The sequence below is a fragment of the Lemur catta genome, chromosome 17, assembly GCF_020740605.2.
Source record: "Lemur catta isolate mLemCat1 chromosome 17, mLemCat1.pri, whole genome shotgun sequence".
Classification (NCBI taxonomy): Eukaryota; Metazoa; Chordata; class Mammalia; order Primates; family Lemuridae; genus Lemur; species Lemur catta.
The window spans coordinates 2,908,034-3,192,145 of NC_059144.1; the positions used below are offsets into that span (position 1 = coordinate 2,908,034).

General features: G+C 55.3%; 2 protein-coding genes and 1 long non-coding RNA gene across 9 annotated transcripts in view; 1 reads left to right on the forward strand and 2 right to left on the reverse strand.

Annotated features, from left to right (window-relative positions):
• The first annotated feature begins 23,353 nt into the window (after positions 1-23,353).
• Positions 23,354-53,539, forward strand: WFS1 (wolframin ER transmembrane glycoprotein). The gene is made up of 8 exons (XM_045528372.1): positions 23,354-23,490; positions 29,711-29,937; positions 37,969-38,051; positions 40,163-40,307; positions 42,166-42,336; positions 42,790-42,870; positions 45,938-46,086; positions 50,927-53,539. The coding sequence occupies exons 2-8, from the start codon at positions 29,712-29,714 to the stop codon at positions 52,736-52,738; spliced, it is 2,667 nt and encodes an 888-aa protein (XP_045384328.1). The 5' UTR covers positions 23,354-23,490; position 29,711; the 3' UTR covers positions 52,739-53,539.
• A 13,360-nt stretch (positions 53,540-66,899) lies between these two features.
• On the reverse strand, positions 66,900-205,068 carry PPP2R2C (protein phosphatase 2 regulatory subunit Bgamma). Of its 3 annotated transcripts, none has more exons than XM_045528373.1 (9): positions 204,783-205,068; positions 119,457-119,554; positions 117,080-117,245; positions 115,354-115,466; positions 109,837-110,014; positions 91,740-91,904; positions 81,061-81,230; positions 79,240-79,331; positions 66,900-69,743 (listed from the first exon to the last, which is right to left on the reverse strand). In XM_045528373.1, exons 1-9 carry the CDS (start codon positions 204,850-204,852, stop codon positions 69,452-69,454), a joined length of 1,344 nt encoding a protein of 447 aa, XP_045384329.1. In that variant the 5' UTR covers positions 204,853-205,068; the 3' UTR covers positions 66,900-69,451. The 3 variants fall into 3 exon arrangements, with proteins under 3 accessions (XP_045384329.1, XP_045384330.1, XP_045384331.1); XM_045528374.1 differs by having other exon boundaries at positions 81,061-81,185; positions 204,783-204,927; XM_045528375.1 differs by lacking the exon at positions 66,900-69,743 and adding an exon at positions 70,620-70,664 and having other exon boundaries at positions 204,783-204,927.
• Positions 205,069-273,015: 67,947 nt separating this feature from the next.
• The window catches only part of LOC123622193, a 14,229-nt gene continuing 3,132 nt past the window's right edge, over positions 273,016-284,112 (reverse strand). For 2 of the 5 annotated variants that reach the window (XR_006729434.1, XR_006729437.1), the window contains exons 2-3: positions 273,380-273,490; positions 273,016-273,277 (exon numbers count right to left, since the gene is read on the reverse strand). This is a non-coding gene — a long non-coding RNA (uncharacterized LOC123622193). Of the gene's footprint in view, positions 273,278-273,379; positions 273,656-274,177; positions 274,320-276,467; positions 276,485-284,112 lie in introns of those variants that run through there. The other 3 variants (XR_006729433.1, XR_006729435.1, XR_006729432.1) reach the window with 3 other exon arrangements.

The window sequence follows — 284,112 nt, forward strand, 5'->3', positions numbered from 1 at the left end:
CACTCAGCAAACATTCCTGTGTGGCCAGCATGTGCTGGCCGGTGCTGGGTGGCGGGATGTAGAGGTACAATGTGCTGGCCGTCCCCAGCCCAGCCCCGCAGGTGCCAGGTCCCCAGGAGGACTGTGACTAACTCCTCCATCAAAGAAGGGGGCAACACGCGCAGGTAGGGGGACCTGCGTGTGCAAAGAGAGGGAGGTTGGAAATGCAGAGGGGACAGCAGGCAGACGGTGCGTCCTTATGCAGCACTGGTGGAAACACCGGTTTCCTTAAAGAAGAACTCATGAATACTGTTTCGTCGTAAAATGCTCAAACATGATCCTTCGGAGGATCGGAAAGTGTGACCGTTCCCCTCTCACTTTCCCCGCTACCCCCAGCAAGCCCCTTCTGCTCCCTGGAGGTTTTCACTGTTAACGTGGTCATGTGCGTCCTTCCTTCCAGGGTTTTTTTCTATTTTCTGATGAACAGGTTGAGAGTGAAAATTGTCAAAAACTAGAACTTCTCAGGACACCACCAGCAGACTTTGACCTTGGAGCAAGGTCCCTGGGGGTACTTGCTAGGCCGGACTTTAACCTCTTAGACACTGGATTGCCCCGCTCTGCACAGAGGAGCAGACGCCTCGCCCAGCTGCGGCTTCCCTGTTTCTCACGCGTGGGACGACCGTGTGCGCATTGTCCCTGGAGTGCTGTTCCATACTCGACTTGGCACTCGGACCTGTGCATGCACGTAGCCCCTGTTGCCACCTCTGCCCAGTGTGGTGTAGCTGACCCCAGCACCCAGCCCCTGTTGGTGGACACTGAGGAGGGGACAGCCCAGGGTTCCACCGTCACATGCTGGTGCAGTGGCTCCCGGAGCACACTGTGTCTGGGCACAGGCAGAGCAGCCCTGCTCTCTTAAATACCGAAGCTCAAGCCCGTGGGTGCTGGCAGGAGAGGTGTGAGCGGTCTGTGCAGCAGCAGCTTGGAGCACCCGCCCCCACCGACCTTGCGTGAGAGCACTGGCGGGGTGATTTCCACGTCAGCTTTTATGCGGACACAGTGTGGGCGAGAGCAGAGGAAAACAGGCCCGAAGGCTATGAGGACGGAGGATTCGCAGGTGTGGGTCTTACTGGGTGCAGGAGGCAGGTAGGAGGTGCGTTCTTTAGTGCTGATAAGCCCACCAGCCCCATGCCTCCTCCCCTGGTGTGGCCTCGTTCGTACCTTGGGACTTGGGTGCACTCGCTGTGGTTGTGATGTCGCCCCTCTGGGGAGCAGCAGGGGATGCTGTGGGGCCTTGGCTAACGCCAGGCATGTTCAGGAGAGCGTCCCTCTCAGGGCAGGTGCGCTGGGAGCTGCTGGTCAGGTACCCAGTCAGGATGACGTGAAGGAAACCTGGTTTCCAGAAAGCCTGTGCCAGCAATCGGCTCCAAAGTTGCAATGCCTCCAGCGTCGAGTAAGGTCCCGAAAGCAATTTTGACAGTTTGGCTCCTTCTGGGCTGCAGCCACTCTGCTCCCTGAGCTCCCTCTCCAGCCCACTCATTCAGTTCACTCCATCCAGAAGACAACTTCTGAGTGCCTACTGTATGCCAAGCCCTGGGCTTGGTGCTGGAAGTCCAGAGATCAGGGGAGGTGTTTTACGGCACACGGGCTGTGTACCCAGGCCGCGGGTGTAATTGAGCCCCAGCTGTGTGCCGTGCCTTCCTCTCAGGCCAAGATGGGAAGCAGGGGCTTCATCCTCCAAGACCCAGTCACAGAGCGAGCCTCTAACTTCTCTGTCCAGGCCCAGCGCATAGTAGGTCTCCAGGAGGGTTTGTGACGAGAGCGAGTGGATGAAGACCAGGCATGGCGTGTGCTCAGGGCGGCCGGCCTTGTCCCGGCAATGAACTCCTCCTCTCTCTTCCCCACTCTGCAGCGTGAGGCACGTCCCGCTCAGCTCGGACAGGCCTCCAGGCACCTCCCAGGCGCCCAAGGGCGGCTTTGACAGCGGCGTCTCTCTCGGCGGACGAAGGATGGGAGGTCCTGGCACCTTGCAGATAGACAGTCAGGTGGTTCTGCTGACCAAGGAGAAAATAAATCGTGTGTGTGCGTGTGGGTGTGTTTGAGCAACAGGCTCAATCTGCCTTTTGTGTCGGGGCTCGGCACGTGTCTGCCCCGTGAGTCTTGTGGGCTCCCAGTTGGGCATCCTTGATTTGGGAGGATTTGGGCAGATTCCGCAATCGACATTGCTCGGGGAGGACACAGCTACTCCCACATGGTGCACAGGTGCCCAGCACCCACCGGGGACCAGATGCCTCTGCCCTTGGCCTTGGGAGCCCTGCGTTTGAACCCAGCCCTCCCTCCCGTGGCCTGTCTGTGACCTGGGGCACACTTTGATTTTCTCTACTGAATTATAAGGACAATAATCACTGCTTATTGGCTTTGAAGGGTGGGTTGAAGATGGAGTAAGATAATCAACTTGTCATAGTTGGGGTTCCCCGGGAGCCAGCTCTGAGATGGGGATTTGTGTGCAGGTGGGTTATTTGGGAGGTGATCCCAGGTTGGGGTGTCAGGGAGAGACCGGGAAGGAAAGGCAGCCTGGGAGTTAGGGTGAGTTATCCAAGCCACTGGAGCTAAACCCTGGAAAAACCAGGAGCCAGTGCAGCATGTGCCTCTGAGAGTCGCCCACCCCATGGCGAGGGAGCTGGGACATTGACCCTCCAGTCTTTGCAGGAGGACGGATGGGAGGGGGTCATGCCTTGGACTTCCAGCCTGCCGTGCTGGTGGCAGTGTGGGCACAGGAGGCCCGGAGAGCCCTTGGGCAGGGCAGCGTGGTGCTGCGGTTGGAAGGCGGGGGTGGTGCAGGTGCAGGGCGCCGACAGCGCCGGCTGCAGGACTGTCAGAGCGCTTCATAGCCCACCGATGGGTGTGAGCTCCACAGTGGGGGGTGGGAGACCCTGCATAGCTCGGGAGTGGACAGCAGGGGCCTCACCACATAACGAGCTGTCCTGCAGCCCGCGCAGTCTGCCAGTGGCTGTCTTTGCACTCCACTGCCTGGCACGTGGCTGCTGTGCTAGCTGGCACTGCCCTCTGGCAGCTGCCAACCCCCGTCACCATGTGAGCCAGGCAGGCAGCAGGCAGGGGAAGGGCAAAGGTGGTACCCGCTGCTCTGCCTCCTTCTGTGGAGCTTTCAGAAAGTCCAGCCAGCCCGCACCCTCCGCTTGCACCCCAGGGACCAAGCTGGCAGCACTGGGCCATGCCCAGCTGTGGGGCAGGCCGGGAAATGTAGTGTTGCTGAAACGTGGCTGCCCCAGGCAAACCGGGATTGGGTCAGGGAGGAAGCAGCAGGCGTTGGCCACAGCAGACATGGTTTCTGCTAGAAGCACCAGCTTGTTCTAGTCCTGTGAAGGCCACCTGCAGTTTGGCCAGGTCAGCGTCATTGTCTCCCTAGCCGGGTGGTGACAGTTACACCAGCGCTGTTGAAGGCCTGCTCTGTCCCGGGCGCTTCGCACACATCGTTCACGTAATGTGCACAGCAGCCTTGCGAGGCAGGTCTGCTTGAGCCTTTTGCAGATGGGGAGAGAGAAGCCCAGCACCTTGCTGGAGCTGCCATCGGCAAAGGGACAGGTTCCACTCCATCCCGAGGAGTCTAGGGGGAATCCCAGCACCCTGCTCCGCCCTGGGGCCTGCGGCTGACAGCCCCACGTGCAGGAGGAAGAGCGTCTTTCTCTTGCAGACCAAGCTGTCCCTCTGGGCCTGCCCTGCCCCCCACTGGCCTGTCACTCACTTACCCCCAACCCCAGCTCGAGCCCCAGTATCAGGCTTCCCAGCCTTCCCCTCCGGACTGGGAGCTCCTCCAGATCCCAGCCCCGTGTAGGCTCAGCAGACCTTGAGAAATTCAGAACACTCGAATTGTCTAGTGGGAACCTTTTAGTGTAAGTATGTCCCATGCAGTATTGGGATATACTTGTCTTAGAGCAGCATCTGTTGTTTATCTGAAATTCAAATATTACTGGGCATCCTGTGTTTTATCTGGCACCCCTAACACAAGTGCCTCGGTGATGGGGTAGTCCGCTTAGCTCAGCCCTGTCATTTTATCACAGGGGACAGATGCTCAGAGGGAGAAAGGATTCCTTCCGGACACACAGCAGATTGGTAGTGCTGCCCCCAGGCACCTGGGACTGAGACCAGGGCCTTTTGCAAAATAACAAAAAGTTAGCCAGCTGAGGGAAGCAGGGAATGGCAGGTTCCAAGCAAAGAGGGACAGTGCCGGGGTCCAGGAGGTGGGGGTGGGTGTCTCAGGCAGCAGGTGGAAGGGTTTACCTGCAGATGGCTGTCGGTGATTCTGGCCTTGGTGTTACCCCCGAGAGCCTGCAGGACCTCGAGCCCAGCCCTTTGCCTTCCCACACTTGCCACAAGTGTCAGCCGGGGTCTAATACTTCAGTCTGAATGTCAAAAAGACACACCCAACAACCAAGCTCAAATGCTATTTCCACTTGGGGAGGGTGCTGGGGGAGGTACTCCCTCCCTGAGCCTAAGTTTTCTGATCTTTAAAATGGGGTTGTCCACACCTGCTGGGGTTACTGCAAGGATGAAAGCAGATGTATTTCGTAAAGCGCCCTGCGGGGACTCCAGACTTGCTTATTCGTCTTGCTATTGACAGTCGCTGTGCCAGGATGGGTCCTGGAAGATACAGCGACAATAACTCCTGTATCAACGGCCTGATATGTGCCATGCACGTGCCGACTGTCCCATGTCATCCCCACTGCTGAGCCTCTTTGCTGAGACAGTCCATCCACGGTGCACCTTGGGTTGGGGCTTGGACTTGGATTTCTCGTCTTGCCAGCAAAGCCCTCAGTCGAGGCACCCACATGCCCCCACCTAGTGCGCTGGCATTTACAGGACCCCAAGCCACCACTCTGGGGCGAATTCCAGGGCTGGACCTCAGTACTGGGGCAAGGCCAGGGTGAGGAGAAGGGAGGTGGACGTAGCCCCTGGCGCTCACAAGCCTCCTTCCTGACATCGGGCTCCTGCGGGCCAGGGCACTGCGGCCTCCCAGCCGGGGCCCTTGACAGCCCAGGCCACAGCCTCCATACAACACGCTTCTCAGGCAAGTTCAAAGTACCCCAGGAGACCACGTCATTTGGGGTAATGAGGCACAAACGGGACTTTGGGTGCCCTGGGACCACGAGGAACGGCCTGGTGGGGAGGCTTCCCTGGTGACTTGGAGAAATGACGAGTGCACGGCTACGGTGGGCCATGAGTGCGCCCCGGCCAGCAGAGCTGCAACGTGATTGTTTCAGTTTGACTTGTACAGGCAGCATTTTACATGTGACCCAATGCACAGATAGAACTAAGACCAACCCTCGCACATTTATCCTACATCAGGGGTGCACTCTGACACTTTGTCTTCTTTTCTATTTTATAATCTTAATCTGCTGGACACAGCCTACTAAACTGCTTTCAGGACTTTGAATCTTGGGCAATCCTCACTACGGCCCCCGTAAGTCTGACTACGCACATTTATGACTCGACAGAATCCTGGCTCTGCCCCCCTGCAGGGATGGGCCTGGGCGAGACACTAATGAGCTGAGAGTCAGAGGTGGCTGATCATACTTATGCCGCAGATATAAGAATTAAACCATGTAGCTAAGCTGCCGGGAGCCCAGGGCCCGGCACAAGGTGAGCATGTAGGAGTGTGAGCCACAGTGACAATCACAGCCACCTCACCTGCTCTCAGAAGAGCCTCATGCTTGGTTCAATGCTCTGCTGTCACCTCTTTGAAATTCTTAATAACTTTATCTTTGAACTCATGTTTTGTAAGTGACATAAGGTGGGATGACAGAGCATGCAGCCGAGCAGATGACATGCACACAGCCGGGTGGGCAGTGTGCGTTCTGAGCAGCTGGCCTGGCACACACAGCTGGGACTGTCTGGAGCACCATGGGGACCCGGGGGACCGGGGCTGGGAGCTGGGTCTGGGTTGCTGGTGGTGATGGTGACAGCAGTGGGTGACCCCTGGAGAGAGGGCCAGTGCTCTGACTGTGGTGGGCGGAGCCTGACCCTGTGGCACCTGCATGAACATGAGCTCTTGGCGGGGCCCGAGCAGTGAACTGACAGCAAGTTATCGTGCAACAGAAGGGAACCAGGGCCACTGCAGTAAAGCAGTACAGTACAGCTCTTCAACAAGTTTAGAGTCTCTGCTTCTAAAAACTATTGCAACATTGTAAAGCAAATATCCTAAGGCTTAGAAGTAGAATTAAATGTAAAGATGGTCATATTTGGCCAAAAAGAACAATATTTTCATATCAAGCTTTGATGAAACAATTATTAATGAGGAAAACAATTTAAAAATTAAATTTCCCTTGTAATCCAAGATACAGTGATAGAATGCATAAACAGTACAACTCTTAAAGCCACTCTTGGGTTTTTGCATAACCTCCACAGATTTACAGGAAATGTCAGACATTAAACATTAAAATACTACTGTACACATTTAAAACTAAAATCAGTCTTACATGAAACTGATTTGTATAAATAGTTAAATCTTTTTGGAAAAATTATTCTGCAAGCATCACCAGCTCTAGGTGTACACATTTTGAAATTTGTAATCAGAAATTTATCCCAATGTTGTCACAGCCTACAGGGTCCTCTTACCAGCTCCAATAATAGGACCTCAGCAGAAAGATCCTTCTTAAAATGAAAAATGACCAAACTTGATTTGTGGTCTTTTGTTTTTTTTGAGACAGAGTCTCACTCTGTTCACCCGGCTAGAGTGCCGTGGCGTCAGCCTAGCTCACAGCAACCTCAAACTCCTGGGCTCGAGCGATCCTCCTGCCTCAGCCTCCCGAGTAGCTGGGACCACAGGCATGCACCACCATGCCTGGCTAATTTTTTCTATATATATATATATATGTTTTTAGCTGTCCATATTATTTCTTTTCTATTTTTAGTAGAGACGGGGTCTTGCTCTTGCTCAGGCTGGTCTCGAACTCCTGAGCTCAAAGAATCCGCCCGCCTCGGCCTCCCAGAGTGCTAGGATTACAGGCGTGAGCCACCGCGCCCGGCCTGACTTGTGGTCTTGAATTTGCCAAGAGCAACTGACCTCACATTCATCACAGCTATTGAAAATGAAGTTGCTAAAATTATGAACTTTGACAAGCTAATAAAAAGATGTGTGGAAAAGTGAGCCAGAATAATCCTATAATCAAGCTGTCACATTAATAAAGTATTATTTGTTGTTGTATTATTTAAATTATGACACCCCAAATATTGTTTTCACAACCTGTAAGTTTGTGTTGTGACCCTTGTATCACTGTTGTCCTACTGCGCTGTGTAAGTGACACACTTTGAAAGGGAAAGTCTTTATATTCAAAATCCCTTTAGCTGCACCTTCCTCCTGCTTTTTGAACAAAGGGCCTGAAGTTTTGTTTTGCACTGAGCCGCTCGTGACGTGTGGTGACCACGTGGGCGGAAAGCTGTGTGTGAACCGCGACCTGTGTCCAAGGCATTTTCTAACATGGAGTTTCTTCTCTCAAGAATCTGCCGGAACGGACTGTGGATGTGGGCACTGACTTGAATCAAGAGTTCTTCGTCAAGTCCCACCCCGTCGCTGTGTCCTTGGGGATCTGGTGTCAGGTGGTGAGACAGCACGTGGCAGGCTCCTGCCTCCTGTGCGGGGCTGTGGGTGGACCCAGGTGCTTCCCCGTCCGCAGCAGAGTCTTGGACTCGCCCCAGACCTCCCGAGCCAGAATCCGCATTTTAACGCTATTCCAGCAGGCCGTGTGGGCGCTAGGCCAAGTCCGGCCGCCTGGTCCGACTCCTGCTGTTCAGAGCGTGCCCACCAGAGGGCAGGAGAGCCCGGCGATCCGTCCCTCCCGGAGAGGACGGTGGGGCCAGGCCGGTGCCTGCCTTGTCCGCGCCCTCCCCGCCCCGCGGCCCAGACACAGCGCTTCCGTCCCGCCCCCGAGGGCATGTCTGGTCGGAAATCTGTACTGGCAAAGGGCAGGCCGGTCTGAGGTGGGACAAGTGACTCCAAGGCGGCCCACGGCGGGGCCCAGAGCTGCTGGCCCCAGCAGGCCGCCCAGTGTCCGTCCACAGAGTGCAGGCAGCGGGCCCTGGGCCTGGATGGTGCAGGTCTCTTCCCATCACAGCTTTCGGAATTTTCCAAGGAAACAGAACCAAGCTCCAAGCTCCTATCTCCACGGGTAGGGCGCCCCCTCTTCCTGCCATTCACAGCCCTGGAATTCTGGGGTCTGGCAGGCCTGACATGTCGAGGTGACCAGCATCCCAGAGGCGACGGCACGTTCATCTCTGTGTCCAGCAGGCTCTGGGCACGGGTTGGGAAGTGTGAGATCAGAGAGGGCAGCGCTGAGGGCATGGACCCTACCATTCCACAGATGGGGAAACTGAGGCCCAGGGGACCATGTAGCCCAGAGGCCATGGGGGAGCTGGGGCTAAGAACCCAAGTATCTGAGAGCCACGGGCACAACCCAAATGCCAAAAGCGTCCTTCCAAGGGCTCTGGGCCCTGGAGTTGGAAGGATTCTCACTGCCTGGGCCTCTGGGGGGTGAGCGCTCACTGGCGCTCTCACGGGCCCCTGCTGCCCAGAGCAGAGCTCTGCGACTCGGCCAGCAGGGCAGGCCCGCAGGGGCTGCCCACAGTCCTAGTGTTCTCGGGCTTTCCGCTGGGGGTAACAAGAGCAGGGATGCTCTCTGCCCAGGCTCAGCCTTCATCCACTCGTCCGCTTGGCCCTGGACGTAGTAACTGAGACCTTCTAGCCTGCAGGGCCACAGTGGTGGACTTTGTCCTCCTGGAGCACGGCTCTGACCAGGGCACTCCCCTGCTCAAATGCCCCTAGTGGTTCCCTATTGCCCGGGCGATGAGGCAGGTGACATCCACACTCAGTGTGGCATTCAGTGTGCTGCAGACTTGGGACCCAACCTCCTTGGTCATTCGTACCTGGCCATCTTGCCAGACGCACCCTCTCACTGGGCCTCCCGAGCCTACCTGTCCCCTTCCCCCTTTCACCTCTGTTTGTAGAGCTCATGCCAGGTGCCAGGCCTCTAGGTGGAGAACCTGCAGCCTTGGGGACACCTGTGGCCCCTGGATCCTTGAGTGAGGCCTTTTGACTGAATACAAATTTTATGGAACAAATCTTTGCTTTGTGAAGTTTGGATTCAGTCAAGGGGCAGCACTTGGGGATGAGGAGGCCCACGCGTGGCCTTGGGGCCGCAGGTTCCCACCTCCCCACCCCCCTGTGCAGCAGTGAGCAAACAGACAAAACCCCACCCTGTGCAGGCTGACGTCCTCATGGGAGACAGGCAAACAAATCGACTAGTAAACTATGACAACCAGCAGCAAAGGAAGGAAGGGGCTGGGAGGGGAGGGCTGCAGTGTCCCCTGGGGCAGTCAGGAAGGCCTCAGTGAGAAGGCAGCACATGTTTAGAGACCACAGAGTACGGGAGACGTTGTGCAGGTGTCAGGAACAGCATCCAGGTAGAGAGAACAGCAAGTGCGTTGAGAACAGCAAGGCCCTGAGGCAGGAGTGGGATCAGCATGTTCCAGGACCAGCAGGGCCAGCTTAAGGCTGGTGAGCAAGAAAAAAAAGAGGTGGGAGAGGGCCAAAGGGTGGCACGGCCAGGCCACACAGGACCTTGGGGACCATTGCAAGGACTTTGGCTTTTACCAAGAGAGCTGGAATGCCCTGGAGGGTTTTGTCCAAGGAGTGAGAAACTGACTCGATACCACTCTGGCTGGCCAGGTGAGCCCAGATGGCAGGCCAGGTGGAAGTGGGGTAACTGTTGGAGGCAACCATGTTCCCCCAACCCCAGTCCTCTATGGGTCCTGTCCCACCCACCTGACCCCCCTCTCAGCAACCCGTGCTCAAAGGACGACCACACCTTCATTAAAGCTAAGCTTTGGGTATGGTGGCTCACATCTGTGATCCCAGCACTTTGGGAGGCCAAGGTGGGAGGATAACTTGAGGCCAGGAGTTCAAGACCAGCCTGGGCAACATAGCAAGACCCAATCTCTACAAAAATAAATTTAAAAATTAGCTAGGCATGGTGGTGTGTGCTTGTACTCCCAGTTACTCGGGAGGCTGAGGCAGGAGGATCACTGGAGCCCAGGAGTTCAAGGTTTCAAGGTTGTAGTGAGCTTTGATGGCACCACTGCACTCTGGCCAGAATGAGAGTCTGTCTCAGAAAAAAAAAGGAAACTAAGCTCAGATGCCACATCCCCAGCAGGCCAGCCTCGCTGCTCCTCCTGCACCTTCTTTTGCCTCTAAATTCCCACTTCCTTTGAGCACTTTCTTTTTAGAGCCCTGCAGAATTCTCACTTGTGAAATTCTCTTCGACTCCTGTTTTGGACACTGAGCCTTTGGAAAACAGGAACCAGGCTGTTTTTGCCACCTTGAGCACATGGTTTTACGCACAAGCCAGTGCCTGCGTAAGTGCAAAGGCCCTGAGGCATTGGGTGCCAGGCCGTACTTTAGGACTTCCTGGGCAGCTGCACCCAGACCAACAGAGCCAAAATCTCTGTTTGGGGGGGGGCAGGGTTTGAGCATCTGTGTTTGTAAAGTTCTCCAAGAGGCTTTAATACCTGGCTAAAGGTAAGAGCCGCCCAACTCTGTTGGGACATACCTGGAGCTTTGGGTTGACACACAACAGCGGGACTATGGTGGAGACACACGGTCCTAAATGCAAGTCCTGCAGCAGCAGTGGGATGTGCTCGCCTACCGCCCTGAGGCTTCTCTTCCACAGCCACGGGGGGCCGGCAGGCCTGCGGGGGCGTGGCCACGCCTTCCGCCCCTTGAATTGGGCTGAGAGACAGACGCACGCCCTCGGAGATGACAGGCAGGCAGGACGGGGCATAGCTCCTGTCCCACAGGAGGGCAGGCGCGAGAGAAATGAATGGGTGTGAGTGTGTGTCCCCCAGCCCACCTTGGCGCATGAGCCCGTGCAAACACCATCTCTGTCGCCTCGGGAGAACCCTGCCTTAGAGCTGTGAAAATCCTACCTGTCTCTCGTCCAGGCAGTCCAAGCTCAGTAACTTCTGAGCAGGACTCAAAGCGGATTGGTTAAGGTGCAGGCTCCAGCCGGCGGGGCTCGGGCAGAGCACCGCAGTGCTGGGCCGGCACGTCGGTGTCTGAGGGCTGCTGCCGTGGGAGACTTGGGAGGATGTTTATTTGGGGGCTCAGCACACCCTAGAGAGAGGCCAGCAATACCCTAGTCTGCTCGGCAAAGTCCCCACGTGAGGGGTCAGTCATGCCTGGCCTGCAGCAGGAAGGTGGCTGGGGTTGTTAGGTGGCCTAGATAAGGCGTTGGGTTGGGCCAAGGAAGCAGTTGACTTTGGTTAAGGCTACTTACCGGGTGCCAGCTTTTTGCAAATCACTTTCCATGGGTTAGTTACCTTACATACTCTCCTCACAGCCACCTCTGGAGGCAGATATTACCCCCATCTTACAGACACGGAAACCGAGGCTGGGAGGAGGGGAGGAACCTGCCCAAGGCTAGACGGCCAGCAGAGGGTAAGACCAGGATTGGACTCGGGTTTGCCCGTGTGTTAGTCCGGCCAAGGCTGGCTGCTATAACAAATAAACCCCAGATGTCAGTGGCTTGGCCAACAGAAGTTAGTTTTGTTCTCTAACGGTGCAATCTGGTTGGTGGGTGGCCTTCATCCACATGGGGACTCAGGGACCCAAGCTTCTTCCAGCCCACGGCTTCACCTTCCCCAGGGCCCCAGAGACCTCCCTCTGGGCTGGTGTTGGAGGAGACGGCACAGGCATCTTTAAACACACAGCACAGAAGTGTGGACACCATCCCACTGGTGAGAACTAGTCCCGTGGCCACACGCAGCGGGCGCTGGTAGATGTCGTCCTGGCTGGGCAGCTTGCATCACTGTGGACCACATCAGAGGACAGTTTGCTGTTCCGGCCAGAGTGGCTCCGCAGCCTGGACTGGGAGAAGGTGCACGCAACGTGGCTCTGTACGCGAGCCCAGACGGCATCTCAGCTGCGATACTGATAAACCACACAGGCTCAGGCTCAGAGAGGCTCCTGGATTCCGCTCCTCCGTCTGGTACCTGAAGCCCCTCTGCAAAGTCCCTGGCAAGATGTTCACCCAGCCTCTGCTGGACATGAGGCCACAGTGGGCCGGTGACCTGCAGTCACACCCTGGTGAGGCTGCTGCCCTGGGACCAGCGTTCCAGGACTCTGCTGACAGAGCAGAGCAGCCCTGCAGGCTGACCTGAGGTTGACAGGAGAGCCCAGTGGTTAGAGGAACAAGGAAATGTGGGTGCTGACCCCCTTAGTCACCTCTGCTTCTTCCTCGTTTTGGGGTGAAATCTTCCTCCCTTTGTCCTGCGGCTGGAACTGCCCAGAACACATCGGAACACTGTCCTTGGGACACAGTGATTATCTGATCACTTCATTTATTGATTGAGTCAATGAATAACACGGACTGGTGGGTAGAGATGGCGGGTGTCCTGGGTTGAATAGTGTCCCCCCAAATTCATACCCACTTGGAACCTCAGAATGTGACCTTATTTGGAAATAGGGTCTTTGGAGATGTGATCAAGTTAAGATGAGGCCAGCGCAGTGGCCCTAATCTTATAAGGTGGTCCTTACAAGAAGAGGGAAATTTGGACACAGACACAGAGAAGTGGATGCCACGTGAAGAGAGACACGGGGAATACCCCATGTGACAATGGGGACGACCACCAAAACCAGGAGAGAGGCCCCGAGAAGGAGCCAACCCTGCCCACACCTTGGGTTTAGACTTCTGGCCTTCGGAACTGTTGGCGCGAATAAAGTTCTACCGCACCGCCGCCATTCGCGGCACTTTGTCATGGCAGCCGCGGCAGGAGCACAGAGAGGGGAGCAGGGCCCCTGCCTTCCAGCTATTTGCAGGCTGGCTAGGGAGAAAGATTAGAAATGCAGATGACAGGTGACCGGCTAGGAAATAAGGGGAGCTGAGACTCTGCAGCCAGGCGAGAGAAGCGTGATGCAGGCACAGGGCTGGGACAGGGGTTCTGCCTGGGGCTCTGCATTCGGGAGGGAAAGGCCTGGGCAAAGGGGAGAGGGCGCTTGGTGTCCTCGAGGGAGGGAGAGGAGGCCTGTGTGGCTGCACGGAGCTGAGCAGGTGTCACTTGGAGAGGCTGTGGGGAGCAGTGGGTGTTTTCTTCTAAATGCGCCAGGAAGCCTTTGGAGGGTTAAGCAGGAAGGCGACACGATCGGATTTATGTCATTTTGACTACCGCGTGGAGGATTTGAAAACATTCATTCATTTAACAATAATACAAACAACGCCAGGGCCATGTCCGGGCCTGTGGAAGGACAGAAATGGCCGAGAGAGCGTGGCCTGGGCAGCCGGGGCTGTCAGGGAATCCCACTGGGAGATGACCTTGGAGCAGGGGCCGGGGAGGGTGCTCCAGGCAGGGCCACGGCGAGTGCATGGGCTGCTGGCATGATCCAGCCCAGGAGACTCGGTGGTCCCTGCAATTGCATCTCACGATGACCTTCCATTTTGAGATGGAATCCTCATCCGTGATGCTCTCGGCTTTGTATCAAGAGCGCAACCGTTCCCCAGGCCTTACACATCTTCATCTTTACAATCACAAAGTTTTATAAGCACTTCATAACTTACAAAGCCCTCCTGCCGTTCAGCTCCTCAGCCCTGCCCTGGGCCCTGAGGTGTGGGGAGAAGGCAGACCTGCAAACAGGTCTTATTTCCCCTCCAGAGAGGGCTAATTCCAACCAGGCATGCAAGAGAACCGTGTGCAAGCTCCAAAGAGAAGCAAACATAAAGACAAACACCCAGGCGCACTGCCTTGAGATGTTCAACCGTCATTCAACTGTACCAGCCAGGCGGACCAGGGGGCAGCGCTCTGAAGTCTAGCAAACCGATAAAGAGCTGGTGGTCAGGGTGTGGCCTCCCGCACAGGCCCCCTGTCAGCAGGGAAAAGACAATATTGATTTGGTTCCTGGTTCTGTGTCCTCAAGCAAGTGTCTTACTCTTTCTGAGCCTCAAAATAGGGATGTCATTGGATTCTCACAAGAGGCTGAGGAAGAAGGCTCTGTGCCACCAAGCGTGGCTTGGGCTGCTGGGCAGGAATCCCGCCTCTGCCACCTACGGCTGTGTGACCCTGGACTAGTCACTTAAGGGCTCTGTTTCCCCAGCCACAAAACAGGGAGACCTAATCGTGCCCACTAGTAGCTGCTCTTTCCTGGAGACCTAGCTCAAATGTCACCCTTTCCCCATCTCCCCACAGGCCACCTCTAGGCACTACAGTCCATGGAGATGGCAGCTATGCACGCGGCACCCCAAACCTTATTCTGAAAATAGCCGCGCCAGCTTTCAGCCCCAGCGTGTCTCCAGGCGGGATCTCTCTGCACTGAGGTCAGACCAGGTGACCCCTTTGCTCAGGGACAAAGGGCAGACGAGCTCTCAAGGTGGCAGCCGGTCCCTGCAGGGGGACAGGACACAGGCAAGCAGGATTGAGAGCGGCCACCAGTACTATATTTTCTCCAAGAAAACTTTAAATTCAACTAATTCATGTGGCATTTTGTGTCCTACCACACCCCAAAGTGAGGTCTAGAGGCAACTCCTACACCCAAGCTTCTTCCCTTTCTCCCACCAGAAGCTCTTTGGCATTTCACCGAGCAAGTTGCAACCAGAGTCAGCGGCTTCCATGGTATTGAAAGTTTAAGGAAAACAATGATCCGGGATCACAGTAAGCCTCTGGGTAATTTACATTTCTAAAGATTGTCAAAAACAACATTTCCTTCGCTAAACTGTCCAAATTGCTCCCACAAACATCAAAAGAGCTCCCTGCGCCTGCGTTCTCGTCCATCTCCCGCCAACCGGCCTGAGCTGTCCCGCTGCTGCGGAGCCAGGCAGGTTCCGGGAAGGCCCGGGAGGATTCTGAGGGGGTGGCTTCCGCTGCTCCTGACGTTTCCTGAGTGCTGCGATGCCTAAGACTTTGTTCTATTGATTCCTGCTAAACTGAACAAGAAGTTCCCTCTCCCACCAGCCCTGGGTTCTGTAAAGATGACAGGAGGGACGTGGGGCTGAGAGTGCCTCACTTCAGAAGTGAGGGAGAGGACGCTGCCGATGCCCCCCCATCCTGGGGGCGTTTGCGTAGAAGCAGCCTTTGTGACAGGTGAGTTCTATTCTTCAGACCCACCTGAAGTCCCCGAGGTGAGCCTGTTGGGTTTCAGAAAAGGTGTGCGCCTGCGTGTGGTGGCGTTGCAGCAAGGATTAGAGACAGTCAGACGGAAGGGTGCCCCCGAGTGGCCTTGGGCACATCCCTCCACCCCTCAGAGCCTCTGGTTCCTGGGCTGTAACCTGGAGATAGCACCCACCTGCAGGGTTGTCGCGTGGGTTTACTGAGCCGCCGTGTGTAGCAAGCACTCAGACCGGCCGGGGCGGCAATGGTCTCAGCTATGATTACGGAGGAACCTGGCGCCCACCAGTCCCACTGGGCCCTGGTGCCATGCTGGGCACTGGCACACGGTTAGCTCCCAGATCTTCCCAACAGCCCTGGGGGTACAGGATACGCCTTCAGAGAGGCCCAGTGAGTTGCTCGAGGTCTGATGGCCTCACTTAAGCCAGACTTACCTAATGACTCCTCCATGCCTGGCTCTCTGACTTAAAGTCAGCACCTCTTGAAAGCAACGAAGATGCCCTTCAGTAGGTGAGTGGGAAAATGAGCTGTGGTACCTCCAGACAGTGAACTACTACTCAGCACTAAAGAGAAATGAGCTATCAAGCCGTGAAGTGGCAGGGAGGGAGCTTCGATGCATGTTGCTAAGTGAAAGGGCCAGTATGAAAAGGCTACATACTGCGTGATTCCAACTATGTAACCTTCTGGAAAAGGCAACACTGTGGAGACAGTAAACAGGCCAGCACTTGCCAGGCGTAGGGGAGGGAGGGACGCATGTATATGCAGCACAGAGGACCCTTAGGGCAGGGAAACTCCTCTGTACCATACCACAGCGGTGGACACAGGTCATTGTACATTTGTCAAAACCCACAGCATGCAACACCAAGAGTGGGCCCTCGTGTAAAAACTGTGGATTTGGGGGATAATGAAGGCTTCGGCTGTAACAAGTGTACAGTTGTGGTGTGGGGTGTTGATAGTGGAGGAGGCTTTGCCTGGGAGGAGCAAGGGTATTCGGGAACTCTCTGTACTTTCCACTCGATTTTGCTGTGAATCTAAACCTGCCCTAAGAAATAAAGTCTCTTTAAAAAAGAAGAGAGCAGAGGAAAGCTGGCACCTCCTCCAGGGAGTCTTCCCTGACCACTGCCAGGAATCTGCAGGCTGGCATCGCTTCTGCCCGGGTTACCCCTGCCCAGGCTAACAGGTGGCTGGCGTTTCCAGCTTCTGGACCAAACAAGCCCGTAAGCCCCACCAGGGCAGGGCCTGGGGCATGTGCCATGGTGCCCAGGGAGACCTGAGAGAGAACGTGCAGTAGGTTTTAACAAACACGCCTTCATGCTCCTGCTGATGACTGACATTTATGAGGTGGACTCGCATGAAATGATAAACACACAGTGCTGGGCACATTGCTGTTTCCAGCACATGATACCACCTGTGGCCTGTGTCCAGCCCTGGTGACACAGCCCTGGGGCCCGAGACCTACCCTGGGTGCTTTCATGGTCCCTCCTCCGCCATCCAGGGTGGCAGGCAGGGTCCATTTTATGGTGAGGGCTGGCGGGGCAGTGAGGACTTCGCCTGGCACTGCTCGGTGACTTAGTGGTACGACTGGGACGCAGTGAGCAGTGCTTCTCCCCCTTTATCCTTCGTCTGTCTCAAAGGTGCCTTTGGATCCAGGATGCTTTCTTCCCCCAAATGAAACTTCTCAATGCACTTGGTGACTCATCTCGGGATGTTAAGTGGCACTCGCTCTCTGCCTTCAGAGATGAGCACATCATGATTCAGACCCATGGGAGGGCTCGGAGCTACCTGGTGACAATGCAGTGGGTGCGCGTGTGGGCATGGGTGCGTGGGCGTGTGCACGCAGTGTGTGTGGAGGTGTTGGCAGGCATGGGCCCCAAGGTAGCAGCAGCCCTGGTGACACAGAGCCGTGTGACCAGCACCAAGACCTCCCCATGCCCTCCTCAGAACTCTGGCCACTTTTGCTGCGATTCCAAGGAAACTGCAGAGTGGGCAGGGAGCTGGGTTTATAAAGGGGACGTGGGAAAGGAGGGAGCAGGAGTCGCTGGCCCAGAGTGGGGGATGGGCAGGGAGGTCGGGGAGGTGGGGGAGGGGATGGAGGGGGCTGGGACCCCAGTGGCAGCTGTGGAATGTGCGATTCCAGGAAGCCTTCACCACCTCAGAAACGGAGGGAGGTCACCCTGTGGGTCACATGATGCTAGGAAGATGCGCTGAGACGCAACAGCAAAGACAGCTTCCTACTTTAGGACTGGCCAGGGCAGGGAGGCTGGGAGAGGTCCCCGAGGGCACCCACGCAGCTCTTCAGCTCCCCCTCTGCCCAGGACTCCCCACCGAAGCCGGGCTTCCGGCCCAGTTGGCCTGGGTGGGACAAGCTGTCTGAGCTGCGGCCTGGGCGGAGAGCCCCTGGCTGCGAGCGGGCTTCTCCAGCCTTGCTGCCCACACCGATCCCGGGAGCATCGTGGTAAAGTACAGATTCTGCGAGGTCTGGGGTGGGGCATGGGATTCTGTATTTTTTGTTTTTTTGTTTTATGAAACAGGATGTCATTCTATCACCCAGGCTGGAGTGTAGTGGCCTGATCATGGCTCACTGTAACCTTGAACTCCTGGGCTCAAGTGGTCCTCCTGCCTGGCCCTCCCAAAGTGCTGGGATTATAGGTCTGAGCCACCATGCCCAGCTGGATTCTGCATTTCTCACATGTGCCCCAGTGCCTGACAGATGCTTATGGGTGCTGATGTCACTGGTGTGGTGACCCATCACACCGTAAACCACCCTGCTTGACAGCCATGGGTTGCAAATGTCCCTGTGTTTCAGAGTCCCTGGGGAGCCTGTTCAAATGCAGATTCCTGGGCCTGGTCTCAGGGCTGCACTGTCTAGGAGTCCAGCAGTGTGGCCAACATGCCTCACTGTGTTGTTCGTACCTCACTAACCCAGTGGGCCAAAGACTCCTGTGCTGGTCACCAAGTGCTGCAAATGCCTGGCCGTGAAGGCTCTGCGATCTTCAACCTGGTCATTCGGGGTCCACTCTCCCAACTCTCAATACTGTTTGTTTATCCTCTAGGGACCAAAAAAAGGGTGATTTGGCACCTTGGTTCCTTGATTTTGATGAGTATCTGTTTAAATGCCAAGCCTTGTTTACCCAAAGGCTGCCCTTGCCAAGAGTTGGGATTTCCACGACCCACCCACGGTGGCCCTGGCTGGATACCAGACCTGGCAAGACCGTGGTCCCAGCACAACATCAGATTGATGACATTACTTTCCTGTGGCTGCAGTAACACATTGCAACGACTCAGAAGTCTGAAATCATTATCACTGGGCCAAAGTCAAGGAGAATCTGTTTCTTGCCTCTTCTAGCATTCCTTGACTCATGGCCACATCATTCTAATCTTCAGGCCAACATCTTTAAATCTCTCTCTGCTCCGACTCACACCCACTTCTCCTCTGTGTGTGGTCAAATCTCCTTCTGCCTCCCTCCTGCAGAGACATCTGTGATTATATTTAGGGTCCCCCTGGATAATCAAGGCTAACTGCCCAGCTCAGGAGCCTTAATTTAATCACATCTGCAAAAACCCTTGTCCAAATAAGATAACATCCTCCAGTTCTAGGAACTAGGACCTGGTATCTCTGGGGGGTGTTATTTGGCCCAAATGCCCCCAACTCTGCTGTCCTTCAGAAGATAACTCACTAAGCTTCTGTCTTGTTTTCTCCAGGCACTTGGGCATGTAGCCCAGTGCCTGGAACAGGCAGGAAGTCTATACATGTTTATTGAGTAAGTGGGAGCGGCTCTAACTAGGAGTAGGGAAGGAAGAAGGACAAGAACATGAACATAGAATCTGAAAATTGTGGGAAAGAATCAGAGGACTGAAGTTGTAGAGGACATATTTGGATGTCACGTTAACGAATTTGGACACTGTCCTGTAGGCAAGAAAGAGCTTGTATGAAGTCCTTGCACAGGGTGACTCATTCCTTCATTCAATACTCAACAGCAATGTGCACGGCTCAGCTCCATGGGGGGTTGAGGACAGGTTTTCTAGAGGAGACAGTATGGAACAGCTAGCTCTTTTTCCCACCAGAGCTGGGTTTTAATAGTTCTCTTACTATTTCTTTTTCTTTTTCTTTTTTTTTTTGAGACAGAGTCTCGCTCTGTTGCCCAGACTAGAGTGCCGTGGCATCACCCTAGCTCACAGCAACCTCAAACTCCTGGGCTCAAGCAATCCTCCTGCCTCAGCCTCCCAATAGCTGGGACTACAGGTATGCACCACCACACCCAGCTAATTTTTTCTATTTTTAGTAGAGATAGGGTCTTGCTCTTTCTCAGGCTGGTCTTGAACTCCTGAACTCAGGCGATCCTCCCACCTCAGCCTCCCAGAGTACTAGAATTACAGAGTTTTCCTACTATTTCTAACCATTATTCCTGTAAGTGTTTAGCTTCTAGATTTTCTGGCACATTCAGATTTATGACAATTAAATTTTTGTGGACTGTGTCTGGCATCATTACATTGTACCCCTTATGTTCCTGTGAATGTTTTCTGCCCTGAATCCTGCCTTATCCAATATTAATTTGCCATTTTTAAAAATTCCACTTTTTGAATGTTCACTTTGAGCTTCTGTTTGACAACATTTTTGGTGTGTTTTTTGTAAATAGCACTTACCTTATTTTTACCCCAATCTTACAGGTTTTGGATGGGGAATTCAGTCCATTCACATTTATTATGAAAGCTGATAGCCATAGTCTTACTCATTTCATCTCATTGTATGTGTAATTTTATGAAGCTGTGCTCTTGCTGCTATTTCCCCTTCCTCAATTTTGCTTTCTTACTGCTTCCTTCCCCCAACTTCTACCTGTGAACTCAGAAGTTCCACTCTGCTCCTTTTCCACCAGCTGCTGCTTTCCAGTTCCTGATAGTCACAGGTAAACCGATATTTCCTTGTGAATGTATTAAAAGTTAATGTAACGATGTCCGCCTACAAGGCTTTCCTGCAGGCTAATATGAATTTCCCTTACAGTATGTGGTTTATGCTTCAAGAATCCTCACTTGGTAATTATAGTAGAAAATCGCAAGCACATTCAGAGGAAACCATACTGTATATTTTGCAAGGTCCACTGCTTACCACAGTTTCCTATTCTGGGCATCTGCTCTAGCTTGAGGTCTCCGCTGTGATTGACCATCCTGGAGAAAAGGGAACTCTGTGGGTATTTTTCTCTGAAAGGGAACATGGCTGCGGGCCTCTCTCTGTCTTGCCAGGGTGGGTATTTTCTTCCCTTTGTCCTGACAGATGAATCCCACTAGCTGGAAAAGGGTAATATAATCAGAGTCCCTGGACATTGTTCCAAAGTGCTGTAGGAACCAAGTACTACTCTGACCCTCCTTCTCTGTAGGTGACCTGTTTGTTCTCGAACGCTGCGAGATTTTCTCTTTATCCCTGCATTCTGCGCTTCACACACAGCTTCAGCCCAGGGGGATTTTCTTCTAGAATTTTGTTCATCTCTGTTTCCCTTCCCCAGCTCTTTCTGGCCTTCCTATTTTTTGCATGATACATCTCCTAGAACTGTCTTTTGGGTCTCTCCTTCTTTTCCTGATGGTATCCATGTCTTTTTTCTACATACTATATGGTATTTATTCCACATTAGCTTCCAGTTTGCTAACTGGTCCTCGCCTCCACTGTTCTCTTTCTGAACTTGCCTATTGCTTTTTTAGTTTTTTGTTCTGTTTTGGTTTTTACTTTTTTGTAGAGACAGAGTCTCACTACATTGCCCAGGCTGGTCTGGAACTCCTGGCCTCAAGAGATCCTCCCACCTCGCCTGGCTACTCTTAGTTTTTAAGCTCCGCGGAGGATGTGAAATGTTGCTGTGCTCTGACTAAGGGTCTGTAAGCAGTTTTGTGCATTTCCGTTGAATTTCTTCTCTTCTTTTAGTCCTCTCCAAGAGGCATTGTTCAATCTGTCCTCTTCCCTCTGCTTACCGAGGCCCCTGCAGGGGTTTGTGAGGAGTCAGCCTCTCTGGGACTGTGTGCTCAGTGCCCTGAGGACCAGGCTATGTGGGCCCCTGCGCAGTGGCCAACCAGCAGGTGGTGGCTGACAAGTTTGTATGTGCCCTTGGGGACAAGGAAGGATGAGTTGACAAAGTCCTGCCCGGCTGCTAGAGGGGCCTCTCGGCTCTCAGACTCACAGGGAGAGCAGGGCTGCCAGCTCCCAGGGTGGGCTAAGGGAGCCGTTCAGGTGAGCCCCCGGCCCTTGAGCCAAAGGAAAGGATGGGGGTAACTGGTAGTTTGAAAATAAAAGAAACTCATCTAATTGGTTTTCAAAGAGCCTCTAAGTTCCACCAGATAAATAAGAGAGCAAATCCTTCTCAAGATTGAGAAGCATGAGATGTCCAATCTCATTAGTTGCCACAGAAGTGCAGGTTACAATTGCAGAGCCCATTTTTAGTTTTTCATATTGGTAAAGGGTTAAACAAACAACAACAACAAAGAATTCCCAGTGCAGCGTGTGCCCTCTCAGAGGGAACCACTTTGAGAAACTTGTTTTGGTAGCGCCTATCTACAGTTCTGAAAAAGCCATTAGGATCCAGGCCTTCTGCTTCTGAGACTTTGCCCTAAGGACATAGTCGTACACATCCCCGTACAGTGAGTGTCTTCACAGTGACTTTTGGAAACCCTTTCTTAAATATGCATACGCCCCCGAATGTGAACAGTGACAATCTCTGAGTGATTTTTTTCTTTTTTCTACTTTCTGTAATTCTCTGTTTCTTCTTCTTCTTCTTCCTCCTCCTCCTCCTCCTCCTCCTCCTCCTCCTCCTCCTCCTCCTCCTCCTCCTCCTCCTCCTCCTCCTCCTCCTCCTCCTCCTCCTCCTCCTCCTCCTCCTCCTCCTCCTCCTCCTCCTCCTCCTCCTCCTCCTCCTCCTCCTCCTCCTCCTCCTCCTCCTCCTCCTCCTCCTCCTCCTCCTCCTCCTCCTTCTTCTTTTTTTTTTTTTTACAATTGGGTGGAAAGAAGTCTTTTCAAAGTTTGGGCAAATAACTATGTCCGAGCCTCAGTTTTCTTATTGAATTAAATGAGCACAACACCACCTGCCTCTTTGGGTCGCTAGGGTTGAAATGGAAAACCTGGATGTGTGAAACATGTCAAAGCCCTCAAACAAACCTTGGCAGAGCTGGGGCTGCCCAGGGCCGGACTCCTTCCCCTCTGTGAGCCTCACAGGGTTACAAGAGAAGAGGGGAAGGGGCTGTGGAGGCAGCTGGACAATCAAATGAGGTGACTGCCGCTTTAACAAAAGTCCCCAAGGTAGTATGTTCAGTGGACAGAACTCATCTCCAAACACCAAATATTTTGTTCACAACATACTAGTAAGTGCTATCCCTGGCAGTCACTCTGAGCTGCAGTTTCTGCAGTGACACCAAGGACAGGTATCTCAGGTTGGCTGTGGGGCCAGAGATAGAGCAGACAGGGCCTCACATACCCGAGGGCCTGTCACAGGATAGACGTGCACACTCAACTCCAAACCACGCCTCTCAGGCACCCCAACAGGACCGAAAAAAGAAGGTTCTAAACTGCCTGAGCCTTGCACCACTCCCTGGGCTAACATCTACTTGTAAATGAATCCCACAATTACCTTGTGAAAACCTTGCTACGTTGCATTTTGTGCATTCAAAGCAGCACTTGGCTGCACATACACACTTAAATGGGCCAATTTTTCCAACCCTGCTGCTGTGTCAGGGGAGCCCTCTGTACCTCTAGCAGCGCGGGAACATAGTAGGCGCTCAAACGTGTTGTTAATACTACCACGGCTAGGGGAACGAATCTGGGGCCCCTGGGGCGGAGTGGCGGGTGAAAGGCGCCCGGAGCCCCGTCCACGTGTCCAACCACCTGCTGCAGACTGCCGCGACCCGCCCCCCCCGCCCCGTAAGCAGCGGGACGTCCCGGGGGCGGGGCGGGGCGGGGCCGGCGCCCGAGTCCGCTCGGAAACTTTCGCTGTGGGGCGGGCTGCACCGCCCTCCCGCCGCTCGGGGCCCGGCTGCGCAGGGGCCGAACGGGCCGCAGCCCGGCGAGGCGCACCACGATTGGTGGAGGCGCGCGGTGATTGGCGGGTACGCCGGCCGCTCAGCGGGCCGAGCCGGCACCGCATCGGTGGGGCCGTGTCCGGAGTGGCCCGCAGCCGGAGGCCCCGCCCCTGCCCCGCCCCCGCGCGCGCGGGTCTGCGCTCGCCGGCTCCCCGGGCACCCGCGTCCGCTCCTCTCTCGGTTTCTCCGGCGGCTCCCTGTTGGCGGCTCACGGGCGGCTCCCGGGCGGCTCCCGAGCAACTTTGCGGTCGGCCCGGAGGCCCGAGAGCGTCGTGGGGCCGCTCGCGGCCCACTCGGGGGCCGGTGAGTACTTCGAGGCAGGGAGCGGTCACGCGGCGGCTGTGGGCAGCGCGCAGGGGGCTGGGCAGAGAGCTGCCGCACGCCTGGGGCCTCAGTTTCCCCTTCTGAGCTGATAGTGGCTGGTCCCAAAGTCCTCGGCAAGTTCCCCGAAGTTGGAGGGCCGGGGGTCCCGCCCGCTGCGTGACGCTCAGGGAGACCCCTGGCCGGGTCCTGCCCGGGGTTCCCCAGCCCAATGCCCGGGGTCGCGGACGCCGCGACCCCAAGCACGTCCCAGCCCGCGAGCCCCGCCGCGAAGCCCCGTGCGGGCGGGAAGCAGACCCTAAAGGGAGAGCGGCCGGTGGGCTGGGGCCGGGCGGGTGGCGGGCAGGTCCCCCTCCCGCGCCCCTCAGCGCCCGCCCTGCCAGTTGCCCCGTCATGCCCTTCCCCCACGGCCATCGGAACCAGGGCTGCCCTTCCCCTGTGCCCGCCGGGCCCCTGGGAGGTGCCTGGGCCCCCAGGTGGGGCTGCGCCGGGGTGGGGGTACAGTCCGCCAGGGAGACCCGGCCCACCTGAGGGGCAGCTTCTGGGTCACGCTGAACCCCCACAGCCCACTTAGGAGCTCTGTGACAGTTCCTCCCCTGCTCCGGCTCCTTCTCCTTCTCCGTAGGGGAGGCGGGTACAGCCCCTAGACCCTGCCTGGAGTGAGCCCCGCCCTGGTATGAACCTAGCCCTGGGAATCGTTAATTTTTGATTTGATAGATGGAAAGTTTCTGGAGAGTCTGACCCAGCCCTTTGGGGTGTGATGGAGTCCGGTCCTCCCACCCCATTTTTTGTAGTTGATGTTATGAAATTCCAAGAAACTAGCATTTGTACAACGCCCCCCCCCCCCCCCGCCCCCAGTATTTAGCCCTCAAAGTAGTCTTAGGGGTAGGAGTTATGGAGGAAGCCGAGGCTCCGGGGGGTTTGTTCCCTGCCCAGGACCACGCAGTTGGTTAGGGCAGAGCCTGGTGCCAGCCCTCTGCCTCCCTTCTCCCCTGAGTGCTCCGCCTCCCCTCACCTTGGACAGTGACCCCTGGCATTTGGCCCAGGGCTTTACAGTTTGTAAAGGGCTTTCCCTTCTGCCAGGATCCATCACTCACTTCCAGAGCTGTGCCCTGGGTACCCTGTGTGCTGGCTGCCTCTTCTCTGCAGCACCATGAGGGACCGACCCCATGGGAAGCTCAGAGGCCACCCTTTCCACTGTCCCCTCCTGTTTACTTCTGTCTGCAGGGGGCTGTGATCCCCACGTGAGCCCCTTTGTGTCTGACCAGGATTTAGAGCGAAGTTGCTCTGTATTCCAGCCCCTTTCCTCCTGCCTGCCCTGCTGTCCTCCCCCAGGCAGGAAAGGCTGGCTGAGAGAGCCGTCTCACCTCCTTCCCAGGATGGGAGAGTATGGGGGTGGGGGTGGGGCTCCCTGACTTGGGTCTCTCCTGCCCATCCCTGGACCGGCTGGTCCCAGAGGAGAACACCAGAAATTGCAGGATAGACGCGAAACAGCTGTCCATAATGGTGGTGATGAGCATCCTAATAGGTAGGGGCTTTATGCTTTGTACAGCACCCTCCCCTCCCACACCCCCACCTCAGGAAGTGGCAACACCACTGCAGCCCCCAGCCACAAACCAGGCCATCCCCTGCCCTCCTCACTCCTCGCATCCAGTTGGTGACTTCCTGGCTCTCCTGGCTCCCAACCCTCGCTCAGATGCCTGCTCTTGTTCAGACCTGTAGGGCCACCAGCCCTCCCTGGTCTCCCCAGTCCCCTTCTGTCCCCATGCAACCCTGATGGTTCCTTAACTGCCACTTCCCTCTGTCCTGTAGGGTCAAGTCTGCCTCCTCAGCTGGCATGCGTTCTGGCCTTTGGGGACCTGCTCTGTTGCTCACTCAGCCTCTTCTCTCTTCCTGTGTCCCCTCCCCAGTGGTCACATCCTGGCCACCTGCACTTTCCTGGCCACACTGCTAGCTCGTTATCCCTCTGCTACCTCTTCTTCTGGGCACATCCCCTACTGGAATGCCCAGATGCCTTCCCCTGGCCCTTGCCTGCTCCTGCCTGCTTGTCCTGAAGGCTCGGTCGAGGTCTCTGCAGAATTCCTGGCCTGCCCCTTGCTCAGTTGAGTGAGGCCTCTCTGCTGGTCTTTGTCGGTGTCTGTCTGGGTGTTGCCTACTCTTAGCCTAGACCAGACTGCTCAAGGCCAGCCCTGGATGAGTCCTCTCTAGGGCGAGGTGGCCAGTACAGTGCCTGGCACAAGATAGACCCTCAGTCCAGGCATGGAGCAGGTGCCAGGTGTGCAGTGGGGGCTTGGCCACGCTGGCTGTCACCATCGCTATCTGGGGCATTCCCAGTTCGACTCCCTCTGTGTTCCTGTTAACGTGCCACAAGGAACGTGAATGTGAGTGGAGCTGGAATGTTCCTTCATTTGGCCCTTAATACTCTGGGCAAAAATAGGTACCTGGAAGCCACCAAGGGCTTTGTGCCCTTATCTTGAGGAGCAGCCCAATGCCAGAGGGCTGGGTCAGGCCAGGCCAGAGCAGCCGTCACAGGCCCAGGGCCTACGGGGCCCCGCTCCCTTAGGGCTTGGTCACAGATGGATTTTAAAATAACATTTGCTTTAATTCCAAAAACATTGCACACTCATGGTAGATAATTAGGGAAATACATTTAAAAGAAGAATAAATAAAACCACCCATAATCTTACTCAGAGATAAGAAGTACCTCTTCGGGGGCCTTTTCTCCCACCTTCTGCAGATAACTTTTGTTTTCATCCTAAACAGACTCAGGATAATAGCTTAGTCTGCTTTAAATCCTGCTTTAAGAGTGTTATACAAACATTTTCCTTGTGTTTAAACATTCATGTGCAAAGATCATGTTTAACAGCTGTACAGTGTTGTGCCACATGGAGGGGTGGAAGCTTTATAACCAGTCCCTCTCTGGACAGTGCTGGAAAGTGCATTGTGGTGGACACCCTGTGTGCGAGCCCTGGGGGCATCTCTGGTGATTCCGCTGGGCTGGCATCCTGCCGAAGGCAGCGGCACTGGTCAGAGAGAGCGTGGACTTCTCAGCGTCCCTTGGGGGCCTGTTTCTGAGAAGCTGGCTGGGGAGGTGGGGCTGCCCCCAGGAGAGCAGAATGGGGTCGGCCTGGGCGAGGGTCAGCGCTTTGGGCAGAAGGCCACATGAGGTCATTCTGCTTCTGGCCTCAGCAGATACGTGGTCTGTGCAGCCCTCTCCTGGGGTGGCAGCCCCCAAACCGAGCTCCTTGGTGCTGGCCTTTGTAGATTGGATGGGATAAAAATACGTGTTGGTGCTCATGGGGAAAGAATGCTGGCCACTCTGCTTTTTTGGATCTTACACAATGATGGGTTCCACGTCACTGCTCTGGGCATCAGGGGCCCCAGCGAGTAGGGATCTGGGGCTGGGAGGCGCAGAGCTTGGGTGCAGCCGGGTATGCCGGATGCCGTGACATGGGGGAGGGACTTACTTAGGGTCACACAGCAACATCATTCCCCAGATAGTGCTCCTAGGCCAGGCTGCCTTGGCCTTCGACCCTGTACATATCAAGTGCCTAACATGTGCCCAGCAAGATAGCAGGCATTATGAGATGCAGGCCCTGCCCTCAGGGCTCCGTGTCACAGGCAAGACTCAGAGAACGAGGAGACACCCTGCAGGCCCCTGTCCGGGAGATCCTTTCTAATCTTTGTTGTCCCTGTGACTGACCACGGCCAGGAGTTATTTTGTTCTGAAATAACAAGCCGTTTGATCCAAACCAGGCTTGGCCAACCCTCAGGGAGCCTGAAAATTAATCCTCCTCATTCATCTGTTCTTACTAACCAGAGATTTTACTTTAAACAGTTTTATTTTGACTGTAGGGTGATGGGCATAGTACTTGGCCCAACAGGCCAGCTATAAAAGAATCTGTTCTTCTGAAATTCCTTTTATGAAGTGTTTTTCAACCAAGCATGCCTTTATTTAGCACCTGGGAGTATCTACTTAGGGCCTTTTTTTTTAATGCCTTACAGTTTGCCTATTGCTTTCTCTTCCATCATGCGCTTAATTTCATAGCACCCGTTTGTGGGACGTGTTGTCCCCATTTTACAGGTGGGGAAACAGACAAAGTGAGGTCCAGTAGCTACTAGTAAGGGACATTCCACTCCCCATGTTGCTTCTGGCTGTAAAATTGCATCTTGTTGGCCGGGTCGGTGCTGTGCTCACTCACCTCTTACACAGGGAGGGCTCGGGTGGGAGGTGACGGCCTGAGTGCTGTGTGTTTACCTGACACCCAGGACTTAGATGGGCAGCTTGGAAACTCCTGCAAAGGAGGTGTCTCTTGAGCTCTGGACTGGGGGAGGGGACAGGAGGGCAGTCCAGGCAAAGGGCACCGGGAGACAAAAGTGTAGTCAGCAGTGGCACGTGGATGTTGAAGAGTGGCCAGTGTTGTGGGGTGAACAGACCGGGAGGCTCACAAGGCTTGACCATGCTTTTGGTTTGCATCTGGGGGATGTTTTCAAATAAGATCTGAGTCCCTCTGAGGGAGAAATGTCCAGATTGAAATCTGCAGAGTTCTTGAGTGGACACAGATCTGATCTTTAGGACCCATTTAGGATGGAGCAGAAATTGTTGTGTAGGGAGCCTAGGGCCACTCCTGGTTCTTCCAGTGGCCACAATCCCCAGAAATGTCCCCTAGGCACCTGCTGGGGCAAGGCTCGGTGCTAGGTCTGGGTGTTCGGAGATGGCCAGCACCCTGGCCCCTTGGTGCAGCTCACAGTCCCTGGTCTCAAGGCTCACCGTTGCCCCTGAGAGTGATGGTCCCCATCACAGCTGAGGGGCAGAGAGGGACGTGGCCTGTCAGGACCACACAGCTGGTGGGCACAGGTTCGTGGCAGGTTGGGGCTAGAAGCAGATTTTTAACTTCCAGCCTCCCCTTGCTCTGCACCACTAAGGCTGGGGAGGGTCATTTGGGAATCTAAGGACGAGTTTCCTTGTGCCCACACAGCGCGCATGAGGTCTGACAGTTTCAGGGGGTTGCCCCCGCACAGAGCATCGGGGTCCTGGGGCTGGGGGTCCTCCAGAGCTGTCAGCTGTGCGGTCTGTGGCCCATGGCTGCCCTTCTGCCCTTAATTATGTGGATGGTGGTGTTTTTCCATGTTGCTAAGCAGCACGTGAGGGCCCTCTATTGAATAAAACAAAGCGCTTTCCCCTGTCCTGACACGTGTCAGAATCTCTGTGCACTCTAGTCTGTTCTAACCCAACGCACTGCATGCCTTAGTTTGCTTTTTAGTATGTGTTGATATCTGGGGCATCGAAGTTCTGTGACTTTTGTCCTGTGTTTCAGGCCTCGTGTAGAGGGCCCTGGACTGGGCCAATCCGGCTTTCGGTTCTGGCTCCCTCGGCCTCCCCTCCCCCAGCCTCCCCTTCCCCAGCCTCCCCTCCCATCCCCTTCTCACATTTATCTTTTATTCTGCACCTGTGTATTCATTTCCTGGGGCTCCCATAAGAAATTACTAGAATCTTAGTGGCTTAAAACAACAGAAATGTATTCTCTCATGGTTCTGAAGTCAGAGGTCTAAAATCAAGGTGTAGGCAGGGTTGGTCCCTTCCTCTCTCTGGTGTCTGGTGGTGGCGGGCAGCTCTTGGCATGGCTGCCTCACTCTAGCCTTCACACGGCCGTCTGCCTGCCTCTGCTTCCCTCCTCTTTGTGTAAGACACCAGTTATTGGATTTAGGGCCACCCCAATCCAGGATGACGTCATGTCAAGGTCCTTAATACATCTGCAAAGACCTGTTTTCCCGAATAAGGTCATGTTCACATTGTTTGGCACATCATTTGGGGGCCCCATTCAGCCCCCCACAGCCAGGTGCTGTGCTCAGGGCTCCACGTGGATGACCTGTGAGTGTTGTCATCATCCCCATTTCTCAGACAAGGACACCAGAGCAAGGTCACATGGCTCATGTCCAGTGAGGCAGGGACTCCAGGCCTCGAGGTGTCAGGGCCTGAGACCATAACTGCTGTGCGCTCTGTCAGGCTGGATGCCCTGGAGTGAGCGTCCTCCCTCGGCTTCCTCACCTGGAGAGCGGGGCTGGCCCTGGCTGTGGTGGGCGGACATGAGATCCCGTAGGAGTGGGCCCTTGCTTCCCTGTCTCCTTACCAGACAGCAAGAGCTGGAGCTGGCTGGGCATTCTGGCCCTGGTGTGAGTCTGACCACGGCTTTTCTTGCAGGATGGACTCCAGCGCCCCTCTGCCGGGCCCCTCCCACCCACAGGCCCCACCGGTGCCGCAGCCCCAGGCTCGCTCCCGGCTCAGTGCCACTGCCTCAGTGGAGCAGGAGGGCAGCGAAGCGCCCCGAGCTCCCGGGCCCCAGGCTGGCCCTGGCCCTGGTTTGGGAGACGCAGCTGCCCCAGCCAAGCCCCGGGCCCAGCGCGCCAGGAGCCGAGACAGAGCAGCTGGTAAGTGGTGGGGCGGGAAGCCCAGGCGGGGCTGTGTAGTGAAAGCAGGGTGGGCACGGAGCCCAGCCACCCCTGTGGCTTCCTCCCACCCGGTCCCCTGCGTTTCAGGGCCCTGCAGCTCCTGGCATGTGCAATAAAGGTCCACTGTGGGGCCTCCCACCTCCCTCAGGGCCTTTCGCCTTTACCTGTGTGGCAGGTGCAGCTCCTCAGGGCACCAGTGGACTTGCCCGAGTCTGGTGACCAGGCACCTGTCCTTCCCCACTGGCCCTCCTCCCCGGCTCCTGTGTAGTGCTTTACAGTTTCTGGTTTTGGGGGGTTTTTCTTCTTTTTTTTTTTTTTTTTCGGAGACAGAGTCTGTCTCTGTGACCCGTGCTAGAGTGTAGTGGCGTCATTGTAGCTCACTGCAGCCTTGAACTCCTGGGCTCAGTGATCCACCTGCCTCGGCCTCCCAGGTTGCTAGGATTACCGGCATGAGCCACCGTTCCTGGCCTCACAGTTTTTGCTTGAGGCCGTGTTCCGTTTGCTGTGAAGTGAATTCCCTGGGCTGTGCCTGGCCAGGGTGGCTGGCCACAAAGAAGACAGCTGCACTTTGGGGGATAAGGCCTGGTCTGGGTGAAGTCCTCAGTGCTGGATTTCTTCTCTCCCAAGGAGGCGTGTGGGTGTCCTTTACCCCACCTCCAGGTGGGATGCTATGATCCTTGGTGTTCACAGGCTGAGCTGATAGGAGGCTTTGTTTGTCCCCCAGGTGGTGGGTCTGAGTGAGGGGCGTCTTAGCCCCGCTGCCCTCGGCAGCCCCTTGGCACCTTCCGTAGCTCACTCAGGCCCCTGTCATCCTCCGCCTTTCCCCTAGAGAGGCTGGTGGCCTCAGGGGGGCTCACCCCAGCTCAGCAGTGCCCCTTCCCTCTGGCAGAGGGCCCAAACCCATGGTGAGCCCCTGCTGTGTGCACCAGCCCTATCCATGTGCCAGCTTGTGACTCCTCACAGCAGCCCATGAGGGGAAACTGAGGAACAGAGCCTAAGTGACTAGCCCAGGTGACCCGCTGGTACCCTTCTCCTTTCTCACACCAGCCACCTCCCTAGCAGAGCCGGAAGGCCCACCCAGCTCTGAGTGCAGTGCATTGGGCCAGCTTCATTTACCTTCAGAAACTCACCCCATCCTTGGGCTCTTTTGGTCTTTGCGTCCCCTTAGAAGATCACTGAGTTCTTCTGCTTTGTCTCCAAGGCCCCTGGGCAGGGAGGACCTGACCCCAGGATCTGGCCAGCCCCAAATGCCGCCCCCTTTCCACTGCCTCATGTCCCAGGGGGTCAGAGACCAGGGCTCAAAACACTTGGTTTCAATCTGGGTAATGCAGAGCGGCCCATGGAGGACAGAGTCCAAGATTATGTGAGTTTCAGATAAAAGTCAGGAAGCAGGTGTGGTTGGTGTGGTTGGTGAGGCTTCTGCTCCCCCTCAACCCCCATGGGGGCAGTGGGCCTGGCCTGTCTCAGTCACTGGTCACTGATGTGGGGACAGCCAGCCCTGCTGGCCCTGGACACTCAAAGGCTGTGGGGAGGGCGGGGCCCAGAGTATGTGCCAGGAGCAGCTGGTGTGAGAAGTTCAATTACTTAGCTCCCCTGTCTGCCCCACAGAGGGGAATGAGCATCAGTTAAAATATACGTGGTAACAATGAGAGCGAGTACTTAACCCTTTCCCCAGCAAGGCACCTTCTAGGTCATTAGCCCACTTGCCACCTGTGCCCGGGAGGTGGGCGCTGTTGCCACCCCATTTTTCAGGTGAGAACACTGAGGGAAAGAGGCTGACTAGAGGGCCCAGGGAGCGGCAGCTGGCAAGGGTGAAGTGGGGATTTGAACTCAGAGACTGTGAGCTTACGCTCTGCAATGGGCTGCCCATGACCTAGGGCAGAGCACTGACCATCGCCTGGTGCCTCAGGTCAGCTGTGCCCAGGGAGCCCCATGTGGCAGGCTCTGGTCCTGGGGCTGAGTGCGGTGCTGGGGACCACCCATGTTGCAGCCCCATTGGGGGCTCCCAGGAAAGAGCCCCATCACTCCTGGGGCAGCAGGAGGGCTGCCTGGAGAAGGCACTGCCGGAGCCGCCCCTTGGCCTGTGCACTTGGCAGATAGGACCAGAGCTGCCTTGGGGTCCCCTCTCTCTGGCTGCCTTCCAGGATCCCTCTTCTCCTCTTAAGCTAAGTAGGGCAGGGGCTGCACTGGAAAGTTCCCTGGGCTGGAACCTCGTACTTCCCATCCTGGCTCTGTGGCCTTGGCAAGTCACCTGCCATGTGGGAAGCGGGTCAGGACTTAGATGCTTCACCAGACAGGTAAAGAAAGCAGTGACACAGGCCAGAAAGAGACCATAGGGAAGTGTGAGGCTGCCGGGCTGGAGCGTAGACACCCACACACGAGATGTGTGGATTCTGATTTTGACAAGGCTGAGCTGCCCAAGTCACGTGTCCCTGAGCCAGAGCAGCGCCTGCCTGGCCAGCTCGCAGCCCCAGCTGATGGGTGAGGGGGTGGTTTCTTCATGGGTGGTTGTGGTAGAGTCCCACGCCCCTTCTTCCATGGTGTCTTCAGCTCAAAGGGGCCCGTTCTGCTCAACATAAGAATGAAGCTGGGCTCTTCACACCTGGTCCTAGGTGACCCAGCAGGCACAGAGAGCGTGGAGGTGACTCCAAGCCATGCTCAGCTGCCATCGCACTGTTCTGCAAGTCTGTGCACCTGGCTGAGAGCCGCTTTGTACAGCCCGGGGGATAAAGGGCTGCGGCAGACACAAGGCACTCTTGGTCATGGGCGGGCACATTGTGATCCGCCAGGGCCTCGTGGGCCTGACTGCTGCACAGGGTCTGCAAGGCCTCCCAGCTGTTGGTGCCAGGCACGGATAAGGATGGCACCTAGGGTGGAGAGGTGCAGCCTGCAGGAAGGACTCCCCAGTGTTGACTGAGCAGGCCGGGACAGGAGACAGGAGGCAGCCGCTAGGCAAGGGAGGGAGGAAGGGCCTGCCTAGGGCGGAACGTGCCGGGCACCATGGGTCTATGTCTCCTAGACCCAGGGGAGGGAGCTCAGCTGGGGGCTGCTGTGGGGCCAAGAGTTCTGCTAGGGCCAGCAGGGCCTAGAGGGTCAAGGAAAGGAGAGAGGGGATTCTTGTGCGTGGGATGGGAGCCGTTAAAGGGATTTAATGTGGAGATCATTTCACATTAAAGAGAAACCCCCTGGTGCTGTGTGGAGACGGCTGGTGGGAGGCCAAAGGAGCCAGCGAGGAGGCGGTCGGGAAGAGAGGTGCAGCTGGTCTGTGTGGTGGCTGAGGGGTGGGTGGGCAGGGAGGGGGGCCGTGAGGGTGGCGTCGAGGTTTCTGGCTGGACCTGCTGGGAGGATGGTGGTGGCACAGCCTGAGATGGGGGCCTGGGGGCGGCTCCCGGTGGGTCAGGACTCAGACGGCAGGTGCAAGGGTGCCAAGGAGGGGCCAGGTGTTGGTGCGAATGTGGGAGTGCAAGGACTCGGTACGCTGAGCCACACTGCCCTGGGACAGGCACAGCAGTGAGTGACACACAGTCGTGCTGTCTGGTCAGGGGGCCAGGCCATTGATAATTTAGGAATCAGCCTTTCATACCTTTTATTCTATCCTGACATGGTCCATTTGATTGTGCTGCCTGTGCTGTGACCCCCAAACCGTAGGCTGACCTATCGTGAGAAATAGTGGCAGGACAGATGTGGCTCACCCAGATGGTTTTCTGAGTCCTTTGGAAACTTGGCGACGTGCCTGTCATGTTACCTGTAACTTCCTGCTTGGGTGCCAAGCCTTGGACATCCTCCAGGAAGCCTCCTACCATCAGGATGGATGCCTCCAGTCACCTGCACGGCCCGACCCTGCATGGATGGACCGTGGCCATCCTCCCCTGGCCCCAGGGCAGCGCCCTGCCTCACCCCTCTCGGGGCCTTCAGCTCCCGGCACTCAGACCAGCGTGGGGCCAGTGCTCAGGAAGTGTGTGCTGGGTGGGTGATGGAGGCTGAGTCCACAGCCCCTGCTAGGGGCCGGTAGAAGGTTGACTTCCTGGCCAGGACCCCTAGACCACTGTCTGCCTCTGCCCCGCCTCAGCACTCAGCCAGGCCGGGGAAGAGAGAGGATTATGAGGATCATTCACAAGAACAAGCATCCGTCTCGAAAGCTTAGGGGACACCCCTTGGTGCAGGCTGATCCCAGCCGTCCCGTGTGTGGGACCCCCTTGGTGCAAGACCCCTGCCCCATGTCCGGCCCAGGGATGGTGGCGCCACACAGCACACCTCCTTTCTTTCCGCCTTTCCCCTCAGCGCAGCCCCAGGGGGTGGTTGTCACGAGAGGAACGGAGACTCTGGAGGCCAAGGAGTGAGGACGTGAGAGGGGCACAGCACCCTGGAGACAGGAGGGTTACGTCATATTTATTTACTACATGTTTAAGATTGCACTCTTCTTTTAAGAGCGTTTGACATGCATCCAGAAATTCTAAAAAATGACTGAAGCATATCTAGATGGCACCGCAGTGTGAAGATGGACGCCGGCTTCCCTGGGAGGGTCTCGTGCATTGCTGGTGTTGGGAAGGAAGCCAGAGGCCTCCCAGCCCCCTCCCCGGGCTGGGTCTGATGCTCTCAGTGCGTGGGAAGACGTTGCTCTGCTCCTTCCATTTCCACAGAATACCTGCTCCAATGAGGGAGTTGAACTTGGCAGTCATCCCAGCATGTGCTGCGTTCTGGGCTGTGCTGGGATTTAGGGGGACAGAGAGGAGCGATGCAGGCCCTGCTTGTGGTGGCTTCCTCATGGGACTCCCGTCCGTCTGTCCCTCCTCCATTTGCTCCTTGTGTACAGTCCAGCCTAGTGCTGGAAGCTGGGACCGAGGTGGGTTGTCTAGCCCAGCGGGCATAGATGGCGCCCACAAAGGCTGGTGGCAACGTGAACCAGGTTCCAGCGGGAAGAGGCAGTGGGCTCTGCCTGGAGGGGCCGCGTCCTGGAGCAGGTGCCCCTCACCTAGCGAGCTCACGTGCAAGCACGGGCCGTTTGCTAGTCAGCGTGGCATCACGAGGCCTTCAAATGCGTGGATCCGTGGAAGAGGAATAATTCACGAGATGGGGGGTGTCTCCATGGATCCCCTCAGCGGTAAGGACCTGTTCCTGGTTGTACAGCTCTAATGACTGCTGTTTTGGGATTGATAGGAAAACTTTCAAAAAACAGGTTAGATTCAGGACCTTCTCAGCTGCAAGGGACAGAAACCCACTGTAAACTGGCACAAGCAAGACAGGGGGCAGAGGGGGGCTAATTAGTCCATGTATCTGCAGAGTCTAGACTAGTTTGCTTCAGGCATGGCTGGATCCAGGGCTCAGGTGATGTCATTGGCAAGTGCTCGTCCCCTCCCCCCGCGCCACTGCTTTCCTGCATTGCCCTCTCTCCGGTGGGCTTTCCCTCCGTGCAGCATTTGGGAGAGGGGCAGTGCCACCCAGGCCACGAGGACTGAAAATGTGGGTGGTGTTTCCCCAAAAGGGGCCTCACGGAGTGGAGGTTGGGCACGCAGAGTGTGTGTTTTGTGGTCCTTAGTGGTCCACACTGACTCAGCCAGCGCCTGGAGGTGACATTGGCACTGGGCAATGGGCACGGTGGGGGTTGCCTTTGCCCCAGGTGGAGGCTCCTATGTACGTGATGGACAAAGCCAGGCCCCTCCAACTGGTCTGCGGCAGGAGCCGTGTTGGGTGGCCGTAGAAACATTTCTGCCGCTGCCAAGTGGAGGCTGGAATAACGGAGAGGGTGTTGTGTATGTCTCAGAGAGACTATATTGGGGAGACTTCTTGAAATGTCAGCCTATAAATATCTTCTGTGAAAAACTAATCACGGACTAGAAGAATCTTTTTAGCCAACAAATGTAGAATGGAATCTTATATCCTGATTTTTTTAAAAAAGGGAGAAAAATAATGTGACTTATGAGTTAAGAGAAGAGATTTGAACTCGAGAGAGGAGCTGGGACGCACAGCGCCAGCGATGGCAGCTCCCTGGGGCCGCTGAGAGAGACGCGCGGAGGGAGGGAGAAGACCCCTCGCTTGACACAGAGTACCTCGTCTCACCAAACCGCCCTGTGAGCTCGGTATTAACGACTGGACTGGAATTGCTCCAGAGAGGTGGGGGGACCTGTGCCAGGTCACTCGAGTGTGTCAGTGCCACTCCGAACACACACACTCCCCGGTGAGCCCACAGGCGCGGGCTCTGTGTCTGAGGAGGCGTCAGCCTGCTGCGGAGCCCGTGGCCGGGAGGCACACGCAGGGGCTGGGGGACAGCGGCAGCCAGCAGAGAGAACTGGCCTTCATGGATTGGGAGCACCAGCGCCAAGGACTGGGGCCGCCGAGAAGTGCTGCTCTGTGGGCCTGAAGCCGTCGCCCAGGAATGTCCAAGGAAGTCGAGCCCGATACCCCTCCCTGTTGGCAAGGTGTCCACAACCGGGCTGGGCTGTGTGTGCCTCCCCTGTGTGGGCTGTGAAGGATGCTTTGAATCCCTCCTTCCCGGAACACACACCTCACCTGTGGGGGCCTCCCCTGCCGCCTGCACCTTTGAGTCACCCCAGCCTCCCTCTGCCCTCTGCAGACCAGATGTGAGCCCTCTCTCTGCCTTGAGCCTGGCGAGCTTGTGTTGTCCAGGCCACTTCCCACGCCGTCCCCTGCCGGAGTCCTGTCTCCCACAGACCTGGGTGCCAGTCAGTGCCGCAGAGCCCGGCTCAGAGCCTGGCACAGGCTGGTTCTCGGAGACCTGTGGATGAATTGGACAAAGAAAGCTGGTCCTTGGTGTGTTGTTACTGGGGATCATATGTCATTTCCTGTTGTTAGCAAGGTTAGTGCAACTGGTGTGGTTGTATGAAGCTTTTGTGATTGGGATAACTTTTTAGAAAGTAAAGTAGAGCATGAGTCATAATGATATTGGGTGCTTGGCTTAGTAATCCAACTGGAGAACCTATGCTAGGAAAATAACTTCCCAAAAGAAAAGTATACGCACAAAATGGCTTGTGGCACCATTTTACAAAGTAAGGGATTATCAAGAACAGCACAAAGACCTGTCGGAGGAAAGGCCCAGCAGCCGACTGTGTGGCCCGGTGGGACTGACGGGCCTGAGACGGTGAGGTGACGGCAGTGCAGTGTGGGAGGCCGAGAACAGTTCACCACTGTGGCCTGGACGTTTGTCTCCCCCAGTTCGTGTGCTGAAATCCTCACCCCCGATGTGGTGGTATCAGGAAGTGGGGCCTTGGCAGGCGACCAGGCCATGAGGGTGGCCCCCTCTTGCTGGGATTAGTGCCCTCAAAAAAGAGGCCCCAGAGGGCACCCTCTTCCTCTTTGTGTAAGGACACAGCAAGAAGCCCCATTAACCAAAAGTGGGGCCCTCACCACATGCTGCATCTGTTGGCACCTTGATCTTAGACTTCCCAGCCTCCAGAACTGAAAGAAAGAAATTTCTGTTGTTTCTAAAAGCCACCTAGTCTATGGTGTTCTTGTTATGACAGCCCGTTCACTCTTAAGTAAAAACCGTTAATATCAAGATGTGTGTACACTGATTGTAACCTCCAAAAACATATGTCTGTCAACGACACAATCCTGGAAACCATGAACTTGACTTCTTGGGGTGCTGGGCATTGGGTGCAGGTTCTTATTACTTAGGTCATGGGCTTTCAGAGGAGCCGCTGGATCTTTCTAGAGCCCTGGTTAGAGCAGGCCTAAGCCAAGGGGGTGATGGTGGGACTCGGGTCTGTGCCCTTCCTTCCCATGCCTCCCACCCTCAGAGCTCTGAGTTGCCATTGGAAACCACCCCGCCTGGGTAGCATTTGCTGTTTGCTCTGGGGCTGTTTGTAAACTAGAAGGCAGACGGCTGCTTTCTAGGCATCTCTTCTGTCCCTGTGTCTGTCCTTGTGCTCCTGGCCTGGACTTTAGAGGGAGAAGCGGCACCAGGTCTTCTGGAGACCTCCCCTGCTGTCCCCGCCACTCCTCTGACACGTGGCAAGGTCTGGCTTGTGACACTGTGTCTCTTCCATGTTGAAGGGCCTGTGAAAGGAGATGCAGGAATCCCCTTCGAAGAAATCCTGGAGAAGGCCAAGGCCGGGGACCCCAAGGCGCAGACGGAGGTGAGGACGCGGTGTTGGCAGGGCACTCGGGCCTAGCCCAGCACGGCGGGCCTGGCTGCGAGCTCTGCAGCCCACAGAGAAGAGTCAGTGCCTGAGAACAGGGATGGGAGCGTTGTGTGCCCCACGGTGCACCGAGCTCCGTGTTGGGTTCCCATGTTGGCTCTGTTGATTCTTCTCCCTGCACCCCTATGGGAAGCAGTGCTCATCCCTTGCTCAGCTCACACCTTGTCTTGGGCATTACCTCCTCCTGGTCGCCCACCCCCCTGCTTCCTTCCCGTCCTCCCCGTGCCTGGCTTGCTCGGTGCACACACACCCCTGCCACTGCGTGTGCTGCACACTCCTGCCTCCTTGGGTGTCCATTCCCTTGGCCATGAGCTGTGCGCACGGGGCCCCAGGGCAGTGACTGTTCACCTGGCATCTTCCAGGGCCCAGGGTTTGTCCCAGTGCTGGGATGCAGTGGTGAGCCATACAGACATGGCCTCATCCTCACGGGGTGACAGGTTAGGGGCAGGAGCAGGCAAAACCAGGTAAACAGACACATAAATGAAATTATTCTAAGTCATGTTAAGGAGAGAAACCAACAGGGTCCTGAGCCAGGAGGTGGCAGGGGCTGGTGCCTTCTGTGGGGCCGTCCCAGCCGAGGGCGGGCCCTGCACACCTGGGCAGTGCAGACAGAGAGTCAAGAGCAGAGGCCGAGGCAAGGGGAGCTTGGTGGGTTTCAGGAACCCAAGTACACCGGGAAAAAGGAGGGAGGGGTGTTAACCTCAGCACGGTCGTCAACATCTCGCATCACCCTTAGCGCGTCTTCGGAGGTGGTAATTACCATGCCTGCTTTTTGGATGAAACTAAGACAAAGAGCTTCAGCGATTTGCCACCCAAGTTTACACAGCTCCAGTGGTGCAGCCGGGATTCAGGCCCAGGTCGCAGACTCCAGGACCCACCCGTTGGCCCCTGGCACTGCCTTCTGGCTGCGTCAGTGTGCAGAGCTCTTGCTGCTTTCTCAGCTTATGGTCTAGAATACCAGAGGGGGTGGGGGGACCCCAGAGTCCAGCCCCCGATGTGGCACATGGGAACCTGAGACTGCAGGAGAAGGAAGAGGTGAGCTCCAGGCAGCGGCCATGTGCCTGATGCTTCTGCGTCCCACCTCTGCTTTCACCGTCAGGCCAGCCCTGGGGAGGTGACCATGCCCACCTTTCCAGAGGGCTCAGAGGCTGTATGGACAGGTCCCGAGCAGCTGCTTCTCACTGCCTCACTCTGTCCTTCTGTATGTGGCTCAAGCAGGCGACCACAGTCATCCGGAGCAATTTCCGACCCTCTCTTTTTCCTAAGGAGGAGGAAGGTTTCCTGTAAAACCATAAATGAGGAAGTTTCTTGTTCCTACCTTATGGCCATATCGTACTTTAAAGTTTCTTTTACAGCCTGTTGCCCAGGCATCAGAGGTGGGAGAACAGTCCTGTTGTGGGTTCTGTCTTTCCTCTGGGCCTCACTTTTTCATATGTAAAATGAGAGGATTGGACCATGTCAGCAAGCGTTTTTTTGCAAAGGGCCAGGTGGTACATATTTTGGACTCCATATGATCTCTGCTGTAACTACTCAGCTTTGCCGTGGACTGCACGTGTGCAGCGTGGCTGCGCTTGTGTTCCAGTAAAACTTGACTTGCAAAAGTAGGCAGTGGGCCAGTTGTGGGCCCATGCCAACCCCTGGCGTGCTGGCCTCTCTGCAGCCCTGACTTTCTGTGGTCCCCCGACTATCTTGAGAGGTGGCAAGTGGGCCCATCGTAACCTGAAATTCCATCCCCTGGCGGTGTGCCTCAGCGACTGCTGGCCAGGAGCTGCTGAAGGGTGAAAGTCAATAGACTTTGGAGCCTGCAGTCCCCTCGTTCTGAGGAAGGGGGTGGCCACACCTGTGTCACGATGTTTTAAGGAAGAACAAGTGCCCAGAGGCTCAGTAGGGCCCAGCCTAATGTAGATGCCCAGTGGGACCCCATTCCTGCCCCTCTCTTCTTGCCTGGGTGACGAAGGGCGGTGGGTGAAAGGAGGGGGACTGGCCAGGATCAAGGGGCAGGAGGGAGTCCGAGAAGCTGGAGGTGGAACGTGGTGTCTGGCCTGCAGGTGGGGAAACACTACCTGCAGTTAGCCAGCGACGCAGATGAAGAGCTTAACAACTGCACTGCCGTGGACTGGCTGATCATGGCTGCAAAGCAAGGCCGGCGGGAGGCCGTGAAGCTGCTTCGCCGGTGCTTGGCGGACAGAAAAGGTAGGACTGCATGGGGCTGGCTTAGAGCAGCACCTGAGGGACGAGCAGTTGGTAATGCCACTTGCTCACTGAACAACAATAAAATATTAACAACAGGAAAGCCTAATACTGGTGATGCTGTTGGGAAATGAGCACATTTTCTGTTTTGCTAGTGGCTTCATCACTTTAGATATTGTTTCTAGAGCCTAACTTGGGATCTTTAACAAACTAAGCTGTTGTCATTCTCTTTGGCTTGTGTTGGTGTCTCCAACACAAGAAGTTATAGCCCCCTTTTCTGCTGGGTTCTGGTCCAAACTGAGCAATAGATCCTGGAGCCAGCTGAGGAGGGTCAGATTCATAGTGATAAAGCTGGGAACTTTGGTGTGGCCTGTGGTCACAGTGGCTGATCGTCTGGAGCTGGCTCTCCATCCAGTCAGGGCAGACCAGACCCGGGGGCCCACAAAGACCTGTGCAGGTGTGTTCACCGTGGAATGAAGTGGACTGACCTTTTGAAAGCGGGCGGAGGAAGAGAAGGGAGCAGGCGACTGAGGGGCAGGGGACAGGGTGGTGGGGGGATGCAGCCCTGGCCACCTGCGGTCAGATATGACATCATCCTGCCCAAGGGGAGTGGCTCGTCCCTGGGGCCAAGGAACACTGTGCTTCCTTAAGGTTCCAAGCCTCAGGGAAAGATGAAAGTGCATGTCACCCAGGTGTTTCTTTTTAAATGATATATATTTTTTCAGATTATAATAGTATTTTATGCTTGTCATAGAAAACTTGGAATATATACAAAATGTAAAAATACAAATTACTCATAACCCTGAAACCCAGAGAGGAGCTCTCCATATTTTGGTATATTTCCTTCTGGTTTTGTATTGTAATATTTTGGGAGTTACATTCATTACATGGAATCTTCTTTCTTTGAAAATTAGACTGATATTTTTGAAAAAAGAGAACCATTGTATTCCCTTAGCCAGAATTTCCCACCACGCCAGCCTCACGGCTCCGGGGCAGGCGGAGTGACGTGGAGGTGGCTGGAGCGGCCCTCACAGCAGGTGTCAGGAGCCGGCGGTTCCCAGAGGGGCCGCGCAGGCTCCTGGAGGGTGCAAGGGGGAAGGCAGGACGGTTCTCACACGCTCCTCACAGCCCCACACTCTTACATTGACTGCTTTCTGATCAGACAGGTAATATTATGCTCATGTGGAAAATTTGGGGATATGTCGAAAAGGAGAAAAACATCCAGTCCTCCGTGCCAGGTCTTACTGCCCTGTGGGTGAGCCGTGCTAGCGTCTCAGGCCTTTGGAGCTGAAGCGAGGAAGGTGGCTGCTGACCTGAGGGTGACCCTGCTCACCCTCTGCCCCCGTGGCCCGTCTCTGTGGCGGGCCCGAGCCCATGGAGCGCTGTAGACACAGAGACGGCCCTGCCATTGCACCTGGGTGGTCACTGAGGTGAGACTGGGCCAGCTGCAGACAGCGCTGCCTCTTTCTGCCTCTGGCCCTGCCGAGCCGGCTCATGGCTGTGCCTCGGTGTCTGCACCTGCACGCTGGGGCGGCAGCGCTCCTGTGAGGGCCCCATGGGCGTGAAAGGGAAGTGAGCAGAAGAGACAGCAAGCCTTCCACGTGCTGCACTCAGTGGACACACGGGCATCTGCTGCAAGGCAGCTGGGCCTCCAGCCGGGGCTGTGGGTGCTGCAGGGGCTCTGCACAGTTGTCCTGTTGGGTCAAATGTCTCTCCTGCCCTCAGGACCTCAAAGGTCCTGACAGACCTCTCATGAGTCGCCCTCCCAAGTCCTTCCAGGCAGAGCCGGCTGGGGCCCGGAGGAGCAGCACTGACAGCGGCAGGCGGGGGGACGAGGCCCTGACTGCCTCCTGTCTGGCAGGCATCACGTCCGAGAACGAGCAGGAGGTGCGGCAGCTTTCCTCCGAGACTGACCTGGAGCGGGCCGTGCGCAAGGCGGCGCTGGTCATGTACTGGAAGCTCAACCCCAAGAAGAAGAAGCAGGTGGCCGTGGCAGAGCTGCTGGAGAATGTCGGTCAGGTCAACGAGCACGGTACGCAGCCTGTCTCGGTGCCACACCGTCCCGTGGGCACTAGGGCCTTGCCTTGATGACCGGGCCCTTCCCATGGGGACTAGGCCCCTGCAGGGAGCTGGGCGGTCATCACCGACAGTAGGTCGGCATCAGCCTGGCTCAGGGGCTCATTCATTGAACAAACCAAAGAGGGTGGTGTGCCCAGTGCTCTGACCACACCCGCAGACGGGCGGCCCGTGTCTGTCACTGAGGGGGAGCACCCCGGGGGCACTGCATCCAGCACAGTGGCTGGAGGCACAGAGTGGGCTGCCCAGAGTGGCCTTGCACTGCCGAGGGATGCAACAGAGGCCCCAGGCCTGTGGTCCCCAGAACTCAGGATGCCGAGGAGCCTACAGTCCAGTTTTTGGTGAGTTGCAGGGCACAGCGGGGGCATGATCAGTGTGCCTGACTCTTAGTCTGTCCTGTCCCCTGCAGATGGAGGGGCGCAGCCAGGCCCTGTCCCCAAGTCCCTGCAGAAGCAGAGGCGGATGCTGGAGCGCCTGGTCAGCAGCGAGTGTGAGTCCAGCCCCACACCCCGCCCACCACCCACACCGTCCACTCCTTCCTGTGCGTCCCAGGCCTGGGCCCCGCCAGGGTCTCAGTCCATCTGGGTGTTGGTGTTCTGGGTGCTGGGATCTGCACTCTGCCCGCTGGGAGTGCACATGCTGGAGGGAGAGCAGACCTGGGGGGCCACGACGTGACAGTCCCTGCTGGACAGAGGGGTGCTGGGGAGCACATTGGCTCCGTGGACGGCAAGGGGAGGGGCTGCAGGTGGAGGGAATGGCAGGAGCACAGCCCGTGGGCCTTTGTGGGGCGGGGGATGGAAGGGCAGAGCATGTGTCGGGGGACAGAGGCTTGGGGCACAACGAACTGGGGTGCCTTTGGGATCTCTGGGGTCAAAAAATTAGAGGAGACTTTCACACCCTCCGTGTACAGCTGCCAGCCTGAGCGTCACTCCGCCCATGTGGGGGCGTTCTGGTCTGGGGGACTCAGGTCACTCAGCATTAACCGAGGAGCTGTGGTGAAGACCAGGCCTGCCACAGACTCTTCTTGTGACCTTGGGCAGGTCTCGTTTTTGTCTCTTGGCCTCAGTTTCCGCTTCTAAACAGTGAGCTGGTCAGAGCAGAGGACCAAAGGACCCCGCCTGTCCCGGGAGCTTCTGTGGCGGGGTGGGGGGGATACGGGAGGGCCCCGGCATCCGGGCAGGAACACAGACCCCACCTTCCTGCTGGGCTGAGGAGGAGGCCTCCAGAAAGTGTCACCAGAACTCTGGAGACCGTCAAACCCCGAGTCTGAGTGGGCAGGCGGGGCGTGCGGGCCGTTGCTTTCTTGCTGCACTTGGGGGAGGCGAGGAAACATGTCACACTGACGTGGAAAGGAATCTGCGACTGACAGGGCCGGAGGGACATGGAGGCTGGCATAGCCCGTGCCGCGGAGACGACGGCGCGTGGTGGTGTGGAAGTGAGGCGCCTCCCATCCTGGGGTCACTTGCAAGCTGGGCTTAGACCCCAGCCCCAAGGGGTGTGTGATGAGCCAGGTCACAGTTCTGCGGGGCCCAGGCGCCACGTGTCAGGGACGTGACAGGCTCTGTGCCACCAGCCTAAGGGTCTCCTGCCACCCCCGTGCCCTTAAGGAGGTGGCTCCAGCACCCCAGTGGGTTCCCCTCGCTGGGGACGTTTCCATTAGTGTCACCATGTTCTCTGCCTTGCTTTCCAGTGGATGCCCAGGAAGGGCCGTCTGTGTCACCATCTCAGATTCTCTCTTCCCGCACTCACTGGGCCTTCCCCCTGCTGTCCCACCACACGCCCTGACCAAGCCACCAGGGAGCCCCTTGCCAGGTCACTTCCTGTCCTCGTCTGACTTGATCCGTGGGCAGCGGCGGCCACTATTCCTCCTTAAAGCCCTCTCCGCCTGACCTGCAGGCTCCCTGGCCCAGGGCCCTTGCTGCCACGCTGGCTGCTCTTCCTCAGTGTCCTGAGACCGATTTCCTGTCTCCTCACCCTGTGGACGTGGGTGCTGTCCCAGGGACACGTCCACACTTGCTGCCTTGTTGACCAATCTTGTGTGTCAGATGTCACCTACAACCCCTGGGCACATAGCCCCGCCCAGGCCTCCCCCAACACCTGAGTGAGCCCCCAAGGCTTGTGTGCCTCTTTATGGGCACTGCATACTGCGTGCACCCACCCCGATCCCTCAGGAGGTCCTGTCAGCTCCATGTGCTCCCCATTGTCACTGCCGCCGTCATGAACCCAGCCTGTGACCTCTTCCCAGGGTTTCTGCAGCACTCCGGACTGATGTCCCTCTGCCCTGCCCCCCACCCCAGCAATACCCTTTCTTTCACATCCTTCCCTCTGGGACCTCCTCTCGCCCACAGCAGCTGGGGGACTGCCGGGGCCCTATTCCCTCCTGTGGATCATGTTGGGTGGAGGGATTAGTAGGCACCTAGTAGGCCCTCGGTAGGTCATGTTGAGTGGAGGGGTTAGGTGCATAGTAGGCCCTCGGTAGGTCATGTTGAGTGGAGGGGTTAGGTGCATAGTAGGCCCTCGGTAGGTCATGTTGAGTGGAGGGGTTAGGTGCATAGTAGGCCCTCAGTAGGTCATGTTGAGTGGAGGGGTTAGGTGCATAGTAGGCCCTCGGTAGGTCATGTTGAGTGGAGGGGTTAGTAGGTGCATAGTAGGCCCTCGGTAGGTCATGTTGAGTGGAGGGGTTAGGTGCATAGTAGGCCCTCGGTAGGTCATGTTGGGTGGAGGGGTTAGTAGGTGCATAGTAGGCCCTCGGTAGGTCATGTTGAGTGGAGGGGTTAGTAGGTGCATAGTAGGCCCTCGGTAGGTCATGTTGAGTGGAGGGGTTAGGTGCATAGTAGGCCCTCGGTAGGTCATGTTGAGTGGAGAGGTTAGTAGGTGCATAGTAGGCCCTCGGTAGGTCATGTTGAGTGGAGGGGTTAGGTGCATAGTAGGCCCTCGGTAGGTCATGTTGAGTGGAGGGGTTAGTAGGTGCATAGTAGGCCCTCGGTAGGTCATGTTGAGTGGAGGGGTTAGTAGGTGCATAGTAGGCCCTCGGTAGGTCATGTTGGGTGGAGGGGTTAGTAGGTGCGTAGTAGGCCCTTGGTAGGTCATGTTGGGTGGAGGGGTTAGTAGGCGCATAGTAGGCCCTTGGCGGATTGTGTTGGGTGGAGGGGTTATCAGGTGGCTGGCCAGCAGGGCAGGTTGTCACCAGTGCTGGCTCGAGGGAGAGATGGGTGTCAGCAAGCACTGGAGATGCAGGCTGTTGAAGGCTTGGCAGGTGAGCTGGGCTAAGGTGCAGGGGGCTCCAGGCGACAGTAGCTAGGGAGGGAGGGGCGCTGGAGGTGGGGCCCCAGGACTGGGGGTATGGCAGGGGAGGCTGGAGCTCGGCAGACCTGCCCCTGCCCCCCCACCAGCCTGGTCCCCTCAATCAGGCCACCCAGGGAAGGTTTGCTCCACCTGAACTCACTCAGCTCCTCCTTAGCTTGGTCTCGAGCCACTCCCCACCCCATCTGTCCACATGAGGGTGACAGGGGCCTTGCAGCTTGAGGGGACCCCATGCTGTTTCTCTTGTGCTTCAGCCAAGAACTACATCGCACTGGACGACTTTGTGGAGATCACCAAGAAGTATGCTAAGGGCATCATCCCCACCAACCTGTTCCTGCAGGACGACGACGACGATGACGAGCTGGCGGGAAAGAACCCCGAGGACCTGCCGCTGCGCCTGAGGGTGAGTGGGTGAGACCCGAGCGCCAGCCCCAGCTTCCCAGGGTGCACACACCTGCCCCCGCCGAGCACCCCCGGAGCTTTCCTGGGGACTGTGGGTGGGGAGGTCCTTGCCTAAGAGAGCATCCTGGAACTGTGCCTCTTGTCCCTTGAGACGTCCTCTGTCCCCGCGTAAGGACATGTCCTCAGGAGGGAGGCCTTTCTTACAGTCAGGCCCAGAAACCTGGGGTGCTGAGCGCTGGGGCCCTCTGATCTTCCCGTGAGAGCATTGTGGGGGATGGAGGGATTGTGGGAGCTGGGAGGATCGGAGGCAGACTTTGATTTGGACTTTGTTACTTAGAAAAATTACCTGTTTATGGCCCAGAGTGGAGGTCAGTGCCTCGAAGATGCCTTCACCCCAGACAGAGTGCTTGGTGTTCATTAGGCCAGGGAGGACATGTGGGGGCGCCTGCTGACCCCCAGTCTGTGAGGATGCAGGGAGAGAGGCCAAGTGTGAAGAGATGGCAGGTAGCACCTGTTGGGGTGATGACAGGCACACCTGGAGGACATGAGCAGCCATGTGGCAGGGAGTGAGGCAGGAGCAGAATGCCCAGAGGCACCGGCCCTGCCCCAGGCTTGCCGGCTTGTTTTCTTGGCCGTGTGGCTGGGCTGTAGGTGCAGACACGTGATGTGGCCCGACAGCCTCTCACAAGTTACCCCAGTTCAGCTCAGCTGGTTGAATTCCACGTGTCCATAGCTCACTCTCTGGAGAACACCGGATTTTCAGAGGTTCGGCCGCCCGGCCCAGACAGGTGCATCAGCACACTGTGGCCCAGAAGGCTGAGTGTGGCCAGTGAAGGGCTCCCAGCAGCCAGTTGTCACACGCCTGTGAGTGTTAGTCGTGCAAGTGTTTCACGGCTTCTGTGTCTTCTTAACTCACCGAGGCCCTGGAGGAATTACAGTCAGTGTCCGATGGGGCGCGTAAGTCAGGGTCGGGGACAGTCGGCTGAAAGGGCACCATGCCAGAGCCAGGAGTGTGGAGAGGGTCAAGGCAGGCCGCACTCCCTCGGGCAGGGCAGGACCCAAAGTGCTCGGGGAAAGGCCGCAGCCCAGAGCAGCGGGGAGCGGGGACTCGGAGCCAGGCTGAGGACCGAAAGAGTTCCCCAGGCAAAAGTGAAAAGCCTCGCCCTTGCCACTGAGGACAGTCGTGTCCAGGGCGAGAAACTGGCCTTGTGGTGGGGCTCTGAGACGCAGGCCAGGACGGACAAGAACGTGAAGCCAGGGAGCTGGTGGATGTCACCGATGTCCGCTCAGCTGGCCCCGGCCAGGCGCGTTCACAGACAGGATGCTGCCATCTCCTTACCGGCTCGGGAGGAGGGAGCTGCAGCCTTGGCATGGTTTTCAGCAAAGAGGAGGGGCTCCCCCACTTGCCAGTGAGGGCCAAAGGTGAAAGGGCAAGTTGTAGAAGACCCTTGGGTCACGAGGCCGTGGCCCAGCTGTCCCCTTACATCCCCAGCATAAGTACTCTTACTGCCTCCTTCCAAACGCATCCCGTGTGGAGGGTAAATTCCAGGTTGCCCGCCGACGGGCGGCGAGTTCAATGCTGTGAAACATCTAAAAGCCCTTTTTAGAAGGAAGAGATTTAAAGTATTCTGACAAGAAACAAACAAGGCTCTGTTTCCTTTCAGTTTTTGAAACTGTCAGAGCACTTTGATTCATTTTGCAGTTTGTCTCATTAAAAGGCTTTTGCGAAAGGGAGATAATGAATCATCACAAGCGTCTCCCAAGCTGAAAGCTGTTCCAGCTTTTAATAGCCTTCCTGAGAACAAAGAACAGGGAACGTACTTTTGAGAGGTCGTCTTCACCTGAAGAACGACAGATGCCTCTTAGCGAGCTTACGTTACGCCCACAGAGAATGTTCTAGACTGCAGGCAGTTCTCTTCTCAAGCCTGAAGTGCAAGGTGCCTTGACAGATAAAACCCTCTGAGAAATAAATTCGGTAATGTTTTAAAATCCTGACATTTTTTTATATTAAATTACTGGAAAATCGAACATGTGAGCATTTTGCAAACAAGTTTGAGAGCATCTTGTTTAGGTTTCCTGCCCTGGTGGCAGCTGACGCAGGCCCTGCTCCACCGCCCACGGTGACACTGTGTTCCTGGTCTCCTGCATCGGGAGAGGGGTGGTCACCGCAGGCCTGGACAGACCGCTCTTCACTGTTCTATTTGTGGAACCAGATTCCTTATTCAGATTCTTTTAATTTCATTTTTCTTCCATCTCAAAGAATAGTTTATTTTAATTTGTTTGGACATTCTCTGCAGGAAAGGAGACGAAGCCTTTTAGTCCTACAGTTCGGTGCAGCCAAGAGGCAGGGCTGGGGAGGAAGCTGCCGTGGGCAGAGATTGGGCCCTTGCAAAGGAGAGCGTTCCCTGGCCATCGAGCCCAGGTGTGGGGCCGGCCCCCACTCTGTCCAAGCAGGCCCGACGCCGTCGGGCATCATGTTCTAGAAGCTTCCTTCCTTTGTTTGTTTGGTTTTTTTTTTTTTTTTTGAGACAGTCTCACTTTGTTGCCCAGGCTAGAGTGAGTGCTGTGGCGTCAGCCTAGCTCACAGCAACCTCAAACTCCTGGGTTTAAGCAATCCTACTACCTCAGCCTCCTGGGTAGCTGGGACTACAGGCATGCGCCACCATGCCTGGCTAATTTTTTCTATATGTATTTTAGTTGGCCAGATAATTTCTTTCTATTTTTAGTAGAGACTGGGTCTTGCTCTTGCTCAGGCTGGTCTCGAACTCCTGACCTCGAGCGATCCACCTGCCTCGGCCTCCCAGAGTGCTAGGATTACAGGCGTGAGCCACCGCCCAGCCAGAAGCTTCTTTCTTTTAAAGGCCCTTTTAATCAGGTGATTATGTGGCCCCACAATCAAAATGGTGCACAGCTCTGAGTAAGACAGGATTTCAGATAACAGCAGGCCGGGGACATGTCCGGTTGTCCTGCTGTTAGCAAGGTCCCCGCCACAGGGATTAACCGAGCAGGCGGCCGGCTGACGCACACGTTGACTCACTTTGTAGCTGTTGATCTCAGCCGTCTGGCCTGGCGTCAGAGTGAAGGGACTCCTCCCCAAGAAACCCTGGAGGAGGTTCGTTCTCGTCAGAAACGCTTGCAGGCGTGGGCAGCTCTGCTCGTGGAGGCTGGTGGCCCCAGAGAGAGCTGGGTTAGTTAGCTGGTTTAGTGTCTGTTTGCTGGTTATGAAGCCAGGATTAAGCGGACCGTCATGGAAGAACAGCAAAACTGTTCAGCCACACACATGTGTAGGCGTGTGCATGTACACTCGTCCCTAAACATCTCGGTCTCCTTCATGAGCCTGGCCCCTCTCATCTCCGGAAAACCCAATCCTCCAACTGCTTCCAGGGGTTCTAGGCATCTCGATTGGCGGCCAGGGCTCTTGACAGATGAGGCCACATTCTGGTGATGTCACCCAGCTACTGTTCACCTGAAATTCCCCCTAGCCCTCCATGGGGTGGAGATTGCCTGCCCAAGGGGTGAGAGAGGCTGGCTGCCCCGGCCCTGCACTGATGGGGTGTCTGGCTGCCACTTCCCGTGCCTCGATGCTCAGGCCAGGCTCTGTCACACAGCCCCTTGGTGGGCTCTGCGTGCACAGGGGCTCTGCTTGGAGTTGGTCTGGGCTCCTGACCCTCCGGAAACACTCAGACCCCACCCTGCACTGCACACCACACTGCATGACAGCTGGCACCTTCTATGGCTGCTTTCTTATCTCGCCCCTCCAGTCTCCCCATCTCCCCTGTGCCCTGGCAGGCAGGGCCAAGGGCCCCCAGAGTTCTGCACAGACCATGCGGACGTGGGCACTGCCCTGGGTGCAGAATCACCACCTCCTTCCTAGGCTGCTCCCCTCTTCCCTGCAGCCCCTCATCCCCCTTTGCCATGGTAATGACCTTCGCTCAGCCTACAGGGTGGGTAGGGGGACCCACAGGTGGGGAGAGGAGGGCTGCCTTTGAATGTGGCTGTGTGGGGTTGTGTTCTGTTGTAAGCAGTATGGGGGATGTGTGCTTGAGTATGTGCATGTGTGTCGGGTGGGTATGCACGTGTGTGTGTAGGGGTGGGTGTGTGGCTGTGTGAGCGTGCACGTAGCAGTGGGCGGTGGTGGGCAGCTGCTTCTCGTCTCTCTAGCGAAAGCTGCTCACCCAGCTGCCCTGTTAAGCTGAAGCATCTCCGCTCCATCCACGTTCGCACTGAACTCCTCCTTCAGTGCTCGCTCTGCCTCCCCTCCTGGGACTGCTCAGAGCTGCCCTCTTTAGAGCCCAGCCTAGTCTTATGCAGTTATGGTCACCATGCCCCTTACTGGAGGGCCAGGGAGGTGACGTCCTTGCTGCAGGGGACAGCTGAGATATAAGGCCGGCTCCCAGACAGGCAGCCCAGGGCTCTGTTGTCTCTTCAAGCCGGAGGCCCTGAGGGGAGGGAAGCAGGAAGCTGGGCGGGTCCCTCCAGGTGCTGGAGGTCTCACACAGGAGGCAGCACATGTGAGTCTGGCCACCCTGGCAGAAGGTGGGGAGCCAGGCATGGGAGGGGTCAGAGAAGGAACCCAGCCCAGAAGAGGGCGGGCTGACCTACAGGGCGGGGTGAATTGAGGGAAGGGCTGTAAGGACTGCAGAGCATGGGGAGGGCCACCTGGGGAAGGGTGTGACAGGTGGATCACTGGGACAGGGTTGGCAGTTGGGGAACGCAGGGGCGGGTCCATGTTGCCGAGAGCCAGGGTGGCTGGAAGGAGGCATGTGGCAGGGGGTGGGTGGCTGAACGTGACTGGGTGCAGTTGTGTCCCAGCCTGGTTCCAATGCAGTCTCCACCCCCAGGTGGTCAAGTACCCCCTGCACGCCATCATGGAGATCAAAGAGTACCTGATCGACGTGGCCTCCCGGGCGGGCATGCACTGGCTGTCCACTATCGTCCCCACGCACCACATCAACGCCCTCATCTTCTTCTTCATCATCAGCAACCTGACCATCGACTTCTTTGCCTTCTTCATCCCGCTGGTGGTCTTCTACTTGTCCTTCATCTCCATGGTGATCTGCACCCTCAAGGTGTTCCAGGACAGCAAGGCCTGGGAGAACTTCCGCACCCTCACCGACCTGCTGCTGCGCTTTGAGCCCAACCTGGACGTGGAGCAGGCCGAGGTCAACTTTGGCTGGAATCACCTGGAGCCCTACGCCCACTTCCTGCTGTCCGTCTTCTTTGTCATCTTCTCCTTCCCCCTGGCCAGCAAGGACTGCATCCCCTGCTCGGAGGTGGCCATCATTGCCACCTTCTTCACCGTGACCAGCTACCTGAGCCTGAGCACCCACGCGGAGCCCTACACCCGCAGGGCCCTGGTCACTGAGGTGGCTGCTGGCCTGCTCTCCCTGCTGCCCTCTGTGCCCCTGGACGGGCACTATCTGAAGGTCCTTGGCCAGACCTTCCTCACTGTGCCCGTCGGCCACCTGGTCGTCCTAAACATCAGCATCCCCTGCCTGCTCTATGTCTACCTGCTCTACCTCTTCTTCCGCATGGCCCAGCTGCGGAATTTCAAGGGCACCTACTGCTACCTGGTGCCATACTTGGTCTGCTTCATGTGGTGTGAGCTCTCCGTGGTCATCCTGCTGGAGTCCACTGGGCTGGGGCTGGTCCGAGCGTCCGTCGGCTACTTCCTTTTCCTCTTTGCCCTGCCCATCCTGGTGGCCGGCCTGGCCCTCGTGGGCATGCTGCAGTTCGCCCGGTGGTTCGTGTCCCTGGAGCTCACCAAGATCGCAGTCACCATGGCCGTCTGCAGCGTCCCCCTGCTGGTCCGCTGGTGGACCAAGGCCAACTTCTCGGTGGTGGGGATGGTGAAGTCCCTGACGAGGAGCTCCGTCGTCAAGCTGATCCTGGTGTGGCTCACGGCCATCGTGCTCTTCTGCTGGTTCTACGTGTACCGCTCGGAGGGCATGAAGGTCTACAACTCCACGCTGACATGGCAGCAGTATGGCGCCCTGTGCGGGCCGCGGGCCTGGAAGGAGACCAACATGGCGCGCACCCAGATCCTCTGCAGCCACCTGGAGGGCCACAGGGTCACATGGACGGGCCGCTTCAAGTATGTCCGGGTGACCGAAATCGACAACAGCGCCGAGTCGGCCATCAACATGCTGCCCTTCTTCATCGGCGACTGGATGCGCTGCCTCTACGGCGAGGCCTACCCCGCCTGCAGCCCCGGCAACACCTCCACGGCCGAGGAGGAGCTCTGCCGCCTCAAGCTCCTGGCCAAGCACCCCTGCCACATCAAGAGGTTCGACCGCTACAAGTTCGAGCTCACCGTGGGCATGCCCTACAGCAGCGCCGCCAACAGCAGCCGCAGCCGGGAGGAAGATGACGTCACCAAGGACATCGTGCTGCGGGCCAGCAGCGAGTTCAAGAGCGTGCTGCTCCACCTGCGCCAGGGCAGCCTCATTGAGTTCAGCACCATCCTCGAGGGCCGCCTGGGTAGCAAGTGGCCCGTCTTCGAGCTCAAGGCCATCAGCTGTCTCAACTGCATGGCCCAGCTCTCGCCGGCCAAGCGGCACGTGAAGATTGAGCACGACTGGCGCAGCACCGTGCACGGCGCCGTCAAGTTCGCTTTCGACTTCTTCTTCTTCCCGTTCCTGTCAGCAGTGTGAGGACGCGTCCGCTGGCCGGAGGGGGTCGTCCCAGTGCGTGTTGCCGTGAGGACTTCCCCAGTGTGGCCCCAGCCAGATGGGAGCACGCTAATGCCGTGTGTGTGCGTGTGCTCCGTGTGCAGACCCACGGCTTTGGAGACTTTGCTCGCGTGTAGGCTGCTCGGCCCCCACCAGTGAAGGGTGGCACTATTTAGCTGTCCACTCTGGGCACCAGGCGCGGCTGGGAAGTGCATGCAGTCTCCACCCCACCCCGATCTTTCCGAGTGAAGCAGATGCGCCAGGCTAGACTAGAGAGATCCCTGTGTCCCAGAAAGCACTTTACAGACAAGCTTCTCCCTCCTCCCCCGCCACCTCTAAGCACTCTGCTGTCCCTGTTTACTTCTGTGTTGGATTTGTTTTTTTAAGAACCAAACACGCATCTGTGTAAACTGCGCGGCAGCATTCCTTATTTCGTGGGTCACTGCTAAGCCTTGACAGCTGCTGGCCTTGCCTGGGGGGTGTGCACAGCTGCCCGAGCCTGCGACGCGGTCAAGGCCTGGCCCGACCCTGCCAGTCGGAGGCTGGCTGAGGGGCTGTGGGCAGAGTGTGTCCGAGCTGAGCTCTGGCACCTCAGGCCTCTTGGGGCCTCCTGTGCAGTGGGCAGGGGGAGTTTGCGAGGGTCTTGCCTGAATCCCCCAGGACTTGGGAAGCAGAACCCTGGGGCGTGCTCTCCAGCACCCAGAGGAGCCTGCGTATTCCATGCCGTGGAGCAGAGTCAGGGTCCTAAAGTGGTCGAAATAAAAGCCTCTGGTGAAATCTGCAGTTCTTTTCTTTTCTTTATTTGAGAGAAATGTTTCTTGTACATGCATGAGAATCAACGCTGTCTGCACACAATTGAATGAAATACAGGCGTAGTTTGAGTCACAGAAGAGCAGGACCGCTGTTCACACAGCTGACAGCCCCCTGCCAAGGGCGGCCCTGCCTCCGTCCCCAGCACGCGGGGCCCTGTGGTGCTGCCCTAACCGTTGGGCTGCGCATGGCGCTGCCTGTGCCAGCACGTCTGTGCCGCAGGTGCCCACGGACTGTCAGTCAGCCCAGCTGTAGACTCAGATCTCACTGGGTGGGAAGCACATAGTCACAATTATTTTTGAAATTCTAATCACTAGTGAAATGGACCATCCGTGGTGATTCATAGTTTGGGGGCTGCCACAGCATACAGGAACGTGTCTGTGAACCTATGTCCTGCATTCATTCAAGAACGTGCAGCGATGACCCTATAGACTTAGAACTTGTCGATGGGGGGAGCCGGAGCAGCGGGGGCCCTGAGCAGACTTCGCCCCTCTCGGGGGCGTGTGTGTCCACCGGAGGCCCTTGGGTCTTGAGTTTCTTCCCTGGGTTGAGGATGAGGCCAGCACCCCTGCTGGCTGCCCCACAGCAGGTCCCACTTTTCTGCTGTGGTTGGGAACCTCGGGTCACACACTGCCACAGTTGGCCACCTCGCTTTGACCATTCAGCATGTGGCTGTCTCCGTTTTCCTCAGACGTTGTTCATGGCACCCGGTGGGTGGCAGCTGCACCCCACCCTGTTCACTCATCCTGGTTTGTCTCTCTGCCTGGGGGGTCCATGTGAAGTCCCACGTGCTGGTGCCAGGAGGTGACATCGCTCTGTGCTGTGTGTTTGCTCCTGGGTTTGTTTCCCCAGCAGCAAGATGAGGTTAAAGTTCAGCCCGATGCCCTCTCCCCGTCCTGCAGACCTGAGGCCATGAGTGGTGGTCACCACTGGACTCTCCCCTCACCCCCGGCCCCGGGCTCCCCACTGATCGGCGAGGAGGCAGGCGCCTGACGTCCCCGTCCACAGAGGAGAAAGCAGGTCCAGAGAGGAGGTGCACGTTAGCAGCAGGGTCGGGGGGGGGCACCGCGTTGCTGCTCCACACCCTGAGCTCTCACGTTGGGGTCTCATGGGGAGAGCCCTGGACTGAGCATGGGGGCCAGGTTCTAATTCTCATTCTGCCACACACCCCGCCTGACCAGGAACCATTCAGCACCGTCCCCAGGCCTCAGTGTCCCCATCTGTACAGGGGGAAGTCTGGGCTGGGTCAGTGGTTTTCAAAACTTGTTAGCAAGGACACCTTTCTAAAGAAAAGCGTACAGAGCTGTAGTCTATAGTGAGAAAAGGGCTGTTTGTTAAGTGCAGCACACACAGATGAGGACAGGAGTCCCGCTGCCTGGATCTGAGTCTGCCACTTCTGTGCCTTCCCAGCTCTGGGAAGCCTGGGTCGTCCCAGCTCCAGGCCTCGGCTTCTCACCTGTAACACGGCGGCGTAGCGGGAGCTACCTCATCGCTTGTTGCGAGGATTAGATGAGGTGGCAAGAACAGTGTCTGGCACTAGTAAATGTTTGCTAATTTTAGAAAGGCATTTACGGAACTGAAGATCCAACTAAGAACCTTTAGAGGGTCCCTCCCCAGAGGAACTGTAAAGTCCTTGCTAGCTGTGGAAGAACTTCGTGACAGCCACCCCATTTAGGCCGGAACCGATCTTGATCGGAGTGGCTGAGACAGACAGGGCTGAGTGTCCCGCCACGTGGCGTCCACACCGGCCCCCGCACCCCCAGAACACAATGGTCCTGCCCTTCGCTGGCATCAGGGATTGACGGCTACACATTCCGAACGGCTTGGCCAGCACCTGGGACTTACCATCGAAAGCCTTCCTTGTTTACCTTGACTAGTCAGCCTCGAATGCGGTCCTTGCCGTCCTGGAACAAACATTTACCGAGACACTAATTCCCGGGTGAGTCAACCAGGTCCCAGCCGCAGGAAAATCACAGCCCAGGGTGGGGGTGGGGAGGTAAGACAGACCCCACGGCCCCAGCTCAGAGCAGACCATGCTGGGGGAGCCCAGAGGAGGGAGTAGACGTCCCGCCTGGGGTACGAGAGAGGGGCCGGGGAGGTGAGGGGAGGTTACAGAGGATGAGGACGTCTAGTGTTTCAGGCCAGCTGCTGGGGAGGCACTCAAGGAATTTGGCCTTTGTCCTATAGACTCAAACCAGGGCCCCGGGAAGGTCAGGGCTGACCCGGGAGGGGCACACTCGGAGCCACGGCTCTGGAGACGGCCTCTCGGGACAGCCGCGATGGAGCAGGGAGTGGGGACAATGCCCTCAGCCCTGTGCTCCTGCAGCGTCCTCTCCGGTTGATGGACGGCCGCTGCCTCTCTGGTTGTGCTTCCAGGAGCGACCCCAGTCCCCTCGAAACCGAGGGACTGGGTTCCCGAGTGCACAGTGGGTCTAGCACTTCATTTATGTTGGGTCATGTGGCCCTCACAGCTGGGTCTCACGTCCCCACCCCCTGACATTTTACAAATGAAGATTCCTAATGGCTCATGGGGTGAGCAATTTGTCCAGAGTCACCTGGCTAGGAGGTGGCAGGGCTAGAATGGGACCAAAGCCTGTTCTTTCTCCCGGCCCATGAAGAAATCACCATGTTCATGAGTCTTACAGAGAGGCTGTTCGTGGACCTCCCAGGAAAGAACCTGCTGTCTTTGAGGACAGTCATCATTTGACACCAGGTGCTGGGCACCCTGGGCTGGGCCTTTACCCCACGGGGCTATGGGAGTACCCGGGAGGGTCTGCGGCACGTGTGGGAATGTCACTTTGCCTCCATAAGGTGGTGGCGATTGAGCAGCTCAGGAAAGAGTCAGTTGAGTTGTGCTATCTCGAGCACCGGGAGAGGGTTTGGTGCCAGTTCCCAAACCCTCTGGAAGTCCCTTCCCAGCACCCCAGCGGCGTTTCTTCACAGCCTGCTCCATCCACTCTTGGGCGGTGGGCTCTCAGACCCCCCTGCTTTGGCATTCAGGGCCAGCCACTGACGCGCGCTTTGCCACTTTCTCATCCCGCGCCATGTGAGCACACCCCCAAGTGACAGCAACCCTCATTTCTGCAGGTGCCCACCACGCAGGGCCATCTGCAGACAGATCTGTAACCATCCCACCTGCTGATATGCAGGATGGGGTGTGAGGATCACACAGTCACTGTCCCTCTCCCATCCCATCAGGCACTGGGAAAGCAGGCCTCAGCCGCCGGGCCCGTCTGGTGACTGGGGTTTCCTGTCCATGCAAAAAAAATTAACACCTGTTCATTAAAATTACCGATAGCCTGCTGTGTGCTCTGCTGTCCCGGGACACAGGGCGCGTACGGCAGTGAGCCGGGCAGGGTCCCTCCCTCGGGGCTGTTTCTGGGGACCTGAGCCATCAACCAGTAAGTGATTGGAAAAAAGTGCCATGGTGTCTACCAGGAGCATTCTGGATGCTCTGTCCCTGTGAACATTAATGGAGTGCCTGCGGGCCCTGGGCACGTCACGGCGTCTTCCTGCCTATCCGTCCCGGTGCCGTTGCAAGGTCGGCATTTCCATTCTGGAGCGTGTGGGTGGCAGAACCGCAGCCCCCAAAGATGTCCACATCCTGATCCCCTAAACCTGCACGTACCTTCCCTTGCATGGCAGAAGGGTCACTGCAGATGGCATTCAGTTAAAGATCTTGAGATGGGGGGGATTACTCTGGGCTCCCCCGTCCGGGTGGGCCCAGTGTGATCGCAAGTGTCCTTGTAAGCAGGAGGCAGGAGGGCCCGAGGGATAGGGCTCGGAAGACGCCGCGCTGCTGGCTTTGAGCCAGGAAGGGCCGTGAGCCAAGGAGCACAGGCACCTCTGGAAGCTGGGAAGGCGAGGAGATGGTCCCCTGGGTCCCCTAGAAGGAGCCAGCCCTGCTGGCACCTGACTGGAACCCAGTGAGACCCACACCAGATTTCTGGCCTCTGGAACTGCTAAGAGAATAAATTTGTGTTGGTTTAAGTCGCTAAGTTTGTGGTTATTCATTAGAGGAGCCACAGGAAACTAGTACAAGATGAAATAGGTCTGGGGAGGTTAGTGTTCCCCTGACACCCAGGGACCTCAGTGTCGATGGGGGTGGGACCCAAGCCACCCTGCTGACCCAGAGCCCAACGTTCTTTCTTTTTTTAAGAGACAGAGTGTTACTCTGTTGCACAGGCTGGAGCGTAGTGATGTCATTGTAGCTCACTGCAGCCTCAAACTCCTAGATTCAAGTGATCCTCCTGCCTCAGCCTCCTGAGTGGCTGGGACCACAGAGGTGTGCCACCATGCCTGGCTAATTTTTTAATTTTCTGTAGAGACGGGGGTCTCACTGTGTTGCCCAGGCTGTCTCCAACTCCTTCCGCCTCTGTCAAAGTTCGTTCTTTTCAACTGAAGCTGGAGTGCACATTTATAGCCTATCAAAATGAGGGGGTGTGGAGCTGGTCTCCCGAGATGCTGTGACTATCTTGTCGGGGGACAGAAGGGCGGCGTGCCCTGATGCAGGTGCCCGGAGAGCGGGAGGTTCTCAGGGGCCTCTGATCTCTCCTGGCACTGGGGTGGGACGGGGCACACGTGATATGAGAAGACGAATGGATGAAAAAGACATGGACAGTCGTCACTTTTAGAAAGGAAAGAAAAGAATATATAAGGAGATTCTTAAAGGTTACTCAATCACATTTTTTCTAATAAAATGTTAGGAAGGGAAGTACCCAATAATCTTTACGTGTTCTACACCCAACCACCCAAATTTTACAAAGCGTCCTTGGGAATTTAACTCACTGTCTTAAAAATAAAACACGCCTAAACTCTCCTTTATGTGGGACAAATCTCCAGGGGGATTTGGGGTCCCACACACTGTACCTGCTGTTCATAGTGCTCTGTCTTCCTGGCCAGTCTCTGCTGTTGAGCTTTTGTCCCCTCTAATTCTCTGACCTAAGCCTGGACCAAAACATCCCCTTGCTTCCCTATCATACACCTGAGCCAGGTAAGACTTTCGGCCAGGACTAGGGAAGGATGGCCGGGAATATCGCACGAGCCTCGTGAGCCAGTCTGGTCCTCGAGGAGGAGCGGGCTCTGGCCTCCCGAGCCACGGTGGCCCCACGGTGGGGCCCAAGTCAGGCCTCTCCCCATCTCCCCATCTGCCCCTGGTCTTCACACGCGGGCCTGCTGTCCCTGCTCTTCCTGCCATGCAGCAGCACCTGCCTGAACGAGCTCCACACCCAGGAGACCGCAGGCTCTGTCACTGTTCCACCCTCTCTCCTCCCACCCGCCTTCCTCCTCCATGCCCTGCCCTCCCTCCAGCCTGGAGTCAGGCGCCCCAGGTGGTAGAGCGGGAGCCCTGGGTGGGCCTGGCTGGCTCTCCAGCCCCTGCCTCCCCTACGCCCAGCAGCGCTGGCCTGGTCCACCATGTCCCAGCAGGGGCCTTGCCCCCACCCCACCCCTGCCTCCCGCAGCCGGGTCCTGAGGAGGGCTGGGGGTCGCTATTCCGCCTCCTCTGCCCAGGCCCACTTGGCATGCCAGGCGCATGTCCTCCCCTGTTTCCCGATGGGACCAGCACTCCTGCTGCCTTTCTTTTTACTTCTGGGCTGTCCCTGAGACCTCTCCGTCCCTGTTCCCTCCCGCCTCGCCAGCCCTGTTGCTCTGATGAGACAGGCCCAGGCCCCCGTCCCCAGGCGGGTCACAGAGATAGGAAAATGAAAGTGTGTTTCCTCCTCTCACATGGGCAGCACAGCACAGACCCTTCGCCTCTGGTTTCCCACACACCAGCCGGGCAGGTCTGCAGCCGTCGCCAGCTGGAATCCCTGCCGTTTAATTCCGTTCTGACACCGTCTGTGGGCCTTGGCCTCAGCTCCCCCGGACAGGGCTCCGGCCCCCAGGACACCCCCACTGTGGATGCCAGTGGCGAGTCCAGGAGCCCTGTGCTCCTGCCTGACTGGCTTTAAGCCAGGGTTCCCCTGACCCCCCTCTGGTTCCATTAATTTGCCAGAGTGGCTCCCAGCTCAGGGAAACACTACCTACGTTTACCTGTTTATTAAAAGGATGTTACAAAGGCTATAGATGACCAGCCGGGTGAAAAGACGCATGTGGCAGGGCGTATGGGACAGTGTGTGGGGCCCCCACGCCCTCTCTGGGTGCACCACCCGCCAGGAACCTCCAGGTGTTAGAGCCATTTCCGTGGCTTTAACGTAATGCCACGCGGATTAAACCACTGGCCATTGGTGATCAACTCAACCTTCAGCCCCTGTCCCCTCTCTCCTCCCTGGAGACTGGGGGTGGGGCTGCAAGTCCAAGCCCTCGGGCCCTGCCTTGGTCTTTCTGGGTGACCAGCCCATCCTGACGCTGTCTAGGGGTCGCCCATCGCCAGCTGTCTCACTAGCAAACAAGACTCTCTTATCACTCTAGAGATTCCACGGGTCTTACGCGCTGTTTGCCAGGAACCAGGAACAGAGACCAGATATATAGTTCCTACGACACCACAGCATCACAGCTGGGGTGACGGGTGTCAGACTGGGCCAATGTCAGGCCCAGAGTCCCGGAGCCCCAGATCCCCACACCACTGCCCCGCTGTGTGGCTGCTAAGGCACTCTTGGAGGCACCTCCCGGAAAACCCTTGGATTCCTGCTCTCAGCCTGTTATCCCTGAAAGTGGGGTTTTTATCAAAACCCGAGGCTGCCCCACCCAGGGAGGGGCTGCCCCCTTGGAGGTCCTGCCACAGCATGAAGTCTGAAGGGCCCCTCTGGGCGGGTCATTGACACCTCTAGGTCCCAAGGCAGTGGTTCCCACGTGTGTGTCCCTCTAGCTCATGCTGGGTCCAGGCCTCGGGCCCCTGCTCTACCCGGGCAGCCTTTGACTGCAGTTTCAGCTGCCCCTGTGGCCACAACTGTGCCTGCCATCGGGTGGAGCTTGGACATCCCCAAGTGTCCGCTCATGTCCCCTGCCCAGTGCCTGCAGGAAGCCACGGCTTGGCATTTTGTGCTGAGTGTGTAACTGTCACCTATGGGAGAACCATCTGTCAGGCGTTCGCGCCAGCCGACCGGAAGCTGACCATGTCCCAGTGGCCAAATCACGTGGGTGCGGGGTCATCTTGTTTAATCCACACAGCAACACGAGGACAGTACTGTTATCCTCCACGTTCTGGAGATGAGTAAACTGAGCTTGACCCCCAAGATCCACAGCCAGTGTCGAAGCCAGGGTCTGAGTGTGGGTGTTGCCGCTCACAGAGTAGGCGCTCAGAAAACTGCCGGTGAGTGAATAGATGAGTACGCAGATTTGCAAAGGTAAATGGTGATCTTTCTGAAGCTTTGCAAATACAGTAAATGAAAAATTCACTTCTCCAAACATCCGTCTCTATTTTGCATGTTTGGACTTTTGGGGGGCATAGATTTAGTAACGGGGTCCTTAGAGTTTTCATTTTTACTTTTCCCCCTAATGTTGCTGCCTTTTGCAGATTTTCAGTCCCTTGACACTTGACTATGCGGGGCCCTGCATAATTCTAACAGCATCCAGGTAAAGATAAAGGTGCTTTGTGTTTTTAAAAAGGACCTTGGGCTGTGTGACTCACTCAGGACTCCAGCAACTATTTCCAGCTCTAAAAGCTTCCCTGTTGCTAGGAAACCACTCCTGGGAGGCTGGCAAACCTTTGTTCAGGTTTCTCATCGAGTGGTTGAATCCTGCAGTGTGACTTTGGAAAGTCATCTCGGTGAAACAAAACCAGAGAAAGACTCAGCCTCCCTCTTCTTCCTTCCAGAAGTGACAAGATCAATTGACCAAACTCCCTGTTTCTAACTTTTCTCCAACTAACTGGATAATTTACTTTTTCTGCAAATAGCCAGAAAGGCCCTTTTCTTCCCATTTAATTCACAGAATAACCTGCCCTTTTAGGACAGGGGAGTCCCTGGGGAATTTTAAACCTCCTGTGCTGAACCCCATCGGGCCTGGGCACTGAGGTGTTTGAAAGCTCCCCGTGAGTCTAACATGCACCAGGGACTGAGAACCAGGACCCAAGCCGGCAAGGCCAGCAAGGAGGTGGCGAGGTGCGCCCACCCCTGGCCTGCAGGAGCTGGACGAGCCCTGAGCTCAGCTGACTGCCAGTCTGGCCTTTGCCTTTGCTGTGTGGCCCTGGGCAGGTTCCCTAACATCTCTGAGCCTCAAGTTCCTCACCTCTAGACCAGGAGCCTCCCTCGTGGACCAGAGGACCTCCCTCGTGGGTTTACTGTAGAACGCAGTGCAGTGCAGGCGTGTGACACGATGCCTGGCACACTGCAGTCGCCATGGGCAGGCCTTGGGCCCGTCTCCTGCCTTCCTTGGTGCAATCGGGAGTGGAAGGTCCCGCTCCTCAGGGCTCTGTGCCTCCACGCAAAGTAAGGCACCCACACGCCATCATTCACACGGTCATTCGTGGACTGTCATTCATTCATTCCTTCACTCACTCATGGGTTCGGCCAGTCCCCCATGGCTCTCCAGTTCTCAGTCCTGCCCTGGGCACGGCTAGAACCCGCTCCCTGCCCACGGGGGTGGGGAAGTGGGGCCCTGCGGAAGTGCAGGGGCTGCCATCAGCCAACACGTCCTGTCCCCACACTGGGCCATCCAGGACCCCTTACTTTTGGGGGCACCTCCATCTCCCTGCCAGCCCGTCTGCCAGCCCCCAGCTCCCTCACACTCCCCACCCCACCATCAGGGGACACAGGGCAGCATGACTTTCTTTTAAGGTCAAATAAAATGTTTATGTTTTCCAAATCCCGGCCTATCGCTCGCTCCGCCAGCTGCCAAGCCTCAGAGGCACCTGCTGTTTCTTCTAATTACCCCTGTATTTCAGAACAACACGTTCACACGCTGTTTCTGACTTTCCAGTTTGAGCGACTGACATCCATGGGTCCCACGGAAGAAAGACCTCCAGCTCCCAACAGCCCCCGCCCGCCCCCAGCCCGAGGCGAGTTCACACTCTGTCTCCTTAAACCAGCGCTCTTCCTTTGCGTTTGTGTCCCGTGCAAATGGCATTCCGCACAGGGCCACGCAGGGCACTAGGATTGCATTTTCTTTTCTTTCTAGTGAACTTTTTGTTCCAGTAAGTTTTTTGTTTGTCTAGTTTTATTTTTCTATACTGATCTCCTGGGCAACAGAATGAGACTCTGTCTCAAAAAAAAAGAAAAAAAAAAAGAGGGATGCATGCCAGTGGCATCCAAGCGCCCCACCTGACATCAAGGGGACTGCCAGACACGTGAGTGACGCCGTTCTAGAATACACAGCGTCAGCGAGCCTCCCAGCTAACTCACAGAATTGTAAGACATAGTAAACTTTTTCCAAGCCACCAAACTTAGGGGTGGTTTGTTACACAGCGAAAGCTAACTGACACAAGACCTTGACCTTGCATGTATCAAAGTATCTTATTTCCCCCTCACACATGGTTAATGGTTTGAAAGGGTATAGACTCTAGGTCACAATGATTTCTGCTCAGAACTGGGGAGCAGGCCTCCCTGGTTTCCTCACTTCCCCCGTAGCTGCTGGGAGTCTGATGGCATCCCGGGTCTCCTAGGCGACCTTTTCCAACGTCCTCATTGTCCCCAGGACTCTGATGTCCGTGGGGTGGCCTTGAACTGGGTATCCCACCTGCTGTGCTGGGTGCACAGTGTGCACACCCACCATGGTTTCTTCTAATCTGGATGTTTCGATTTTTCAGGCCCAGAACATTTTCCTCAGCAGTTTCCTCTGCTGTGGCCCCTCGAGCCCTCACGTTTGCACGCTGGGCCGCTGTGACAGCTCATCTGTGTTTCTTACCTATTTTCGCTGAGGTTCTCTTTGACTTTTTTTGTTCTACTTCCCGAGAAACTTCCTCAACTTTATCTTCCAATCTCTGCAGAAATCCTTGTGTCTGCAAGCACGCTTCTCATTCCCATGGTTTCTTTTTACTCTCTGAGGGCTCTCTTTTCTGTTTCCCGTGTTCTCTTATCTCTATGCAGATATTCATTAAAATACTTTTTAAAAACTTCCTTCCATTTTTGCCCTGCGTCTAAAGATTCCAGCTTCTTTTTCTCCTGTTATGCTTGTTTTTATCTTGGTCGTCCTCCAGCATCCAGGGTCCTTGCTACCTGCTCGTGTCTCAGTGCGAGCAGGGTGAGCTGCCGGAAGCTGGGTGTGACGGCAAGCGGCTGCTTGGCAAGTGACAGGCTTCCCAGTAGGACGCCTGCTCTGTCCATGTCCTGGAGGACCTCCAAGCGTCAGGGTCTCGGTCTTTTCTCTGGGACTGGTCAGTTTCCTAGTGAGGCAGCCTTTGATCGTCTACCTGGTGTGGACTGGCGGGTGTCACCTGCTCCCAGTGGCATCTGAGTCAGACTTTCAGACAATCACAGTCTGCTCCCGTCTTCACCCCCACTTCAGAGGCCGCAGTGCCTCCAGCTGCAGAGCCGCCCTGGGTTCCACGGTCACACGTTTCCGTTTGGATGCCGCCCTGCTGGCCTGGGCTCTGCTTCCTCAGCCTCTAAGCCCTTCCCACCCCCATCTCCTTCTGGCTTCCAAAGTCTCAAAGGCCACGGTCCACGTCCTGTTCTCTCTGCCTCCGTGGGTTTCTGTGTTTTATCCTGTTACTGACACTTCGGCAGGCTCTTGGGTGTGAGGGGCGTTCAGCCTACGATGTTCAACAGGGTTCTCCGGGCTCCTACACGGAACCCAATATTTAGTTCAAACAGGCTTCGCTCAGCTAGTGCTTCCCAAGGATGGAGCCAGTGCCGGGCCTGTGCTGGAGCCTGGGGACATGGCAGCGAGTGAACGATGGTCCCTGTGCTCCTGTCAGTGTCAGCACCAGGGGCCAGTGCTGTGTCGGGGAGGAGGGCTGAGGGTGGGAGGAGGGAGTCTGTTGGGGAAACAGGGTGTGCAAGTGGCTCGAGGCGGGCAAGCACATGCGCCGCAACACCCACCTGAACACGGCCTGCAGGGACCCGAGGCTGTGCAGGGACCCGAGGCTGGGCAGGTGGCCATGGAGTCAAGGTCATGGCGGGCTCTGGGGACAGGACGCCTGGGCTCAGATCCTGGCCCCAGCACTGACAGTCATGGCTCTGGGTGAGTCACTTTCCTCTTTGTGCCTCAGTTTCCTTATTGATAAACTGGGGGGACTCACAGTACCCTCTCAGAGGGTGACTGTGGGTGAAGGAGAGGATGCCCAGAGCTAGGCACAGTGCCTGGTGTGGGCCACGGCTCAGAAGCGTCCCCTGTTGATGCCAATAATAATGTGGTGCGTGGAGGGACAGGCAGGCAATCACCGAGGGGCCCCATGCCACAGCCCCGTAGGTGTCAGAGCCTCCGAACTCGCAGGGCCGGGAGAGGTGAGATCCCGACAGGCCCGGCGTGGGAACGCAGAGCCCGAGCACCGTCTCCTGCAGTTCTCCTGGGCACCTGGACCGCCCCCCCCCGCCGGGGCCTGCCGCAGCCACGGGCCTAGGGTCTGGCGCAGCAGGGGCCCGGCCACGTGTGGCCACCCCGACCCAGAGGCCTGCTCCCCACAGCCCCTCCGGCTCTGAGCTGCCTGCGCCCTGCCTGCCCCTTGGCCACCGTCCGGCTGCTGCTCCTCTGTCCCCTGGAAGCCCATGAAGTCTTGCTGGATGCTCCCCAGTAAAGAGCCCCACCTTGCCACCCTCAAGACAGGCAGGAGGTGTCCCCAGGGGTTCAGCCCCACCTGTGCTGACATCGACATGCCATGGGACCCAGGCGGGTGCTCGTCTGCAAGCGGGGCCGATTCCCCGCTAAGGGGTAGCCATGTGATCAGAATGCAGGTACTCAGGGACACTGGGTCCTAAGGCTGCCATGACAAATCACCACAGACTTAGTGACCTAAAAGAACACATATTTATTCCCTTAGAGCCTGTGGGCTGGAAGTCCCACATGGGTCCCATTGACTGGGACACACAAGGCGTCGGCAGCTGAGCTCCTTCTGGCGGCGCCGGGGGAACGTTCCTCGCTGTTTCCCGCTGCCAGAGGCAACTGGGTCCTCAGCTCTCGGCCTCCCCCTCCACCCGCAAAGCCAGCAGTGGCTGGTCGGGCCCCCGCATCCCCACAGCACATCTCTCTGACCCCTTCTCTGTCATTCCATCTCCCTCCAAATACAGCCAGGAATGGCTCTCCACGCTCAAGGACGCGTGTGACTAGATGGGGCCCACCTGGAGAGTCGGGGTGCTCTGTCTCCCCAGGTCTAGTCCACAGCCCCATCGCACACGCACACCCCAGAGCTGCTGCCGCTGGATTTAGGGGGGCTGAGGCCACGGTATCGCTCACCGTCCCAAGCATCTGCCATGTGCCTGGAGCTTTTGCATAAATTAAATTAACCTCTCTAGCCTCAGATTCTCCATACATCGAATGGGTATCATAATAGTACTACCCCGCGTCCTGCAGAGAGGACAACACGAAGCCTGGACCAGGTGGTGCTTTCCACGCACGTGCCGTGTCACCTCCGGCATGGCGGTGCTGTGGTCCAGTCAAGTGGCTTTCGTGACCTCGTTAGTCACTGTGACGCTGAGCCATCGGTCAGAAAGGTTAATCAAGTGTCCGAGGTCACGCAGCCAAGGAAGTGGCCTCCTCCTGCCCATGCTCCGTCCTGGGTGTGTGGTTGACGGAGGGCTCAAAGGGGCCCCTGCCAGCTGGCCTGCCAGCATAGTGCCTGCCGTCCTGCTGAGCCTGAGCCCAAACACCCCCTTGATAGCCAGAGGCAGGGCCTGCTCTTGGGAAGGTCCCGGAACAGCTGCGGGTGTGCAGAGCCCGTCTCCACGCCCTGTCCTTTCCCCTCGGCGGTGACGGCCAGGCGGGGCCTCTCTGGCGTCGGGAGAATCAGGGCCCCTGTGTCCCCTCCCAGACCTCCACTCCCTGGGACCCCAGGCACACATGGTGGTGCTGCCGGGCAGGGGCACTGGATTAGGTGTTAGCTGGCCCGAGCTGGAAACGCTCCGGTTCCACCCAGTCCTACCTGTGTGATCTTGAGCTATTTCTTTACCCTCTCTGAACCTCAGGTTCCTCATCGGGGCCGTACTCCCGTGGAGAGTGGGAGTGCTGATCACGGTGGACTCTGCACACGCTTCAAAGCAACACAGCTGCCGCCCACGCGTGCTGCATGTGCGTCTGCCACTCCCCACGCCCCCACCTGCGACGGGTGGGACCATCGGCTCCGCCTCTTCAGGGACCAGTTCAGAGCTCAGAAAGGCTGTGAGTTGCACCAGGAGCTACAGGCGGCAAAGCCTAGATGTGAGCCAAGCTTCTCAGTGACAAAGGCCGCGGGTCCCCATGCCGATGGCGCCACCTCCCTGCGGTGTGCCTCACTGAAAACAAACAGCATTCGGAGCCTCACTGTAGATGTAACATTTGTTATTTTATTGGAAAAAGCTGGTATTAACATATTTATAGTTTTATTCAACAGTTGAATAACTTGTGAGACACCAAAGAAAAAAGAATGCACCTAGGAGGTAGGGGTCCGGAACCGTCGCTCTGACAACTGCACCGCCACGGCGACAGCGTCATCCTGGGGCCAAGCTAACACAGAAACGAGAAAACCCCAGCACCTTCACAATGACTGTGTGAACGCCCGCACACGCGAGCAGTCCAGAAAGCTTAAGCGGAGTGCGGTGCAGAGCCTGTGACCTATGCTGGTTCTAGTCCTCCCTCCCTGCTACGCCTCTTCTCAACACGCGTTTCACTACCCACAACTTGCTTTGGACGCCATTATTTTCCAGGAGTCCAAAGTCCAAAGACATACTTTTCTTCAGAGAAGATCTCCTTTCTTTCTTTTCTTTTTTTTTCTTTTCCTTTTTTGGTTTGGTACTCAAAGTTTAAAACAGAAGTAAGGAACTAGGAACTCCTTTTGAAGACTGTGTGAGCTTTGTACTTTGAAGATGATAAATGTTAAATCTACAAGTTGACACTAACGTCTACCTGCAAATGCCAGTTTCCTCTCTTAACAAATTTGACTCAGAAAGGGAGATGACAGTGCCAAAATATCCAAGAAATTGTGTAAGGCCCTCAGAGCTGGATTTTGGCTTCAACAGATTTCTATACAATTTACCACATTCTTGAACCTCTTTACAAGGGGGAAAAAAGTGATCCAATCCTTTGATTGTTAAATTTAGTTTAGAATAGATATATACATATAATACTGTCCAGGTCACCTGGATTTTACAGTGATATATAAACATTCTTCATTCATGTTGATTAAAAAAAAATGGATCCAATTCCCTGCGTGAGTGCTGTATGGCCAGAAGTGAGTGCACATGCATTTGTGCTTTTACACACACAGAGTATACCGTAATCCACTGAGAAAATTCTCAGTTGTGTCTATTTCCTGGGTTTTGTTTCGTCTTGTAAAAAAAAAAATAAAATAAAGTAAGCTGGATTCAGCCGGGCCTCTGCACTCTGCTTTCCGAATCTAAATGCCAAGCCAGGTGGTTCTGCTGCGATTCCATGAGCAAGGACGACACGGGGTGGGTGGCCTGGTCTCACCAGGACCGGAGGATCTACTGTGCAAACACCACATTTTCTGTGGCCCTCGGTGACACAGGGGAAGAGCTCCCACACGACAGCATCCTCTGGGACTACGTGGTCCTTAAAGAAAACGTATCCTAAAATCATCCTAACATGCAGTTTCCTCTCAGAGGCAGTTCAGTGCATTTGAGGAAGGAGCACCAGGCGCAGACGCGAGGTGGCACCGCAGTCCCAGAGAGGGCCAAGCTCCTGACATCACCAAGCTGAGATAGGAGCCACCTGTGGGTCTTCTCCATCTTCCCGTTCTCCCAGGACCCTTGCACTTCACAAGACAAAGAAGCGTTTCCCTTTCAGAACCCTCCATTATGATGTTGCTTTAATACGAGCCACCACCGTGCTGGATTGGGAAGAGCCTTGTGCGAGGACTCCACCGAGTGGCTGGTGCCCGCCCACCAACTTGTCTGTCCGCTCACAGCCTCGGTTTCCGCACGTGGACGGGGATAAGAAGCGTTCACCTCTCACCCTGGTGCTGGCCCGGAGCCCGGCAGGAGCCAGCAGTCGTGTGCATGGAGATGAGGGGACGCCCACCGCACGGCCGTGAGAGGGCTTCGCAGAGGGCGTGGACGGGAGGCAGGGTCGGCCCCGGAAGGTGCCCGCCGGTGAATGCTGAGGACGGCGGGAGAGCTCCCGCCGAGGGCGTCGGGGATGGAGTGGCCCGCTCTGGGCTGAGCACCGCCCGGCACCTGGCAGAGGCTCAGCGAACAGTGGGGAGACCAGGTGAGGACCACAGCCACGCTGGCCGAGCCCCTCCCTACCCCTTCCTCTCAGGAAACCGTAGCGGACCTGGGCCCTGGGACACTGAAGGACATTCAGAAACCTAAGCGAGAAGCCTCAGCGTGAATTCACCATCCAGAAAACAAAGGCGACAAAATCCGCTCTGAGACAGGGCAGATAGCTCCATTTATCATCCACGGAACCCCTGGCTGGCTGAGCGTCCTTATCCGTCCCCGGAGCCCTGCTCCGGGCCAGCGAGGCGTGTCGGGGAAGCAACCGGAGCAGGTCCACACCCGCCCCCCAAAGCCCGCCGCCCAAGGACCCGCTGGAGTGAAAAATTAACCTGGACGTGTAAAAATTCCATTAATGTGGGAAAGACCGCAGACGGGCTCGGAGGGCACGTGAATGAAGGGACCCTGAACTGTAAGACTTGACAGTCCATTTTATGGTTTGTGGCCGTGGACCCTTCCTTTCCTTTGTGTTAAACAATCACTGCCAAAGGCAATGCTGGCCCGGAGAAGCTGGCCAGGGCCCGGCCTAAGCTTCCCAGTCCACACTCCGCCACCTCTGCCACCGTCCGTACTGCCACTCGGATTTTCTTCCCCTCCTCGTGCTGTGGTTGTGGAGGTCGCGTCGGGGACAAGTGCACACCTAGTGCATGTCGGAGTTCACCTTGTCCTGGAAGATGTACAGGTTGTTGGTGGCCGCGATGGCGATGATGTTCTCGGTCGGGTGCCAGGCCGTGTGCAGGATCTTCTTGGTGAAGTCCAAGCTGTCCACGCTGATGTCATCGCGCCGGCGCTTGCCACCCACACACACGCGCCGCGGCTTGAGCACGGCCCGGGGCTTGCTGCTCTCCCGAGAGGCCTCCAGGGTCACGTCCCGCTTGGTGTTGCGGTCGAACATGCGGAAGAAGTTGTTGTAGGCTCCCGTCATGATGACGCTGGCGGGAGAAGGAGAGGCATCAGGCGGGAGGCCCAGGAAACAGAGACACCTGTCTCTTCTCAAAAAACAACCCCAGAGCCCGCAGGACCGTCGCTCCCTGGAAAGGGAGCCCACACCTGCCTCGGGTGCCCCTTTCTCTCAGTCTCTTGTGCCCCTCACATTCCAGCTGCCACCACCACACAGATTTGGGGACAGGAGCTAAGACCCGAACATGAGAAGAAGAGCCCTTGTACTTCCCTGTTAGGCCAGGAGAGAGAGCCTAGGCTTTCAGAGAGACTGCGCACCACAGGGAGCAGTGAGCGCAGAAGTCCCCGGGACAGAAGCTCCGCGGCTGGCACAGGGCAGGCCTCGGAGTCATCAGGACCCATCCTTCCCGGGAACCCCGGACTCGCCTGTCCCCGGAGCAGGTGAGTGAACGAGTGAGCGCGCATCGCCGTGGGAGATGGAAACGCCACTCGTGCGCAGGTGTGCACAGACCTCCCGTCCCACTGAGAATTTCCCTCTTGTCCACTCCCTGTCCCGCCTCGCACCTCCTCGCCAAGGAGAAGGGGTGAGTGAATGCACGCGGCAAGGGCGAGAGAGGGCGTGCCGCCACGTGGGCCTGCGCCCAGAGCAAGGGTCTTGGGGCGTGACCCTGTGAGGCTCTGAGCAGCTGTGGGGCGCAAGGCAACTGGGGGGCTGAGGAAGAGGCGTCCAGAAGGCGAAAATGAGGGCGAAGAAGTGGTTCTGTTTCAGGTCCTTCACGGAGGTCCCCGGAAAATAGAAATCCTTTTTTTCCTTTTGGAGCCGAGCTGTGCTTCTTGAGGTGGACACTGCTCGAGACAGGACCACGTGGATCCCTGGGTTTACAAGGGTTACGCACAGATGAGGGTCACTGCTGACAAGGCTTCAGCGTCACCCAAGCTACACAGGAGCCACACTGCGCAGAGGAGGAGAAGGGGAAAGCAGGCTGTGGCCACCTGGACGGGACAGGAGAGGGCATCTTAGGCATCTGGGGCCTGCAGGGGTCAGATGCGCCAGGACTGGCTCAGGGGACCCTGCAGGATGCCCTGTCACAGGCTGAAGGGGACACATCCCCTTGTAACAATGTTTCCTTTTAAAATTGATACATAATACTTGTATGTATTCATGGGGCACATGTGATATTTTGACACATGGCGTACAATGTGTAACATCAAAACAGGGTATGTGGGACATCCCTCACCCCAAACATTTATCATTTCTTTGTGTTGGGAACATTTCAGCTCTCTTCTAGCCATTTTGAAATATATAATAAATTATAGTTAACTACAGCCCCTACCGTGCCATGGGGCACGGAGCTTACTGCTCCTCTAGCTGTATGTTTGTGTCATTAGCCAACGTTTCCTCCCTGTGGGAGAAGGGACGTCAGCAGAGCATGGTACCCGAGGCCCCGCCTGTGACTTCTCTCAGGGGCAGTCGGCCTCCCAGGCACGTGAGGATGGGCAGGTTGCTGAGAAGGTGCCACCTCATCTTGCCTGTGGACCAGTTCTTCCTGTCCCTCCCCTCTGGATGGTGACGTGGTGGCAGAAAGGCACTTCTGCTGCCTGGCTCATGGAACTGCTCGGGAAGGGTCGTCTCCCTGGCAGAGGACAGAGGGTGGGGTGATGGCTAACTACCTCCTAAGGCTGAAGGAGCGGCACCGTGAAAAGAAAGGGACCCTACCCCCCTCTCCCTGCTTCCTGGCAAGTCTGTACTCGGAGTTCTGGCCTGCTCACTCCTTACGGAAAGAACCTTCTCCTCAGTTTGGGGACTGGCAAGTTTTGGCCAAGAGTCCCTTGAGGTGACTTGAGGGTTTCGGCTTGGCCCGGAGTGGCTCCGGTGCTTCCTGCCCACCCCGCGTGGTTCCTGGAGCCCACGGTCTGCAGCGCTGGCCCCTCTGAGGGCAGGGACGGGGGTGCCAGCAGGCAGACAGCCTCCATCGGGGCTCTCCTGCGGCGTGTGGGGCACCTAGGCGACTGGGTGAGGGGGTCAATCAGCGCCCGCATGGCAGGGAGTGCACACCAGGGGCGGGTTGGAGAAGAGCACCATGAAAAGGCTACTTAGAAATGTTCTGGAAGGTTCTAAGGGAACCATAAGGGAAAGTGCAATGCCCTGGGGCTGGTAAGTTTGGGGATTCTGTCACCTGCCAACCCCAGGCCTAAGGGGTGAGGGGAGGGAGGCGTCACCGGAGAGAAACAGAGACAGAGGGAGACATGGGGACAAAGACAGAGATGGAGAGAGACTGAGGGGCAGAGAGAGGCGGGAGGGAGAGTGGGGAGACATCTGTGTGAAGAGGCCACCGTCAGGAGCTGTCACCAAAGGCCACAGCCGGCCTCTCTCTGCCCACCCCAGCTCCAGCTCCTTGGTGGCCCCCACTGGATGGCCCAGTCAGAGGCTGCGGGGACACAAGGCCAAGGACAGCCCTCGGGGGAGGATCTACAGGGACGGGAGACGCTGCACACTGCGGCGGCCCACGCAGGGCTCACCAAGCCCCCGCAGGGGCCGGTCCAATAGTTCTGTCTTCCTGAGAGATTCGTCTCATCCCTGGAGGTGAAGAGGGGTGGGTGGAGAATTCAAATGTACTCTCTGGCTCTGTTCTTTTCTGTTCTAAAATTCCACCTCTAAAACCTTAATTCCTGTGAACAGACCTGTTTGCTGCAGAGACAGTTAAAGGACATGCGGGGAGGTCCCCTGCGGCCGAGCCTGGCCTGACGAGGGGTGACGGGAGAGCGCCCTCCTCCGTCCTTTCCTGCCTCCCACTCGGCCCTGTGGAGCCCCCTCCTGTCCTCGGACGTTGGCTCATCCTTGGCAGGCTGGGGTTGGGTCTAATGCCACCTACGTTATGACCTGGGGACTTCACTACAATGTGACCACCCAGCACAGGAGCAGGAATGGGCTGAGCCCACAAATGGCCCAGAACCAGCGATCTGGCATCTTGAAGTCATTGTCCCAGGGAGGACCCAGGGACGAGCCCAAATCCAGTCTCACAGGTGCGCCCCCCAAGGCTGGTGTGCACCCAGCGGCTGCCACCTGGGCTCATGTGACTCTTGGCCAGGTCAAGCATCCTATACTTTTATCGGCAGCTCGGGACCAAGGCCAGGCCTCAAAAAGGAAGGAGCCCGCGGCAAACATGGAAGCGCGACAGCCGTTCTCCTGGGAGACGACCCGCCCCAGGGCGCCGCAGCCTGTGCAGAGCCCGCTCGGACCGACCGAGGGCACCATCCTGGCAGCTCCTGGTGCGCTCGCCCCGCACGAGGCTCAGAGAGAGGAAAGAGCTGCGGGCTGGTGCCGCTGCTGCCGCCCCGGCCACCCCGTGTCCCACAGCGTCCCCAGGCTGGGCAAGGTGGAGCCGGGGGGCAGGGGCTGCATCCACAGGGCTCCTCAGGTTGGCCCGGCAATCTGGACCAGACACTGGACATTGTGTGGCCCAGCGCTGTGCGTGTTCACATGGACATGGCATGCCTGGAGCGGGGCGGGCAGGGCAGGAAGCCGAGGCTTGGAGGGTGAAAAAACGTGCCCCTGGTCAGGCCTCCCTGGTCCTGTCCCCAGGGTAACGGGAGGCATGACCCAGGGAGGAAGGGTCCATGGACACAGACCCAGGAAGGTGCGGGCCGGAGAGAGGGAGCAGGCGGGCAGCAGCAGACACGTGGGGGGCCGTAGGCCAGGCATCTCCCCGAGGTGAGTGAGGAGAGAGGAGGGGAGGCCGGGGAGGGGCACAGGTGCACAGGGCTCTTGGGGTTCAGTGGGTGAGGTGCACAGGAGAGGCCGAAGGGGGTGCATGAGCAAGGACAGAGAATGAGAGAGGCAGAGAGATGGGGAGAGGCAGAGACAGAGAGGGAAGAGGATGAGAGGGAGCAGGGAGAGACAGATGGAGAGAGAGCCGAGAGAGGGGGAGGGCAGTGTGCAGGGGGGCTGCAGGGAAGGCTGGACCACCAGCTGCCTGGGGATGGGCACACGGCAGGGCCTCCGGCCTTAGGGCGTCCCCTCCCACCCCGGTGCCTCGCTTGCACCCTGGGGTCCTGAAGACACGAGAGGAAGGTGAGAGGGTGGTGCAGGGGGGCCAGGCTGGGGGCTCACAGCTCGAAGGAGGGGTGTTACCAGTGTCCCCAGTCTGCAGACGGGTGCAGGTGGGGCTGACTTCCCACGATCCCACAGCCTGTGGGCGGGGAGCCGAGGCAGAAAGCCCCGGAAACCTGCCTCTGCCTTCCCAGGGTGCAAGCGCCTTCCTCCCTGGCCACGTCCTGACCATTTGGAAGGACCCTAAGCGGCATCACTTGCTTCCTGGGACAGGGTTCCTGTTTCCTCTATGGCTCGAGGCCCTCGTGGGCTATGGTGTGGGGTGCAGAGTGCAGCGAGCTCCACCCCGAGGTGTGCACGGTCCTCCCTCTGTCCAGCCCTTCCCTGCACCCTCTCTGTCCACACTGCCACCATCTCGAGAACCTGCTCACTGGCCTCCCTACTCTGACCCCCTCAGCCTTGTGTTCCCTACATTGGATTCTCCACAACACCCCCCCGGGGAGGCCAGGAGGACTTAGCCACCCTGTAACTTTGCCTCTGCCTCAACATGAAGCTATGGCCACATCACTCATTTTTCCTCACTTCAGAGCCTTCCGCATGCTGTTCCCTCTATCTGAATGCCCTTCCACCCTCTGGGCAAATTCTTCCAGGAGGTGTCCCCAAGCTCCTCCCTGGATGGCCCCACCCACTCCCCTCCTCCCAGGGCTGCCCTCTGTGCCAGCTCCCTTTGCCCAGCCTCACAGGACTGCACCCCACAAATAGAAGTCCTCCTGGGCAGGCGCCAGGTCCCATCTCTGCTGAGGGATGCTGGGACCTAAATCTGCAGACCCCAGGCAGCTGACGGCCCAGGGGCCACCAGCTGGGATGAGCTCAGGCCTGCTGACCCCAGCACAACCCCATCAGGCCAGCCCCGCTCGGCAGCTTACCCGCCGGGGACCCGTCTGGAGGCTGCCAGATGCCCCTGGCTCAACAGGCATCCACTGGGCTCAGGCTCTGTCCAGGGTGGTGGGGGGTGGGGGACACCTGCCAGGATCCCACGGGAAATCGTGCAGGGGTGGTAATGCTGCTGGGGCCAGAGGCTTGCAGCCCCGTTTTGTCAGAAGGTGAATCCTGCATCTGTGGAGGGCCAGGCCTGGGAGGTGTGCTGGAATTTCGCAAATGCACGAGGCAGCAGCAAGGCGGACAGCCCCACTCCCTCCTACACCCAGCAAAGGGGGAAGGCGTCCCCCTCCTTTGCTCTTTAGGGAACAGTTCACAAAACAAAGCCCAGTGCTGGCTCCTCTGCTCCATTTAGTGGGAAAAGAGTGAGGTAATCAAAGCCGTTGCAAACCCACAGTTACTCATCCTCCGGGCGTTCAGGTGCGGACTCAGCTGACAGGCACCTGCTGTCATCATGCAACACCACATCCCAGCACCTTGCAACCCCACGCCAGGAAAAGATGGCTTATTCCTCACATTCATAAATGTTGTCTTAAATTCCAGAAGGTCCCCTTAACAGGGAAAAGGGCAGCCCTGCCACAGCGTGCATCTAGGCAGGCTGCTTCACCTCTCCTAGCCTCGCTTTACCCATCTGCATGTGGGGATCACAATGCTGGCTGCTTGTGTCCCCAGTCCTCTTTCCTTTGGGGAAAGCCTCCTGCCCCATCCCTGTGGACTGTCAATCACAGTGCTCTACCCAACCCTTGGCCTGGCCAACTGTGCATGTGATAGTAATGACTGTGCTGATTGGCCCAAAATGTGAGCATGTGACCCAAACAGAGCCAATCAGATCCTTCCATGAGAGTTTTATGTAGACTTGAGGGAGGGGCTGGGGGCTGTGAGGATAATGGACAGTGGACCCCTCTGGGGCCGTCATCCCAGCATGGAGGGGGATGCTGTCCACAGTGGGTGAGGATAGGCCAGTATATAAGGAAAAGCAGGGAGGACTGAAGATGGGAAAGGAGAGAGAGAAGGAGATGGCCCCAGAGGGACAGTGTGAGTCCTTGGCAGAGCCTTGCCTGGGACTTCTCGGCACAAGCTTAGGCTTGTTCCCCTGCTGCAACTGAAGATGCTCAGTTGGCACAAATCCCTCCCACCCAGGAGAACAGATCGAGGGGAGCTTCAGGGAGGAGGGGCCATTGGAGCTGGTATTAGAGGGTCAAGTGGGTAACCAGGGAGGGGCAAAGGCACTGGAGCACCTACTGCAAGTGTGGACCAAGACCTTGCCAAGGGCTTCACACATACTCTCCTCCTCAAAACAGCCACGAAGGACACAGTTGATCAGAACCACTTTCCAGGTGAGCAGACAGCGAGGCCCAGAGACTTACTGGAGCACACAGTGGGGAGATGGTAGAATGTGGGCCAGAAATTGAGGGGCCTGGCACAGAGCTGCTGTCCTTCCTTCCCACCAGGCTGCCACATTGGCCTTGCTGGAGTCGGGTAGGGGCCACACCCAGGGCTTTCAGTCATGCTGCTGGGACAGTTTTGGCACTTCCCTGGCAGCCCAGCTATAAAGTGGGGACACTGTCAATGGGGACGTCTATATGAGAGGCAACTGGGAGCCAGTCAGGGTTCAGAAGGTATGCTTTGTCTGCAAGGACGTGGGGTCCTGGGGGCAACGCTTGCTTCTGCCCTTAGCCTCTGAGCTCCTGGAAGGCAGAGCCCAGCATCTGTTCATCCTGGGACCCCCGTCCACAGGGTACGCTGGGCTCAGAATGAAGTAGAAGGTGGTGGCACACCTCTACGCCTTCCAGAAATGTCAACAACCACTGACTGGACACTCTGAGGCCCTGAGAGAGGTCATCCCGCACTGTGGGGGAGGCAAACAAGGACAGAGGCAAGGAGAAAACATGATAAATGCCAAGACACGGGAGGAAAGCCCAGGAGCCTGGGGCGAGGCAGAGAGGACCCTGAAGGCTTCCTGGAGAAGGTGACAACAGAGCGAGTCAGGTGGAGTGTGCCCCAGGGCAGTGTGCTGGGGGCAGAACAGAGCCTGGGGGGCACGAGGACTGGGGGTGGCTGGGGTGTAAAGTGCACTCGGGGAGTGGCCAGTGAAAGGCAGGACAGGGCGGTGGCTTCTCCTGGCGCTGGGAACAGGCATTGCCTGGCCACAGGCACCCCCTGGTGGCAGCCTGAAGGAAGGACAGGAAGTGGGTCTCAACCAACAGGGAGCTGACCCCCCAAACCCACACAGTAGCTGGGTTGGAATCACCTAGTCACAGCGTAAGCCCCTCTCCTGCAACTCTAACAACCACCCCCTCTGGAAACCTACTGCCGCTGTTCACCGGCCCCCACATGTCAGGAGTATCGGGGAGCCTCGGCCTGGGGCATCCACCCGGGGAGAGCGCCCGTGTCCAGGAGGACCCAGCCGTGTCACCCAGTCTCAGGTTGGGCTCTGTCCTGGTTTTCTAAATGCCCTTCAGCGGCCCCCTGTGGCTACCATGTCTGCCCCTCTGGCTGAGCACGGCTCTGCTCGGAGACCCCACGGGGCTGGGGAACCCCCAGGATGTCGGCAACTCTAGGGAATCCGGCCCTGGACAGAACGGCTTGGCCCCACCTGGAGCCAGCCCTGCTCCCGGGGCGGCTGCCTCCTGGTCCTGTCCCTCCCGTGTCTGTCCCCTCCCCCCACCAGGCTACCCTGACGGTCCCAGTGCGCTGCTCAAAGCCACAGGATCACAGCATGGAAGCTTCCACATGACCACAGCAGCACTGGCCACCCTCAGAAGTTCCGGAGAGCCCAGGCCTGTCATGTGACTGATGCCGTCCACGTGATGGACACACCCCCCTGCCTGACACCTGAGTCAGGGCTGTGGCCCTCACTCCACCCTCCTTGAGCACCGCCCTGGACTGACTTCGGGGAGGGAGGCAACGCCACGCCGGCCCCTCTGACGGAAACGTGGTGGGTGATTTTCTGATTCAGCAGCCAGTGTGGTCTTTGTCCCTTCATTGCCTTTTCCCCTGCAGACCCCCTGCTGCATTCGGGCAGCTGGACCGGAGTGTCCGGGCCTCAAGCAGGCAGCAGCAGGAGGCCCCGAGAGCCCCTCAGCTGCAGAGTTAGCGCGGAGGAGCCTTTTCCTTCAGGGCCTTATGCCCTGCAGGACCCTGAGCGACAGCTGGCGTGGCTTGGAAGGAGTGGACAGAGGAGGGGTTTCCCACGTCAGGCTAGAGGAAGAGTCCCCGGGCCGTGGGGAGGAGAGACACGAGGTGAGGACCCCAAGGGCCCTGCCACGGCCCTCTCTTTCCGCGCCTGCCCTGGCAAGAGCCCAGGCAGGGGGACCCAGGAACACACACCAGGTGCTGAGGGCCGTGTCCCAGGCTGGTGGGGCTGTGAGAGCCGCTGGACCTGTGGGTCACAGCCAGCCCTGCAAGGTGCAGGAGCTGTGAGGTGACCCGAGCCCTAGTGGCCTGAGAAGGGCCATCGCCAGAAAGAAGCAGCCACAGCCGCCGTGATTGCAGGAAGAGGTGCAGGTGGACCAATGTCTGAGGTCCAGGTTGTCTCAGGGCAAACAGGTGGGGACAGACGACAGTGACCAAGGGACAAACCCTTTCCTCCATGGAGACCGAGGTGCTGGGGTGCAGCCCTCACCTCTGACAAGCTGCGGGAGGGCACATCGCTGGGGACCCTGAACTATGTTCCCACTGCCACCCACAGAACGTGCTGTCTAGTTACAGATGAGGAAAGTTCCATTTCCTGCACCTTGAACTATAGTGTGGACAGTTGGTGCACCCCAATCCACCACACCTGCTAAAGGGGTGCACTCCACTCCACCACACCTGCTAAAGGGGTGCACCCCACTCCACCGCACCTGCTCCAGGGGTGCGCCCCACTCCACCGCACCTGCTACAGGGGTGCGCCCCACTCCACCGCACCTGCTACAGGGGGTGCACCCCACTCCACCGCACCTGCTACAGGGGTGCACCCCACTCCACCGCACCTGCTACAGGGGTGCACCCCACTCCACCGCACCTCCTACAGGGGTGCACCCCACTCCACCGCACCTGCTCCAGGGGTGTGCCCCACTCCACCGCACCTGCTACAGGGGGTGCACCACACTCCACCGCACCTGCTCCAGGGGTGCGCCCCACTCCACCACACCTGCTACGGGGGTGCGCCCCACTCCACCGCGCCTGCTACAGGGGTGCACCCCACTCCACCGCACCTGCTACGGGGGTGCGCCCCACTCCACCGCGCCTGCTACAGGGGTGCACCCCACTCCACCGCACCTGCTACGGGGGTGCACCCCACTCCACCGCACCTGCTATGGGGGTGCACCCCACTCCACCGCACCTGCTACGGGGGTGCACCCCACTCCACCGCACCTGCTATGGGGGTGCACCCCACTCCACTGCACCTGCTACAGGGGTGCACCACATTGCACCTCCTTGATCCATCAAGGCTTGTTAACCGGTGATGCACCTTGCCCAGGTCACCAGCGGAGGCTCCTACGGGGCAGAAAGTCCCTACTGTGAGGAGGGCGGGGCCGATTCTTGGGGGTTACCTGTCACTCCCGTTCCAGGCGCATTCGAACTTGTCGAAAATGCAGTCGTTCTCATACAGGGAACAGAGCTTGCTCCGAAGGTAGTCGTGGACCTGGTGAACGAAGGGGATGACGTGAGTCCCTGACTGCCCTGGCCCCTCCAACGAGAAGGGTCTGGAAGAGCAGCAAGGGTCTGGATGGCACCAACATGGCCCTGCTCGCCCGGAGGGGCCCACGGCACACGGCCGACCTCTCAGCTGTAGCCAGAGAGGGGACAGCACCTGCTACAGAAGGAGGCAGAGTTCACCGTGACAAAGGGAACACTCACAGCACAGGGGCCAGGACCTCCTGGGGTCCCCATCCTGGCTCCACCCCTCCCCAGCTGTGTGATCTTGCACGAGTGACTCCACCTCTCTAAGCCTCTGTTTCCTTTGAAGCACTGACTGCAAACCTGGGCCTGAGTGAGGGACAGTGCTTGGCGTGGGTCATGCCCTTGAGGGTAGCAACTGTCGTGAGCCATGAACACAAGGGCAGCCCTCATCGAGAAATGGGGACATTGCAAAAGAGGGGACTCGCCACCTGACCACAACGTGAGACACCGAGGCTCAGAGGGGTTTAGTGACTGTCCCAAGGTCACACAGCTTATCAGTGGTTGACCAAGACCCTTCCCCAGGATCGCCTGGCACCACATGAGAGATGGGGACGCCCCAGGATCTGCGTCCCCCTGGCTGCAGCCCGATCCTACAAGCTCTGTACCCAGAGGGCCTCATGCGCCATCTCTGCTGGGGCTGCGGCTGCCAGGACCCGTGGGCACAGGCCCTGCCCTCTGCGTCACAATAAGCCTGGTTCCCACTCCCGGCGTCGGAACCTGGGAGGGAGAGAGGCCAATGAACGCAGAGAATGTGAGGGCCCTACGATGGTTAATTTCATGTGTCAACTTGGCTGGGCCACGGTACCCAGATAATTGGTCAAACCCTATTCTAGATGTTTCTGTGAAGGTATTTTTTAGATGAGATGAACACTGAAATCAGGAGACTTGGGGTGGGGCAGACTGCCCTCCACCGTGTGGGTGGGCCTCCTCCGGTCAGTCCCAGGCCTGAGCAGATAAAGACTCACCTCCCTCCCTGGGGAGGGAGTGTGGCCAGTGGACGACGGCCTTCGGGCTCGGACTGGAACTCTCCCTGGTCACCAGGCTGCCCTGCAGATTTCGGACACACCACACCTCCACAACCATGGGAGCCAATTCCTTAAGATCACTCCCTCCCTCTCTCACCCCTCTTCCTCCATCCTGTTGGTTGTTTCCCTGAAGAGCCCAGCATGCAGGCAGTAAGGGATAAAGGGGACAGTGGAGTGCGGGAGGCCCTGGGGGAGGGACCACTGCTATCTATTGCAGGCAGGGTGGCTGGAGAAGGCCACGCCGCTCCCCGCAGGGGGCCTGACCCTGCTCTTCCCTCCCCAGCCCCAGCGCCCTCCTGGTGAGCCTTGCCTGATTCACAAGCTGCGCTGAGGGTCTAGACACGTAACAGGCTCCCAGTCCCCTCCGCACGCGCTGCTTGAGAGTGTCGCCCGGAAGGGCAATGCCTAACTCGCTCAATGGTGAGACCGGTGAGGCCACGCACACCGGCTCCTGGGGAGGGTGGCCGCCATTGCCTGCACCCACAGTCGGCACCGCCTGGTGCTCCTCTGTTCCCGCCTCCCTCCCCGCCCGTCGTCGCCTGGCTCCCTGCAAGGCTGGGCTGAGCCTCACTGTCTCCTACAGACGGGCGTGTGAAAGCCCCCTGCACGGGGCCTCAGCACAGGGAAGGGAGACCTGGTGGGGGGGTCTCCCACCGTGGCACCCACCTGGTAGGTCTCTAAGGGTCTCGCCTCCATGTTCAGGTCCCAGACCTTGACCGTGAGGTAATCCCGGGTGAGCATGTACCGGCCGCTGTGGCTGAACTTCACGTCCGACACGGAGGAGATGATTTCTGAGAAGAAGGAGCGGTTACTGGGGTCCTCGGGCTCTTCAAAGACTGCAGGACAGAGAAGCGATGACCGTCACTGGCTGCTCCCGCCCACGGGGTCGGGACAACAGACGCCCCTGTCCTGCAGCTGGGCTCACGCCGTCCGTTCTCACAGACGGCCCTGCTTCCGGCAGACCCGGAGGAAGCGTTCAGCAGGCACCAGGCCCACCCGGCCCTCCGAGGGGCAGAGCTGGCTCTGGGCAGGCTCCTCCGTGCCGACGACGTGACGGAGCGCGTTCGGGGTCCGTGCGGCGCCTCCCGTCATCAGCCCAGCTGACCCCCAGTGAGGACACCCCCGTTAGCCTCCCTGTCTGAGCGCAGGCAGCGGAAACCCTCGCCCAGCGTCAGGGTGTGGAGAGAGATTTGAAGCCAGGCCTGTACCCGACATGCTGCCCTGTGTACCTGCTGGTGACACTGGATGTCACACTGCAAAGGTCTCCTGGGGGGTCACCTTGGCCCCTAAAACATCTGAATTCTGATTGGTCAGCTCACACAAGACTGTTTTGCGCCCTGACAATTAAATTGGCATCGTTATTTATGCAAGTGTATATATCTGTAGTTTCTTTGTCAAGGCAAAAAAAGATCAATGACAATTCTTTTCTCTCAAATGCCTGGAATAAAGGGGAAAAGGAGTTTAGTACTTGATTTTTCCTTAAACTAACAGCAGTGAGATCCGCGTTGTCCGTGAATGAGCACGAGCTACAGACCTGGTATCTGGGGGAGAGTTTAAGGGAAGAGGGACCCGGGTGAGGGGTGAGATCTCGGCAGTGACGGGCGGCCCCACCCACACCTGCCCAGGTGAGAGGCCGACCCTCTCCGGCCTGAGCTGGCATTTCTGCCGCTAGGGGTCGGGACAGGAGCCGTGTCAGAACAGGCGCTGACTGTGGGGGTGGCCTTCCTGCACCCTGGCCTGCTCAGGGGTCTCTTCGGCCAGACTTCCCAAACCTCGAGGGCTTGTGGGGCGAGGTGGGTGGACGGGGACCAGGATCGCAGAGGCGCATCCGTCCTGCACTGGGTGTCACAGAGCAGAGTGGCTGGCAGAGTCTCCCTCCCGCCAGCCTGGAGGAGGAGGAGGACCCCTCGGGGTCAAAGGCCGAGAGGATAACCTAATCAGCAGCCGAAACAGAAACATGAAAGGGCACTGGCCCATTGTAGCCCAATTCTGGCTGCACTCGGGCACTTTTGATGGTTTTTAAGGACGAAAGGACCAGAACTACAAAAGATAAATGGAAAGAGATATTAGTAAGCCCGAAAAAGTTCTTATTTTTCTTTTTAAACATTTCTATGAAATTTTTGATACCGTACATTTTTTTCAAGACAGTGGGATCTAACATTCATATCAACCCCTGCCGCCCCCATACACACACAGCCTCCCCGGGGCACTAGTGAGTGGCAAGGGACGCTCTTCTAACTGACAAGTCGCTAAGGACATTTCGTGGTAATTACTGCCGCCAAGAGTTTAAAGAAACGTGTCTCAGCGCCCCTGCCACCTGTGACAGGCTCAACCCCACCTGTCTCCCCCTGCCTTAATTATTTAAAAGTGGGGGGGCTCTGAATCAGCAGAAATCCCGATCCTGTTTCCTTCTAATGCTTTTGCATAATTGAGGCTCTCATGGCTCAAGCTGGTTCCCTGACAACCACGTTCTCCTCCTCCCTGGGCGCCTCACGGTGGAGGGGACCGGGAGCCAGCCAAGGCGTGGGGTGGCTCTGAAGGTCTATGAGTCAAAGGAAACCAAAGGTGAGGCCTGACAGCTGGTGCCACCTTCCCTCCCGCCTCACGCACAGCTCCGGTGGCCTCCTTCTCCTGCTGGGCCCTCTGTCTCCCCAGTGCCCATGGGATCAAGGTTTAAGCTCCTACTTGTCGCTGACCAGCTCCTTCCTACCTGGGTCCCAACCAGCCTGCCGCTGGGGCCTCACATACACAACCTCCCCCTGCGGCCCACCCAATCCATCTCTGCCAGGGCCCCAGCGCCTCCACCAGGGTGAGCCCAGCCAGGCCCCCAGGGCACAGCATTCATCTAAGGCTCTCAGTGAGCACCTCCTGCAAGGTCGTGCCCTAGGCCTCTCACTCAGCTTCCCCTAGCCCCTGCCTCACCACAGCAGAGCAGAGTAGAGCAGAACATGCTGTGTGACCCCAGGAGAGCCCCTGAACCTCTCTGAGCCCAAGTTCCCTCATCTGGAGAGCAAAAATGATGGGACCTCCAGAGGTAACACCTGCAGACACCCAGCCCAGTGCGGGACTCGGAGTAGCTGCTCAACTAAACCTTGTAGGTATTTCTAGTTATTTTTTCATATCATTTTTTCTTCCTGAAGTTCCCTTTCCCATTTTTAGCCCATCTTCCCTACTAACTCCTATATATCCTTCAGAACCCCAACGCGCACACCCTGCTCTCTGTGCGTATCGCTCAGATGCTCTCCAGATAAATCAAATGTTCATGTTTGCTGCCTGCAAGCCCCTGGATGACCTCTTCTGCAGCACTGGCCGGGGGGCACCGTCACCCCATGGGGCCGTGAGCTTCCTTGGTCATTGGTCATCATAGCATCCCTGCAGATAGAACCTTCCGGTGCTGCCTGCTGTCCCCCCTCCATCCTTTCCTGACATCTTCTTCCCCAACCTGCTGTCACTTCACTTCAGTTTCCAGGCCCAGCGGTGAAGACTTTACCCGGCTGGAAGTGGTCCCCGAGTGCTCTGCCATGCTCTGCTCTGTCATTGTCAGCAAGGGGACAGTCTTTCCTCTGGGCGTGGGTGGGGAGGTGGGCCGGGTGAGGGGAGGTCAGGGTTAGATGGTGGAAAATGCACGGGTGTCGGCCACACCTCCAGGGACAGGTGTGCAGGTTGGTCAGACTTGGGGAGACACAGACAGTGGGGGGCCTGCAGGTCCACGGAGGTGGGGAACATGGGGGGTGGCGGCCTGGAGGAGTAGAGGGACAGATGGGGTCCTGCCTGGTTGCTGTTCCGGCTGCCCTGGCAACGGGTCCCTCCTCTGCTCTGGCATGACACAAGGACCTGCACGTGGGTGGAGCGAGCACATGAGCCCAGACAAGCCGTCTTCAGGGCTGAGTAGCAGGAGGAGGACACCAGGTGCCTCATCCACGCCAGGGGATGCCACTGTTGGGGGGGGCTTGCGTGGCCCCCTTCCCGCCCCTGAGGCTGTGCAGAGTTGGGAGGGGACCTGGAGTTCCCACAAGGCCACCAGTGGGCACAACAAATGCTCACCGATGAACAGTTGGTAACTATCCCTCGCTGCTCATACTGCCCTCTGCTGGGCACCGTGGGATGGTCCCCACTGGACAAAACAAAACCCAGCCCGGGCTGTGGCTTCCAGGCCCAGTATGCTCTGTCCCCCTGTGTCTCTGCACCCAAAAGCCTCCCCCACCGCCAATCCTGCCAGCTCCTCTCAGCCCCGCGGGGCACCCCCCATGCCCTGCTGCCCGGGCCCTTTGCCGACACCTGCGGAGCCAACTGCATCGGAGGGCTGTGGCCCCTTCACAGACACGCCCCCGACTCCCACTCCTGCTAGTTTACCAGTCCGCTTCCGGGTGCTTCCTCCCTGAGCCCACGGGGGCCGGAGCCTCGTCTCTGCAGAGCCCGAAGCCATCCCGATGCTCTCTCCTCACCTCCATCCAGTTTGGCCGAAAATCCCGTGGGCTCGACCTTCCGCGAGGACGTAGGACTCAGCCATCCGCACCTCCTGCACGTGCCCGCCGCTCCGCGCCAGCATCTCTCACCTGCGCTAACACGCTAACCCCCGGCGGGCCCCTCTTCCGCCCGGCCCTTTGCCATTTGGCACCGCAGGGACCCTGTTAAAACACCGCCAGGCCAGGTCTCCCCGCTCAGATCCCCCTGTGGTGCCTGTCACTTCCAGAGTAAACCCAAAGCTCTTGCCACGGCGATAACGCCTCCCGATGTGACCCCTTCTCCAGCCAGGCACCTCTCTGACCTCACCCCTCACCTCCCCCTTGCTTTGCTCCTGCCACACGGCCTCAGGATCCAGCCACAGGGCCTTTGCACTGGCTGTTCCCACTGCTGGGGACTTTGCCCTGGCTCTGCCCCCAGACAGCTGCAGGGTCTGGGCTGGGTCTGGTCTTTCTGCCACAGACCTATTGCCAGGGAGAGCCCTGGGAATTACCCCACACGGCCCCTTTGTGTGAGCCTGGCTCACCCCCAATTCCCAGAAGGGTTTTAGTTCTCAAGGCTTCTGTGAAGATTGAGAAAGAGTTCAGGCCCGTGGCATGAGACTGCGTGAGACTCTAACCTGGCTCCCCCTAGCCATGTGACCTTTAGCAAATGTCTTAGCCTCTCTGTGCCTCAACATGGTAGACAATAATGACCCCTAAAGGTGTCTCCATCCTACTCCCTGGCACCTGTGCATGTGTCACCTCACGTGGCAAAAGGGACTTTCAGCTGAGATTAAGCTAAGGACCTGGCAATGGGAAGGTGACCCTGGATCCTGTGGGTGGGCTGGTGTAACGGCAGGGTGGGTCCTCTCGAAAAGAAAGAAGAGAGACGAGGGCAGGAGAGAGCGGCTGGGGAGCAGAGGTGGCGCGGCACGCCCGCACCATCAGCAAGGAGCCGGGCGCCTCTCGGGCTGGAAGAGGTGAGGAAACAGTCTCCCCTGTGGCCTCCAGCCGGAACCGGCCCTGCCTACACCTCAATCCTGCACTTCTGGGCTCCAGAATTATGCTGTGATAATTTGTGTTGTTTTAAGCCACTGAGCTTGTGGCAATTTGTTACAGCAGCAATGGGAAGTGGACATAGAGTTGACTCTAGAACAACATGGGTTTGATCTGCAAGGGTCCACTCACGTGCAATTTTTTTTCAATGAAAATATTGGAAAATTTTTTTGAGATTTGCCACAATTGGAAAAAATTCTCAGACTAACCACAAAGCCCAGAAATATCAAAAAAAGAAAATTAAAAAGCTAAGTATGCCATAGATGCCACTATGCTAAGATACCTCTATATAAGTAGATACTAGTCTGTTAATGTGTTAATTGACTGTTTACGTTATCAGCGAGGATTCTGGCAATAGTAGTCTATTAGTAGTCAACTTTTGGAGGAGTCAAAAGTTACATGTGTGGCTCAGGCCTGTAATCCTAGCACTTTTGGAGGCTGAGGCGGGAGGATCGTTTGAGGCCAGGCCAGGAGTTCGAGATGGGCCTGGGCAATACTGGGACCTCGTCTCTACCAAAAAAAAAAAAAAGTCACGCATGGATTTTCAACTGCCTGGGAAGGCTGGATCCCCTAAGCCCCTCATTGTTCAAGGGTCAACTGAACTCAGTTTCCTCATCCGTACAATAAATAATGTAGCACCTCCATCACGGGGCAGCTCTGTGGACTTAATCAGACGTACACTCAGAGTGGCACATGCACATACTAAGTGCTCAGTGAATGAGCTATGGCTGTCATTCCTCCCAGTACCAGCCCAGCACATGGCCGGGGTCCCACAAAGGGTCTCGTGGTCATAACCCCCTAGTCTAAGCAACCTCTGTGCTCCAGGCACAGCCTGTCCTTTCAGCAGACTCTGTGCTGTCAAAAGCAGAAAGAACTGTCTATTTTGAGAACTCATGTATGATCGTTTCCATGGTTACCCTGTCACGATGCCAAGCAGACAAAAGACCTGGATTTCTGGTGTTTCAGAGAGCGGCGGAAAGCTGTGGCAGAAGCAGAGAGGCCTGTGTGCCCCGCTCGCCGTGACGGGGCGAGGTCCGGGGAAGCCGCCTCACTCCTCAGACCCTCAGTCTCCTCATCTGTCCAGCGGCAGAAACGAACGTTCCCTTGTGACAGGGACGCTCGTCACTCAGTCACGGTTTTATTCTGTGAGGAAAACGATGCCGTGAACACTCAGCCCTGGGGTGTCACTATGAGCCGCTCCCTGAGCTTTGAGCAGTAACTGGACAAACAGATGAAAGTGGGCAAGAACTAACCCCAATCTCCATGTCTCTTTAACAGAATTTAGCTTGAGTGACAACCATGTGTTCAGGTTAAAAACAGCCACCTGCCGGCTGGGCTTCCTGGATTCCTCCTGGGGACCAAGAACAAACAAAGTCTGGACAAAGCACGCGGGACAGAAACCTCAACTACTCATGGCCTATCTGGGGCTAATGAAAACGAGAAAAAAATAGATGCTGTAAAGGCTTGTTAAAAGCCAGGTAAACAGTCTTTTTACTGACATTAAAGAGAAAGTTTGTATACAGAATATTGAATTTGAGAATGAAAAAAATTCTAGAAAAATTTAAAATACAAAATTAACTTCAATAGAAAACCTGCATAAACTCTTACTCAAAAAAGAAATTAAACTGGCTGCTTAAAAAATTTCTTGCTGAATAGATTTACACATGCGTTTTACTAACAGTTCAAGAAGCAGGCATATTACCCTCACAGTTCCAGAAAAGAAAGAAATCTGCCCAGCTCACTTTAGGAGAGTTGAATAACCTTAAAATTGGGCAAAGAGAATACAGGAAAAGAAAATTAAAGGCCAATTTCACCTATGAACACGTGCGTGCAAAGCTCCCATAAAACCCTCGCAAACCACAGGCAGCGCAGCCGTGTCTGCAGAGGGACGGCCGGCCCGGCGGCCAAAGCTCCCAGGCGAGTCCCCAGGCAGCCAGCAAACGGGCCCTTGGGAAGTTTTCAGCAAGGGACCTGACCCCAAGGTCACCCAGGCACAGTCAAAAGCCCAGGGAGGCCCTGAAGACCCCGTATCCGTCCCTCACACCCCGGACCTGCAACAGCTCTGGAAGCTCCGTGCACTCTGGGGAGAGTGGATCCTTCCAAGGCCCTAAAGTTAACGTTCACTGCAGCTGTGGGAGCTGGGGGCACAGAATGAAAACTGAGTCATCGACAAGTCATATTTCTCGCACCCTTGAGTTCGTGGGCTGATTCGCATGTGGCTCGTGCACCACCAGGAGCGTGAATTTACGTGGCCACGATCTGTGCCGGACTGAGGAAGTGTGCAAGGTCCTCCAGACGGCCGCCTGGGTGGGTGGCTGGAGCTGGGATGACAGTGCTGCCGGAGCCCAGGGGGGCGCTGACGTCCCCCTCCAGCGCCCAGGAAGGTCATTCAGACATCCGTGGGACACAGACCGTCTGTCCTGCGCGGGAGTCCCTGCACGCACCCTTCCCGAGCACACACGTGTTCTCTGGCTCAGCGTGTAAACCCATTATTAAAATACAAATACACAGAAAAACGTAAAGGAAATATCAACCCCTTTCTCACAGTTCACCACGCAGGGACATGTTGGCTTATTTCTTTTCCAGAGTTTTCTCTGCTTCCATTTTTTGGGAGTCATTGCCTTGGTTTTTGTCCACACCAAATCTTTTAACATGTTATTAAAAAAATCTTCTAAGACAATGTTTGAAATGATGGAACAATATTCCATTATATGAGTGTTATCAATGTTGACTTACCGTTTTCTCTCTTACACGTGTAGGATGTCACTAACCTTCCACCGCTGCAAAGAAGGATGTGCCAGGAAGCCGCATCTTCCCTCCCTGGGGCTGGGGCTCAGATAGGGTCAGGGCTGGGCCTGGGAGCGGGACCCAGCCTCTCCTCTCTTCTCCTCTCTTAATCCGCGCCATTCTGACCCAGAGCTCAACATGGCACAGCCTGGGGCACGCATGGCCTCAGTCAACAGGCAGTGGGCGTAAGGTGGTAGGGGCAGTGCCCCGTGGTGGGCAGAATAACAGCCCCTAGCAATGGCCACACCCTAATCCCCGGAACCCATGAATATGCTGTTACATGGCAAGGGCAGATTAAGGTCAGAGATGGAATTAAGGGTGCAGTTCAGCTGACCGTGAGATGCGGAAATCACCCTAGGTTATCCCTGTGGGTCCAACATGGTCACAAGGGACTTTGCATCAATGGAAGAGGGAGGCAGGAGGGTCAGAGTCGTGAGAAAGGCTTGACCCACTGCTGCTGACTTCCACTTCCGGGCATTGGGGGGCATGAGCCAAGGAACGCAGATGCCTCTAGCAGCCGAAGAGGCAGGGAGACAGGAGCCCTGCAGCCTCCAGAGGGAGCGCGGCCCTACAGACCCACGCTGGCCCTCTGACTGCAAGAGAACAAGCTTGCGTCGTTTAAGCACTGAATGCATGGTCATTTGTTGTGGCAACCACAGGACACGGATCCAGCCCTGGGCTGTGGCTGTGGGGACAGCCCCGCCCACCCTGACCCTGGGCGTCTCAGCCGTGGCACCTGGGCCTCCCATCCATCCATACGCCGATAACTCCCTCACCTTAGGTGCCCGTCAGCCCTGGGCCAGACTCCAGACCCCAAGTCTGCCCACCTGACCACTCCTTGGAGCCCAGCAGGGACCCAAAGCTGGCCTCTGGCCCACCCCGCTCCCAGCTGTCCCAGGCCATGGCCCCATTCTCCAAACCAAACCACAGAGTCAGCGCACAGCCACACGCCACTGGGCAAGCGCGACCCTCAAGGAACGTCTGGGCGCAGCCAGGAGGCCCTGCCCCACCTCCTGTCCCTCCCAGGTCACCATCACCCCTTGAGGGCACCCCTGCAGGAGACCTCCGACCCCTCCCTCGGGGATGCCCCTGAGCATCCTCTGCCCTTCCAAGTCCCCACCCCTCACGTCCCACCTTGCAACGTCCTCCGAGGTCCTCGGCTCACTCAGAAAAACTCGGTCCTTCCCTGGACCTCCGGGCGGTGTCCTATGTCATCCACCTCGTCCCACTGACTTGGCTCCTGCCTTTCCACCCACTTCTGGCCACACAGAGCCTTTGCCCCTGCAGTACCCTCCTTCTAGAACATTCTTCCGAGAGGTTGGCATGTCTCACCCCCTCAGGGCATCTGTTCCACAGGGATCTCTTCAGTGACCCTCCCTCACACCCTCTACCCCTATACCGGTTTTGTGGGTGCTGTTGACATCACATCACCTAGTTACGTGTCCATTGTCTGTCCCTCACAGACATCAGCTCCTTAAGGGAGGGCCTCTGCCTATGGGTCCCCTGCTGTCCCCACACTGGGAACAGACGCTCACTGAATGCCTGGAGAGCTGAGTGTGACATGCGGAGCATGGGCAGCCCTGGAGAAGATGAGGGGTGGGATGTGGGGCCAGGGCTTGGCCAAGGAAGGAGAAGGAGCTAGAGGCTTTGGAGGGCCCGGGCCTGTGTCCTGGGGGCTGGTGTAGCACCCTATCTCTGGCTGCCCAGCGAAACCGGGCTGCCCAGGGGAAGAGTGTGGCCCTGTTACTCCCAACCAGCCCTCTGCCACCTGCACCCAGACTTTTTTTTTTTTTTTTTTTTGAGACAGGGTCTCGCTCTGTTACCCAGGCTGGAGTGCAGTGCTGTGATCACAGCTCACCGCAGCCTTGAACTCGTGGGCTCAAGCGATCCTCCTGCCTCAGCCTCCTGAGTAGCTGGGATTCCTGGCCAATGTTTTGTAGAGACAGGGCCTCACTATTCCTGGGCTGGATTTGAAATCCTGGCCTCAAGCGATTCTTCCACCTCAGCCTCCTGAAGTGCTGGGATTACAGGCGTGAAGCACCCCCCCTGACCCCCAGGCTTTAATAAAGCCCCTCCAGGGGCCGCTGGATCTCTCATACACTGTTGTAGGCACTGGGGACAGACAGAGAGGGGACCCAGACAAAGTCCCTGCCCTCCGGCTGGGGGACTCTCCTGGGCCCCTGCTACCCCTGCAGGGTGGTCGGGGAAGGACGACACCACGGTCTGATCTTGTGCCTTCAGGCCCTCTGGGGACCACGTGGCAGTGTGCAGCTGGCAGCCCCAGCCCAGCACCAAGCAGCCCAGCCCTGCCACTATTCAGTTTGGGTGACCCTGGGCCAACCCCTGGAGCCTCGGTTTCCTTTTCTGTACAGCAACTCCCTTGGAGTGTGTGTGATTACATGAGAGAAGCGAGTAAAGGGCTTGGCTGCGCAGGGCTCAGAGTGGTTGCGTAACGTGGGCTGTCGTGCCGGTGATGTTGTGTTAGAATGTGTCCCTGGACCTTGTTCAGCCCCAGACCTCCCCAGACAGCCCCATGAGGAGCCCTCATGGCAGGCCCTATGGTGGGCTGTAGGACGAGGAGGTGACATGTTACAGACCCTGCCGCCAGGAAGCTCACAGATGCTGGGGGAGGTAGGGCAGCCCATGGGAAGTTCCACACGGTGTGGCCAGTTCTGTGAGAAACGGAAGCGTTAGGGGCCATGGGGGTACACAGGAGGGCCTGACTCAACTGGGAGTCAGAGAAGGCTTCCTGGAGGAGGTGACACCTAAGTCTGGTGCCTCTTTAGCTTCCAGGTCCCCTGACCCTCACCCTAGTAGCCCGACCCTTGGAGGCTGCACAGTTCCTAGCTGTGCAGGGGCTCTGGGGGGACAGCAGGTGGCAAGACCAAGACCAGGCTCCCCGACCAGCCAGCGCCAAAGAAGCATGGCACCCACCCACCTTGGCCAGTCTAGGACACGCTGGCCCACGCCTGCCACCCCTGCCGCTCCAGCACAAGATGGGGCACCTCCCCACCCCCCCGCCCGCCTGCCACACAGTCCCGGGGTGCGGGCACTTACGCTTGGAGTGTTTGTCGCACAGGGCAGCCGCCCGCATGTCGCAGAGCCGCAGAGAGCCCTTGCTGCTGCTGTAGACGAAGAGGTTGCAGTGGTGCGGGTGGAACTCAGACGCCGTGATCACCTCCGTGAGGTCCTCCATGTTGGCCGGCTTGATGTCCACGATGTCTGGGGCGGCGCGGTCAAGGAAGGGGCGGGAGGGGCACCCTTGCCGCTCCGCCTCCCCGGGGGCTCTCCAACACCTCTCCCAGGCAAAGCCGTCTACCCTGATGTGCGAACCACCGCTCTGCTCCCAGGACCCCCAAACACCCCAGCCCAGAAAGTCTGGGCAGAGGTTCTGCATTTCTGGGTCAGCCCACGCTGGGCTCTGACCTGTGCCTTCCTGGGAACTGGCATACAGGGCTCTGGGATGCAGCTCGGTCCTCCCTGCTGGGCTGGCAGTGTAGACAGAAGGGGCTTCTGTCTGCTGCTGTGACAAGTGGAAACCCCGGGCCTGAGGGCAGGGCAGACAGCACGAAAGGCAGAGTGGAGAGACTACCTGGTGTTATCTTCTGAATCCTGGACCAAGCTGAACCTGAAGCCACCCTCCCAGACTGTTAAATATGAGAGCCAATAAATTTCCAGCCTTTGTTTAGCATCAAGAATTTTATAGCCTGCAAAGAAAGCGTCCCTGACAGATACACTGGACCACAGAAAGGGTAAGCAGCTTGTCCAGGTAACCCCGTAGTGGGCGGTCAAGCTAGATCCAGCCTCACAACCTCCCAGGCTCCAAAGTCTGTCCTGTCCCTGCTGCCCAGCAGCAAACCAGAGCCCTTGGCGCAGGCAAGGGCTGCAGACCAGCCCCGTCCGGCTTCCCAGCTCCAGGTCCTACGTGCCAGTCACCCGGCCTGGGAGGCTCTGACAATGACAACCTCGGTCTCCGGTCCCCTCAGCCCTGCACAGGGCTTTGCATGGCCCGTTCCCTCTGACTTCACATGCATGCGAGCCCTGGAGTCCTGGGTCTGGGGTTTGAATCCCAGCACGGCCACCTCCTGGCAGTGTGGTCCTGCACAAGTGCCCCAGCCCTCCGGGACTCACTTCCTCATCTGCAAAATGGACTGACAGTTCTAACCTCCTAGTTTTCTTGTAAAGATTAACAGAGGCAAAGCCCAACGTCCTGACTCGTTGCAAAGTGTAATGAGTCACCATTATTATTATTATTTTTATTATCTGGAAAATACTGATTGAAACTGAGACACATCTGCTGTGGGCCCACGGCCCTCCCCTACCTCCAGCCCGCGCTGTTTCCTCTCTCAGTAAGAAAGTGCTGCTTCCTGACCCCTGTAAACACAGAGTTTGTGAGACCCCGGCACGGAGCGTGGCGCGGTCAGACGCACCAAGGAGGTCTCTGCTCACACGCAAATCTTGCCTGCTGGAAGCGTCATTAACCAGCAACGGAGTCACATAAAAACACAAAGGCAGGGAAATGGGCTAAGTCATCAATGCCTGGTTGGCTTCCCAGGAAACTACGGTTTTCTGGCGTGAAAAGAAGCAGAGATTAAATAATGAAAAATGATACTAAAGGTTAAGCTCGAAAAAGTGGCAGACTCCTGCCAATCTCCTCAACGCCGGCCTGGTGACCCATCCTTCAGGGCTAGCGTGCTGCAGACGACTTTCCGCGACACTCTGCCGCTTGGGAATGGCTCCACTTCCTGGCTGAACGTCACTGAAACGGTGTCTGGAGGAAAACTGCGGCTGTGTATGACATGTCACGCACAGGAGCGCGGGCGCACCCGTTTGACGTTCTGCGCCGAAGGGTCCGGGCAGGCAGGGACTAAACCGTCTCTGCGAGCTCGAGTGGCAAACAAAAGCCAAGGAGGCTGTGGTGGAAACTGAAGTGCCCCGGGGAATGCAGGTCCCACGGGACTGCTGCCTGTGTCATTGTTAGGACACTGTTCCTGCTGTATTTCCTAGTGTCATAACTCCTTGGGGAGGGCAGGATGCAAGGGGACAAGCGGAAATGCCGGCATCTCGGGAGTTCTCTGAACATGCCGCCCTTCAGGACCCAGAGCAGCCAGACGATGTGTTGCTTTTGCCAGTGAATGGACAAGCGATGTTTGTCGGCTCCAAGACGAAACTCGGAGAGCTAGCATGTGGTTTGCCACGACACTTTTCCCTCTGCGGCAAGACTGCACCAAAGCCGACCTTGGAGGACACGCTCGTGGCATGAGTGGGAAATACAGCTGGGCTGTTTGAGGCCTCGGAGACTCTGGGGTTGGTTGTTACTGCAGCACAACCCAACCCTCCTGACTGGCTCAGCGTCCACACAAACACTGGCCCTTCCCACCTCGGGCTGCTCTGTAACTTTTAAAAGTATACAGAGAAGCCTTCTCTGGCAAACACACCTGACATGGCAACCCAGGCTGGCTGTGGGACAAGGACAAGAGATCCAGGACCCAGGTGCAGGCTGGGAAGAGAGAGTCCCCAAAGGTAAAGGGGTCAAGGGCCTGGTGTATGGTTTGTGGGGAGAGAGTCCCCCAAACCGGGGTCCTGCCAACAGCCCAGGCCCATGGTTCTTACAGCCTCGGCATCCTCAGGAAATGTCTCTTACTGTTTCAAACAACGGACTTTGGACACAGAGGCTGCTGGGAAAACAGTAATGTCAAGCACAGGTTTGTACCCGCCTTACCCTGGGAGAGGAAGACAGTCATGGTCATGACCAACTCGGCAGGGTGCCCACTGGGCGGGAGCTCCCTGGGGCCTGGCAGGCAGTCTGCTCCTCTGAATCCCAGGCCCAGGGCCCTGCCAGCCACCTTGGGGCAGCACAGCGTCCCTCAGGGCATGGGCTTCTGACTGGGCCTGTGGTCCCTCGGTCCCTGGGATGGCCTCCGCAAGACGTCTGGCTCAGTTGGCCTCAGGACCTACCCGGGCCTGCTGCCTGGCTCTTGGCTGGAGCCATGGGGTGTGCTAAAGGGACTACTGAGTGGTCTGTCCCTGTTGAATTTCTCTCCCTCGGTAATAAAACAGGGGCCTGAAGATGGATTCCTGGTGAGGGAAGTAGCTGTGGAGAAACCCTCCCTAGCACAATAATTATGCCCCAAACTCAGATCCTGCAAAGTCCTTGACTCACACCGTGTGGCCACGCACGTGTGGATTTGAGACTTTTGGTCTAACAGTGACCACGCGCAGTGGCTTTAGCTTTGGTGGGTCCAGCACCAGGGGCCGAAGCTGGGGACCCTGGGCTGGGTGTCGGGCCTGCTCTCTCTGGAGTGCACTGTGCCACCTGTGAGCACCCTTTCCTTGCTGCAGGCCTCAGTTTCCCTATTTGCAAAGCAAGGGGATGGCGTGATCCCAGAGCGCCCTTTCCTTTCAAGGACTGACCCCCAGCGGCCTCCTCTGTTTCATAATCACCACATAAATCCCACTCGTAACACTGTGCTTTACAAGGTTCATTTCTGGACCGGCCCCCCTTGGGAACAAGCATAATTAGACTCAGTTAGGAGTCCCCTCCCTGGCACAGCTGGCTGAATTACTCATATTCTGGTTTTCTTTCTAATTCTACTCCACTGTCTGACAGGCTTTTATTTACCTTTCAATTGCACTTGGGCAGCTAAGAATCATTTCCCTGCAGAAAAGCTTGTCAGACACAGGTAGGCATGCAGGAAAGAGGTCACATGGAGAGGACGTAAGGGAGAAGGGACATCACTCTCAATCCCAGACGCCTCAGCTGAGCACAAGTTATTCTTCTCCAGGGGCTCCCAAAAGACACGTCCATAATGTCCTAACCTCAGAGACTACGAATATGACCTTAGTTGGGAAAAGAGTCTTTCCAGGTTTGGTCAAGGACTTTGAGATGGCCCTAAATCCAATGGCAAGTGTCTCTGTGAGAGACAGAAGAGGAGAAACACAGACACCAGAGGAGGAGGCCATGTGAACACGGGGGCAGAGACTGGAGAGATGTGGCCACAAGCCCAGGACGCCCAGAGCCACCAGGAGCCGGAGGAGACCAGGATCCTCTCCCAGAACCTTCAGAGAGAGCACGGCCCTGCTGGCACCTCGACTTGGAATTTCTGGCCTCCGGGACTGTGAGAGAATAATTTTCTGTTGTTTGGAGCCACCGAGTTTGTGGCAATTTGTTCCCAGGTGGGAGCTGGGAAACGACAACAGGGACATAACGCTAGTATCACGGATGTCTTTATATCCACCCAGCCTGGGCTTTTCCCTACCGTTCCCTGTTTTAGCCGCCCCAGCCCTGAGCACCAGCAATCAAGATGGCTTCCTGGTCCTTCCTCCGTCCCCTCCTTAACGAGTGTGAGAGTGCTGGGGGCACCCCCACCTAAAGACCCTCCTGCTGTGCCCTCAGCCCCGGCCATCATCACCTCTGTCCCCACGGGGGTCCGCGTCCAAGCTCAGCTGGAGAGAACTTCCTCCCACAGCTGCTGGACTTCCCACTGCCCGGCACGCCCACCCTGCCCGGCTTCCCCCGTCGCGCTGGGCCACGTCTGCCTCCCACCTCCAGCCACGTCCAGCAGTCTGAAGTCTCCAGAGCATCCCGAGGTCGCGGTGGCCTCTGCCCGAACACCAGGGTGAGCTTTACCCACCTGCTCCCCCACGCAGAGCTCGCCCCCTGTGTGTCACCGTGCTGTGTACGTGCCCAGCTCTCCCTCTTGACGGGTGGCACCAAGGCAGGGGTCCCCCACCGCCCCCCCCCCACACGGCCTGCCCAGCGCTGGCGCTCGGGGCACCTGTGCTGCGAGACTGATTCGAGAATGAATGTCAGATGAGGAGGTGACTCAATCTTCCCTGGGGCACAGGCCTTCCAATTTAGCAATCCTGCTCACAGGCATTCCCGCACCCCCAGCTGGCCAGGCGGTGCCACCCTTAGCTTTGCTCAGGGGAGGAGACAGGCTCGGGTTCCCACAGCTGGCGAGCAGCAGAGCTGACATGGAACCAGCCTGCACGGCCACAAACCCAGCTTGGGCTCCTCCTCACACAGCCCCCAGGGCCAGGTCCCTCTGCCCCTTGGAGGGACCGACGCAGTATCCCATCGCTCCAGGGCGTGACAGGCGCCATCCTACCGCAGGGCCTTTGCACTCACGTCCTTCATATCTCTGTCCGCACGCTCCTTCATGACGCGGCCTTCTCCTCTAAACTGCCCCTGCCCCCAAAATAAACCTATTTATTTTATCTTGCTTAGCATATATGTTTTTTGCTTTATATTTCTGTAAGCGTTAATCATGGCTTGTCACATTATTGGCTTATCTGTTACTGCCACCTCTCCAGTGAGGGCAGGGACTGTCTATCTGGATCCCTGCTGTACCTTCAGTGCCTAGCACACAGTAGGTGCTTAGTAAAGAGTTGCTGGCTGAATGAATCAGTTGTGGGCCCATCGTGGGCCCCTCTGACCAGGAGCCAGGGAGCAGACGTGCAAACCCGTCTCAAGCTGGGGGACCCTTGAAGTGGAGAAGCAGGGTTGAGGCCAGGGCACGAAGGGGCTTCCTTTTAGGAAGGGACTGTCACTAACACGGGCCACTGGCAGGGGCTGTCCCCCTGCAGCCATGTGAATGCAGAGCACGGCCGACTAGGAAGCACACGGCTCCTCCAGCGACTGGAAGTTCATCAGGAAGGACCGATTCCCACACCCCTTCCTCTGGCCCCACTGGACTCTGCTCCCAAGCCTGTCAGCACCATCTTCTCAGGCTGCACGTGCTGGCCGCCGGTCTGGGTCGTGCTCCTGTTTATATCCCCAAAGCCCAGCCAAGTGCCTGGTACCCGCCTGCAGCTAGCATGCCCAGCAGGCTGCCTGTGCACCGCTGCCACGAATCTGTGGCTCGTTCAATCCCCCACCCCCCGTGGATTGAGATGCACCCCTTCTGACCCCTTCTGCAGATGGGGAAATGGAGGCTCAGGGCTGAGCAGAGAAGGGGCCAGACCAGGATTGGACGTCAGCTGGGCTCCAGAGTGCGCAATACGCCCTCCGTGACACAGGAGCGTGATCCCTGACCACTGAAGACCTGGGGTGAATCCAGGCGCTGCCTCCTGTTAGCTGTGTATCCTTGGGCAAGTTTCTGAACCTCTCTGGGCCTCAGTTTCCCCAGCTTCAGGATGGCATTGTATTCTCTACCTCCTAGGGTTGTAAGGATTAAGGTAGTTCATGTGACATGCTGGGAACAGGGCCTGGCACAGAGCAGGTGCTTTGCAAATGAACACCTGCCTGACACAGGCACACGCTGACTGCTGCCAAAGAGCCTGACTCCAGCCCCAAGTCTGCCTTTGATCTGCTGTGGAGCCTCGGGCCAATGACTCGGCCTCTCTGGACTCTGTGTCACTTGCAGCTCGGGGAGCAGGAAAGGAAAGTCGCAGCTGTCGGCATGAGATGGGAACAGCGGGGCAGTGGGCCGGGAAGGGCTACTAGCTTGCCGGAGGGCCCAGGGGCCTGGGGACCTGGGGTACCTCTGGTTGCTGGCAGCTGTCTGGATCCAGCTCCCGTGTCTTACAGTGAAACCCCTTTTCCTCCCAGTGGCCGACAGTGCACACTCACCGGTGTTGCCTCTCAACCAGTGGTTGGCAAATGTTTCTGTAGAGGGCCAGAAAGTAAACAGTTTAAGCTTGGCCAGACGCAATGTCTCTATTGCAACTGTAACTACCTCACTCTGCTCTTGGAGTACAACACAGCCACAGGCAATATGTAAACAGAGGACACGGCTGTATGCCAAGAAGACTTCATAAGCAGGTGGATTTGCCCCCACGCTGGGGCCAAACTTTTGCCAGGCCAGGTCTGGAGCAGAGACTGCAATTTGCTTCTGGACCCACAGCCCCCCTGCACCACGTGCAGCCCCCGCTTCAGCGTCAGATGGAGCAAGTGCAGCCCTGGAGGGGCAGGTGGGGCCCTCCCTGTCCCTGCCGCACCCCCAGCATGAGGAGCCCCTCGCCCTGCCAGGTAGGAGTGCCAGCGCCCTCAACTGTTCATACCAGTCCTGCGAGCTCTGAGCCCACACCCGGGGGAGTCAACAAGCCTCAGAAATTGGGGTTGTCCTGCCTAAGAACGAGCTCTGTGGTTCTTCCTGCCAAGGACACAGGAAACAGAAGCCACACGGGCTGCACAGTCATCAGGTTTGCAGAGGTTTTTATAGAAACTCCTTCATCTGCTGCTGCCAAGGGCATTACCTGGTCTCCTGAAGCCGGGCCAGGGTCACGCCAGAACCACACACCATTGCCAAGTGCTGACAGAACGTCAGGGAGCAGGTCATGATGGGTCTTAGTGGAGATGCCACAACAAACTGGTCTGCAAGGACATAGCCTGAGACACAGAACTAACCCCAGAGAGCTGTGCCTATGGTCAGGCATGGAGCCCGGCCTGCAGCAGGGGCTGCCCACGTTCCAGTCCCACCCAGGAGGGGAGGGCAGCCTGGGCGGGGCAGTGACTTGCCCAGGGCCACACAGGGAACCACGCCAGAGTGAGGACTGGAAGCCTGGCTTCCGAACTTCCAGCCAGTGTTCCTCCTACTCTTCTGCAGTAAATGTATTTCCAGCACAATCTGCAGCTCTCCCCATGGGGTCAGCACCCCTAAGGTCCCAAGGCCAAGGCCGGGTGGGCAGGTTTGTGTCCTCAGTAAGGCAGGTGCTGGGTGTAGACCAGGGTTCCATGAAAGGGCAGGCTGCAGCCTCAGACCCCATTGATTTAACTGAGCAAAGCATGGTTCATCCAGAGGTCTCGGCAGGAGCCTGCTCTCAGGATGGAGGAGGCTGTTACCATGGCAATCAAGCAGCTGGAGCGAGGGATGGAGGCGGCCCTGCCAACGGCCACGCCATGAAAGGCCTCCCATGCAGGCTCACCAGGGACGCTGGAAGTGGAGGTGCCCTGGAAGCCTCCTGTATACATACAGGCAGCCCTGAAAACCTGCTTTTTTTTTCAAAATCAGATTTTCTCCAAAAGATGACCTGGCTGCAAGCACTCAGGCCAAGGCATGCCAGACGCTGCAGGAGGGTTCCTGGCTGCCACAGCAAAATGCTAAAGGCTGAGTGGCTTAAACGACATTCATTTCTCATAGTTCTGGAGGCCAGAAGTCCAAGATCAAGGAGTCGTTGGCTGGTTCCTTCAAGGCCTGCCTCCTTGGCCCTACGGTGGCCGCCTTCCTGCCGTGTCCTCACGTGGTCTTTCCTCTGTGCACGCGGCCTTGCTGTCTGCGTGTCCTTCTTATAAGAACACCCGTCAGATTGGGTCAGGGACCCTCCTGCAGGCTGTAGTTTAATTTAATTACCTCTTTTAAAGGCCCCGTATCCAAATATAGTCACATTCTGAGGTTCTGGGGCTTAGGGCTTCAACACAGTAAATTTAGGGGGCACAAAATTTAGCCTGTAACAGCTTCTTTCCTCCTCTGCTCAGAGCATCCTATTGGTCATGGCACGATCCTTCTTTGGGAGCTGAACCCAGACTGCTGGGGCCACGGGAGAGGGGCAGTTACAGCCCCCTGTGTGAGCCCACTAAGCCGTGCTCTCTCGCTCTGTGTGACGCACAAGTCTACACAACTCCACCACTTACGTGATTCCTAAGTGCTTAGAAAGGAACCACCAAGCTATGAAATGGCAAGAAAGCGCTGACTTTTGAGTCCCGAGGGCCAGGCCTTGAAAGGCCAGCCCCCCACCTAACGCCTGGGTGACGTCTCAGGCTCAGCCTCTAGAATGGGTTGGTGCCCTCTGCTTTGCAGGGTTCTAATGAGGATTTCAAGAGATGACGTGTGTCAAAGACCTACCACATGGTTAAAGGTAATTAAATTAGAATCAAGAATCAGAGTCTTTCTCTCCCTCTGGAAAAGAAAATTAAAACTGAGCAGGTTGCAAAAGCTGCAATGCTTGTCACCCCCTGGAGGACTGTGAAGGTCTGTGCTGAAGTGCACGCCTTGGTGTCTGAGACTGGGGGGGAAGCCCAAGGTTGGACAGAACTGGGATGCACACGCAGGCAGCTACACACCCACGGCACCAAGAAGGGGCAAGCCAGGCCCTGTCCTGGCCTCTGGGGTGCCTGGCCCAGCAGGGGAGCCAGGTTTAGTTCCCTGATCCATGCTCTGGGACCGACACACAGGTGCATGTGGTGGGGGTTTCTCACGGGGCCCTGAGCCGCCTGGAGAGTCAGAAGGGTCCTCTGAGGCCCGAGGCGAGGAGTCGTCATCCAGCAGAGTCCGTGGGGGGTGTTTGCTGTGTGCTGGGGAGGGCGTCTCTGCGGAGCAGGGGCTCTGAGGGGGCTGCAAGAGGCCGGGTGGCTGGAGCAGGAGGGAGGGCGGAGCTGGCTGGGAGGATGCGGCCGTGGGCCTCGGAGGGAGCTGGGCTCTGTGCGGAAGGGAGAAGAGGACTTAAGAGGGGCAGCGGGGGAAGGAGGCGCTTGGCGAGCTCAGGGCGGTGCAGCGTGGGCTCTGAGGGTGGGGGTTGCGGAAAAGAGGCTGTGGGGGGCAGGACCATCATGAAGACAGACGCAGGCCAAGGGTCTGGGGCTCCAGCCTGGGCTTGAGAGGTATGACCGGGAGTGAGCGCCAGAGATGCCACGGAGGCCTGCCGCGGACGGGTGGGGGGCACGCGAGGGCTGGGTGAGCCCCACCGTCCCAGCAGCGAGGGCAAACGCCAGGAGCGTCACGCAGCTGCCAAAGCCAATGCACGTGGCCACACACACCACAGAGCAGCCTCCGCTCCAACCTGCCACGGCATAAAACGCACCTGTTTTTCTTTGGGATCTAACATGAGAGCCGAGAAACATGACTGCCTCCACGGAGCTGGACGGGCCTCAGAGGGACCCGGGGCTTGGAGGGGCCTTGAACAAGACAGCCCACCTCTCAGAGCCCAGGTCCACATCTGCAAAGTGGGGAGCGTGACGGTGCCACCTCAGCGAGCCACCAGGACAGTGCAGTGCAAGCAGCTGCACCCTGCTTCGTTCAGCCCAGGCCCTGCAGACTGGGACGTGCCATGAACGGTGGTTGTCACGGGGGTTGTCACACGATGAGGCGCAGTGTAGCGGGACAGTTAAGGGCACGGGTTCTGCACCCAGATGGCCCAAGTTTGAATCCCAGCCCTGGTACCTGCCAGCTGTGTGATGTTGGGTAGATCACTTGACCTTTCTGTGGCTCAGTTTCCTCATCTGTCAAAGGGGGACGTTACATGCCTACGACATGGTGCTGTTGGGAGGATGCACTAAGTGAATACATGCAGTGTGCTCGGGACTCTGTGGCACCGACTGAGTGCTCGGCAAGTGTGACAGCAGAGGTAGAGACGCTGACCCCAGCACAGCACTGGCTGGCAAAGGGGTCCGAGCCACAGACAGGGCACTGCTTACAGGGGGCGCTCGGTCACAGTGGAGACTGACCTACAACTGCCTGGCCTTGTGAAGGCCCCAAAGCAGGGGTGTGCTGATAACTTGAACAACCACCTCTCCAGGGGGAAAGGGGAAGCACTTTGTAGTGCTTACAGAAGCCTGTGGAAGTACCACCACCATGGCCGAATTCAAGCTACCAAAAGTGATGTCCATCGACATGGATTTGGGAAGAGACAAGTCCAGTTGGCTCTTGCAAGCTGGTGTAAGCTAGCTGCAGCATGCGGCTGGCATGACCCCGGGTCACACTTGGCCAGACCAAGGGAGACTTGGGAGGTGAAAGACAGCTTGCGGGGTGTCAGTCCAAGGAGGGGAAACTGGGGGCCAAGAAGGTGAAGCAACCTGCCAGGGAACCCAGTGGCAGATCCAGGACCGAAGCCTCAGCACCAGGGCCTGACCGTCCAGGAGACGTCTAACGAGCCTAGGGTCCTCCCTCCCTCATCCCAACACTCATCACACTTTACTGTGCTTGTCGCATTCTTGGAGCGTCCACTCTGGACCAGGCACCATCCCAGGTAGCACAGACAACGTCCCTGCTCTCATGAAGCTGCCAGTCCAGACGTGGAAATAAACAGATAATGGGACAGGGCCCTCAAGGGACCTTCTGAGACGAGTTCCAACAGGCTGCGCAGGGAAGGGCTCTCTGAGGAGGTGTGCACCGAGCGGGTGTCTGGGTGGAGACACTTCACAGGCAGCGAGAACAGCCAGTGCAAAGCACGCTGCAGCAGGAGGGGCGGCCGCTCAGCAGGGGTGAGGGGCTGGGGGGCTGAGCCCCACAGCAAGGGGAGGGGGAGGAAGCGAGCGGGGGTGGGGGGTGCAGGGCCTCAGAGGCCACAGCAAAGGGCAGGAGTTTACTCCAAGTTGGCAGAAGTCGCTGGAGGGTTCTGAACAGGGAGTGACATGGTCTGGTTCACATGTTTTAAAAAACTTGCTGTTGCTACTGGACAACAGGCCGTAAGGAGACATGAGGGGGCAGCTTCCACCATGAGAAATTGCTCCAGTGGGGAAATCAATTGAACCATCTCTAAAATTCTCCATGCTAAAAATAAAGCAGAGGTCTATCAGCTGAAGTCTCCTGTGCAATTTGTCGCCTTTAAGACACATCGAACTCAAGAAAAATCACCCAGAGTGTGTAACAGTCTCAAAACGTTGGTATTAAAGGAAGTGAGAGGCTGTGTAAGCAGGTGTTAAAGGAGCGCTGGGGAAGAAAGTGCTCTGAGCACTAGGTCAGAGACGCAGGGACTCTATGAGAACCAATCTTAAATATTTGAGGGGCTGTTATTTATTTATTAATTGTTTTTATTTATTTATTTTTTTTTTTGAGACAGAGTCTTGCTCTGTTGCCTGGGCTAGAGTGCCGTGGCGTCAGCCTAGCTCACAGCAACCTCAAACTCCTGGGCTTAAATGATCCTACTGCCTCAGCCTCCTGAGTAGCTGGGACTACAGGCACACACCACCATGCCCGGCTAACTTTTTGTATATATATTTTTAGTTGGCCAGATAATTGCTTTCTATTTTTAGTAGAGACGGGGTCTTGCTCTTGCTCAGGGTGGTCCTGAACTCCTGACCTCAAGCTATCCTCCCGCCTCGGCCTCCCAGAGTGCTAGGATTACAGGCGTGAGCCACCGCGCCTGGCCGAGGGGCTGTTATTTAAAAGAGAAAATAATATCATCCTCATGCTGGGCCTCGATCAGGTACCAGGCCCTTTGAGTGAAAGATTCCTAAATCCTCACGAATGTCCTCACGATAAGGAATGTTTCCCACTCCACGTTCGGAAGCTGGTGGTCCAGGAGGCTGAGCAGTGGGGCTGAGGACAGCCTGCCCTGCTCACTGGTGTCTGGGGTCTCGGGGTCTCTGAGACACCTGGAGTCCAGACCGACAGGGGCGGGGGACCTATACCCTGAGGCCACACGGACGCAGTGAACTTCCAGCCTGTCCCTCTACAACCATTCACAAGCCTCACGGTGTGCCGGGCCCCGCACGGAGGGCAGGGACACGGAGAGGCCTCCCCCAGCTTCCCAATCCCAGGGCCTCCACCAGAAAATGGGGGGGAGGCTTCCTAGTAACAGAAAACTCGTGTGACCAGAGGGAGGCCAAGGAGCCCAGAGCGGCTCTGCCCAGTCCAGGAGGGGTGTGGCGAGGACAGGTCAGAGACGCCCGGCAGCGATGGGCTAGGAGGGCACAACTCTGACCCCACCCACACCGTGACGGGAACCCAGAGCCCACTGAGCAAGTCCGATGCGCAGGAATCCGAGACGGGCACGTCTCAGGGCCCGTCACCAAGGCTGCAGGGGGACCTCCGAGGCCTTCAGCGGGGCTGACACACCCGGACCCACGGTTCTGGCAGCTCTGCAGAGGCCGACTGGCCAGGCAGGGCGGGACGGTGCCAGGGCAGGGGCCTGGGGCCTCCTCCCATCCTGAGGATGAGGGCGAGGAAGGAGGCTGGGAGGGGTCCTGATGTTTGGGCGCTGGAGACTGAATGTGCCCGGCCACTGCAGAGATCCTCGATTCGGGACAGCCAGTTATGCAGTTACAGCAGAGATGCCCTCTGAGTCCTTTCTTCGTGTCAGTCAGAACGATGCCCTCTTTGTCTCCTTCACTAAAAAACATTTCCTTTCTCTTGACACAGTTACTAAAACTCAATTTTGCTGAGATGGACAGTGTCGCTGATTGGGCATGCCGAGACAGTCACGCAGCACAGTCCTTCCCGTGGACTCTGAGGGTGGGACACGCATCGTCAGGCCAAGCGAGGACACCAGAGAGCAAGCATTAAGAGTGCGAACCCCGAGTCCCGACATGCCTCCCCTTCCCTCTGCTTGGGTGCAGGCCCAGCCCTGGTTTCCTTGTCGGCTCTGACCAGAGCTGTCACCAGCCGACAGCCAGGATCCTCCTGCTGGGGCTTGCTCAAGGGGGTCTCAAACACTCAGAGCCGTCCCCAGCTCTGCGTGGAGTCACAGCTGTCTGCTGGCCTCCTCCCAGGCAGAAAGGAAATGCCTTTTCTAATAACTCAGCTGCTCCCAGCCCCACCAGGCACTTGCAGCCCACCATGCCGACACCTGCCCTGCCAAGGCAGGCTTGCCCCCACGGACGTGCACGGCACCTCTGCTGCAGTGTCTGCTGGCTCCTATGGCCAGGCAGCAGCAGGCCATGGGGAGAGCCAGGTGCCCCTTGGTTCCCCGGTGGATTAATCTAATCAGGAGAGGTTTCCACAAGCATACACCCCCAAACGCCTAAGTTTTGCAGGCTGCCTGGAGCCCAGCTCTGAATCCTCAGCGTTCCATACACACTCCTCTGTTGCGAACAGCCAGGGTGGCTTATATTTTGGTCAACTAACGATTCATTCCCGCAAAGTTGGAAGCTACGGGGAGGTCTGACAGTTATACTGCAGGATCTGCAGCCGGGGAAGTCCCCTAGGCCCTCCAGCGACCTCCCCAATCCACAGAGAGTCACCCTGTCATCTCCCTCACCTGGCTCACATTCTTTGATTAATAATCATTGTTTTCACTGCTTGCATACAACAGCAGCTCCATGTCTACATGTTCACTTGGCAAAACCACCACCCTGGCTCACTCTCCACCCACCTAGTGCCTGCAGCCAGCAGCAGACGTGGCTGGAGAGAAATGCCCTTGGCCACGCCGGCTGGGCCCACCGATCCCCCATGGCACTGGTCACCTGCTCCAATACCGGATACCTCACTAATGGTTTCTCTTCTGTCCATTCCTGGAGGGCAGGATTTGCATCTATCTAGTTCCAGCACCAAAAACAAGGCCCGGCACATAGTAGGTGCTCAGTAAATACCTGCAGGTGAATGGCGTGCTCTCCAACACATGGGCGGGGTACAATCTATGTGTTCAGGGTGAGACGAGGAGGCCAGGCTGACAGCAGTGACCAGGAAGGACTGTGTCTGCAGCTCTGGGCTGGATCAGCACTCTTTTCTTGTCCACAATTAACCTGTATGAATGTCCTGTGGCCACATTGGTCCCAAAACAGTTATGATACAGCCCAAATCTACAAAGTCTCTGTCCTCACGATCTTACTCCTCCACCACCTCCTGCACATGGCCACGCATGGACCTGCCCCCCACTCTCTCTCCCTGGACCCCTTGCTGGTCCCCTGGTTTCCAAGCTTGTCTGCTGGAATCCGATCTACCCATGACACACACAGCCCCCCAGAGCTGGCTGGTGGTGCTCCCCTGCTTACAATGCACTAATGGCTTTTCGTTCCCTGGGAGCAGTTAGGCGGGAGGTCGGCACAGCCCTCAGTAACAAAACACAGACACGCACACCAAGAAAGCATTCAGCTCTTCTGACAAATGAGGGAGGAAGCCACTGTTCCGCGCACGCCCGCCTTTAATGCTCAAGCGCCCGCTTGCCTCCATCTTTGCAGAAAGGGCCGGACCCAGGTCGAACAGGCAACACGCAGCGTCTGAACTGTCCTGTTCTGCAGCCACTCACCACACGCGGCTATTTAATTAACTTGAAGTCTGGATTAGTTAAAACTAAATTAGATTAACGATGCTGTTGCTCGGTCACCCTAGCCACACTTTCGGCACCCAACAGGCACGTGTGGCTGGCGGCTGCCCGCTGTGCGGTGCAAGAGCGAACAGTCCCTCATCACAGAAATCCCACCGGGCCGGGCTGAGCACAGATTTTGCTACTGTTGTTTTGTTTTCATAGCCTTTACCATTACAGCTACCTCCTACTCACGGTATGTGATAGGTCTAACTTTAGCACATGGCACTGAAATTAAACTCCCTTTCAAAAGACAGTTACGTAGGCAAAAATAAAGCAACTTAAAGAAAATGACTAAAAATTGGAAAAAATAGGAAAAGTAAGTTAAAGAACACATGGCACGCAGAGGCAGGGACAGCTGTGAAGGGGCTTTGTGAGTGTGGAGCCCCGGGAGAGAGCCTGCCACTCACACCCCACACACCCACAGCCTCCTCGGCCCGGGGGCTTCCTGCCCCCACTCACCCTCGCTGCCATGGCCGCCCACAGCAGCCTGGAGGGACCTTGGGTTACAGCAAGGAGGACATTCCTCACACAGCCCATGTCAGCGCTGTGTCCCCAGAAGCCCACGAGGCCCTCCAGGGCACGGCTGAGTTTCTTTGCTTTCCCGGGGGCCTGGGACAGCAGAGGTGCTGAGGAATTCGTAGCTGAATAAACCAAGAAATCACACTCTCCCGGCCCCACAGTGCTAACGGCTTCAGCATCCACAGTGTCATCGAACCCTCGCGACAGTCCAGAGAGAGAAACGGGGCAGGTGTAAGGAAGCCGGGGCTCCAGAGGGTGGATGCCACCGTCCCCATACTCAGTGGGCAGCCTGGGCAGGGCAAAAGCACTGGACCAGGCCAGGCAGGCCTGAGGGCATGAGTCCCAGCTCTGCCCCTCACAGCTGGGGACTCTGGGCAGCCCCATGTCTCCTGAGCCTCCATTTCTTCATCTGTAAAATGGGGAGATGATAACACCACCACTGTCTTTGGGTGGCACCTGATTTGTAAACTACAGGACACTGTCCGGGAAGCCCTGCGAGTGGCCCTCCCGACAGGCAGGCCTGCAGCCCTGCCTTTTGTTCTGCCAGGAGCACGGCCGACAGCCTCGGACTTCGCAGCGGGCACCTACACGCACAGCCCCCATGAAGGCCCCCAACTCCTGGGCAGCACCTGCTTCTCTTCCAAAGGGCCACCCCTCCCCTGCGCCCCAACGCCACACTGGGGGCAGAACGAACCCCCTCTGTGCCAGGGAGGGCACATGCATCCAGCCTGGCCAATCAGAGCCCTGCAGTCCCCCTCCTCCGGCTACACACCTACACGAGGACTGGTTCAGAGGGTGCCCCTGAGGCCCCGTCAGAGCCTGTGGGTGCCATCTGGGGTCTTGGCCAGACAGCAGAGAGAACTGGTCTCTTTGCTCCTGGACTTTATTCTGGGAGGCTGTGGCCCAAGCTGTTGGCGCCAACTCACCACCCTGTGGAGCCTGAGACTGAAGCCAGAGCAGAGACAGCCGGGAGCAGCTGGCCCCGGTCCACCTGTGCCTGGACCTCTCCACTGAGGTCCAGTCCGTGAACAGCCCTGCAGCAAAGCAAGTCCCGGCCAGCCCATGCTCTGGGCGCTGAGGACAGGGGCTCACAGGACTTTGCCCGGCTCGGCCCTCCACATCCAGCCAAATCTGGGCTCCGGCCTCAGCCCTTCCTGAACCTCCCCGCCCACCCGAGTCCTCGTCCCCTCCAGGCTGCGGGCGTGGTTCCTCGAGGGCAGGAGGGGACAGGTGCACGGGCTTCCCGACACCACTAAGTGCAGCTCAGAGTGGGGCATGACACACGGAGGGGCTCACTGGCGACGCACAGTAGGACGGGGGGTACCAAAAAGACCGCAGCTCAGAGAGGTCTGACTCCCCCAGGGTCACGGAGCCGGAAGGTGCGGCCGACTCACACAGAAACTTCTGGTTCTGAAGCCGTGCGTTTGCCCACACCCTCTCGCCAGGCTTGGGAACATCCAACGCTTTGCTCCGAGCCCTGAAGTTTCCTTCCCTCTAGTTCCTGAGGGTCTCCCTGGCCACGGCTGGCTCTCAGCCCCCAGAGCCATTTGTTACCCTCTTCCCCTCCTTCCCAGCTTGTCCCCTGCTGCCACACTCCCCTCCGCACGTCCCGGCTGCTGTTCCAAGGGCTACAGGCACGCCTGGCGGATGGGACGAGGCGGTAGCAGGCGTGACGCCCCCGTTGTCAGGAGCTGCTCCGCTCCAGGGGCCCAGGGCTGCTCGGCTCGACACCGTCTGATGCACAAAGGCTCTTGGGGGTCCTCCCAGCCCCCTCATTACACACCGGGCAGTGCCCTTCACAATGGCAGCTGGGTGCAGTGGTCGGAAGTGGGGACTCCGGGACGGGAGGGCCTGGGTTTGAATGCCAGCTTCCACACTCGGAGGCTATGGGCTTTGAGCAAGTTGCCTCCGGCTCTCTGTGCCTCAGTTTCCTCATCTATAATGGGGAATCATGACAGTACCTGACTCACAGGGTTGTTGTACAGATGACATGAATTAAAATTAACGCATGCTGATATTAGGCACAGACATGGCACACAGAGCCACGCTGAATGCTACTGTGATCACTATCATCATTGTTCTGCAGAATGGGGGCATCTTAACCACCTGCCTTCCCTGCTGTTCACAGCTGCCCCTCGTGGGCCAAGCCTCGCCCATCCCCAGGCCAGTGCTCATGTGTCACCAGTTCTTTCCCCACCGGTCAGTGGGGGCTCCTCAGTGCTATTGTCTCTAGCCTGCCCCAACACAGGGGACCTCTGAGCAGAGGCCCTGGGATCCTGATCCAGCTGGGCTTCTGACACCCTCTTGTCACTCTAAGCCCTAGGCAGGATCCCATGCTCTTCAGCAACACCTGCCTTGGGCCCCACAGAGGGGGCCCCAAGGAGCCTTTGGCCGGCTGTCTGAGGGGTGCCAGCTGTCCTCCTCCAGGACTCTCCACCGCCTTCCCGGTCTCTGGTGAGGCCCCAGGATGACAGGGACCCTGGCCACCCTGGGAGAGGCAAGGGATCAAACGCAACACTCAGCAGCCCTGACTGTAAAGTTCTCAGAAATAGACGCAACATGATTCTGTATCCGGACCTCGCACCCCATGAGCCAGTGGGCATCTCATTCAAGGAGCGAAACGGAACAGAAGCCCCCAAACCAGCGTGCTTACTGCCACGCCCGCCCGCCCACACACCCACCCGGAGCCACCCTCCGCGGGAGACGGCAGCGTGGCCGCGGCGAAGGATACTGAAGCTCCTGTCGGTGACGGCCAGGTGCCAGAGGTTGATGCGCAGGTCATCCGCAGACATGTAGGTCTCGCAGTCGCTGTTGACGGAGATGGAGTTGATGTGGTAGGTGTGGCCGTTGGCGAAGACCCTGCGGGGGCTCACCTCCACCATCAGGTCCATGGGCTTCAGCACGGGCACCTGCGCAGGGGGGGGCGGTCAGGGCAGAGCCGGGCCCGGGGCAGGCGGCAGCCTCAGGAAGCGGCACGCAGGGGGCGTGTGATCTGAGCCAGAGGTGGGAACGCGGGTTGGGCGCCCATCCTGCCCCCGCGAGGTCTGAAACAGGCGGTGGCGGCTGGCGGACGTCCACCGCCCACCCAGCCCGGCAGGAAAGGCCGCCTCCTCACTCAGGCTCCTGGGCTTGCCCTGAGCCCTGGCAGGGACGCTGCGTGTCTGTGACTGAGTGACTGGGCCCCCTGCACCCCAGTTTCCTCATCTCTGAAATGGAATGAAAAGATACCGTGGCAGAGGCCACCAACTGTCCCCCAAACCACAGCATCTCCCCGTGATACAGTGCTGTCACTGGGAAGTGGCTGCCTGGGTGGGGACCACATTTCCCTGCTGCCATTGCACCTGGGTGTGGCCACGTGACTGTTTCTGACCAATGGGATGTGAGCAAAGCACTCGTGGTGCTTGTGGGCTAGTGGTTAGGCAGTGGGGTTGCCTTCTCCGCCTGGAAGGTGAGGACCCAAGCCTCAGGGATGGAAGCACTCGGCATGGGCGGGTGCGGGAGAGCCATGCGCAACCAGGGCACCCACACCGGGCCTGTCCACAGTGAGAACTACATCTCCGGGTTCAGCCCTAGAAGCAGGGGGTATTTGTCGCCCGTCGGGGTTGGCCTGACTTATACAAACTCATCTCGGAGAACTGGCACAAGGGGTCCCTGTGACAGCATCAGACATTGGGCCTTTCTTCCCCCCACACCCTCTGCCTGGAACGTTCTCCCTCGTTCACTCCTTCTGAACTCGGACTCCTCCTTCAAGACCCGGAGGCAACAGCCCCTGGGGCGGGCAGCCTGCCCTGGCAGGGCTGTCCCACGGCCTGCTCACCCCAGCACGCTGCACCCGTCTCTGCTGGGGTTCTCATCATGCACTGCAGTGTGCCGCGGGCTCGGCTCTCTGTTCCCGGGGACCGTGAGGTCTTGGGAGGTGCAGAGACAGAGAGATAGACAACAGCCTCTGATCTCTCCCAAGGCCTGGCCTGGGTGCTCAGGACATGAAGGCTGGCATTGCCATCTCCACACCACCAATGACAAGACTGGATGCCAAGGGGAACCAGACTCGGGGACTTGCAGTTAGGAAGTGACAGAGCCAGGACAGTCACTAGGTGCAGCCACCCCTGAGGGTGTCGTGGTGGAAAGGGGCTGGCTCCCAACCCTGACTGCCAGCTCTTGCCAGCCATCACCTTCACTGGGCTTCACCTCTCTGGGCCTCAGTTTCCTTTTCTGTAAATGGGGTAATGGAGATGCCTGCCCAGGGGCTTCCTGAGGGATCCACGAGTTGATGCCGCTCAAGGGTGCGGAACAGCTCTCAGCACGTGGCCAGTTCTCCGTCCATGTGACGAGCCCTGCGGTGGCTAGGGGTGGTCAGGCCCCTGACACCTGGTGTCTGTAATGCCCCCAGGGTGAGTCCCGGGCGAGTGTGCGACAGGAACAGTGTCCAAGAGAGGCTGTGAGGCCAGCTTCGGGGGGAGGCAGAGGGCCATTCTGGGGCTAAGCACAGGGTGGCGGAACAGGGCTGCCACCACACAGGATCCTGGGAGTCCAGCCACAGCGGGACAAGGACAAGTCATGGCAGACTGGCTGCTTGGACTCAAGTCGAGGACAAAGACAACAGACATGCACAAATGTGTGAGAGAGATTTCAGGTGGAGACAGGCATGTGAAGACAAAATAGGTGAGAGCCGAGGTTCAGGAAGCAGGGGCTGGTGCCAGGCCAGAGGGGAACCTGGGGGGGGACATGAAAAGGGGCCTGAAACGGGCTGTGTGGTGGCACCTGGGCAATGTGGGACCTACGAGAAGAGAATGCTCAGGCTGGGCCAGGCCCCCTAGAGCCCTCACTGCCCTGTCATAGCCCTGACCAACCCTGAGGTTGTCGTCTTCTTCCGTCTGTGTCCCCAGTGGGACAGGGACTGGTTAGGGGCATGACATGTCTTCTCTGGTTTATCTCTCTGCCTCTCTGGTACTTGGCCCACGGCCTAGCACAGAAATGGCCTCCAGTGAATGAGTGAATGAGTGAGTGAATGAATGAGTGGGCCAAGTACCGGAGTTCACAGGGGACAGCTGAGATGGGAGGTGACAGCTTCCATGCTGCAGTGGAGCAAGGGGCACTGAGCCCTTCTGGTGCAGGCGCAGCTCTGCAGCCCACATTAGATTTTCCCATGCAGCAGGGCACAGGCATGTGTGTGAGTGTGTGGGTGAGTGTGCATTTGTGTGAGAGCATGCACATGCGTGTATACGTGTGCACATGCACGAGTGCATGTGACTATGCATGCAGCATCGGTGTGCAGGCCCGCCTGGCTCTAGGTGATTCTCGTGTTGCCGTCTCTGTGTCTGTGTGCTTCTGGGCTGCATGCCTGGACGGTGGTGTCGGTGTGTCTGGCCCCTACACGGGGTCCTCCCTGTGCACATTCCTGAGTGTCAGCTTCTAGGTCAGCTCCTAACCTGCCTTCCCTTCAGGGAGCAGCCACTGCCTCCCGGGGACCCCTGGACTCTGAGGAGACAGGGGAGTCCAGCTGTCCCAGAGCAGTCAGAGCACCACTGGGAAAGTCCTGGCTTCGCAGTCTGTCTCCCCTCTCCTTCGAGCAGCACTGTTTTCTCCTGGCAGCCTTGGGACGGTTCACCCAGCGCTCCAGCCATTCACTGCCACCCCCCAAACTGGATTGCAAAAACTTTTTTTTTGAAAGAAATAAAAACAGGAGAGAAAGAATGAAAAGAAACCTGCCTTGAAGGTTTGGCGGTTTCGTGAATAAAACATGTACCCTACACACTTCCAGAAGCCCCAGTCTAGTCAAGGTGAGGCAGGAAGACAGACACATAAACACTAAGGACAGAACAGTGTTGGACACAAACGGCTAGAGCGGACTGAGGAAGCACGGTGACTTTCTTCTGGCCTGCACAGAAAGGCTTTAAAGAGGTGAAGACTAGTAGAGTTTTAAAGGATGAACAGGAGTTCACCAAAAACAGAAGGTAGAGAAAGGCCTCTTGGGGCTCTCACAGCAGTGTGACGGTGATTCCACGTCTGTTTCCTTGGGCACTGGGGACACTTGGCGGGCAGGGACTGAGCTTTACCTTGCTCCCCTCTAGGACCCCAAGGACCCAGCCCAGGGCCTGGCCCAGAGCAGCTCCTCAGTAAATAAGAGCTTCCTCCAGTGTTAACTGCATGGCTTGAGCAGACATCTGTGCAGGACTGGGGTGGCTCAGGTACAACAGGACACAAACAAGGGAGGAGCAAGAGGAGGACAGACCAGGACACCCCAGCTTTTCCCCCGTCTCCTCCAGCTCAGTAATAGCTAAGCGTCTTCGGATGTGTGTGACTTACAGAGAAAAGGCCGCAGTGCTGGGAGGGAAACACAGGATTCCCACGGGCTGCTGGCTGTGCCTCCAGCGCCAGGTGACCGGGACGTGATCGGCACTTCCCTCCTAGTGAACCCTCGGGGCTGGGGGTGGGGCGGGGGCACGGGCCCCTCGTTACTCAGCGTGGAAGCTAGTTGGCCTCCCCACTCCCTCAGCATTTGTTTGTGCAAACTGCCTGTCATCTTGAGGCCAATGTGTCTACACATTTATTTCTTCTCGGGAGCACATTGATCACCGCTTTCTATTCACGACAACTTGCAGAATGCTTAGCGTGTGCGCCTGCTACGTCTCTTCGGGGAAGGGCATGTGAGGCTGGGCACTGTGTGAGCCTGCTAAGTTGTTTCAGAGAAATGGGTTCTCACCTCTGCTCTGCTCGTGAGGAAACTGAGGCACGGAGCAGGGAACTGGCCACAGACACCCCCGGCAGTGGGTGGATTTGCCACCAGTCTGTGTGAGAGCCTGGAGAGGTGCCAACGTCACCCGCCCCATCGGGCCACACCACCGCTCGATGGGAGGGTGGGAGCAGCAGCTCACTTCACCGTCACGGACGGACTGCGAGAGGCAAGATGTCGCGGGGTGTGAGCCCGGCCTCTCGCGTCGCCCCAGGACGTGGGAAGCAGATCAGCTCCTGCACTCGCCCCAGCTCCGTCAGCAGCCTCTGGGCTCCTGTCCTCTGAGCAGGCCTGACCCAGGCACGTGGCACCGAGAAGACTTGGACCTGATCGTGCCCTCAAGCGGCCACCAGGGTCTTTGTTCACCGCGGCCCCTGTGTGCCTAGAGCACAGTGGGGTACACAGGCACTAAAGCCGGAATAAGTCGGAGTTAGCTGGGCACCAGCATGCCCCTCGACAAACATGTGCAAAGCACACGTTCCAGGCACAGCTCTGGAAGCCAGGGATGAGCAAGGTGGCTTCAGATCCTCCCGCCCCGATGGAGGAGGAAAGGGACCGACGTCCAGCCTGTGCAGCAGGACGCCATTCACCATCCCTGCACTGGCCCGCGAGGCGGGGACCTCTTCCCACCTCGCGGAGGGGACTGGATGCCAACTCCGGAGCCAGGCTTTCCCGGCTGTGGACCCGAGCTCAGTCTCACCTGCGACACGCGGGTGACAGCAACAGTGCCCCCTCTATAGGACTGGGGGAGCGAAGTGAGCTGTCACGGCGAGGGTGCTGGGAAGACACACGCTCCTCCTGCAGTGTTCGTTCTTGCTCCAGGCGAGCCCAGGGTCACACTGCCAGAAGTGGCACACGTGGGATTTGAACCCAGGCCTCGTGACTCCAGAACTCTTTCTTCTGTGTCTCAGCCTCTCCACCAGAAGAAACACAAGTTCTTTTGCCTTTTTATGTCGTCGGGGACAAGAGTTTGCCTCGGCACAGCTCTGCAGCTTAACCTTCCTGGCTCTTTTACGTCCACTGCAGTCTTTGAGCTGGGCCCTCGCAGACGCTGCGACCCACGAGTCCCAGCTTCCCCTGCCCTCCACAATGGGCTTGGGAGCCACAGCGCCCAGCTGACCGGGTCTCCTTCTGGCTCTGCCCCTCACTCAACTGAGTGGCTCTGGGTGAATGTCTGCTCCTCCCTGGGCCTCAGTTTCCCCCTTCATATACCACGGGATCATCTGACTTGCTCTCCACCCTCGGCCGCAGGTGAAGGGCACTTTACAGACAGGCACCACCACACCTCTTGCTCACGAGACACCCAGAAGAAATACAATGGCCTCCATTTTGCTGGTGAGGAAACTGAGGCAGGGAAATGCCTGAGGCCAACCAACACATAGGCAGCCTAGCCAGGATGTGAACCCAACTCTGGCTCGAATCTCAAAGGCTCTTCAAGTCCTAAAATCCTCATCATTTGACAAAAGGAGCTTGAGCCCGCTTCCCACCTGCCGGCCTCTTCCGTGCCCGTCTCACCTGCAGTGACGTCACTGTGGACAGGTCCTTCAGTTTCCCTTCCTCGTCCTTCAGGTTATAGCCCTCGGGCCTTTTGTCTCGTTCGGTAATCTTCCATAATTTGATAGTTTTATCTTTTAAAACAGCAAAGTAAAGACAGACACGTGACTAACCAAGAGAAGGGGAGCAGAACACGCACGTCGGTCGGCTGGGGGACGACGACCTCCCAGGGACGCAGCGGTGCCGCCGGCAGACAGCCTCCGGACGCCACCGTGACTCTGCCCTGGTCCCAGCCTGCCGCCCGCCCTGCGGACCGTGGGCTGGCCCAGCCCCACACCCCCATCTCTGCCTGCCTCACGCGCTGCTGGTTCTGCCTCTCTGGAGAACCCGGCGGCTGCAGTAGCCAAAACACACACCGCCGTGTGCGTGACACAGCTGACGTCAGCATCCTCAGGACGGGCTGGCCTGGGACTCAAAGCCACAGGGGCAGCTGTGCGGGAGGGGAGTGCAGGGGCTCCGAAAGACGACCTTTCTTCCAGAGGGGCAGGAAGAAGGTGACCCGTCCCTCTTAAATGATTTTTTAAGAAGCGTATACGGCTTAGCACTCACCAGAGGCTCCTGCCCCCGGGCGGCCTGTCCTTCTGCCCAGGGGAAGGGCCCTGGTGGCTCCTCAGCTGAGCACAACCCTGCACCAGGCACCCCGTAGGGGACACACACCCCACCCTTAAGGAGCTGGCAGGAGCACAGTCGGCAGGGCAGGTGCCTGGTGGGAGGCGCCAGAATGTCACAGCACGGATACCTGGCTGGGCAGAGAGGTCAGAGAAGGTGTGTCTTGCCCTGAGCTCAGGTTCCTCTGACCCAGGGGGCTGAGAGGGGAGGGGGAGGGGCAGAGGGGCGGTGGGGAGCTGCCACCCACTGCTGGCCCAGCAGGACGGCCCCAGGCCTCTCCCTCAGATCAGACATGGGAAGCAGGCCCGGGGCCTGGGGGCTTGTGTCCCTCCCTGGGGCAGAGCGTTCAAGAGGCCAGACCACTGTGCTTACTGACCTCGCCCCTTGTTGGGAACATCCAGCTCCCTTCGCCCAAAGAAAAGTGCCCACACAGATTGCATGGCAGTGCCATTTACAGTGGGGGGACAGCCCCCGAGTCCAGCCATGTGGAGAAGTGAGGAAACTCTGGCATATTCACTTGATGGGATTTACATGTTGCACAAATGTTATTTGTTAGGAGTTCTACAGACCTAGAAAAATGCTCTCAAGATAAGTGACGTAAAAAAACAAGTATCTGCCTGGAATCCCAGCACTCTGGGAGGCCGAGGCAGGAGGACTGCTTGAGGTCAGGAGTTCCAGGCCAGCCTGGGTGACATAGTTGAGGCCAGCGCCATGACTCGCCCACTATACGGACGGGCAAGCAAAGGCTCAGAGGTGACGTGACCTCCATGATTGCATGTGTACAACCCTGTCTCTACAAATTAAAAAAAATAAATTAAAAAACAATTAGCTGGGTGTAGTGGCATGTGCCTGTAGTCCCAGCTACTCGGGAGGCTGAGGCAGGAGGATCGTTTGAGCCCAGGAGTCGGAGGCTGCGGTGAGCTGTGATCACTTGCACTCTAGCCTGGGTAACAGAGTGAGAGCCTGTCTCTAAACAAACAGAAAGAAAGAAAAAAGAAGAAACCCCAACACAAGCATTTGGTAGCAGCGGGTCACACCGCGCCTGCACACGTGGACACTGCAGGTGGCACGGCCTCACCGTTGGTGGACAGGAGCGAGTGTGCGGCGTTCTGCTGCGGGAGCCATTTGATCTTGTTGATTTTCTCCTCTATCTCCAGGCTCTTGAGATAGTCGAACTCCGGCTCGTGGCTCTGGAAGGTGCTGTAGACGTCGTACTCACCCTGGCTGTGAGGTGCATTTTTGCTCTGCAAGGAAACCGCAGAGAAGGGCCTGAGCTCCATGACAGGTGAGGGCCGCGGCTACCGCCTCGAAGGGCCCGACACAGCCGTGGCGACCAGGTGCCAGTAGTGCCGGGGGATCCAATTCAAGGGTCAAAGGACACTCTCCACTTTAAATGGCCCATAGCGCGCTGTGCTACGGCCGAGCTCTGCCTTCTCTTCAGGCCAGTAAGCGAGAACGTCCACGCCAGCGCGTGTCCACTGAGCACGCACTCTGCGCCAGACATGACCCGGTGCTGCCACGCCTCGACTCGTGCGTGCTGCGCTCGAGGCCTCGAGGCCAGCGCCATGACTCGCCCACTTTACAGACAGGCAAGCAAAGGCTCAGAGGTGACGTGACCTCCATGATTGCACGTGTACAACTCAGGCCTGACTCGAGGACAAATGGGCAGATTTTACACCGGAGCAGAACATGCTGCAAACGTCAGACCTGGGCTAGAACATCATCTCCTGACTTTGCCCAGTGGCACCCGGTTCAGGAGCAGGGCCTCTTAAAATAAAGACCCTCATGTGAGGTGCTGGGCCCACTGCATGCACCAGGAACCGTTTCCTGGGAGACAATTCAAGTTTACACAACAACAGGAAACTACACCCAGGAACAAGTGAAGACATTCAACGAAGCAGAATTTCAAGTTTTTAATTTTCTAAAAGTATCTACTTTTATATTCCCATCTTTGTCTTGCCTTTGCAAAGCTTTAAAGTTCTTCAATATTTTTGCCTGTAATTCACTCCATCTCCTACGAGCTCTCGTTAAGCCAAAGGCCAGTGGGACCAGAATGAAGAAAAAAAGGTAAAGAGAAAAATTCAAAATTGGGAAACTTGCATCCACCAATGTAATTTCTTTCTGCAGTCTGGCAAAAGGAAGGTGTGGCCTCCCCAGCGGGATGCCCTGGTCCACCGTGTGAAACCCACATGGGCCGGCCACAGTGCTGGGTTTGGGTAACGGATTAGCAGCTGCCTGCTAGTAGGGATCCTTGGTAGACTACGGTGGAACCCTCCAGGCTCTGTCCCCCCTGTAAAATGTGCACAATAACAGCACCTAACTGCACCAATAGGGTTGTCATGAGCGACCAAGGTAAAGTCAGGGTCCAGGCTCAGCCGCGGGGCCATGCTCAGAAGTGAATGAAGGGAGATGATCCTGCAGCTCCTCTTCCTCCCCCTCTTCCTCCCCTCCCCCTCCTCCCCTCTCCCACCCCCTCTCTGGTTTCAGGGATGTCCTGGCATCAAATCCCCCAGCTGTGTGCCAGGCAGACGCCCCTCTGCAGCTAGGTGGTGTGTAAGCTACAGACCCTGGTCTTGGAGTTGGGCAGGTCCAGGTTCCATGCCTGGTCTGCTGGTCACTAGCTGGGGGGCTTCTCTGAGTGTTCTCATCTGTAAAATGGGTGAGGACCCTCACTCTCCACGGTGAGCAGTGAGGAGTCAATGAGAAGAGCATGCAGGATACTCAGCAAGGCGTCTGAGTGCAGTCGGGTGCTTCGATCCCGAGGTTCTTTCAATGTTCCAGAAACGTGCCCCTGGGTAGGCTGTCCCAAGCCACTCCTGTCTTACCCGTTACTCTGCTGGACAACAAACCCCACGGGGTGGGGCCGGGGGTGCAGGGTGGGGGCAAGGGCCCACGCTGAGCATAACCGCCAAGCCCAGCCTGAGGCCTATGGACAGGAGCACAAGAGTGGACCCCCTCCCGTCCCTGCTTTGGCCAGGACGGCGCCAGGCCACCCAGGCGGAGGAAGGCTGAACTGGACCAGAAGCCAGGAGGCAGCTGTCTCCCCTGGTCCTGATGGTCTGGGGTCTAGGACAGAGCGCTGCCCACTGGGGCAATCCACAAGCATCGCTGAGGGGAGCGGCTCAGACAAGCCTTTGCGAGCTCCCCAGAGGACTGGCACCCCCAGCCCACCAGCATCACCCCTGCCCCTACATCCCAGGGACGCTGTGCTGGACTCGGGGCCGCTCCCCCTAAGAGCTGCAGTCCTGGTATCTGTGGGTTAAAGGCCCCCTGCAGGCTGGACTGCAGTCCCCGCAGCCAGCCTCCCGCCCCACCCAGCCCCGGACCCACCACACCCTGACCCACCACACCCTGACCCACAAGACCCCGGCCCCCCCGACCCTGCCTCCTCCCACCTCCCCTCACCACCTGACTCTGCCCCCACTCTGCCTCCCCCGACACCCTGAGCCTCGCACCTCTGGCTCCCGCTGGAAGATGACGACCCGGCCGCCCTTGTCACCTGTGGCCAGCAGCTCTCCGGTGTGGTTGAACTCGACGGTAGAGATGATGTCAGCTGTGGGGAGTGAGACAGCAAGCAGCTCTTAGCACCAGGGGCTGGGCGGCCACCAGCGGTGTGCCACCCCCTCCCCGAGGCCCGCTGGCCCCTCCAGCCCCTCTGCCCCCTGCCCTGGCTGCAGGACTCTCCCCTCCACCCCTTCCTTCAAGAAGCAGTCTGGAGTTTCCTCAGGTGCTGAGCAGGCGACCAAATCTGACACTAAGGCCACCCCTTAGCCCACAGCCTTGCGACAGGCAGGTGGTCGTGTTCCAGGCCTGGGGCCGGCATGGGGGCCCGCCATGGGGGGGCATCCCCAGGCTGGGAGCGGGGGACGCATGGCACAGCCTGGGAAAGGGGCCGCTGAGGAGGGCGCTCAGGGCTGGCGGCAGCCTGGTCCACTGGAGCCCTTGGGGCACACAGGCCCTGACTCGAGGGGGGCCTGGGGGAAACCACCTGCGAGGAAGAGGGGCGGGTTCGGGGCTGGGCAGCCCGAGGCAGCGAGCTTGGCAGAGGACAGGGAGGTCACAGAGCCCCACTCAGCAGGGGACTTGGCCCATGGGGACTGGAGATGGCACCTGAAGCCACCCGGACCCGGCCTCTCCCTCCTGTCTCGACCCTCCACCAGGCCCCTGTGCTCCGACAACCTCAGACAGGCCAGTGCTTCCCAGCATCTCTGTAGACAAATGAGTCTCTCAGGGCTTCACACACAGTAAGGCTGGGGGTGAACTCCCCTTCAGAGCCCACCTTGGTGGCCCGCCTCCAGGCAGGCCTCTGGGATCTTGCCCCAATCTGTGCTCCTAAAGCTGAGCTCAGCCCTGCACACTCCTGGTACCTGATCTCCCCGTCCTTCTTCTAAATCATGTTTCCTTAAGGTACTCAGGGACTTTTCCTCATGGGGTCACCCCAATACCTGGAGTCTTTTCACCTGGGGCTGGCCCTCCTGCATGGGCAAGTGTTTGGAGAGGAATGACAGCCCCATTTCCAAGCCCCAGTGTTTGCATCTGGGAACAAGAGGAACTCCCCTTCTGTCCCCGACATTCTCAGGTCCTACGAGTCACAGAGACGCACGTTCCAGGGGGCCATCCCTGGGGGGAGGAGACAGCAGGGCCAAGGCGGGACCTGGCCTGGAAGGAAACCGGCCTTCCTTGGGGCGGAGCCTGCTCGGGAGGGCAGCTCACTGACCCAAGGCCTGAGCACGGTTCCACCAATAACTTTTCTTGGAGCCCCAGAATGATCTTCATTTTTAATTTGAATTCATTCCTAATATTTGAAAAGTGAAAGATTCCCTGTACGAAAATCTGCATTTCCAGTATGTCTTGAAACATGGAAAGTTCTAGAACATGGTCCCCATATGCCCAAGCAGCAATGGGTGGCAGGAGCGGAGGAACAAGGCCGGCCCTGTGAATGGAAACTCTGTCATTCTTCAAATTCTTGGCATAGACTCTGCAGCCTCCAAATCCTCTGATCCAGCTTTAGCCAAACGGACCTACTTTCACACAAACTGCCTCCCCCGCCGCGCCCCCGGCAGTCCCAGGAGGGACACTTGGGGCCTCCCTGCCCCACACTCCACTCCGACAGCGGCCAGGGTGATGTTTGCAGTTCTGAGTCTCAGTGGTTCTCTCTGTGCAAAAACACCCACCGGTCCCCAAAACTGGATTCCGACCCTCCTCCACCCCCTCCTCTGCCACTTCCCCCGTCGCAGGTGATGGGGGCTCCATCGCTCACTTGCTCGGCCTGTCAATGAATAGGAAAGAAAACCCACAGTTCAGAGCAGGAAAAAAAAAAGAAAAGGCGTTTTAATCCGGGTCTTAGGAACTGCAGTTCGGAGACAGGGATCTCGCCAATGCCGGGTGAGGCTGGGCGGGGCCTGGCAAAGGTCCCCGCGAGTTCACACGTCCTGGAGGGTTTAGCACAGCCCGCAGCTGAGCACGTCTGTGCGGATCAACCCAGTTTGCGACCAGGCCCAGTATGAACAGCTCGAATCAAATGTAGCCGGTTTTACGATTTGGGCAGTTCAACAGGTCAAAGCCCACACGAATGTGTACATGACGGGTGACAGGGGTCCGACTCTTCACGGCCCCCCAGGTCCTGTCAGACACCCGCGACATCGCATCTCCATTCTGCATTTTCTTTTCACAGGCCCGAGCCCTGGAGTCGCCCTGACTCCCTCCCTCCGCCTCCCCACACGCCCACTCCCGAGCAGCTGCACAGGCACAGGCTGGCCACTTCTCCCCCCACCTGGTGACTGCGCCAGTCTCCTAAGGGCCCCCGCTTTCTCCCGGGGCTGCTGCAGTCCGGCCTCCAGGAGCGCAGGAGGTGGCACCCAGGGCTGACCGCTCACGCCCCTGCTCAGAGCCCGGCGGCTGTCCATGTTACACCCAGAGTACAGCGAAGGCCTCAGAAGAGCGGGAGAGTTGGACAGCCCCCCAAGGCAGAGCATGTCCACGGCCAAACCTTCACCCGTCCCCGCACCTGTGTCCTCTCCATGAAGCTCAGCAGTGCCTCCCAGAACAACCTGCCCCCGGGACCCCCGTCCTCAACTCTGGGCTCGTCCCTGTGATCTGCTGTGGCCTGCAGGATGGCAACTAGACAAGCCGCAGGCAGAGACTGGAAAGGGCTGATGCGCTGGGGTGTGCCGTCCTGCACCTCTGCCCCTGCCAGGAGGAGGACCTGCCCGGGCCAGCCACTGGCCCCCGGGGAGGAGCGGGAGACAGCGAAGCAAAGCTGCCCCCACCAGGTCCGGCCCCCAGCAGGGCCCCGCAGAGCCGGGCACGCCCAGCCAAGCCTGGACCAGGGAGTCCCCGATGTGGGATAAAAAAGGTTTGTTGTCGTACGCATGGGGTCGAGGTCTCGTGTTTCTAACTCAGCAAATGGAAGCTCATATCCTCTGCCCCTCCCACGGCCTCGTGTGCCTCCCACCCCGTGTATTCCCCTCCAAACCCGGGGCTCCTTGCCCTTTCTCAGGAGCCCTGGCTCTCTCCTGTCCCGGAAGGACCCATCCTCCCAGCCTGGAGTGATTTTCCCTAGATATCAGCACAGCTCCTCCTGTTCTTTCAATTCTGCTCAGCTGCGGTCTTCCCAATGCACCTGACTTGGGCCGCCTTGTTGAAATCGCTACCTGCACCCCCGCCGTCCCATCCGGAACACCCTGATCACCCACGATGCTGCCCTATAGGGATTTTATCATCAGTCGGCTCTCTCTGCTGGCCAGAAAGTACACTCCACAAGGGACGAGGTCTTGGTCTTGTGGATTCATGGCTGTACTCGCAAGGCCCCAAATGGTGCTGCATGCAGTAGGCACAACATAGGTATCTATCCAGTAAACGCCTTTTCTTCTTCCAGTCCAGGCTTTTTAGAGGCCGCTCCTGACCTGCACTGGCCCCCGTGGGTCCATGCCAGCTTGCACAGCAACAGAGGAGAGGCAGGGGCTGGGTAGGAGCAGGACGCTGGGCTGGACACATCCAACCCCAGGACAGACGCACCTTTATCACATTTAAAAAGACAAGACAAGGAAAGCTGCTCTATGGGAACATGCAAGCGCCCACTGGGCACAGACTTGGGAATGGGGCCATGTCCTGGCTGCTCTGACACTGTCCCTCCACGGGGCAGCCCACCCTGGTCCAGGGATGCCCAAACACCTCTGGGCTGAAGCCACAGCCACAACACAGCTGAGCTGGGGTCTCCGAGGTGACTCTGGCTATTGCTATTTAGTACTAAAACCCTCAAGGAAGAAAGAACAGGCTATAAAAGTGTGCATCAAATGTTTTCAATTATACAGACCAGTGATCCTAGCCAAGTTAGAGGAGCAAACAAACTGGGCAGAGAGGAACAGCTAGAAAAGTATTCTCCAAAATGTTAACAGAGCTTGCTTTAGGGTGGTTGAAATAAAGTAATTTTTAGTCTTCTTTCTACTTTTCTATGTTTTCTATATTTTCTGAAATGAAGGTATATTATTTTTAATAGCTTTATGGGGGTACAATCAATATGCAAAAACTGCACATATTTAACATATACAATGTGATGAGTTTGGACATATGCATAATGTATATTATTTTTGTGATGGGAAAATAACAATGCTATTAAATTAAAATGCCAACATAACTATTGCTATCCAGAACAAATGCAGTCCACAAATGCTGGTGGTTACCACAGTAACAGACACTAATGTCTGTGGGAAATTGACAATTTATATGCCACTTATATCCACAGCCTCCTTTGCACCTCACGCCAGCCCCTGGGGGTATATGACTATTGGTGGCAGCTGAAGAGAGGGAGGCTGTCTCCTTGGGAGATGACCTCTTTGCAATCAGAAGTTCTGGTGGGAGTCTTGGCTCCAAGGACCCTGCTGTGTGGCCTTGGGTAAATTGTGCAACTTCTCTGAGCCTCAATTTTGTCATCTGTAGCACGCTCATGGTGGAGTTTTCCTGGGATTAGAGGCTCAAGGGAGACATGGGGTGAGAGGGCTCAAGAGGAAGGGTGAGGACCGGGACTCTGAGGACAGACGGACTACCAACACTCACTGGACAAAAAGCTACAGTGCTTTGCCACCCTTGCCTCTGGCCTCAACAGAATTGGCACAGCCAGCTCAGAAGTGTGCAAGATGGAACTGTGGCCCAGCGTCAGTGTACTGTCCTGACCACCAGCCCCTCTAGTCTCGATCTGCAAGTATTTATAGAACCACCACTAGACTTCAAATCCCTTCTCATCCAGGCCAGGCATTGCTTCCTTAGGCCCAGGGAAGGGTGAGTAGATCCTTTAAAAATTTTTTTTTATTTAAATTTTTTCTTAGAGATGGGGGTCTCACTCTGTTGCCCAGGCTAGAGTGCAGTGGCACAATCATAGTTCACTGTAGCCTCCAACTCCTGGCCTCAAGCAATCCTCCTGCCTCAGCCTCCTGAGTAGCTGGGACTACAGGCTTGAGCCTCCGCACCTGGAGCTAGTGGATGTTTAACATCTACTCATTTTTACAGTAAGTGTCTCCAGGGTTTGCCTTAGAAAAAGTTGCCTCCCCTCAGAGCCATAAGTTCCTGTCAGTAAAACCATAAAATCAGTCGTTTTGGCAGCCACCTCTGTGGATAAAGTCCATCCTCTCATCTTGGAATGTTCGACACAACTCTAGCCCCAATACCGCCTTCTCCAGGAAGCTTTCCTGGACTGCCCCTTTCCCGTCACCCCACTTCAGTGGTCTCTCCACAGCTGTGGTCTTGAGGCCATTGTGTGCCCTTCGCAGGGTACCGAGCACTTGCTCCATGGCGTTGTCCATGGCCATGTTGCCTCTAGCCTTGGCCAGAGAAGGCAGCACAGCACTGTGGCCAGTCATGGTAACTCCAGCTCGGAAGCGCTCACTCTGCCAGGCCCTGCGCTGCAGGCTTCTGGGAATAGCCTAGGAGCCCCCATCGGAGCAATTCTCTCACAAGTAACAGCTGTAGACTGTAAACCCTTGACAACACAACAACAACAAAATAAAACCGTCTGAAGGCGCTGGAGGGTGAGGAACCACAGGCAGGCCCTGCAGGGCTTGGCACGCGGTAGAAGAGGGCACAGGGGTTTCTAGGCTCCGTGGCTCTGAAGACGAGGCCCAGCCTGTGTCACGTGGCTGCCAGAACCCGGCAGACAGCGAGTGTCACTGGCCCGACAAACCACAAAACGGAGTCTCAGGAAACCTCGGCAGCTGGAACAGGGAGACAGCAGGTCCTGGGAGGAAGAGTGCCACAGACAGGGATCCCCAAAAGTGCCACAGAAACTGCCGCGCCTCAGCCTGACCCCAAACCACAAACGCATAGGACAGGCCCTGGCAGCCGCAGCCCAGCTAAGGTTTCTGCTGCTGTCACCGCCGCAGGGACTTTACAGCCGAGTTCAGCCAAGTAGCTGCTTCCCAACACAAAACGAAACACAAACGCTCTCTGGAGGAAAGTCATAAAAATCTAGTCTCGCTGTCATGTTATCATCCACAACACCCAGGATGTGACCCAAACTTTTATGAAGATATACAAAGACACGGCAAACGTCACCTGCACTTAACGTAAAAGGTAGTCAATGGAAACTGACCCTGAAATGTCCTGGCTACTGGAATTAGCAAATGGAGATTTTTAAAGTAGCTGTTATAACTGTGTTAAAAGATGTAAAGAAAATTTGTTAATACTAACAAAAGGAAACCTCAACAGAGAAATAGAAAGCATTAAAAAAAGAACTAATTAGAAATTCTATAATTGAAAAATAAAATATCTGAAACAGAAAAATCAATGAATTGCTTAACAGAAAATTTGAGATAACAGAAGCGTTAATGAACTTGAAGATAACCTTCAACAGAAATTGTCTGAAGAACAGAGAAAATATTTTTTAACGAAAAAGAACAGGTCTCAGGGACCGGCGTGCTAATAGCAAAGGTCTCGCACGCACTGGGAGCTGCAGGGGGAGAGCAGGGAGAGATCAGACTCAAAGGAAAACTCGAAGAAATAATGACTGGAAAATCTCCCAGTGTGGTAAGACATCAGCTTACAAACTTAAGCAGCTTAGCTAACTCCAAGCAAGAGAGACACAAAGAAAACTACACTCAGGTACATCATGGTCAAACTGCAAACTGCAGGCAACTGAAACAACGAGAAAATGTTCTAAGCAGATAGAGTAAAAGCAGCACATTAATTCAGGGCTCCGTGACGCAGACAACTGCCGACTGCCGGCAGAAATGATGGAGTCCAGAAGACTCTTTTAAAGTGCCGAAAGGAAATTTTAAAGACCGCAAACCCAGAATTCTAAATTCAGTGGAAATATTCTTCGAGAATGAAGGGCAAATAAAGGAATTTCAGGTAAAGCTCTCCTGTGGGCCAGAGCTATAATCTCAAAAAAACCTACTGTCCGTCGCTATTTACAGATAAGAAAAACTGGTCAAACTGGCCCCAAGTCACACAATGTGGCAGAGCCTTTGCAATGTGCTCCTTTGGCATGCATGCTCCTGCCCTCACACTGCAGGGCCTTGACATGCCACTGATCCTTGGGCTCAGGGTCCCAGGGCAGCCCCTGCATGGGGTCTGCAAGTCACTCCATGTGGGTGACGAGATAGCCGGTGAAAACCCATGCTGTCCTTCCCCCATGAGGCCCTGCCTCCCTTCTTGTGCAGCGCTGGGGCAGCCCCTAAATGGAGAGGCAGCGTTGGAAGAGGCACCTTGAAGGCACGCAGGGACTGCCAGACAAGGGCATGAGCCGCCACCCTGGTGCCAGGCACAGCAGACCTAGCAGTGGCCGCCTGGAGGAGTGAGAGATGGTGTCCCAAGTGACCAGCCCAGTGACAGGTCCCTGCATGCCAGAGCCAGAGACAGGCAGTCAAAGATGGTGCAGTGGGTTGAGCTGTATCCCCCAAAACGATACGTTGAAATCCTAAGCCCTGGCACCTATGAATGAACTTATCTGGAAATAGGGTCTTTGCGGATGACCAAGTTAAGAGGCCATACTGCATACCATGGGCCCTAAATCCAATGACTGGCGTCCTCATAAGAAGGCCATATGAAGACACAGTGACACACAGACACAGGGGAGAAGGCCACGGGATGACAGAGGCCGACTAGAGTGATGCACCGGCAAGCCAAGGGTGCCGGGGCTCACCGCGACCACCCGCAGCCAGGAAGAGGCCTGGACGGATTCTCCCCTGGGGCGGTCGGAGGGAGTAGGGCTCTGCCAACACCTTGACTTCAGATTTCTAGTCCAAAACTGTGAGAGATTAAATTTCAGCGTTTTAAGTCGCCCAGTTTGTGCCACCTTGTCACGGCTGCCCCAGGAAACCAACGCAGCGCTGAAACGGTGAGCGGGCAGCAGCCCTCGAGGACAGGCCACACCTGGCCTGTGCTCCTGCTGGGCTTCTTCCCCACTGTGCCACGGTGGGGGGGGGCTCTGCCCTGGGTCTGGAAGAGGCCCCCATGGCTTTCATCAAGGTGATGGCACCCCAGGCCCGGCCCTGTCACTTACTAGCTGTGTGATCCTCTCTGAGCCCTGACCGTCTCACGCATGAAACGGGCAACGCAATCCCCGCCCAGCCACAGTTCTCCTGCAGTGCATGTGAAATTCAAATGATCCTGCAGACCAGAAAATTCTCTGGAAACTCGGCCCGATGCTTGCACACGGGAGGAGGAGGTTAAGAAGCTCGTATAGGGCGTCCTCCCCAGCCGGCAGGGGGACTTCCCCTGCTCATGCATCTCCGTAAAGGCGTCGACACCCCCGCCTATCCATCAGGCATCAGAGCGCAGGGCGGAGGGGCCGTAGGCAGGCCCAGCACCTAGCAGTGTTGTCAGAGGTCTCAGCGCCAGTAAGGACAGAGGTGGGGAGGAAGGCGTCCCCCTGCTGCGGAACTGAGGGCTGGGAAGAGGGAGGGCTCTGCAGGCGCCTGGCATCTTCTCTGGGCTCTACGGGAGGAGGAGCTGGGCCCACCCTGGCGTAAGGAGACGAGGGAGGCCGGCCTGCTCCCAGGGGTGCTCCAGGACCAGGGAGACACGTGGCAGGTGAGGTGGCCTGGCAGGGCAGGGTGGGATCTGAGAGGGCCTCCCGGAAACAGCATCGGAGTGGAGCTGGGAAGAAGAGGGGCGGGTGGCAGATTAGGAATCAGGACTGGAAAGGAAGTGGCCTGAGGACCTCCTTCATGGCTTTGGACCCCTGAACCAGAGCAGTTACAACAGTTAACCCTCCTGGCATGTCCTGGGAGCCAGGCCCTGTTCTGGCACTTCACACCTACTATCCAGTCCTTTTAGCAACTCCAGTTGTTGTAGTGTTTTTATTACCCCCATTCGACACAGGAAGAAATTGGCACAGAGAGGCTAAGTAACTTGCCCAAAGCTGCCCAGCTAGTGAGTGCAGAGTGGAGATTTATTCCCAGGCAGGCTGGCTCCTGAGTCCTTGAACTTGGCCCCCAGGCCTGGTTCTTCTCAAGACATTTAAAGGGGTCAGAGAGGGAGGGAGGGCTGGGGAACTGGGCAAGGAGAAGCAGGTGCCAAGCTGAGCGAGTCTCCACCCACCTCTTTTGAGGGAGACCCGCAGAGAGCCCCAAACTGCTTCCTGAAGCGGGGAGACCCGGCCTGAGACTCGGAGTAGAGGGGCCGGGGTCTGGCTCTGCTGGGAATGAGGCTTTTCCCTCCATGTGCGTCCTGGGGTCATCTCAGGTCTGTGTGCTGGCTGTCCGGAGGGGCGAGGAGGACACAGCAGAGTGAGGCGGGGCGGCATGGCGCCCAGGGCTCGGGGAAAGCCACGGCCGGCCACTGGCCATGCGGCTGGGCCTCCACAGGTAAGAGCTGTCAGAGGTGGCTCTGCAGGAAATTCCAGACCACCCCGTGAAGGACCTAGGACAGGTATGGGCAGCTGTATCCACCCGCCAGGCCCACCCAGAGCAGGCAAAGCCACCACAAGCGGGAGGTGGCCCACCCAGCTCCCTGCCCAGCCAGTGAGAGTGCAGGGGCCGAAGCTGCCTGGAGGGGCTGTGGCCGACCCTTCCCCACAGCCACCCTGTGGCATGGAGCAGGTCCTGGGGTGCCCAGGGGGCAAATGCCAAGTCTGGTCAAAGGCTGATTGTCACCAGGTCTGCACGTCATTACTGAACACATGACAAGAGGTCGCTGAGTTCTCCATGCATGATCAGAAGGTGGGGACCTCACCCTGGGCCAGGGAAGGGGATATCTCTGACGAGGGCCTTCTGGAAGTGGGAGACAGACCACAGGCGTGCTGAGGTCCCCGTGGTGCACTGTCCCTGGGAGCACTTGTGTCATGGTGGCCCCGGCACCACCTGGGAGCTGTGGTCACATTATTACTGAACTTCACCTTTGCTGCAGAGCCCCCACATTTCCTACCACCACCCCCTGAGCAGGCCTGGTGAGACATTCCCTCCTGCAGCCTGAACCTGTGATGGGGCAGCTCCAGGCCTGTGGCCAGAGGCGGGGTGGGGACAGCAGGGACACTGTGGCCAGGCCAGGGCAGAAGGCCTCCCTGAGGTGTGCTGGGGTCCCCTGGCTGGGGGGAAAAGTGACGGGGCTGGTGGGAGGCTATTTTGGAGGGGGTCTCTGTGGAGTGCCCCACCCTGCAGCTGGAAGACCCCGCCCAGGCTCTGCCTGTTAGGGGCCGGAGTTTTCAAGTGAGGGCGGGAGGGGTGTGTCCAGCCCCAGTGGCCCACAGGCGGGAGATGCCGCCCTGGTATCGGACCGGAGCCTGGGTCCCAGCCCACACGTGGGATGTGGTCCCACGTCTTTGTGGCTGGTGACCCTGGGCAAGCCACTCCCCCTTCTGGGCCTCCCCACCCTCGTGCATGAAAGAGGAGTGACAAAATCGTACCTCCTCCTGCGGTACAGAGGACACGAGGAGAGTGGGGGCAGGCATGGGAGCCCCGAGGGCCGGCACGGTCCTGGGAACCTGCCCGTGCCACCTCCCGGAATCTCTCCACAGCCGCGGGGCCACGCCGGCGAGTCCTGGACTCAGCACCCCTCCCGAGCTAGGTCTATAAAGAGAAAAGCAAACCCACGCAGGAGAGCCAGCGGACGAAAGTCGCGTCAACATTTAAACTGGGCCTGGTACTGACTCGCGTTAAAGGCTGAGGAAGAGAATTCTGTGACAAAATGCTGTCGCCCCGGCACGCGCCCCACGAGCGCCAGGCCAAAGGGTGCCGAAACCTCGGAGCGTGGGCCCGAGACACGCTGCGACTGGTGTGGTCACCAGAGCTGAGGACCCTGTGAACGTCTCCGCTCACGCAGTGACCAGGGAGGAGAGACGGCAGGGGAGGCCCGAGGGTGAGGCCGAGGCCGGGAGCTGCCAGAGGCTGTGCCCTCGCCACACAGTCACTCCACTGAACTGTCACTGTCCGGAAAGGGGGAAAGACCTGCATTCGAATCCCCTCTTACCAGCTGTGTGACCCTGGACAGAGCACTTCCCTTTCTGAGCTGACTTGTTCGCCTGCGAGACAGGTGGCAGCGTGCACCTCCGAGCGGGGGAAGGTGCTGGCACGTCATCTAGCACGCGCAGGCGTCCTGCAGATCCGCTCATCACTCACTCGCTCAGGAGAACATTAGTGAATCGGGAGGTCTTGTTTAATGGGTACAGAGTTTACGTCTGGGACGAGGAGAAGGTTCTGGAAATGCTGACGGTTGCACAGCAATGTGAGGGTACTTAATGCCACTGAATTGTACACTTAAAAATGGTTCACGTGGTAAATTTTGTGTTATGTCTGTTCTAATACAATAAAAAATTTAATGAATAAAAGAACATTAATTAAGCACCTACTGTATCCCAAGCACTGTTGCACATGCTGGGAATTCAGCAGTGCACACTCCCCACAGACGGCTCCCCACTCTCTAATGGAAGATAGACAATAAGCAAATTTTCATGGAAATATTTTTTTGGAGGCAGAGGAAAGAGTTTAGATGAAAAGTATAGTATAGTAATGTGGATGGGAGGGTGAGAGAGGCTGTTTTAGTTGGGGAGGTCAGGGAGGACTTCCTGGAGGACTTCCTAGAGGAGGGCACTTGAGCAGAGACCTGAAGGATGTGCAAGAGGCAGCCATGAAGGTATCTGGGGGAATAGCACATGCAAAGGCCCTGAGGCAGAGTGGGTTGATCTGTTGTAGGCAAGCAAGGAGTCCAGTGTGTGCATGAGGGTGATGGGGCAGGACATGAGCCCAGAGAGATGGGCTGGCCCACGTCCCTGCATCTGGCAGGCCAGGGGAAGGCCTTGGGGTTTTGCCCCAAGTGAGCTGAGCATGGATGAGCTCTTGCAGGGGTGGGCATAGAGACCCTCTGTGCCCAGCCCAGGGCCTCACCCACGAGCGGCTCTCAGGAAAGGTTTGTTAAGTAAATGCTGGAGGGTAGGCAGGGATGGAAGGGACCTGTCTCTTCCCTGCCACTCACCTGCCTGACGTGGTTTCTCTCTCTGGGCTTCACTCTGGTTCTGTGTCAGCAACACAATGATTTTGTTGTTTTTATTTTAGCATCTTTTAAGTTGGGGTATAATACACATAACACAAAAGTCACCACCTCATAGTGCACACGTCAGTGTTTTCAGTAGTCACTATGCAGTGGAACCATCACTACTATCTAATCCAGGACTCCCGTCACCCCCAAAGATACTCCATACCCCCAGCAGCCATTCCCAGGCCCTCCTTCCCTGCCCCTGGAAACCACGAATCCACTTTCCGTCTCTAAGGATTTTGTTTACTCTGGACATTTTATATAAACAGAATCATAAGATACGCGGCCGTTTGTGTCTGGCCTCTTTCCTTAGTGTAAGGTTTTCAGGGTTCATCCCTGATGTCGTACATGTCAGTACTTCCTTCCTTTGTACGGCTGAAATAACATCCCTTTCTAACCATGATGTTTTTAAAGACTGATCCCTTTCTCTTTAAGCAGAAATCCAGTCCCCAGAAGAGAGCCAGCAGGGAGGCCCGAGCCTACGAATGCCCCTGGGCCTCTGAGCTCTGCTGCTGGGGACAGCACCTCCCCGTCCACGGGCACTCCACAGGGCACAGGGGACAGGGAGGCAGGGACTATAGCTGCCAGCTCCTCCCTGCCCAGGCCAGACATGGCCCACCTGGCAGAGCGTCCGTGGGCCTGGCCGGCGCAGAGGCAGATGGGCCGGGGGAGGGTGGACGGGTGCAGTGGACCCGCCTGTGGTCAGCAGAATCCGGTCACGCTGCTGCTTGACTCTAGGCTAGGCTGGGCTTTCCAAGGTGGCCAGGAGCCTGAGGCCAGGCCTTGGGACAGGGTCAAGGTGAAGGGGACTGAAAGAAGACCCCCTGCTTCCTGCATGCTTTCTTGCAGCACAGGCTTGGGAAGCACCCCCCCACACTCACCTGGGATTCTCTCCTTAAGGTGAAGATTCCCAGGGCCCTGCCCAGACTGACTGGACCAGAATCGCTGGGGCCTGGAATCTGCACGTTCACAGGTTCTCCCGCGCTGGGCTGAGGTTTGAGAAACACTGGCCAAGCGCTGACAGGCTTGGGAGCGAGAGGGCCACGCCTTGGGGAGGCTGCCTGATTCTCAGCCAGTTACATCCAGTCTCTGAGCCTCAGTGTCCCAATCTCTACCATGGGTATAACGCTCAGGGTTGGTGGTGAGGATTAAACGAGGCAACAAAGATAGAAGTGCCTGGAACCAGCTAAACATGGTTGGCACAATGAGTAGTATATATTGTTATGTATACAGCCAAATCACGGAACCATCTGGATATTGAAAGAGATTAATAAATGACAGAGAGAGAGAGAGAGAGAGAAAGGGTTTGAGACGCGGTGAATTTGCTGCTAAGGGGACAAGGCTTCGAACGTCACTTGTCCTGGCAAGTTGTTTTATCCCTGAGTCTCAGTTTTCCTGTTTGCAAAATGGCAACAAGAGCCACCGCTGCTGGAGGGCTCCGCAGCTGCACCCTGCTGTGCCCGCCCGGAGGGGAGGAGAGGCCTGGCGCTGACTCACACAGATCGCAGTGTCTGGCGGGGCCAGCTGGCCTGGGCTGGCTTCTGTCCTCCCAGCACCTGGGGTCCCACGGGTCCTGTCCCCTCTGCTCAGGCTGCAGCCAGTTCTTCAGACCCCAGCCGGCAGGCAGGCAAGTCAGGGCCAAATGGGCCCAGTGACAAGAACACCTCTCAGGCCCCATCACATCAGCGCGTGCATCAGACCCTCCCCAGGCCAGCTGCTCTGGGCGGGGGTCAGGCTCTCAGCTGCCTTGTCTCTGGCCTTGTTTCCCCCACTGGGGTGCTGAGGTCACTGTTGGCAGAGCCAGCCCAGCCCCTCCACCCACCGTCCCGCCCCCGCCGGGCCTGGACCATGGTCTCTCCTCACCTGGAGGACTGCAGCCACCTCCTGTCTGGGCTTCCGGTCTTCATCTAGACCCCGCCCACCCAGCGGCCAGAGGGGCTTTTCTGAAACTGAAACCTCATCATACTACCCTCCCTAAAGCCTTCCATGGCTCCCCACTGCCCTTCAAATGAAGGCCTCACCTGCCTGGCTCACCTCTCGCTCACCATCCCCAGCACTCCCCTTCCCTGGAGCCAGCCTGGTACCTTTCATTCCCCCAAGGGAGGCCATTTATTTATCCAAGAAGCATGTCCTGGGGACCTACCGAGTGCCAGGCCTTATGCTAGGCAACAGGAATTCAGAAAAGGGCCACATGGGCATGGCCAGGCCCTCCCAGATCCGTCTGACCAGCGAGGGGCGCGTCCTCAAATAAGCAAAGCACGAAGTGCACACTGCGCAGGATGAAGTTGGTTTCTGGTCCCTTCTCTCTCCTTGTTGACAGGCCCCTGTCCCAGCCTCTGGGTGACAGTCCATTCCTGCCAAGGTGCAGGGTGGGACGCAGGTGGAGCAGAGCAGAAACTGGACGACAGTTACAGCCCTGATACTGGGGACGCCCAGGGTGTGCCGAGGGCTGAGGGCGGGCGGACGCTCGGACAGTGGGGCCGACTCCAGCTCCGCATGGGCTGTGGGGCCCCCGGCGGCTCAGCCCCGCTCCGGGGACTCGGTTTCCCCACCTGTAACACGCGCAGCCTTTCTGACTGTGACGCTGCTGCTCTCCAGAGCACCCTCTCCTCGGGCAAGGGGCATCCTTGTGGCCACCAGCCTCCCTGCCTGGTGTCAGAACAAGTCCCAGCCTCCCCCGGGCGCCCCCTTCCGGCCTCAAGCCCGACTCGGCACCCTGCAGGCACAGACATCTGCTTGGGCCACCAGGCAGCAAACGAGGAAGTGGCTTTGGAGCTGTCCCTATCCTGGTTACACACCAGCCACCCTGGTGGGTCACCGGGCAGACCCCCACGCAGGAGCCTCACACACAGTGTGCGTTAACCTTCGTGCAGCCCTAGGAGTGTGTGGCATTCTGCCGTCTGCCACGGGCGGAAACCATGGCTTCCTCACAGCTGGGGACTCCAGGGCCTGTGCTCCGGAGGCTGCGAAGTGTGGTCAGGCCGGCCCAGGTCCGGGCTCCACAGGACGGCCGTGCACCTGAGCTGCGGAGACCGACGCTGCTGCAGTCTCCTCAGGCCACGCCTTGTACCCCGTGGCCTGCACTCCTGACCACAGCACACCTCTTCCTGCTTGGGGATCACTGTGCCCATTATAAAGATGAGCAAACGGAGGCACGCCCAGGCAGGGCTGGCAGGCACTGTACGTATGGAGCCCTCTCTGCCCCAACTGCTGCCCACGGGTTCTCAGGCTCTTCTCCCCCAGCTTTTCCTGGAGACACAAACTTCCTAGCCCGGCACGTTACCCGGGTACCACTACATGGATGACAATGGCGACAGCAGAGCCGTGAGCACCCTCACACCTGGCACTGTGCTCACACCACACACAAGCGTTTCACACCTATGACATCATTCAAGGGCAACCCCTTAGGAATGGGCATTACTCTCCCACACTTACAGATGGGGAAACTGAGGCTCCAGGAGGCAGAGCCAGTGGTATGCTGATGCACAGTCAACAACTGGGTCTCGGGGTGGGGTGGGGTGGGAGCCGCTAGAGGGGCCCTAATTTGTAGCGTTTGCCCAGTCCATGGTATGGATATCCATGCCAGGGCTGACTCCAAGTTACCCATGGTTTAACAACTGGCTCAAAAAATTCCTAAAAATTTGGCCGGGCGCGGTGGCTCACGCCTGTAATCCTAGCACTCTGGGAGGCCGAGGCGGGTGGATCACTCGAGGTCAGGAGTTCGAGACCAGCCTGAGCAAGAGTGAGACCCCCGTCTCTACTAAAAAAATAGAAAGAAATTATCTGGCCAACTAAAAATATATGTACAAAAAATTAGCCAGGCATGGTGGCGCATGCCTGTAGTCCCAGCGACTATCACTTAAGCCCAGGAGTTTGAGGTTGCTGTGAGCTAGGCTGATGCCACGGCACTCACTCTAGTCCGGGCAACAGAGCAAGACTCAGTCTCAAAAAAAAAAAAAATTCCTAAAAATTTAACAATTGGCTCCCACGCCAGCTCTGGCTCACCCTGGGCCAAGTGAGTCACCCAAGTCCATACGGGCAGGAATCCTTAAGGCAGGGTCTAAATCCCAATGCTCAACCTCTGAGTTCAGACTCTTCCCACAGCCCACCAGCACCCCTCCGAGGCCAGCACAGCCCCTGGAAAGGCCACCTCCCCGTCCGCAGGACCCTCGTTCCACAAGAAGCCCCCACCGACGCCGCCCAGCGCTGCAGACGCCAGGACGGAGCTCGGCCAGACCCCGCACCGTGAGCAGAGAATCACCCAGGCCGGGGCAGCCTGGCTTGATGAACAGACGGCACTGCCGGGGAAGAAGCGTCGGGACGGTGTTCCTGGCGCTGTGCGGCCTGCCAGCGGGTGCAGGCGGGGGGGACTGAGCCGGCCTCAGTGGTCCCTCGTGACCTCCCTGGTTTGTGCAGGAAGAAGGGGAGCTGGAGGAGATGCAGATGGGAATCCCGCACCCTCCCGTCTGCCCCTCTGGGAGGGACGCCTGTTCCGCAGCTTCCAGAGGCCCCGCCCGCCCAGCCTGCTTGGCACCAGCCCAGAGGAGGCAACACAGGCCCAGCCCGGAGGTGGGGCCCTATGCTGGTGACCCAAGTGTCCCTAGGAGAGCCACAGCCTTCCCGAGGCCCCTCTGCCAGCTCAGGCCGTAGGATTCTGCCTCCTCTTCCTCACCAGCACAGCAGTTCCCAGCTGCACCCTGGGCAGGGGCCAACCTGGACCCTTCTGCCTTCATGGGGTCCCTGCCCCAGAGAGAGACCGACAAGGAAACCAACAAATGCATTCCAGCCCCACAGGGTCTGGGGTAAAGGTCTGTACCAGGAGTGGCTGGCACCCAGAGAGGGCCAGGACAGCCTGGTGCTTAAGAGCAGGTGCTGCAGCCAGACCTGCCCGGTGCAACGCTCACTTCCCTCTTGGCTACCTGGGAAAGGTATTTATCCCCTCTGAACTCTGTTTCCTTATCTGCAAAACGGGCTTAATACTCACACTTGCCCTTAAGGGCCGTAAGGATCAAGTGAGTGAATGTGTGTTCCTGTTAGAACAGGACCTAGAACAGCCGGAACAACTCTACCAAACAAAGAACACAGTTGAAAGACTTACCCAACTGGAGTTTAAGACTCACCATACAGACACAGTAATGAAGACAGTGTGCTGTTGTCAGAGGACAGACACACGGCTCAGCTCAACACAACACAACAGAGAATCCGGAAATAGACCCACAAACCCACGGTCGACTGATGTCACAGCCACCCGGCGATTCAGTGAGGAAACGATGATCTTCTCAATAAACGAACACCCACGTGGGAGAAGATGAACGTCAGTTCTTACCTCACACCATAGACAAATTATGTTGAAATGAGTCGTCTGCCTAAACATCAAAGCTAAAACTGGGAAACTTCCAGAAGAAAATAGGAGAAAAATCTTTGCATCTTTGACTTCTTAGACAAGACACAAAAAGCATGAACAACAAAAGAAAAATGGATAAACTGGACTTCATAAAAATTTAAAACTTTTGCTCTTTGAAAGAAACTACTATGAAAACAAAAAGGCAAGGTATGGAATGAGAGAAAATATTCCCAATACATGTGCCTGACAAATCATTTGTATCCAAAATGTGTGAAGACCTCTCACAGCTCAATAATAAGAACACAAACAACCTGATTAGTAGAGGGCAAAAGATGTGAACAGACACCTCCCAAACCAAAATACAGGAATGGCCAGTAAACACACGGAAAGATGCCTGAATCGCTAGTCATCAGGGGAGCGGGAAATACAATCACAACGAGACACCAGTGTACACCCAGGAGAATGGCAAAAATGCTGATGAAGACACGGAGCAAACGGAACTGGGAATGCGCAATGACACCCTTTGGAAGCAGCTCGGCAGTTTCTTAAGGAGCTAAAACAAGCACGTGCCCACCATGAGACCCACCACTCCTCTCAACTGAGAGCAACGGAAGCTCAAGAACACACAAAGACTGGGACACACACGTCCACAGCAGCTCTGTCCACAGCAGCTCAGAACTGGAAACCCTCCAAATACCCATCGGCAGGTGAATGCGTAAACAAACCGGAGCTCAGCGCTGCAGGGAGCAAACCACCGGTGAGCAGCAGGGGCTGAGCCCTGATAGTGATGCCGTGTGGAAGCAGCCAGACCAAAAATGCATGTGCTGTACGGCTCCATCCATATGAAATTCTAGAAAGTACACACTCTTACAGTGACGGAAGGCAAATCAGTGGTTTCCGGAGTGCAGGGAGAGACAGGAAGGGACCACACAGGGTCAAGGAAACTTTCAGGGGTGATGACAGTGCCCTGAACCTCACTGACGGTGGCGATTTCCCCAGGGCATACAGCTGCCAAGACGGTGGAACTCTACACTTTAAGTAGATGCAGTTATTGTACTTAATAAAGTTTTTAAAAAAGTCTTTGTTTGCAGTAAAGGGGAAAAGGGGGAAAGAAGTGTCCGCAGCAGCTACTTCCCTCCTCTGAAGCCTCCAGCAAACTGCCAATTTAATCCCCAAAGGCAATCAAGTTGACCACCCAGCAATCACATCAAGGGAAACAATCATTGGCTGCATTTTTCATCAGCTAAGATCGTTCATCAAGATGCAAACTCATCCAGGTTTGTCCAAGGCAGTCGGACCCACCCCAACCTTGGCAGGAGAATGCGTCATGCAGGCACGTGGGAGAATTCGTTGACTGCATGTTGAACAAATCAACCATCGCCGCACTCTCCCAGGTGCAGGCCGCTGCCAGGGGCCGACTTGAAGCCAGAAGCCAACATGGGCAGCCTGAGCTGACCCTGGGAGGGGCCCGAGGCTGCCCTGCTCCACGGACAGAGCCCTTTATAGGACATTCTCGGATGCTGAGGAAAGGCAGAGTGAGGACCGTTTAGACGTGGCATTAGGGGTCAGGGTGGGCTGAGCAAAGGCAGAGTGAGGACCGTTTAGATGTGGCATTAGGGGTCGGGGTGGGCAGAGGAAAGGGCAATTCAGTAGCGAAGCTTGAAAATCAGCAGGCAGCTTCTGCACGAATGTCGGGGCCAGTGGGACAGGAGAAGTCCACAGCCAAAACTGCTGGGACCGACTGAGCCAAAGGATGGGGGTCTTTGATGGGAGCCCGCAGCCAAGCCTGCCATGCTGGTGTGTCCTGCCCCATCTCCACGCTGGGCTCAGTAGGTTAGGGCTCCAAAGACCCTGAGATTCCCTGTCAGTGCTTGAAGTCACCTGGGCTTGACACGACTTCTCTTTTGTGTTCATCTTGAGTTTCATAAATCACCTATATCAGTCCACAGATTGTGGTCCAGGGATCCCTGGAGGTCCCCAAGACCTTTTCAGGGGTTCCTGGGGTTCTCTCTTTTCCAACTGCACACCTGTGTGAGGCTGGATGCTCTACGATACTTCAACCCACAACGTGTCACAGGAGCGTGAGTGCAGAAGCTGATGGGAGAAGCCAGCTGTCTTCTATTAAGCCAGACACTAAAGAGGCTTACAAAAATGCCAGTCTTTTCACTACTTCTTTTTAGAAAGCATAGTTATTCTTCTGAAAAGAATATTATTTATGTTAACATGTAATGGGCCTATTGTTCATTTTTTTTTTTTTTTTTTTTTTGAGACAGAGTCTCACTTTGTTGCCCGGGCTAGAGTGAGTGCTGTGGCGTCAGCCTAGCTCACAGCAACCTCAGACTCCTGGGCTTAAGCGATCCCACTGCCTCAGCCTCCCGAGTAGCTGGGACTACAGGCATGAGCCACCATGCCCAGCTAATTTTTTTGTATATATATTTTTAGTTGGCCAGATAATTTCTTTCTATTTTTAGTAGAGACGGGGTCTCACTCTTGCTCAGGCTGGTCTCGAACTCCTGACCTCGAGCGATCCACCCGCCTCGGCCTCCCAGAGCTAGGATTACAGGCGTGAGCCACCGCGCCCGGCCCTATTGTTCATTTTTAAATGAATTCATATATAGATCTCTTTATCTGCACAGTTTTAATTTCTAATATGGCAAATACTGAAGGATACAGTACACATACACAAAGCTCTTTTTCAGAGTATAAAAAGGGGATCTAAGACCCAAAAGTTTGGTGGCTACTGGTTTAAAAGCATGGTGGGCAATTTGGGCATTTGACTGCTCTAGCCGTGCACCCACTGATCTTAGCGACATTCCTTAGTGCTCAGAGCTCATCCACCGAGCACACTCCCATGCTCTGAGGCTGGCGCCATTTGTCACGAGATGCCCAGAACCCAGAGGATGAGCTAAGATCGGCCAAGGGGAGCCCTGAGCACACAGATCTCAGAATCAGACTGAAGTCACACGCGCGGCCTTGCCTCTGCTCAGGGAGTGGCTGTGGACAGGGGATGTGAAGAGGAAACCAAGCGGGGAGTGGACCTCAGCTCACACACGCTCCGTCAAGAGTAGAGATGCGTCCAGTGCACATTTTGGCCAAATGGCATGTGGCAGGACACTGGCCGAATAAAACGTCTGTGAGGACATCACAGAAAGAACTTCCGGGTTATGAACCGTGAACACGAAAACAAGTCTGAAGTTTTATCCAACATTTTAATCATTCATCTTATTAGAAATTTTAGTACTCAAATTATAGAGCTCACTCGCCCTTCTAAGAAAAACTGATCAGAGTGAAGATTTTTCCATCCATCTCCTGGACTCGGACAAGGACAAAGTTTCACCAGAGCAACCTCACAAATGGCAGCTCTGGCCGGTGCTTGCTTAATGAAGGTGTTTCTGGGTATGTTCAGGACCAATCTTCAAACTGCCTTCCTCATCTATGTACTTACTTTTAACATTATTGCACATGCTTGCCCAGGAAGCTGCTCTGCACATGGGCTGTGATTGCCACGCCCATGTCTTGAGAATCACTGATCCCAGACTTTTCCTGGGTGAAGAAGATTCAGCTATTTGGGCTTCCAGAGACCAAAGGCAGGGCCAGGTCCTGAAACAGCAGCTGGGGGCCGACACAATGCCAGGCCCTAACCTTTGGTGTGTCGGGCCTGAGATACAGACCCCTTTGAGCTGGGCTTCAAATCTCCACCCTCCTCTGTGTGATCTTGTGAGCCTGACAGCTCTCTGTCATCACGACTTTTTCCAAGTGGCTCCAGGGTGTGGTGATCACGGATCAGCTCTGAAGCACCCTGGTGACAACTTACCGAGGAAAGTCACAAGTGAGACGGGAGAACAAGCACGCTTGTCTTCCTGCTGCTCGGACAGCAGGCGCTATGGCAGCGTCTGCCACCTAGACACACTGGGTGGTGGAGACAGTGCCGTGGAAGGTGCTAGGGATGGTAATGACAGGGCTTCCGCTGACGGCCCTAGGACATGCCCAGCGCTGTAGTGGGTGCTTCCCTGCCTCAGGCAGTAGAGTAGGGTAGACAATGACGCTGATGTCAGAGCCAAGAACCCAGGTACAAATACATCGACTCAGCCGAGGAAATGCTGGCTTGTTTCTCTTGTCTCCTGTCTCGTTCACACCTTCAAGGAACAGCTGGTAGGACCAGGAGGCGGGAGGGGCCCTAAATCCTACCAAGGCCAGAAGGAGCCACTCTGGGCGAATGAGAACCACAAGCAGTTTTAGGACTTCAATTACACACGCGGCAGGACGGCACCTCCCCACGTAGGCAGGATGATTGGATTACGGCCTGCAGGATGTGGCTCCCTAGCAAATTATTAAGAAAAGGTAGGGCCCAGAGCAGTTCTCGGCTGGCTGAAATGGGCAGGTTGCTCATCTGCGGGGTCAGAGCCTCAGAGACAGAAACCCTAGGAGCAGAGCCCACTCAGGGGCTGCTTTAGCAACAAGAATAAATAACAGCAAGAATTACTGCCCCTGTCTCCCTTGGTTCCTCCCTTCCTGCTCCCCAAGTGTTTCATTTGATTAGAAAAAGAAAAAAGAAAAGAAAAAAATAAAATTGCATTTAAATCCCAGCTCTGTTTCCAAGTGTGCAAAGCTGATGAGAAACTCTGGCCTTGGACCAGCTGTGTGAGCCTGGGCAGGTCCCTCAACACATCTGGGTCTTCCTTTCCTCATCGGTACCACGGGAGCACAATGCCAGTCTCCATGGGTGTTGTGAAGAACAGGTGGTGGGGGGCATACCTGGGTATCAGGAGTGATGGTGCACCCCCAGGGGCTGCAGTTACTGCCGGGTAATCACGCCGGGATTCTCCGGCGGAGGGGACTGATCTGGGGAGATTCTGCCGGGACCGTCGTGCACTCCCTACTCCCCACCTCCCTGCCACATCCTCCCACCCTGCGGGGACCACTGTTCAGTCTGTTCAGAGTAGGCTGTGTCCCCGGTAGGGTTGCCAGATTTAGAAAATAAAAATACAGGATGCCCATTTAAATTTGATTTCAGAAAACAAAATTTCTTAGTGTAATTATGTCCTGTGCAATATTTGGTATCTACTCATACTAATAAATGATTGGTTATTCACATGAAATTCAAATTTTACTGGGTGCTGTGTCTTTCATCTGTCAGTCCTCGTCCCTGAGTCCCTCAGGAAATTGTGGAGTCGCCGAATTTCTGATTTCCTAGGCCAGCCACCTCTACCCACTTGACAGGTGACCACACGAAGGCCTGAGGGGTCAGGCACCAGAGCCAAGGCCACACCGCTAGGCGCAACCTGACTGCCACCGGTGCTCCTTTCCCCTGAGACAGTGGGCGGTGGAATGGCAGAGTGTGTCCCTGTCCAACAGGAGGGCACTGCGCTTCTAAGCCCCCACGACCAAGCACTCCTGGCAGTGGGGCGCGAGCACGGCGGGCTGCCCGGGGGCGGCCTCACCGCCTTCAGGAAGCTGGGACTCTGAGGGGTTAAGTAACTCCGCTAAGTGGCAGAGCTGGGATTAGAACCTGCTGTGGGGTCCCTGTTCCCTCACCGTACCCACCGCCCTCCTGAGGTCCTCAGCACCTGTCTCTACCAGGGGAGCTGGTGTCCCCGGGAGGGGACTTGTGGGGACTCCCTACCTTAACCGTGAGGCTGAGGTGCTAGTGAGAGAGTGCTGGGCACCGCAGTGGGCTTCTGGGGAGCTCCTGGGGAAAGGGGAGGTCCTTCCCCCCATACCCACGCTCCCCAAGGTCCGGCTGGAGGTGCCTTGGTCTCCCTGCAGTGTAAGTTCCTGAGCACAGCAAGGAGCGGGCACGCAGAAGACACCTGTAAGTGCATGCTGAACTTGCTCTTCCACAGCCAGGAAGGCCGCTGTTAGACGCTTCCCCTTGCCTTCCCAGAGGCCACCCCAGACCCACCCATCTGCACAGCACTTGGCGCACCCACTTCCTGTGCCTGGCTGAACGTGACACCAATTGCAAAGCACCCAGGCGGCACATTCATCAGCCTGGAGACTTAGAGGTCGACCTTAAGTTGCCTATGGAGAAAGTAATCACCTGAGGGGCTTGTTAGGAAACGACGGGCCCTGGAAATTCTGAGTTGGGGCCTGCGGTGGGGCCCAGGCATCTGTATTTAACAGGCTCTGAGAGGGGTTCTAAGGAGGCAGATGCACGTGGGGTGGCGGGGCTCTCCCACAAGCACAGAGGTGGGAGGCATGGAAGAGCCAGGTGGATTCAGGGCCCCAGCAAAGTGCAGTGGGGGTCCCATGTGGAGGTGGCAGACCAGGACGGGGGGGGGGGGTCCCACGTGTGCTGAGAGGCAGGAAGAGGAGGGCCAGCCCTGGGGTCATGTCTGCCCAGGAGTACCCTTCTGCCTGAGCCATCTGGAGCAAGTCACTAAGCTTCTGTATACTTCAATTGCCTCACAGGCAAAATGAGACCCATGAACTCGACCTCCGGCATAGAGCTATTGGGGGACTTAAATGAGTTAATAGATGTAAAGTGCCCAGAAGAGCATCCAGCACAAAGTAAGTGTGACATAAGAGTTAGGGGCTCTATCGTGGCTATTCCTGCCCTGTGCCCAGCAGTGCGTGGAGCCGCTATCCATTACCCCCTTTAATCTCGAAGCCACCCTGGGCGGTAGCAATTGTTGGTGTTACCTTAGTCTCCCTGTTTTACAGATGAGGGAGCCACACGAGAGGGGCTGAGGGAATTTCCCCAGGTCAGAAAGCTCCGCCGCAGAGCTGGCTCGGAGCAACCCCAGCCCCTCTTGGCTGTTCCCACTGTGGCTGCCACCTCCAGTCCCTGGCCTGTCAGGCGGGCCTGGGAAGCCAGGGCTCTAAACTAGTTCTCAGCAGGCATTCAACTATAGTTTGATAAACAAATAAATGGATGAATAAGCCAGGGAACAAATGAATGGGGGGATGAAGGGATGAATGAACCACAGGGAGGATAAACTTTCTCTTCCAGCTCAAAGGCAGAAGGAGGATTCCCAATTTAATTACCAGGAAGGGACCCCAAGGGCAATCCCATGCTGTGCAGCAACACAGCACTTTCATTACTGTTTATGGCTTCCTGGGCCCATTAGCACCTCCCCCAGGTTCCTTGGAGTGATTAGATCCGGAGGGGCTGGGCCTGCGCCCGGCCACATGGAGGGTCGGGGTCCGAGAAGCAGCCTCTCTTGCAGCCAGATGCTGACATGACAACATCACAAAAACCTCATTTGCAAACCCAAATTAGTGCCAGCCTGATGATCATATAAAAGAAGGATGGGCACAGAAAGCCGGCCGCGAACAGGCATGGCCATGGGTAACGGCAGCACAGAGGAGCGGAGAGAGTGCACGAAGGCAGGGTTTCGTCATCGAAACCCATTTGGTGACTTATGGATTCAGCTCAATTCTTTGTTTTGTATCCTGGCAGCCGTTTCTTTTCCCTTTAGTTTAACTATTATCACCCTTGTTAATAATATAGAGGTATATAATATGGCTGTAGATATATAAAAATGATAATTACAATTATCATGATGAAACTTGGCATTTATGAAGTGCTTGTGCTGAGCCTGGCCCTCTTCTGAGCATGTTACAAGCATTAACATATTTACTTTTGAACAATTTAAGACATTCTTGCCTTTCTGCTGTCTTTAGGTTTGCCTTCCTGAGTGCACCTGACGTGCCCATTCATCAAATTAACTCCCATCCAGTCCTGACCAAAGGGATCCAACCCCCAGCCAAAGTGGCCCAACACTTCCTACTGGGAAGTCAGCCTTTCATAATCCACTATCATTTATGCATTTCATAGCTTAGAAATATAACATGCTGACATCTTCTTTGCCTCATCTTTCTGTTAAAATACTAATAGCTCACTGTCATGCGCTAAACGGTGCCCCGCAAAAGATGTGTCCACATTCTATCCTTGGAACTTCTGAATTTGACCTTATTTGGAAGAAGGATCTTTGAAGATGTAATTAAGTCTCTGGAGATGAGGAGATCATCCTGGATTATCCAAGAAGGTCCTAAATCCTATGACGAGTGTCCTTGTAAGAGACATTCAGAGAAGACACAGAAGAGGAGGAGGTGATGTGAAAACCAAGGCAAAAACTGAAGCAATGTGGCCATAAAGCCAAGGGATGCTGGCAGCCTGCAGGCAAGGAAGGATTCTGCCTGACTGGCTATAGAAGGAACACAGCCCCACCAGCACTGTGACTCTGGGCTTCTGGACTGCGGAACCGTGAGAGATTAAGTTGCTGATTTTTAAGCCACCAAATGTGTGGCAATACATTATGGCAGCCACAGGAAACTAATATGTTCACTAATCAGACATAAATATTGATGGTGGGCTATCTGACCTTAAAGCATGTGTGGGGGTTGGAGGGGAGGAGAGTCAACAATGACCCAGCAAAAACAGGACACCACAAATCAGGATGAATAGACCTAATTCTCCAAAACTCCTGCAGGTTTTATGAGCATTTACTGGTAGAAACCCAACATTTAGAAGTCAAAGACCCTTAGACAAATGGACTGGAAAGTTCTTAAACTACTTAAAAGTGGTAAAATAGATTCAAAAATACTGCCCCAAAGATATAAAGCAAAATCATCATTTAGAGCTGTGCTGTCCAGGGAAGTGGCCAACAGCCATAGGTGGCCAATTTGAGCCCTTGAAATGTAGCCAATCTGAGCTGAGATGCATTGTAACCATAAAAACACACTAGATCCCAAAGATTTAATGTGAAAAACAGAATATAAAATATCTCATTAATAATTTTATATTGATTATATATTCATAATATTTTGGATATACAAATTATTACAATTTCATCTGTTTCTTTTTACTTGCATAACGTGGCTACTAGAAGATTGAAAATTACACATGTGGCTCTCATTACATCTCCATTGCCCAGAACTGATTTAGAGGATGCTGAAAATTTGGTAATTATTGGGAATTCAAAAATTAAGGTATGTGTGCCCTATGGTTGGTTAACAAGAAATTAAAATGCCAACAAAATGGCAGAAGAGATCAGGACCCCTAAAAGGATGCAAAACCACCCAAAAGGGGCCACACGTTAGATTAACTGATACTAATAGCAGTGACTTCTTATTGTCCCCTTCCCCCACTCCCAACTCCCTTGAGCTAGGACATTTTTCACCACGTGACCACACCCCCATGCTGCCCTCTGCTGATTGGATCAAGCAGTAGCCACCCTTCTAGAGGCAGCCAATCACCAGGCCACCTAGAGAGTTGAGCCAATCACGTTTCTCTCCCAGGAATCTGGAAGGTGCCCACGTGGCCCTGGAGCAGTAAAGATTCCTGAGGTGGGGGGATAGAGTGTCTGGGGTCCCCCTGAGAAGCCCCACAGGCTGTGGGTAAAGAACATGGAGCCCAGGGGTGTTGCTGTCTCGGGTCTTCTAAAGGATCCCACAGCTTTTATATTTTGGGGAATTACAAATATTCAGATTTTTTATGAATAAAATACTTGTTGGGACTGGGCACAGTGGCTCACACCTATAATCCTAGCACTCTGGGAGGCCAGGGCTGGAGCAGTGCTTGAGCTCAGGAGTTCGAGAACAGCCTGAGCAAGGGCAAGACCCCGTCTCTACTAAAAATAGAAAGAAATTAGCTGGACAACTAAAAATATATAGAAAAATTAGCCAGGCGTGGTAGCGCATGCCTGTAGTCCCAGCTACCAGGGAGGCTGAGGCAGGAGGATCGCTTGAGCCCAGGAGTTTGACGTTGCTGTGAGCTGGGCTGACGCCACGGCACTCTAAACCGGGCAACAGAGTGAGACTCTGTCTCAAAAAAAAAAAAATACTTGTTGGGTTTTTTAACATAAAAAATTGCCAACTGTTGCATTTTATTCACTAGCCCAGAGGATAAGACTGTAGAGATTCAGGCAAACAAAGTGAAGGCACACAGAGAAGGCCATGGTTGGGATTAAAAGGAATAATCCAAAAGAAGATAGCAGGCTATGTTCCCTGTGGCACTAGCATTCTGTAGTAGCCATCAGTCCACTTTATTACATCAAATAAAGATTAACTGGAATTATACAATAATATAACGGCTATACTGTGGGAGTGTAATGAAGACATTATTTATAAAGAACTTTTATTTTTAAAGTAAAATTCTGCTTAAAAATATACCACATAGAGAAGGAGAAAGGCAAAACAAAACCAAATAAAAAAAATCTCACCTTGGCGTGAGACTTGCTGGAGTGCGGCTGACTCACACGCTCCATGGGAAACTCGCCCGTCCTGCATGGTCTCTGAGCTCCCCGGACGCCCAGCCAGCGGTGCCAGGCACTAGGCCGCCCAGCTAGCAGCAGACGGACCGAGAGTCCCATCCTCCTGGTAACGGCTCAGCCCATCTTCCTCCTGAGATGTGCCAGGAGCAGCCAGCCCATGGGGAGGGCCACTGGTGGGCTGGAGCAGGTGGGGAGGGTCTCACTGCGTGAGATGTAAAGTGACATTGTCGCTGACCATTGAGTAGCAAGAGGGAGGCACAGGGCCACCAGAGGCAAGGCTGTGGCCACAGACCAGAGGCTGCACCCCCACATCCTAGCCATGGGGACACTGAGATGGGGTGAGGGCCCAGGACTCACCCAAGTCACGGGTAGAGCTGGGGCTAGAGCGAGGAGGAGAACCAGGTCTCTGGCCTCAGTGATCACGTCCCATTCCCCAAACACTGTGCCCTTTTATCCTCCAAGCTTTTGCCCATGCTCTTCCCTCTGCCTGGAACGCCCTTCCTGTCTTTTATCTGGCGTCTGTTTGATGAAAGTTCCATTTTCACCTCCCCTTGAGTCCTTCCCTGCTTTCGGGGCTTAGGGAAATCTTCTCCCTGGATGTAGAGTTTAAAGCAAGGAGGCAGCCCGGTGTCAGCAGCTACATGACGTGCGTTCCTTGGAGGCCCTTACTTAACCAGAGGGCTCCAGCCTCACACCGCCAGGCACGCTGGCATGGAGACGAAGGCACCTGCTGAGACGCAGGCTCGGGCGCCCACAGGCAGGGCCCTCCCGGCAGCCTCACCAGCTAATGATGCCGAGAGTGAGCTGTAATTACACCAGCCTGCGTGCCTGCTGGGGTACTGGGACCAGGCTGGGCGTGCTTGTTCACGCAGGGCCTAATGAAGCATCCCGTGTTCCACAAACCTCGCCATGTGATTTAATTAACCCTCCGTGCCAGGTATGCCCTAGCCACCCATCACTGACGGAGGGGACGCCCAAGCCCCCACCTGGGGAGCCGCGGCAGTGGGTGAACAGCTGGAGGTATGCACGAGGAAAGGGTCTGGGGTGGGCAGAGCAGAGACCTCACGCACCTGCCAGCTAGTGGGGTCTGGGAGCTGAGTTCCAGATGGAAGGTAAAACGTCAGAAAGAGAGTGGGGTGGGGGCAGAGAGGCACACTGGGCGGCAGGTGCTGTGCAGGGAAAGGTTCTGGGGCAGGAACGTGCCTGCTGCCAGTGAAGAGGCTATTCTGGTTGGTCCACAGGTGTGAGGACGGGGCGCAACTGGAGAAGAGGCAGCACAGCGTAGCAGAGAGAGGGACACAGATGCGGAGAAACCCCGCTTGGCCACCTCACTCTGCCCGAGTGAGTCTGGGCAAATCGCCCTCTCCCAGAAACATTTAACACGTCGCCAAAGCCCTTCACGTACATTGATCTCATTTAACCCTGACAACAGCCCCACGGGGTTGAGTGAGGCTATTGCTACCCCCACTTTAATGAGGAAACTGAGGGTCAGAGAGGGTAAGTAACATGTGTACAGTCACACAGCCAGGAGGTGGCGGACCACACTCCAGCCCTGGCGTCTTGCTCCTCACCCTGGCACCATCCTGCCTCACTAGGATGACCACGCTGCCATCTCCAGCACTGGCGTGAATGCTGGAGCCGACGGCGTGGGTGCCTGCCCAGCCAGCTGCAGGAGGAGCAGCATGAAGGAGCTGCCTCCTCCAGGCCCTCTCTGCCGTCTTCCCATCCTTAAGAACCCCCTGTGCTGTGCAAATTCCACTTCTCCCCCTACACCACCCATACTCTTGTTTCTGCCTCTGTTTAAGTTTTCAAATTTGTGTCCCTATTCCACCCCGACTTCTCCCTCAGCCTCTATCCCAGTGGCACTGCAATGTACATACCTTGGCTACTTGGTAAGCCTGGTGCCTCAGTTTCTTCATCTGCAAAATGGGCACAATAAAACCTCAAGGGACTCTTTTCAGGGTAAGTGAGTTAATAGTTGACAAGTACTTAGAACAATGCCTGGCAAACAGTAGGCACTACTTAAATGTTTATTAAATATAATAACCTTAACTTCCTCAGCCTTTCCTGCTGGTGGAGGTGGGTGTTCCTAGCCCTTCCACTTAGAAATGGTGAGACCAGACTTAGGATTGGGTCTTTGGTACAAGTGGGCCACATATGCCAGCCTGGCTCAATTAAGGGGTGCAGGCCATTAATACATAATTGTCATGGCAGCCAACTCTGACCACTCAGCTATGTGCCACCATGTGCGTGCATCACTTACTTACTGTACCTCCTTCAATCCCCACAGTGACCCTATTAAGTGTTAAATGCACTCCCATTTCACAAATGAGGAAGCTGAGGCATAGGGGGCTTAAGTGACCTGCCCAATGTCACAAGTTTGTGACTCAGCAGGGAGTGTGCTCAGAAAGACAATGTGCCCACCACAGCCACCTGCTCCACACTGTGCTACGAAGACCGAGGTAGACAAGGTCCACGGTGCTCTGTGCTGGGGACGTGGGTTTAATCACAGCCACTTCAGGGGGAACAGAGACAAGCCCAGGCCTGTTCTAAGCAGAGGGCTCAAGGGCAGGAGGGACCCCCAACTCCATTCCACAGTGCCCTTAAGAAATGCAGGCTGTTCAATCAGGAGAAGACGAGACTCAGGGAAGACAAGGCTGGCTGTCCTCAGCTCTGCAGTGGGTCCTCGTGGTTCAGAGGGAGCTGACTTGGTCTGTGTGGCTGCAGGGGCAATGCCAGCCAGCCCAGTCAGTGGCCACTCAGTGTGATGAACTCAGCCCAGTTTATGGACAAACCTAACAATCAAAGCTAAAGATAGAATGGTAAGGAGGTGGTGAGCTCCCTGTCACCTTAGGTGTGCAAACAGAAGGTGCAGGTTCCCTCGTAGAAAATGCTGTAGAGGGAGACTGAAGCACCAGTTAGGGATTGGTCTCTCCTGTCCCTGAGATGCTAGAAGCCTGTGTCCCACCTGAGCAAACACTTTCCAAGCAGGTTCCACGACTTCCCAGGGCCTGGCCCAAGCGAGGACCAATCACACAGGGGCCCAGCAAATTCTCACTGAATGATAAGCTTGCTAAAAAGACACCTTTGATAAAGGGTCAGTTTCAATGGTGTCATCATGAAATTAAAAAAGATGTTTTCTTGATGACTTCAGGAGGTGGGGACAATTTGCCAGTCAAAACCAAGCGGGAGGAAGGTGAGAGGCTGGAAGAGAATATTTATTGATAAATGGTGTTTGGGGGCTGTGCCCATTCATCTCACTGGCCCCTCAAAAGGACCGGCAGGGTGGGTAGGTGTCCTCACCCTCATTTACAGGAGGAGAGGATGGGGCCCAGGAGAGGGGAGCTGCCTGCCAAGTATTAGTGACCCACACCTCTGCTTACTTGCCCCCGGCACACAGTAGGTGCTCCTCACATGCCCCCGGCACACAGCAGGTGCTCCTCACATGTCCCCCGGCACACAGCAGGTGCTCCTCACATGCCCCCCGGCACACAGTAGGTGCTCCTCACATGTCCCCCGGCACAGTAGGTGCTCCTCACATGCCCCGGCACACAGTAGGTGCTCCTCACATGTCCCCGGCACACAGCAGGTGCTCCTCACGTGCCCCCGGCACACAGCAGGTGCTCCTCACGTGTCCCCGGCACACAGCAGGTGCTCCTCACGTGTCCCCGGCACACAGCAGGTGCTCCTCACGTGTCCCCGGCACACAGCAGGTGCTCCTCACGTGTCCCCGGCACACAGCAGGTGCTCCTCACATGCCCTGGCACACAGTAGGTGCTCCTCACATGCCCCGGCACACAGTAGGTGCTCCTCACATGCCCCGGCACACAGCAGGTGCTCTCTAGATGCTGATGTGTGCCTGAACAAAAAATGAAGGAATGCCCAAGTCACTCAGCTCCTGAAGGGCAGGGCCAGGGTTTGAACCCCGACCTGAGTGCTGCAGAAGGCTCCGACCCAGTGCTCTTGTGCCTTGGAACTGACAATGGGTCTTCTCTTATGAACCTGGCAGCAACGTCCTCTAAAGCTTAGCGTTGGAAAGGCTGATTAAGTACTGACACAGACTGAGCAGTTGCTCCCCCCAGATCCCCAGGGTGATGGTGATAGGAGGTGGGGCCTCTGGGAGGTGACGAGATCCTGAGGGAGGATTAGTGCCCTTACAAAACGTGAGGACACGGTGAGAAGACAGCTGTCTGTGAACCTGGAAGTGGGCCCTCCCCAGACACGGAGTCTGCCGGCGCCTTGACCCGGGACTTCCCAGCCCCCGGCGAGAAACGCGTGCTGCCCATGAAGCGCCGGCCTATGCATTTGTGTCACGGTGCACCAAGGGACTAAGACAAGCACCGAAGACAGTTCCAACAGTATCACAACCCCCACCCCGACACTTACCGATTTCCTGCTATTGCCCCTGAGGGCAAACGGGGTGAGTACACAGTCACACACACACTCTCAGTCACACATTCACACACGGCCGTGTACGCAGACACACTCATACATGCATGTGCATACACCCACACACACAGTCATGGGCTCACACACATGGGTGCACACTCGCGCACACACATTCATACAATACACTCTGACACACACACACACTCGCACACTCTGACACACGGTGTGCACGCACCCTCACACATCCCCCACGCTGAAGCTGAGCTGCCTGTTCCTTCAGCTGCTCGAGGTCCAAGCCAGAGCCTCCGGATGTGCGGGCCTGGCCAGACTTTACTACTCACGGAGCACAGCGTGCAACCCCAACACAGCCTGCATCAGCCCGCAATTAAATTTGCCAGGCAGTGCTGGTGGGTGTGCATCTCACAGGTTGAGGACACTTGTCCTGCTGCCGTCATCACAGCAAGACCCTGATGGAGAGAAGACCCCTGCTGGTCTACCCAACAGTGTGTGCCGTGTTCTATTTACAATAGGATGATAGTGAAAGCTCACGTCCCCACTGTAGGCCGGGGACACATTCATATCTGGACACCACAGTGATCCTGTTGGCAGGTGCAGACACTGAGGCTAGCAGAGGCGCAGCTGGCACGGGGCAGGGCTGGGGACCCCACTCACGGCTGGCTACCTCCAAGACAGTGACCCTTCCCAACCACCAGGGTTCCCCAGGGCCCTTCTGCTTCCTGTGAGCATCTTGGTGACATTCAGTCAGAATCAGAATGCTCCTTGGTGGCTCTGCAGTTGGCTGACACCATGTTGCTAGTCAATGGCCAAAACCAGATCAGAGTATGGCCCAAATCCATAGAATTATGCGCTGGACAGTAACATCAGTTGTGTGCATGTGTGTGTGTGCTTGTATTTTAACAGAGAAATACTCGAAGAAATAAAATACTGCCTACTATGACTTTCTCCTCCTCCTGGCTGGTGCTAGAACTGGCTTGAGCAGGTGAGTTGTTCAGTGGGAGGCCGGGCAGGCTGAAGGTTCATTCGCCAGCACCTGCACTGTCTCCTGCCTGTATGGAAAGAACTGGTCCCAACCTGGGCCAGACGCGCGAGTGCTCTGGTGGAGCGCACAGTGGGCATTCTGGGGAACGGGCAGAAGAGCTCCACCATTTGCAGGCGGCGTGGGGGCTCATTGCTGGGGTGAGGCCAGTCGGTCAGAAAGCAGGAGGCTGGTGGGGAGCACCAGGCAAGAGCAGCAGCCATCCCTTTCAGCCTCAAGGATGGCTACAGGCACTAACATCGACCCCTCACTTAGGACAGCACTTTACAGTCTACACAGACAGCCAGTATCTGGATCTCATTTCACCATTTCAATGTGCCCTACAAGATGGGCAGGGTGTGCCTCCTATCATATAGATGGGGAAACTGAGGCTCAGAGAAGCAAGGGGGAAAGGAAAGGAACCCCTGTTGAGCTCCTGCTGTATTCACAAGGCCCTGTGCTGGGTGGAGGGAGGAGCAGGCAATGGGAGACCCCAGTGGGGATCGCTGCCCTGTTCCTCGCTCCTGGCTGTGCAACCTCAGGCCATCGCTTAAGTCCTCTGGGCCTCGGGGGCCTCATCTGAAAGCCCAGATGAAAGCCCTGCCTCCCCGGCCACTTGCAGATGCTTGGCACAAGCTCACACTCTGCCTGGACAGCCTGCCCCCTGTGAACCTGGCCATGGGAACCAAGGGGCAAGAGTGTGCGGAGCTCGCACACGCACAGCAGGGAGGGATGGTGTTGGAATGGATGCAGGTTTCTGGGGGGACAGCACCCCCGAATGCCAGGACGATGGACAAAGGCCCTGTCCTGTCACAGAGCTGCTGAATCCCAGCTACACTCCCTTCGTCTGCACGTTGGAGGGCCTGCCACGTCCCCCGCATTGCAGCTGAACATCGGGGGCTTCTGGCAGGCTCAAACAGGCCACGGCCAGCATGTCCACTATTACTGCTGGCCTGGGGGCTCCGAGCCCCTCTGAAACTACCAAGGGCACATCCCAAGGTCAGACACTAACTGTTTAAATCCATTTGCAGTTGGCAGACTCTCAGCATCTTATTTTAAAGGCAAATTTATGCTGTTTTACTGTCCCTTTTTAAAGAAAAAAGTGTTTGCCCAGCCCGAGGCCCAGGCGCGTCTGGGTGGAGTGGAGGTTACACTTGGAAGCCGCCTCTGCGCTCTGAACCTGTGCAGGGCAGGGCAGCAGTGAGGGGCTTGAAGAGCAGCTGTCACTCAGGAGGGACCTGAAGGCCACCCAGGCCAAACCGCTCTGGGGCTTGAATCCTTCTACCACAGCCCCCACGCAGTCCTCCAGGCAAGACTCACATACTTCCTGTGACAGGGAGCTCACTACTGGGCTCCACTGTGGCCACGCCACCCCTCCAGCCAGCGCTTTCCCAGCAGAACGCAGCTGCGCTGCCCAGGGTGACATGGGAACCCTGGCTGCACCCAGAGCCCCCTCAGGCTCCGCCTGCCATCCCTGCTTTCCTCCCCCTCCTCCACTCCTGCCATGCTGACCCGCTGGCCAGGCCTGGGCTGCAATGTGGCCTCCTGCCCAGGACAGCGTGAATGCCAAGTGGCAGAGCTGGGCTCTGAATCCAGATCTTTCTGCTTCAGAAGCCATTGCCTCCTACTGCTGGGCCTCACTGCTGCCCCCCCCCCTCACGATGGCCGGGACCACCTGGCAGGGCTGGGGGGGGAGGGAGACACCTCCACCAGACTCCTGCCTGCTGTGCCCCTGTGTGTGCCCCTGCCCAGGAAGGGTGACTTACTCTGGAGTGTCTGGAAGGGAGAGCTGGGTGAGAGGCCTGCCCGTCTCCCTCCACGCCTGCCCGAGTCCAGCGCTGGGCGGGCAGGCAGAAGAATTCTGGGGCTCAGTGTTAGGACACTCATTTGGCCACCACACTGAGCCAGGCCCTGCAGTGTCGGCAGCATGGGTGGCAGAAGCGGGATTTGGCGTCCCCACCTGCTGCCTCCTTGGCTTATTCTCCATGGGCTCAGCCCCTGTGCGGAGAGGGGGTCCACATACCAGACCCCCTCGCAGGCCCCACAGCTGGCAGGGAGGGAACAAGACAAAGGAAGACGAGCTGGGAGGGGACAGGTGGTAATGCTGCTGATAAGAGAACACGTGTGGGTCCCGCCGACGGGACTTTCACAGGGTCCCTCTGGGCTACCCGTTCCACAGCCTGCTGACCCTGGCCCTGGAAACCTCCCCATGAGAAGAACCACCCCTCCTGGGGTCCTGCTGCCCCTGCTCTCTGTGACCTCAGTGTGCCCCTCCAGGGTGGCACCATCCCTCTCCCAGAGCCCCAGGCTCCAGGATCCCAAAGGCAATACCGCTGGGCACGTCTCCAGGCCCAACCCATGCCCGGCTCCCTCTGGAGCAGCTCCCGCTTCTGGGTAAACACATCCTCCCGCCTAGGCTCTCAGGGGGCCTTGGGGACGCAGCCCACGGCCACAGCCTTGCAGCAGTAATTCAAAGATGCTCCTAGTCCCGGGCAGTCAAGCAGGCCTCTCAGAGCCAGTGCCCACAGGCGAGGGGGCCGTGTCCGCAGGCGCGGGGTGGACAGCAGGGCAGCGGGTACACATGGCAGGGCCCTCAGCCACAGTCCCTTCCAGGCACGTGGAGCAGCTGCCAGGAAAGGCTCAGCGGAGTCCCTGTGCCTCAAATGGCAGCATTCCCCGCACATTCTGACATCTGATCCAATGATTTGAGATGACGAAGGGTTCCCTTCGCCCTGGCCTGCGTGGCCCGACCATCCACAGCTGGGACGGTGCCTCCAGCAGGCAGTGACCGGGACGGGGAGGAGGGGCAGGAGGATGGGGCCGGGGGCCCTGTTCCACCACCTGCCTCGCCTTGTAGCCTGGGGAGTCACCTGCCTCTTCGACCTCTGTTTCCTCATCTGTAAAACGGAGTGATCACAGCAACCCACAGACAGCGCAGGGCCAGGGAGGATCCCCGCGGGGAAGGGACACGAACTGCTCTGCAATGGGAGTGGGCGCCACAGAAATAGGGTTTAATCATTCGGAGCCTCCTGACGACAGGGCTGTTGCTAAGAGCCAGGCTGCTTCGTGCTTTGCTTGTCCTGTCCTCAGGACAGACCTGACAGGTAGGGCTTGCTACGCCCTCCTGGAGAGGCAGCTAACGCCCGGCAAGGTTAAGACACTGGCCCAGGGTCACACAGCAGCCAAGCAGCAGAGCCAGAATTCAAATCTGGGTCTAACTCCAAACTCATGCTCCTGTCCCAGGCTCATGCCCTTCGAAAGATCACTTCCCTCTTCTCTAAACTGCTCAGACGAACCTGGGCCCAGCACCCTGGCTGGGTAGGGCTGGGTGGGGGACGGATAGCCCATGGCCTCGGCACCTTCAGACACACCTGTCTTTGGCTAGGCTCTTCTCCCCTCTGTCACCAGCCCCTGTGCTGGGCTCACACAGGGAGAGATGACTCAGCCAGAGTGCTGCCCTCCCGAAGGGACAGTGGCACATGGACATCACTGCTAAAATAGAGTCCCCTGTGCTTTAGCACTCAGAGGACTCCAGGCCCTCAGACAAATACCTGCCCCGGCCCGCCAGGTGGTCAGAGAGGTTCTGGAAACGCTCCTTATGCTTTGAGCACATCTCCCCCGAGCTGCATCCACCCTGGGCTAAGTGTTCTGCACGGTCCCGGGGAGGACAGTGTGACCCAGACAGACGGGCTGCGTGTGGACACAGGGAGGCAGGCCCCCGCCTGGCACTGTGCCCTTCGCCTCACTCGGGAAAACCGTCACTGTTCGGCTGACGGAGGAGAAACCCTGCCCACTCGGCCCGGTGGTGGCTGTGCAACTGGTCAGGGCTCCCTAAAGGCAAAATCGACCACGCCAGTCAGGGGTGGCAGACGTGTCCCTCAGGCCACATCCAGCCCAAGAGCTGAGAATGTTTTCTGCGTTTTGAGAGGGCTGTAAAATAAACAACAAACAAATGACAACAAAACAAACAAAGAAAAACATGTGACAGAGACTGTATGTGGCCTGCAAAACCTAAAATACTTACTGTCTGGCCCTGTACAGAAAGTTTGCCGGACTGTTTGGTCCCACACCTCATTCTGCAGATGAGGACACTAGGGTGAGAAAGTTAGGGGCTAGGGCTGGGTACTCTGTCCTGTGTCTGCTGTGACAAATTACTGCACACAGAGTGGCTCAAAACCATAGAAAGTTCTCTCACTGTTCTGGAGGCTGGAAGTCCGAAGTCAAGGGCTCAGCAGGCTCGGGTGCCTCTAGATGCCTGAGGGGGGTCATTCCATGCCGCTCTCTTGGCGTCTGGGGGCTGTCGGCAATCCTGTCACTTCTTGATTTGTGGACACATCACTCCGCTCTCTGCCTTGTCGTCATGTGGCCTTCCTCCCCGGCGTGTGTCTGTGTGTCCTCTCCTTGTAAGGACACCAGTCACTGGATTGGGCCCGCTCTAACCCAGTATGACCTCGTCTGAACTAGTGGCGCACGCAGGAACACCACTTCCAAAACAGTCACACTCTGAGCTTCTGGGTGGACGTGAATTTTGGGAGACACAGTCTGGAGCCCCCCAGTTTTCTGCCTCCTTTGGGGGACTATATTATCAGAGGTGTGTACACTTCTCTGTGTGTGTCTCTCTCTACTCCACATGACAGGTGGGCTAGACTTCCCAAGGACAGACTGTGCAATGACATGCAGGCTGGCACACAGCCATGACAAATGACTTGTTTCCTGCCAAGTCCCACTGCCAATGTCTCCTTCCACCAGAACGTGCCACCAACGGTAAAGGTGAGAATGAGATCATTCGCTGTGCGTGAGTCATACGCAGCGCGCACCCCCTGCAACAGCACGCGGCAAGGACCTCACAGGCCCAGCCTGAGGACTGGAGCTGCATGCGCAGCTCCGTGTCCCAGGGACAGATGTGCTTTCCCTGCAGTGTCAGCCACGCCCCTGCCTTGGAGCCCCGGGACAGGCCCCTCACCGCTTCCCGATGCCCACCTCTCGCTCCTGCCGGCTGAGGGCTGGGAAGGGACCACGCTGGTGGAGCTCCTGCTGTCTGTGGGGGCCGCTGCCATCCAGGACTTCATTTAACGTGCCCCTTAGCCTACTGCAGGGACTCTGATGGAAACGATGGACTGGGAGCCCCGTAGACGGTACCAGCAGAATAAAGGCGGGACACCTAGCACCCAGCGGAAGGCAACCGGTGCAGCCACACAGAGTAAATGCAGAGCTTAACAGTGAAGGCACAAGTGAGTACATAACACGGAACGGCAGTCATGATGTGCCTGGACGCAGGACCGTGCCGGGCACACAGCAGGTGCTCACTAACTACTTGCCGGATGTTACTGACAGAATGTCTTAGGTACCCTCACCTGTTTAGCAAGCTCCTCCCACCCCTGCCCGCCCTCCAGCCTTGGAAGGGAGGCTGCAGCTGCTCTTGCCAACAGGTGGGCGACCGGTTCTCCTTGGTGGGCTTGAGGAGGGCTTCAGGGAGGAGGGGTGCTCTGTGGGCTTTCTCCTTCCTATTTCCTTCTGCCATTTCCTGGTTGGCACATGACCTGCAGGGCCAATCAGATGCTCCCACCTGGACTCACGAACCACTGCCACCAAAGAACTGGCTGTGAGTTCAGTCGTGGCCGCCGTGACAGGTCCTGGAGCCACAGGACTCAGGCAGCTGGTCTGTCCTGCTAGGTGACAATCGTGTGCTGCCCGCTTCTTGGCTTCCCAGATTGCTGCTTAAAAACCCGGCTCTTCCGCGCTTGCTGAGTCTGCAGGCCCCAGATGGAGCTGGGGTTTGTTCCCATTTTTGGCGATCCAGACAATCCAGTGGATGCCTAAGTGTAGAGTGAGTGTGGATGGAAACAAAGCCCACACGCCCTGCCTGGAGGGCGCACGGGCGGATGGACCACAGAGCTATTTCAGAACGCGAGAGGGGCTGCGAGGGAAAAGCAGAGGGCACACGGCGAGGACCGCCTGCGCGCTCGGTCTCGGTGCTCAGGGCAGGGGACCCCCTGGGGGGCTGACGCCGGCTGAGACCCGACGGACGGCAGTTACAGCCTGTGCCACGCTGGCGTCACGGGCACCCAGTGAGACGCGCTGCGGGGGGCTCACACACGTCCAGCGCATGGGTCACGCTGTGCTTGCCTAGAGTCTTGAGTCGTAAGCCCCTCGCTCCTCACACGTGCCCTGAAACCCTGGGGAGGGACACACCGAACGGGGGGACCTGAGACGCAGGACCCTCATGACACCAGGGCTGCCTGCCCAGCCAACAAGACACTGAGATTTAACGGCCACCTCTGAGCCAGCAGCCGCTCATGTGAGGCCAAATCAGTCAACGTGGCAGCGCCATCTCCAGAGTGAGACTAGGGGCCAGGGTTCAAAGGTCAGTGCCAACACCTCCCAGCAAGGCCTGCGACCCTGGGCAGAGGGGCTCACCTCTCTGAGCCTCGGCATCTTCACTTTTTAAATGGGGGAAGTGCTTCCCCTACAGAGCCTGCAGAATCAAGTTAGGCGCTGTATTCGTTTGCTAGGGCTGCCACACCACGCGCCACAGGCTGGGCGGCTTCGTCAACAGAAGTGGATTTTCTCACAGTCCCAGAGGCTGGAAGTCCGAGATCAAGGAGTCGGCAGGGCTGGTTCCTCCGAGGCCTCCCTCCTTGGCTTGCAGACGGCCACCTCTCCCTGTGCCCACACGGCCATCCCTCCATGGGTGCCCATGTCCCCATCTCTTCTTATAAGGACATCAGGCAGCTTGGATTAGGGCCCACCCTAACGACCCCATTTCTTCAAAGACAGTCACATGCCGAGGTATTAGGGGGTTAGGACTTAAACATAAGAATTGGGGGGTGGGGGCACTGGGTACACAGCCCATAACAGCAATACCTGTACAGGCTCTCGTACACAGTAGGACCTCAGTAAACGTCACGCCAGTTGACTAGAGTTGCTTAAATAATAATAACCAGCATTGACTGAGCACCTGCCACGTGCTGGCAACATGCCGTGCATCTGACATGCGTCAGGAGGGAAGGACCCAGGGAGATGAGTCGTCATCCCACCCAAGGCCACAGCACTCCCTTCTGCCGGGCTGGCCTTGGTGGCAGGGGCTGCAGTGCGGCCCCAGGCACCGGCTCACTCCTTCCGCAAGAGTTCCTGGAGCTCCACTGCCTGCCAGCCCTGGGGGGCGTGGCTATCTGCTGGGGGCATTTTGGTAAGCACAAAACACACACCCCCTGCCCTTAAAAATCTCACATTCCAGGGGGCAGAGAAGCCCAAACAGGTAAACAGACCAATAAAATAACTATTAACTACAATACGGTATTTTGGAAGTAACTAACAAGGGGCTGAAATAAGGAAAACGGGGGGACACCATTTCCCGAGGAGCCGAGGAGCACCTTGGGGTGGGGAGGCAGGTCGAGGGACGGGGGGCAGGATGAGCGCGGAGTGTTTGGGGAGTGGAAGGCCAGGGAGGGGTGATCCGAGCTGAGGTCAGAAAGGCAGGTGGGGCCAGACCTCGTAGAGCCATGGGACAGAGGGCCCTTATGTGTTTTAAGTTTGTTCCAAGTATTTTGAGGGTGGATTTCAGTTAGATGTTTCCCTGCTACACAGACGGGCTCTGTCCACTTACTGCCCACCCTGCCCTCCTGGAGCGGAGGCTTCAGCTGCCCATCCCTTCCGGGAGGCCCTTACGGGCAGAAGCTGCTGAGGACACGACTTCAGGCCAGGAGGCTCCTCCTCGTGGGGAAGGCGTCTGAGGAGGAAGGGGCTGCCCAGGAGGGAGCCTGGCTCCCTGGAGGTCCTGCCTTGGAGAGGCAGTCAGAGCAGCAGGCTGCCACGCACCCTGAGCAGGCTAGAGGCGCAGTGAGGGTACAGTGTCACTGTCTTATCATCCTCATCCAAAGACGCAACTGAGGCCTCACCGGGAACCCTGGAAAAGCATTTGCCATCCTTAGCAGGTGGTTTTCGTCCTGAAACAGAGAGGCCGTGGGTTCTCACAGGCAGCACAGGCAGCAATATGGCCCAGGGACATCAGCAGAGGGGCCACCCATTGTGGTCCCCATTCAACCAAGGGCCACTGCTGAGCCATGTCTGGACACTGGGGGGTGACCACAGGATGACTGTCCCGACCCTGCCCTAAGGGGGTCTGAACAGCGGGGCTGCCCCAGGAGTTCACAGAACCAGGCAGACAGCGTGGGCACCACTCACCCAGGGGAGACCAGGAAAGGCCTCCTCCAAAGCAGGCCCTCCAGCGGGTCCTGAACAGTCAGTGGGGTTTGACAAGGCATGACAGGCAGACAAACCACGTGTGCAAAGGTTTGGGGGTGGGGCTGGGCATGCTGGCTCAAGCCTATAATCCCAGCACTCTGGGAGGTCGAGGCAGGAAGACTGCTTGAGGCCAGGAGTTCAGGACCAGCCTGGGCAACATAGCAAGACGCCATCTCTACAACAAAACCAAAAATTAGCCGGGCATGGTGGCGCCACCTGTAGTCCCCAGCTACTCGGGAGGCTGAGGCAGGAGGATCCAGGCTGCAGTGAGCTATGATTGTACCACTGTACTCCAGCCTGGGCAACAGAGCAAGACCTTGTCTCTTAAAAAAAGAAAGTTTGGGGGTGGGGCCGTGCAAGTGTACTGGAAACCAGGTGGGGGATGCGGGGCAGGAGGGGCAGATTACCCTTCCCAGCTCCCACACCTGCCGCGAGACCGGGGACAAGTCACTTCGCCCCTGAGAGTCTATTTCTCAGTGGCAAGAAATGGCCAGTGAGCAAGACTTCCTGCCGGGCTGCATGCCATGGGAAGTTAGGTGGTCTCTCTAGGCCTCAGTTTCATTCCCTGTAAGGTGGGGATATGACAGTCTCTACCCGCAGGATGGCAGGGGAATAGCTGAGATAACACAGCCAAAGGACATGGCCTGCACCTGGCACCTAGAAGGTACTAAGGAAGCCCTGGTTATTCCTGTTCTCAGCCATACGGGCTGCCGTGAGGATGGGAGGCAGTGTCGACACTGTGTACCCCGTGGCAGAAGTACGCGAGCCCCAGGGGCCTTCTCTGTGGTGTCCCCACAGCAGCCCCCACGGCTCCCTGCACCCACCGAGGCTGTGCACCCTGGGCAGGTGCTCGGCCACATCCATGGCAGCAGCATCAAGAGCAGGTTCGGGGGCTGACGGCTCGCCAGTCCCAGCGGTGCGCCTGCTCACTGCGTGTCCGGCACCTGCGGGCCTCTCTGAGCTGAACCACCTCCCCACGCAGTCGTCACCTGGAGAGCAGGACACCCCGGCCCCTCCTCATGAATCGCGTTGAGGACCCAGGGACAGCCGGACGTGAAGCCCACGGGTATCCCTGCCATCTCGCCACCAAACAGCCCCCTTCTCAGCACTCAGAGCAGCGCTCATAATCAGACTGGGCACAAAGCTGAGCCTTCGTGTTCCCCTCGGCCTCCCCCAGAATGTGCTCTGTGTGTGTGTGTGTGTGTGTGTGTGTGTGTGTGTGTGTGTCTGTGTGTGTGTATGCGTGTGTGGGGGTGGGGTGGGGAGGGGCGCTCTGGGGCTCCAGGTTCAACAGGACCAGGGCAGGGGCGGGGCGGGTGGGCAATTTCCCAGCAACAGGCCTGCTTCCCTTGCAGCTCCAACTTCTCCATCCCGTCCAAGGAGCCGATCTGCGGCCCAGCGTTGCCACGGCACCTGCAGGGCAGTGGCGACTCGCCTCCCTTCTGGGCGGGCTCCATCCTGTGGACCAACATGGTTTCTCTGCCCAGCCTTGGCGTGTCAGGAAGTGGCTACTTGGAAGGGACGGCGGCCCTCGAAGTACATGCCCATCCCCCTGGCCAGCTGGGCACTGGGGTGGAGGGGAGGGATGGCCTCCCGGTCCAGCTCCTTCCGTGATCCGCTGCTGGGAATCCCCAGCAGGGGAATCCTTCCCTCCCCACGTGCACTGCTTGTGCCTGCCGCGCCCAGCTCCAGGGAGGACTGGGACGGAGAGAAACCAACCGGACCCTGCCCTCAAGCGCTCACGGCCTCAGGCTGGACAGACTGACTTGAAGGGATGGGGGCTTCAGATTAAGGAGCAGCTGCTCAGGGAAGTGCGTATCCGCCGGAGCCATTTACCTGTGTGACAAGTGTGGTCCCTGTATTTCAGACGCAGGGGCAAGCTCATCTCATCATGGGGGAAGCCACAATCTGCCCGTCCATTCCTCACCCCTGCAGCACTCAGACACTGTCCAGGTCAGGACCAGGAAACACGGGCGGGCGGGTCCTAGAGAAAGAGAGCTCAGCCCTCGTTTTACATAACGAGGGGACAAGGGCCATGAGGTGGCTCATTTGCCCTAGGTCATCTGGCGGTCACGTGCGCTGTTCCTGCGGTCACGTGCGCTGTTCCCACCCTCACTGCAAGCCACTCTGCCCTTCCCTTGGGCCCAGGCCCCTGCTACTGAGACCACATAGCCCTGAGCCACAGGGACAGGGTGGGGGCTCCGCCAGGCCACACACTGGGGCAAGTCCTGCTCCCCCAGCTCTGCACTTGGGGCTCAAGGAGGCTGGCTATCCTGCTGGGGGCCCCCGAGGACCGAAATGGGAGGAGCCAGTCCCAAAAGTGAACTTTAAAAAATCTGATTCTTGGATCCAAGACTGAGCGGGAACCAGCCACGCACCACGGTGGAGAAGCCTGGCCTGGAAACACCATGAGGCAGCGTGTGCCGAAGGAGGCGAGGGTAACAGTGGAGACTCCTGCTCACTGCTCCACACCCGCGGGGCTGGGAGGCAGGACGAGTCGGCGCCTGGCTGTGTGCCCAGTGCCTGCAGCAGTGTCCGGCACACACAGGTATCCAATAGTGTTTGCTGGATGAATAACAGGACTGAGCTGGAGAAGAAGGGACAGTTAAATGCTCAGCACCTCAACTCTCAAATGAAAACCTGGGACATCCTGGCACCACAGTTCCTTCCCACTAACTCTCAACAACCACTTCCTTGGTCCTGCCATTTGCAACCACGCCAGGGCCTCCCACGCCGGGTGCCTTCCCGAGCAGCCGCTCCTGCCAACATCCCAGTCTCATCTCCCATTTTGCACCCTTGGCTCCAGCCAAACCAAAATATGTGCAGGGTCCCTGCTGTGCCTCTGGGCCTCACAGAGGCAGCCCCTGCCAGGAAGGCCCCCACCCCACCTACCTGGCCCTCCTCTTTCCCTCCTCAGTGGCTTCCTCCCCTGTGAGCCCTTTCCAGATACCCAGTGACGACAGCAACCCCATTCTCAGCCACCCTCACCCCTAAGCCAGCGCTCAGCAACACGCTCCACGGTGCATCTGTCTGCACATCTCCCACTAGACACTGGGCCCCTGGGGAGAGACCTTGGCTTCAGGAAGTTTTTAGCAACGAGGAATAAAGCCCCAATCCAAGTGGCTGAAACCAGAGGGAGATTCTCTCACATGCACAAGGTCTAGAGGTATGTGGCTGTAGGTATCAGACCTACATGGGCATTGGGCACAGCAGGACTCGGGGAGCCCTCTCCGCGATCGATTATGATCTCATTTGATCCCCTAACAGCCCAGGGGGGTGGGCACTGTGATTCCTGTTTTGCAAATGAGTTCAGGAGCCGGGGAGCAGGACAGCCAAGGAGCCAAGGCTCGGAAGAACAGCACTGCCCCAGCACCTGCACCACCTGGGCACCTGGCGCGGCAGGAGGGGTGCCCCTGAGAGCCACCTGTCATGATCGTGCCATCCTCTCTCTCACCTGCTGTCAGTTCACCCTATCACTTCGCGCACATTTTCAGGCAGGGCTGTTTGGCGAGTATACAGAGGCTGGAAAGGCTTCGTGAGAGGAGACTCGCGGCCTCTCTTGGCCTCGAGGTCCCTGTCAGCATGGCTGTGTTCAGGTCCTCTGACCACTGCCTGGGTGACAGTTCTCCACGAGGCCAGCTTATTGCAAGAAGCCAGGACAGGGCAGGCCTGAAGTTTCCAACATCCGGCCAAGTTTATGGAAGCTGATTTCAGGTGACCCTGTCCTGTTCCACCAGCCCCTGGGTCCGTGACAGCACAGTCCAGGAGCTTGTTTGGTTCTTTTCAGAGGGGTGGGAGACAGGGAAGAAACCAATGTCCCAGAGCTACCTGTGACTCTACCATCAAGGGCTAGGGCCGCCTCCATTTTTCTGGTTCAGAAATCACATCTCGTCAGAGCAGCAGAAGTTTAACAGGCCTGGAGAGCTGACTCACCTGGACCAGACTCACGAGAAACTGATCAATAAGCCAGACAATGCATTTACACTGCTAATACCAACAATGACAGTAGTGAGCACCCCCAGGTGCTGGGCCCCTTGGCAAGTGTCTCAGTCTTGAATACCACCCCTGCAAACTGGGCAGTGTCTGGCTGAATTTTACAGATAACAGAAACAGAGCCACAGAGGAAAAGGGAATCGGCTTGAGGTCACGGCCAGGAAGTGGCAGAGCAGGGATTTGAACCCAGCTCCTCAACTTGTTATTGTAGAGCAGGAGTAGCCACAGATGATACGTACATGAGTGGGCATGCCTGTGTTCCAATAAAACTTTATCTACAAAGACAGGTGGCGGGCAGATTTTGCCTGTGGGCCGGATGCCACCGCCTGCTCTGCACTACGTGACAGAGCAGAAGCAGTCTTAATTTCTGACCGTGACATTGCCTTTTTCTAACTTAAACACCACACTTTTGTGCTCACTTCTAGGGTTATTTTTCACATGCTTTTAAAAAGTAAATGTATGGTTCAAATCAGATAACCAATGATCAGTAACAGCAGATCTCGGGCCCTCGCACCTGGTGGAATGATGATAATGAAGACTCAAAGCTTCATTAGGATGTGTTTTAATTTAAGACTGCAAAGAAGGAAAAGCATTAAAGAAATCAAAACCCAATTTTATAAGGAAACCCAAAGCAGGCAGTAGGGTTGTCAAAATGAGTTTTGGCATCGGCCACTCAGCACTGTCCCTGGGAGGCGGTGACAGGCAGCATGAGACACCAGGCAGCCTGACTGCTGCTCCCAGTGAAGCAGAAGCTACCATGCTGCTCCTTGCTGCTTCTCATGCTCTGCAATCTGAAAGCTCCGGCAGGGACAAAAAGCCAAATGTATGACCCGTCTCATACTGTTGAACCAGCTCCTAGAAGCTTTATCGTACGGTAACATCACGGCCACCAACTCTTGGTCCAAGGGATTTCGCTGTCAGAGATAAACAGGTGCCCAGTCCCACCTGAGAAGAAAGGGTCTCAGCACACAGGCCAGCTGCTGCCGAGGCAGGGTGTGGGATGAGGGGCAGCCACACCCCGCTGCAGCGGGAGGGTCTAAGAAGGAGCCTGTTGGAAGGTGGCCTGCTCTAACTGGACACTGAGGCACAGAGAGGCCAAACACCTCGCCTGGGGTCACACAGCACATCAGCAGAAGTCTAACCCCCACCTGAATGCTCCAATTTCATAATCTTAGGATGCTATCAGGAGCCTAACGGGTCATACCACCTTATACACGGGCCAAGATCAAACTTGGGGATGTGAATTCCCATTTATGGAGTGGCCACACAAATCCATTTCCTTTTCCTTGAAACTCAGGAGCACCCCAGCACCGAGATCAATGAATGCAGCCACGAATACACCTTTGACAAGACGGTGCTCACACCTGCCACCTGCACGTCTCACCCAACCCTACAAAACCCTGGCATGAGCCCCGTGATTTTCCAGAAGGACGCTGAGGCCCAGAGAGCTGAAGAAAGTTACCTGAAGCCACACAGCCTGCACCAGACATCTGGCTCCAAATTCTGTTTTCTCTGCTGCACTTTACTGCCTGTATCAGTGAGATGTCCAAGGGGACCCAGGGGTCCAGGATGAGAGATGACTTCCCTGTGGGACCTCCCCACTCCAGAGTGCTGGGGAGAACTTCCTTGCAGAGTCTCAGTGTGAGGAAAGACCCAGAGCCAGAGGTTCCCGGTGGTCCACTGACCTCAGAGGACAGTGAACACCCACCCCAGACGGGGCTGGGGCCATGGCAGCGCGATCATTTCACCTAGAGGTCATATGTTGATAAGGTTATTTAGAAGAATCAGGCCAATTTTGTAATCTATTCACTCCTTCTTTCAACAAATAACAATGGTGTGGACACCTAATCCTACATGTTTTAATGTAAAAATCAAAAGAGGAGGATGTTTGTCAGTGGCTTCCCATAGCCCTGAGGCACTCAAGTGACCTTAAGAGAACCCGCTCCTGGGGGTGGGGCTCCTGGGGAGACTGTGGGTGACAGAGGGGCTCTGTTTGCAAGCCCAAGGGTCAGGATGACCCGGTGTCGGGGAGCAGGTGCCTGGGGAGGGGAAGGCTTGAGAAGCAGCTGTGTTGTGCTGGTAACTGCTTCCCTGCAGCTGGAGGGAGAAGGAGGGCTCCGAATGGTAGCCCCAGCCAATTTCCGTGGTGTAAATACTTCTACACTGGCCAATTTCAAATTCCCAGCAAGACATCCACTGGCTCATAAAACTAAAAATTAAACAATCGGCCTCACGAGCAAGTACAAGCCGGCTCCAGAACACCACTGGATGGACCCACTTCCCAGGACAAAATCAGAGGCAGGCCCCAGGCACCCCCTCCTCAGAGGGGAGAGCTGAGGCGGGGACCATGGCCCCCCAGAGGGTAGGCCAGCACCCACCCTGTCACTTTGTAACCCCCAGCCCCAGCCCAGTCTGTGTCCCTGAGGGGCTGAGTTCGAAGCCCGTGGAGGGCACACTGCTCCGTGCGGCACTCCCTTCCCTGGCTCCTCTGCCTCCCGGCACTCCTCCCGGCACTCCTTCCGGCACTCCTCCCTAATAAACCACTGTGCGCCAGTCCTCATCTCAGCGCCTGCTTGTGGGGAGCCTGGTGGGCCCAGAGAGCCTGGGTCCCCAGGTCTCGACCCCACCTCTGGCGCACCTCCCAGCTGTGCGACTCCAGGGGTGGGGGCTGGGCCGGGACTCAGCCCTCTCCACCGATCTAACAGACCATGCTTGGGGTTCTGCACAACAGACACTTCTTTCTCGTAGTTCTGGAGGCCAAGGCCAAGGCAAGGAAGATCCGGCGTCTGGTGAGGGCCATGGCCGTCTTCTCCCTGTAGCCTCACATGGCAGAGGGTGAGCGGCTCCTGGGTTCTCTGTTATAAGGGCACAAACCCCATCCACGAGTGCTCCACCCTCCCAGCCTGACCACCTCCAACATGCCCACCTTCTAACACGTCACCTTGGGGGTTTCAACATGTGCATTTGGGGCAACGTGAGTCTCAGACCACCGCAGCCAGCCTTGGTGACCACCTCCCAGCTACCCCATCGCTCCACGTCCCTGCAGCTGCCGTCTTCGCCCAGTGAAGGGCTCCAGCCTCCTCCCTGGCCCCTGCCCCCACCACTCCGGCCTCCTCTGGGCTATGCTCCCTGGCCGCCGAGCGATCTTTCTGAGACACAAGTCGGACGGGTCACAGCCCTGCCTTCCACGCTCACAGAGCACTGAAGGCTGCTCGACCGACTCAACAGACATTTCTGAGGCCCCCAAAGTCCTCAGCAGGGCATGTGAGAACCACCGGGTCACTTCCCCATCTCCCTGAGCACATACTAGGTCTCCAGTCATTACCCAAAACCCGGGGATACGGGATGTTTAGACTGTAGGACAGTAATACAGGTCACACGGTCATCTGTCACCCAGGAAGATCTGGAGTAGCATGCAAACACACCTAAATTTCTGTAGCAAAACATGCAAATGCACACTACAGGGATAAACAAAGATTATAAACAGCTTCGCAGCGATTTAGGTCGGGTTTTGCTGCCAAACAAGTTAGAAAAAATCTTCTGGCTTTCAGAGCCTTCTGGATTTTAGAATATTGCTGAATGGGTTTCTCTGTGCAGAGCTGCCAGGTTTTCTACTCTGCTTACCTGGAAGGGGAACAGAGGGCTGTAGGCCTTGGACATCATTAACATTTCTCAGTACTGGCAAACGACACTGGTTCGCTCTCACGTCCACGTCCAGCGGTGGTGTCTCTGTGCCTCTGCTTCCCCAGCCGCAGCCGCACTGGGCATCGTGAGGCATCAAGGGTTCCGCAGATCCGAGGGGTGTGCGGGGCGCCGTCTAGTTTCCCATTCATTCTTCAAGACGCAGTAAGAATTGCCTCTCCTGGGCAGCTCCCCTGACGCCCCCTCCGCAGCCCATGTCCCTTACGCCCGGCCGTGGCTGTTCCGTTGCCAGGTCTGCCTCCCCCACCAGGCCAAGAGGCATCCAGGCTCCAAATCCAGACCCGGGTTCAACTGTACACATGGTAATTACAACAGCTAACTTGACTGTACTCATTTGGTGCCAGGTTCTGTCCTCACTGTTTCACTTGAATTTACTCAGTTAATCCTCAACCACTTAGGAGGCAAGCACCGTTGCTATGTCCCTCTCACACCTGCGAGACCCACAGGGGAGAAGTAACTTGCCCAGGGTCACACAGCTCATGGGCGGCCCAGCCAGGGTCTGGACAGGCGACTGCAGAGCTTCTGGTCATAACCTCCCCAAGCGGCACTAAGCAAAGGGTATAGGATGCAAAGAGCACAAAAAGCTAACAGTGAAAGTAAGTCTCCCTGAGGCCCTTCTCCTGCCCAGTGGCAGACGCTGTGCCCGGTTTCCAGGGCACCACAAGTGTTCCCTGCACAGCAACCATTGTGGATCATATTTTAATCATAAATGGCGTCTCAGACCACCCACTGTTCTGCAGCTTGCTCATTCCACCTAAGAATCCCGGACGTCGCTCTAGATGGGTGCACGCCGGCTGGCACCTTCTTGTCATGACTCTCACACTCTGCGGTCATTTATGCAAGCAGCACCCTGCTGATGGCACCACTGGGATTCCACTCTGTTGCATGACCAGCAATGGCACGGTGAATCTCCTGGACAGCTGTCCTTGCTCACTGTGAGCACTTCTGTCAGACGACGATTAGGGAACTCTGCAGTCGAGAGCTCCTGAAGTCTGTCCCCCTGCGCTGCCCTGTCATGGCAATATCACCAGACATCCGGGTCCTTGTCCACCCCACAGACGAAACCTCTCCCATCTCAACTTGTGTTTATTATGAGGCTGAGTACCTTTTCCTGTATTTAAAAGGCATCTATATTTCCTTTTATATGAACTATCTCCTCAAACCCTTTATTTTTCTATTGAATTTGTGGGGAGGGTTCTTGATTCGTAAGGAAATTAGTCCTTTGTTACGCTTTGTGTTGACCTCACCGTATCGATACTTTCTCACTCACCGTATTCCCTTTCAACCCAAATTCAAATCTTATTTCTAGAAATCTCCTGAATTGTATCTTGAAATTGTTTTTTTAATTATTTCCGTTGTCACCCACTGGGACGCCCGTTATGTGTGCTGGATCCCTTGCCTGTCCCCTGCATCCCTTTCGTTCTGGTCATATCCTCTCTCCTGTTAATCTGCCTTGCTTTTCCCAGTCCCGCCTTCCCCACCTCCTGCTGTGCGTTCTGCGTCACCCGCTGTGACGGCCAGCGCACACGTCGCTGTCACGCCAGCCTTACCCTCCGCGGTACGTCGCCACCTCCCCAGTTCTCGTATCTCAACTTTACACCCTGTTTTATACGCTTGCCTCGAGTATTTTTTCCTCAATTCGAGACACGATGCACAGCTGACGTTTCCCTCTGCCTCACGGCAGTCGTGTCCTGTGCACATTCTCCAGCGGCTGCTTTCTCCATTTTTAGAGCATCTCACTACGGAGCTTGTGCCGGTCCTTCGCGATTATCAGTCATCTTGAATGTGGTGAGCTCTGTCTGAACCACCTATTTATACAAGAGTCATGAGCAGGGAAGGCCAAAAGAGAGACACAGTTCTTAGGACCCAGACTCGTGCGCGGAGGGCCGTCCTCCCGGCCGCCACTTCCCCCTGGGCAGAGACCCAGCGCCGCAGGCCGCCCCCGACACGGCCGCCTCGCCTCCCGCCTTGCTTGTGGACGGTGTCTGCAAACGTGGCTTGTCCATGGGAGGCCTGGTTCAGCCCAGACTTCCCCACGCTTACGTTGTGCAGAACTACATCCAGGAAGGCTCCCGCACCGGCTGTTACGGTCTGAATGTGCGTGACCCCCAAAATTCAAATACTGAAACCTTAGTCTCCAATGTGATGGCATTAGGAGGTGAGGCCTTTGGGAGGTAATTAGGCCACGGGGCTGGAGCCCTCACGAATGGGACTAGTGCCCTTATAAAAGAAACCCCAAGGAGTTCTCCAGCCCCGCCTGCCACATGAGGACACAGCAAGAAGGCACCATCCGTGAACCAGAAAGCGAGCCCTCCCCAGACACTAAACCTGCCAGCACCTTGACCTGGAACATCCCAGCCTCCAGAACCGTGAGAAGTAAGTCTGCTGTCTATAAGCCGCCCTGTCTATCGCACTTTGTCACAGCAGCCCAGTCACACTGACACCAGCCGATGCCCTCGGGCCCGCTGCTCCACGCAAGACACCACAGGCCTCGCTTTCCGAGCAGACCACACAGGGTGTAGGGGACTCTGCTCTGCTGGGTCTGCCTGAGCCCTGCAGCCTGGGCATTTTCTTGCCCTCTGGAGACCCGCTGACCCACCTTTGGCCTTCACTCCCCCAGGTAGGAGACTCCAGATGCTACACTTTCATCAAAGATGGCATTTGCATTTCCATTTCCATTTGTTCTGTTCGTTGCTTCAGGATAATTTCCAAAAGGAGAAAAGAGAAACGCTGTCTTTACGCTGTTGCTAGAATCCTGAGCCAGGCTTTGAACTCGGGTCATTCTGACTCCAAATTCAGAACGTTTCCTGCTGTTCCATGTGACTCACTGCCGTTGCCCAGGAGTCAGCAAACCGTTTCTGGAAAGGGCCAGAGAGTAAATATTTAAGTGTGCAGTCCCTGTCTCGCTATCCAGCCCGGTGGTGTGGTGGGACGCAGCCATGGACGGACCTAGCCACACAGGTGGGGCTGCGTCTTCCATTTAACTTTATTCGCCAAAGCAGGAGGTAGGAGACGGGCCAGATGTGGCCCATGGGCCACAGGTTACCAGTCCCTAACGCGGAATATAAAACAGAGGTCACGAATGCCCCAGTTGTCTTGGCTAACTTAGCCCATGGATGTGCTTTGGCCCAAATGATGTTTAAAAATCTCCAAGCGAACATTTCAATACTGCAATATTTGACATGCAAACCTGAATTTCTGATTTCTCTTCAGAAATTTTAAGTGCTGACCAATCTAGAACCCCACAAGCTACGCTCGCCAGCACGCCACAGTCCCTACCGCTCCCTGATGCCTGGGTGGAACATCCCTTTGCCCCTCTCAGCATCACGCTGCACTGTGTCCTGCTTACACATTTTGTACTTTGCTCTAGACGTGACCTGCCTGGTTTCTTTGGGTACCCAAGTTTTACCAGCCACCAAAGCAAAGGACAAACATCTCGCTCCCTTTCCTCAGCAAAGCTTGGCAGGGTGCTGAGCTGAACGTGGCTGCCAAGAAACACAACTGTACCTGCTCAGTCAACTGCAGCTTGGGCCTCAGCCACACATCCCTTCACCCTGCCGGCCACACAGCACTGGGACATACGGCCCAGAAAGTCCCTTTGCAGCCATCTGGTTGAACCCCTTCATGTTAAAGATGGGGAAACCAGAGGCACAGGGGAGGAGTGGCTTGACCAGAGTCAGAGGAAGCTAGGGACAGAGTTCTTGTCAAATGTTACCCAATCCAGGACTGTGTCATTGCTAAATCCTCTAGGGCCTCCTTCTTCAAAATTGGGCTCAATCTAGGTAAACAGTCATGCCTCTTGCCATCTGTTTTCTATGTTAACTAAAATGTTCTTTTAAAGACTCATAAATACGCCCCAGAACTCAGTGCCCAAGGAAAGCTACTGCTGGCCAGCGGTATGTATTTACTGTCTCTCGACTTCCTACAGAAATGACAGGTATCACTCAAACTGCGGGAGAAAATCATCCCCAGCACACGGACAGCACCGCCTCCACTGTCTGCTCCTGCACACCTGACCTCGCTCTACCCTCCATGCCCTCGTGTGCAGACACACGGCGCGAACCACTGTCTCACCGTAACAGAACTGTGGGGCCCTGGAAGGGAGGGGGAGACATACGTTGGCTCCTGTTCCCTCCCCCATCCTCTGGGCCAGTCCCAAACCAGTGCTGCCGCTGGCTCTGCTGCAACTTGACCGGGTTTTCTGGAGGGCAAAGGAGAGCAGATTTACGGGTCTGCAGCAGAGTTCCCATAAGACCCTCTCCTCCTGTCCTTTTGACACCAGGCAGCTGCAGCAACAGCCCTGTCACACCCTCCCACGGCAGCGTCTGGCCCGCGTGCAGCAATACTGCCAGCAGCGTCTGGCCCGCGTGCAGCAATACTGCCTGCGTAGTGCGACAAGCCCTGCTGTGACCACTGCTTCTGCAAAGCAAAGCAGGTCACGTGGGATTTGGAAATAGGAGAATGATGTCAGTATGATCTGAAAGTTGGGTTGGTTCAAACACAATTTCCCTCAGTGTGTTAATGTTTGTGCCAGCCAGTGGGTGATTTTGAACACAAAACACCCAACAGCTAAACACCTCAAGCCGCCAAGGAACACGCCCCTCCTCTCGGTCAGTTTGAGGGGCTCGGTGGGAGGTTCTCCCTCTGCACTTGGGCCCCGTCTGCAGCCGCAGTTAAGCCTCTTCCATCAAACGACCTTCATCTTTTCTTTCAGGATAAGATTGTTTCATTCCTGGAATATCTATCAAGAATTTGATATTTTTTTAAAAAAGAGTGTCCCAGATTTTTCTAGAAGTGTTATTATTTTTGTTAGTGTCTGGTGACACACTGCACAGGTTTCCAGTGGTTTGTCCCCACCACCTTCGGCCCATCAGCCCTGATGTCAGTAGTGGGGGTTTTGCCAATAAAGAGGTTTCTCAGGAATGCCTGTATCGCATCAGAGCAGAAACACCTGCACTTACCTTTAGTCACCTCTGTTTTTGGCCTGATTTGCTGGTTTTCCATTTATGGTAAAGGGCCAATTTCTAAAGAAACCTCGCAGGTAAATAAATCACGAGTGGTAAACAGGTGGCCCCTGACTGCGAGTTCAGGAGGCAGACACAAGCCGCTGTGTGCCCAGAGCACAAGACAGACGTGATCAGATCGTCAAAGGACTCAACACGCAGGGCAGACCCCACTGGGACAAGGATCCATCTGCGGACCTCTCAGCAGTGCTGGGGGTGTGGTGAGGACCCAGCACGTGCCGCTTGTAACTATTACTACCACCAATTTCTAGAAAAGGCGGAATGAAATAAACAGGCTGTCGCCCCTCTGGAAACAGGTGGAAGAGACACAGCAACGCTCCCCAGCGACAGCAAGAGCAGTTCAAATAGATTTGCTTTCCATTAACCCTGCGCAAGCGTTGCTTTGCCAGCATCAGCAGAAATGACTAATTACTCTAGTCAGAAGCCTAAAAAGATAAAGAATTAGATTTATTATAAATGCAAGGCTGTGCACTCTTGTAGAAATGACACGTGGTGCTGTTTGTGTCGTGCACTGATTTATGGCACTACATTCATGCGGGGATGCTGTTCCAGCCTCTAATGCTCTAAATGAGACACAGATTAAAAGGAAAATTAGAAATCTAACTTTAGCATCGTTCCGAATAGCTCATTTCCATCCCAGAAGAGGCAGAGATGAAAAGGACCTTTCCTCTCATTTTCTTCTAAATTAGGGAAACGTGATCTGGGCTGATGGACAGCTATGGTGACAACGTCTCACGGCCACCTGTCTCCTAGAAGGTCTGCAATCTCCCCTGCCCTCCTGCCTCCAGGGCCCCCACCTCATCCACTCCCACCATGTCCACAGAGAGCTTCCTAAACTGAAGACCTGACGGCGTAAACGCCTCTGCTGGACGGCTGTACTTCCAGGGCCAAGGCCGAGTGCCTGGGCTTGGCACTTCCTGGAGTCCTCACTAACCAAATCCATACGTGAGGCCCACCTCAGCAGGCTCGAGTTTAGACCCCCCCTTGCCGTCTGCTGCTCCTGTGCACACTGTGACCTTTCGTGTCCCTTAGGTGCCCCCCCAACCCCAGCCTGCTGTTCAGCTTCACTTCACCGTGTGCAGAACTTGCTCACCTCCAAGACAGGCTCAAGGAGTGGCTCCCAGGGAGCTCCCCTGACACCCCCTCCACCCCTCGTCCCTCCACCACTACACAGAGGTCCCACAGCCCCTGTGGCCCACTCCTTCCCAGAATGGGTCAAAATGACATTACGGTCGTCTCTTTGTCTACCTGGATCTCCCTCCATGCAGGTGACCATGGGGACCTAGCAACGGAGCCAAGAAACAACTGGACAGCAATACACACTGGACGGTGGACAGAAGGACAGGTGAGTACATATTCCATGAATTCGTTTTCTGGGGGCTCCTCAGAAAAGGGATCTATCTGCAGAGCTTTGTGCCTGGACACTCAGCGCCACGTCCTGGCAAGGTCAGGCCAGAACCCCTGTCCCATGACAGGACTTGGTAACTCCCTAAGGGAGAGGCCCAAGCCCCTCGGGCACCGCGGCATGAACCACAGCCTTCGGCGGTGAGGTAAGTAAACAGGTGGGTGTGACAGGCCCAGTCTATGCGAGACACAAGGTATTGACCCCGTGTGGCCCTGGGCGCTGTCCGAGGTGCTGACTTCCGGACTCGGGCTTAGCCTGTGGCGCCTGCACTGCCCGCCCCGTCGGGTGTCCTCAGAGGCTCCGGAGGGAGCAGACAGCGCTGCCTGATCTGGGTCTCTCCGTACTTCTCCTGGCGCCTGGGCATCCTCGCGCCCTCTGCGAGCCTGGCTCTCCAGAAGCAGCCCCTGCGGCAGGACGTGCGTGGGAGCGGTTAGGAAGCACCGCCAGGAAGCCAGGAAGGACACAAGGAGCGTGACACCGAGAAAAGTCCCAAGAAGGGCAACTTGGGCACAAGCCCTCGGGGAGCTCTGAGGACAGTGTAGGTCACACCTCAGAGCGCCCCAATCAGAGGGATGGAGCTGGGGTGTTCATACCACCACGCCTGCCAGTCCTGACGGCGGGTCGGCTCTCCGGGTGCACAGCTAGGTGGGCTCCAGCGGCCTCAGGGCGGCGCAGACGGGACCCAGTGCAGGCTCTGGGAGAGAAGATGCCGCAGGTCCCACGTGTGGAAAGAGCAAAGGGCACACGCAGAGTCCTGACAACATCGGCAGCGTCCCCTACCTCCATTCTCCTCCCCTCAAGCCCCTGCACCCTGACGCCACAGGGACCCTTCAAAACCCAACCCTGCCCTCTCACGTGCCAGCTCACAGCCTTCCCGGCCCCTCCAAGCTCCTCAGCCTGCCCCTCGAGGCCTCCTTGCCTCACAAGCCCCTAACCAGCCTGCATGTGACAACAGTCCTCCCTTCGTCCCCTGCACCTGCACTCTGCGTCCCCACACGAGCTTTCCCTCTGCCTTGCCTTTGTGCAGCCTGCGGCTGCTTCCTACACAGCCCTCCCAGGCCTGCCCGCCCGGCTGGCAGCTCCGGCAGCACCTTCTGCTCCGCATCTGGGCCCATCACCCACTCCGCAGGCACAGGTCCACACCCGCACCCACGCCCAGCCCCCAGGCCTCTGCTCCCCGCGTGACTGCCCTAGTGAGGAGCAAAGGGACCTCAGAGGTGAACTTGATAAGAAATAAGAGGTGGTGCTGTGGACAGAGAGGGGACAGGGGCCTCCTGCACCCATGGAAGACGATGACTCCACTCTGCACTGCGTGTCTCTGGACAAGCAATGGCCCCCTGCGTCTCGGCACCTCCTCTGTAACGGGGGTTGTGCCTCCTCCCAGAGCTGCGGCCAGAATTACATGCCTGCAGCGAGGCGGCTCTGGGCCCCCAGTAGCCCCCTTCCTTCTCCGCCCTACTCCCCTCTGCACATCCCAGCGGGCGTGGTAGAAGCCACCTGACCACCTGGGTCAGACCCAGGACACAGCCCAGTCGGCGCCATACTCTGCCCATGGGTGGGAGAAGGCAGCTGGCCAAGACGACTGTCTCACTTTTGGTCCCATCCTGCTCTTTGGGCTGCTGGGCTCTGGCTGTCACTTTCTGACTTGATTTGGAAACTGCCAGCAGCTTGGGTGGACCCAGCGTGAGGACTCTGTGGCCTGGGCTCTGAGGAGGCCACCAGACTGTGTCTAATGTGCCGTTTCCACACTGGTTTCAGGGCTCTGGCCTGCAGCTCCCCACCATCTGTGCCCCAGCAGCAGGCCTGGCCTCCCCCCAGCCACGGGCTGCAGATGACCCTCCTGCCTGGACAGGAGTGCCGCTCTCGGCAGGAAGGAGGGGAGTGGGCAGCGCCCGGGCTCAGGACCAACTTACCTGGACGCACAGAACCCACACAGGGAAGGGAAAACCGCCCCCGGGCACCTGTTCAGCCCCTGTGGCCCCTAACCCACGGCCACGGCGGCCTACTGACCATTCGGTGCAGTTTAGTTTGGCGGTTTGGGGCCCCACCAACAGCACGGCCCCAGCGGGCTGAGATGTGGTCACAGTGATGATGACAACAGCCATAACCAGGGGCGCCAAGATGACCCGAGTGCTCTCCACACACCAGGTGCTCACTGAGTGTTTTACACGGATCAGCACATTTCAGCCCCCAGCAACCCTACGGTGTGTGTATAGTTTCACTCCCCTCATTTTACAGATGAAGAAACTGAGGCACAGAGAGGTTAAGCACCTCACTCCAGGCCACACAGCTAGCACGGTGAGGGGGCTTTGGTGCATGTGCTCTGACTCCAGAGTCTCCGCTCGCACTGCGAGGCTGTCTGGTGCCCTGCGTAATGAGTTCCAGCTTCCAGGAGTCACCCAAGGGAGGTACCTGTCACCCCCATCACAGGTGAGGAGACCGAGGCTCAGAGAGCTGGCCGGGCTCGCCCAGCCAGGCTCCAAAGCCCGAGTCCTCAGTCACTGGACGTTCCTGCCTCCCTGCTCTGTGACCACCATCCAAATCCCATTTCACACGCTGTGGGAAACCCTGTGTTCCAGCCCAGGCATCCTGGAGAACAAAGCCCTACAGTGGACCCAGTTGCTTAAACTTCAGAAGAGATGAGGCCCCTCCCCCACCTCGCCGCCATTCTTGGGAGGATCCCGCCAGCCTCCCTGGCAGGTGCCCGGCAGCTGCCTGGCAGGACTAATTCCATGCACGCTCTGGCCCCACCAACCTTAACAGGACCACTGTCATCTCTGAAAACTGAATTTGGTTCCTCCACCTCCCACCAATGTTATTAGGAAGGTTTTTACGGGCCAGGGTACTGTGTGGTGCACACAGGGTGCCCTGCAGACACAACCTTCCAGTCCAGACTGCAGGGCACATCCTGAGGGCGCAGCGGGCCCTGGGGGCCATCAGTCACCATGCAGAGGGCCCAGCTCATGCCTGCGTGAGTCACCCTCTGTTCGTGATGTTTCTCAGAAGTCACTTGGCCGCAGCTTTCAGCTGGAACCTCAGCAGCCTGGTGCAAAGAACACAAGCCTGGGAGTCAGGAAGCCCTGGGTTCAACCCTCACCTCTGCCACTTCCTGGCTGTGTGACCCTGGCCAGTGACCCAGCCACTGTGGGCCTGTGTTCCTGCTCTGTGTAAAAGTGGATGGCAATGCCTCGCTGGCGGGGCTGTAACAAGGCTCTGGAAGATGCTGGGTGCTCAGCAAATGTATTCCCTCCCCATCCCGCCCCCAGGAGTCCTGCAGACCATCTGGTCCCAGGGCTGCAAACAGATGGCTCCCAGTGCATCTTATCTGGCTGTCTCGGCCCACGCAGCCGCAGAGGCGACTGACAGGCAAGTGCAGGGCTGGCCCAACACAACAGCAGCACAGAGAGCCACCCCTGGGCCCATATTTACCTGCCTGCAGCCCTTTGCCTATGACAGAGTTTGGGACCCAATCAGGTAAAACACCTGATTAGGAAAACTCTGGCCTGGAACGAAGTAATCGACAAGGATTGATGGTATAGATACCACGTGCCTAACGCAGGTGAGAGACAGTCTCCCAGGAATAAAAATCAGATAAATAGAACAAGAAGGGTAGGACACCCGTTGCAGGAGGTCTGCATCAGCACAGACAGGGGGGCTGGACCACACGGTAGGCCTAGGGGAGAGGGAGGGCCAGGCATCGTGACAGCCACCGCCACACCAATTTTCTCATTCGGTCTTCCTGACAACACCAACGCCTATTTGTGACTCCTCCCACTTTACAGACAGGAAGACTGAGGCTTAGAGTGGTCACATAAGTTGCCCCAGGTCCCCTGGATATGAAGGAGGGAAGCCAGGACCACTGGGCATTCCAAACACACTCTGCACGCCGGGTCCTCACGCAGCCCAGTCGGGAATCCCCCCAAGGTTTCTCAAAGTTGTCAGACCCCATCTTTACTCCTTTTCTCTACCTCACGGCTTCAAAGATGCCGACTGGGCACTTCAGGGGCTACACAGCGAGGACTAGTTTCGTAATTTCTTTTAAATCAAGGCAGCTGCACACAGAGAATCACGGTTCAAAAAGACAAAACGTCTCCGGGCTATGACTCGCCAGGCAGATGGTCCCACACTGAGCGGCTTTCACTTTGGCAAAGTATAAGGATCTGGATGGATCAGAGAAATGTCCGCTGGACAGAAAAGCAGATTGCACAGCCCATCACACCCACTGCCTGCTGCACCAAAGCCTCTCAGCCTGTTCAGAGTGATTTCTGGTAATCTCTCTGCAACAGCTAAGAATATTCTAGATTCTTGTGTTCACTGTCCAGCTAAGATGTGACCTGCTGGAATCATCTGCACACGTGTATCAGCAACCATGTATTTAATTAACCCAACTGGAACCAATTTAAGGGAATTTAACCAAGTTGTGAAAGGATGACTGTCAAAGAGATTTCAGGCCGTTTACCTGCGAAATATTCAAAGAGCAAGTGACAGTGACTGCTCTCGTCTCACAAAGTCACAGCATCATAAGTCAACTGATGAGATTGCAAAGTTAACGTTTCCCAAAAAGGGAGCTTTAAACGCAGAACTTTCACTAATCCAAGTGAACCCAGAGGTGCTTTCCAGGCACTGAGACTCTGCGCGCTCTGAACCTCTCCATGCCAGCACAGCGTTCCGAGGGGCATGGGGCCGTCCACCCTCCTCCCCGTGTCCCAGCACCTCATGCAGGAGGACTCCTGCCCCTGGGTGGCCGTGTGGCCTTCAGACAAGCCTAGGGTCTCCCAGCTCTGGCAGCTGCCCCCCTGCTAAGGCCCCTGAGAGCCAGTGTTTCCTGGTGCTCACGGGGGCGGGCTCCGGTTCAAATCCGGGCTGAGTGATTCTGGGCACATTATATAACCTCTCTGTGCCACAGTTTCCTCATCTGTAGAGAGCCAGTAGCAATGGCACCTATCCTTAGGGTCATGTCTAAGATGAAAGTGCCGAGAACACTGCCTGATGCCCAGGAACCACCTAGAAATATTAGTTATGATTCTGAAAGTCTAGAACTCAGAGGTGTCCCTGCAGTTTCAACAGTCCCCACCACCCAAAAGGACTGCCTCCCCTCTCCCCCACCACACACCCACATGCCCCAAGCACACCCTGACTTGGGGAGCACCAGACATCACTTCTCCACCCCCAGGCCCACCAAGACTCATTTCTCTCCCTATGTGGTTCTAACCCCACCTCACTGCCAGGCCAGGCAGCCAGGCCATGGGGCAGGGGCTAGGGGTCGGGGGAACAGCCTGGATCTTTGCAAAGAGCACTGGAGTTAGAGCCAGATCTGGGCCTGAACCCAGCTCTGCCTCTTTCCAGGAGTGGGCAAAGATCACGTTGTCCCCAAGCCTCAGTTTCCTCATCTGTACGATGGAGATTAACATCACTGGCCTCAAGGGACCAGCTTGAGGATCAAATAGTACTGCACACGGGCAAGCCCGGCACACACTGAGAAGCTCCAGGCACAGCTTGTAGGGTCTGCTGACTCCCAGCGTCTGAGGACACATCGGCAGGTCTCTGCGGTCCTGCGCGGCCTCCCTATTTCCAAGAACTTGTCCATCGGCCCTCGGCCCAGTGGCCAGGGACACATTGATGAGGCCTTCGTGGCACTCCCTGCCCACGGCCTACCCTCTTGCTCCTGCTCAGGTCCTCACCAGCCAGGCAGGGCAGGCACCACTGGTCCATTGTCCAGGTGAGAAAGGTGAGGCTCCGAGAGGTCGTGCAGTTCACGTTGGCATCTCTCACTGAGCACAGGCCTCTGCTTGTGGGAAAAACACCCCATTGGGTAAAGGAGCGAGTGGACGGATGAGCGCAGCCACGGAGGGCTGAGGGCGCTGGACGCATTCAGCCCACGGCTGGGGGAAGGTCCTGGCAGAGGAACGATGGCTCCGAGCATGGAGTTCTTGCCAGGAGAACCTGGGAAGCTGCAGCTGGCGGCAGCCCAAGACCTTCTGGAGAAGAGAGACCCAGGCGAAGGCCAGGCCTGGTCCCACGCCAAGGAGCCCCAGGGGCTCGAGCTGGGCAGTGAGGTGGGGACATGGGGGGGGCGACTCCCAGACTCTGAGGCCCCCTGCGGTGCAGAGAAGGTCCCTGGCACCCCTCAGTCGGGACACACTGCCCCCTTGGCCAACTCCCATGACACAAGTGCTGAGAGGAACCTCCCACTCTCCCGTTGCCATGGGAATCCCCTTGAAATAACCCCACTGCGGGCTGTTGTGCTTCCGTGCGGAGGAAGAGCTGGGATACATGTGAGGGAGGCAGGCAGCGCCCACGGGCACCCGGGATGCCGAAGAAATTTAGAAATGTCAAGGCCCACGGCCCAGCCTCATGTCCCCAGCCCGCACCCGACTCACACGCACCACGGAGACAATGACCTGGCCTCCATCCCCTCCCGCCTGCTTTAGGGGCCGCAGCACGACCAGCCCCTCGGCAATCACATCTGCAACACCCGTCTCCCTTGAGAAGGCTCCAAGCTCTGCAGGGACACAGTCCGGGGTCAGATCCAGGGTCCACCTCACAGGAACAGCGTGACCTTGACAAGCCCCTGAACTTCCTGGAGCCCTCACTTTCTCGTGTGCCTCGGCTAAAGGGCCTGGCACACCCTACAGCCCCGAGACCACTGGCGCCGTTGGCTATAGCAGGGATCGGCATCCATTTGCCTGACGACACCAAACGTTACGGGAAAGTCCTCCGGCTCACTCGGTTATTCATGCTGCAGATATCTTCTGAGCCCCTTTTCAGAACAGGCAGGAGTGGAGGCTCCTGTGCACTTCCCTGTGGGAGCCGAGCCCCCACCCGGGAGACGTGGAAGGTCCCCACGCACAGGGGACAAGTGAGAAGACCACAGCTGAGAGGGATTTCCAAAGACCTCCAAGTGATGAGGACGACCATGACGGCAAACATTTACTGGGCATGTTCTCCACGACAGACGCGGTCAAAGCCCTTCCCACCCACTTCCTCAAGTGGCTCTCACAGCCACTCTAGCATCTGAGACCTGTCATTATCCCTACTTTACTCCTGGGAACACCGAGGCACCGAGAGGTCACACGGAGGGGCTGGCGGGCCGGGATGCAGGCCCAGGCCTCGTGACGATGGCCTGAGGTCCAGGTCCCCTTACCAGGCTGCTCCGCACCTCCCTGCCCCCGCCTTGGCCGGCCCCAACCCCGAGCTCCTTGCAGCAGCCCCAGAGTGCTCAGGTCCAGCTCCCAGGTGGACCCTTGAGGTCAGCCCACCACTCCGCGGCCCACGTCACCGGCAGGGGGCTGAGGAGGCCACTGGCATCTGGACCAGCCTCCCCCTGCTCCAGTCCCGGTGCCAACTGCTCTCCCCCACCTCCACCACCTGGAGTCACAAGCCAATGGCCATCACCCCAAAGGGACATGCTGCAAGAGGCCACCCATGTGAAGGGGAAAGCCCTTCGCTGAGGTCCTGGTGAACTCCGGGGTGGGCTGGGGCTGACCGCAGCAGGTGGCGGGGACCGATGGCACTCCCACCCAGAGCCCTTCGTTCGGCCTTAGGACCAACCGGCCAATCTCTGTGCCCTGGGGCCGTGTTCTCTGGGACCATAGCCAGGTTCAAATAAGGCTCTGGACTTCTCAGAGCCCCCATTTTCTCAGACACAGAAGTGCCTGGCACATCCCTGTGGCCCCCAAATCACTGGCCCCATCCCCAACAGCAGGAAATCCCTGATTCCTCAAATGCACCTGAAGGCAGGGACTGGGTCACACTCTGCTCAGGACTTCACACCCGGTGGGCACTGAGGGGCTTCCAGAATGTTCTAGGAGGAAAGGCTCTGTAAGGGGTAAAAGTACAAAGCCCTACCCGGGCACCACAAACCCAACCACTCCAGCACAAGCAGAACGCACACCCCGACTCTCCAGCACCCACTTCATCGCTCCGCGCATCCTGAGAAACAGGGAAAAACCAGCGCTGGACGCAAGTCTGTCAGCAGGTGACTGGTGTCGCCAGCTGTGCTCCGTCCCCGCACGGAGAATGGGCTCGCCCCAAGTGCCGACTCAGAAAGAACTGTTCCTTCGCCTTGCACCCTGCCGTGCTCTTAATAGTTCTTACCATTACAAATGCATGACTTTAATTTTCAATGATAAAACGGGTTCATTTCCACCAAATAAATATGTGCTGGAGAGGAATGAAAACACAGAGCTGTGCTGACGTGAGGCCTCAGCCACAGCCGGCCGCTGCGTGGCACTCCGCGTCGGGACAGCTCGCCCCACAGCCCGCAGGAAGGAGTGTTGCACAAAGCAGGCGTGAGACAGCGAGATATTCAGCAGGGGAAGAAACCTAAGGCCCCGAGTGCCAGGTCGCGTGGCCGCTGCCTGCTCCCTCTGTCCCCCACCCTGGGAGTTGGGGAAAATGGGCCACATCCCCTATAAGCGCCTCTCTGAGGGGCAGAGTCTTGTCTTCTCCTTTCAGCAGAAGCCAAACGCCGGTGGGTACAATCTCCAGAGAAACAGCCAGTCCTGGGTGGGGGGACGGGGCTCCCAGAGGGGCCGGGCGGGCATTGAAACGCCAGGACCAGAGAGGACTGAACAGAGCCCGACGACCCCAGTGCGCTGGCAGAGGGTTCTACGCTACCCCCCCTCAAGGCTTCCCCGAAGGCTGCCGAGCCCCACTTTTCTGGGATTCCCTCCTAATTTTCTTTCGTCGGGTTGCCTGTCCTAGATAGCTTTGAGAGTTGGAGTCCCAGCAGCAAAATTAGCTCTGGGAGACGCTGGGTATGGCGCAAATAGCACTCGCTTTGGAGCCAGACAAGGCTGGGGGCAAAGCCCAGTTCCACCAGCCCTGCTGGCTGTGCAACCCTGGGCCAGCAGCCTGACCTCTCCGGGCTTCTGTTCTCTCCTCCGCGGGGGCAACAGCAGCAACTGCAGACGGTTGTGGAGATGAGGACAGTGGTGCTTCCGGCCAGCGTCCAGCATCTATTCCCCTTGCCGGTCCTCGACACCCCCACTTTACCCTGAACATGGGGTCTCTCCCCCTATTGGGCAAATGGTTACCCAGCGCTTCATGTGGGCCAGAGAAAAGTCAAGCAACGGTTCTGCCTCACTCTCCAAGCTCGCCAAGTGCTGGAAGGAAAACGCCAGATGACACAGCGGGTCAGCTCGGGGGATTCCAGCCGTCAGGGGCTCGGCCATCAAGCATCCAGGGCACAGGCAAGGACGGTGATGGGGGAGGAGCCCAAGGAACGCCATGAGTGACTGGACACAGCACCCACGGGCAGCCGCCTGGAGCCCAAGAGGTATGAAAATGTCTGTGTAGACAAGGGTGGATTTGGTGTCTGCAGGCCTAGGTTCGAATCCTCACCCACCCAGTTCTAAGATGTGAAACCCCTGCCTCAGTTTCCTTGTCTGCCACTTGGAGATAACAATTCCACACGTGGGGGCGGGTCAGCTCCTGCTGCCCTGCCCCCACCCCCCCAACACTGCACAGCCCCCAGCTCACCCCTGCACCCCTTGGTGGCCCCCACCCACGCTCTCCATGAGGAAGCTTCGACCCTGGAGCCTGGCACTCGCTCAGGGCCCCGTCTTCCCCATTCTCGCCTGTCCCCGACAGCAACCTCAGTGCCTACACCTTGCAGGCCTCGTGAACGTGTGCTGAGAATTCGTTTCCTCCAGGAAGCCCTCCCTGACCCGGCCACCCAGGCTGGTCAGATGTCCCCTCTGGGCAGCTAGCTGTGGGCTCCGCCCCCACAGTCCCAGCACTGACCAGGTGTCCATCTGGCCTGCTGTGGGGACGCCGCAGGACACAGAGCTTCTCAGTCACAACCACGGCCACAGCCCCACTCCCAGCAGAGCATCTGACACGTCGCGTGTGCTCGGCAGACCGCAGCTGTCCCAGCAAGTCAACGTGCAGACCCCGCCAACATCTCAGCCCCTTCCCCTTCTGCCCCGCCAGGCCTCTCCCCGCGGCCAACAGCCTCTGCTGCTCTGCGGCTCTGATCCCCGACACCCGCTGTTCCCTAACGACACCCACCTTCTCATGGTGACAAACTCCATCCAAAACATACCACAGCTGCACGCGCTCTCTCCTGGGTTTCTGGCATTTTCTGTGTTTTCCGCCTTTACAGTCAGTGGGGGTGGGGTGAGCAGGTGGAAGTGCCCAGGCCGGGGCGGGGGTCTCGTTGTTGGCTTCCCTTTGCACAGCCCTGGAGAAGGGGCCTGGGCTTAAATCCAACTGAGCCTGTTTTATGGAGAAGGTGCCGCACCAGTGATAGGCTTTTATAGCTGCCAATTTACAAGGACAAAGCATAATTAATTCTCGGCAACCCCAGGTTTTGGGGTGGCCAGGGAGGGAGGGAGGAGGACAAAGGGAACACCCTCCTCAGGCTCAATCCTTTGTGCTCTCCAGGTGTAGCAAGCCCCCTCCCCTCCCGCTCTCCCCCTCCCAGCCTCTGTCCTCTGAGGGACGTGGCTGGGTTGTTTGGGGCCCAACAAAAATGACACCCCTGTTACTGTCCAAGTTTGAAGCCCCCGAGGGGGAGAGTCAGACGTGCAGTTGGCAGACGGAGGGTCCCGTGGAGCCCTCGCTCCTGAGACAGGACAGGGCACCGGCGCTCACCCCCCCAGCCCAGAGATGACCTCGCCCGCCCCATCCCCCACCCGCAACCCTCACCCCTCCAGGCCTGTCCATTGTGCTCACAACCTCTCCCAAACTCACGAATCAAAGCACCCTGCTCTGCCCTGGAGCAGCCTATGCAAGTGTGGGAGCATCGGGAGGAGAGGGCTGGGCAGTAGGGTCCCCCTGCCAGCCTGAACAGGAAGAGGGGGCCAGGCGCCTTCAGGTGTCAGGTATGGCTGCAAAACACACACTGCCACCTCTTGCTGGCCTGGGGACCATCCTTCCCTTCAGAGTGACTTTGCGGGACCCCAGTCAGATCCAGAGCGTGCGAACGCTGGAGTCTGACTCTCAGGGCACAGCTGGATCCTCCCTTCCCGGTTCCGAGGCCGAGGCCCACCTCCCCGCCCAGCCCATCCACATCCTTCTGGATGAGCATATAGGTTTCACCGGCCCCGCCTGGGTCCTGGGCCCTCATATCTGCGTGCCGCTGCCTTCTGCAGATGCCATTTCTTCCAGAGAACACACTGGTGTCTGTGGCCCCCAAGATAGAGTCCTCATTTCACTTCACTTCACAAAAGAGGAAACTGAGGCCCAGAGAGGCCCACTCCATGTGCCCCTTAGAAGTGTGATACAACTACAGCAACTCCACCCCCAGGTCTTCAGCCACTGACCTGATTCGTCACATGCCACCCCCACCGTCCCTACGTGGGCCTGCCCATGTGGCCAGACAAGCATCCCAGGTGGGGCTGTGAGAATGGGGCCATCTGCCGGGAAGGTGCCATCACAAAGGCACGCCTGGGGCTCACAGGGCTGCCCGTGGGGGCTCCCAGCTCTACCCCAAGCCTGGAAGCAAAGCAGACCGAGTACTTGGCAGGAGGTCCACATGGGTCCTTGGGGACAGCTCTGTCCCTCCGGGTATCCCAGCCCAGCACTCTCCTGGAGATACACCCACCACTCTGGCCCAGCTCCCGCGGTGCAGGCCCCTCCTTGGGACACCAGGGGCACCGCAGGAGACCACGGGGCTGGGCTGGCTGTGCTCTGCCACTCTGCAGGCTCACCCCCCGCCCACCATATGGATGAGCTGCCCCCATCCCGGGCTCCAGCTCCTCATGGCTGCACTGCAGGACACCCCATTGGTTAAAGGGCGAGGCTGGGATCGGGGTGGGTCAGAGCATCTTCCCCTCACACGCTGAAGAGCGTGGACAGGTGTGCGTGGCTCCCTCCACCTGAGGCTCAACACAAAGATCAGCACAGGCTCGGCCCTTTCTGAGCACCAGGCACACAACGCCTCATCTCTGTCCACCCTTGAAGAGACCCCCAGAGGATATTCCTGTCCCTGATTTAGAGCCAAAGCTACAGAGCTGCCAGAGGGGCCATGGCGGGTCACTTGCACACTAGCAGTGACATAGAGGAAGGCTGTCCCCAAGGTGGCCTGAGTCCCTCTCTACCCTGCACCCTCCACCCTACAGATGTAAAAGCTGCAGGACGAAGTGTGGGGTGCAATCTCCAAAGAGGAAGGATCGGTGTCAATAGTCGTAGCCCAGCCCACCCCAGCTGTGCCTCCTGGGGGGGAGGGGAGCTCCCAGGTAGGTCTGCCCCAGGGCAATGCCTGGAACCTCCACCCTGCCCAGGGCCAGGCACACGGTGAGCTCTCACCAAGTAAATGGGAGGGCTGCTTCCTTCCCTTCTACCATAGTCACACGGAGAATGGTCCCCACCCCCAGCAGGGAGACACGATATGTGCCATCTCTGGGCCCAGAGATTACACCAGAGCTGTAATCGTTTCCAATAAAACCGCTTCTGGGTGGCTGAACAAATAGGATGATTGGGGAGCCAGTGTGTCCTTCTTGGAGTCAGGCCGCATGGAATCGGCCAAGCAGAAAAGCCAGCCCAGCCCACCTGTTTCTGTTCTGTCCTCTCCCCGTCCGCAGTGGCCTCTCAGGAAGGCAGGCACAGCTCCACCCAGGGCCATGTTACCTGATGGGGGCACCTCCAAACCCGCCTGCAGAGGAGAATGGGCAGAGGGCACGGCAGGCTGTGCCCCGCCCCGATCCCACTGCATGAATAATTTCCACCTGGGGCACACACAGGACGGCAGATGTGCCGCAAATCTAATCTGCTCCCTAAAGAAAGCTGTCATGCACCTCCCTTTTCCTGTGCTTCAGTGAGCAAAGCACCGGATGCTTATGCTGGTTTTGGACAGGGGAGTGGTATGGACAGAGAGCCATGCTTGCTCTGACCGTCCGGGACGACGGGAGAGAGGCGCAGCAGCTCCAAGGTCAGACAGAGCCCAGCGCGGGTCCCAGCTCTGCCCAGGCCCTCTGAGGCGGATTCTGCTTCTCGGAGAGGGCCCCAGCACCTTCTCCTATCCCACCTGCTCTTCTGCAGCCTGGCCCTTCCCACGTGCAAAAGTCGAGTCTAACGACCCTTCAACCTGGGCCGGCCTCTGACTCACTGAACTGAGTGACAGTGACACAGCCGACGCTGCGAGACGTCTGAGGAAGTCAGGAAAGGCCGAGCAGCTTCCGTCTGATTCTCTTGGGACACTTGATCTGGGAAAGCCAGAGGCCTCCAGAGTCCACCTGCCCTGAGACCACCACGCTGGAGGGGCCTCAGCCACCCCCGTCCTGCAGGAACATGCCAGTGAAACCGTCTCGGTCCCTCCAGGCCGACCCGCCCACCGCGTGGAAGACTCTGCGGTTGCCATGCGGAGCAGAATATTTGCCCAGCGAAGCTCTGACCCACAGAATTCAGGAGACAGAATAAATGGTTGTCATCACAGCACTAAGAGTTAGAGTCGTCTGTTATGTAGTAATAGTACCTGTAACACTCCTGTGACCTTTGCCAAAGGACCCAAGCTCTCTGAGGCTCCGTGTCCTGATGTGCAAACGGGGAACCAGCCCCAGAGTGGGTTGAAGTCCTAACGAGACCCCGAGCCGTCATTAACATCGCAGTCAAGAAACGGTAGCTTCCCTCCTGGTCACCGTCGCCATTGTTACTTCACCACGAAGACACCACAGTGGCGCCTGTGCAGGTAGGCGGGTCACAGGACCATTCCTGGCCGGCACAGCCAAAGCCCTTCACCCGTCAGACACCCGTCCAGAGACAATGGACGCAGCAGGCACCCATGCGCTGAAAATCCATCTCTTTTTTTTTTTTTTTTAAGCAAGAGAGACAGAGACTGATGGGTTCGCTGTAACCCACAGACGACTGCAGCCCTGCATTGTACAGGTGGACTTGCTCTTAAAATTCACCCAAACAATTTTTCAGTAAATTTGATTTTTAGTTTAGCAAACAACATCATATTCAAATCTTTATTCAAGCTCTTAAAAACACTCCTACCCTTACACCAAAAGATTGCATCCCTAGATAGCCAGACACAAGAATAATTGGAAATACAGAACAACGTCCATTCACAAGGACGCTCATCCTGTCTTGATCTCAAACGCTAAAAGTCAGGACAGCTGGTGTCCAACAGTGGGGAGAAGCTCTCTCCACCCTCCACCCACAGCCAGCTGCACCTCCCACCTTCTGGCCACACTCCTGCCAGCCTGCCCTTACCAAAGACCATGAGAGGAGACCCAGCCTTCCCCCAGCACACCAGGTGGCTCCCAGCCTGCCTGGACACCCTCTCTACCCCACAACCTCCATCTCCACTTCTGGGCGCCTCCTGGGGACTTTATCATGTCTGCTGGAAGCACCCACACCCCCTCTCTTACTGCCCCCCCAAGCTCCCGGAGACCTCTGGCCACGGACAGGTCCCTCTTCCTCCCCTGCCTGGACAGGTCACCATGCCTGCCTGGATCTGTACGTCCTGCCAGTGAGCACTCCAGCAACCCTGAGCACACCACTGCATCCCTGCCCCCACACTGGGTTAGGACCATCTGTCGCATCTTCCTGGTCCCAGAAATTCTGGGGAGAGGGGCTGCACCCTATTCCTCCTTCCTGAATCCCCCTACCCCACACACACACCTGCCATAGACAATCGACACTAATCTGATGAATGAATCCATACACAGTTACTAAATTAATAATTATATCTACATGGTGGAATATTATGCAGCCAATAAAATTGTTTATTCAGACTGCATGATAATATGGGAAAACGTTTACAATGTGTTTAATATTTTAAAAGGCACAAAACTATATTACAATCTCTAGCGGGGCTGGGGAGAGCTAGAAGGAAATATGACAAAATGTGAACAGTGTTTCTGGAGTAGTGAAATCAAGGATGTTATTTCTGCCCTCTTTATTCTCCTTTTTGCATTTTCCAACGTTTCTGTAGTGAGATAAAATAAATAGAGAAATAAAATTCAAATCTTCTTGCAAGGAGCACCTTAACATACACAAAACTTAGCTCCCAGAGTCTTGACAATAGGAGACATATGACGACGGATTGTATTTTCACAGCTTCAATAAAGTGCCTCACCTCTCCTTGGGGCTATAAAATATTCAGGGTTATTTCTGTCACCGTGCACACTGAAAGCTGTTGTAGGAACCACTATCATTCAGCGCCTCACTCCTTCAGCCAGTTCATTCCACGATGGATTGATCGCGAAGCAGGCAGACTGGCTGGAGGCCCGCACTGGAGCACAGTGCAGGGAGGGCACTGAGTCCCTCTCACAGTGAACCCCGGGCTGCCCAACCACTTCCTTGAGGAATTTGAGCTAATTAATATTCTTGAGCTGCCACCTTCAATAAGGAGGATATTGACTACAATCCCTGGCCCAGGTCTGAAACACCGCTGTGGCTTTGGCACACGGATGGCCATGCACTGTCTACACTGCCCGTTTGCAATGAGCGTAGGCAGTTCTCGCTTTGCACGGTAGTGTGGAACCGTAGAAGTGACCAAGCAGACCGAAATCGTTTAAAGCCACCTTAATAATCAATGAGGAAATGACAATTATCCTGTGATCTTTAAACTTTTTTTTGTCAAGACATTAAAAACTATCTTACCAATGGTTATAAATGTATAGAGAAATTTAAAAATAGCAAAACAAATATTTATTTAGTACACCATAATTTAAAACATTAGAAACATTGAAAATTCAAGTGCTTTGTTTGACACCAAGAGTAATTTGAATGGTGCTGGCTTCTGTTTACTGTATGCCTTAGGATACTGAGAAAGCGTCTTTTCTAAGCTTTGGAGAATTATCTTTCTGAGTTTAGATCAGCTTCCAAGACTTTATCCTTTCTGCTTTCCACATTGTGAAACATTTCCATGAGTTCCTTTAATGTGAAGTGTTTTCCCAGTGTCACTTCTTCTGGGACATCTCCATCCTTTTGGGCACAGACCCTTTCCTTGTTTATATCGGTAAGTTCACCTGCGTTCGGCTTCTCGGGCTGCATGTGGGTCTCTCACAGAGCAGCAGCTTCCACACCCCCAGGAGCACCAATTTATCCTGTGACTCTGTTTGTATTCGATCCAAATTTCCCTGCCAGCATTGTCACTTTTCATGTTTTTGATGAACATCATCTTTGCTGGCCAATTCCTTCTTTCAAGTATCGTAAAATGTCATATGGGTTTATCACTGGGAGTGTCTTAGTCTGTTTGGGCTGCGAGAACAAAATGCCATAGCCCGGTTGGCTTACAAACAACAGACATTCATTTCTCACAGTTCTGGAGGCTGGAAGCCCAAACTCAAGGCAAGGCAGACTCGGTGTTTGCTGAGGCCCCACCTCCTGGTCCTGGACAGCCGTCGTCTTGCTGCGTGCTCACGTGGCAGAAGGGGTCAGGGGCTCCCTGGGGCCTCTCTGTAGGGGCCCTGATCCTGTGCATGAGGGCTCCACCTTCGTGACTTACGCACCTCCCAAAGGTCCCAACTTTAAACAGCGTTACACTGGGGGTTAGGATTTCAATATATGCATTTGGGGGACTCAGACATTCAGACCGTAGCAGGGAAATGAGGAGACAACACAACTCCATGCTTTCCTGTCCACACGTGAACCAACAGATGTGCACAACCAATCAGCAGCAGACTTTGGAAGGTCCCAGGTGCTGCGCTGGGTGCAAAGGACGTGGGCATGACCAAGCAGACACAGTGTCTGCTACCCTGTTGTGGGACATGACCCTAGGCCATGTTTCAGACCCTAGGCCTGGCCTCCAGTCCTGTCCTGTGAGCTGAGCTGAGTCACCTCACACTGCTGGGGCTGGCACCCCACGTCTGTCAGTTAGGGTTCTTCAGTTGCAAGCAACAGGAATTGACCCAGGCTAATATACTCAGAGAAGTAAGTTACTGGAAGGCTCTGGGGGACCCCCAGAATCGAGGAGGAGCATGACACCTGGACAAGCGGGCTCAGAATGAGAAGGAGCCCAGCATGACTGGGAGCTGAATTTCGGGAACCTGTGACTATGCCAGTTATCTTCTGCTATATAACAAAGTACTTCAAAACTCAATGGATTCAAACAGAAACCATTTATTTTGCTCTTGAGTCTGCAATTTGGGTAGGTCTTAGTGGGGATGGCTCATCTCTTCCATAAGGATGGCTTGGCTGGAGGCTGGAGGCTCAACCTTTCAGATGGCTCACTCCCAGGCTGGCCAGGCTGCCCTGTGTGTCAGGCGGGCAGCTTGGCCAGGGGCCTTGGTTCTGTTCCACAAACCGCTTGGGCTTCCTCACAATGTGGCGGCTGGCTTCCAAGACTGAGCATCCCAGAAAAGCAAGGCAGAAGTGCATGGCCTATTTCTGACCTAGCCTCCAAAGCCACAGACTGTCACCTCCCTATAGTCTATTGGTTCTTCTCACAATGGTGGAGTGGCAGATCCATGCTCATCAGGACAAGAGCCACCAATTACAGGGGCAAAAACTGACATCTGACCACACAGAATACGCACTGCCAGCTGCAAACAACAAGCCAAGCAAGGGGCAGTATCTGCACCAGAGATGACAATGGTGCCAGAAAAATAGGCAAAGAATATGCACAAGAAGCTCACAACTCAGTAAATATTATACCATGGCCAATGAGTATAAGAAAGGAAGCTCAAGCTCACTGAAAATTGCTTCAAAAGAACACAACAATTTTTCTCATGACATTGGGAAATATAAAATATATTGAATCTAGTCCCTGCCAGCAACATGCGGGGAGGAAAGGAAGCCGAGTTTGGTCATCAGGAAAAGCTGGCACAAGATGAAGATGCTTTGGAAAGAACAAACCTTAGGAGCAGCCATTCCACTTCCTAGGGAGACAACCAAACACACGCAAAGATGTGCAATGGTGCCTTCAAGACATCCTTTACAATCCCCAACAGATGGAAGTTTCCTTGACACCCTCCAGCACAGGACCGACTAAAACACGTGATAAGCACCCGGCACATATTACCAATGAGGATGGCTGCTAGGGGCTGGATTGTATCCCCCCAAAACTCATTTGTTGAAATCATAACCTCCAGAACCTCAAAACTCAAGTGTGTTTGGAGACAGGGCCTTCAAGGAGGTGATTCAGATAAAATGCAGTCACATGGACAGGCCCTAACCCAATGCGCCTGCTGTCCTTACCAGGACGGACACACCCACAGGGAAGACCATGTGAGGACACAGGGGAAGGTGGAGGTCCGCAAGGACGGAGGCCTCAGAGGAAACCAGCCCTGCCGACACCTTGACCTTGCCTGCCAGCCTCCGCGCTGTGAGGCCAGCAGTTCCTGCGTCTACACCCTCAGTCTGCGGCACCTTGTCAGGGCAGCCCCGGCGAGCTGACACAACGAATTCTGCATTTTCCAACCTGGAAAGCTGTCCACATACATTGTCAAGGGAAATTTTACAAGACTACAAAGCGCGGTAAGTACACAATACATGGCTCAGAAAGCATTTTTTCAGTAAATGAGAAATTGCTTAGGAATATGTATGCACCTGGATAGCATGTAACACACGTGCAAAGAAAGAAAAATATACCAAAATATTTTCAGTGGTAGGATTTTCTTTTTCTGACCTTTTTTCAATGGATGCATGTATTTTTTGTAGTGAGACAATAAGCTAACAGAAATCAAAATACTTTCAGACAAAAGAAGGAAAAACCTCATTTCTACACGGTTCCACTGTCAGTGGGATAAAATCCAAACTCCTTATCTCGGCATTCAAAGCCTTTCACAAAAAGTCCTACCTCCCCCCTCCCATCTCCCTCCCGCTCTGGCCCCTACCTCTACCCCTCTAAGTCTCGAGGGCACAAAAGCCACTCCCTACAAAGGATGTCCTCTCCCAAGCCCGGCCTCTACCCCAGGCTGACGCCCAGAATGCCTTTCCTACCTGATCTACCTGTGGATGGCCTCTGGCTTCTGGACTCAGCTCAGACATCACCTCTCCCAGGAAGGCATCCCCGACCTCCCCAGCCAGCATGTGACTGTCCCCTCTGAGTCCCACAGCAGCAAGATCCACGATCTCTCCGGCACACTGAGGAGCTGTCCCCCTGCTGCCCAGCCAGGGGCTACATTTCCAGCTCCCCTTGCATCCGGTGGGGCATGAGACTAGTTCCGACCAATGGGACATGAAGGGAGTGGCACATGTCACTTCTGGGCTTATGTGTTTGGGAAGGGAGTGTGCCTTCCCACACCCTCCTTCCCAGAGGGTGGCGAGGATGAGGAAGCCAGCAGCTGAGAAGGGCCTGGATCCCAGAGCTACTCTGTGGAAGAGACTGCCAACCACATAGGCGCACCCACAGTGAGCTGTTACAGGAGGATAAACGTCGGTGGTGCTCAATCTCTGGGACTTGGGGTGCTCTTTGTAACTGGCATTCATCAGAGTGTTGCCAGCAGCTGTGACAAACGGTCTTCAGCATCCAAACCACCTAAGAGAACATCCTCTTCCCTCAGAAACTGCTCGCCCTACTGTACGCGATGGCCAGTCCAGGGATGAGCGTCCCCAGCAGGACATGGATGTCATGCAGGCAGGCAGGGGCTTCTTCAGCTACTGCCCCATCTGCTCCACAGGGAGTAAGACAAGGACTCATGTGACACGCATTAATTATCTCATTCAACACTCACCACAGCCCTGAGAGGACGGTGCTGCCACACTCACCCCCGTCTCAGACATGGTCACCCTGGCATGGCCTGGCTGGACAACCTGCCGGAGATCACTCAGCTGGGAAGAGGTGAAGCTGGCACGGGCACCCTCTGTGGGGAGGGGTGCTGGAAAGAGAGGGGGCACCAGGACTGAGGCCAGGCACCCACCTGTCAGCCTTCCAGACCTGCCAGGTGACTGGGATCCAGGCATGGGATAGGGACTGTGGGGGTGACGCTGTAATCCTTACGAACAATAACAATCCTCATATAACAGCAAGTGGTCTGAAAATGGGATGGAGGACAGGTCTAGGTCAGAAAAGGCTTAAGAGAGAGAACAGTCAAATGCAGGTGCAGGATTTTGAGTCCTGTGTCAAACCAGCCAACCATAAAAGACATCTTTGAAACAACTGGGGACACTAATAAAATGGACCAGAATTTAGATAACAAGGATTAGTACTCATATTTTTAGGTGGGATAAGAAATGCCCTTAATAGTCAGCTATACCTGCCAACATAACGGTGAAATGACAGGCGTCTTGGGTTTGCCTGAAAGCTCTTCAGCCAAAGCAGAGCAAAGTAAATGAAGCGCAGCCCAATCCTGATAGCACTTGGAGCCAGAGGGTAGATTAAGAGCAATCTAATCTAAGTAGCAATGCTACTTTTTCTACTTTGGTACATATTTGAAAGTATTCATCAAAACGTTTTTGAAATTATAAAATACAATCAAAAGCTAATAGTAAAAGTAGCTCTAGTTCTCTCCCTGCTTTGTAGACAGGAAAGCTGGTTCGGAGGCCAGAAGCTGCCATGGGTACCACAGGTACCACGGTGACGGCAGGGCCAGACCTCAGGCCTCCAGCAGCAGCAGCCCCTGTTCTCAGGAGGGGTGAAGAGGGGGGTACAGGAGGCCAGACCGCCCAGAGGAGGCCCTTGGCCTGCAGTTGAAGATCCCATCCCTGCTTGGGGCAGCCCACACTTCCAGCTGGGAACCTCTGAGCAGCCTTTGTTCTGCCTCAATGGGCCATTCAGCCCAGGGCTCTGGAGGACAATGGCCCTGGCTGTGCAAGGAGGGCAGCAAAGGGCTCCCAGGTGTGCCCTTATTCCAGCCCAGCCAGCAACAAACTGCCCCCTGGGCTCATGAAGAGGACTCCAGACACTGCCTGGGGCCAAGCGTTAAGTCACTTTGCACAGGCTGCTCCTCCTGCCCAGAATGCACTAGAATACCATATCCAAACACACCATCACTCCATGGCCCAGGAATACCACTTGACCTTCAGTGCCTGAACCACTTGTCCTCTGTAGACCACCACCTATGGCCACCACGACCACCCACCTGTGCAGTAGAGGGGATCTCTCTCCTACTGACACATCCTGATTGCCTTTAGTCACTGCACAGCCAGCCTGAGCACCAAGCCAGGCAGTCTGGGTTCAAAGCCCAAAACCCTCCCAAGCTCGGCACATAGTCAGAACTATTAACATGTCCCTGCCTTGTGGGTCCCAGCCAATCAAAGTGGTGGTCAGGAATGTGGGTTCTGCAGGCAGATGGCCTGCATTCAAAACCCTGACAAACTCTGTCCCTTACAAACCACGTGACATTGGGCAAGTATCCAAGCCTCCGTTTTCTCCTCTGTAAAATAGGGAGAAAATACACACAACATCAGGTCTTGTGAGTATCCAGTAAGATGCATGTAGCCTCCTGTCTGGCATACAGCATTACAGTATGTGCCCAATAAATGCTGAATCACAGTGACGGCTGTTGCACTTGTTTTACAGTTATTTAATCCTGAAGTCCACAGGGCTCATTTTGCCTGAGGGCAGACGGGTGAGGTGTCTACCTCTGCAGGGCCTGATTTAACTGACAGGACTCCCCAGGGCGCTGTGTGATTCCCCCAGCAACGCCAGACCCTCTCCAGAGGCAGCCGGGTCTCTCAATGCATCCAAGACCCTGGGACAGGAGGGTCCACATTCCAAGAAGGACACAGCCTGGCTGGTGTCCACAACATGCTCGGCAAGGAGATTAGGGAGCAGACCGTGAAGAGAGAGATCTGGGCTCGTGGAAAGACAACATCACCAAAGCAGAGCCCAAGGGGCCTGGGTGCCCGTGGGGGCACGTACCCGAACAGAGAGGCTTCCAGAAGAGCCCAGGTGGTGCATGCAGGTGTTGCTGTGCCTGACAGCTTGGCGCCCTTGAGCGCTGCTGACCCACTCTGCTCCCGCCCTCCTCCATCCTCCCTCCTTCTCTCCACTCCTTCCTGGGGTTCCCTCCGGTCTGTGACTCCACAGCCCTCCCGTTTTGCCTCCTACTTCGGTGACCATCCCAACTCTGTCCTTGCCACAGGTTTGTCCCTTGTCTGTCCCCTAGATGCCAGTGAACCCCAGGGCTGTGGCCTCAACTCCCACCCCCACCCTCACTCTCCCAGCTCCAGCTACGTGGGCTTCCTCTGGGCCTAGCACATAATGGGGGGTCCAGAAATATTTGTTGAATGAATGAGTGAAGGTCATGACCTTGCTCTTCCACTTTGTACGTCCAGCATATAACATCACCCTGGCCCTTACGGGGATCAGTAAATGTCTTTTGAATAAAAGGAAAGAAATGTCCAACCTCATTGGTATTCACACATGAATTAAAACAAATATTTTTCATCTATGATATTTGCAAAGGCCAAACAAATTAGACTACCTAATGTTGATCAGCGTGTGGTAAAACAGAAACACTTTCTGAAGAACAGTTTGGTGACATGTGTCAAGAATACTAAAAATGTTCACAATCTTTACACAAAATCACAAGCATAAGACTCTCTCTTAAGCACAATATTCCAAAGCTGGGGAGAATGGGTTTAGGGAAGAGTCACACACAAACGTCAGTGATCACGATAAAAGCAGAAAAGAAAGAAAGAAAGGCAACCTAAATGCCCAGCAACGAGAAGGTGGTTAATTGAACTACTGAACTATGACACATCTATCATAGGAATATCATGCAGCCAATACAATGATGGCTCTAAACACCTGTACTGTGGGGTTTGGGGGAGGGGCTCAGGTAACCAGCTCCCCCTCCTCCTCCCTGCTAGGATTTGAGAATACACCGGAAAGATGGGCAAGATAGGAGTCAAAAAATCTGCTCTATTAATTGTAAACCTGGAGGAAAAAATAAGTTAAGGACCCCTATTCCACCTCCCCTCCTCGGGCCTGTGGGGAGAGGGAGGTCTAAAGTCTGGAGTCTAAAATAAGAGGACTGTAGAATAGCTTGTGCAGTCAGAGATCCAGCGGGTGGGGACTGGAGCCCTGCAGAACAGCCTGTGGGGTCAGGGGCCCAGTGGGTGCCGGAGAAACCTTTAAATACCATAACCGCGCCCACTGGAAAAACGTCGCCCAGTGGATGGCAGGCTCTCACCATTTCCACCAATCACGAAAGCCAAGGGGGTGGGAGGCGTGGCCAAGGTTGCACCCTACCCAGAGTTACCCCAAGGTAGGACCCGCTGTGTAATTTGTGGAGCCCAGGGCCAAATGAAAACGCAGTGCCCCTTGTTCAAAAAGCAAGGGAAAAGTGCCATTAGAGATACTGAAATACTAAGCTTTTTTATGTCTTCCATATCTTGTCATGGTGTCATTTGCTATTTAATGTCAATTGAAATTTAAAAAAATAAAAATTTAAATTCTTAGCGTGCATTTCATCAGTCATAATCCAATTGTGCAGTTCCAATTTTAAATCTAAACATGAGAGTATTTAACCAGAATGTAGATGCACAATTCGTATTTTGCGTATGTAGTTTGGTCTTACCAGAGCAGTGGACACTTTAGGAAACTAACACAACTGTGTTTATTTCACTTCTGAATATGTGCGCGTTCTACCAACGCTCTCTAGCCCTGGCTTGATGGTAAATAAAGGACTGACAGGAAAAGGAACTATGGTGCCCTATTTTCCTTTCCTTCTGTGTCACCATGTTCAGCGTCAGTGACTGGCTCACACAGGGACATAACAGGGGGAAGAAAGGATACCACAGGGTTCCTGGGTCTGGGTCGCTCACGTTTCTCGGAAGTCACTGCCTTAGGACAGCAGTGCCCTGGAGCATCAGTGGAGAGACGGCCCTGCTTATTCAGGACAGACGTGCTGCCAGGGAACACGGGTGGCCCCACCCCGCACCGGAGCTGAGGGACACTCAAGTGGGCGAGGTAAGTGAGCTCTGGGAGCTGCCACCAGGAGCCACGGACACGCCTGCTGCGTGTGTTCCTCGCTCCTTCCCCAGCTCTGCTGTCCCAGCCAGATTCCGCTTACAAAACATGAGCCCCAAGACGAAATGCTCACAATTCTCAGGCTGGCAACAGCAGAGAATCAACCCACGCCCAGGGTCCTTCCGAGTGTGGGGTCCCTACATGACTGCACAGGTTGCACACCCACAAAGTCCTGGAAAGTTCTAATAATCTCATACTAAACTAGAAAAGTCCCTTCAAAATTGTTTATACAGAGAGAATATAGCTTTCGTTATAAACAGACACGGGCATTGAAAAAATACCGGAAGGAAATACCACGAGTTGCTGACAGCGTAGTTCTGTCGGGTGGTCCTGCCTCGCTCACTGCGTTGCTCTCCTGTGACCCTCCCCACTAAGCCCCGGGCATCACACAGCAGCCCCGGCTCTCAAGGCCTAAAACATCCCTTAGCTCTTAGAGCTTTAAGGATAAAAACCAAAAGCTGTAGCAAGTAACAACAACAAGGAGATGAGGTGGAAACATTTTATTAGAATTTGGTTTCCATCCTCCAGAAAGAAAATGAGAAAACCCTACTCCGTGACTGAACCAAGCTTTAAGATAGGGTTGATTAAAAATAAACGAGCCTCCTGCTTACAGAGGGGGTGGGGCTGGCCTACACAAAGGTTTGGGGAAGTGGACAACAGTAACCTTTTACATGCACGCAACTTCGGCGTCCACACAGCCTCGTGGCAACCCAGGGCAGCAAGCTGTGCAAGGAAACTGGGCTCAGAGAGGCGGTGGGATTGGATAGAGGACACCCAACAGGCCCAGCCTCAGCTGCCTTCCCCCACCACTGACACGGAGCCCACACACGCTTGTGACCCCCAAGCGAAGCTTATGCAAGTGGCATTCCCAAATGGAAGCAAAGGAACAAAGGATCGGAGTGGTCCACATCCGGATTTTCAGAAAGCAAAGCCTGGCTCTCCCCATCCTCCCCCTGGTGGTCAGTGCCACCAACTAATTTCCCCCTTCCTAGCCTCAGTGTCCCCGTGGGATGGGGTGGGCGTTGGGCTAGCCAGACTGATAGTAGTTCTCAGGGCTAGGCTAACTCTGGTCCCTGAAGAACGGATACCATCAGTTACTGATAACATTTACTAAGTGCTGTCTGTGCTCCAGGCCCGGGGCTGGGCATGTGCAGACACAAAGTCACTTAATGCCTTGAGTTCACTTGAGTTTCCCGAGCATATTCCTTCCAAGAAGCAGGGTGGGGAGTTCACGGAGAAGATAAAACATCACACAACTGTATCCCCCTGTTTCAAGGGATCTAAGCAACGCTACAGAGAATAAACCGATGCTCAGAGAGACTGTGTGGCCCGCCCAAGACCACGGACCCAGAGCCAGACCCCACCAGGACCCCAGGTCTCCCCACGCACGATCTTAAGCTCTTTCATCTGCCCTCAGTAGGACCGCGGAGAGAAAACTGGAACTTGGCATCCTTGACTTGAGTGGGAAAAAAAGAGATAAAAGAGGATTCCTACAGCAGAAAGCAAACAAACAAAAACCCCTTTCGGTGTTATGTCCTATGGGTCTTGGTTGCCAGTTACAGAACAGCCTCCTGGCTTTCTTTTTTTTTTTTTCTTTTTTGAGACAGAGTCTCGCTCTATTGCCCGGGCTAGAGTGAGTGCCGTGGCGTCAGCCTAGCTCACAGCAACCTCAGACTCCTGGGCTTAAGCAATCCTACTGCCTCAGCCTCCCGAGTAGCTGGGACTACAGGCTTGCGCCACCATGCCCGGCTAATTTTTTCTATATATATTTTTAGTTGGCCAGATAATTTGTTTCTATTTTTAGTAGAGACAGGGTCTCGCTCTTGCTCAGGCTAGTCTCAAACTCCTGACCTGGAGCGATCCTCCCGCCTCGGCCTCCCAGAGTGCTAGGATTACAGGCGTGAGCCACCACGCCCAGCCTCCTCCTGGCTTTCTGGCTGAGCAGTCCAGGCTGTGTGAGTGGGGTGCCAATGGCTGCAGAAACAGACTAGACTTAGAGTGTGCAGCAGCAAGGACAGGTACCAGCTCATATAACTGGGAGCCCAGAGCTGGGGTGGACATCAGGCCTGAATGTCACCACAGTCCCCAGTTCTCACTCACCCTCTGCCTGTCATGGTGCCAGGACAGCTGCCAGCAACCATAGGACTTCCATGTTCCCATCACAACAGAGGGACCAGCTTAGCCGCAGCTCTCTCTACTTCCCACTCAACCTCCAGAACTGACTCTAAGTCCATGCTGGAACCAGTCACTGCACGGGGACAAGATTACCCTTGTGCCTTCAGACCTAGGAGTGGCCTGAGAGCTCTTGCCAGGAACCACGCGTGTTCTGCATGGGAGAAAGGAGGCTGGGTGTTGGAGAGATTGGCTGCAACATCCAACGTGAGGCTGCAAATCTCACTGCATGCTGGGTCTCACACAACACACCCCCTCCCCACTGCGGTTTAGGCCTGGGTGGAAAACGTGGTATCCAGAGCACAACCAGTTCAGACTCTGAAGACAACTCCACGCAGTGGGAGTTCCCCTGCATTTCCCCAGCCATAAAATCAGGACAACTCTGGGGGGATATAGAGTCTGGTCTGAAATCACGTGTGACACCCCAGGATGGGGGTTAGGGAAACCCCCTAATTTCCACGGATGCAAGAAGCACGTGTATCTGATAGAGGCTGGTGGCTGAGATGCTCCAGGGAAGGGAATCTGTGCCTGTGGTCCCAGCAGAGAAGTGTGTTCCGAAGTGCCTCACCCGTCAGGCACATTTCCAAAGGGACCCAGTCACTGCCAGATCTGCCTGGTCAGCCTCCGCCATCTCCCCTCAGCCGAGCTCCTGTGTCTGGGCCATCACTGCCGGCCCCGGGCCAGACCCAGAGAAGGATGTGCTTGGTAAATGGTGCTCAGTGAAGGAAGGATACATGGGTTTTGCATGTCCAGTGTAGCCTAGAAACAGCTATTTAACTCAAAAGCCCTGGGGCCTACAGCAAAGGAGAACAGAGCCCGGAAAAGTCCTTTCGAGAATCACGTCCAGCTCTTGAGAAATGTCTAAACAGACAGAGACTTCCTGGCACCCTCTCAACCCTGGGGTCCCTCCGTAGTCCTAAAAGTGTCAATGGCACTGCTCTCTCTGCACCCTGTCCCTGTCCCTGCAAAGTTCTCTGTGCCCTAGGTGGCCCGCATGCACACCTCATAATCACAACGCTCGAGGCAGCTGAGCTCAGCCAAGAGTCAGCATTCCCCCAAAAATCCAAGCTGCTCTAATTCACCCCGAGATGTGAATGTCTAACAAAACCTCAACTCTTCCCAAGATATTTGAGATTTTATGAGACCTGAGAACTCAAGTAGGACTCCCACTGGCAAAGATGACATTTGATTTGGGACCCAAAGGGTGAGAAGGAGTTGGTCATGAGAAAGGCAGGAGGAAGGTGTTCCAGGTAGAGGACACAGCAGGACAAATGCCCTGAGGCAGGAAAGAAGCCACCCACTTAAGGCACAGGCAGTAGACAGGAGCAGCTGGGGTACAGTGGGTGAGGGTGGACCCAAGGACCAGGTACAATTGGAATTTGTGCACCTGGGTCTTTTGCGAACTGAGTCTTAGCATCCACTGTGTGCTCATAAGGCTCTTCCAGTTATAAGACTTTTAAATTATAAGTGTCATTAATTAAATGCCTCCAATAAACCAAGCACTATGCTGGGCACTTTCTATATTAGCATAATCATTGATCATCCCAACAACTTTGTATGAATGGCCATTATTATTTCTCCCTTTACAAAAGAAGAAAGTGGAGCTCAGGAAGGTTTAGTACTTGTCCAAGGTTGCACAGCAAGTGAGGAGTCAGAAGCAAGATTTTAACACAAGTATGTCTGACATCCAAATATGTGACCTACCCTGTGGCTCTGAACATAAAATACAGTCAAGATGCAACAGTATGAAAGTCTGTTTTTATTGAGGGAGGACAGAATTCTCAAATATTCTAATTATAATAATTATTGGTGTTGTTTCCTCTTCTGATCTTGTTCCTCTGCATGCTAGCAGCTGAGCCCTCTGCCCTACACTCACCGGCATTCCTTCTGGGCCACGGGCAAGGCCAAGCCTTGGTTTCTCCATCTAAAAAGTCCGGTAAGGAGTGCGCGAGATCTGCTGTGAGGCTCCAGCACATAGGAGGTGCTCAACACCCTCTGGCTGCGCGTGAAGGATTTAGGGTTCCGAGGTCGCTCCTTCATCACCATCCCACCTGGTCCTCACAGGAGCCCCAGGCCTTTGCAGGCCGGAGGCACGCCCATTTTACAGATGGGGAAACTGAGACATGGTGAGAGGATACTTCCCTCAAAGTCACATGGCTCCCCGATAGAACACGGGCTGCACAAGGGCAGGGAATCTCTGTCCAGTCCCAGGGACACAACAGTGACTGGCATGTAGCAGGTGCTCAGTAAATTATCGGTGAATGGACTGAGAGGGGTTACAGCTCTGCTTGCGGTAACTGCGCCTGCCTCCCGCCGCGCCGCCGCGAGCTGGCGGATTTATGAAGGAAAGCAGGGTGAGCAGGGTAGTAGGGTGAGGAAGGAATTAATGTTTGCAAACGTCCACCGCAGGCTTTTTACTTCTAGTTACAGAACGAACCCCACGCCCCACCCTCGTGCCCAGTGCGGAGATGAGAAACAGGCGTCCTCCGGGCGCGGAGCAGCCCTGCCAAGACCGGCTCCCGCCAGAGCCAGGCCACTGGGGCGCCGGCCAGCAAGCCGGGGCCGCCTTCAACCTGCCGCTCAGCAGGCTGCGAGCAGAAAAGCACCCCGGACGCACGCCGGGCCCTCCCCAGCCTCTCCGAGGCGGGCGACAAAGGGCCGCTTCGGCTCCCGCGCCTCCCACCGCCCCAGCGGGGCAGAGCGTCGCCCGCCCGCGGCCCGCGGCCCTGCCCCTCCCGCCGCGCACCCCCGGCGAAGCGTGACTCAGCGGTTCTCCCGCGGGCGCGGGAGCCGGGGGCGGACCGGCCTCCGTCAGCGCGGGTCGCACGCCCGGCCTCTCTCGGCCTCCGCGGGCTCCGGTCCGCTCGGCCTCATTTCCGGCGGAGCCCGGCTTCGCCGCCTCCGGGCCCACGCGGGATGCCCGCACGGGCACCCACGCGCACCGCCCCGCGAGACGCGTCCCCAAGGCTCCTCCCACGGGGCCACCCACCAGGGCAAGCTCTTGCTGAAAAGCCACAAACACTGCTGTTGCCGGGCCGGCAGCCCCCGGGGAAGGTGCTGCCTGTCCCCACCCCTGGCCAGGGCTCTAGCACCAGTGGCCCCGCCGACGCGGCTCGCTGACACTCCGCGGCCAGATCGCCCCGTCCCCACCTCCCTCGGGGCTCACTGTGCGGGCCCCACCTGCCCTGCGCACGGGAGCTGTCCCCAGTGCTCCCTGGGCGAGGCTGAGCAGAGGGACCTGGAGGTTCTGGCCTGTAAGAGAGGGGCGCTGACCCTGTGGATGCCACCACCCTGGGGTGGGGGTCAGGGTGGGGGTGGGCTTGTAGGGCCAATTTAGGGGATTTTAAACGGGGCCTGTTTGGGGTGGCATGTCCCACTTTTGGGGGAAAATCCTGACAGTTAGCCCAGCTGCTCCTGCCTCAACATAACTTACCAAGAATAAAAGGCCAGACGCAAACCAGCCGCCCTCCCCCTCCCACCAGGGGACCCTGTCTCAAGGGGCGCAGGAGGGCCCAGGGCAGGCGAGCCTCTCAGGAGGATCTGGCAATGGTTGTTGTTTTCTCTGGGTCCCTCTTCTTCTTCAGGGAGTGGGCAGCCTAGAAAATTCTGCGGGCTTTGGGCAGAACTGAAATGGCAAAGCCAGGATTTTAACCCATTACATTTCCCCAGGATTTCTTCACCAGATTAGCCACAGCATGGCTTTTTAAAAAATGATGGCCAGGGCCGAATCAGGATTCTACCCGGTCAGGGAGCGGACAGCTGCCTCCCGGAGGGCGGCGCGGAGGAGGGCGCTGCCCTGGCCGGCGCTGGGCAGCAGGGGCCGGTGCCCTCGGGCTCCCTCCCTCCAGGGCCCGGGGAGGGTGGGGTGGGGGGGACACGACACACATCGCGCGGTCCAAACCTTCGGAGGGCATTCGGTGCGACGGCATCCCCACGCCGCGGCGGGCCGGAGGGGGTCTCAGACAACACGTACGTTACCTTCAGTCACATAGCTGTGGTCCCGCAGGAAGCTGTGGTTAATTTTCCGCGTGTCCGTGTCCTCGCCCATTGAAGGCCGTGCCCGGTGCCCTGGGCATGCCCCGCCGCCACACACCGATGCAATCCGCAGAGGTCGCGCCGGGCGCGCGGGCCATGCCGCCGCAGCCTAGCAGGGGCGCGGGCCGCCGGGGCCCCGGGGGGCGGGCATCGCGGCCGGGGACGGGCGGGGGTGGCCGGGGGCGGGCGCCGCGCTCAGGGGAGCGCGCGGCGGGCGGGCGGCGGCCGCGGGTTGGGGCGGGCCGGGGCCCGGGCGCGCATCCCGGCCGGCCCGTGCGCGCTGCGTCCGTGCGCCTGGCGGCGGCGACTGGTGCCGGTGCGCCTGGCTGCGGCGGCGGCGGCGGCGAGGGGACGCGCGCGGCGCTGCGCTGCGCTGCGCCGACCGAGCCGGGGCCGAGCCGGGCTGCGCGGGCTGGGGCCGCCGCCGCCGCCGCTGTCGCAGGCCCCTCCCTCGCGCCGCCCGCTCCTCCGCCCCCGCGGCCCGCGGCGGCCGCCGAGCCACCCTGCAGGTGGAGCCGGCGCCTTAGCAGAGGCCGCAGCGCCGTGCTCCGGCCCTCGCGGTGGGCACCTTTGGTGCCTGGGTGCGCCTCGGGGGAGGGAGGAAGGAGGCCGCCAGCTTGGGGAGAGGGTACCCTGGGTGCCCAGTTGCTCCAATCGTGGAAGAGATGGGCAACCGGCGGGGGGGCCAGAAAGGGGGGAGGAGGCGGACAGAAGGCAGCGACTGAAGGGACTAGGCTGTGGGGGGCAGCTGACAGGGGCGCACCTGGAGAATAGGAGACTTGGGGGGCAAGGGGAAGGACAGTGGGCCCCTTCATTAGTAGAAGAGGATGGGTAGGGCGAGTTTTGGACCCCGCCCCCCTGCCCCGGAGTGCAAAGCTGGGTCCCTGCGTAGAAGCTGGGGGGGGGGAGGGGCGTCAGCACTCTGCAGGCAGAACTCTGGATGCAATGGCTGCGGGGAGGTGGTCTCCCCCGAGGAGAGCTCCAGGATCTCCCCTCATGCCCACCTCTCCACTTACTGGTGCGATAAAGTTAGAGAAACAGCGCTGGGTACATACAAAGCCAGGCTAGACGTGCACGTCCCATCTCCCTCCCTTCCAAGCCCAGGGCTTCTGCCAAGCAGGAGCCAGCCCTTCTTCCTCCCCACTCCTTCCCTTGTCCCTCCCTCTGTTCCTCCCCTGCTTCCCTCCTTTAGTCATTAGTGTGTCCCCTGCATGGTACACAGTGCCAGGCACATAGTGGGCCCTCAAAAAATATTTGCAGCCTCTTTGGTCAAGCTGTCACCTCCTCCAAGATGACCCCTTACCTGATGAATGTCATGTCCCCAGCCGGGAGCAGAGGCCCCAGAGCGGGGCTTCAGAGGTGGTGGTGAAGGACCCTCAGGCCTTCCCAGGTGCTCAGCAAAACCTGCTTGGGAAGCAGCGGAGGAAGGCCGGAGCTTGCCTTGGGCTGCATAAGGGCAGGGGGGTCACAGAGGCTACAGGGGCTTTTGGATCCAGAATGTTAGCGGGGCCCATCAGTTCTGCAATTCTGTAATGCTCTCCACCCCTCTCAGCTGGTTTCTGTGGGACTGCAGGCAGCTCCCCAAACTGCAGTGGAGGCAGGAGAGTCCAGAAGATGTTGGGGCAGGGAAGGTGGGGTTGTGGGAAAGACTGGGGAAGGCGGATGTGGATGCCCCCTGAGGTGTCTCGCTGGGGAGTGGGAGGGAGTTTTTGCAGCTAAAGCTGAGTTTCATTCCATAGAAATGCCCAGAATGGACCTACGAGGAGGTGAAAGCCCACACCTACCAGCCCTGCCAGCACCTGCAGGGGGTATAGAAAGGGCTGGACCTGGGAGAGGCTTGGGGGCTCTGCCAGCACCTGCTTGCTGAGTAGCCCAGGACAAGTGCCCTGACCTGTCCCAGACACAGCTGTTTCTCTGGAGAACAAGCCAACAATGCCCAGGTGTGCAGATTCTATTTTAGGACAGGTAAATGCAAGGGCCCACCGGATGTGCTTGTTGGGCATCACTTTCTACCTCATAGGAAGGTGACTGACATGCACATCAGCCCCCACCTACCTGCCTGGAACGCTGCCCTCTCTCTCTCACCTCGCCTGCTCACATGCCCCACACCTCACATCCTAGACCCAGCAGCCCACTGCGGCCATACCCTCCTCACCTCTGTAGCTCAGCAGAACAAAATGGCTCAGACACTGAGAGACAGGCTGGGTCCAACTCCTGACAGCGAGGGGGGCCAGGGCAAGCACAGCCTTGTCCCTAAAATGGGTGCAGTGGTGGGTGTGGCCTCACGTGCTCAGCAGGGCCTGGCCTCTCCAAAGGCGTATTGGTACCATCACAATCTCGGGGAGATCCCCTCACCCATCCTCCCCATCTGTCAGTTCTGCCAAACACCACACCAGGCTGGCATCAACCTCACCTGCCAGGTGCCCCGGACCACAGTAAAAACAGCCCCACACTGGCACAGCACAGCCCTCCAGCCCTTTCTTCAGTTTCTGAGCTGGGCTGGGGACCCCAGAGCACTGTCCTCCAACCACTCTGGACTGTCTCTTCCATTCTTCTCAACACCCCTCCAATGAGAGCCAAGGCCACTCCCTCAACCCCTTGCCCACAGCCACTCAGCCACGCAGTCGCTGCTTCCTTATCTGTCTCTGCACACATCCCTGCCCCAATGGTGGGAGCCTGAGCTCCGGGTCCTGCCCGCTCCAGCCTCTCTCTATGTGGACTCCTCCTGTCCTTTCCTTCATTCATGAGGAATGTTTATTGAGCACCTACTACATGCAGGCATGTTCCCAGCACTGGAGTAGAGTGGAAAACAAATAAATGCCCAGTGCCCATGGTATTGACCTCTTGGGGGGGGGGGCGAGATGGATAACATAAAGTGAGCATGTGTTATGTGGGTCATGATGGGTGGAGAAGAGAAAGTGGGGTGCAGGGATGGAGATGCCTGGTGGGGGCTGTCTATTTCATACAGGCAAGTGGAGAGGACTTCTTTGACAAGGTGAAATTTGTTGGCATCACTCTGGATGCTCCCTGCAGCATAAGTCTGCATGGGTCTCTTTCACATTAAAAACAGTCCCCACTCCATGTCCCTTCCAGCTGCCAGCACATTGCTCGTCTCCCCTTCATAACCAAGGTGCCAAAAGGGCATGTCTCATGTGCCGTCTCCTCTGTCTCTTCTCCTCGCTCCCTGCCAGAGCCTCCAACCTGGCTTCTCCCCACCATCCCATCCCTCCTCCCAAAATCAGAAACTCTGGTCTCACCAGGGGCAAGAATGACTTTCCTGTTCCTGGAACCAGCAAACATGTCACCAGCCCCCTCTCTTAGCTTGCCTTTCAGCAGCTTCCACCCTGAAAGCCACTCGACTCCTCTGCGACCACTTCTCAGCTGCTGTACAAGTTCCACTCCTTCCGATGGCCCTAGCCATGGTGTGTCTCCCTGGGTTTCTGTTTCCCCCAGTGTGTTTTAATTGACAGGCAGCACAAGCACAGAAAAGGGCACTGTGCACTGAATTGTACTCCAAAAATGCATATGTTGAAGCCTTAACCCCCAGTGTGTGGGGCCTTTGGGAGGAGATCAGGGTTAGATGAGGTCATGAGGGTGGGGTCTTCATGGTGGGCTTAGTGTCTTCATAAGAAGAGCCCAGAAAGCCTGCTCTCTCTCCATGAGGTCATGTGAGCACACAGCAAGGTAGTGGCTACCTGCAAACCAGGAAGAAAACCATCACCAGGAACTGAATTGGCCAGAATCTTGATCTTGGACTTCCCAGAACTGTGAGAAAGTAAATTTCTGTTGTTTAAGCCAGCTAGTCTATAGTATTTTGTTATGGCAGCCCAAGCAGACTAATACATGCACAAAAGTTTAATGTTCAACCCAAAGAACTATCACAGAATAAACACTTATATAACTGCCACTTAAGTCAGGAAAGAGGACACTGCCAACCTCTCAAACTCTCCCTCACTACCCACTCTCTCCACTTACTATGGACTGACTGTGACACCCAGAATTCATGTGTTGAAGTCCGAATCCCCAGCATGATAGTTTCTGGAGGTGGGGTCTTTGGGAAGTGAGTAAGTCATGAGGTGAAGCCCCTGCAATTAGCACTAGTGCCCTTACAAGAAAAGACACGAGAGAACTTGCTTCCCCACCCCGCTTCCCATGTCTCTCATGTGAGGACACAAGAAGACGGCTGTCTGCAAATCAGTAAGTGGGCCCTCATCAGACACCAGATCTGCTGGCGCTTTGATCTTGGACTTCACAGCCTCCAGAACTGTGAGAAATAAATGACTGTGGTCTACGACTTCCTGTCTACTGTATTTTTGTTAAGCAGCCCAAACTGACGAAGACATCATCCCAAAGATAAGCCCCATCTTGACTTCTAACACTCTACTAACTTACAGACTTTCTGTAAATAGAATCATAAGGTAGGAATGTTTCTGTGTCTGCTTTCTTTGGCTCAACATTATGTTTCTGAGATTCACTCATGTTATTATACACATATGTAGCTGTAATTTATTCATTGTCGTTGTGTATTTCACTGTACAAATACACTGCAATTCACCTGACTGCAGGTGGGCATTTAGGTGGCTCTTTCAGTTTGGAGGCTGCTGTGAATAGCACTCTTCTGTCTCAGCATCCACGAGGATGTAGTCCCAGGAACCGCTGAGGGACCGGGCCTGTGTATGTTTAGCTTTAGTAACAGATATCAAACAGCTTACCGAAAAGGTACTAGAAGAGAGTTCCTGTTGCTCCGGAACCTCTTTGTCTTGTCATTTCCCTGGAGAAAAGAGCCATTGTGCATTGTCTCGGCCAACCTCTACAAGGTAAGACAGATGGCTCACAGTGGTGGAACGAGCCAAGAAACCCCCTGGAAGCTCAACCCTGGAACCTGGGTGATCACAGAGGGTATTGTCATTGTCATTGTTTGTGATTTTAGCCATTCACCACCTCTAGCACTGAACTCAGCATCCTCCCTGGAAACTGGGCCTGGTGGGCCCTCTCATCAGCACTCAGGACAGACAGGCGCTGTCCCCAACTCCCTCGCCCTCACTCCACCACAGCCTGTCCACCTGCCGGTCCTGGTGACCCACACTCATGCAGTGCTGTCACACCCTTCCCCTCCTGGAGCCAGCCTCCTCACCCCACTGATTCAGGGGCTCACCCGCCCCTCACATGGCCCATGTTCCCTTTCCGGGTTCACATGTTTCCAGGCTCTCCGCCTCCACACGCTATCATCTACATCCAAAGGTCTTCACAGTGTGGCCCCAACTGTGTCTCTAGCCAGTTCCCTGTGTGCCCCACGGGTTCCTCCCTGAACACCTGCACGTTCCTGAGCAGAGCAGACCCTTCCGGACTCCATGCTTCTGCACATGCTGGTCCTCCTGCCTGGAATACCATCCCTGTGTCCTCCTTTTCTCCATTTGGAAATAGCCTAAATGTCATGATTAACAATGACTCTGGTGGCAACCAGCATTCATTGAATGGCCAGAGGGGAGGTCACCGGTGCTGACCACACACATCCTGCTTCTCGCCTCCTTCTGCGCCTGGGGTAGGTTTGCACTTCCCCATCCCTTTAAAATCAGACGTAGTCATGAGATTTGGTTTGCACAGTAAAAGATGAGGGAAGTGACTACTGTCTGTTCTGAGTTGGAGCTTTAGGGGCCTCTGTGTGGTTTGCCAGATTCTTTTATTTTTTTCTGACTCAGGATCTTGAAAAAGCATCCATTAAGGTAGATCCTCTATCAGATCCTTAAATGACTACAGATAACAGACACCCCTATCAGATGTGTAGGGTGAGCAAGAAACAAACATGTAATGTGTTTAGTCACTAAGATTTGTGGGTTGTTTGTCACCACAGCATACCCTCACCTATCCTGATTGCCACATTCCTCTGTGCCAGATGGTGGCTGAGCACTTCACATGTTATCTCATTTTGTCCTCAAAGCATGAGAAATCTGTCTCAGCTGGAATGAACTAGGCTATAATGCAGCAATGAATGACCCTCCAAAATCCAGTGGCTTACAGAGCCAGTTTCTCGCTCCTGCTGCATGTCCACTACATGTTGGCTGCAGCTCTGATCCTTGTCGTTCCTCATTCCAGGACCCAGGCTGATGGAGCAGCCCGAAATCTGGACATTGCCAGGCTCAGCAGAGGTAACAGAGCATCATTGGCCCAAGCAAGTCACAGGAGTTCAACAAGGGCAGGGACAGACACTCTCAGTCATATGGCCACATGACCTCAATGGAGTGCAGAAGTACAGTCTTCCTTCAAGGCAAATAGTTTTCACAACAACACAGTCCCATTCACTGTACTCATTTTGTAAATGAAAACGCAAGTACTAAGTCATTCTCCCAAGTCACCCAGCTCACAAGTGGTAGTGCGGAGATTCACCCCCGTCTGGGTGAAACCAGAGCTTGTAGCATCAGCCCGCACTCTCTGGTACTAATACCACTACTTCTCTGCCACTGTTCCCCTCTATGACCACCCAGGTCCCAGGAGTGAGCTTCCAGGTGGGTTTCTTGGCTCGTTCCACCACTGTGAGGCATCTGTCTTACCTCACAGAGGCTGGCCGAGACAGGGCACAATGGATCTTTTCTCCAGGGAAAGGATAAGACAGAAACCTACCCACCCCTCCCCCAGGCTAGGTCGCCACGCCTCTGGATGGAGAATGCCTTGGAATTCTGAGCTATGCCAAGACCCAGCAAATGACAAAGTCTGCACAGAAGAGCCCAGAGCCATGGTCTGGCCCAACACTCATAAGGTGAGTGATTTTCTGCTGCTGCACAAGTGATACTTACTTGTGACAGGAAATAAAGAAAAATAGAAAAGTTATGGTTGGTCCTGAATCCAAACATAATTGATAAAAAACTCTTTACAGTGTGTCATTCCAGGGCCTTTTCAAAGTAGAGTTTTGTTTTTACATAATCAAGGTCATACCTTCTTTATATTTTGTATTTTATTTTTTTTTATGACATATTTCAAATGAACAAAGGCTAGAATATATTATAATCTGCCACCTTTTGAATATTGATTCTTTTATCAGCTTTGACATATTTGCTTCAGCTCTTTTCTCTTTCAATTTTTTTTTTTTTTTTTAGAGACGGGCGGTCTCACTATATTGCCCAGGCTGGCCTTGAACTCTTGACTGCAAGCAATCCTCCCACCTCAGCCTCTTGAGTAGCTGGGACTACAGGCACTGCAATGTCACGCCTACTTTTGCTTCATCAATTGTTATTTAAGAAATGAGACCACATAGATACAGCTGAAGTTGCTCTACATCCCTTCCTCATCTTAATCTTCCTCTTCTCTTTCCAAAGGCAAACATTGTCCCCTAACTGTTGTTTTCTTCCCATTCATGTTCTGTTCTTTGACACATGTACATGTGTTATATAATTTCATATGATTTTAAAACTTATATAAACATGATCATATTGATCACACCATATTGCAAATTGCTTTTTTCCTGAGCGTGATTTTTTCAGCTCTACCCTAGTTTCCTCATTGATCTTGAATGCTGGAAGAAAGCAATCGGTGTGCCAGAGCCTGCTCTGAGAGCCTCCTTGCAAGAGCTGATCACTCGTGTCTTTTCCCCACTCTGTGTTCAGTGATGTCACGGTGGCAGCTAGAGATCAGCCATGGTGGAGTATTCACATCCCAGAAATCAGAAAATGCTACAAACTCAGGCTTTTATTGCCCTAGACAGCAGATTGTTAAACATTTACCAGCAAAGCATGGCCTACAATTTTTATTATTTCTCCCACCCCACCCCCACCCAACTGGAAGGATATTTGTTTCCAACCTTTTGGGATTTCAAACAATACTCCAGTGACACCCTTTTACCTAGTTCTCCATACCCAAGTGTAAGGGTTTCCTAGAAAGGACAGGTGGAGGGGAGACTACTGGGCCACACTGGGACGTTCATTCTGGATCAGACATACTGGTGTATGTACATACTTAACTTCTTACTTGTTGCCAAATCAAGAAACAATTTACGCTCCTACAGTGGCGTATCACATTCTCAGTGACACTTGGAATAGACTTAAATTAGTATGAAGTTGACGGGGTAGCTGATATGTGATGATTGCTTAATTTGTATTTACTGATTCCCAGTATGGTTGGGAATCCTTCCATCTGGCCATTTGAATTTCTTCTTCCATGAACTGCCTGTTTTTCCCATTGCCCATGTCTCTGTTGCTTGACTTTCTTCTTACTGGTTTCCTGAAGCTTTTATACAATCTACCTGTCCTCTGTCTGTTTATGTGTGTTGCAAACATTCTCTTCTAATTTGTTGCTTTTCTCTTAACTTTGTTTATGGTACTCTTGTCCTACAGAAGTTTTTAATTTTGATGTAGGAAATGTATTGATATTTATCGTTTAAGTATTTTGCCTTTTACGTCTTGCTTGATCAATACTTTTCTCCCCCTGAGTTATAAAGGTAGTCTACAGAATGTCCTTCCTTTACATTTACATTTTAAGACATATATTCAGAGCTTTAGCTCATTTAGAGTATGCTGTTCTGTTTGGGGTGAGGTAGGGATCCAATTACATACTTTTTCCATATTAAGAACCTAATACCCGCCCGGGCAAGGTGGCTCACGCCTGTAATCCTAGCCCTCTGGGAGGCCGAGGCGGGTGGATTGCTCAAGGTCAGGAGTTCGAGACCAGCCTGAGCGAGACCCCGTCTCTACTAAAAATAGAAATAAATTATCTGGACAATTAAAAATATATATATATAGAAAAAATTAGCTGGACATGGTGGCGCATGCCTGTAGTCCCAGCTACTCGGGAGGCTGAGGCAGGAGGATCACCTAAGCCCAGGAGTTTGAGGTTGCTGTGAGCTAGGCTGACGCCACGGCACTCACTCTAGCCCGGGCAACAAAGTAAGACTCTGTCTCAAAAAAAAAGAACCTAATACCCCAATCACTAATTGAATAGCCCATCCTTTCCCCACTGATTTATAATGCCACTTCTCTTCCATACCAAGTTCCCACATACATGCGGGTCTACTTCTGGACTCTCTGTTCTGTTCCATTGGTCTTTCGGCATCAAGTACATCAAATGGCACTGTCTTTGCTTTTCTGCAAAATAGTCTTGGCTATTCCTGGACCATTATTTTTTCTATAAAAATTTTCATTTTTTCAGATCCCATTAAAAATCCTGTTGGGATTTTTATTGGAATGCAATTAGTTTGTAAGTAACCAGGAGAAAATTAACATCTTTCTGATATTGAATCTAATGATCTTATCTCTATATTTATTCAGATCATCTTTCATGTCCTTTGATTAAATTTTGTAATAATAATAATAGCAACCATTTATATAGAAGTTATTATGTGCCAGCTACTGTTCTAAACATTTTATATTTAACTTAATTAATCTTTCCAACTTTCCTGGGAAGTGGCTATTATTATTATCTCCTTTTTATAAATAAGGAAACTGAGGTACTAAATGATCAAATAATTTACCCAAGTCAGGAAGCAGCAGGGCTCTGATCTGAAACCAGGCAGTCTGCTCTGAACCACTGAACCACTCTCCTATGCTGCTTCCATAAGATGCTAACACATCTTTTGTTAAATTTAATCTTAAGTACCTTATAGATTTTGCTGCTACTATAAATGATATTTGTCCATTCTTATAGGTTCTAGTTGGTACTGCTGTTCAGTAGGAATGCTATTGATTTTACTGTGTTGTCTTGTGTCCAGCAATTTTGTTGAACTGTCATATGTTTCTAATAGTTTAAGAAAAGATTCTCTTGGATTTTCTATGTAGATAATTATATTGTCTGCAATTAAAAACAATTTTGACCTTTCCTTGCCATTCTTTACCCACTTGCTGTCTGGTCCAATTGGTTCTAATACAAGGGAGTATTAAACAGCAGTAGAAGTAAAAGGCATCTTTGTCTTAGGTCTAGCAATGCTTTCAGTTTCACCATGAAAACAATGTTTGCTGTCAGGTTTTGACAGATGCCCTTTCTCAGGTTGAAAATATTCCCTTCTTAGTTTTCTGAGAGAGTTTCCCAAGAATGAGTATTGAAATTTATCTAAGGTAGTTGCTTTTTGTCTGGCTGGTTGCTTTGTTTTGCTGTGTCTATTCATAAGAACATATGACCTTTTGCCTTTAATCTACCAATGGAGTGAGTTAAATTAACAATTTTGTCTTTAACCATCCTGGCATTCCTAGAATGAACCCTACATGGTCATAATATAGACATATAGGCCCAGCGCAGTGGTTCACGCCTGTTATCCCAGTACTTGGGAGGCCAAAGCAGGAGGATTGCTTGATGCCAGGAGTTCAAGACCAGCCTGAGCAACATAGGGAGACCCCATCTCTACAAAAATTTTTTTAAAAATTAGCCATGGTGGCACATGCCTGTAGTCCTAGGTACTTGGGAGGCTGAGGTGGAAGGATCACTTGAGCCCAGGAGTTTGAGGTTGCTGTGAGCTGTGATCATGCCACTGCACTCACTCCAGCCGGGGTAACAAAGGGAAGCTCTGTCTCTTAACAACAACAACAAAAAAAAATAGATAGTTAGGGTGAGTGAGCCATTATTTGTTTTGCTAATACTTTCATTTGAGTTTTTGCATCTATGTTTAAAAGTGACATTGGTAAATAATTTTCTTTTCTTGCATTTTTCTAGCAAGTTCATACTAACATCATAAAATGAGTTGAAAAACTTTCTCTCTTTTTACGTTTTTATGGAATAGTTTGTATATGATAGAGAACTTCTTCCAAACTGTTTCCAAAGTGGTTATACCATTTCGAATTCCCGTCAACAGTGAATAAGAATTCCAGTTACTTCACAACCTCTCCAAAAGTTGGTATAGTCAGCCTTCTCAATGTGAGTCGTCCTACTAGGTGTGTGACAGGACCTCATGTGGTTTTAATGCCCTGCCTCTGCGACCAGTGACGTTGCTCATCTCTTCACGTGCTTTTTTGCTATCTTTATATCATCTTTGGTGAAATGTCTGTTCAGAATTTTGTCTACTTATTAATTTGGTTGTTTTATTATTGAGTTTTATCTTGGGTTTTTTTCTACCACCATATATGACTGAAGAATTATTATTGAATTCTGAGAATTCTTCATATATTCTAGATACAAGCCATTTAGCAGATACATGCTTTGCAAAGATTTTCCCCCAGTCTAGGCATCTTGCTTTGGGTGTCACATCTAAGAAATCTTTGACTAACTCAAGGTCACAGAGATTTTTATCCTGTTTTCTTTAACACCAGGGATCAGCAGATTATGGCCTGCAGACCCGCTGCTTGTTTTTATATATAAAGCCGTACCCATTTCTTTATGTATTTTCTATGGCCCCTTTTGTACCACAATGGCAGAGTTGCACAGTTGGAACACAGACCACATGGTCCACAAGCCTAAAATATTTTCAGTCCTTTAAGAAAAAGCTTATCACCTCCTCTTCTAGAAGTTTCATAGATTTAAGTTTTACATTTAGATCTATGATCCATTTGGAATTAATTATGTATATGGTGCAAGATATTGAAGTTCATTTTTACGTATATCAAATTGTTTTAGTACCCATTATCTAAATATGCTCCACTGAACTACCTTTGAACCTTTTGTCAAAATCAGCTGTATCAGCTGCCATATGTGTGTGAGTCTATTTATGGATCTGTTAATCTTGACACCGATACTACCTGTATCAATTACTGAAGCCTTATACTAAATCTTGAAATCAGATTGTACTAGTCCTCCAACTGTGTTCCTTTATTTCGAAGTTGTTTTAGCTATCCTAGGTATTTCCATATGAATTATAGAATCAGTTTTTCATTTTCTTAAAAAAAAGTCTGTTAAGATATAATTTTTGCACTGTGTTGAATTATAGATCAATTTGGGGAGAATTGACATCTCAATATTGGATTGACTCAACAACATTGAGTCTTCTGACCCACTAACATAGCATATGTGTCCACTCAGTTAAGTTTGCTTTAACTTCTGTTACCAATGCTTTGTAATTTTCAGTGTATAGGTCTTTCACGTTCTTTGTCAGATTTATTCCTCCCTATCTCATATGTAAATGGTAGTTTTTACATTTCAATTCTGATTTGATCTTGCATCTTGCAAACTTGGTAAACTCATTTATTGATTCTGGTAGCTTTTTCATAGATCCTGTTGGATTTTCTACATAGATAATTGTGTCATCTGTGAATAAAGACAGTTTTACTTCATCCTTTCTAATCTGAACATCTTTTCTTGCTTTTTCTTGCTTTATTGCACTAGCTATAACTTCCAGTACAATGCTGAATGAAGTGGTGAGAGTAGACATCTTTGCCTTGTCCCTGACCTTAGGAGAAAGCATTCAGTCTTTTACCATGAAGTCTGTAGGTTTTTCTCATAGACGCTTTTTATCAAGTTGAGGAAATTCACTTCTATTCCTCATTTCTTGAGAGATTTTATCAGAAAGAGAGGTTGTGTTTTGTCAAATGCTTTTTTTGTCTGTTGAGATGATAGTATAGTGTTTTATTAGATTGTTAATTTGGTGAACTACATTGATCAATTTTTGAACGTTAAACCTACTTTGCATTCCTGGGATAAACCCACTTGGTTATGATGTATTATCCTATTACCCTTTTTATGTATTGTTAGATTGAATTTATTAAGAATTTTTTATTGATGTTCATGAAGGATATTGATATTGGTATTTTTTCATAATACATTTGTCTGGTTTTGATATCAAGGTCATACTGCCTCACAGAATGATTTGGGAATTATTCCCTTCTCCTCAACTTTCTGGAAGAGTTTATGTAGAATTGGCATTATTTCTTCCTTAAATGTTTAGTGAAAGTCATCAGTAAAGTCATCTGGGCCTGGAGTTTTCTTTGTGGAAAGGTTTTAAATTATAAATTCAATTTCTTTAATAGTTATAGGACTACTTAGGATATTTATTTCTTCTTCAGTGAGCTTTGGTAATTTTCATCTTTTAAGGAATTCACCCATTCCATCTAAGTTGTTGAATTGATTAGCAAAAAGTTGTTCATAATATTCCCTTAGCATTCTTTTAGTAACTGCAGAATCTGTAGTGATGTCAACCTCTCATTCTTGATATCGGCAATTTTGTCTTCTCTTATTGTCCTGGTCAGTCTTGCAAAAGGTTTATCAATTTTGTTGATTAAAAAACTCATAGAGAACTTTTTATCAATAAATAACCAGCTTTTGGGTTAATTTATTTTCTCTATTATTTTTGTTTATATTTTGCTTATTTCTGTTTTCCTTATTATTTCCTTTACTCTGCTTACTTTGAGTTTAATTTGCTCTTCTTTTTCTAGTTTATTAAGGTGGAATACAAAACCATTGATTTGAGAACTTTCTTGTATTCCAATATAGATGTTTAGTGCTATAAATTTCCCTCTAAGTGTTGTTTTAGTGATAACTGAGATTTTGATACATTGTGTTTTCATTTTCATTCAAGTAAAAATACTTTCTAATGTCCCTTTTGATTTCTTCTTGGACACATTGGTTATATAAAAGTCTTTCATAGTTTCTAAATATTTGGAGATTTTCCAGAGTTCTTCATGTTACTGATTTCTAATTTAATTCCATTACGGCAGAGAACATACTTTCTGTTTCTTGAATCCCTTTATATTTATTGAGACTGTTTTATGGCCAGAATATGGTCTATGTTGATAAATGTTCTGTGGTGTGTACTTGAATGTCTATACTACTGTTGTTGGGTAGAATTTTCTATGAATATAAACTAGGTCTAGTTGGTTGATAGCATTGTTCATATCTTCTATGTCCTAACACATTTTTGGTCTACTTGTTTTATCAATTATTAAGAGAGGGTTATTTAAAACTCCAATTATAATTGTCAATTCATCTATTGCTTCTTGCAGTTCTATCAGTTTTTGCTTCATGTATTTTTGAAGGTCTGTTATTAGGTGCATAAACATTAAGGTTTCTTACAACCTTTTTATTAATTGTTCCCGTTAATATTATGAAATTACTTTCTTTAACCTGGTAATATCCTTTACTGTGAAATCTACTTTTAGATTAATATAGCCACTGAAGTTTTCCTTTGATTGTATTAGTTAGCACAGTATATCTTTTTCATTGTTCTACTTTTAACCTCTTTATTTATATTTAAAGTTGGTTGCCTGTAGGCAGCATATATTTGGATCTTGCCTTTTCATCCAGTCTGACCATCTTCTGCCTTTTAATAGGGATATTTAGACTACTGCCACTCAGTATGATTATTGGTGTGGTTAGGTTTAAATCTACCATCTTGATATTCATCTTCCATTTGTTCTATCTTTTCTTTGTTCCCTTCTTCCTCTTTTTCTGACTCTTTGGGGACTAACTCAGCATTGTTAATTATTCTATTTTATCTAATTTGTGGCTTCTTAGCTATAACTCTTTGTCTTACTATTTTAGTAGTCATTTTAAGGTTTACAGTATACATCTTTAACTTATCACAGTCTACTTTCCAATGATATTATACCATTTCACATAGAGTTTAAGATACTTATTTACAATAGTATGTGTCCATTCTCCCCTCCCAGCCTTTTGATATTGTTATCATACATTTTACTTTTATATATGTTATAAGCCTCACACTACATGATTTTTTTTCTTTCAAGAGCCAACTATACTTTAAAGATATTAAAATAATAAGAGAAAATATTGTATATTTGCCTATGTAGTTACCATGATTGATGTTCTTTGTTCCTTTGCATAGATACATATTTCCATGTAATATCATTTTCATTCTGTTTAAAGCACATCCTTGAACATTTCTTGTACTGAAGGCCTGCTAATGGTAAATTCTTTCAGCTTTTATATGCCTGAGAATTCTTTATTTTGCTTTTATTCTTGAAAGATGTTTTCCTGGATATGAATTCTAGGTTGACTATTTTTTTAAATTCAGTACTTTCAAGACATTGCTCCACTGCCTTCTCATTTGCATTATTTTCTATAAGAAATCTGCTCTAACCCTTATCTTTGTTCCTCTGTATGTAACATGTCTTTCTTGCCCCTCCCCCCACCCTTTTCTGGCTACTTTTAAAATTTTCTCTTTATTACTTGTTTTGAGTAATTTAATTACAGTGTGCTCAACTGTGTTTTTCTTCATTTTTATTGTGATTGGCATTCATTGAAATTCTTGCATCTGTGAGTACAAGTATATACTCACAGATATGTAGTGTTCATTAAATTTGGAAATTTGCCATCCATCAGTTCTTCAGATATTTTTCTGTTCCTTTCCCTCCTCCCTTTCAATTTCACATATATTAGGCCTATTGAAGTTGTCTCACAACTCACTGAGAGAGTATCTGTCTCTTTTTAAAATTCTTCTTTTTTCAGTCTTTTTATTCTCTGTTTCCTTTTGGATAGTTTCTATTGCTGTCTGCAAGTTAACTAATCTTTTTTCCTTCAATGTCCTCTCTGCTGTTAATCCTATACAATGTGTTTTTCATCTTACACATTGTAGTTTTCATCTGTAGTAGTTTGACTTAGGTCTTTTTATATCCTCCGTGTCTACTGTATGTTCAGGCTTTCCCCTAGCTTTTAGAACATTTGGACTACGGTTATAACTTTTTTGATATCTTTGTCTGCTAATTCTAACATCTGTGTCAATTCTGGATTAATCTCAATTGGTTGACTTTTCTCCCCCTTATGGGTTATATTTTCTTGCTTCTCTGCTTGGCTGGTCATTTTTTATGGATGCCAGACGTTGTGACTTTTACCTTGTTTATTCTTGAGCTTTGTTCTTAGATGTATCAACTCATTTAAAAAAAGTTTGATCCCTTCAAATCTTGCTTTGATGATTTGCTAGGCATGTTTGGAGGAGTTCTCAGTCTAGGACTAATTATTCTCCACTACTGAGGTAAGACTTTCCTGAGCAGTCTACCCAATGCCTGTGAGTTAGAAGTTTTTCCAGTATGGCTGGTGAGAGCAGGCACTATTTCCGACTGTGTGTGCTCTAAGCGTTGTTCCATTGGGTCCTTTTAGGGGTCTTTCCCTCACTCTGGGTAATCACATGCTGATCAGTACTCAGCTGAGTACCCAAGCGAGACCTCTGCGTATTTCCGGAGCTCTCTGCCTTTGCAGCTCTCTCCCCTTCGTTCGTCCACCCTGTGAGCTCGAGCCACCTTGGTCTCCCTAGATTTTCTGCTTGGTCTTCTCAACTCAGGGGTTCCAGCAGGCTCTGGTGGGTAACCTCTCCCAGCAACATGGCCAGGAAGCGAGAGGAATCCCTGGCCTCACCAAGCTTCTTTCTCATCTCTCAGTGATCACTTTCCTCTACTGCCTGATGTCCAACTGCTTGAGAACCACTGTTGCATGTGTTTTGACTCATTTTTTAGTTGTTTCAGGTGGGAAAGTAAGTCTGGTCCCTATGATTCCATCTCGGCCAGAAGCCCAGCAGCTACATTTTAAGCTTTGAGTCATCCCTCCACTCTGGGCTTCAGGTCAGGGGCAGGGACCTCCTATTCCTCCCCCTTGGCAGAGACGGGGACTCCCAGCACAGCCCTCCCCAAAGCAGGGGTCCCCACAGACTTCCTTCTGCTACCCACCCCCACCCCTTCATACCTTGCCTGTCTGCAGGGATGGAAGAATCCTTGCAACAAGCTTTGACAATTTTCTTTGAAAATCTGTTTCTTCATCTGTTTAATCACTTTAGTGTGTCACATTTATTTTATTTGGATGTCTCAGTGACAATTAAAGGATATACCTAGCACCTGACACATCACAGGTGCTCAGGGAGTATATACTGCCCCTAACTTTTTCAGATCCTGCCAGCCCACCACCTAAACAAGTGGATCAGGTCTTGATGGACTGGGGTGCACAGAGCGGCACCTTTTTGTCATGCCAGGTACCAGAGAGAAGCCCCCCTTAGCCCCTAACTTAATCCTGTCCACTGTTCCAAACTTAATACCCATGAGAACAGGATGCTGTCCCTTTTACGCCATATACTGGATTCAAGCAAAATAAATGGACACAAAGCTGATCCCTCCCCAAGGCCAGCCCTGGGGAAATTTGGAAAACAGGCAATTAAGCATGATCGAGCAGTTCGGCCCAGCGGGGAAATGACCTTGGTCTCCACATTGCCCTCTGGTGATCAATAATTCACGGCACTTGCCAGCGTGTGTGCAGCCTGCACTCATCCACCCCTCCGGCCAGCTGGCCCTGCCCTTTCGAGGAGGACCCCGAAGGCCCCACTTCCTGCCTGGGCCTGACCATGTCAGGAGGATAAGACTCCACGCCTCTTGAGGGCAGCCCAGAGCCCTCTCATCTGGGACACTCATTCCTCATCCATAAAGAGGCTGCAGTGGAGAAGCCCTGCCCAGCCGACGTCAGTGAGGTGGCATTCTTATTTCTCACTGGCATTTCCCAATGACACTTCCTCCATGGTGCCTTCCTAGATTACTTCAGTGCATGAAGCCATCATTAAGTCCTTATTGCATTTTTTTCACCATTCATTAATTTAAAACATGACTCATCACCAATTAAGCATCAGGAGACACTGGATCATAAACCAATGGATAGCACCCATCCTGCCCTCGGGTCTCGAGGAAATCATGGCTCTGGGGGACAGATGGACAGGCAACCAGATGGGACAACAGATGGGGAAATGTGATCACAAACCACACAGCCATGTCCCGAAGAATGAGGTCTGCCATCCCCGCCTCCTGCCCACCAGTGGGGCATTCCAGGGAGAGGGAAAGCATCGGGGCACAGGTGTCAGGCCCAAGAGGGAATATTAGCCCTGAAGACAAGCTCTGGTGGATGCACACTCACACCCCAGGCACTGTGCAAATGCTCCAAATGCATCATTCCTCCTCCAAAATCCCCCTGGTAGGGACTCTTAGTATCTCCCTTTCACAGATGGGAAAACTGAGGCTTGAAGAGATTAAGCAGCCTCTGCTGGGACATGTGAGCAGTGGATGAGACTTGGACCCAGGCAGCTGGGCCCCAGGGCTGGGCTCAACCCTCTCCCGTGCTGTGTGGGGCTCTGCCCCGTCTAAACCACCAGCCCCAGCCCCACGTCCACACCCCTGCTTGGCTTTATCTTCTCCTTAGCACGTCCCTAGCATGTGTATTTTACCAGCTTTCCTTGGTTTCTGTTTGTTTCCTGCGCTGTAAGGTCAGCTCCTAGAAGGGTAGGTTTTTGCCTGTTTGTCGACTCTGTGGACCCCCGGCCCCTGGCACGCGCAGGAGTCCTGCGTGTTTGCCGATGAGTTAGTAGAGGGTGCACGATGGGGAGGCCAGTAAGCGACTCGGTGGTCAGCCCCTGGTCCTGCCCCTCCCCCTGACACGGCAGTGCCTCCCACAGGATGGTGGCACAGGCTGGCCACCGAGCTTCCGCCGTGGGGGAACGAGCAGGCGGGCTGGGGCCAGGGCCATGCTGTCCCTCTACACACGGGCAGGCCCCTGCCTCAGGGCCTTAGCACCTGCTGTTCCTCCCTCAGACAGCTGCAAGGTGCAGTCCCCCACTTCCTTCAAGATTTTGTTCAAATATCACCTTCCTGATGAGGCCAAGCAGGTTCCCCCTACCCACAACTGCAACCAGCAACCCCCCACACACACGCTCCAACTCCTGCTCCCACTCACTGGGCTGCGCTTGCTCTGTTTCCACAGCATTTATCTCTTGTTAACGACGCGAGGCATAATCTGCTTGCTTATCACGACTATTTCTTGTCTGTCTCCCCCACTCAGAATCTTGGCTTCATGGGGCGGGGGCAGGGGCTGGGGGCTTCTGTGTTCTTCACTGTCGTATCCCAAGCAGGGTATACAGTGGCATCAATACATGTTTAGCAAGTGCCTAGTGCCGTGGAGAGGCTGGAGCCGTGTGTAACGTACGAACAAGCACAGTGAGTCCCGACCGTCACGATGACACCCGCGTGCATCGGCTATACTAGCAGTGCCGCGTTAGGAACCTGACACATACTGAATAGATTTACTGCAAAATAAAAGATAAATTCACGCCGGTGCCTTCCGGAAGGAGAAGCCCGTGTCAGCAGCCGCTGAACACGCCCTTGAAGGACGGTGAACACGGAGCGGGTGGCTGCCCCTGGCCTCACTCTAATTGCTTCAACAGTCCCGGTCCTCTGGGCTGCGTTTAAACCCTCCCCAGCCCCCACCCCGATTAATGGTTTCTCTTTCTGTCGACTCTTTGGTCCAGGAGCAGCAGCTCTAAAATCACACCAGCCTCGGTGTATTCTGTTACCTAGCAACAGCCATAAATCAACAGAACATGCTGGAATGTTACAGCAAACCTCCCTGGCCGTGAGAGGCGTCGGCCTTTCTAACCCACACGTTTGCTTGCCCCGCGCTGAGGCTGCACCCGGCCTGCAGCCTCCTGGCCTCACGGAGGACCTGGGTTTGTACATCGCAGACCCCGCCATGGTCCGTCTGATTGCTCCGCAGGAGTCTTTCGTGCTTTCTTGGCACCGTGGCCAGCGCCCGGGGACGGGACCAGGCGGGCTTGTCGGACATGGCTGCGGCAAGGCCTCGTCCATCCAGCCCAAAGCCAGGGACCCAGGGCGGCCCTGCAGAGTGTCTGGACACAGGGACGTCCGTTCCTTGCTGCAGCCCTCACGGTCACCCTTGTAACGCATTCATTCACTCACTGGCTCATTCATCTGGTCGCTCAACACACAGGAACAGAGCGCTCCCTGCGAGCCAGGCCCTGTGCCAGCCCCCCGCAGGGCCCTGCCCTCCAGGAGCTCACATCCCACACGGGGAGGGGGCACTGAATATAACATAACATGGTAACGCACGACCCCCCCCCACCCCGACAGGGCCGCCCTAGGCCAGGCTCAGTGCCAGACGCTCAGGCTACAAGAGGGAACGAGATAAACCCTGTTCCTAACTCAGGGAGCGCCCAGCCCAAGTGGAGGCCGGCAAGGACACAGGGCGCCAAGTGGCATGTGCAGGCGGGTGCACGGGGAGGCGGGGCCACGTGACCAGGCAGGGCAGAGGCCTTGCTGGAGGAGCGGAAAGGCGTCAGCAGGGACTGGGCAGATGGGTGTCCGGGACAGAGAACAGGCCCCACGGGCAGGGAGGAGGCCAAGCGCCCAGCCCCTCCCTGGAGCCTGGCTGCGGATGTGGGGCTCACTGCACAGTGCAGACCTGAGCCACGAGCAGGAAGGTTTTATTCAGAGACTCCGGCTGCTGTGGAGAGAGGCTGCCCGGGGTCAGGGCAGGGCAGGAGGTGGCTGAGGAGGCTGCTGCCATGGCCAGGCTGGTGGTGGCCTGGCCTGGGGACACGCTACAGGGAGGAGGTAGGGAGGACCCTGCTGTCCCTGTGAAGGGAGAGCGTGCTGGGGAGGAGGAAAGGTTGGTGGGTATGGCTCCCCGACCCCACCCCACCAGGCCGCCGGCTCTGACTGTCCCACCTGTTCAGCCTTCCCAGCGCAGGCTGCCTGGCCTCCACCGCCAGACCGGGTCCTGGAGATGAGGGCTGGTGTTGGGACGAGTATCCAGTGAGAGCCCAGAGGCTACGGATGGGCCAACCCACAGCCCAACCCGTCTGCCACACCTCAGCTGACCCAAGGGACAGCAAGCTGGTGTCATTGCAGCAAATGCCACACCACCAGCCAAGAGGCTGGGGGGCCGGCCAGACCCCAGAACACGGCAGCAGAGGGTGAGGCGAGAGGCTCGATTGAGGAGTCAGAGTCGGGTCCGTCCAGGCCCTGGCAGTGAAAGCAGTGCTGGGTGGGGTGAGACGAGGCCAGTCGAGGTAGAAGTTCATCTGGGCTGACCGGTGTTTCCTGAGCACCCGCCATGCGGGAGACCCCGTGGAGGGTGCTGGGAGGGTGCAGATGCTAGACGTCAGGGCAAGTGCGAGGGTGTGACAAGCACAGCAGCACCACGGGAACAGCAGGCTCGTCGAGTGGAGGGCGGTTCCCAGAAGCCTCAGGGCTTGGTCTGAGTCCACAGCCGAGCAGGAGTTACCAGAGGAAGGAGGAAGCCATGAGCCATCCTCGTGCCATGAGCAAAGGCAAGCTGGCCCACGGCGGGGTGTGCCGCGAAGGCAGGAACAGGGAGAGAGTAGCCAGTTACTTCCTTTCACAAGAGGAATGGGGTGGGGTGGGGGAGGTGATGGGGAACTCGCCGCACCTGTAGTGCTGGTATCTAGACTTACCACAGAACTGTGACACTGAAGGCCATGTGACACTGGTGCAGGACAAACAGATGGATGGAACAAAACAGAATGCAGACTGCATACAAGGCAACGCGACGTAATGCGGAGAGGACCTCCCAGAACAGTGAGAAGGGTGGTGCTGGAAGACTGTTTTCCTTTTGGAAAAAAAATAAATTTGGATCCCTACCTCAAACCCTACACAAAATAAGTTCTAAGTAAATTAAAGGTTTGACCATGAAAAGCAAAACTTTTGCAAGACACTGTAGAAGACTGTTAGTATGACTGTGGGGTGGGATAGGATTTCTTAAGTCCAAGGTACAAACCATGCAAAGATCAATGCATTCTACTACCTTAAAATCACCCTAAACAAAGCGAAAAGACAAGATACATGCAGGGAGAATGCACTTGCCACATATAAAATGGGCAACTGATTAAGAGAGAAAATGTACAAAGAACTTCTAAATAGCAACAAGAAATCACAGAACCCAATAAAAATGTTTGCACAAACCAGAGAACAGTGTTTCCTAGAAGAGGTCATGAGAAGTGCCTAGAAATATGTGAAAAGATCTCCAGGGAAATAGAAATGAAAATCACATGAGAAACCATTAACACCCACCAGACTGGCAAAATCCAAACAGCCCAAATGCAGAGGGCTGGCAGCGTGCTGCGGCGCCTACCTGCTGTTGACAGCAGTCCTTGTGCAGCGCATGCAGAGTGGTATCCGTCAACACACCATGATGCTGATGTGTACACCTGACCCCCAGCAATTTCTCTCTAGTAAACACCCTAGAGAAACCCCTAGAGCCCACATCTCGGGAGATAAATACAACAATGGCTGCGGCACAGCGTCACGAAAACAAAGTATGGGCAACAACTCAAGTGCCCATTCAGGAGAGGATAGCTCCATCCTGGCACCGTCAAACAAGGGACAGAGCAGCGGAAACACACACGTACCCGCCACACACACTGACACACAATGCTGAGGGAAGGCAGCCAAGCTCTTGAACACACAGAATGTTCTATTTACAAAATAGAGCCCCAAAGCCATCTCCAGGGAACATTAGCTGGTTTAGGACTACATGCATGTGCTACGACTTAAAACCTGGTGATGACAGCGCTAATGTTCTGGATAGTGGCTACTTTTGTGGGGAGGGAGGGGAGGATTTGGGGAGGAGGGACACACAGACGGATAATACACTATATGGTAAGCAGAGTCCACAGATGCTGTGACTTGTTATTATGCATCATAATCTACACACACATTACAATATGTCCTTTGGTATGTATCAAATATGTCATAGTGCTTAAAGCACATAAAAATAGAAATTTAAAGTATTGAGGATTAAAAAGATAGCAGTGAGGTGGAGAGAATTCGCGGGGTGAGCCGCGTCAGTATTAACGGAAGACAGTAGTTTGCAAAGGAGACCATCGGGTGACACCCTGCGGTCCGAGCTGGTGGGGAGCTAGTGTCTCTGCGGGGCCCCGGGGACCAGGGTGGCCAGCGTGGGAGCCTCCTGAGCAGACAGCATGTCCCCTGGGCAGCAAACAACCCCGTGGAGTCCAGTGAGCTCCCAGGCCACGCCAGGCCCTGCACAGGGACACAGGTGACTCCAACAGTCGCCAACAGGGACAAGGACTCTTCCCCCCGAGCCTTCTCTGGATCACTGTCATCTCCTCTCTCCATCCAGGAGGGACATCACCATGTTTCTTAACGGGGCCGGTGTTGAAACAGGTGTCCTGAAATCTAGGCCCCTGATAATTTGGGTGACAGAAAAATTCTCTAAAATTTCATCTAACTTGGGAAACTTGAGCGAGTTGGACAGCTCCAGGCGGAGAGGACCAGGCAGAGTGGCCTGGCAGGTGGTGGCAGCAGGAGTGGTGACTAAATGCAGCTGGGGAAGGGGAAGGAAGACCAGGTGGCTACTCCTGTCTTCAGGTGTCCCCACTGGACTGGGAACCCGGGGGCTGTGACTCTGGCCTTTCAGCCCAGGGCTCAGGCCCCATGACGTGTGCTGAGTGGCTGAACGAGAAACCAGGCCTGAGCTGCCGGGAGGAAGGACTAACTCGCCATCTCCAGGTCCCCGGCAGGGTCTGGCTCAGGAAACACTTCCTCCGCGACCGCCCCATGCGAGGGCGAGCCCCCCGCCACCGCGTCACGCTCCTGCCCTCCAGGCTCCCCCTTTTCCTCCTTCTGCTTCACAGCCGCGTGGCGGTTCCTGCGCTGTCTGTCTCCTCCCTAGGTGTGAGCTGCAGGGGAGGCAACTTCCGGTGTCTCTCGCCACTGTCCCCAGGCTGGAACTGCACCCAGCCACATTACAGGCATTAAGGCTGCCGTGACGGAAGGTGTCCTATGATCCTTCTTCATGGAAGAACACAGCCGAGAGGATGGGAGCCACCCCAACCCCATCTGGCCCTTGCCGGCAGGGCACCCCCACGCTGGGCCGGGTTGTCCCCGGAGGCCTCAGCTTCGCCAAAGAGGCTGGTCTCACAGTCGTGTGTGCCCAGGAAGGAAAGGGGAGGTGCACTTGAACTGAGTCCTGGGCTGCATCGGGGCCCTGGGCCCCCGTGACAAAGTGCCCAAGGGCCTGCGTGGTGCATGCCCTCTAGGCACCCCAGGGTTAATGGTTCAAAACCCTGATGCCCGGACAAAGTGCTCTAACTCAAGGAATCGTCTGAAATCCCGCAGGGCCCTGAGGGAGCGGGGTGTTAATGGTAATAAAAGCTGACATGGGAAGAGTGGTCACATTAACCACGCAGCTGCGAAGCCATCCACATGGCACAAGTCCGTGGGGGCAGCGGGAATCAGGAAGCGCCAATGGGCAAGACGGCAGCGAGCCGGCCTGCCGCAGCCAGAGCTGCCAGGACGGAGCACGAAACTCTGGGGGGAGAAATAATCGTTGTGATCCGAGGCTTTTTAAAGCTGGAATAATTAACTATAAATTATTCAGTGGTCTGGGATGCTATTTTCTGACAAATATAAGCCCAAACTCTGTACTTCCCTCTCACCATGCCCGGGATGCTGTTCTCCTAGTGCCACACATCTAACCCAGCTGCTGCCATAAAACGTAATTGGACGGTCCCGGGAACAGATGGGGCAATTTCCAATCGGGCCCCAGAGCTGCTCTGAGCTGGCGTTGGGCAGGCCTGGATATAATGCACCCCGAGTCCAAACAGGCCTCGTCTGCATCAGGGGTGGACAGATCCCAAAAATATCAGCCCCGATAATCCAGGAATGGGGGCTGGATTCCGGCCCCCTCCAAGGCTAGAGGAGCACGGTGCTCCTGAAAGCCCCTGTGGAGGAGAATCTCACGGCGCATTCATGGGGTTATGTATGGCAGTGCCATTAACCCTCCTGACACTTCCATTCACTCACCCGTTCATTCGCTAGTTTGGCACTGGGCTAGCGGCGAGAGAAGGAAGCAGTGGGGGAAAGGAGATGGGTCCCTGTCCCGAGAGGAAGCCGTGGTTGTTGGCCCATCTTCCAGATGAGGAAGCTGCGGCTTGGGGAGATTTGCTCTCTGCCCTGCTCTGTGGGCCCTCGGTCTGCTCTCTGAACCACGGGACCTCGGCCTCCACAGTGGAGATGGTGCATCCCATGAAGAGGGAGATGGGGCAGCTTTATCTTTTTGGCCCCAGAGCTCTGCACACAGGGTGCTCAGAGATCCTTTGCTGAGTGAATAAACGACTCAGGAGTCGAGGAATATCTGGTCTGGAAAAGAGATGCCGCAGGGACACGTCGCCATCCTCAGGTGTCTGAAGGGCTCCGCAGAGCAGCAGACGTGGGGTCTGGAGCGGGGTGGGAAGTGGGTTTCTAGAGGATGAGGACAAATGGACACAACGTGTTTCTCTCCCACCTAAGAATAAGCATTCGTGTGACCAGCGCTTCTCAGCCTGGGAACCACTCAGTCACTGCGGACCACCAGCCAGGGGCAAGCCTGAACCTAAAACCTGGAGTCCACAGGGCTTTTCTGTACCCCAAGGAAACCTTGGGGACTTTGCTTTAAAAGAAACAGCAAATCTCCCCTCTGGTCTGTGATGCACGGTGCACAAGCAGACACTGGCCAGGTGTCGGAAGGCCATGCTTGTGATGTGGCCTCAGCCTCAGGTGAGTTCCTCCCTCCACTTCTCCCTCCTTCCTCCCCTCCATCCTCCCTTCGTTCCTCTCTCCCTCCCTCCTTCTCTGTCTGCTTCCTTCCACTCTGCCATCCATCCTTGCTTTCATTCCATAGCATGCGTTACATTCCTACACACACCAGAACCTGTGCCACATCCTGGAGTCTCTTCTAGTGGGATAGAAAGGCAATAAATAAGCAAATAAAGAAATAAAATCATTTCCAGATACTCTGGAGAAAACCAGGCAGGGTGATAGGACAGAGTGACTGCACACACTTGCTGACCCCACCCTGCCAATAAGCACCTATCACCACTTTATTAGATCGATGCTCACCATTTACACTATTCTATGTCATTTGTAGAATGGCCTCCCGTCACTGGGGCCAAAAGCCCTTGGAGACGTCTCGGATGCCTCTTTCTCTCCCACCCACATCTAATCTGTCTGCAAATCCCACGGCTCTGCCTTCAGACCATATTCCAGGCCTGGTGTCACTGCCCCCTGTGCTCTTCCACTGAGCCACCACCCCCTGGGCCGCACGTTCCAGGTGTCTCCTGCCCAGTTCCCACATCCCAGGCCTTCCTCACTGTCTCTTCTCGACACCTGGCCAGAGTGGCTTTCCTGAGACATAATGTCCAAACCTCCCAGACCACACCACTGCTCCAAACCTCCACAGCTTCCTGTCCTGCTTGGGGTACACTCCAGATCCATACAGTGTCCCAGGAACCCCAGGCCATCCCCCATGACCTGCCCCAGCACCCCTCAGACCTCACAGCCTCCTCCCTCAGCCAGCACCTCAGGGCCTCCGTAGCTGCCGTTCCCTCTGCCTGGAATGTTCCTCCTCAGACACACAAGTGCTCACCCAGCCACTGCCTTTGAGTCTCGCCCTGGAGAGTCCCTGTGAGCAAAGCCTGCTCCGACCAGACGATCTTAGGTAGAAGCCCATCCCCCAACGCACTGCCCGCCCCGTCACCTCCCTCGGCTTCTGTTTCTCCACAGCGCTTACCATCTGCTGATGTCGTGGAGGGGACGCTCACAAGACCTGTTTTTATTTACTGTATGTATTTTGTTCAAAGCTGTATCCCCTATACCTGGAACAACGTGAGGCTCACAAGATACCTTATGAATAAGCAATTTGACTGTTTTGTGTAACATTAAACACCTGCCCTATGACCCAGCCGTTCCAGTCCTCGGCATCAACCCAAGAGAAAAAAAACTCATGTCCACACAAAGACCTATATGTAAATGTTCACACAGCTTTGTTCCTAACAGCCAAACACCTGTGAACAACCTAAACCTCCATTAACAAAAGGAGGATGAACACACGGTGCTGTATGCATTCAGTGGAATACTACTCAGCAATGAAAAAGTACTAAGAATGGCAATACTAAGTAATGCAAATTAGCTCCTATCAGGCCAATCCTCCCACAAATAACAACCATTAACTCTGGACAAAATATAAAAAGTAACCACCTGAAGGCACCAAAGGACAATCACAGCAGATAGGTATTCAAGGGGATCAACTCTTGTAAGAAGGGAAAGGCACCGAATGGGTTCCATATTTTATGGCATTTGGCTTGGGGACAGTACTCCTTCTGCATCATTCACAACTGCTACAACTGTGACAGAAATCTGTAGTGGCTTTAAGAGGCAGTTGACAGAGCGTGGGAAAATCTCAGCTGCTGGAAACTGGCAGGGGAACGTGCAGAAAGCAGAGGTGAGGGACGCCTAGTCCTATGTATGAACTCTGCCCAAATCTCTGTCTTCCTGGGCAGACACCACCCAGTCCAGCAACAGCTGAAAGAATTAAACAGAGATTTTAGCTGTTACCCTCTGCAAGGGAGACATCTTACAGTCTGAGTTCAGCCAAGTTCACTGCTTATAAAACAACAACGAAAACAACAACAACAAACAACAATAGTCTTAAGAGTAACATCATAGAATCCAGAGTATCTACAACATACCACTCACAAAATTCAGGATGCAAATCAAAATTATTTGATGACTTGATTACTTCATATAGGAAGATACACAACTCAAGAGAAAAGAAAATCAACTGAGACTGACCCCAAATGTTGGAATTAGCAGATAAGAATTTAAAGGCAGCCATTTTTACTATGCTCAAGAATGTAAAGGAAAATACATTCATAATAATTAAAGACAGATAATCTCAGCAGAGAAATAGAAACCACTAAATAAACTAAATGGACAATCTAGAACATAAAAAACAGTGTCTGAAATAAGAAATTCACTGGATCTACTAAAAAGCATATTACAAATTCCAGAGTCAGTGAAATTGAAGAAAGATCAATAGAATTTATCCTATCTGAAGAAAAAAGGAGGTAAGTTAAAATAATAACAGAGCCTCAGGAACTTGTGGGCCAAATACCAAAAGGTCTACCATGAGTGTGATTGTTGTCAAAGAAGGTTACAAAACAGAGAATGGGGCAAAAAAATATAACAATTACTGAAAATATCCCCAGTTTCATAAATGACATAAATTTACAGAACCAGGAAGTTCATCGAATCTCAAGCAGGGAAAAATACAAAGAAAGCCACACTAAAGCACATCATAGTTAAACTACTAAAACCCAAAGACAAAGAAAAATTCTTGAAAGCAGCCAGAGAAAAATGACACATTATAAACAAGGGAACAGTGATTTGTAGTATCACTGACTTCTCATCTGAAACTATGGAAGCCAGAAGACAGTGGAATGACATCTTTAAGTGCTGGAAAAAAGCCTGTCAATCCAGATGCTATATTCAGTGAAAATATCCTTCAATAAATGAAGATGAAATAAGAACATTTTCAGATTAAAAAAAAATCTAAGAGAATTCATTTCCAGCTTCCCTGCACTGCAAAGAACACTAAAGGAGGTTGTTCAGACTGAATGCAAACATAGATCTTCAGGAAGGAATGAAGAACACTGAAGATGGTAAGTACATGGATAAACATAAAAGACTATTTTTCTCTTAACTTCTTTAAAATCCATATGATTATTTAAGGCAAAAATCATTACATTGTATTGTGGGGTTTATAATGTATATAGACACAATACACAGAATAACTATAGCAAAAAGAATGAAAGAGGGAGTACATGTACCTATTCTTACATTTTATGTCAAGTGGTACAAAACTAATTAAGTATACTATGAAAAAGTTAAGGATGTATAGTAAAACCCTAGAGCAACCATTAAAAACATAATGCAGAGGCAGAGATTGAAAAGCTCGTAGATAAATTAAAATGGAATTCTATAAAAAAAAATCTGAGAACGAAATACTGAATCATGGTTCAATCTCACAAATGTGCTGAGCCAACGAAGCCAAACACAAGAGTACATACTGCACGACTCCGCTCACTCGATATTCTAGAACAGGCAAATTGATACGTTGGCTCTTCAGAAATCAGAAACGGTTGGCTCTTCAGGGTGCAGGGGTGGGGTGGACAATTGATCAGAAAAGGGCAGGGGATTTTTCTGAGGTGATGGAAATGTCCAATATCTATTTTGTGTGATGGTTACACATTTGTCCAGACTCATCAAATTGTACACTTAAGACCTGTATACGTCACTGTATGCATCTATGCCTCAATTGAAAATTATTAAATGTTAAAAGTTTCTGTGTGTCTCTATTGGGCATTTAGATAAAACACAAACATCACCTCCTGGAATACAGTTCTGCCAGCATTCTGTAACAGGTCTTAGTCACGTGAAAACATAACACAAAGCAACTGCAAAAGAAACCACATCACAGGCTGCCAGAGCCTCTGTGAGAAGTGACTTTTGAAGCAAGATCAATGACGAGAAGGGGTCAGTCGTGAAAATGTCTGAGGAAAGACCTTTTGGGCGCAGGAGACAGGCAAGCGGAGATGCCAAGTGCCCCGGCTGCCTACTGCTGCGTGACAAACTGCCCTGAGATGACAACGCGTGGGTGTCTCCTATGCCGGTTCCGAAGGCTGACTGGGCTTAGCTGAGTGTCGGTCTTGGTGTCCCACCTGGCTGCAGTCATCTGCAGGCCCAACTGGGCTGGACGTCCAAGATGGGTCTTTCACACGGCTGGGGGCTGGTGCTGGTGGCCGGCTGGGAGTTCAGTGGGGCAGTCCACAAGAGCACCTACACTTGGTCACTCCACATGGCTTGTGATCCTCACATCATGGCAGCTGGCTCTCCCAGGGTGAGCATCTCAAGAGCCAACTCAAGAGACCCAGAGAGAGCTCCATGGCTTCTTCTGATGCAGCCTCAGAAGCCCTAGGAGGAGGATCAAGGATGACAGCTAGGGCCAGGCGTGGTGGCTCACGCCTGTAATCCTAGCACTCTGGGAGGCCAAGGCAGGCAAATCGTTTGAGCTCAGGAGTTTGAGACCAGCCTGAGCAAGAGCGAGACCCCATCTCTACTAAAAAAAATATAAAGAAATTAGCTGGACAACTAAAAATATATATATATATAAAATTAGCCAGGCACGGTGGCACATGCCTGTAGTCCCAGCTACCAGGGAGGCTAAGGCAGTAGGATTACTTGAGCCCAGGAGTTTGAGGTTGCTGTGAGCTAGGCAGACGCCACGGCACTCTAGCCTGGATGACAGAGTGAGACTCTGTCTCAAAAAAAAAAAAAAAGGATGACAGCTGGGAACAAATCAAAGGTAGTCAGGGACAAGGGGGCCTGAGCCTCAGTTTCCTCAAATACTAAATAAAGGGCTTGGCCCGGGTAATCTTGGAGGACCTTTCTATTTGACCACGGACAACATCAAGAGCGTCAAGTAACTCTGCAGCAAAGGTGTCAGTGCTGCAGAGGCATCACGGAAAGCTGCACTACGCACTGCCGAAGGTTAGACACACGTCATTCCTCTGAGCTGGCCTCTCTGAACCAACCTCAGGTCACCAGTTCATCTTAGCCTCAAAGAATCTGAAGGGAGCACTGGCTTGATGTAGGACTCTATCCTGAGAAGCCCAGGGTCATTGCTGCCAACTCCCCCTAGACAAAGATGGCCACTGAGCACTCTGGCCATCTAGGAGCAAGAAAAACAATAAATTATAAAACAGGAAAACAATTAGTCCAGCAGCTGCCCTTGGCTTAAAACTTCAGCCACTCCCAGCCGGGAGAGGTGAGGAGGGAGTGGGGAGAGAGCCGCGCTGTGCTCCCAGCTCGCCATGCTGTCCTCCCAGCTCGCCATGCTGGCTGGCCCACAGCTGGCCAGCCACAGAGGCAGGAGCTGGGCAGGGCAACATACCAAGTGTCCACAAGCACGTTCTAGCCAGGCTCGGCACTGAGAAATTTGTAAGCCCTATGTTTTTCAACAGAACTTGGGGAACAAAATCCCAGAGAGCTTAAATAATTTGTCCAAATATTTGAATTTGGTTGTTAAAAGTTCAGGCCCTTGATGTGAGAGTGTCTAGGCTCCAAAACTGCTCCATTGCCAATGATCTGACGTGAATTTACCTTCTCTGACCTTCAGTTTCTTCATATCAACATGGTCAACAAAAACACCTATCTGAGGTTCCTGGGGACTGAATGAGACAGCCTATAGCAAGTGCCTGCTGTGGGGGCCAGGACATAGCAAGCACTCGACAAGTGTTGGCCGCCATTATTATGTCCTTCTGATCCCAAAGCTCTGATAAAGATGACACTGATACCACTGCTATCATTGTCGGATGCTCATGGGCCAGCATGGAACATTTTTAAACCATTTGCCTTCAGAACAACCTTGAGGTAGGTGCAATATCCTCAGAATACAAGTGAGGCCACTGTGGTTCAGGGAGTTTGATTAACCTTCCCAAGATCACACAGCTGGTAAGGAGTGAGTTTGGACTTCCATTCACATGATGACATGATACCGTCTGTCGTGGGCAATCTGGCCTATGCCCTTGAGGTCTTTAGGTGTACAACCAGCACTGTCCAGGAGTCAGGCAATCTTGGGTTCAAGCCACTTCTCTTGCAGTTCAGTATAGTTCAGCGGACAGTCCCTGGGCCCTGGTCAAGGTGAGGTGCTAGAACTCAGAGATTTGAAATGAATGACCTCAAAACAATCCCTCCCAGTCTACATGCCCTTTTGTAGTTTGAGTGGGAAGAGTGACTTTGCTACCCTTTCCACCAAAAGGTAGAGTCTGTTCTCCTACTGGGAAACCTGTTGGGAACCCAATCTGGGTTGACCTGTAACTTGCCTTGACCAATAGAAAGAGAAGGAAGTGACCCTTGTGACTTAAGGGCCCATGTAGCTTATGCTTCCACTCTCATGCAGCCCTGAGCCACCCTGTAAAGAAGGCTGGCTCTCATTCTGGACTCTCCATGTGGACAGAGAGGCTCAGCCAGCCTCCAGCTGTTCTAACCAGCCCAACTGAGGCAACCTGAATCACCCAGGCAGGCACAGGCGGGCTTCCAGAGGACGGCTGAAAGTCACTAAGTGAGACCAGAAGACCCACCCAGCTGACCCTGGCTCAGATAGCAGAACCACAAGCAAATGAATGTTTTTTTAAACCACTAAGTTTTGGGGTGGTTCGTTACACAGCAATAGCTAACTGATACACTGCATAAAGTCCAACTGTCCACTCCCCATGTCCTCCACTAAACTGGTCTCCCTCATCCCTTACCCTCTAGACAAATCATTTTCCTTCTTTAGAACTCAGTTTCCTCAACTATGAAATGGGAGGGTTGAACATGATTGCTGAATACCTTTTAGCTCTGAAAATACAGTAACTTTAAAAGACAAATCAAAGTTACAGTGAGCTTTAGAGCAAAAAACAATGATGTAGTATTTGATGCTGGGCACAGTGGTGCACACCTGTAGTCCCAGCCACTTGGGAGGCTGAGGCGAGAGGATTGCTTGAGCCAGGAGTTTAAGGCTGCAGTAAATGGCCACTGCACTCCAGCCTGGGCAGCATAGTGAGACCATATTGCAAAAAAAGAAAAGAAAAGAAAGGAAAAGAGAAGAAAAGAACAATGATGTAGTATTAGACTCTTAAGAAGGATAATCAGACCATTGTTTTCAGTGTCTGAAACACTGAACTTCTCAGATAGCGAACTGTATGTGAAACTGGATCTCCCTATGGTTGAGAAAGGACAACAGCAAAGCTGAAACACTTTGGCCTGAAAACAAAGGAGAAGACCTGCGGGCCCCAACCGGCAGCCCTTCCCGGGAAACGGGGAGCAGCATCTTGGCATTTCCCACAACCATCCAAAGACAGGGCCAGTGCAATGTGTCAAAGATTTATGAGCTAAAACACAAGAGATATTCAAGGGAAAAGTCAAAATGTCATTTAGAAATCAATAAGTGCAATGAAACAAATCAATTGAGCCTCTGGCAAAAAAATGAGTGAGTGGAGAGGTAAAACCTTTACACCAGGGGAAATGGCATGTTTAATAAATCTACCCAAATCCGACAGAACTAATCCACTCCTCCTGCAAGCACGTTAATGAGGTGGTGTCTGCCTCTAATCCGATGAAACCAGCGTTTCAGGGAGCTCGCCACTGCCCTGCGCCCATGTGCGGAGCTGTGAGCAACGCCCCCTGACTCATTTATCCATTCAGCAAACATCCACAGAACGCCTGGGCTGGAATCTGGCTCCGCTACCTTAGTGATGTTAAATAGCTGGGTTACCTTCGCTCCCCTGCCTCAGTTCCCTCCTGTGGTTTCCATGGTGATCACAATGGCACCACCTTAGGGACTACGTGAGGCTGATTGTACACAATGCACTTGAGCACTAAGTGGCATGTGGTGAGAGCTGTCACCAGCGTCCTTAGCCCTCCCTTTCCTGCACCCTCCACAGATAATTGATCCGTCATTCCTGTTGACTGCACGTCCACGAGCCTCCCAGATACCCCTGACTTCCTCTGATTCCACAGCCACCAGCCCACTCTGGCCAAGGACGTCTCTCACCTGGATGGAGATGGGCACCTTCAGACTGGCCACCCCATCTCCACGCCTGCCCCCGCAATGCATTCTGCACATGCAGCCCACATGGCCTTGCCAAACCTAAGCAGGATCATGTCACTTACCTGATGAAACCGCCCCAATCTCATGCGGGATCAACCCAAACTCCAACAGTGGCCCCCCCAGCCCCACCCCCGCTCAGGACCCTGGAGACTCACCAGCCTCTGCCTGCTCCCAGAGTGAGGCTGGCAGCTTTGGCACTCGCCACCCCTCGCCTGGAGCCTTGCCCCCAGTTCACCCCCTTCTTGTTCTCCTGGTTTCAGTTCAAATGTCACCTACTCAGATCTTCCCTGGACATACAGTCTCGGGTTCTTCCTGCCCTGTGGTCACCTTCTGTCCATCACCATGTTTTAATTTCTTCATGGCACTTGTATCTACCTGAAATTATTCCTGTGCATTCGTTCCCTTCCTCACTGTCTCTGTCCCCACCCCCCACACACCTGCACACGAATGTGGACCTCCTGCCTCTGTCTCGTGAGCCCTGCAGCCCCAAGCCCTGCAGTGGTGCCTGCTACAGCGCAGGCCCTCTCAGAAAATGTTTGTTAAATCAACGAATGAGACCAGGCATCTGGTCTGATTTCCAGCTGCTCTGGCGCTCACTGGCTGTGTATTTGAGGAGTCCCTGAATTATCCTACTCTTAATTTCCTCATCTGCAAAATGGGAATAATAGCATAGTGCCTATCACATGGGGTGTATGTGAGAGTTACATGAAAAACACGTGAAATGCTTAGAATGGTGGCTGGCGTGGAGTAGGTGCTCCACAGATGTTAGTGGCTCTGCTGCCTGTGGTGACGAGGGTGAGAGGACTGGTAACACAGTGACAGCGATGGTGGTGGTCATGGTGACCACTGATGAGGAATAAGGATGAGGTCCCATCTGGGCCCGCTGTTCTGCACAATGACACAACGTCTATAAAAGTGCCCAGGGTGGGCTTGAGGATGGGAAGTGCCTAATAACTGTAGGTTTCATTTCAGTTCAGTTCAGTTCAAAAGCAAATGAGTCATCTTATGATAAAACCCAGTGAAATCAGATCCAATAAAACCACACATTAAAGACGCTGATTTAACAGCATTAGCTGGTCCACGTGTCAGCACTACAGAAAGAACTTCACTGCACTTTATTGCATCTTGGGGAATTTTACTTAATAATATGACTAATTTTGCTCTAAGTGTGAAGGTTTTTAAAAGACTTGCTGCAGCTAGTGTAATTGGATTGCATCTCAGAGCTGGAAGATTTACCAGGGACAACACCTGACTCGGTCATTCCCTCACTCGCGCACTCCTTCAGAAACGTTTAATAAGCATCCCCTTGGTAAACACCGCTTAATATTGAGAACCTACGATATTAACAAATACATCACAGCCCCACAGGCTTTGGTTTTCGATTCAGCATAACACACGGGCTCTGGGATGCCAGGGGGTCTGTCCAGAGTGGGTCCAGAGAGGCACTTGTGCTTTGAAGGAGAGTGTGCAGGTCCCAGGACAGGAAGCAGAGGCAGAGAGAAGCACGGTGGCTGGGGACGCCAAGGAGGGTCCTCCCTGGGGAGGGAAGGGGGGTGAGAAGTGTGCAAAGAAAGGTTTCCTAGGAAACGAGAGGCTTGACAGGCACTGTGTGCGTGGGGCGACGCCAGCCAGCCCGAGAACACGGCAAGGGCTGCGCACGGACCTATCTGTGCGGCTCCCTGTCGGGCTGGAAGGGGTTTGAGTGAGTGCGTGAGCAGGAAGGGTCAGTCGTGAGGGTCCGCAGAGCGGGACCAGCTCTCGAAGGCATCCGGGCCAAGCCAAGGGGCTTCACCTCCTTCCCAGGGCAATGCAGACTCCAGGAGCGGGTGCTCGTGGGGCAACACCTGGAGGGGTGGGCCGGCCAGGAGGTGCCCCTGAAGGCCCCTCTCCTCCCCGCTGGGCTAGGTTTTGTACACCGGGAACACGCGCTGTGAAGAACCACCCTCTCTCTTGGAACGAATCACCTCCGGTTCAGAATAACTTAGGGAAATATTTTGCAAATCTCTGGTGGAAATAAATTAAATCAACACTAATTTTGAGGCATGCTAAAAATGTTCAAATCAGATGGGGTGTATAAATTGGGCCTCTTATATTTAGGAAACTGAGGAATACAAAAGCAGAAGCATGTTGAGGAGCCCTGAATTCATCTTATGTAAGGAGAAAATAATTTACATCCCTTTGACTTTTTTCTTCTTTTCAGAAAGTACAAAACCTAGTATAGTTGAGTTATTCTTTTCCTATGTATCTAAATCACAGGTGAAAATATTGTGCAATTAATCTTCTCAATTTTGTGAACCTATGAGACTAACAGAAATTTAATTTCATAAGATCGGTTACTGCCCAGGTATTTTCACACCTGTTCCCATTTAACCCTCACATCTCTCAGGGGAGGATGGTGCAGCCACTTCTATGGAAGAGGTGACTGGAGATCAAAGACGTCACCAGGTTGGCCAAGGTCTCAGCACTGGTAAGTGATGAAGCTGAGAGTCTGCCCACGACTGCTGGCCCCGGAGCCCCTGATTCTCACAGGGGTCACCCCCTCCCCTGCAAGCACAGACCCTGCAATGAAGGGGAGGTTGCTCCAGCCGTCTGAACTACTATACTGGGGAAGTTCACATAAACCGGGTTCCAGAATACGCCCAAAGAATGTGGGGTGGAGGTGAGAAGAGGAAGGGTCCAGGTCGGCTAGGCAAAGCTTGGGATGTGTATTCATTTTCTAGAACTGCCATTTAAAAATACTGCAAACCGGGTGGCATAAAACTACAGAAATTTATTCTCTCACAGTTCTGGAAGCCAGAAACCGGAAATCACAGTGTGGGCAGGGCCACGCCCTCCCGGAGGCTCTAGGGGGGCCTGCCCCACATCCATGTCATAGCTCAGCCTTTGGGGCTGCCCGCAAGCCTGGGCCTCTCTGGCTTGTGGGTGCGTCATACAGCCACTGCCATGGTCACACGGCCTTCTCCTTGTGTGACTGTGTCTCTTGTATAAGGACGTTAGTCATGGATTAGGACCCACCCTGAGCTAGGAGGACCTCGTCTTAACTTGACTACATCTGCAAAGACCCTATTTCCATATGGGGTCACATTCACAGGTGTCAGAGGTTAGGACCTCAATATATCATTTGGGGAACACAATTCAACCCACAACAGGTGCTGCTATAGGTGAGGGCTGGTCAGGGAAGGTTTCTTGGAGTAAGTGACCATTTTAAAGGTAGAATCAAATCCGCCCTTGTTAGTAAATCCCAACCAGCACACCGGAGGCTGTGGCAGACTGGGGAAGGAATGCAAAATACTTCTCTTGTTTGACAACTGAGGACTCTCACAGAATCCTAGAAACTTCTTGGCACAGCTGGGAAGAGTAATCAGTAAGTGTTGGGCAGTGAGCATTTACCGAGCACCTACTGTGTGCCAGGCAACAGGCTGGGAGGCAGCACTGCAGTGCTGACCAGTAAGAGCTCTGAGGTTGACACTGGGTTGGAGTCTCCACTCAGCTGCTCGCATGATCCTGGGCAAGCGACGCATCTCTTGTGTCTTGGTTTTCTCGCGCACAAAACGAGAACCAGAGTAGCACTCACCTGGTGGGGCAGTTGTCACATGGGACTAAATGAGTGGATACTTCTAACATGTTTATAAGAATGCCTCACATGTAGCAAACACACAATGAATTTTAACTATCATCAAATCCTTTAGCCCATTGCCTGGTATATAGTAAGCACTCAATAAACATTATTCATTCAGCAAACATTTATCAAGCTCTGACTGTGTGCTAGCACTAATTAGGCACTTGTATTTGTTTGCTAGGGCTGCTGTAATGAAGTTCTGGAGACTAGAAGTCTGAAATCCAGGTGCCAGCTGGACCACAGTCCCCCAAACCCTGCAAGGGAGAGTCCTTCCTTGACTGTCCCTGGATTCTGGTACTTGTCAGCAATCCTCGGCGCTCCCTGGCTTGTCGCTGCAGCTCTGCCATCTCCGTATCTCTGTGTGTCTCTTCTCTTCTTCTTACGAGGACCACAGTCATGTTGGATGAAGGGCCCACTCGACTCTAGCATGACCTCATCTCAGCTAATTACATCTGCAAAGACCCTATTTCCAAGTAAAGTCACATTCTGAGGTACTGGGATTAGGACACAATTTGACTTATATCAGCATTGTGATATTTTTCCAGGCAGGTGTCCTTAGGCCTACCTCAGGGTGCTCCTGGCTGCCCGGTGTCCCCAACACATCCCCAGAGCCTGCCCCAGGGGCTCCAGGACCGCCATGAGGGAGTTTCTTGGCTCTGCAGGCTGCAAAGGGAACAAGGACAAGGACTACTCGTATGGACAGCAGAGCTGCATAGCAAATCCCTCTCTGTTTCCTTGTCTTACCTGCAGGGCTGCTTAGCGAGGTGGGGACCACCACCCTACCTGCAGGGGAGCATGCAGGGGAGCACGCACTGTCTCAGAGGCACTAGCCATCTGCCAGCCCCCTGTCCGAGGGACCTGGCGCAATGCCCAGGCTCCTGGCCCAGCCTCCCCCAGGTGCACCTCTGGCCCTGGGGCTCCTCACTGCCAGGCCCATGGGCATGTGCTGACCTCTGCTGTTTTCAGTGAGTCTGGAAAAATCACAACACCACGGACCCCACAGTGAGTTTTTCATTTTACAAAAAAATATTCACTATATTGCCCTGCCCTTTATTCTGAGATTATATCCTTTCTACGTGTTGTGGCATCAGCACAGTCCTTTTTGACATGATAATGACAATAGTGATCCTGTTTTTAGTCCTCATCTAGCAAAATAAACAGCTGGCAGAATGCTGGCCCCCCGAGTGTCTGTGGAAGATGCCAGAGGTTCCCAAAGCCCTGTGCTGGCTGACCTCAAACTCCCTCCCGGTGTGAAATCACTCAACAGCCTGGGCGAGCATCGCGTAGGCCGGGTGCTACCTCACTGTCCCGGAAGCATCAGGAACTCAGAACACGTCAGGGGGGATATTTATAGACAAGTCAGAGTTTTCCTTAAAAAGCCCTGCTGCAGAGGGCTCCTCCCAACGCCCCACACTCCCAGAAATAACCGCATGTGGCTTTCCCCTTTGCCCGCGAGAGGGAGACAGAGCTTGACGCCCGACACGGCCTCCTCCCTGCAAGCCCACTGGGCGGCTCGCTTGGCAGAAGGCGGGTGGGGGCCTCCAGGTCAGGGGCAGGACTGACCCTTCCCGATGGGGCTGTCTCCCAGGGACCACTCGCCTGGAACCTGCCCTGCGTGAAAGGCACCATGCTGGGCACACAACTCCCCCAATCTCAACCCAACAGGTCTCCCTGGAGTCAGCCTACCTGGGTCCAAGGCCAGGCTGGACAACTTGGGGCTGGGTGAGCCCAGGCAGGTTACTTAGCCTCTCTGATCCTCACTCCCTCCTCCGTGAAATGGTGATAATGAGAGTGACCACTTCCCAGGGGTCCTGTGAAGACCACAGCGCTGGTGGAAGTCAGCTCATGGAGAGCCCTCCCTACACGTTAGGCGCTGCTGTCATCAGTCTCTGAATGTATACCATCCCCATGTTGCTGGTGAGGAGACTGCGGTTCCAAGAGTGACGCGGCTGGCCCGCCCACGCCAGTAGGAATAGGAGAGGAGAAGTGACCCCGCCGGCTGTCTGGGGAGTCCTGCTACAGATGCACCCCTCCAGATGCACCTCCTTCCCTTCGTTTTTCATTTTGACAGACACCTGCCAGGAGGGTCCATTATGCTGAGCCTAGGGTGGGAAGGAGGGAAGTGCTGGGGCTGGGAGCCATGCAGGCAGGGGTTCCAATCCCAGCTCCCCTCACAGGCTCTCAGTCCATGTTACCTGGGAAATTGGTGCTGTGCTCCCTGCTCTGCAAATGAGGAAACTGAGGCCCAGCTGAATGACTTGTGCACAGCCCTGGGTAAAGCCAGAAGGGAGCTCATTGTGCAGATTGTAAAGTGAAGCAAAGACCCCACTGCACAGTGTCAGGATGGAGAGGATTCAAACCTCCAAAAAACACATGGGTCAAAGAAGAAATCTCAAGAGAAATTTTAAAATATTTTGAACTAATTGAAAATAAAAACACAACTCATCAAAATCCAAGAGGCAGCAAAAGCAGTGCTTAGAGGGAAATTTATAGCCTTGAATGCATATATTAGAAAAGAAGATCTAAGATAATCATCTCAGCTTCCCCCTCAGGAAACTAGGAAAAGAAGAACAAATTAAATCCAAAGTAAGAAAAAAGAAAAAAAGAGAAAGAAAGAATAAAAATTAGAGCAGAAATCAATAAAATTGAAAATAGGAAAGCAATAGAGAAAATTGATGAAGTCAAAGCTGGTTCTGGGAAAAGATTGATAAAATTGATAAGCCTATAGCCAGGCTAATAAAGAAAAAAAGAGATTAAATGGACTTTAAATGACTCAATCTGCCAAAACTCACACAAGAAGAAATAGTCTGAATAATTCTATAGCTATTAAAGAAATGGAATCAACAATTAATAACCTTCCAAAACAGAAAGCACCAGGCCCAGATGGGTTCACTGGTGAATTCTAACAAACGTTCAAGGAAGAAATTACAGCAATTCTCCACGATCTCTTCGAGATGACAGAGTGGAGAGGACAACAGGCAGACCCCCGAAAGGGGAGCATTTTGCCACCAACTGCTCGTCTGACTCCCCTAGGACGCCTGGGCCCCCAGGTATGTTACGAGGAAAAGTATCTAGGGGTCTTAGGTTACAGTGCATGCTCGGGGCTGGGGTCATATGACAGCCCCCATGGCATCTAGGAAGGAATGTGACTATGGCGAGAGCAGGGAGGAGGGAAGTCACAGTGCAAGGTGAAATAGTCCCTGTGGTGTGAGGAAGGAGAGCAGAGCTGGTCTGGCTCCATGCTTTGGAGAGCCACCGACAAACACGGATCCTTAAGAGGCCACCCAGGCCCCACGGGACAGGCCATGCCTAGCTCCCCAGCCCCTGCTCCCATTGCGTGCCTTCCTCTCCACTCCAGCCACACAGGCCTCTGGGCCCTGCTGCCTCCTGCCACAGGGCCTTTGCACCTACTGCTCCCTGGCCCGGTTGATAATTCTGTGCCTCACCTACTAGGTGATGAGTTATGTTCATTCAGCCCCACTCTGCATCCCCAGCATCTATCAACAAACCAGACACACAAGGAGAGCTTAGCAAATATTCACTAAATGAATGAAGAAGCAAGTTGGGCAACGGGGGAGCTAACAGGAGAGGGTGGGAAGTCCTGCCAACTTCAGAGCTACTTATATCCATGCCGTGTTCCAGCAACCAAGCCCCTCAAAGACCAGCAGGGGGACAGGACCTGGAAGAGCAGTAAGGACCCAGAAGTGATCCGCAGAGACCAGCAGTTCAGAAAGGAAGAGGGAGGAGGCGGTGTGGCCCGAAGGAGGGGCAGGCCTTGCGGTGAGCTCAGCACTTGTCTCCAGGGTGCCAGAGGCAGCCGCTTTGCTCCCGAGGCTCCACTTGGTCATTTGAAATGTGGGCACGATGCCCTCAGAGGGGACAAAGGGGTGAAGAGACGGGCTGGGTGTTACGCCCAGGGGAGCCTCGGAGGGGCAAGGTGGGGGAAGAGGGACTCTGGGGGTAAGACCCTCGAGGACAATAGAGCCGAGGGGGTGCAGGCACGGAGGAGACACTCAGCAAGCCGTGTGGACATGCCCAGCTGCCTGTCCCCCAGGCTGCTCCTCCGGATTAGGCGACACTGGCCCCCCTTCGACTGGAGTGCGGGGGAGTCGCCCTCCACCTGGGGCGCGAGTCTCCCACTTCCCTTCTCCCCGGGACTTCTGTTCCCCCCCTGGCCTGAGCCTCTGGGACATGGCAGGAGGCCTGGGTTGTCCAGGGCTGCCTGGGCCTGGGTGGCAGGGGCAGCAGATTCCGGGACTCAGCCTGGAAGCCCCTCACCCTCAGGAAAGCCACACGGTCCACTGCCAGCCCTCGGGCATGCCACCTCCCCCCCCCCCCCATCTAGTCACTTGGCCAGCTCCAGACCTGCGCCGAGCCCGCTCACTGCCCGCGGGCATCCCAACCCTGCTCAGCCGCAACCACAACCAGCAGGGCAAACAGGCACCGGCCCTGCCTGCCCCAACCAGGAGCTCCCGTCCCCACACCTGGGGTCCCCAGTTCTCTGCCCCACTGCCTGGAGGCTGCCTCAGCTGCTCACCTCACAAGCAGCTACCCTGTCCCCCAGCTGCCCCCCTCGCTCCCTCCCCAGTCCAGTCTCACAGAGGACACTGGTGACTGTCCCACCTGGGCTCACAGGCCCCCGGTGGCTCCCCCAGCTTTTAAAGTAGAATCCAAACTCCTGCCGAGCCGGGAGCCCTGCGGCCCAGTCCCGCCCCCAGGCTCTGTCCCAGCCTCTCCCAGCTCCCACCCAGGGCCCGGGCTGCCACAGGGGCCCCGGGAAGTGGCTCCGTCCTTCCCCGTGCAGGGTGCGGCATGGAGCTCGGATGGGAAGGGCTGTGAGAGGATCCGTGAGGGGCCAGGCCCTGGCCGGCCTCAGGCCCCCACCGCCCCATCCTCCCGTCACGCTGGCCCTGCAAGCCGGCTCGGCTCTGCCACAGCGGACTCTCCCGGCCTGGCCCCACCTCTGAGCGGTCCTGTCCCGCCTCGGGCTGTAGCCCGGACGCCCCTCGGACCCACCACAGCCCTCTCCTAAAGCACTGGGGGCAGGGGCCCCCCGAGTCTCGCCCTGGCTCAGCTCCCCTCCCGGGCTGGCCTGGACCCTCAAACCGAATCTAAGCACACAGTCGGGCGGCTCACGGCCAGAGCCTGTCGTGGGTCAACTGGGGCCCTTTGAAAGGATGTGTCTGTGTCCAGCCCCAGAGCTTTATTTGGAACCCAACTTGTTTGGAAACAGGGTCTTTCAGATGTGACGAAGTTAAGGGTCTTGGGATTTGAGAACGGAGAGGGAGATGTGACAAAAGAGACACCACGCGAGGACAGAGACTGGAGTGACACAACTACAAGGAACTACAGGGATGGCCAAAGCCACCAGCAGCCAGGACAGGACCATGAGACAACCATCCTTCAGAGGCAGAAGGGACAGACCCGGTGACGCGGATCTCAGACCGGCCTCCGGAAGCAGGAAGAAACACAGTCCTGTTTCAGGCACCCCGTCTGCACCACCTTGTCACGACAGCCCTAGGAAGCTGGCACAGCCCGTCCCAGTGCCAGGCACACGCCCCCACTCACCCTCACAGGACCCTCCAAAGGAGGCAGGAGCGCCCATTCTACAGGTGGGAACACTAGGGGTTAAATGGCTCTTCCCCGAGCCTCCCACCGTCCACACGTCCTCTGGGCAGGATCTCCTGGGTGCTGCCTTGAGGGGAGTAGACTCCGTCCCACACCAGCAGCAGCCCTGTCAATACTGTCAGGGTGACAAATGGCCCGTGTCACACAGGCGAGGGGCTGCCTGAAACAGACCAGGACAGGGTGTCCCTGGGGCACCACGCACAACACGCCACAAATAAAAACTGGCAGCACTGTGTGATTCGGGTCTGTGGGGCATGTGACATGAGCCGATGCTGCCCTCCCCTGGCAGTGGCTTCCTCACCCCACTTCAGGGACAGGATGCAAGGGGTGGGAGTGGGCACAGGGGAGCCCCAAACTTGGGGCCTGAGGACCCAAGGTGTGGCTGTTATTTCTGGAAGGCTCACGATGTGCCTGGGTGTGCTCAGATTGTGCCCTGCACTGGGTTACATATTCCTCCCAGCACCCCTCAAGGATGCTGTTATTAGCCATGTTTTACACACAGGGAAACTGAGGCAGGGGAGGCAAAGTGCCCACGGCTGGGAAGTGGCAGAATGGGGAGTGAGGTCCAGGTGTGCCCAGTTCCCATATTCTTTGTGCAATGCTGTGCTGTCCGATATTCTTCTTACCACGCGGGGACCTCTCTGGCTTACATACCGCCTTGTCACCTCCCTTAGGTAAAAAGCAAATCCAACTCCCTCAATCAACAGAGTCTGGAAACTTGGAAAGTAAGGTTCAGAAACGTCAAGTAACTAGCCTGAGGCCACACAGCATCAGAGGCAGAGCCCAGTGCCCTGGCTCCAGGTTGTCTGGGGGAAGGGGCTGCTTCTAATGTGCTAACAGAGCACCCAGTTCCAAACCTCTGCCCACAGGCGGTCTTGCTGTTCAGGGTCTGAGGGTGTCGTCCCCTGACACACGGTAGGTGTGCTTAGCTAGTCATAAACCACTGTTTCTACCAGCTGCCGTCCGTTAGATGCCTGCTCTGTACCAAGCGGCTCCCGGATTTTCTAATTCACTACGGTTCCCCTGTCCCTTCCTCCAGCCAGAAAGCTGGGCCTTCAATGTAGGGAGATCATGCAGTGGTTTAGAAGCTGGTGCTACTCATCGAGCCCCCGCAAGGTCCCAACACGGGTTTCAGAGGCTGTCTTCTCTCCTTCTCGCCGTGTGGCCTGGGGCAAGTTACCCTCTCTGATCCTTGCTTGCCTCATCGATGAAAACAACAAGAAGACAAACAAGGCCAGCCTGGTGGCTCACACCTGTAATCCCAGCACTTTGGGAGGCTGAGGCAGGAGGATCACTTGAGGCCAGGGATTTGAGACCAGTCTGAGCTACGTAGCAGGACCCTCGTCTCTACAAAAAATAAAAAGATCAGCTGGGGGTGGTGGCATGTGCCTGTAGTCCCAGCTACTCCGGAGGTCGAGGTAGGAGGATCGCTTGAGTCTAGGAGTTTGAAGCTGCAGTGAGCTATGATCGCACCACTGCACTCCAGCCTGGGCAATAGGGCAAGACCCTGTCACAAAAACAAAAAAGACAAACAAACCAATTTAAAAATGGTCAAAGGACTTGAATGTAGACATTTCTCCAAATGGTGAACAGGCATATGAAAAGTTGCTCAACGTGATTGGTCATTAGGGAAATGCAAATCAGAATCACAATGAGGTACTTCACACCCTCTAAGATGGCTAGGATGGAAATACAAAAGTAGTATGGGCCGGGCGCGGTGGCTCACGTCTGTAATCCTAGCACTCTGGGAGGCTGAGGCGGGTGGATCACTCGAGGTCAGGAGTTCGAGACCAGCCTGAGCAAGAGCAAGACCCAGTCTCTACTAAAAATAGAAAGAAATTATCTGGACAACTAAAAATATATAGAAAAAATTAGCCGGGCATGGTGGTGCATGCCAGTAATCCCAGCTACCCGGGAGGCTGAGGCAGGAGGATCGCTTGAGCCCAGGAGTTTGAGGTTGCTGTGAGCTAGGCTGACGCCACGGCACTCTAGCCCAGGCAACCAACAGAGTGAGACTCTGTCTCAAAAAAAAAAAAAAAAAAAGTAGTACGTGTTGGAACCTTCGTACACTGCTGGGGGAGGTAAAGCGGCCTTGCCATCACAAAACAGTTTGGTGGCGTCTCAACAAGTTAAACCTAGAAGTGTGCTATGGCCCAGCACTCCCGCTGCTAGGCACCTACCCCAGAGAATCGAAAGCCTGCATCCCTGCACAGAAATTTGTACACGAGTGCTCATAGCAGCATTATTCATAATTGCCAAAAAGTAGAAACTACCCAAATATCTATTAACTGATGAATGGATAAACAAAAGTGGTCTACCCATACCATGGAATACTATTCGGCCATAAAAAAGAATGGGGCACCCATGCGTGCTCCAGCCCAGGCGAATCTCGGAAGCACCGAGCTGAGTGAAAAAAGCTGGTCGTGATGGGCCGTGTATTGGCTGGTTCCGTTACATGAAATGTCCAGAACAGGCCAATCCACAGCGACAGAAGGGAGGTTTCTGGCTGCCAGGGGCCTGGGAGAGCGGGAATGGGGAGTCACTGCTTAATGGATATGGGGTTTTGTTATTAATAAAAGGAAGAACCTTAGACACGTTCAGTTGAAGAGTTGAATTGAGCAGAGAACGGTTTGAGAATCGGGCCGCCCTCAGAACCAGGGCAGGTTCTGAGAATCTCGGCCTGCAACGTGGCAGGCAGCACAGGCGGACGGAAAGCGACATGAGGCCAGAGACAGCTCGACTGGTGGCAGCTGGCCGCAGGCTCACGTGAACATGGGCTGCTCAGTGGGCCGCCTGCAATTTACGGAGCTGCTGCGGCCACCTGCGCCTCGGCACCTGTTAAAGAGCCGCCTGCAAGCCAGGCGCCCCTAGTTCATGCGTGACATTAGGTTGCAGCTGGTTACACAAGGACCCGAGGACGAGGCATCTCAGGCCAAATCCAGTTTAGTTTAACAGTTTCTTCTTGGGGTGGTGAAAATGTTCTGGACTAGACAGTGATGACGGCTGCATGACTCGCGAAGGTGCTAAATGCCACCGAACTGTATGCTCTAAAATGGTTAAGTCGGTGAGTGTTCTGTTATGTGGGTTTTCCGCAACAAAGAAAAAGGGGGGAGCAGACGGCAGACACCCCTCCCTGTGCGAGGGAGCCCAGGGCAGCCAGCTGGGGAGCATCTATCCCCCAGGGGCTGTTATGTGGGCTGGAACAGCGAGAGGAGGGAGGGGTCCAGGGGTTTTAGGCTCCAGTGTCCAGACAGGAAGAGGGAAAGGCAGAGGGAGCAAATGGAGGCTGATTTGCATAAATGAATATGCATAAATGAATATGCCTCCCACTGCACAGGAAATGCAAACTCAACACCCCCAGCCTGTGCAATCAGCCTGGTTCCCAGAGAGGCCAGGCGCATGGGTAGGCTTGGTTACAGCCCCGCCACTCGAGCCCGGTTCTCACCAGCCCACTGCAGGGGCATGCTGCAGGGGAGACAGAGGCCATGGCTCCCCCTCAGGGCAGAGGAGCCCGTGCTGGTGCCAGAAGCTGCAGGTTCGAATCTCAGGACCCTCATTCATTAATACGTGGCAGCCTTCGCCACTCTGAGCCTCAGTTTCTCTATCTGTGCTGTTGAAGTATTTCTCTTTCTGCCTAGAAATCCAAATGAACTGGTTTAATGCCAGCTGTTTGCTACCAACTCCCTGAGGGATCTTACCTTGGTGGGAGAGGGGACTATCACCCCCTCAGGGCCTCAGTTTCCCCTGTTAGAAGGAATGCAGTGGACAAGCGACTCTAGTCCTTGCCAGTCTCTGGTTCCACACGAAGCCCTGTGTGTGACGAACCCGGGCAGTGCTGTGCACCAGGGGGTGCCAGGCAGAACACCCCTCTTTCTGCCAGTGCCCAAGATGGTCACGGTCACCTCCCTGCCCTACAGCCACCACAGTCAAGATGCAGGGACATGGCAAGTGCCCCAACAAGTTTGATGAGAACCCATCCCTGCCCTCAGCGGCCTGCCGGGTACCTGCCCCCACACAAGCCCAGCCCCACGCCCAGGGCACCTCCTTCATCTGCTCACACTCTGGCCATGGGCTCTTCAGGCAGAACTGGCCCCACGGTTTTCAGGGTTCAGTGCAAAATCAAAATGTGGAGCCCCAGCCAGGGAGACAGGAGTTGACCCCCTTCCCATGGGTCCCAAAGAGGACTGCCCACCCCTGAGCAACAGCCACCTTGGAGCTGGGACGCAATCACTGCCTGGACAAGGTCACCTGCGAACGTGCTGGGGGCCACCAGTTCAGGGTGAGGGTGGCACTGCTTTGCCCACCCTGAAATGCCACGGCATGAGCACCCGACCCTGACCCTGCCCAGGCCCAGGCAGGCCGCCATGGAGTCAGATGGCAATGGTGAGGTGCAGGCCCTCCTGAGACACGAGGACGGAAGGTGGGCGGGGGGTCGGGGGGAGCTCCAGGAGGGGCCAGGGGCCCCAGGGGAGGAGAGAAGGCAGCTGAGACCCTGTCCTGGGGTCTCAGAAGCTGGGCAGGGGACAGGGAGGTACAATCACAAGCCCAAGCTCCAGGCCCCAGGGCCTGCTCTACAGCCCCACTGAGCCCACTTACAAAACACAAAGTCCTGGACAAAAATGCTTAAGAATTTCAAGCTGGGGACCACAGAACATGAACCCCAGCACTGGCCCTTCTGAATGGGGCCCCGTGAAACTGCCCCGGTCGCAAGCCGTGAAGCCAGCCTTGCTCTTGGGCCGTTCCATGCCCTGTACACCAGGCCTGGGAAGCCCTGAGCTCCCCGCCCTCCTCCTCCTCGGGGCCTGCATGCCCCCTGGCTCCAGAGGGCCAGCTTGTGCAGGGAGCCCAGGGCCCTGAGGCCCTTTCCTGCCCACCTGTAAACCAGGCCTGAGGCTTTGTCCTGCCTCCCCTGACTTGGGGTTCCTAGAACCAGGACTGCCAGCACCCAGTCAGGCCCTGACAAAGCGGGATGGGCTCAGCACCCAACTGCCCGACTGCTGGAGGGGCGGCTGCCTCGACTGCGAGCAGTGAGGGCCCCGGCTCCGGCTCTTCAAGACCCTTGCAGCCCAAAGGTCCTTTACAGGACTGTCATCCACTCGACCAAAGCTGCCTGCAGCGCCAACCACTGACCATGACGCTGATGCCTCAGTGCGGCTGTGTCCTGACAGCCTGCAAGGCTCAGGGACAGATCCAGCCACCAAAGCCCAACAAGTCACCTTTCTTTGTTTTATTACATTTCCTGCCATCACCAGGGTCCAGCACAGACCATAGCTGGCATGTCCGTGTCTCCATGTGCAGGTGGCTTGGCTGGGGCCCCACAGGGACAGGCAGGGGCAGCCCAGGGCCTCAACTCCCAGCAGCAGAAGCTGCCATCGCAGCAAGAGCAGATTCCAGGTGAGCCAACAAAAGCCCCGCTACTCACGGTCAAGGAGAGCTCTGCTACTCTCGGTCAAGGAGAGCTCTGCTACTCTCGGTCAAGGAGAGCCCCGTTACTCACGGTCAAGGACAGCCCCGCTACTCACGGTCAAGGAGAGCCCCGCTACTCACGGTCAAGGAGAGCCCCGCTACTCACGGTCAAGGAGAGCTCTGCTACTCTCGGTCAAGGAGAGCCCCGCTACTCTTGGTCAAGGAGAGCCCCGCTACTCTCGGTCAAGGAGAGCTCTGCTACTCTCGGTCAAGGAGAGCCCCGCTGATCACGGTCAAGGAGAGCCCCGCTACTCACGGTCAAGGAGAGCCCCGCTACTCACGGTCAAGGAGAGCCCCATTACTCACGGTCAAGGAGAGCCCCGCTACTCACGGTCAAGGAGAGCCCCGTTACTCACGGTCAAGGACAGCCCCGCTGATCACGGTCAAGGAGAGCCCCGCTACTCACGGTCAAGGAGAGCCCCGTTACTCACGGTCAAGGAGAGCCCCGCTACTCACGGTCAAGGAGAGCTCTGCTACTCTCGGTCAAGGACAGCCCTGCTGATCACGGTCAAGGAGAGCCCCGCTACTCTCGGTCAAGGACAGCCCCGCTACTCACGGTCAAGGAGAGCTCTGCTACTCTCGGTCAAGGACAGCCCCGCTACTCACGGTCAAGGAGAGCCCCGCTACTCACGGTCAAGGACAGCCCCGCTACTCACGGTCAAGGAGAGCTCTGCTACTCTCGGTCAAGGACAGCCCCGCTACTCACGGTCAAGGAGAGCCCCGCTACTCTCGGTCACGGACAGCCCCGCTACTCACGGTCAAGGAGAGCTCCGCTACTCTCGGTCAAGGACAGCCCGGCTACTCACGGTCAAGGAGAGCCCCTCTACTCTCGGTCAAGTACAGCCCCGCTACTCACGGTCAAGGACAGCCCCGCTACTCTCGGTCAAGGAGAGCCCCGCTACTCATGGTCAAGGAGAGCCCCGCTACTCTCGGTCAAGGACAGCCCCGCTACTCTCGGTCAAGGACAGCCCCGCTACTCACGGTCAAGGACAGCCCCGCTACTCTCGGTCAAGGAGAGCCCCGCTACTCACGGTCAAGGACAGCCCCGCTACTCTCGGTCAAGGAGAGCCCCGCTACTCTCGGTAAAGGACAGCCCCGCTACTCTCGGTCAAGGACAGCCCCGCTACTCTCGGTCAAGGACAGCCCCGCTACTCACGGTCAAGGACAGCCCCGCTACTCACGGTCAAGGACAGCCCCGCTACTCTCCGTCAAGGACAGCCCCGCTACTCACGGTCAAGGACAGCCCCGCTACTCTCGGTCAAGGAGAGCCCCGCTACTCACGGTCAAGGACAGCCCCGCTACTCTCGGTCAAGGACAGCCCCGCTACTCTCGGTCAAGGACAGCCCCGCTACTCACGGTCAAGGAGAGCCCCGCTACTCTCGGTCAAGGACAGCCCCGCTACTCACGGTCAAGGACAGCCCCGCTACTCACGGTCAAGGAGAGCCCCGCTACTCTCGGTCAAGGAGAGCCCCGCTACTCACGGTCAAGGAGAGCCCCGCTACTCACGGTCAAGGAGAGCCCCGCTACTCTCGGTCAAGGACAGCCCCGCTACTCACGGTCAAGGACAGCCCCGCTACTCACGGTCAAGGAGAGCCCCGCTACTCTCGGTCAAGGAGAGCCCCGCTACTCACGGTCAAGGAGAGCCCCGCTACTCTCGGTCAAGGAGAGCCCCGCTACTCTCGGTCAAGGACAGCCCCGCTACTCACGGTCAAGGAGAGCCCCGCTACTCTCGGTCAAGGACAGCCCCGCTACTCACGGTCAAGGAGAGCCCCGCTACTCACGGTCAAGGACAGCCCCGCTACTCACGGTCAAGGAGAGCCCCGCTACTCTCGGTCAAGGACAGCCCCGCTACTCTCGGTCAAGGACAGCCCCGCTACTCTCGGTCAAGGACAGCCCCGCTACTCACGGTCAAGGACAGCCCCGCTACTCTCGGTCAAGGACAGCCCCGCTACTCACGGTCAAGGAGAGCCCCGCTACTCTCGGTCAAGGACAGCCCCGCTACTCACGGTCAAGGAGAGCCCCGCTACTCTCGGTCAAGGACAGCCCCGCTACTCTCGGTCAAGGACAGCCCCGCTACTCACGGTCAAGGAGAGCCCCGCTACTCTCGGTCAAGGACAGCCCCGCTACTCACGGTCAAGGAGAGCCCCGCTACTCTCGGTCAAGGACAGCCCCGCTACTCTCGGTCAAGGACAGCCCCGCTACTCTCGGTCAAGGACAGCCCCGCTACTCACGGTCAAGTAGAGCCCCGCTACTCTCGGTCAAGGACAGCCCCGCTACTCTCGGTCAAGGAGAGCCCTGCGGCCAGTTCTGGCAGGGCCAGGGATGTAACAGACATTGAAGAACCTCAGGTGCGGAGTCTTCCATCGCGCCCTCCCTTCCTCTTCTCCAGGCCGATTTCCTCCCCGTGCGCCAGCAGGCTCTGAGCGGCCGACTGTGGGCCGGAGCTGCCCGCCTAGGCAGCCACGCCGCGAGTGGCATGGGGGCTTGTATCCTTCAAGCCCATACTGTGAGCCCTGCGTGGTGCTAGACCAGGTGTGTGTCTCACAGTGGCCTCCAAACAGCCCTGAGAGGTGGCATGAACACTCCCAGTTTGCAGATGACAAAATTGAGGGTTCCTGCCCCCTGAAAGCCTGGCACACCTGGCGCCATGTCCAGAGAGCCCACGTTCCCAACCCCCGCCCCATCCTCCTCTCCCTCCTCCCTGGCACAATCGTCCCCAGAGGGAGTCGGCGAGGCTGAGAGGATCTGTGTTCCTCTGCCCGCTAGCCTGGAGGCCTGGGTCTGCCTGGCTCACGGCTGTGTCCCCAGTGACGGACCGAGGGTCTGGCACAGCAGGTGCTCAGCAAATGCATGTGGAATGAAGAACAGTGGATGAGGACAGCTGGCGCCTGTGTGCAGGACCCTGCTTGGGAAGGATGTCTCCCGTGCACAGCAGGGAGACCCCCGAGCTGAGGACAGGCAAAGGGCAGGGGGCACGTGGGGAACGGGGCGGGGCATGGGGCACCCGAGCACCAGGGCCCAGTGAAAGCTCTCCCAGCGCACCAGGTCTGGCACACATCAGTGTCAGGAGAAGCGAGTGCTGGCCATGCCGCCACTGGCAGAGGACACTGGAAGGTCACACCTGGTCTCTCGTGCTCCATCTGCCTCTGGCTTCAGCTGGTTCAACCTGAGTCCTTTGGCTTTAGTCAACGGTAACCGGGAGCAGGACAGCTGGGCCAGGTGTGAGCGCTCACGGCTCACCAGCCGCCGTGGGTGTCTCAGGGACACAGACACAAACAGTAAGGCCCCAGTCCCGGCTCTGAGGAAGCCTCAGGAGAACAACAGTGGGGGGTGGCATCTCCTCAAGAGTTCACTCCGAGCCAGGCTCTGTCCTTGGCACTTCCCATGGAATACACGTGACAGCAGAGTGTGACTCTGGAGCCAGACTGCCGGGCTGGGGCCCCCACAGCAGGCTGTGTGTTTGGGGGGGACTTAGCTTCTCTCAGCCTCACATCGCCACCTGCCACGTGTGCGCCGTGCCGCGGCCACCCCCTGGTCGGCCGTGGGAACTGTGCCCACGGAACACGCAGCCCTCAGAACGGCGCCCGAGACTGACGCAGACTGTTGCTTCGGTTAAATGTCAAGACAAGACGGAAGGTGGCTCCTACCGTCAGCCCCTTTTTACAGGTTGGTAGGACGGTTCCCAGCCAGGGTGCCACCAAGTGCTGACCAGTCGGGGTACGTATTCCTGCCTCAAGGGCAGCTGCAGCCGTCACTGTGCTCTGGGGTCACAAGACAGGGGACTGAGGAGCAGCCTGCTCTTGGGGGAGCACAGAGCAGCACGGTGTCCCCCAAGGAACATCGCCCCGCCCTGGGGCCGGGAGCTGCACCTCACGGGCACAGACGAGGTGCCGTCCACACAGCCCCAACACGGAGGCTTCCTGCCCCGAGAGACAGCTGGCGCTGCCCACCGCGTCAATGTCCTTTGGGGTCTCTTAGTCCCCTCAGGGAACCCCCCGGCAAATCTTATGATCTGAGGGCACAGGTGGGGCCACTGGCAGATGGCAGTGAGGAGGGGCTCGGCAGGCCAGGGCCGAGTGGGCTGTGCAGGCTCACAGAGGAGAGGTCGTCAGGGCCGAGCCCAGGGCAGCAGATCACGGTGCGGGAAGGCCACCAAGTGTGTCCAAACCAAAAGGCAGGGAGTCCAGGGAGGCTGGGGGATGCCCACCCCTGAACGGGTAACAGACCGGCCGCTGGTCACCTGGGTAACACCCTGTCCGAGGGACTTGGGGGAGCAAAGCAGGAGTGTGGGGCATTGTGTCCATCACATCCATATTTTACAACTTTCCCCAAAACTCCTGCATGCCATTCGCGGGGTACTTGGCACATGCCTGGCCAGGGCAGGTGCTCTGTGAACATCAGCTCTTCTTGGGTTATTGACATTATATCATTATTATCATCACTGGGGGTGAAGTCACAGTTCCCACCTACGGCCATTTGAAGGTCAAGCCCGGGGTCTCCCCACCTCATCCCTTGGCCCCCAGCATTCTCCCAAAAAGGCTGACAAACAAGCTGTGGTTAAAATTGGGCAAGTGAGGCAGTTTGGAGTGGGAGAGTCGGTGGCCCAGGGTCAGGAGCAGGTGGCAGCTGCAGACACAGGGTGCCCTACCCTGGGCTTATTCACGGGGTTTTCTCAGCCCTGATCCCGCAGGGCCGCGTCTGAGGGGACGCACCCAGCATGCATTCCGTTTTCTAGGGTGCAAGTCATCCTTTGAGGATCCAGGGCTTCGCAAAGGGCTGGGGGCTGGCCCTTTGATGCCATCGGGGGTTAGCCATCTGGCACTGTGTCGCTTGGGTCAGTGTCTGCCCCATCCTCCTGTGCCCCCCAGTGACATTGACTCAGGCTCCCTGGCACCAGCATGGCCGTGGTAAGTGGCATCTCTGGCCCTCACAGGCACCATGGTTACTACTCGCTCCTCGGCACACCCATGGGGCAGGGGTGAGCAGGAGGATGGGGACAGCGACCCAGCGTGAGTCAAGGACACAGAATCAGAAAGCTGTGCTGCAAACGTGACGTTAGAATTCTCCCCCCACAACTAAAAGGCGGACACTACTGAGGAATCCAGAAGCATCCGGGTCTGTAAATGAGAGAAATAGCACGCACACACTCCCTGCCCTGGACGAGCACAGGATGGGACTAAACAGGGACACTGAGCATCAGCCAGGCTGCTAACAGCCGAGTCCTCTGAGGTTCACGGACACAATTCTGAACCACAGGGCCTCCCAGCCTCCCTTGGAAAAGCCAGGAAAACAAAACAGAGAAGTCTCTCTCCAGGGCCAAAGGGAGTCCCCTTTGTAACTCCGTGCAAAGACCTGTCCTCCTGCCCCAAACAGAAGGAGTCGGCACAGCAGACCCGCTGCGGGGTGCTGGGCCTGGTGTCACAGCTCTGCCACCGGCCGTCCTGGGCCTGCATGACCGAGTCTTAAGTTTAGGTCGTCCACGCCCGAGAATCGAGGCTGACTGCGGCTGCCCAGAGACTGGGGGTCTGGAGACTCTGAAGATGTTGTTTGTGCCTTAAATAGAATTCCACATATAGAACGGCAGCGCATTGTTCTTACCTGAGAACAACTGGAAACGCTCCGCCTGGCCCGAGACAGGAAACCGGTTCAACAAATGATGACTTGTCCACAGATGGGGCCCTGGGCACCCCCACGAATCCTGCTACTCAGTGAGGAAACCGGGGTCCCCAAAGGTGTGTATGAACACAACCCCAATGCACACCTGCAATGCACATGTACCCCATCACACACACACACCAACACACACACACACCAACACACCACACACATTAACACATACACACACACCAACACACACACATCCCAACACAAATGCACCCCAACACACGCACACACACCAACACACACATATCCCAACACACACACCAACACACATATATCCCAACACACACACCAACACACCACACACATTAACACATACACACACCAACACACACACATCCCAACACACACATCCGAACACACACACCAACACACACATCCCGACACACACACATCCAAATACACACACCAACACATACATATCCCAACACAAACACACCCCAACACATACACACACACCAACACACACATATCCCAACACAAACACACCCCAACACATACACACACACCAACACATACACACACACCAACACACATACATATCCCAACACAAATACATCCCAACACAACCATACCCCAACACACACATCTGAACACACACACCAACACATACATATCCCAACACAAACACACCCCAACACATACACACACCAACACATACACATACAGCAACACACATATATCCCAACACACATACACTGCAGCACATACACATACTACACACCAATACACATATACCCCACACATACACACCCCAAAATATACCCCAATTCACACACCCCAACAAATACATACACACACCCACACACACACACCAGCTCACATGCACTAGCACATACACACCCTGGCCCACAGAGCAGGAGAGGAAGGGGCGGAAGGGGAGAGGAAAGGAACAGGGCCGTGGCGCCCAGGGAGGGCCTCTGAGCAGTGTGGGTCCACCTCAGGGGGTGCCATGAAAGTGCAAACTGGACCCTGCCCCTCTCCGACAACAGCCTTCCAGGGTCTTCTCTGTTCAACCTGAGTTGGAGCCGCAGTCCTCAGAACCACCTGCAAGGCCTCCTTGGCCCGCAGAATGTGACGGGCCGTCTGCCCAGGACCTGTGCCCCGCCGGTGCTCAGCCCAGAGTCTCAGTGCCCCCCGTGCCTCCCACGCCAAGCACCCCCCGCAGTGCTTTCCCGTTACTTCTCCCCACCGACATCCAACCCGGGATCCATCTTCACACCTGCCTCCCTGTGTCGCCTGGGTCCCCCACTCGAGTGGGGCCGGGGCAGGGCTCCTTGCCTACTCGCTCAGCCCGGCCACACCGAGCTGGGGACAGTCTGCCCCACAGGGACGTGAACTCGCCCAGCCACCTCCTCTGCGCCTGACAGAGGGGGACGCGCCCCCAGCAGAGAGAGATTCAGCTGTCCACTGTCACACTGCACCTGCGTCTGGAACCCAGGGACCCATAGCCCAGAGTCCCCAAGGCCACAGGTGCTGCTGCCCAGCTCCCGTACAAACAGCTTTCTCACCGGAAACTTCCGTTGGCTAAGGCCACCTCAATGTATCTGCTTCGTGCATCCTGAGAGAGGTGACTCAGGTCATTTCAAAAAAAAAAACTTCTTTATATTTTACTTCTATAATCAGAAAAAAATACTAAAATTGAGTAATAAAGGTCTTGGTAAATGCACATAACTAAATATCCCATGTAAATGTGAGAGAGGGTCCGCACGCTGCCCTGCCTGCCCCCCTGGGCGCTGCCGCCTGTGCCTGTCGGCACCTCGACGGCACCTCCGTGCTGGGGACGCTGTCGAAGCCACACACGGCACCTCCCTGAGCCTCAGTTTCCAAATCTGTGAGACCAGGATGACGATGTCCCACCTGCCCCTCAGGCTATTTTGGCCCCAAATGAGGGGACCCTCCCCATCTCCCCTCTACTTAATTTATCTTCAAACTCTGCCTCTCAGTGGCTCTTTCGCTATGGCCCAGAAAGTCCCTCTCTGGGACTCCAGGTCACTCCCAGCTTCAAACACACGGAAATGGAAACCCCCTCCCCACTCCAAGCAGGCCCACGGCCCATTCAGACACGGGGGCAGCTCTCCATGGCCAACCTCAGAGCCCGGGATGAAGGAATGTGGCCACTGACCTCCCTGACCCAGGGCCTCCCAAGGCAATTTAGCCCAGTTCTCCCGTCAGTAACAAAAAAGCCCCTATTGTAGCTCAGTTGAAATAGCATCCCCTCCAGGAAGCCTTCCCTGATGCCCTACAGCAGGAAGCACACCAACACTGCAGTCCCCTGAACTAACATTTACCGTGCGCTTGCTCGGATGCCTTTATCACACAGTCGGCCCTGCACCATCCCCTCCCCGACAGCCTCTTCCAGCCGGTGCCACAGAGTATGGCTGTCACCTCTCTCCACCCCACTGTGCGCAGCTCGAAGTTCAGTGAATTATTGACAGATATGAAGGAGAATCTCCAGCCTTCGAGGTGGAGGGTGTGAGCTAGAGCCCAGGCCGGACAGAGTTGGGGGCAGGAAGCCCACACAGATTGCTAAAGGAGACACTGCTGCTCCGGGGGCACACATAATATAAGGGGCACCTTCAAAGGAGGGGACCCTGCTCTCCTGTAAGACATTTAGGGACACCTGGGTTAAACAGAGTCAACACCGAGAGTGCACAGTGCACCTGCCGTACTACGTAAGGACACCTACAAGTAGGTAAGAAGACAAAGCGGAAAAAGCTCAACAGAAAAATGAGAAAGGGAAATTAGCAAGACATTTCCATCAAAGAAAGACATGAAAAATAAAAAGAAATAATTCTTTAATTCACGTAAAAAGAAAGGCAAATGAAAAAAGCTTTGTCAACTCTCATCCTTTTAAAAGAATGTGAATCAAGCTAGAAATGTAGCATTTTTCAAATATGACAGTGTCAAAAAAGGCAGTTTTGCACATACCCAGTGGGAGTGCTACCAGTGGGGACAGCCACTCTGGTGCAGCGTGGGTGACACAGAAAAGAGAATACTTCAGCAGAGAGCAGTGTGACAGCAGAGGCTTTTATTGATTTATTTCATTTTTATTTTTTTGAGACAGGGTCTTGCTCTGTCACCCAGGCTGGTGTGCAGTGGCATCATCATAGCTCACTGCAGCCTCCAACTCGTGGGCTCAAGCGATCCTCCTGCCTCAGCCTCCCAGGGAGCTGGGACTACAGGTGTGCACAACCACGCCCAGCTAATTATTTTTTCTAGAGACAGGGTCTCGCTACGTGGCCCCAGCTGGTCTCAAGCTCCTGGGCTTGAGTGATCCTCCCACCTTGGCCTCCCACAGTGCTGGGATTACAGGCATGAGCCACCACACCAGCCAATACAAAGCTTTTAAACACACATACCTGTGTCTTCTAGGGGTTCGGGTGTAAATCTCATTTTGTGTCAAGAAGGATCATATCTATCCACCTGGGGAAATAAGTTATTGTAGTTCATGATGGAATACTAAGCAATTGTTAACACATTGACTGCCACACTAGAAAAAAAATTTTTTTCCTTGGGGCCACAGTGTTTTATTAGGAAAATAGAATAAAAACTTTGAAAACAAAGCAATCCTGTCTAATTTAATGAAAACCTTGTTACTTTTTATTGTTTTCTGTGCATGAATTATATGCAACTTGAAAAATAGTTCTTGTGGCTCCCAAGGTAAAGAGACGTGTGAGTTACATATGCTTCACAAGGCCCCGGGCTCAAAACTCGCATGAGTTAAATACAACTCACGTGGCAGTTAACGTGCTAAAAAAGAATGAAGTTTTTCTGTGTGTGCCAATATGGAAAGATACCGAGGTAAAAAAACAAATCAAGGTGCAGAATGGTATGTAGGTATAAAAACAAAGGATACACAAACATGTAAATGCAGAGAAGTATCTGGAAGGATGTGTACTAGACCATTGGGCGTGGTCACCTGTGGGGGATGAACCCGAGGCTGCAGGGTGGGGCGGTTGTGCCCCAGCTCACGTCCCCCGCTCAGGCTGGCCGTCACCTCGTCTGCGCGTCCGTTTTTCCATGCTGCAGAAACGGGGCATTTTTAATGGCAGGGCAATTTACAGATTAGAACCTTTCCACAAACATTATTCAGCCTGAAAAAGGAAGGAAACTCTGACGCACGCTACAACAGGGATGAACCCTGGGGACACCAGGCTAAATGAAATTAGCCAGTCACAAAAAGACAGATCCTGTGTGATTCCACCCACATGAGGTCCCTGGAGCCGTCAGATTCGCAGAGACACGGAGTAGGGGCTGAGGCTGTGAGGGGTGAGAGTTCATGGGGACAGCGCTTCTGTCTGGGATGAAGAAAAAGTTCTGGAGACGGATGGTGGTGACAGCTGCATGACAATGGGAATGTAGTAAATGCCACTGACCTGTGCACTTAAACTGGTTAAAGTATCAATTTTATGCATATTTTACCACAATTTAAAAATTCCAAAAAAAAAAAAAAAACCCTTTTCTGCTTCTATCATCCAATTTAATCTTTTCAAGAGCGCAGTGAAGGGGCCGGCCTTGACCATACTTTATAGATGAGGAAATTGAGGCAGACAGGGGTTGCACAAGTCGTCCCGGACCCCACATGGGGCCATGAGATTTGGGAATCAAACCCAGATTTCCCTCTTCCCAGCGCTTTGGCCGGCACCACGGCCCCTTCCTCCAGGGTAGGGATGTCAGCACTGGGAGGGGCCGGCTGCCCGTGGGCCATGTTCAACCGCCACGCCACCGCGCGTTAAGCCAAACTAGCCACCCCCAGTGACCTTGGCAACTCGAGTGTTTCAGAGCAACATGGAAACACACAATAATTCAAACAATCCATGTCATGATGGTACAAAACACCCGGTGGTGGGACGGGAAAGACAAGCGCCCCTGCTAGTGTCACTATGTAAAGAAAAATGAGATAGGTCATGTCATCTTCCAAACTCCAAAACACAGCAAATGCAATTTTAAATTAAAATCCTAAGTCATCCACTGTGTAAGCAGATGCCTCCTTGGCCAAACGATCTCTGAGTTCAGCCTCAGAGTGGTTGTGCAAGCCACACCATGTGCTATTTTCATAAAAGAGCTGGTCACAAATGCAGTCTGCCCCTTTTACTTGTTCTGGTTATGAAGGCAACAGACGCCAGGAGCTGGCCCCTCTCCCGGTGCCATCATGAAATGTCCTTCCTGCCCTGCTGCTTGAGCTACCAGGGGCAGGGACTCTTCTGGCTTCTCACTGCTGTTTCCCTGGGACTGGCATGAAGCAGGTGCTCTGCAAATGCTGGGCACAATACATAGTGAGTTATTAATATTATATATCTAAAACCTGCCCCTGCCTTTCCGTACTGGTACAGGTTAGATTGCTTCCCTCCTCGCAAAATTCACACATTGAAGGATGTGACTTTATCTGGAAACAGGGTTGTTGTAGATGTAATAGACTAAGATAAGGTGATTAGTGTGAGTTCCTAATCCAGTATGACTGGTGTCTTTATAAAAAAAGGGAAATCTGGACATACAGACACACACAGGTAGAGCTCAGGGTGATGCTTCTCCAAGCCACAGAACACCAAAGATGGCAAGCGGAGCCCCAGCAGCCGGGACGGGGCCTGGCACAGATTCTCCCTCACAACCCTCAGAAGCAATCAGCCCTGCTGACACCTTGATCTTGGACTTCCAGTCCCTAGAACCGCGAGACGGTACATCTCTGTTGGGCTTGGCCAACCACTCTGTGGACGTCACAGTAGCCACAGTGAGCTCCCCATGCAGGTGCTGTGTATCCTGTCTCACTGGTCTCCCTCAGTCTGGCATAACCTCCAGACCACTTCACAAATTACTGAAGCTTTACAACATGTTGTGACACACTCCTGCCACTGCTTTCCTCCTCTCCTTTTCCAAAACATTCCAGCCATTTTGAACGTCCTTCTCAAGCCCCAGCTAGAAGTGCATGCTGAGCAGGGCAAAGACTGGAGATGATAAATGCTTAGGGGAAAGGAATAATTAGAGCTGGTGTTTGTTGAGTGTCCCTGTGGGCCCGGCACTGTGCTAAGCCGCCCACTTGACAGAGAAACGGGGTCACCCGGGGGAGATGCAGCTGCATGGGAACACACGTCTGGGTCCTCACCACCAGGCCACCCTGCTCTGCATGGAAGGCAGGAGCTGGCCATGGCCACCTGCTCTAGGCCCGTGGGGGCACTGCAGACAGCTCCACTGTGCCCTGTCCCCCCATGCAGCTACCTGGCTTGGATGACTGCCAGCTTCTTGCTTTAAGGCACACACACTTTACTCAATCACAGCTCCATTGAGATATAACCCATATACCACACAACTCACTCTTGTAAAGTGTACAATTCAATCATTTTTAGTATATTCACAAAGTTGTGCAACCATGACCATGATCTAATTTTACAACATTTTCATCTCCCCAAAAAGAAACCACATATTCATTAGTAGTCACTCCCCAAACTCCTATTCCCTTGTAACCACTAACCTTTTGAGACTTTGTCTCTTGGATCTCCCGATTCTAAACATTTCATATAAATGGAATCATACAACATGTAGCCTTTTGTGTCTGGCTTCTTTCACTTAGTATAATGTTTTTGAGGTTCATCCACATTGTAGGACGTGCCAGTACTTTGTTCCTGTCTATGACTGTACAACACTCCATCGTGCAGACAGACCACATTTTGTCTGTCCATTCGTCAGTTGATGGACATTCAGGTTGGTTTCACTTTTTGACTATTATGAATAGTGCTGCTCTGAGCACTCATGTGCATGTTTTTGTATGGATGTATGTTTTTGTTTCTCTTGGGTTGATATCTAGGAGTAGAATTGCTGGCTTATATGATAAATCTATATTTAACTTTTTGAGGAACTGCCAGACTATTTTCCAAAGTGGCTGCACCATTTTACACTCCCACCACAGTAAGGGCTCCACATGCACGGTATTTGTGTGAAAATGTATTAATATGTGCTCAGATTGGCCTTTCCTTGTGTGTCTGGCAGGGATACACGGGGAGGGAGCAAAAATCCCCATTTGGGCTTTCTGGCCAGTATCGGTCAGGAGCTGTATTGAGAAGCTAGGAACAAAGTCAGGGTTTATTTTTCTCTTCTGTAAAATAAAGCCAGAGGTAGGCAGTCTGGGACTGGAGCAGAACTCTGTGTCATGCAAGGCCCCAGGTTCCTCTGTCCATCTGTTTCTCCATCCTTAGCGCAGGGCATCCTCAAGTCACTTTGTGATTACGAAATGGCTGCCAGAGCTCCAGCCCTCACCTTCCAGGCAAGAAGAAGAAAATGAGATGGAAACGGCAGGTATTGGCTGAGTCGCCTCTGTGGGGGTTTCCCCCAAGACCAGCCCAGTGAGCTCAGCTTACATCCCATTGGCTAGACCTGGGTCACATGACCACCTCTGACCGGGAGACCTGGGATATAAGCTTCGGCTGGGCACACAGCCACCAACCTAAGCGAGGGCTGTTAGCCAGGAGTCAGGGAGGAACGGATATTGGGAAGGCAATCGGCTGTGTCCTATGCTCCATTTTCCAAAGCAGCTGCTACCTGAGGGCTATAGCCCTTGGGGACGCTGGTCGTGGTTAATAACGCACGTTTCTCTTCACCTGTCAGTCACCGTGCAGGTTCCCCCTCACGTGAGAGCCATGGAGTAGAGGTGGACGGGGTGGGAGGATCCAGTCGAAGCCGTCCCTGACCAAACACCTAACGTGGGGCATTAGAGAAAGGGAGGGAGGAGGACAAGGGGAGCGGACAAGGCCCGAAACTGCTGGCTGAGATCAAACCCCGCACCTCATGGGTTTGGGCATCCAACAAATATTTCCTGAAGACCTAGTATGTGCTAGGTTGCCGGGTGCAAGGGTCCATGACAAATTGTTCATAGCCCCTGCCCTTTGCCCCGGAGGTAAGTCAAATGCACTCGTGATGACGAAAGATGACCGCGGGTGCCCTCCAAAATGGACAGGGACATTCTACAGGGCACAGGGAAAGCTGCACTCACTCCAGCAAGCATGTAAACAAACTGAAGCCCAAAGAGGTAATGTGATTGCCCAGAGATCCCTTTTCTGGCAGCCAGTCCACTGCTGGGCAGTGATGCTGGACGCGTTTTCCAACAAAGCAGTGGTTTTGGACACCATGTTGGAAGGGGCCTTCTGAGCCTCGTGGCCCATGCTGTGGCATCTCCTCAGTGGGGAAGTGCCTGCATCCCCAGAGGAAGAACTTGGACTTCAGGAAAAGACAGGCTCCCCTGGTGCTAAGCTGCGGGAGCGCATCGGAAGGCAGAGGTGGTACTCCAGCAGTAACTCCTGGAGCTGTGCGTTACCCAAGGCTCGCCACAAACACAGAGACACCCGGCACCCGAGACAGGACCCGGTCTCATGCCTGCGGGGTGCTTCCCTGAGCCCCATGTCCATCTTTGAAAAGATTAGTAAAGCAGACAAACCTCTAGCAATGTGAATTAAGGAAGAATGAATTTTGCAGAAAGAGGCACAGACATATTACAAAGCTTTCAATATTAATGACAGAATGTTGTGAAAATTTAGAAGGAACAGATAAATTCCTAGAAAAATACAGCTCACTGGAACTGACACAAGAATTAGAAAACCAGACATTGTGCTCCCCTAAAAAGTAAGTGGAAAGACACAATCTCAGGTAAAATATTTGCAACTCATATGAATGACGGATTACTGTGCAGAATACATTAAAAGAAAAACAATCTCGTAGTCAATTTTTGTAAAACAACCCAGTAGAAAAAGAGCAGGGAGGGGCTGCGTTTCAAAGAATGGAAACACGTTTGGCCAACGGAGCGGATTCAGAGACAGGCCACCTGGGTGCCCCGTAAGGAGGGGTGCTCGCCCCCGCAGGTGAGTGTGTTGTCAGGGGCCGCCTCCCAGGGCAGCCCACCTCCTGGGATTGGGCCCAATGCAGGACAGCGTGGAAGCCCGTCCCAGCCCCTGAGTCTCCACGGGGTCAGCCACAGCCGTGCTGGACGGCCGTCGGCTCAGCTCTCCCTCTGCCCAGTCACAGCGCCTCCCCCACCTTGTTCAGGTGTGGATCCGAAGAGCATGTCCTACAAACCCCCCACGCACTGATTTAGTGTCAGCGTCTGCTCCCTGCAGAGCCCGCCTGGGGAGCCAGTGAACCCAGAACCAGAGAAATGGCAAGAGTTAAGTGGCCAAAAATACCAGATACTGGCAAAGGCGTAGACCTGGGTGGCTACTGGCAAAACAGTTTGAAACTACCAGGTGAGGTTAATCACGCACGTGCTCTGTGGGCCAGGGAGGCCGCTGCTAGCACACGCCCTCGGTAATTCCAGGCACGGGCCCTAGGAGGCAGATCCAGAAATGGTAACGCCAGAAAAGGGAAGCGACCAGAGTATCCGTGAGCAGCAAAACGTGTAAGCAGCACATTCACAAAACGAAGGGCCGAGTAGCAGTAAAAATGAGCAATCTTGCACAGGGCACCGCGTCACTAAGAAATCTTCAAAAACAGTGTTAGGTGGCCAAACGCAAGGCCTGCTCTATGATTTCATTTAGATTGCAAAATGGCAACACTAACCAATGTGTTGCTTAGTGATCATTCCTGCGATCTTTATTTTAGTCCTGGCTAGAAAAAACGTAACTAGAGTCAGATGCTACAAGGCTGGGTCACTGGTGCCAAGGTGACCTGAGGTATGAGACAGCAGAGACGCTGTGAGAGACCAAGCCACGGGACAGCCACAACATTCTACTAAACTGTTAAAGAAAGGTTTAGGGAACATTTACATGCCAGTAGCATCCTGCTGACGTGAATTCTATGCTCTATTCTATATCTTGTCATAAAGGTAAGTTTCCCTCTAGAACTGTTTGCTAAGATGGAGAAGTTGATATACACTAATCTCAAGGACTGCTGAACCTGAGACTAGACTGTGCTGTTAAAGTAGACTACAGTTATCACAACACTTGTTTTAGAAAATATTTGCAGGTTTACAGGTAAACTGTCCAGTTCTGCCCAGTGGGGGCGGTTTGCCGCCACCCGGACTGGTGCTTAAATGTGAGGCTTTGCTGCGTGGCTCCACGTCACAGTGCAGGGACCACGCAGAATTCTTCACACAGCCGAAGGCGTATTTCTCCCTTATTAAACATCTCCTCACAGACACAAGCACTAAGCAGCTCTCACAAGCCTGCCCCGGGAAGGTGGGAAGCGCAGGGCCACGCCGCCACGCGGCGCCGGCCCGTGGGGACGTCCCAGGGTGGTGTGAGGCCCAGAGGAGATGATGTCCTTGAAACTGCAGAGAGCCAGGCAGACAGGGAGGCTGTGGCTCCTCCTCTTTCCAACCAGGAGTGAGGAGCCACCTCTGCCTTCCGATGCGCTCCCGCAGCTTAGCACCAGGGGAGCCTGTCTTTTCCTGAAGTCCAAGTTCTTCCTCTGGGGATGCAGGCACTTCCCCACTGAGGAGATGCCACAGCATGGGCCACGAGGCTCAGAAGGCCCCTTCCAACATGGTGTCCAAAACCACTGCTTTGTTGGAAAACACGCCCGGCATCGCTGCCCGGCAGTGGACTGGCTGCCAGAAAAGGGGTCACAGGCTCCTCCTTCCTGGCTGGCCTCGGGCACCTCTGAGAACGGCGGCTTAACCACGTGGCCCTTGCAGAAACTGGGAAGCAGCTAGGACAGCCCAGCTTGGCACATGAAGCATGAGCACAGGATGCCAGGAAAGATGTCCCCCGGCAATCGGGCAGGGCCTTTCAACTTCCACCTCTGCCCATCCGCTCCCCACACCCTCACCCCCCTGCTGGGATGTCTAGCTGCCATTTCATGACCACGAGCAAGAAAGCCACACCTCAAATATTACTGCAAGACTTTGGGGTGACAAAGACGAGTATGTTTCTTTCACATGGGTCTCTCTCTAACAACGCCGAGGCTCAGGGACTCTCTCATCTCCGGCTTCCTCAGGCCCCTGAGCTGAGCCATCAGACGCAACATGCTTCACCCACGGGAGGATCTGCCTTCGATGGAAAACCCCCACGTCCCCAGAAGAAGGAGGGAGAAGAAGCTCAGTGTCCCCCCTACCCAGCCATCCTCAACCCAGCCCCATAGTTCCACCAGCCAAGAACCAGACCCAGAGGAGGGAGCTGTGGTCCAGGGCCCAGCGTAGTGGAGCAGGCAGATGGCAGAGCCTACTTTCTCATGGCCTCCTTGAGCCGTGCTATGAGCTCTGGAAGACAGACTCCTAACTGATCGTGGTCGAGAAATGTTTACAGCCCTCTCTCTTTAAGCTCCAGCGATCAGAAGTCCATTTTGCCAATTTTCCTCTTACTTGCAGCCCAGTGCTTTCCTAAATGGTGTGGGTTTATTTGCACACAGACGTTCACATGTGCACTCTCCCAGGCAGACGAGGGGCGAGTGTGAGCAAGCGTCTTGCCTTTGAAATAAAAGCCACTGACCAGCTAACCTTTCCCTGGGGGGTTGCAAGGATGGGCACCAAAAGTAACAAATTAACACACACTCCCAGAAGCAAATAAATGCCACCATTGAAAACCTGTGTCCCTATCATTGCACATTTGGGTTGATTCCAGACGTATTTTGTGTTGTTTCTACTGTCAAATAATTCGGCAGTGAATACCTTTATGTCCAAAGGGATTTTTGTTAATAATTTTTTTGAAAAATTTCCTCAGGATAAATCCCCAAAAGTGTAAATGCAGCGCCAGGGGGATGAAGATGCTTCCAGTTCCCATCACCTGGCGCTCACCAGCTTCCAAAGGTGCAACGCCCGCAGCACAGGGGCAGCCTCATCCCAGCACCAGGACGTATGTTATTAACCCAAAGAGCAGATATCTTAGAAATTCAGACCGATTGCCCCCTCTGGTGCATTTAGGGAAAGCATGTGTATTTTTAAAGAATTTGCTGGAAATTCACGTCAGAAAGCTCTGACAATGCACCAGAGTATTTCAACACATGCCTGAGTAACAGCAAGATGACTGAAATCATGCTATGATTCATCACAGTGGCAGTGTAGCTCAAAATCAATAATTTAATTTACCTCCACTAACAAGGTGCTTTAAAGGTGTGAGTGTGTATAAAATCAAATGCTTGAAACGCACAGTCCGAGAGAGACCAGATGTGCCAGGAGACTAATCACCAAAAATTATTGTCCCAAGCCTCAGGGGCAGCAAAGTCAGGCGCATTTCTTGTACACAGGTCTGTTTCCACAGCACCCAGGAGGCTCACAGGAAGAGGTTCGGGCCAGGGCTGGGGGCTGGCTCGCAGCCCGGCTCGACATGAACTCACTCCCGGCCTCAGGTTCCCTTATGGAACCTCAGCAACCTCTTCTTCTATGAATGCCCAGTTCCCCGTCTGTGGAGCCAAGTCAAGGGCACAAATCACTCGACCTGGGTGAACCTGCAGACGCTTGCTAGCTGGGCGTGCTGGCAGCCAAGTTCACTGTTTGGGGCCTCAGTTTCCTCAGCTGTACGCTGGGCACAGTGAGCCAAGGCTTGCTTCCCTCTTGGGATCCCCGTGTGGATTCAAACAAGACACTGGCGGCACCATCAGTGTGCGCAGTGAGTACAGGCAGAGGCGATGGATGGCGAATGCCCCGGCACCACGGTCCCAGAGGGGGAAGTTTCCACAGAGGCTTGGAGAGGTGAAGCCACTGGGACTCGCAAGGCAAAGAATCAACTGTGGCTAAAGGAGAAGGGCCCTGAGAATGACAACAGCAGCTGTCACATCTCTGCGCTGACTGTGCGCCAGCCACTGCATTCAGAGCTTCGCGGACATAACTGTGGAAACTCTGCCAGGTTGGGTTTATGGTTAGAATTCTGCAGAAGAGGAAGGCGGGAGGCTGAGAGCGTAGCTGCAGGACAGCCGGAGTCAAACCGGGGGTCCTAGGTGAGTCGGGGCTGGGCTGGGCATCACGTCTCCCGATCTCACATGTGGCAGGGCCCCTTGACACATAAGACATGCTCAGTAAGTACTGGCAGTGGTTGTGGCAATAGAAATGACAGCATCTTGAGGTTACTGACGTCTACACGGTCTCATTAATGCTCACAATAACTCCTTAAAGGAGCTGTGATTATCATCCCCATTTTACAGATGAGAAAATCAAGGCTCAGAGAGATAAAGTGACTAGCTGAGGGCCACACAGCTGCTGAGTGGCTGATTCTGACCGCGCTGTCTGATGTCTGCATCCTTCACCAAACATCTCGCTGGTCCCTTCCCTTTCCAACCTCAGAGGTGCAAATGTTGGGGACCACAGCTTGGGAAGCTAAGGTAGCATGTTTAATGGACCTAAATACATGTTTTCAAAGGAACAGAAAATAGGGCTGAAGACCCCAAGGGCTCAGGGACCCATAAAGTGCTCCACCCACCGTCAGAATTTCAGCACCAAGAACAGCGGCTGACTTAGACCGTGGCGCCCTCTGGTGGTCTCTCTGAGAAGGGCGCACATGAAGCCGGGGCAGACAAGAGCTGGTCAGCCCAGTCTTCCCGAAAAGGGTGAGGGTGGAAGCAGGAAACGGACAGAGAAGGGGGGAGCAAAAGAGAGAGGAAGAAGAGCAACATCAAAAGGTCCTGACCACAGGCAGCAAACCGTCTCTAAACGCTCCTAAGCGCTCATACTTGCCTGGGAACCTGGAGGGTGGGGGAAGGGGGTTGTGTTACCCAGACCTCAGCTTATGCAAGTCTTTACTCATCCCCGAAAGGTGGAATCACTCAGACTTGACAGTTATCAAGATTTTGCTGCACCTGCTTCATCCCTCCCTTTTTCCTCTTGCCTATTTTTCTTTGCTGGAGATTTTAAAGTCAAATCACGCCTTTGCACTTCAGCATTCATCTCTAAAAATATGGGCACTTTCTTACATAACCAGCATGCATTATCACACCGAACAAAGCAACCCAAGTTCCTTGGAATCATCTAGTGGAGTCCCTAATCTAATGTTCCTGAACGTCTCAGTGAAACCATGAGAAGCAGGCCTGACAAGGGGCTTGACCACAGCAAGGCCACACTCTCCCCGGTCCACACTGGTCACCCTGAGCTCCAGGACCCGAGGAGCAACTGGACGCAGTGCCCCTCATGGGATGCACCGGGATGCCTCCCTCGCCGACCCCGAGTATTCTTGCCAAAAATACAGGCTTGGGGCTCAATCCAATAAAACCTCTTCAGATTCCAGATCCCAGAAAGGAGAGGGGCTGGAGGGAGGTCCATGCACCCCACAGGGAAGCAAACAGGTTCATCCAGAAGGTGGGCGTTCGCAGGGCGAGCGACCCAGTTTCTGCAATGGGGTCACGGCATGTGTAAAGGACAGTCTTCTCAGCCAATGCTGCTGACACAATTGGATATCCATATGCCAACAACAGAAAAACTGGACATATACCTCACACCTCAGAAAAAGTGGTTCAAAATCCATCACAGACCTAAATGTAAAACCTAAAACTATGAAACTTTTAAAGCCTCAAATAAGCACATAAAAAGATGCTCAATATCTTTAACCATTAAGGAAATGCAAATTAAAATCACAATAGGATACCACCCGACCTATGAGAATGGCTAAAACTGAGAAACTGACGAGACCGAGCGCTGGCGAGGACGCGGAGCCCCTGGGACCCACACGCACCGCAGGTGAGGGGGCAAAAGCGGCACGTCCTCAGCTTGCCGGTTCTTAGACGGTTAAACACGCCATTACCCTGCACTGGAGTTCAGAGTCAGAGTTAGGAATGCAAGAGTTTATTGGGAGGTAACACGTGCTAAAAATAAAACTTGGAGGAGCCAGCCTGGGCAGGTGGAGCCTCAGCCGGTTGTGCAGATCTGACTTCACGGTCTCGGCCGACCCATGGCAAGCTCTGGAGCAAAGGCTGTTGTTCTGCACCCCCAGAACCCCCTTGGGGGTGCAGTCATTGATGCAGTGGCTGCTGGGAAGAGTGTGGCCTCTGCTCCAATATCTGGAGGCATCACGCAACTGCACGCTCGAGACTGAACAGCGAAGTCTTTCTTGAAGCGGGATCTGGGCGGTGCACCTCCCTGCTGCCCACCTCCCCAGTGAACAGCGCCTGGCACTCGGCAGCCCCTCCTTACCTCTCGGCAGTACTATCACCCAACGTGGTCTCCTACTTTTATGTGTTATCTGTTCACTGACAGATCCACCATCAGCTCAGTTCTGCCATCTGGAAGGTGCTCAGTGAGTATCTGTTGAACAAATGAATTAGTCCTCCTTCCAATCTCTGGAGCTCCTCGCCAGGCTAAGCCACCATCATCGCTCACCCCCACACTGCAGTAGCCTCCAAAGTCACCCCTAGTTTCCACTCTGCCCCTCTCCCACATAAGTCCATGCCCCATGGAGCAGGAAGATTGATCTTATAAAAATGGAAATTGGACCACATCACTTTCCCACCTCTGCCCCTCTCCCCCACTCTGCTCCAGCCACACCGGCCTCCTCGCTGCCCCAGAACACCCCAGTCTCATTTCACTCCTGGGCTTTCACCTGCTCTGCCTCTGCCTGGGACTCCTTTCCCTATATCTTTCTCAGGTCCCAGCTAAAAAGTCACCTCCTCCAGGAGGCCTTCCCTGACCACCCTCCATCTGGAGTTGCCCGTCACTGGCTCCTTGTTCTATGTCCTCCATTGTATTTATTACCATTGGAAGCCACCTGATGGTTGACATGCTTGAGAGCATGGCCCCATCTGTCTTGCTGCTATTTCCCTGGAACAGTGGCGGGTGTGTAGTAGGAGCACTCTCAATGTGAACAGGTGAATGAATGAATGACAAACACAGATCCTCGCTAACTCCTGCACTGGCACCAAGACGCCTGCTTCCCACCACTCCTATCTGCAGTGTGACCATCCCCCACCGTCACACACACACACATACACATACACACTCAGGCGTGGCTGGGGACCGACATGGCAGAGAAGAGCAAAGACTCTGGCTCCAGGTTTGCATCACAGCAAACTCTGCTCTTCACAAAACACCGAAGCTGACGTGCTCAGCGTCCCCATCTGTACAATGGGAACATCACGACACCTGCCTCACAGGACTGTGGCAGGGATGGACACAAGCCAGTGTGTGTAAGCAGGCGCGTGAGCACACGGCACAGACCAGGCTGTAGCAAGTGCCTTGTAAATGTCCCTGTGTGATAACACCTCCGGCCGAGGCAAGGGTCCCCACTGCACGAGGGACACCAAGGCCCTGCATGCCACTTGCCACCGAGCCTCCCTGGGCAAGGGCTCCACTTCTTGACCTGCAAAGTGAGACCGTTAGTACCCACTCCCTCCTGCCACTGTAGCGTAACCACCAGGTGGCCCTGCAGGCCATGCAACCCCAAGTGACCTCTCCTCATCTCTAACAGGAGGATAACAGGGGCGCCACGCTGCGCTCGCTACTTTCCCACACAGGGCCCAGCACCCGGGGGTGCTTACTATGTGCGGCCATCATTGGTCCTGCCCTGACAGTCCTGTCATGTGCACACTTATTAAGACAAAGTTCCCGGGGAATATTTGGGGATAAATATGCTCAGGCGACACTTGCAGAGGAGTATTTTTAAAAAGTGACAAGACCAGCCCTCACCTGAACTAATAAAGGACTGGCACCACTATAGCACTCTATTTTTAACCTGTCACCTTGTCACCACAGCACAAAGTGCAGCTGAGGTCCTAGCAGGTGGGCTAACAGCCAGCAGCTGGTCCCACAGGCCTGGGATGTAGTCTCACCTCCACACTTCCGAACTCGCTGTTGACCTCGGTTGAGTCACTCAACCTCTCTGGGCCTCACAGCCCCCTGACAGCTGGTAAAATGAGACTGATAACAACCCACCAGCCTACACATCCCAAAACACACATCAGCTCCCTTGCCCAGTTAGCAGGTCCCCCCTAGAGCTCTCAGGCCAACGGACAGCCTCTCAGCCAGCACGTGAGGCCCTGGCCAGGATGCCCCGGCCGCCCTCCCCAGCCCCATCACCTGCAGTTTCCTGCTGGGCTGCCTACTCCCAGCTGCCCGGGGCTCCCTGCGCTTCGCTAACAAGACACACACTCCTGCAACTGCAATCCGAAGCGCACGCTGTTCTCTCTGCTGGGAATGCTGTTCCCCTTCATCCTCCTAGACCCAGCTGAGCATTTTCTACTCCAAGAAGCAAAGGCAGAACTGGCCACCTGTCACTCCATGCAGGAGGCTTCAGGGCAGCCAGCCTATAATATTTTGGAGAGCACCTTAGGGTGACACTTTTATTTTAGTCTCTCTCGACCAGGAGAGCCCTCCTGGAGGTCCAACACCGTAACTTCCTTGCCTCCAGGACTGCGTAGCCTGGTGGTTAAACAGGGAGCTCTCCAGGTGCGTTTCTCAAGTTCAAAGCCCAGGTTTCCCACATGTTGGCTGAGTAGCCACAGGTAAGCCTCTTCCCCTTCTACACCTCAGTTTCCATATGTGTAAGCTGGGAATAAGAAATGCACCTGCCTACCCCAAGGGGTTAATACCCAGAAGGCACTTACAGAGCCCCTAGCCCAAGTGCTCATGCATGCGCGCTCCTAATGCGCTCTCTGGGCTCCGGCACAGACTGTGGTCCAAGGTGTGTGTTCAGGTGATGTTTGTAGAACAAAGGAACAAACACATGGCACAGAGAACAAGCCCAATGGAAGGAAAGTAACCAAAACTCCCAGCTGGAGAAGGAGAAAATAAAACTGTTTGGAGGTAAAAAGTGTGGTAGTGGTTTTAAAACACCACCACAAGTCCTTTGACACTCCCCCCTGCCCCCTGTCTTGAGTCTGGTGGGCTTGTGACCCACTCAACCAAGAGTATAGCAGAGGTGAGGCTGTAGGACATCCAAAGCTGGGTCATCAAAGGCCACATAATTGCTACCTTGTTCACTGGACATTATGCTAAGAGCCCTGAGTACCACGGGAGAAGTTCCACCACCCTGGGCTGTCACGCTGAACAGGCCAGATGCCTGTGCTCAGGCAGTAGGCCCAGCTGAGCCCAGCTCCCTGCCGTCCCCACCAAGGCACCAGACACGAGAGGGATGCTGCCTTGGGCCATCCAGCCCAGGCCATCCTCTACTGGATACCACCCAGCAACCTTGGTCAATGCAACCTACAGCAGACGAATCATCCAGCTGAGCCCTGCCTCCACTCCCGGCTCACAAAACCGTGGAATACGGCCGGGTATGGTGGCTTACCCCTGTAATTCTAGCATTCTGGGAGGCCAAGGCAGGAGGAACAAGAGCAAGATCCCATCCCTACAAAAAAAAAATAGAAAAATTAGCCGGGCATGGTGGTGCATGCCTATGGTCCCAGCTACTCAGGTGGCTGAGGCAGGAGGATCACTGGAGCCCAGGAGTCTGAGGTTTTGGGAAGCTATGATGACACCACTGCAGTCTAGCTAGGGCGACAGAGCAAGACTCTGTCTTCCAAAAAAAAAAAAAAAGGATGAAATAAAATCAAATGGCTGTTTTCATCTGGTACATCACAAAGTAGTTTTTTAGGCAGCCACAGATGACTAGAACAGGAGAGAAAGTGGAGGGACTTTAGAAGTGGAGGAAGAAGATGATGTGGGTGAGGACGAGGCAGGTGGTGACCAAGGACCCAGCAAAGACAGCAGGGCTTTGCGTGTGTTCCACATCTGGGCCTACAGATCCACGTTTCCCAAACAGGGGGCGGCCTGAGCCCATTGTTCCCAAATGCAGTGACTTTCCCTAGCACCTGCTCTGTGACAGGTAGTCTGCCTGTGTTTTTATTAGGATTATTATTAATTCTCATTGTGTAAGTTTCCTATGGCTGCTGTAACAAATTTCCACAAACTCAGTAGCTTAGAACAACCAAAACTTACTATTTTATAGTTCTGGAAGTCAGAAGTCTGAGATCAGTCTCCCTGGGCTAAAATCAAGGGGTGGGCAGGGCTTCATTCCTTCTGGAGCCTTCAGGGGAGAAGCCATGTCTGGCCATTTCCAGCTTCTAGAAGCACCCAAATTCCTTGGCTCGGGGCCCCTCCCTCCATCTTCAAAGCCATTGGCACAGCATTCTCCAGTCTTTCTCCGTCTTCCCCTTTCTCTCCCTCTCCCCTCTGCTCGTGTCGTCCCATCTCCTTCTCTGACACTGACCTCCTGCCCCCCTCCTACAAGGACCTTGAGGTTAATCCAGGCAATCCAGCCTGCCCTCCCCAACCCAAGACCCCTCCCCACATCTGCAAAGTCCCTTTGCCATGTATGGTAACGCATTCACAGGCTCTGGGACTAGGACGTGGACATGGGGGCATTAATCTCTCTACTACACTTATAAACACCTGTGAAATTGGACCTTACTGTCCTAACTTGACAAAGAGGCTCTGGGAGGTGGCACCAATTGCCTGATATCTTGTGAGTGGTGGAGAAGAGGTCCAGTCTCGGGGTGGCCTATTCATTCCCCAGTTCCCCTCGGCAGAGTTCCGCTGGAGGCAGAGTTCACCCCAGCTGGCTGGACGGAAGAGAAGTGAATGGAGACCCGCAGAGGTGAGGGCGGGGTTAAGGCAGCCGAGGCGCAGCGTGCCAGGCACCGTGTCCAGGCACGAGTGAGGACAGGAGGCTGCTCCCCTCCGGGCTGAGTGGGTGAGGGAGGAGGCGGCTGCAGGAACACAAGGAGAACCGGGACCATGAGAGACGGTCCACGGAGGATGCAGCCACCCCCAGCACTGCAGCACCAAAGCAGGGGAGGGACAGAGGACACCCCACCTCTCCCTCCTCCCGCCACCTCCAGCTGGAGCCTCCCGCTGGCCACAGCCTGATGGCAGCCAGAGGGCGGGGGCTCAGGTGATGCAGCCCCCAGGGCACCACACCAGACAGAGAAGGGTGTGACATAGATCCAGGAGTGACATGAGGGGATCCCACAAAGCTGCACTCAGTAGCCATTCTTGCCCCCTTTTGCCCCCTTTCAGATGCGAAACGCTCACCCCGACACAGAGGAAGCACAAGATCCTATCAGTGACCTCGTCACCAAGGGAGATGCCACCCGCCATGCCCCTGCCCAGAACCTGCACCACAGCACTGTTCCACCAGACTCTTCCTTCCGGGTGGCCAGGAAAGGCGAGCGAAGGGGAAGGGGAAAATCGGCAGCCCCTCCTCTCCCTCCAGCCACCCACAGGCCCCTGGTGCCCCACCTGGGGAGTGACCCGAGCGTAACTGCCATCTGGCTCTGTCGTGCTCCAGCTCTGTGGGTACTGACCTTTTTCATTAGACATGTCAGTACTAAGAAACATTCCAGGGGGTCCTCTGGGCTCCAGAGAGCAAGAAGTAGGGACCCAATTTCCCTCTGGTAATTGGGGCCAGTCACCCCTCATCACAGCACCCCCTTCTCCCCCAGGCAGCTCAGCAGCAGGACAAGTGGCCTTGGTCCCAGTGTCCAGCATCACAGAACTGTGACCCTGCTCCCCAGTGGAGGCAATGGGCACAGGACCCCCAACACACCACACCCAAGGGACTGGAGGCAAAGACACTTCAAGGAGTTATTAAGGGGGTGACTGTCATAGATTGACTTATGTCCCCCCAAAATCCATATGTTGAAATCCTAACCCCAGTGCCTCAGATTGTGACCTTATTTGGAAATAGGGTCATTGCAGGTGTAATTAGTTAAGATGAGGTCACACTGGAGTAAGTTGGGTCTGTCCTTAATCCAATATGACTGTGTCCTTACAAAAAGGGGAAATGTGGACACAGAGACAAACATGCAGGGAGAACAGCACATGACAAAAGGCAGAAATCAGGGTCACATGTCTGCAAGACTGCCAGCCAGTCACAGGAAGCTGGGACCGGAGCCTGGGACGGAGCCTCCCTCTCACCCCTCAGGAGAAACCGGTCCAGCTGACACAGGACCTCAGGCTTCCGGCCTCCAGAGCTGGGTGACAATCAGTTTCCATTGTTTCAGCCACTCCGTTTGTGGCACTCCGTTAAGGCAGCCTGTCTTAGTCAATCTGGACTGCTACAACAAAATACCTTAGGCTGAGTCATTTATAAACAACAGAACTGAGTGATTCTAGAGGGTGGGAAGTCCAAGACCAAGTGCCAGCAGATCTGGCATCTGACAAGGGCTCTTCAGGGACAGCACCTTCGCACCGCGCCCACGCGTGGGGGAGGGGCAGACAGGCCCCCTCATGCCTCTTTAAGAAGGGCACTAATCCCACACTCGAGGGCTCCACCCTCATGACCTCATCACCTCCTCAAGGCCCCGCCTTTTAATACCCCTGCACCGAGGGTGAGATTTCAACACATGGATTTGGGGGACACCAACACTCGGACCGTAGCACAGCCCCAGCAAACCAGCAGCGCCATCGTATGCCTTGGATTGTCCTGTGTAATTATTGATAACACACCCCTTCGTGCTCTAAAGTGTCCTGCTTTGGATGATACATTATCTGATGCCCGGTTATCGTGCGACAGTGAGGGGCTCCTCCTAACTCCATCTGCTGCCCTCCTCCCTGCGCACGTGGCCACGGATTAGCTGGCACAGTGCAGTCAGCGCTGGCTTGAGGTACACGTGTCCTGCTTCAGGGCACACCCCACCTTGGGGGGGGCGGTACCTGACGCTGGCACAGCAGCCTTCGGCAGGCTCTTCCCCCTCTATCAAACCAGCTGCTTCTGGGCGATGACAAGGGAATCCGTGGGTGAGAGCCCTTTGCCGCACTCCGCGTCACAGCATGAATCCTTCAAATGGCAGTGACGTTTCTGGGCTATGGTGACTATGACGGAGGAATTCTGTAACTATACTGCTGACAGAAGCACGTGGGCAGGGCAGGCAACTCTGCGTCTGATTCATGTATCCATCCCCCTGGGAACAAGGAAACCAACCTGCCATGGGGTGCTAGCTGGTCTCCCCGGGTAATGCTGCCATACCCAAGGTCACTGTTGTCCCCTGGTGTTGGAGACTGGGTCCTCAGCAGCGGCAGTGACCAGCTCCACCCTGGAGAGCGGAAGTCCATGTTTTACAGCTGTCCTCCATCTCTGCCCTTTTCCGTGCAGGATGCCCTGAGCGAGTCCTCGGGCAGCTGGGGGAGAGGCTGCCTGGCGTCCTCAGGCGGGTTATGGTGGCCGTTGATGATGGAAACCTCCTGTGTACCGGATGCCTCTGGAGCCACAGCATGGGGCGTGGGATGGCTAATGCTATGTGTCAACTTGACAGGGCCAGGGGATGCCGCCAGGTGGCCAGTGCTTGTGGGTGCATGTGTGAGGGTGTTTCCAGAGGAGGTTAGCACTGGAATCCGTGGACCGAGCAAAGCAGACGGACCTCCCCAGTGCGGGGGCCTCAGCCAGTCCGCTGAGGACCTGAACAGAACGAAAGGCAGAGGAAGACATCATCCGCTCTCACGGCCTGAACGCAGGGCTTGGGGGTGGGGGGGGGTCAGTCTTCCACCGGGGCACTCATGCCCCCCCATCAGTCTCCCAGCACCCAGGCCTTCAGCCTGGCACTGCCCACCAGTGCCCCTGGCTCCGGCTCACAGACAGAGGTCATGGGACCTCTCAGCCTCCGTAACAATGTGAGCTAATTCCGTGTGTGTGTGTGTGTGTGTGTGTGTGTGTGTGTCTGCATGTGTGCATGTCTCCTATTGGCTCTGCTTCTCTGAGGAACCCTGACCACCGCGGGGCACAAGTACCTTCCCACCCTGTCCTCAGTCTAAAGGCCCAACCGCACACCTCCTCCCAGGCCACCTTGCCATCCTCCTCTGAGCTTGTCCTTTCCAAGCCTCTGCGCAGCCCGACGGCCCGCGCATTAGGGCACACCTCTACCTCGGGCCATCACCTTCCTTCCTAGCAAGTCGGACAACCAGATGCAGCACCCCAAGTTTTACTGCTGGGAGGATTCACAATGTCTTTTGAGGCTACCCCGGGGTCGGGTTATGATCATGGGCTGATGCAGCTACCCCCAAAGGAAGGAGGGGGTGCAGAGGCAACACGCCAGCCTCACTCCCCACCTGCCCTCCAAGCTCCTGGCAATGCCTCTGGTTGGCAAAACCCACCCCAAATTCTCCCGAGCAGAGGTGCAGGTGTGCCTTTGACAGGATCCACCTGACAGGGTGCAGACCAGGGCAGAGAGAGCCAGAGGTGGGAGGACAGAGGCAGCACCGCCTCCTCGGTAGATACCACGGGGGAGTTATGGGCCGGCCCTCGAGGAGGTCATGGTGAATTACACCTCATTTGATAATGGAGTCCTTCCCTGAGAAAGAAGGGAAATGGTCACTTTAAATTCACCTTACTGCAGTCCTGCTACACTGACATTAAAAGTCTGGGGAGAATATTTGGCCCACTCACTGGTGTTACCCCACACACCTGCTGCATTGGGACCACAGCAGCCACTGAGCAGGGACTGTAGCTCAGACCCTGACGACACAGAGGGAGGAGGTCGGACGAGTTCTCAGGGACCTCACAGATGGGGCTGCCAGGTGCAAGGTCAGCAACAAACAGATGTGCTCCGATGGATTCGCTGGGTGTGGCGGCTTTGGGTGGGAGGCAAGGAAGGCCTCTCAGAGAGAGGACAGGAAAACTGAGACCTGAAGGATGAGGAAGGGCGAGCACTGCGCTGGCACCAGGAGCTGAGGGCGCAGCAGGGGGAAGGGCCCTGGGGCAGGAGAGAGCCCACGTGCGCAGGGCCAGAAGGCTGCCTGGAAAGAGTGCTGGGGAGAGGGCCACAGCGGAGGTCCACGTGGCTATTTTAGGGAGTCACAGGGGGATCTGGACAGGGAGGCTCTCGAGTTGTCCAGAAAAGAGGAGACACAGCTTGGGCAAGAGCAGGAGAGGTGAAGAAGGGCAGGAGGCGGAGCCGCGGCACAGGCCGCAGCAGCCTGTTCCTCAACCTGGGCAGCAAAGACCCAGGCAACGCGGGAAGGCGGAAAGGCCCTCGGCCTGAAGTGGGTGCGTCCCCTACGGCCCCAGTTCTGCCCTGACGTGCTGTGCGACTCCAGGCAAACCCTTCCTGCCCTGGGCCTCTCCTCCTGCCCTGTCAACCAGAGGCCGGCACCTGCTAGATGGGGCGGGAGGAAGGGGGTGACCAACTGCTTCTGAGCAGCCTCAGCACCTGCCCTCTTAAAGATGCCCACCCCCAGCTGGACAGCCCCTGGCTGTGGGACTTAGGGCAAGTGACTTCTCCGAACCTCACCACAGCTCACGGCATCACCTACAAAGTGGTTGTAATAACAATACCTGTCATCGAGACAGCGTCTAATACACCTAATGTGCTCAGCCTATGCCTGGCCTGCAGCAAGTGCCCAATAAATGCCAGCTAATAGGACTAACACTACCCTCAGCCACCATCTGTTACCTGTGGAACCAGTAGGGCTGTCATGCAAGGGGCCCCGTCCCCTGCAGCAGGAGAGCCCATCCACAGGGACAGAGAGATTGGCCCACGGTGGGAAGAGAGCCCTTCCCAAGGTCTCCTGCTGGGATCTGGAGGTCTGTGACCCCTTACTGCTGGCTTTGCCTCCTGACAAGGAGAAAGGCACCTGTATCCAGCCTCCCTGAAAACCAGGGCATCCCCTGAACGTCCCAACAATCCACCCAATCAGCTGCATGCTTGGGTCAGACTAGGTTGGGTTTCCGATTCCTGCTGCGGAGAGACTGTTGGGCAGAGACTACATGGTTGGTAAGGCTCTGACGGGGATGCTGGCCTCCAGCCAGGGGTGCGCAAGAGAGCATGCAACAGTGTCCCCCCAGCACGCAGCCACACCTGACCCAACATGGAGCCCTGCGCTGGGCCAAGCCTGGACGAAAGCCTGAGCAACCGGTCCCTTTAGACCTAGGAAAGGATCTCCACATCCTCCCACCCTCCCCAGTGCCCAGCCTGTGGCTCTGGCTCCCAGCCCTGCGCACCGCGATGCCAGGGAAACGCTGCGCGCTCAGACTGGGGCTCTGCGAGCAGGCGCGGCCCTGACAATAGCTCATTTCCGGACAAGGAAGCACAGAACAGAACCTAAATTTAGACACCGGGAGACCAGCTCACAGTCCAGCGGAGGCAGGAGGAGCAGGGTCAGATCTTGGCTCCACCGCCTGCTGCTGAGTGGCCTGACACACACTGCTCAGCCTCGCTGCGCCTCAGTGTTCTCCTCTGTAAAATGGGGACAGGGCTGTACCCACCCCTCACAGGCAGACACGAGGACAAGCGAGGTAGTGGCATAATGTTGCAGCAGTGCCAGGCTCACACATAAGGACCCAGTGAACCGCAGCTCTGGAGAGTACGCTGGCAAACACGCGCACGCACACAGAACACAGGCAAAGCCACTACACTGCACCCAGGGCTGCAAATTGGCAACATGCATTATCTGTGACCACTGTGCTAACTGCACACACCTAACACTCGGCCCTGTCCTTGAACCTGTGCACAATCCCTCAGAAATCCCCCCTGCTATGGACTGAATGTTTGTATCCCCCCCAAATTCATATGTTGAAATGCTAACCCTCAATGTGATAGTATTAGGAGGTGGGGTCCCTGGGAGGTGGTTAGGAGGAAATTAGAGCCTTTACAAAATAGGACCAAGAGAGCTAGTTTGCCCCTCCCACCCCACAAGGGCACAGTGAGAAGGCGCCATCTGTGATCCAGGAAGTGGGTCCTCACCAGATGCTGAGTCTGCGGCGCCTTGGTCTCGGACCTGCCAGCCTCCAGAACTGTGGGAGATGAGACCAAGTTCTGTTGCCCGAAACCACCCAGTCTATGGAATGTTGCCATAGCGGCCCAAATGGACTAAGACCCCCATTTTCTGAATTGTTTTTCATCAGGGTGTGCTAATTAGATTTCAGACAATTTCACTCATTCACTTATCAAACATTTGGTGTGTGACCCCAAGGACAAGTCAGACGCTGCGTATTCGAT

Bases quoted from the DNA above. Each gene is read 5' to 3' on its own strand.
- WFS1 (XM_045528372.1), top strand. From the start codon at position 29,712: ATGGACTCCAGCGCCCCTCTGCCGGGCCCCTCCCACCCACAGGCCCCA. The intron at 38,052-40,162 runs GTGAGGACGCGG...TCTGGCCTGCAG, and splicing joins ACCCCAAGGCGCAGACGGAG to GTGGGGAAACACTACCTGCA. The intron at 42,871-45,937 runs GTGAGTCCAGCC...CTTGTGCTTCAG, and splicing joins GCGCCTGGTCAGCAGCGAGT to CCAAGAACTACATCGCACTG.
- PPP2R2C (XM_045528373.1), bottom strand. From the start codon at position 204,852: ATGGGCGAGGACACGGACACGCGGAAAATTAACCACAGCTTCCTGCGG. The intron at 119,555-204,782 runs GTAACGTACGTG...CACTCCCCACAG, and splicing joins CCACAGCTATGTGACTGAAG to CTGACATCATCTCTACCGTC. The intron at 79,332-81,060 runs GTGGGTGCCACG...TTCGTTCACCAG, and splicing joins GACCCTTAGAGACCTACCAG to GTCCACGACTACCTTCGGAG.